Raw genomic sequence first — 288,358 nt, forward strand, 5'->3', positions numbered from 1 at the left:
GCCTGACCTTGCAGTCCGACTTGACATCTGGCATTTTATGAGACGCTTGGCTGTTGGAGTGACGACTGACACACATCGTCTGTACGGTACATTCATGAGTCAGTTGTCTCATGCCATTTTCAAATGGGATAGGGATGATTTGACTCTACTTAAAGCAGCCAAGCGCTCAGAAATGGTCAACAACAAGATCCCTGAGCCAACTGAGCAGTATGTAATAGACAGACTGTCAAGGAAGGAAATGGCTCTTCACTGCCGCCGGACCACCAGGGGAGCAGAGGAAACCATCTCCATGATCCAGATGCTCCTTGAGATGTTTGATGGTGAACGTGGTCGAGATACGATGGGGGTACCATTATTTCACCATGAGCGGATCTGGGAGATCTGGAGAATTCAGAAGAACCACGTTGTCTGTCTCCAGGATCCGGAGGGAGTGCAGCTTTACACCCAAACCGGATCTCTGAAGAAGGGTGGAATTTCACTGCCGATGTTTCGCTGTGCCCGAGGATCAACCTCCCTGGAGTCATTTCATCTACATATGCAACACTTCATTCCAGGTATGCATGCAAATGCATTACTATTGCTTATGATTGTCATATTTCTGCCATATCTGGCTTCTAATATACATGTACCCGGTATTTATTTATCTACAGGTAGAAGTGCAAATGCCAACAATTTCCAGGTTTACCTGCTGGAAGGGGTGTACAGATGGAATGAAGACAGGTTGGCAGCTGCCATTGACACTGCTTCAGATCCAGTGTGCTATTCAGCCTCCTTGAAGCACAATGTCAACCGCCTGGGGGAAGAAATGCTAGGGAAGAAGATATTTCTTAATTACAAGGATCCCCGGAAATATACAGGTATAAATATAAGATCTGGTCATCATTACTGGTAAATATGATTGGACTCTTCTAGCATAACATTAACTGAACCTTTTTATTTTTCAGGTGAAGCTATTGGCATCGAGTACCTGTATAAGCAAACAGGAAAATCCTTAGATGGTCGTCTGGCAGCCGCAGAGAAGATTGGAGAAGAAGAGGAAGAGGAAGTGAATGAGGCAGCTGAGGGGAGAGAGAGTCCTACGACTGATGAGGGGTTTGAGGATGAGGAAGTTGAAGACCTGACAGTAAATGTAGTTAATTCGTTTCTGCCCACACAGCAAGGCAGCTCATCGTTAACTACAGGTATATTTACTAGCAATTTTAATAAATTAATCCCATTGAACTCATTGTGTGTTGGAATTAACATATCATTCTAAACTTCATCTAATGGATTTGTTAAAATTTCAGCTCAACAGTCCTCTCCATCAAAGACTGCTTCCACACCAGAGACCGGCACATCTACACAAGATGTAAGTTTCTTGCTTCAGTCTTCTTGCTGTATTAATTCAGAATAAACATTAAGGAGCCTCTGTGGTCAAGATACACCTTAAATTTTAGATTTAATATTTTTAGCAATAAACTATTATTTGATAAAAATAAAGTTCTTTTATTAAGCTTTAAAGAAGAATAAACATTTTCTTTTATCTCTAAACAGATCCCTTCTTTTCAAAGAGATCAATATAGTCTAAAATTGGTCTAACCATCCAGTCCTCTAAAATGATATGTACATGTACTATAATCACATTCTTATAAATAGGAGGCGGTCGGACCTGACAATGTTGGAGGCTATCAGCATGTGGCTGCGCTGGCAGATTGCCTTTACCACTTAAGGAGCAAAGAGCCACCAGTCATCTCAAATGCTGATGCTGACAGATTGATCAGGTTGTGGGACAGTCTTGCTCCCTTTGACCAAGCGCCATCTAAGTTTAGAGACAACTTTAAGCAGCAATTGATCAAAGGGAGATTTAAAGCCCCAAAGTCAACCAGAGTGGACCTTGTACCTGGAGTGCAAAGTGTGAAGCGGTAATTATTTATGTGTTTATTCTTTATTTTGATTTTTATACTTGCAATAATGAAATAATCTAATATAATCATATTTTGATCAAATCTCCTTTCTTAAAACAGGTGTGCATTGGCCCCACATCTCGGTCCTGCAGCCTGGCCAGACACAAACAGGTATCAGGAGGCCTTCATCTCACGGCTCTGTATGGCTTTTCCGTCCTCAACTTCCAAAGATGGAAGACGCCAACCAAGGTGGAAAGCGGTTGTGGACGCCTACAACAGAGTGCGTGAGATGATATTCAGCAACGGCAAAATATTGGCAGAGACCAATCTTCAACTGCCAGATGTTAACCAGCGCACTCTGACAGCATGGTATGCCATTTTTATATCTAGTTAAAAAGTTTATTTGCAATCATTCAAAGTATCAGCTATGCAAGAAATAAATTTTCCCTTTTTGAAATGCAGGTATAGTGCAAGAGGGAAAAGAGGGGAGAAGGAAACACTGGAGCAGGGTCTAAAACTACAAGGAGCCCCGTCTGTTGCGGCCCAGCCACTGCCCCTTCCAATCCTAAAACCAAAGGCCTTCGAGACTGGAACGGCAGACCCCCATGGATTCATGGTGAATCTATCCACGGTTGGACAAAGCACCAAAGGAAGACGGAGGATTTTTCCTGAGCAACCAGTGATTGACCAACCCGTGGCAATTACCAACATTCCTCCAGTGAAAATAGCCCCAGTGCCATCTCAGGTTCCCATAATACATGTACCATACTCTACCAAGCACTACCACAAGAAGAAACAGCAGTCAGTGGAGGAAGGGAACTTCAAAAGACCCTATGTTAGGAAGGCCCTTGTCACTTCTTGTGGTAAATGTGGAGAGGACAGGTCAGGAGGAGGCCATCAGCAGTACTTCGGAAACATTTACTGTCCCTTAAAGACTGCAATATCCTGTGATGCTTGGAAGGCGGAGTTGAGAGGAAAAGGATATGGCAAGAGGAAAGCGAAGGCAGACAAGACCTGCATGCCTGTTGAGAAGACGGCAAAAGAAGATCTCTCTTCAGGTGACAAGTGAGAGTCTTCACTGAAACCAAAATTTGAAAAAAAAAACAAAAAAACCACAAAAACCCAAAAAACATTGTAAAAAAAACTTTTAATGCTGCCTAGTTTAGCTAACTGCTTAACTAGAAGGTCCCAAGCCCTTAGAGACATATAGTAAGAATACTGTATGTCTCATAAAGCAGAGGGAAAGTTTTTTAGTATCTTTAATTAGGACTAATTAGGACTTTGAAAACTTACTTTGCTTTCTGTCACTTAAAATTCCCATGATGCAATAGAAGCATACTTGTCTTTTTGACAAGAGATCCAGGTTCGAACCCTGGTGGGTATATAATAGTGACAAAAGTGAAATAATTCATTTAAACATTTATATTTATTATCAAAAATTTATATTTTTTTTTAGATAATTTAAGTGATAACATGTGGCAATAACAAATAATAATTATAAATACTTATATGTAAGTTTAATATTTCAAAATTATGCTTTAATTAGTGGCCAATTCTTTAAATAAAAATCAGTTGAAAACTGAATCGCTGTTAATTTCTGGTAGATTCAGAGACTGAAGAACAGCCCCCACCTTTTGAACCGGGGGCCTTTAGATCTTCAGTCTAACGCTCTCCCAACTGAGCTATTCCGGCTGATACTCACCTGGAAACGGGATCAAAACAGGTGAAAAACCAATACTTCAAATGATCAAGAAATGTATTCTATAACCTGATATTGTTTCACCAATAATCTGGATCGATGATTGACTGTATTTCCATCATAATGTTTATGCTTCCAGACAGTTGCCTTGTGTCGTTATACTTGAGCAAAAACATGTCAAACACTCTCAACATTTTGAAATGTAATGAGAAAACTTGAGGTTGACACTTTCGTCTAGATCAAGAAAACGGAACATATTAAAAATAAGGCAAATGTGCAAAGAAAGCAAACTGCGTAACAGTCCATTTGGATCCTTTGAAAGCAAGAGCGGGCATACAATACATCTAGAATGCCATCCCGAGCCACCAGAAGTTCTTGTGGATTTTTATTTTAGATAATCAAAACGGAACACATTTTGGTAACCCTAATGAACGATGCAAGCAAACTGCAAAAGGGTCCATTTTGACATTTCATTTCCGTGTTTTTCATCAGATCGTGTTTTATGTCAAGATATGACAGAACTGTCTTTCAGAACTGTACATGTATCTGCAATTTTCATAGGCTTTTGCATTTATTTAATTAAAACGATAAAATATATTGAAGAAGTTTATTTGCTTGGAGTTAAGGTTTTACGATCGTCAGTCTATTACTATTTCAGTCAACGCTGGAGCCATCAAGCTATTTGAAGGCATACTGTAAAGTTACTTACATTTACAGCTTTGCCACAGCCGATTTATTCAGTAACAATATTGGCATCGTCATGTCGCTGAGAACTGATCAACATTTGAGGCCTCCAAATCTGAATCGATGGTTGAGCTTACCATTTGGATTCTCCTTCAGATTCTCAATGAAAATTTACAGCATCCATGTCAATCTTTTATTTTGGTCTCATATTTTATGTCCAAGAGGTCATCAATTATTCAAAAGGATAAAAACGTATCAGCCGCCGGAATGTTCCGTGCCGGAACCCGGGATTGAACCGGGGGCCTTTAGATCTTCAGTCTAACGCTCTTCCAACTGAGCTATTCCGGCTGATACTCACCTGGAAACGGGATCAAAACAGGTAAAAACCAATACTTCAAATGATCAAGAAATGTATTCTATAACCTGATATTGTTTCACCAATAATTTGGATCGATGATTGACTGTATTTCCATCATAATGTTTATGCTTCCAGACAGTTGCCTTGTGTCGTTATACTTGAACAAAAACAAGAAAAACATGTCAAACACTCTCAACATTTTGAAATGTAATGAGAAATCTTGAGGTTGACACTTTCGTCTAAATCAAGAAAACGGAACATATTAAAAATAAGGCAAATGTGCAAAGAAAGCAAACTGCGTAACAGTCCATTTGGATCCTTTGAAAGCAAGAGCGGGCATACAATACAACTAGAATGCCATCCCGAGCCACCAGAAGTTCTTGTGGATTTTTATTTTAGATAATCAAAACGGAACACATTTTGGTAACCCTAATGAACGATGCAAGCAAACTGCAAAAGGGTCCATTTTGACATTTCATTTGCGTGTTTTTCATCAGATCGTGTTTTATGTCAAGATATGACAGAACTGTCTTTCAGAACTGTACATGTATCTGCAATTTTCATAGGCTTTTGCATTTATTTAATTAAAACGATAAAATATCTTGAAGAAGTTTATTTGCTTGGAGTTAAGGTTTTACGATCGTCAGTCTATTACTATTTCAGTCAACGCTGGAGCCATCAAGCTATTTGAAGGCATACTGTAAAGTTACTTACAATTACAGCTTTGCCACAGCCGATTTATTCAGTAACAATATTGGCATCGTCATGTCGCTGAGAACTGATCTACATTTGAAGCTTCCAAATCTGAATCGATGGTTGAGCTTACCATCTGGATTCTCCTTCAGATTCTCAATGATAACTTACAGCATCCATGTCAATCTTTTATTTTGGTCTCAAATTTTTAGTCCAAGAGGTCATCTATTATTCAAAAGGATAAAAATGTATCAGCCGCCGGAGTGTTCCGTGCCGGAACCCGGGATTGAACTCCGAGTGTTTCATTCTTCAGTCTAAGCCAGCCAATCAGTAACCTCAGTTCCACTGCAAATCTACCACAAATCTACCATAAATTGGCCAATGAGATGATGCTGCTGAGAAGAGTAAATATTGGAGTTATCTGCCCCTGATTATTCCGCCATATTGGATGTGATATTTACCGGTTGTCAATATAGTGTTTTTGTGAAAATTTTGTATGAAATTAGTGGTATTAAAGTTAGTAATCGCCTAGATTGTATAGCTTTTAGTGGATTAGATTCCGTTGAAGTGATTTTTTGGACTGACAAAGGAAGAAAAACATGTAAGTAGACAATTTATTACATCCCCCCTTTTCTCCGCTTCGATGTACGACATGACCTATTTAGTTCAATCGCTTTTTCTAGCAATTAACTGCACATAATTAATTGTTGACATCTATGAATGAATGTGTGTAACATAGTGTTATTATCTTATCAGGCTTTCACGCTTATCTTAATGGGTTTTAGCCGGTATTTATCAACAACATGACCTCCCCCCCCCCCTTATCCTCATACACCTGTTTCAGCAACGTTCATTTATGACTTTTCACCTCTCCGTGGTGTATAAATAAGAGACGAACATAGGTAGATAAGACCGTGTTTATAATCAGTACCATGTGCTTTGGAAATATTTTGAATTTACATTATTGCATCTGTAATTAATTCATGTAAATATCCAACTGTTTTACACACCTTTGTAACAGGTGATATGAGTATCAAAATTATCTATATTATATTAATTAAGAGTGGGGCACAATTTTTCATACAGTATTCGAATATATGCATATGGACCTGTAATTAAATACTCTTAATTACAACTTTATAAATAAAACAATGTAAATATTGTAAGAACAACATTGTGGAGATTCACATATTCATGCAGCAAGACTTCTGATAGCTTCAACTTTCATCCAATTTTGTTTGATCATCCACCAAATTTACAGCATGTTGCCTCATTTCCGGCGAACAAGAAATGGGGACCTCCTGTTGTACAGGAGGGAAGAGGCAGAGAAAGGCCTGGTCAAATCTATGCCGGGATTATGTGAGCCGCCGTCACAAGTCAAAGCCAAGGCAGTTAGGGCTGTAAAATCCAAAAATGGTGATCCGAAGAATGTCCAAATTCTTCATGGACAATTCCCCATCCAATTTGGGAAATATCGGGGCCAGACATTTTTATGGATGGTGGAAAACTGCCTCGGTTATGCGGGCTGGCTTGTAGATGCAATGAGGAGAGAGACGATCACTCAGGCTCCCTTGTCTCAGAACAAGCATGCGTTTAAGGATTACCTACTCTCTTTCCCTGAAGGTAAGTAATGGCTTATATATTCATATTTTATAAATTAAACAAAAAGTCGGTAACATATATATACATGATATACTAATAACAAATGATAAATATAGAAGTTAACATTCTTCTCAATATTTGAATAATAAAATTAAAAATTCATTAAACTTAATGTTACTTGATAATTAAGAGGTTACTTTGTCTAAAATTGATATAATATCCTAGGTCGAGAAGTTGTCGAATTGAAAAAGCAGCAGCGACTGAAAGAAGAGGAAAAGAAAAAGCCTCCGTTAACACCAGAGTTCTTATTTTCACATCTTCCTGCTGCGGAGGCGAGGAAAGTACAGCGTGAGCAAGCTGCCAGATCTCGTCCGGTTGTTAAACCAAAGATACCGAGTCCGAGGAAGATGTCTGTGGATGATTTTTCAGATACTGCGTTATTAGGAGAAGTAGAAAAAATAGAAAGCAATCTGTTGAAAGGTAATTTTTAATTTTTAATCAATTCTTAAGTCTTTTTCGTCAAATAAGTCTATCTATAAACACTTGTTTAAAGTATATAAAAATAAAGATTTTAAATTTAAGTGAATTTACTGATTTTTCATAAAGCATAATTTCTTATCAATATCTATATATGAATCAAAAAGTAACTGATATTGTGTCCTCGTTTAGTTTGATATAAATAGTAAATTATATAATATTGTGTTAAAAAGTAACTGATATTGTGTCCTCGTTTAGTTTGATATAAATAGTAAATTATATAATATTGTGTTAAACTTCTGTATTAGCTCTATATAGACTTCAGCATTTTATGGTAAGTGTAATTAGTCAGTGGTGTGGTGTGGAGTATTAAAATATCATACATGTACATATTTACATATAGCTTTTGTTTAATGTAGTGTGGCTTTTGTTCTCTGTGGTTTCTGCTTCTGTGTTTCATATCATATTGATCATCAAAATCATTTTTAGGCTGGTTTTGTAGCTTACATTCCTAACTCTGTTCATCATATTGTTTATGATGATATCAATTTTAACACTAATAGTGTAATGTGTAATACTACACCAATCATTTCACCTTTCGTTCAATATCAATAATACATATTCATGTGCCCTATATGCTATGCACCATCAAGTCTTCCTTTCTGATCACACAATATACTAAAGCCTCCTCTGACCTATAAACGTGTATATCAACCAAAGGTATTACAAGAAATTTTTGACTTTTTTCGGTGAATAAAATTTGGTATAGTTGATTAATTGGAAATAATACTTGTGATTGATTGCAATGTAATGCATTGTAGAATCCTCTGCATCGACAAGCTCGCCAAGCTTTACCAATCCTCTTTCATTAGTGCCTCCTCGACAGAAAGGTCAGTAAGCGAAGCTGATATTTCTCTCCGATCGCATATTTTGTTTTAGATATTAAGCTCATATATTTACACTTCTTGTTTTCCTTTCAGATCTTCGCACTGTCAAAAGCCCTCAGAAGACCCGCCCCCATCTTCTGACGGCAAAGGACACCTTGGCTCCGAGTCGACAAAGATCAGCCAAGCCAAGTAAACCAACAAAAAATGGTAAATACACTACAAAACTGAAAATAAAGCTAACTCTTTTATTTAATACTATATAATATGATCTTCAAACATTTTATTTGATATTGCATCCTGTTGCAGTTGTAGTTGTGGAAACTTCAGAGATCTCAGTGAGTTCTGGATTATCATTGTCATCTCCATCAGTGAGTCTGTCAGTGTTGCCTCCGTCAGTTAGTCCGTCAGTGTTGCCTCCGTCAGTTAGTCCGTCAGTGTTGCCTCCGTCAGTTAGTCCGTCAGAGTTGCCTCCGTCAGTTAGTCCGTCAATGTTGCCTCCGTCGGTGTTGCCTCCGTCAGTGTCGCCTCTTCTAGAGACTCCGTCAATGTCGCCTCCACCAGTGACTCCGTCAGAGTTGCTTCCATCAGTGAGTCCGTCAGTGTTGCCTCCACAAGTGACTCCGTCAGAGTTGCTTCCATCAGTGAGTCCGTCAGTGTTGCCTCCACCAGTGACTCCGTCAGAGTTGCTTCCATCAGTGAGTCCGTCAGTGTTGCCTCCTTCAGTTAGTCCGTCAGTGTTGCCTCCGTCATTGAGTCCGTCAGTATCGCCTCCACCAGTGAGTCCGTCAGTATCGCCTCCACCAGTGAGTCCGTCGGTATCGCCTCCAACTCCTACTCAATCAGTGACACTGCCACCATCAGCTACCACAGTGACACTGCCACCAACGGCTACGTCAACAAGGCTACCACCAGCTTCATCAGCGACTTCATCAGTGACAGCTACACCACAAATGCAGACTCTGAACCTTCAGCCAGTTAGACATGGTAATTTTTTTAACTTGAAAGAGAATTAATGAAATTTTTAAGATGATATTGCATGTGACAGGATGAGTTGCCTTTTTTTCATTTGCATTATTTATCCTTTTGTACAGAGTATCCTATCATAGAGAGCTGGAAATCATGTCTGCCTCCAGAGGACATTCCTTGGATATCTAAGGCTCTGTTCTCTTTCAATGCCAAGGGTAAGCCTGAGCTGGATGACAGGAAAATAGACCGCCTGTGGTACGATCCCCCCCAGGCCCAGCTCATTCCAAACCAGAGGCCTAAGCCAGAGAGGTACTTTGGTCACCGCCTTTTCTTGTGGATGCCTCTTCGGATGTTTAAAATCCAACTGAAGTGTCCCATCTGCACGAAAACGGAGCTGACGAAACAAGGACCGTACAGAAACACCCGCCTTGTTCTGGACATCGATGGGTTTTACATTCTAGCCGGAGAGTATTTACATTGTTCGAGTTGCAAAAAGAACCAGATTAGCTGGAACCAATGTATCTTAGATCAGTTAGATCCTTCCACTAGATGTAAATTTCCTATCCATATGCTGTACAAGACAGCATGTGATGCCAGGGTGATGTTCATGATGCACCAACGTGGTTTAGGTGAGACTTTTATTGTACAAAATTTAACAGGAAAAACATGATTTAGATCATACTCATGCTCATGAATTATTTGTTTGGTTCTTTAATTTTTTTTTTTAAAGGAAATAGTCCAACACAGCTACAGAAGCAAATAAGCGAGCTTCACAACTCAGTCTGGGCATCAAAGATGGTGCAATATTTGCAAGAGTGCAAGTTGTTTTCTGTAGCTGCCAAGTCCAGACTCCTGTCCCCCAGCACGGTTGAGGAACCACCAAAACAACTCGCTGTGCCAACATATCAGTGGTTCATTGTTGTCTACTGTCAGGAGGTGACCGGCCACATTGATGAACTGAAAGCTGCCATCACCTCCACTTTTGGCAAAATTCTAAAGATGGACTCCACCAAAAAAGTAAAAATAATTTATGTTTCTCAATGGCTATCATTATTTCTGTATCTTTATGAATATATTGTTGAATAAGAGCATTTTCTTTAAATATAGATACTATGTGATTTTATTAAATATTACAGGTGACAAAGAAGTTGGCTGGTCAGGCTGCAAGGACTGTCTCATGGGCAGCTAACATCAGTAATGAGATTGGCCAGGTCCTGCAGAGCGTCATGACAGCAGGTGAAGGCGTTGGGCTAGAATCCATGGCTGCGGGTATTGTCCAAAGATACCGAGATGCAGAGATGCCTCCTCCGGTTCTTCTGTATGTGGACAGCCACTGCTGTGGAGCCTCCCAGCTCATAGACATCTTTCGCGACGCCTGGCCTGACCTTGCAGTCCGACTTGACATCTTGCATTTTATGAGACGCTTGGCTGTTGGAGTGACGACTGACACACATCGTCTGTACGGTACATTCATGAGTCAGTTGTCTCATGCCATTTTCAAATGGGATAGGGATGATTTGACTCTACTTAAAGCAGCCAAGCGCTCAGAAATGGTCAACAACAAGATCCCTGAGCCAACTGAGCAGGATGTAATAGACAGACTGTCAAGGAAGGAAATGGCTCTTCACTGCCGCCGAACCACCAGGGGAGCAGAGGAAACCATCTCCATGATCCAGATGCTCCTTGAGATGTTTGATGGTGAACGTGGTCGAGATACGATGGGGGTACCATTGTTTCACCATGAGCGGATCTGGGAGATCTGGAGAATTCAGAAGAACCACGTTGTCTGTCTCCAGGATCCGGAGGGAGTGCAGCTTTACACCCAAACCGGATCTCTGAAGAAGGGTGGAATTTCACAGCCGGTGTTTCGCTGTGCCCGAGGGTCAACCTCCCTGGAGTCATTTCATCTACATATGCAACACTTCATTCCAGGTATGCATGCAAATGCATTACTATTGCTTATGATTGTCATATTTCTGCCATATCTGGCTTCTAATATACATGTACCCGGTATTTATTTATCTACAGGTAGAAGTGCAAATGCCAACAATTTCCAGGTTTACCTGCTGGAAGGGGTGTACAGATGGAATGAAGACAGGTTGGCTGCTGCCATTGACACTGCTTCAGATCCAGTGTGCTATTCAGCCTCCTTGAAGCACAATGTCAACCGCCTGGGGGAAGAAATGCTAGGGAAGAAGATATTTCTTAATTACAAGGATCCCCGGAAATATACAGGTATAAATATAAGATCTGGTCATCATTACTGGTAAATATGATTGGACTCTTCTAGCATAACATTAACTGAACCTTTTTATTTTTCAGGTGAAGCTATTGGCATCGAGTACCTGTATAAGCAAACAGGAAAATCTTTAGATGGTCGTCTGGCAGCCGCAGAGAAGATTGGAGAAGAAGAGGAAGAGGAAGTAAATGAGGTAGCTGAGGGGAGAGAGAGTCCTACGACTGATGAGGGGTTTGAGGATGAGGAAGTTGAAGACCTGACAGTAAATGTAGTTAATTCGTTTCTGCCCACACAGCAAGGCAGCTCATCGTTAACTACAGGTATATTTACTAGCAATTTTAATAAATTAATCCCATTGAACTCATTGTGTGTTGGAATTAACATATCATTCTAAACTTCATCTAATGGATTTGTTAAAATTTCAGCTCAACAGTCCTCTCCATCAAAGACTGCTTCCACACCAGAGACCGGCACATCTACACAAGATGTAAGTTTCTTGCTTCAGTCTTCTTGCTGTATTAATTCAGAATAAACATTAAGGAGCCTCTGTGGTCAAGATACACCTTAAATTTTAGATTTAATATTTTAAGCAATAAACTATTATTTGATAAAAATAAAGTTCTTTTATTAAGCTTTAAAGAAGAATAAACATTTTCTTTTATCTCTAAACAGATCCCTTCTTCTCAAAGAGATCAATATAGTCTAAAATTGGTCTAACCATCCAGTCCTCTAAAATGATATGTACATGTACTATAATCACATTCTTATAAATAGGAGGCGGTCGGACCTGACAATGTTGGAGGCTATCAGCATGTGGCTGCGCTGGCAGATTGCCTTTACCACTTAAGGAGCAAAGAGCCACCAGTCATCTCAAATGCTGATGCTGACAGATTGATCAGGTTGTGGGACAGTCTTGCTCCCTTTGACCAAGCGCCATCTAAGTTTAGAGACAACTTTAAGCAGCAATTGATCAAAGGGAGATTTAAAGCCCCAAAGTCAACCAGAGTGGACCTTGTACCTGGAGTGCAAAATGTGAAGCGGTAATTATTTATGTGTTTATTCTTTATTTTGATTTTTATACTTGCAATAATGAAATAATCTAATATAATCATATTTTGATCAAATCTCCTTTCTTAAAACAGGTGTGCATTGGCCCCACATCTCGGTCCTGCAGCCTGGCCAGACACAAACAGGTATCAGGAGGCCTTCATCTCACGGCTCTGTATGGCTTTTCCGTCCTCAACTTCCAAAGATGGAAGACACCAACCAAGGTGGAAAGCGGTTGTGGACGCCTACAACAGAGTGCGTGAGATGATATTCAGCAACGGCAAAATATTGGCAGAGACCAATCTTCAACTGCCAGATGTTAACCAGCGCACTCTGACAGCATGGTATGCCATTTTTATATCTAGTTAAAAAGTTTATTTGCAATCATTCAAAGTATCAGCTATGCAAGAAATAAATTTTCCCTTTTTGAAATGCAGGTATAGTGCAAGAGGGAAAAGAAGGGAGAAGGAAACACTGGAGCAGGGTCTAAAACTACAAGGAGCCCCGTCTGTTGCGGCCCAGCCACTGCCCCTTCCAATCCTAAAACCAAAGGCCTTCGAGACTGGAACGGCAGACCCCCATGGATTCATGGTGAATCTATCCACGGTTGGACAAAGCACCAAAGGAAGACGGAGGATTTTTCCTGAGCAACCAGTGATTGACCAACCCGTGGCAATTACCAACATTCCTCCAGTGAAAATAGCCCCAGTGCCATCTCAGGTTCCCATAATACATGTACCATACTCTACCAAGCACTACCACAAGAAGAAACAGCAGTCAGTGGAGGAAGGGAACTTCAAAAGACCCTATGTTAGGAAGGCCCTTGTCACTTCTTGTGGTAAATGTGGAGAGGACAGGTCAGGAGGAGGCCATCAGCAGTACTTCGGAAACATTTACTGTCCCTTAAAGACTGCAATATCCTGTGATGCTTGGAAGGCGGAGTTGAGAGGAAAAGGATATGGCAAGAGGAAAGCGAAGGCAGACAAGACCTGCATGCCTGTTGAGAAGACGGCAAAAGAAGATCTCTCTTCAGGTGACAAGTGAGAGTCTTCACTGAAACCAAAATTTGAAAAAAAAAACACAAAAACCACAAAAACCCAAAAAACATTGTAAAAAAAACTTTTAATGCTGCCTAGTTTAGCTAACTGCTTAACTAGAAGGTCCCAAGCCCTTAGAGACATATAGTAAGAATACTGTATGTCTCATAAAGCAGAGGGAAAGTTTTTTAGTATCTTTAATTAGGACTAATTAGGACTTTGAAAACTTACTTTGCTTTCTGTCACTTAAAATTCCCATGATGCAATAGAAGCATACTTGTCTTTTTGACAAGAGATCCAGGTTCGAACCCTGGTGGGTATATAATAGTGACAAAAGTGAAATAATTCATTTAAACATTTATATTTATTATCAAAAATTTATATTTTTTTTTAGATAATTTAAGTGATAACATGTGGCAATAACAAATAATAATTATAAATACTTATATGTAAGTTTAATATTTCAAAATTATGCTTTAATTAGTGGCCAATTCTTTAAATAAAAATCAGTTGAAAACTGAATCGCTGTTAATTTCTGGTAGATTCAGAGACTGAAGAACAGCCCCCACCTTTTGAACCGGGGGCCTTTAGATCTTCAGTCTAACGCTCTCCCAACTGAGCTATTCCGGCTGATACTCACCTGGAAACGGGATCAAAACAGGTGAAAAACCAATACTTCAAATGATCAAGAAATGTATTCTATAACCTGATATTGTTTCACCAATAATCTGGATCGATGATTGACTGTATTTCCATCATAATGTTTATGCTTCCAGACAGTTGCCTTGTGTCGTTATACTTGAGCAAAAACATGTCAAACACTCTCAACATTTTGAAATGTAATGAGAAAACTTGAGGTTGACACTTTCGTCTAGATCAAGAAAACGGAACATATTAAAAATAAGGCAAATGTGCAAAGAAAGCAAACTGCGTAACAGTCCATTTGGATCCTTTGAAAGCAAGAGCGGGCATACAATACATCTAGAATGCCATCCCGAGCCACCAGAAGTTCTTGTGGATTTTTATTTTAGATAATCAAAACGGAACACATTTTGGTAACCCTAATGAACGATGCAAGCAAACTGCAAAAGGGTCCATTTTGACATTTCATTTGCGTGTTTTTCATCAGATCGTGTTTTATGTCAAGATATGACAGAACTGTCTTTCAGAACTGTACATGTATCTGCAATTTTCATAGGCTTTTGCATTTATTTAATTAAAACGATAAAATATCTTGAAGAAGTTTATTTGCTTGGAGTTAAGGTTTTACGATCGTCAGTCTATTACTATTTCAGTCAACGCTGGAGCCATCAAGCTATTTGAAGGCATACTGTAAAGTTACTTACATTTACAGCTTTGCCACAGCCGATTTATTCAGTAACAATATTGGCATCGTCATGTCGCTGAGAACTGATCTACATTTGAAGCTTCCAAATCTGAATCGATGGTTGAGCTTACCATCTGGATTCTCCTTCAGATTCTCAATGATAACTTACAGCATCCATGTCAATCTTTTATTTTGGTCTCAAATTTTTAGTCCAAGAGGTCATCTATTATTCAAAAGGATAAAAATGTATCAGCCGCCGGAGTGTTCCGTGCCGGAACCCGGGATTGAACCGGGGGCCTTTAGATCTTCAGTCTAACGCTCTCCCAACTGAGCTATTCCGGCTGATACTCACCTGGAAACGGGATCAAAACAGGTGAAAAACCAATACTTCAAATGATCAAGAAATGTATTCTATAACCTGATATTGTTTCACCAATAATCTGGATCGATGATTGACTGTATTTCCATCATAATGTTTATGCTTCCAGACAGTTGCCTTGTGTCGTTATACTTGAGCAAAAACAAGAAAAACATGTCAAACACTCTCAACATTTTGAAATGTAATGAGAAAACTTGAGGTTGACACTTTCGTCTAGATCAAGAAAACGGAACATATTAAAAATAAGGCAAATGTGCAAAGAAAACAAACTGCGTAACAGTCCATTTGGATCCTTTGAAAGCAAGAGCGGGCATACAATACATCTAGAATGCCATCCCGAGCCACCAGAAGTTCTTGTGGATTTTTATTTTAGATAATCAAAACGGAACACATTTTGGTAACCCTAATGAACGATGCAAGCAAACTGCAAAAGGGTCCATTTTGACATTTCATTTCCGTGTTTTTCATCAGATCGTGTTTTATGTCAAGATATGACAGAACTGTCTTTCAGAACTGTACATGTATCTGCAATTTTCATAGGCTTTTGCATTTATTTAATTAAAACGATAAAATATATTGAAGAAGTTTATTTGCTTGGAGTTAAGGTTTTACGATCGTCAGTCTATTACTATTTCAGTCAACGCTGGAGCCATCAAGCTATTTGAAGGCATACTGTAAAGTTACTTACATTTACAGCTTTGCCACAGCCGATTTATTCAGTAACAATATTGGCATCGTCATGTCGCTGAGAACTGATCAACATTTGAGGCCTCCAAATCTGAATCGATGGTTGAGCTTACCATTTGGATTCTCCTTCAGATTCTCAATGAAAATTTACAGCATCCATGTCAATCTTTTATTTTGGTCTCATATTTTATGTCCAAGAGGTCATCAATTATTCAAAAGGATAAAAACGTATCAGCCGCCGGAATGTTCCGTGCCGGAACCCGGGATTGAACCGGGGGCCTTTAGATCTTCAGTCTAACGCTCTTCCAACTGAGCTATTCCGGCTGATACTCACCTGGAAACGGGATCAAAACAGGTAAAAACCAATACTTCAAATGATCAAGAAATGTATTCTATAACCTGATATTGTTTCACCAATAATTTGGATCGATGATTGACTGTATTTCCATCATAATGTTTATGCTTCCAGACAGTTGCCTTGTGTCGTTATACTTGAACAAAAACAAGAAAAACATGTCAAACACTCTCAACATTTTGAAATGTAATGAGAAATCTTGAGGTTGACACTTTCGTCTAAATCAAGAAAACGGAACATATTAAAAATAAGGCAAATGTGCAAAGAAAGCAAACTGCGTAACAGTCCATTTGGATCCTTTGAAAGCAAGAGCGGGCATACAATACAACTAGAATGCCATCCCGAGCCACCAGAAGTTCTTGTGGATTTTTATTTTAGATAATCAAAACGGAACACATTTTGGTAACCCTAATGAACGATGCAAGCAAACTGCAAAAGGGTCCATTTTGACATTTCATTTGCGTGTTTTTCATCAGATCGTGTTTTATGTCAAGATATGACAGAACTGTCTTTCAGAACTGTACATGTATCTGCAATTTTCATAGGCTTTTGCATTTATTTAATTAAAACGATAAAATATCTTGAAGAAGTTTATTTGCTTGGAGTTAAGGTTTTACGATCGTCAGTCTATTACTATTTCAGTCAACGCTGGAGCCATCAAGCTATTTGAAGGCATACTGTAAAGTTACTTACAATTACAGCTTTGCCACAGCCGATTTATTCAGTAACAATATTGGCATCGTCATGTCGCTGAGAACTGATCTACATTTGAAGCTTCCAAATCTGAATCGATGGTTGAGCTTACCATCTGGATTCTCCTTCAGATTCTCAATGATAACTTACAGCATCCATGTCAATCTTTTATTTTGGTCTCAAATTTTTAGTCCAAGAGGTCATCTATTATTCAAAAGGATAAAAATGTATCAGCCGCCGGAGTGTTCCGTGCCGGAACCCGGGATTGAACTCCGAGTGTTTCATTCTTCAGTCTAAGCCAGCCAATCAGTAACCTCAGTTCCACTGCAAATCTACCACAAATCTACCATAAATTGGCCAATGAGATGATGCTGCTGAGAAGAGTAAATATTGGAGTTATCTGCCCCTGATTATTCCGCCATATTGGATGTGATATTTACCGGTTGTCAATATAGTGTTTTTGTGAAAATTTTGTATGAAATTAGTGGTATTAAAGTTAGTAATCGCCTAGATTGTACAGCTTTTAGTGGATTAGATTCCGTTGAAGTGATTTTTTGGACTGACAAAGGAAGAAAAACATGTAAGTAGACAATTTATTACATCCCCCCTTTTCTCCGCTTCGATGTACGACATGACCTATTTAGTTCAATCGCTTTTTCTAGCAATTAACTGCACATAATTAATTGTTGACATCTATGAATGAATGTGTGTAACATAGTGTTATTATCTTATCAGGCTTTCACGCTTATCTTAATGGGTTTTAGCCGGTATTTATCAACAACATGACCTCCCCCCCCCCCTTATCCTCATACACCTGTTTCAGCAACGTTCATTTATGACTTTTCACCTCTCCGTGGTGTATAAATAAGAGACGAACATAGGTAGATAAGACCGTGTTTATAATCAGTACCATGTGCTTTGGAAATATTTTGAATTTACATTATTGCATCTGTAATTAATTCATGTAAATATCCAACTGTTTTACACACCTTTGTAACAGGTGATATGAGTATCAAAATTATCTATATTATATTAATTAAGAGTGGGGCACAATTTTTCATACAGTATTCGAATATATGCATATGGACCTGTAATTAAATACTCTTAATTACAACTTTATAAATAAAACAATGTAAATATTGTAAGAACAACATTGTGGAGATTCACATATTCATGCAGCAAGACTTCTGATAGCTTCAACTTTCATCCAATTTTGTTTGATCATCCACCAAATTTACAGCATGTTGCCTCATTTCCGGCGAACAAGAAATGGGGACCTCTTGTTGTACAGGAGGGAAGAGGCAGAGAAAGGCCTGGTCAAATCTATGCCGGGATTATGTGAGCCGCCGTCACAAGTCAAAGCCAAGGCAGTTAGGGCTGTAAAATCCAAAAATGGTGATCCGAAGAATGTCCAAATTCTTCATGGACAATTCCCCATCCAATTTGGGAAATATCGGGGCCAGACATTTTTATGGATGGTGGAAAACGGCCTCGGTTATGCGGGCTGGCTTGTAGATGCAATGAGGAGAGAGACGATCACTCAGGCTCCCTTGTCTCAGAACAAGCATGCGTTTAAGGATTACCTACTCTCTTTCCCTGAAGGTAAGTAATGGCTTATATATTCATATTTTATAAATTAAACAAAAAGTCGGTAACATATATATACATGATATACTAATAACAAATGATAAATATAGAAGTTAACATTCTTCTCAATATTTGAATAATAAAATTAAAAATTCATTAAACTTAATGTTACTTGATAATTAAGAGGTTACTTTGTCTAAAATTGATATAATATCCTAGGTCGAGAAGTTGTCGAATTGAAAAAGCAGCAGCGACTGAAAGAAGAGGAAAAGAAAAAGCCTCCGTTAACACCAGAGTTCTTATTTTCACATCTTCCTGCTGCGGAGGCGAGGAAAGTACAGCGTGAGCAAGCTGCCAGATCTCGTCCGGTTGTTAAACCAAAGATACCGAGTCCGAGGAAGATGTCTGTGGATGATTTTTCAGATACTGCGTTATTAGGAGAAGTAGAAAAAATAGAAAGCAATCTGTTGAAAGGTAATTTTTAATTTTTAATCAATTCTTAAGTCTTTTTCGTCAAATAAGTCTATCTATAAACACTTGTTTAAAGTATATAAAAATAAAGATTTTAAATTTAAGTGAATTTACTGATTTTTCATAAAGCATAATTTCTTATCAATATCTATATATGAATCAAAAAGTAACTGATATTGTGTCCTCGTTTAGTTTGATATAAATAGTAAATTATATAATATTGTGTTAAAAAGTAACTGATATTGTGTCCTCGTTTAGTTTGATATAAATAGTAAATTATATAATATTGTGTTAAACTTCTGTATTAGCTCTATATAGACTTCAGCATTTTATGGTAAGTGTAATTAGTCAGTGGTGTGGTGTGGAGTATTAAAATATCATACATGTACATATTTACATATAGCTTTTGTTTAATGTAGTGTGGCTTTTGTTCTCTGTGGTTTCTGCTTCTGTGTTTCATATCATATTGATCATCAAAATCATTTTTAGGCTGGTTTTGTAGCTTACATTCCTAACTCTGTTCATCATATTGTTTATGATGATATCAATTTTAACACTAATAGTGTAATGTGTAATACTACACCAATCATTTCACCTTTCGTTCAATATCAATAATACATATTCATGTGCCCTATATGCTATGCACCATCAAGTCTTCCTTTCTGATCACACAATATACTAAAGCCTCCTCTGACCTATAAACGTGTATATCAACCAAAGGTATTACAAGAAATTTTTGACTTTTTTCGGTGAATAAAATTTGGTATAGTTGATTAATTGGAAATAATACTTGTGATTGATTGCAATGTAATGCATTGTAGAATCCTCTGCATCGACAAGCTCGCCAAGCTTTACCAATCCTCTTTCATTAGTGCCTCCTCGACAGAAAGGTCAGTAAGCGAAGCTGATATTTCTCTCCGATCGCATATTTTGTTTTAGATATTAAGCTCATATATTTACACTTCTTGTTTTCCTTTCAGATCTTCGCACTGTCAAAAGCCCTCAGAAGACCCGCCCCCATCTTCTGACGGCAAAGGACACCTTGGCTCCGAGTCGACAAAGATCAGCCAAGCCAAGTAAACCAACAAAAAATGGTAAATACACTACAAAACTGAAAATAAAGCTAACTCTTTTATTTAATACTATATAATATGATCTTCAAACATTTTATTTGATATTGCATCCTGTTGCAGTTGTAGTTGTGGAAACTTCAGAGATCTCAGTGAGTTCTGGATTATCATTGTCATCTCCATCAGTGAGTCTGTCAGTGTTGCCTCCGTCAGTTAGTCCGTCAGTGTTGCCTCCGTCAGTTAGTCCGTCAGTGTTGCCTCCGTCAGTTAGTCCGTCAGAGTTGCCTCCGTCAGTTAGTCCGTCAATGTTGCCTCCGTCGGTGTTGCCTCCGTCAGTGTCGCCTCTTCTAGAGACTCCGTCAATGTCGCCTCCACCAGTGACTCCGTCAGAGTTGCTTCCATCAGTGAGTCCGTCAGTGTTGCCTCCACAAGTGACTCCGTCAGAGTTGCTTCCATCAGTGAGTCCGTCAGTGTTGCCTCCACCAGTGACTCCGTCAGAGTTGCTTCCATCAGTGAGTCCGTCAGTGTTGCCTCCTTCAGTTAGTCCGTCAGTGTTGCCTCCGTCATTGAGTCCGTCAGTATCGCCTCCACCAGTGAGTCCGTCAGTATCGCCTCCACCAGTGAGTCCGTCGGTATCGCCTCCAACTCCTACTCAATCAGTGACACTGCCACCATCAGCTACCACAGTGACACTGCCACCAACGGCTACGTCAACAAGGCTACCACCAGCTTCATCAGCGACTTCATCAGTGACAGCTACACCACAAATGCAGACTCTGAACCTTCAGCCAGTTAGACATGGTAATTTTTTTAACTTGAAAGAGAATTAATGAAATTTTTAAGATGATATTGCATGTGACAGGATGAGTTGCCTTTTTTTCATTTGCATTATTTATCCTTTTGTACAGAGTATCCTATCATAGAGAGCTGGAAATCATGTCTGCCTCCAGAGGACATTCCTTGGATATCTAAGGCTCTGTTCTCTTTCAATGCCAAGGGTAAGCCTGAGCTGGATGACAGGAAAATAGACCGCCTGTGGTACGATCCCCCCCAGGCCCAGCTCATTCCAAACCAGAGGCCTAAGCCAGAGAGGTACTTTGGTCACCGCCTTTTCTTGTGGATGCCTCTTCGGATGTTTAAAATCCAACTGAAGTGTCCCATCTGCACGAAAACGGAGCTGACGAAACAAGTACCGTACAGAAACACCCGCCTTGTTCTGGACATCGATGGGTTTTACATTCTAGCCGGAGAGTATTTACATTGTTCGAGTTGCAAAAAGAACCAGATTAGCTGGAACCAATGTATCTTAGATCAGTTAGATCCTTCCACTAGATGTAAATTTCCTATCCATATGCTGTACAAGACAGCATGTGATGCCAGGGTGATGTTCATGATGCACCAACGTGGTTTAGGTGAGACTTTTATTGTACAAAATTTAACAGGAAAAACATGATTTAGATCATACTCATGCTCATGAATTATTTGTTTGGTTCTTTAATTTTTTTTTTTTAAAGGAAATAGTCCAACACAGCTACAGAAGCAAATAAGCGAGCTTCACAACTCAGTCTGGGCATCAAAGATGGTGCAATATTTGCAAGAGTGCAAGTTGTTTTCTGTAGCTGCCAAGTCCAGACTCCTGTCCCCCAGCACGGTTGAGGAACCACCAAAACAACTCGCTGTGCCAACATATCAGTGGTTCATTGTTGTCTACTGTCAGGAGGTGACCGGCCACATTGATGAACTGAAAGCTGCCATCACCTCCACTTTTGGCAAAATTCTAAAGATGGACTCCACCAAAAAAGTAAAAATAATTTATGTTTCTCAATGGCTATCATTATTTCTGTATCTTTATGAATATATTGTTGAATAAGAGCATTTTCTTTAAATATAGATACTATGTGATTTTATTAAATATTACAGGTGACAAAGAAGTTGGCTGGTCAGGCTGCAAGGACTGTCTCATGGGCAGCTAACATCAGTAATGAGATTGGCCAGGTCCTGCAGAGCGTCATGACAGCAGGTGAAGGCGTTGGGCTAGAATCCATGGCTGCGGGTATTGTCCAAAGATACCGAGATGCAGAGATGCCTCCTCCGGTTCTTCTATATGTGGACAGCCACTGCTGTGGAGCCTCCCAGCTCATAGACATCTTTCGCGACGCCTGGCTTGACCTTGCAGTCCGACTTGACATCTTGCATTTTATGAGACGCTTGGCTGTTGGAGTGACGACTGACACACATCGTCTGTACGGTACATTCATGAGTCAGTTGTCTCATGCCATTTTCAAATGGGATAGGGATGATTTGACTCTACTTAAAGCAGCCAAGCGCTCAGAAATGGTCAACAACAAGATCCCTGAGCCAACTGAGCAGGATGTAATAGACAGACTGTCAAGGAAGGAAATGGCTCTTCACTGCCGCCGAACCACCAGGGGAGCAGAGGAAACCATCTCCATGATCCAGATGCTCCTTGAGATGTTTGATGGTGAACGTGGTCGAGATACGATGGGGGTACCATTGTTTCACCATGAGCGGATCTGGGAGATCTGGAGAATTCAGAAGAACCACGTTGTCTGTCTCCAGGATCCGGAGGGAGTGCAGCTTTACACCCAAACCGGATCTCTGAAGAAGGGTGGAATTTCACAGCCGGTGTTTCGCTGTGCCCGAGGGTCAACCTCCCTGGAGTCATTTCATCTACATATGCAACACTTCATTCCAGGTATGCATGCAAATGCATTACTATTGCTTATGATTGTCATATTTCTGCCATATCTGGCTTCTAATATACATGTACCCGGTATTTATTTATCTACAGGTAGAAGTGCAAATGCCAACAATTTCCAGGTTTACCTGCTGGAAGGGGTGTACAGATGGAATGAAGACAGGTTGGCTGCTGCCATTGACACTGCTTCAGATCCAGTGTGCTATTCAGCCTCCTTGAAGCACAATGTCAACCGCCTGGGGGAAGAAATGCTAGGGAAGAAGATATTTCTTAATTACAAGGATCCCCGGAAATATACAGGTATAAATATAAGATCTGGTCATCATTACTGGTAAATATGATTGGACTCTTCTAGCATAACATTAACTGAACCTTTTTATTTTTCAGGTGAAGCTATTGGCATCGAGTACCTGTATAAGCAAACAGGAAAATCTTTAGATGGTCGTCTGGCAGCCGCAGAGAAGATTGGAGAAGAAGAGGAAGAGGAAGTAAATGAGGCAGCTGAGGGGAGAGAGAGTCCTACGACTGATGAGGGGTTTGAGGATGAGGAAGTTGAAGACCTGACAGTAAATGTAGTTAATTCGTTTCTGCCCACACAGCAAGGCAGCTCATCGTTAACTACAGGTATATTTACTAGCAATTTTAATAAATTAATCCCATTGAACTCATTGTGTGTTGGAATTAACATATCATTCTAAACTTCATCTAATGGATTTGTTAAAATTTCAGCTCAACAGTCCTCTCCATCAAAGACTGCTTCCACACCAGAGACCGGCACATCTACACAAGATGTAAGTTTCTTGCTTCAGTCTTCTTGCTGTATTAATTCAGAATAAACATTAAGGAGCCTCTGTGGTCAAGATACACCTTAAATTTTAGATTTAATATTTTAAGCAATAAACTATTATTTGATAAAAATAAAGTTCTTTTATTAAGCTTTAAAGAAGAATAAACATTTTCTTTTATCTCTAAACAGATCCCTTCTTCTCAAAGAGATCAATATAGTCTAAAATTGGTCTAACCATCCAGTCCTCTAAAATGATATGTACATGTACTATAATCACATTCTTATAAATAGGAGGCGGTCGGACCTGACAATGTTGGAGGCTATCAGCATGTGGCTGCGCTGGCAGATTGCCTTTACCACTTAAGGAGCAAAGAGCCACCAGTCATCTCAAATGCTGATGCTGACAGATTGATCAGGTTGTGGGACAGTCTTGCTCCCTTTGACCAAGCGCCATCTAAGTTTAGAGACAACTTTAAGCAGCAATTGATCAAAGGGAGATTTAAAGCCCCAAAGTCAACCAGAGTGGACCTTGTACCTGGAGTGCAAAATGTGAAGCGGTAATTATTTATGTGTTTATTCTTTATTTTGATTTTTATACTTGCAATAATGAAATAATCTAATATAATCATATTTTGATCAAATCTCCTTTCTTAAAACAGGTGTGCATTGGCCCCACATCTCGGTCCTGCAGCCTGGCCAGACACAAACAGGTATCAGGAGGCCTTCATCTCACGGCTCTGTATGGCTTTTCCGTCCTCAACTTCCAAAGATGGAAGACGCCAACCAAGGTGGAAAGCGGTTGTGGACGCCTACAACAGAGTGCGTGAGATGATATTCAGCAACGGCAAAATATTGGCAGAGACCAATCTTCAACTGCCAGATGTTAACCAGCGCACTCTGACAGCATGGTATGCCATTTTTATATCTAGTTAAAAAGTTTATTTGCAATCATTCAAAGTATCAGCTATGCAAGAAATAAATTTTCCCTTTTTGAAATGCAGGTATAGTGCAAGAGGGAAAAGAAGGGAGAAGGAAACACTGGAGCAGGGTCTAAAACTACAAGGAGCCCCGTCTGTTGCGGCCCAGCCACTGCCCCTTCCAATCCTAAAACCAAAGGCCTTCGAGACTGGAACGGCAGACCCCCATGGATTCATGGTGAATCTATCCACGGTTGGACAAAGCACCAAAGGAAGACGGAGGATTTTTCCAGAGCAACCAGTGTTTGACCAACCCGTCGCAATTTCCAACATTCCTCCAGTGAAAATAGCCCCAGTGCCATCTCAGGTTCCCATAATACATGTACCATACTCTACCAAGCACTACCACAAGAAGAAACAGCAGTCAGTGGAGGAAGGGAACTTCAAAAGACCCTATGTTAAGAAGGCCCTTGTCACTTCTTGTGGTAAATGTGGAGAGGACAGGTCAGGAGGAGGCCATCAGCAGTACTTCGGAAACATTTACTGTCCCTTAAAGACTGCAATATCCTGTGATGCTTGGAAGGCGGAGTTGAGAGGAAAAGGATATGGCAAGAGGAAAGCAAAGGCAGACAAGACCTGCATGCCTGTTGAGAAGACTACAAAAGAAGATCTCTCTTCAGGTGACAAGTGAGAGTCTTCACTGAAACCAAAATTTGAAAAAAAACAAAAAAACCACAAAAACCCAAAAAACATTGTAAAAAAAAACTTTTAATGCTGCCTAGTTTAGCTAACTGCTTAACTAGAAGGTCCCAAGCCCTTAGAGACATATAGTAAGAATACTGTATGTCTCATAAAGCAGAGGGAAAGTTTTTTAGTATCTTTAATTAGGACTAATTAGGACTTTGAAAACTTTCTGTCACTTAAAATTCCCATGATGCAATAGAAGCATACTTGTCTTTTTGACAAGAGATCCAGGTTCGAACCCTGGTGGGTATATAATAGTGACAAAAGTGAAATAATTCATTTAAACATTTATATTTATTATCAAAAATTTATATTTTTTTTTAGATAATTAAGTGATAACATGTGGCAATAACAAATAATAATTATAAATACTTATATGTAAGTTTAATATTTCAAAATTATGCTTTAATTAGTGGCAAATTCTTTAAATAAAAATCAGTTGAAAACTGAATCGCTGTTAATTTCTGGTAGATTCAGAGACTGAAGAACAGCCCCCACCTTTTGAACCGGGGGCCTTTAGATCTTCAGTCTAACGCTCTCCCAACTGAGCTATTCCGGCTGATACTCACCTGGAAACGGGATCAAAACAGGTGAAAAACCAATACTTCAAATGATCAAGAAATGTATTCTATAACCTGATATTGTTTTACCAATAATTTGGATCGATGATTGACTGTATTTCCATCATAATGTTTATGCTTCCAGACAGTTGCCTTGTGTCGTTATACTTGAACAAAAACAAGAAAAACATGTCAAACACTCTCAACATTTTGAAATGTAATGAGAAAACTTGAGGTTGACACTTTCGTCTAGATCAAGAAAACGGAACATATTAAAAATAAGGCAAATGTGCAAAGAAAGCAAACTGCGTAACAGTCCATTTGGATCCTTTGAAAGCAAGAGCGGGCATACAATACAACTAGAATGCCATCCCGAGCCACCAGAAGTTCTTGTGGATTTTTATTTTAGATAATCAAAACGGAACACATTTTGGTAACCCTAATGAACGATGCAAGCAAACTGCAAAAGGGTCCATTTTGACATTTCATTTGCGTGTTTTTCATCAGATCGTGTTTTATGTCAAGATATGACAGAACTGTCTTTCAGAACTGTACATGTATCTGCAATTTTCATAGGCTTTTGCATTTATTTAATTAAAACGATAAAATATCTTGAAGAAGTTTATTTGCTTGGAGATAACGTTTTACGATCGTCAGTCTATTACTATTTCAGTCAACGCTGGAGCCATCAAGCTATTTGAAGGCATACTGTAAAGTTACTTACAATTACAGCTTGTCCACAGCCGATTTATTCAGTAACAATATTGGCATCGTCATGTCGCTGAGAACTGATCTACATTTGAAGCTTCCAAATCTGAATCGATGGTTGATCTTACCATCTGGATTCTCCTTCAGATTCTCAATGATAATTTACAGCATCCATGTCAATCTTTTATTTTGGTCTCAAATTTTTAGTCCAAGAGGTCATCTATTATTCAAAAGGATAAAAATGTATCAGCCGCCAGAGTGTTCCGTGCCGGAACCCGGGATTGAACCGGGGGCCTTTAGATCTTCAGTCTAACGCTCTCCCAACTGAGCTATTCCGGCTGATACTCACCTGGAAACGGGATCAAAACAGGTGAAAAACCAATACTTCAAATGATCAAGAAATGTATTCTATAACCTGATATTGTTTCACCAATAATCTGGATCAATGATTGACTGTATTTCCATCATAATGTTTATGCTTCCAGACAGTTGCCTTGTGTCGTTATACTTGAACAAAAACATGTCAAACACTCTCAACATTTTGAAATGTAATGAGAAAACTTGAGGTTGACACTTTCGTCTAGATTAAGAAAACGGAACATATTAAAAATAAGGCAAATGTGCAAAGAAAACAAACTGCGTAACAGTCCATTTGGATCCTTTGAAAGCAAGAGCGGGCATACAATACATCTAGAATGCCATCCCGAGCCACCAGAAGTTCTTGTGGATTTTTATTTTAGATAATCAAAACGGAACACATTTTGGTAACCCTAATGAACGATGCAAGCAAACTGCAAAAGGGTCCATTTTGACATTTTATTTGCGTGTTTTTCATCAGATCGTGTTTTATGTCAAGATATGACAGAACTGTCTTTCAGAACTGTACATGTATCTGCAATTTTCATAGGCTTTTGCATTTATTTAATTAAAACGATAAAATATCTTGAAGAAGTTTATTTGCTTGGAGTTAAGGTTTTACGATCGTCAGTCTATTACTATTTCAGTCAACGCTGGAGCCATCAAGCTATTTGAAGGCATACTGTAAAGTTACTTACATTTACAGCTTTGCCACAGCCGATTTATTCAGTAACAATATTGGCATCGTCATTTCGCTGAGAACTGATCTACATTTGAAGCTTCCAAATCTGAATCGATGGTTGAGCTTACCATCTGGATTCTCCTTCAGATTCTCAATGATAACTTACAGCATCCATGTCAATCTTTTATTTTGGTCTCAAATTTTTAGTCCAAGAGGTCATCTATTATTCAAAAGGATAAAAATGTATCAGCCGCCGGAGTGTTCCGTGCCGGAACCCGGGATTGAACCGGGGGCCTTTAGATCTTCAGTCTAACGCTCTCCCAACTGAGCTATTCCGGCTGATACTCACCTGGAAACGGGATCAAAACAGGTGAAAAACCAATACTTCAAATGATCAAGAAATGTATTCTATAACCTGATATTGTTTCACCAATAATCTGGATCGATGATTGACTGTATTTCCATCATAATGTTTATGCTTCCAGACAGTTGCCTTGTGTCGTTATACTTGAACAAAAACAAGAAAAACATGTCAAACACTCTCAACATTTTGAAATGTAATGAGAAAACTTGAGGTTGACACTTTCGTCTAGATCAAGAAAACGGAACATATTAAAAATAAGGCAAATGTGCAAAGAAAGCAAACTGCGTAACAGTCCATTTGGATCCTTTGAAAGCAAGAGCGGGCATACAATACAACTAGAATGCCATCCCGAGCCACCAGAAGTTCTTGTGGATTTTTATTTTAGATAATCAAAACGGAACACATTTTGGTAACCCTAATGAACGATGCAAGCAAACTGCAAAAGGGTCCATTTTGACATTTCATTTGCGTGTTTTTCATCAGATCGTGTTTTATGTCAAGATATGACAGAACTGTCTTTCAGAACTGTACATGTATCTGCAATTTTCATAGGCTTTTGCATTTATTTAATTAAAACGATAAAATATCTTGAAGAAGTTTATTTGCTTGGAGATAACGTTTTACGATCGTCAGTCTATTACTATTTCAGTCAACGCTGGAGCCATCAAGCTATTTGAAGGCATACTGTAAAGTTACTTACAATTACAGCTTGTCCACAGCCGATTTATTCAGTAACAATATTGGCATCGTCATGTCGCTGAGAACTGATCTACATTTGAAGCTTCCAAATCTGAATAGATGGTTGAGCTTACCATCTGGATTCTCATTCACATTCTCAATGATAATTTACAGCATCCATGTCAATCTTTTATTTTGGTCTCATATTTTATGTCCAAGAGGTCATCTATTATTCAAAAGGATAAAAATGTATCAGCCGCCAGAGTGTTCCGTGCCGGAACCCGGGATTGAACCGGGGGCCTTTAGATCTTCAGTCTAACGCTCTCCCAACTGAGCTATTCCGGCTGATACTCACCTGGAAACGGGATCAAAACAGGTGAAAAACCAATACTTCAAATGATCAAGAAATGTATTCTATAACCTGATATTGTTTTACCAATAATTTGGATCGATGATTGACTGTATTTCCATCATAATGTTTATGCTTCCAGACAGTTGCCTTGTGTCGTTATACCTGAGCAAAAACAAGAAAAACATGTCAAACACTCTTAACATTTTGAAATGTAATGAGAAAACTTGAGGTTGACACTTTCGTCTAGATCAAGAAAACGGAACATATTAAAAATAAGGCAAATGTGCAAAGAAAACAAACTGCGTAAAAGTCCATTTGGATCTCTTGAAAGCAAGAACGGGCATACAATACAACTAGAATAACATCCCGAGCCATCAGAAGTTCTTGTGGATTTTTATTTTAGATAATCAAAACGGAACACATTTTGGTAACCCTAATAAACGATGCAAGCAAACTGCAAAAGGGTCCATCTTGACATTTTATTTGCGTGTTCATCATCAGATCGTGTTTTATGTCAAGATATGACAGAACTGTCTTTCAGAACTGTACATGTATCTGCAATTTTCATAGGCTTTTGCATTTATTTGATTAAAACAATAAAATATATTGAAGAAGTTTATTTGCTTGGAGTTAAGGTTTTACGATCGTCAGTCTATTACTATTTCAGTCAACGCTGGAGCCATCAAGCTATTTGAAGGCATACTGTAAAGTTACTTACAATTACAGCTTTGATACAGCCGATTTATTCAGTAACAATATTGGCATCGTCATGTCGCTGAGAACTGATCTACATTTGAAGCTTCCAAATCTGAATCGATGGTTGAGCTTACCATCTGGATTCTCCTTCAGATTCTCAATGAAAATTTACAGCATCCAAGTCAATCTTTTATTTTGGTCTCATATTTTATGTCCAAGAGGTCATCAATTATTCAAAAGGATAAAAATGTATCAGCCGCCGGAGTGTTCCGTGCCGGAACCCGGGATTGAACCGGGGGCCTTTAGATCTTCAGTCTAACGCTCTCCCAACTGAGCTATTCCGGCTGATACTCACCTGGAAACGGGATCAAATCAGGTGAAAAACCAATACTTCAAATAATCAAGAAATGTATTCTATAACCTGATATTGTTTCACCAATAATCTGGATCGATGATTGACTGTATTTCCATCATAATGTTTATGCTTCCAGACAGTTGCCTTGTGTCGTTATACTTGAACAAAAACAAGAAAAACATGTCAAACACTCTCAACATTTTGAAATGTAATGAGAAAACTTGAGGTTGACACTTTCGTCTAGATCAAGAAAACGGAACATATTAAAAATAAGGCAAATGTGCAAAGAAAACAAACTGCGTAACAGTCCATTTGGATCCTTTGAAAGCAAGAGCGGGCATACAATACATCTAGAATGCCATCCCGAGCCACCAGAAGTTCTTGTGGATTTTTATTTTAGATAATCAAAACGGAACACATTTTGGTAACCCTAATGAACGATGCAAGCAAACTGCAAAAGGGTCCATTTTGACATTTTATTTGCGTGTTTTTCATCAGATCGTGTTTTATGTCAAGATATGACAGAACTGTCTTTCAGAACTGTACATGTATCTGCAATTTTCACAGGGTTTTGCATTTATTTAATGAAAACGATAAAATATCTTGAAGAAGTTTATTTGCTTGGAGTTAAGGTTTTACGATCGTCAGTCTATTACTATTTCAGTCAACGCTGGAGCCATCAAGCTATTTGAAGGCATACTGTAAAGTTACTTACAATTACAGCTTGTCCACAGTCGATTTATTCAGTAACAATATTGGCATCGTCATGTCGCTGAGAACTGATCAACATTTGAAGCCTCCAAATCTGAATCGATGGTTGAGCTTACCATCTGGATTCTCCTTCAGATTCCCAATAAAAATTTACAGCATCCAAGTCAATCTTTTATTTTGGTCTCATATTTTATGTCCAAGAGGTCATCAATTATTCAAAAGGATAAAAATGTATCAGCCGCCGGAGTGTTCCGTGCCGGAACCCGGGATTGAACCGGGGGCCTTTAGATCTTCAGTCTAACGCTCTCCCAACTGAGCTATTCCGGCTGATATTTACCTGTAAACAGGTGCAAAATTTTTAAATAATCAATTTTAAATAATGAGGTATGCTTGTCTTTTCCAGCGCTTGTAACGGATGTGTAATCTCCACTCTGTATTTCAAAAAGAGGATATCTAAATAGAAGGGGTTACCTGGATTAATTTCTTTTTAATTTAAAAGGTTTTAAACTATAGCCATGCAACTATTTTACCTGTTTAACAGTCTGCTATTATCTTTCTAGTTGTTATCTACAACGTGGAGTTTGATGTAGAGATTATTAAATTTGAACATTGTATACGAGAAAATAGTGAGATTGACCCTTTGTTAACAATATCGTGAGATGTACCTACCTTGCTAAACGATCTTTTTATTATTTTTTTATTTTTTTTGAAGAAAGTTAAAAAGGTCTTTGCGTAATGGTTTTTAGGTATATACATTTCAATTGTACATACATGTATTTCAACATGCTGCAACATAAAAAATCGTAAATTTCGTGTCTAATTTTTCATTTTACATAAATAGCATTTTCCGGTATTTTTATATGTACCATTTTATTTACCAATTTTGATGTGTAAGTAATCGTATGATACTAAATACTTCATGTGCCAACTACTTTTTTCCCTACAATTATTTAATTTTTAACGTAAACATCCTTAGTTTGATTTTGTGAATAACTTTGATATGGCACCTTTTGGAGAATTATTGCAGTTCGATTTTCAATTTTGTTGAAACTGGTCTGTTACTTTTTTGTTATAAACATTTGGTACGCCCATTACTATAAACAACATTTAATTGGTTGCACAACAATATTATTGAACTCAATGTCATCTAAAAATGCTTTCATACTTCTTTTATTGACATATAAAGCACAAAGTAATTTATTTATAACAATTTGATTTTTAAGCAATGTTTGCGGTCGTCACTTTATCCCTTTATAAAAAAAAAAGAGGCCAATAGGCCTTAACGGTCATCTGAGGAGCATATAACCCACACACAAACTTGTCGATGAGTCTCATATATTCATTTAATTGGGTTTCATTCTTGAGTGGAAAAATTATAATTATGTAATTACGACCACCTCCTTGGCTGAAATCTTTCAAAAAGAACTATGAAATCTATAATTTTGGCGAAAAACAAAATCATGAATTCACATTTCCTTTCAGGTGTGTGGGAGTAGAAAAGATAATTTTTAAACATTATATGAATTAACACCTATACATTGATTTTGGCCCCACCCAACAGTCAAAACCCATACAACAGGGGACATGAAATTTAAAATTTTAGTAGAGGACTTCCTGGTAAATATAATTATGAATTCAGTTTTTCATACAGATGTGTGAAAATAGAGATAAAGATTTTAAAACATTATGTGTATTAACACTAAATTGTCATATTGCCCCCCCCCCCCCACCCCGCCAATGTTTTGAACCCCTAACCCAGGGGCCATGAATTTCACAATTTAGGTAGAGGAGTTAATGGACATCATAACCAAGTATTCAGTTTTTAAAAAATATATATGGGAGTAGAGAAAATTTACTCAGATTTAATACATTTTTATTATATGGCCATATTGGCCCCACCCTAGAGCCTGAACCCCTGACCCAGGGGTCATCAATTTCACAATTTTGGTAGAGGGCTTCGTGGACATCATAATTATGCATTTAGTTTTTAACAAATATATATGGGAGTAGAGAAGAAGATTTTTTAAGACTTAATACATTTTTACTATATGGCCATATTGGCCCCACCATAGAGCCAGAACCCCTGACCAAGGGGCAATGAATTTCACAATTTTGGTAGAGGGCTTCATGGACATCATAACCATGCAACCGTTTTTTCTCACATGTTTGGGAGTAGAGGAGAAGATTTTTGAAATTTAGGCTTTTTTTTGACATTTTTGGCCCCACCTGTGGTGTCCCGGGGGTGGTAGAGTCATATATTTCACTCTTACTATAAAGATGCCTCACACAAAAAATGGTAACAATTAGCCTTGTTTTTTTTTAGAAGAAGTTAAAAATGTAAAATTGTTAACGCACGACGGACGACGCACGACACACGTCGCACAACGACGGACGAAAACGGATAGCAATAGATCACCTGAGTTCACTCAGGTGATCTAAAAAAAATACAGGGTAACTTTTATTACTTATTAGGTTTGTTACTGATTGATTACAGAAATATATCGGTTTGATCAATGTCATAGACGGCAAGACGAAACGTCTATGAAACTATTTCTGTGGTCAGTCGGCAACAAACCTAATAAGTGTTTTGTTTTCACGAGTATTTATTCTCAGAAAGCTATGATATATGCAAATCCAAGTAAAAGTTGCCTAGCATATCGTCTAATTTTACACAATCAAAGTCTTCAGAATTATCATTCCCACCTTTCAAATACTCTTTGAAATCTTCGATTCACCCTTGTTTACTTACAAAGTTTTGTTGATGTTCAATTTTAAACATTTTGCTCCTTTCCCTCTGCAGAGATGCGTAGACGAAGCGTCGACCAAATTGCCGAATATTAATTCTACCCAGACGGATATGGTAATATGTAAGGTAGTCACGTGTCATGTATTAACCAATGAAAGTGTGACATTTCAATCCGATGGGAAACCAAGTTTTTTCAGCGTTACATCATGTTATTTACAAAACAATTAAAACTTGATTATGATTATTATTCAGTTGATTCTATATGGTGTTTCTAAGAGTAAAATCGTATCAAGAAGAACAAAGTATTAACAAAACAAAAATACCAATCTTCTGTTCAAATGTAATTTGATATTTTTGAAACACTACTACTATTAGTTGTTTTCAGAAAAGATTCTAAGTCATTAAGAAATAAAGCAAATAAAAATGAAGGTAAGTCTATTCCTTATCGTACCCCTATTTTGTCTGAAAAATAATCAGAAAAATTATGAGTAACAGCAATTTATATTGACAATATACTCCCAAATTGGTGCATAAGCACATTTCTCAGTTACAACATCTTGTATCAGCTAATCTCAAAACTTTGTTAGGAGAAGAGTAAAATGTACATTTATTTTTTAACATCAAAAAAATTCAAGTAAATATATTATTGATATTAGTGATATTAGAATAAGTTTATATCAATTACCTTGGTTTAAGTCGATATATTTTTCTGATTGGTGTCTTAAACAGTTTACTTAGAAACATTATGTTTCAATATTAATATTAGGTAACTTTAGTCGATTACAGTAGACATTATCTATTGGTTTTTTACAATTGTCTCAATACTCAATTCCATCTATTCTTCTCTCGCATTTCATTTTCTTTTTCCTTTCCTCATTATAATTATTTTTCCTAATCAATGTGTATGTGTAATGATATTGAAAATTTTACTCACCTCTCATTTGTAAACTGACGAGGGCGAGATTAACATAATCCATTTGGCTTGTTTTTCAATCGCTGTGCACTGTTGCTATATTAAATAAATATTGTTTAAACTAAACCGTTTAGACAGTATAGTTATAAAATTGCACCGATGCAATTAACTGAAGCTTTAAGTCTATTATTTAATTTCTGGGACATTGTCATTGCCTTTATTTTGTAAATTTGCAATATATTACCCACAATCAAAGCTTAAAGTAAAATTTCTGATAAAAACTAACATTGAATAATCTATCATAAAAAGAGAACAAATGACTAGCAGAAGATTTTAAATATTAACTTACAATAAAACAACTGCCAAAAATTGTGTCAGTTTTTCAATTTAGCTTAATAGCCTGTTTTTATTTCATCTTTAGTTACATCTTACAATGTTTCGTTAATGTCTACACACTTATTCGATACACCCTGTCACTATTAACTTCCCCTTTATGATATGTTTAAGGTATTCATCAAATTCAATTTTTAAAGTATTTTTAGTGCTTATTCATTTATGTATTTACTATTTTTTATTTTCCCCCTTCCAATTTATTAGCTACAAGATATTATATAGATATTATATAGACTTTTAAAATATAAAAATTATTTAAGTGTAAACGTCCAAAAATAGATTAAATGAAGACAACTAATAAAAGTGAAAGGTTTAGTACATAGTTTTTATGAATATTTACTTACTTTTCTGCTAGATTTGTGACCGCGTAGTTTTTACGGTGCTAGGGAATTCGTCTGGAGCTGTATATCCGCCGTGTGCAGTACGAACGGGGTGAGGGAATGTTCGAAGGTATAAGTAGTATAAGGTTGAGGCGCGCTGTGGGCCGTAAGGTAAAAACGAAGGGTAGGTTTGCCGTATTCCCGAAGGTCCACCAGTATACAGTTCCAGAGAAATAAACCAAGTGATGAAGGATTCCGTATTTATTGGACGAGATTCAACGATGGCAACATTATAACAGTTTAACAGACAGGTATTTTACAAACAAGTCGGATATGGCCAGTAGTGGCCTCCGGCCTTAAGACTCTGGGTGAGTCGGACGTGGCCGACGCTGGCCGCCGTATTCCAGACTGCCGATTGACAATTGTACATAATTATTTATAAGAATCTGAACAATGAGTATAAATTGACAGGTGATGACATAAGTAAGCTGAGTGAAAGGTTCACAGATACAAAATAATTAAATAAACTCAATGAGTCTTTGATGTCCAAGACATGGAAAACTGATAATTGCACAATGTTGTTTTAAGAGATTAATAGTCCTTGAGACATGGCACTCTGTCTCTTTGAAATCACATATAGAGTCCGAAAAGTGTTAATCACTATTTAAATAAGTAACTTTGTAAGAAATAGACTGTGAGAAAATATTATAAAAATATATGTTGAATTTTAAAAGTAAGGTCCAAAATAAAGTTATAATTAAACAGTGAATTTTGCACGGTGATAGATTTATGCATACGAGGTGAGCCTATAACTGTTTGATAAATTGTTTTATCTCATACGTGTTGTGTATATTACCCGTGTGATAAACCTTTGCTCGTTGAAATGGTTATATTCGCTCGGCAAGCCTCGCGAATATATACACCATTTCAACTCGTTGGATAAAGCAAATATAAAATCACACAATATAGATATCCTCTATATATGTCAATTTTCAGTTAAGCAATCATAATAATTCCTGTTTAACTTTGCTATGATTTTATTGTTATTGATAAAAAAAAATGATTAAAAATTTAGCGACCAAAATAGTTGGTAACTAATAAATGCTTGCACTGAACGCGTTATTCAAAGAAAGCTCGTGTTTCTCCTGACTGCCTATGTATGGGGGATGCTATTTACATTATCTAGCTTTAAAAGCTTTGTTTTTGTACTCTTCAAGTGCTACTAGTCTTTAAGAAGGATCTAAATGGTAAAATTTCATTTATGAAGGATATCTTATTTTAAATTGCTAGTGGGTTATCATTTATTAGACGAAGATACACCGAATGAATTTTATCGCTTGAAAGAGAGCAAGTTTAAGAAATTTCGTTTTCTTGACATGGTTAATATTAAGCAAAGTAGAATAAAATGAAATAAAATCTGCCAAGGGCAGACTACAAATGTGTCGTTTATGCATATTTTGTATTTCACTCTCACCATTTAGGGACACTTGGCATTAAAAATGGTGAAAGAAAACCCAGATCCCATGCATATTGAGTATCTGATGATTATTTAATACGTCACAAACACCTCCAAAGTTCAATGGATTGTAAACTGACGTTATTCTAAAGCTGAAAATTTTCGCCCTCACATTTCTATTGTCAACAAAGGTAAATCGGTAGAATTTGTTCCTTATCTTGACTTTATACGAGCTTTTCAGCTAAATTTACACCGTGTTTGTGATATCATACACAGGTTGATAGTAATATGATGTCCTTGTGGTCATTCGTTCCAGAAATAATTGTTTAATTGAGGCTGATTATGAAATACTGTTTTAGCATGGCATCAAACCCACAACAGCGTTCAAGAATTTTTTTTACAACCTTTTATTTTTACTCACTCAGAGTGTCAGCAATTATCATCATTAAACTACTATGAAAATATGAAGATATCAAGATTATACATGTAAAACGCGTTCAATACAGACGCCAAGCTATCAATGTTTTGGTTCATTTCCACGTAATAGTTGGAGGTGGGGCGACATCGAAAAGTATTAAATAAGTTTAATTGAAATTACTTGCTCACAACCTTCAGTAAAATTAACATTATTATGATTGAGATCTACTTAACGTTTTTAAACGAACATTTTCACGATTTTTGGTCTTATTTTAATTTTATTTTTATTGTTTACAGCGATTTATTAATGCATTTCTAATTTGAGTGTCAGTCGTGGAATTAAAAGCAAGACACAGATCTAGAGCTAACAATTCTTCGCTATGTAAAGGGCATTGTTTTTGTTTACATTAGTTCAATATACATTTTTCTATCTGCTTATTCGCATTGAACAGAAATAAACAGTGTCTCGCGTTTTCACCTTCATTTTAAGTCTAAGCATGAACTTTTCTTTTCAGCATTCAAATTGTGTCCATAACATGACCTGAGCTTCGTATATGTAGCTCTGCGTTTATAACTCATCGACTGACACTCAAATTTTGGTAGACTTTAAGAAATGATTTACTGAAACATTGTAAACATTAAAATGGAAAAATAAATTTTGACCAAGATCTTGACCATACCCCATTAAGATCTCAAAATGCTTGAAATTTAAACTGAATAAAAATTAACTTTCCAAAGTGGAGGGAATAGTTTTGGGGTTTACTGTAAGTGACGTAAAGGTTTTAATTTGGATTACATAAACTTAACTTAGTTCTTTTTTCCAAATCTCAAAACGAGGGAAAAAAGAATGAATGTATGTGATTGAAAATTTAATTCAATTTTATGTGATATTTGGAACATTAATATTTTGATGCATGATAACGTATCCACCATTTAATTTAGAGATTAAAACAAAAATATAACAGACGGCAATCGGTTTTTGGAACGCAGTTCGCTATTCGCAATTGAAAAGTGAACTGCGTTCTAGAACGCAGTTCGCAGTTCAAAATTTATAATTCATATTTGGGGCCTGAAATTGTCAGGGTCATCTACTAGTGGTATACCATTACCACCCTGAAAATGTAGAGAAGTGGTCATCTGTACTTTTTGAGATTCGGGCTTATTTGCAATTGAAAACTGAACTGCGTTCAAGATGAGCTTGAAAATTTCAGACCCCAAATATAAATCATAATTTATTTTATTGCGAATGCGTTCTAGAACGCAGTTCACTTTTCAATTGCACAAAAACCCGAATCTCATAAACTAAAGTTGACCACTTCACCATATTTTCAGGGTGGTATTGGTATACCACCATTAGATGACCTTGAATTAACAGGCTCCAATTATGAATTATAAATTTTGAATTGCAAACTGCGTGCTGGAATGCAGTTCACTTTTTAATTGCAAATAAGCCCGGATCTCAAAAAGTTGAGATGATTACTTCACCATATTTTCAGGGTGGTAATGGTATACCACCAGTAGAATACCTTTAAAATTTCAGGCCCCAAATATGAATTATAAATTTTTAATCGCAAACTGCATTCTAGAACGCAGTTCACTTTTTTATTGCGAATAGCGAACTGTGTTCCAAAAACCGATTGCCATGAATTATTAATTAAATTTGGTAGATGGAATGTTATAAAAAGAAATAACAGAATATTATCATTTGCAATTTATGGATTGCAGAATGTTGAAAGGTATTTAAAGACCAAATCGTATAAAATTGAATTACCTTATTTTCTTTAAAAAATTTAAATTTTAAAGATAATGTGTATATTAATTACTTTTTCTAACGACAAAGCTGAACTCCTCTTGATATTTATCAGTAAACTGTTTAACTAAAAGTGTACCCGATAACACATTACTATCAATTACATATCATAATTTTTTTATTAAATTATATATAATTTAATTCTGGTTGTAACGCGACAAATGATTAGAAAGAAAAAAAAATGTTAAATTTGTATAACCTGGTTTGCACATCACAGGATGCGTCACAATGCACTAACGTCAAAAACGTAGAAATCCGCTTGACGTTACGTTTGAATTTTGAACAGATACTAATGTCATTTTTAAAGGTAAAACTCACTCAAATTTGACAGTAAATTACAGAAAATTAAACTAAAAGGAATGGACTCAATATCTACCCAAGTTGTACTCGTGTAAGTGGGTTGGATCAATTTACGTTTTTTTTTTATCCGCTTCGCAAATTATAAAGCGTAAACTTTCCCAACTCAGATTAAACCTGTATAACTTTGGTAGACTTTGAGTTGATTTAATCAATTGTAAGCTTTATTCATTTATTCATCTTTTGTTTCATCCATTACAGAAGTTATAAACCATAAAATATTGGAAAAAACTTATTATTTTTAAAACAAAAACAATGAGGCAGCAGTTAGGGTAAATTAACTTGACAATAGTACTAAGGAAGTATATGTACACATAAAAAAATATAATAATACCGTTGTTATTTAACAAATGTGTATTTCCATTCAGATTTTTTTCATTAATACCGGCGAGATTACAAATACAGAACGTAAGAAATTAGATACTAGTTCTGTGTTTAGTGCTATCATACCAATTGTTTCTTAAACGTGTATCGTAGTGTATGGTTATTTTGATTTTTGATTTCATTACAATAAACTCACTAAGTAATTGTTGTGTGATTATTCTATGAATTTTTATGGTACAAAAAAATCTATTTTGATATAAATTAGTACTGTATCCGTACAAACCATATCTTATGAAAACTGGATGTGCTATACTGCACAACATTTCATTGATATTGGCACTGGCTTGGAGGATGTCGTATTGTTCAATATTTCTATAAAGTAGAAGCTAGGTTACTTCTGATATTTTAGATCCGGTTAATTGACATATCGGTTTGAACCTCTCCAAATTTCATTTCCTTTTTGAAACTTGTCATAATACAGTAATGGTGAAACATGCTAAGAAAAAAATCCATAATTATTGAAAAAAAAAATGTACCTGCATGTGTATATACCAAAATTCTTTAAAACCTGTTACAATTATTTTTATCATCTCATCTGAATTTTAACATTTATTTTAGAGAATTTTTTAATGGTACAAAAATGTGAAAAGAATTTCAGAAATGTGCTATTGGATAAAATGTATCACTAGTACCTTTTATCTTGAACATTTCTTCTGATCCAGACTGCCGTATTGAAGACATAATTGCTGAAAGAGAAATACCGATGCACAGTTATAGTGTTCATTTATCTTATCCATGTAGAGAAATTGAATATAATTAACACCAACTTTAAAACCGAAATAGCAGAATTTGTCCCAAGGACTCAGACACCATAACCAAGAATTATATTTGTCAGCAGGTTTAAAGTCATTTTCTGGTAATTAAACGAATTCAGAGTATCTAGACTGGGTATCTCATTTTTCTATATTAGCCAAGTTTTGCAAAACTATTGTTAAGTGTACAATATTAATCGATTGACCGAACGTTATATGTATACCGTTATAAGTATTTACGCCCCCTAAACGATTTGATAAATTGCTCAGCACAAAAAGGTGAGCAATTCTATTTAGACATGTTATGGAAGTTTTTATCAGCATATTAAATTTGACATTTGCAAGAAAAATTCTTTCAAAGAATTAAATAAAATAACTGATACTCTACTTTCAGGAACTTAGTTTTATGACTCTGATTATTGAGGTCATAAACTAAATCAACCTTGGTTAAATTATTAAAAACACTTTGTACCCTGTTACCTTTGCATATTTATATCCAAATATTTGTATAGTGTATTAGATGCAATTACAATAAAACATAACCAGTCTATTTGAAAGCGGGTGTTATTTAAGCATCATAATTATGTCATTTTCACAAAAAACTAAAGCATTCCTCCCTATGTACCAAATGATGGGGATTAATGTTATACACAAATATGTTCCATGACACACTTTAAAACAGCCCTGCAATATTTTTGTAATCTATTATTGTCAAAGCATGTCGGCATACTAGAAAAATTACAGAAATAATTTTGTTATGAAACTGCACCAGCATCACTTCCTAATGTTTTGTTAGGGATAAAATGAAATAATTTTGTTTTTGCATGTATCATTTATAGCTTCTTTTTATAACGCAGGTTAGACTTAATGAGAAAAAATTCTCGAGAAGAATTCAAAATGGTCGTAAAAAGATTCACTAACATTTTTCATACATTCAAGCTCAATAACTTTCCGCTTGGAGGTAATTCTAAAACAGAAAATCTATGGTCTAGATATATGTAATAAGCGTTAATCTCTCTCTCTCTCTCTCTCTCTCTCTCTCTCTCTCTCTCTCTCTGTGTAAATCCAGAAAAAAAAAGTCACACTGGTCGGATAAAATATAGAAAACTTAAATGAATAAAAACATAATGTCAGAGTAAAACATAAGCGCTTTCATTTTCATCTTCAGATGTTTTACAACTAACCAAGGTGGTTAGTTGTAAAACATTTGAAGATGAAAATTAATGAATTTTTTTTTTTGTATACCTGCACTAGTATCATGTTTGTTATATGGATTGCCAGATTTCCTAGTTATCTATTAAAACGAAATTATCAACAATAACACAAAATATTTTAATTTTATTCTAAATGTAAACTGTCTGTTGTGGAGTTGTTTTGTAATTTTAATTTGATCTTAAATATGTAAAAAATATACATTTGTGTGATTTTATGTGATATGAACCAGTTGATACATTGTGTATTATTTTTCTCAGCTGCTTTTAGCCACAGTGCTTCTTTCGATAAATCTTAACCAAAGCATGTTGCGCGTCAAATTACCAAATAGTCGATACCAGTGCTTATATAACATTTTTAGCACATGCGCAAATACATTTCGGCAGTAAGCAGTAAGCAAGTAAGCAGTTTGCACTAATAGTCAGCAGTTGGCAGCTGACAGGTGGTTGTCGTATATGGAATTCCTTACTTATCAAAGGCAATGTTGTTTCCGTTGTTGGAAAATTATATATATACCAAAACTGTTAAAAGTTTTAATACCATGTTTGAAATTATGTATCGTACAAAATCTTTTTTAAGTTCCTAACATTTACGTAACACTGGAACGTATGTTTATTTTAGATTCTATAAACTGGGTTTATTTTAAATTTCGCATAAAAGAAAACCATGTTTTCTCATCTTCTGTGGACTTTTAACTGTAGCCTATGATTTATTCTGATTGATTCTTAATTACTTTAATATCTATTTAAAAATGTGCTTGCCTATCTTCCTGGTGAGTTTGAACAGCCATTGATTTATATCTTTTTCGGAAAAATTGTAGATTAGGCTTCTTTTCATTTTCATATAGAGAAAACCTTTACAATAGAATTAAACAAAATATATTTTTAAAACTATTTTCAAACTTTGATCAGTAAAATGTATAGCAAAGTAAATGCCTATTGATTGTATAATTGTTGTAACAATCGGGGAGAAATAACAGTAATGCCAAGGCGGATATGACTGACAGTAAAGTAATTGTTATGGAAGGGGACAATCTGATTACAGAAATTATAATGGTGTTATTGTGTAGAAAACGACGGGAAATAATTAAGAAAATATTTCAACGCAGTCGTTGCCGATCCCGAGGAATAAAATAAGATTGATATATGGTGTTTTGAGTTGATATTTGTCACTGAAATCATAGTTGGTTTTTTTAAATGATAGTTTGGCCGAGTTTGGTTATTGTCTTCCAGGTTTACATCTTATAAATAACTATATATTACCTAATTTATTACAACAATATCCTTTTTAGTTCAGCTTTAGTTTATGTACATAAATATCTGTGATTAAAAGTGTTACATTGGTTGCTAAATTTTGCCAGAAAACAATTTGAGGGAGAAGATTGGACGATCAAAAATAAACTCTAACGATCCGCTAAGTGCTGTCTTGCTTGTCACTGAAGAGGGTATTTCTATTTTTGCTGAACTCTTCTTTTTCCTTGTTAAGTATAAACGACGGAGAAAAGTTGAATATAAAAAAGTAATGCTCTAAAGTACACAATTTTAAGTGAAGTGTATGAATTTCACTCAAGGTAGTCGAGTTAAGTTATATTAAATGACTCATCGTAATAAATGTACTTTGCATTGGCATGTTGCCAATCAGATGTAACTACACTGTCATGTATATTAATTTTAGTTTCTGTTAAAGAAGATTTCTAATAATTTAATTATTATCAAATAATTTGACGACTATAGATACTGTAGTCGTCAAATTATTTGATAATACGAGTTCCATATGTATGATGGAGCTTTACAGGTCCATATTACTGTATAACGTTCTAGTCTACTACACCAATTTAACAACTGTTTTACGTCATCATGTAAAGCCAAAGTCATAGATCAATGTTTTGCATTTGACTTATTGTTTCCGTTTTTTAATGCAAAAAAGGGCCCTTACATTTCAACATTAGTATATCATTTCAACATTAGTATATCATTTCAACATTAGTATATCATTTCAACATTAGTATATACGTCATGCTTTTGTTTTTTGTGGTTTTATACGATGTACATGTAAATTGTTATATGCTGTAGTTGGGGGTTTTGTCGGAAATATGTTACATTTTTTATCAATCGTTCTGATTTTTGCAATGTAAAAATACCTAAAAATGATTTTTCATCTGATGTGTATTTCTAAAAATAAATTATTATTGTAAGATTGTGGTGAAAGAAAACGTAAATAGTAAACTGTATTATCATAAATAGCAAAAAATTGTCTATATACCTCGTCTATATACCGACTTGTTATATAATAGTGTAATATTTGCAATATCAAAGTACTTGACATATTTGTCCATTGATAAGTCTTCTTTGAAGAGAGACTGCACTACATTTATGCCATTTTTTATGAGTATTTTTTTAAAGAAAAAGTAACAAAGCATATATACATGTATATATGTTTAACCTCCAATGATTGTGTACCTACAGCTATCATTAAATGGAATGCTGAGCTATGTGATAGTTTGCCAAATGACCTCTGTGTACAGGATGCTTTTGAAATATGTTTTAGAACTACCAACGATTCAACTGTTACAATATAGAATTCTCCATAGAATTCTTCCTGTTAAATATTATGTCATGAAAATCAGAATTACTACCTCTGACTGCTGTTCTTTTTGTAATGATACGCTTGAAACTATACAACATGTTTTTGCAACATGCAAGAAAATACTACCTCTTTGGAACGCACTTAGTATAGTTATACATGAGAAATGCTACAAAAATGTTAGTCTTGATGTCTGTAATGTATTATTTGGCGTTTATTCCCTTGATTGTGAGAACAGAATTCTTAACTTTGTAATCCTATATACAAAGCAATATATATTTTCATGTTCAAAATAAAAAAAAAAGACCCCCCTTTTTAGGGCTTTTACATTATTTAAATCAAAGATACAATATTGAAAAGTATATTTATATTCAAAAATCAGAATTTGAAAAAGCATGATCTCCATGGAATGATTTTATTAATCATCTGGCAGTTAAGATGTGACGTGTACAATAATACATCACTTTAGTATTTCTTGTGTTTTGTTTTTGGCTTTTTGTTTTTAGTTTTCTGTTTTTCATGGATTGTAGTTTTACTTCCTAGGCATTCTGTTTCATAAATATCACAAGCAACTACCCTACTCTTTATTTATATTACAATATGGGATGAAAATGTGAGTATGTGAGAAGTGAGAGAGCAAATATATCTTTAAAAAATTTATATATTAAACCTTTGTACACAAAAAAATATATTGTCTAAAGTTCTAAGCGATAAGAAATAGTTCAACAAAGAATATAAATATCATAAATTGTGTAAAGCAATAAGTTTGTCACCATTTTGAAAATGATGCTTAGCACTAAGTACTTACGCTAAGATTTTCTTCGTTGCAAATACTCTTTCAAAAATATAGTACTTGCTTATACGTGTATGAATATAAATGCAACAAAGGGTTAAATAGAAAGGATGACGAATTTTATATAATATACTGCAGAAAGTACAGTGTATGGATATCAATATTTAGTGCGGCGACAGCCGAATAAGTTTGTGTCTCCGTGAACTCTGTTTTATACTCGCGGACAGATAGAAGCCATTATCAGCGACGGTTTGGTTTCCTCCGCACTAAATCAAGAGTCCCTTTGTTGGGATTCAAACTTTTATGTATTACCCGCTCGGGCACTTTAATTAAACATGTAGTTTCTCTAGACTCATACAGCAAACTAACTCAGAACGTCTCCAGCTGGTAGGGGTATTTGATATTCGTTTACTATAGAAATACAGTGGTGGAGCGATGGTTGACCAAATAATTTAAATTAAGTTTAATTACTAATCAACTTCTCACTACAATTAAAAAATTTCTTCAAAAAATAAAAGGTTTTTCATACTTCATAACCAAAGATGACTGTTTTTAAATTTGTGAAATATGATATGGATGCAACCTAATAGGTTCATATTTTTTTTTCATTAAAATTTGCAAAAATTGTTTTTCAAATTAGATGGATATAAATCTATATACATATTTAGTGCGAGTTAAAAGATGTTAATTAATTTGTTAATAATTAAATCATAAGTTCTATTGTTAATTCAAATAATTTACAGAAAAGTAGTATTCATATCTACAATTTTTTTATATATATCTGAAGAAAATCGATTGTGTTCATGCAGTAATAAACAAAACCGAATTATGATTTAACTAGTATCATTAATGAGCAATTTTGTCTGCCCAGGACAGCCTTTCGTTCTGTTGGCTACAAGCAATAACATCGGGCAATATTTTGGATATATATATATATATATATATATATATATATATATATATATATATATATATATATATATATATATATATATATATATATATATAATTACATTCATTTAGTTAATAAGTATATATCATACAAAATATGATGTTTATTGACTGATGTCAGAACTTATAAACTGCATTAACGTCGAACATTGTTGCTCAGATTTGCAATGAGGATCTCTTGTTTGTTTATTGATTTAGATCAGAATTTGTTCATTTTTATTAACTTTTTTTTAATTTTTATTTTCAGATTTCGTAATACCGTGTCAACCATTGTATTTTGTTTTATATTTGCTGTGGTATTTCTGTAACAACCGGGGGCATATGTGTTTTATAAGCAAATTTGTGTTTTTCTATTCGAGAATGTGAATGAATCATATAGTCATCCCACATACAAGATTATAGCTGTTTTCTATTAACGAAATCTCATTTGTGTTCTATTGTTGAGCGTCCAATAGCAAGTCATGTGTATTAATCCCGGCTTATAATCTACCAGAATAAAACTTGCCTGATATATATAGTGCAGAACAAACGATTATCCCATCTGGTGAACATCTTTAAATGGTTGTTCCATAAGCATATGAATGATCACGGTTCCATAAAACGACATCAATGAAACATATACGGTTCCATAAAACGACATCAATGAAACATATTTGACTTTTAAGTCGTTAAAGGCGGTATCAACGTCTCATTTAATTCTATTTTTAAAAATTTGTGAGACATTCAGTTAGTTAATTTATTTTTTCTTATTCTCCTACTATATTGAATAATTGTAGAAAAAATGGCAATATTTAGTCTCATCATCATCCTTTTCATGGTCGTTATTCTTATTTTAAAGTTACATTTTAAAAAATAACTAATCATCAGCGATCATTTGAAAAAAGAAGAAAGAGAGAAACCAATGTTATTTTCGGAAGCCATTGTCATCGTAACACATTATTTTCTAGGGCACTGTTGGTGGAATTTCGTTCGATAATTGTCTGTATGATCATCCAGGTTTAATCCAGACTGAGGTTTAATTTCCTTGCTGCAACTAGCCCAATACCTAAAATCCATAGGGATTAAAGGGGTGTGTCATACAGTGAAGCGTGCACGGCTAATCTCTCTGAGTTCAAGAAAAAAAAGACAACAGAATTTACAAAAGTGCGGCAAACGACACTTTAAGAGCCATAATAATGTCTGTAAATGCTTTTTAAGAACTAGACGTTTTATGGTACTAAAAAGTTAAACAGCTAAAATGGTGTACTTATAAAGGTAACATTGATTAGTCTAGTTTCTGAAGATGCATATCTTCCCACTCCGCATACTGTCGACATGCAAGGTCTTGAATCAAATTATTGAAAAATACCTTACTTGCGTTTTGTAACATCAATTATTCTTTATAAAGAGCATGAGCGAATAAGATAACACAAATCGTAGAAGTAAGAAAGGGTCTTTAAGTATTTTTTTAATGTAACAAATTTTACAACAAAATCAAGATTGTTTACTATTTTGTTTTTGTTTTAAAAATATATAACCAAATTGAGAGTGTAGTGTTTCCGCTATGTACATGTACAATCTACTTCAGTAAAAAAGTACCGGTAAAAGTGATAACTATTCGCCATATAATGCCCCATAAAATCAATTAAATTTGGTTGGTGGGGATTTGTTCGTCTCGATTTTCGTCTCAATGATGAAAGTGGCACAGCAATCTGTTCCGAACTACAAGAATTATATATCCTATTGATCTGGCAAAGTCCTAGATTCTTCCTTCAGTTGTAGCAGCCTGTAATATTGTATAGGGGTTCAGATTCCAATTCAATCAAAGAAAAATACCCGCTTTTGAATGGTACAAATACCATACAAAGTAATCTGTTCTCTGTTGGGCACCGTCCCACTTTTCACAAAATTGGCAAGTCTGAAAAGGTGGTGCATCTTTGAATATATCCGGTTTATGGAAATATAACCTTCTTGACATCCTCCATTATCCGCATACAACGATAGAATTATAGATAGAGCGCCTTTGCTTAGAGGCTTTTTGTCCCATTGAATTCCTTTGATGTTAGAGCTGAGTTAAATTTATAATAGCGCCATCATGATCAAGTAAGACGTACCTAGGTTGAAAGGTTTTCCATTAAGACAATTTATATACTGTTTTCTTTTATAACTTGTATATTTTAGACACTGTATATGATCAGAGAGAGAGATTAAGAAAATCGAACCTTTAGTTTGTAAGTCCGTTGGATATAGGTTACTGGGCTAATAAGTGTTTGGGGAATTTTATTTTAATCCCAGATTTCTTCAGAATAATTAAAATGAGAAAGTTGTAATTCTGATTGTGCGTTTGTTTTTGTTTTTTTCCTTTTTTTATTTCCTTTTGCTGTCTTTTTTTTAGGGGGGGGGGTGTTGTTGTATTTAATTTTATTAATTAATTTATTTATCTATTTATTTTTTTTTTTTTCATTTGGGTTTTTCTTGGGGGTTGGAGTTTTTCGGGGCGGGTGTTACTTTTTTTTTAATTGATAAAGTCTTGCACCCTTTAAATCATATGTCGACACTTAAATATTAAGACTTTTTTTTCTACAGACTATGGCATAAAGTACCTTTTTTGTTTATCTAATATGATGTTTACACATTATACGAGGTTTTTTTTTATCAAACTATTACTAAAGAATTTCCATCTGACACATATATCATGCTATCAGGCTATTGCGGACTTGATTATGAAAAAAATGAAAATAGCCTTTAATGATGGTAGGCAAGCATTGAAAATCGTTAACCTTGTCAAAGTACATTCTTGGAAGATTTGGTACATCTTAGCAGGAGATATGGTCGCTCATGTATCAATGAAAACGCTGCCCCCTCGGGATACAAATTTACCCTAAGTACGTCATACACTGCAACTTTTCCTCATTAGCTCAGTCGTAAAATTATTGTAGGAAAGTTAAAATGTGCGTTATTACAGTTAATTGATATCCGATATTCCTTCAAGAGAAGAAAAAACCATTGACAGCGTATTATCCTAGCAAGCGGTCTAATTCTTTAAATAGACGATGAAATAAAAACAAGTGCTTCGTTCACAGTGCGTTGTGGGTGACATGGGTGATCAGAAATGCATAAAGCTGTCGTCGGCTACTTGGGGAACAATTCGAACAAATCCCGACGTGTGTTTTCAGGGTGTTTTCTTGTTCGAACCGAACTACAGAAGGTTGAAAGCCGGAGCTTTTCTGTCTCCTAAAACTGCGGTGTAGTTTTTTTTTTTTAAAAAAGGGTCAATGTCTCGAGAAGAAACAAGAATCCTTGAAATACCTAATTAATATCTATTTGATGTCTGAATGGAAATTCTTTCCTTATAACATCCTGTAAGTATAAGGTGAGAACATTGCTTGCTAATTGAATCTCTGCAGCATCAATATCTGACACAAGACACCTGTTGACGCAAATATACCGGTATATATAGCAAACCCAGCGTAGGTGCCTGCACGCATTAATTCCAAACTAACATGAAGTAATAACATGCAATGAAATTGATAAGAAGAAAAAAATCGAGCATACAGGATCTAACTGATGTTTTAGCGTTATATTGCGCATTAGCTAATATGCTTGCGAAGTGTAAAATATGAATCGTTAATCTATATCAATAGCAATGTCTCAATGATCATTGGTTTTTAAATAAAAGACAATATGCAATTTACAAAATCAAACAAAAACAAAAATGATATTCACAGGACAAGAATTCCCGGCTTATGGTACATTCGTTTTGCAACCTGATGAAGTAAGAGGCACCTTGTTTCTTCGCACCATTCTGAGTTGTTAGCATGATGAATAAAGGAATACCTTTTTGTTAGTTGTGTTTTGCCGATTTAATATCAGTAAACAATGTTTGATAAAACTATTTTTAACAGTTTGTGAAACGTACCTTTGGGAATATTGAAATCACGTTTCAATGATTGGCCAAAATGAAAACCATTGGTTTAATGAATTAATCTGTACAATACGCATCCTTGTGTAAAGATTTAGGGAAATATCTAGAGCAAGTGATTATGAATATGCGCTAAACGAAAAGTACGTATGACGGATAGAAGACGGTGCCCCAGATAATCCATCCTCCCAAAAAATATATCACCTAGACTAATATTCCTGAATAATTTTTCGAGACACGTTAATCTTTAATAGGAGACCAAGGCAAATCGTCGAAAATGGAGTTCATCCGTACTGTGTTGTGCCGTGCCATGTTTTTCTAATATTCTATGCAATTATGTGCTTTGCTATGTTGTGCTATGATTTGTTATAGCTAATAGGTTTGTTGGATATTAAACAGGCACGTAGCATCGGGGGGGGGGGGGGGGGGGTGAGGGGGGTGGGGTGGGGGGGGGGGGGGGCAGCAACTAATTTTCTTCAATTTACATATAGAAAATTATAATGGAGTTGGCCCTCTTCGCATTTTTGGGATTATGTAAAAGTAGCCACCAGCCCCCCCCCCCCCCCCCCCCCCCCACAGATAAGGGGAAAGTTGCTTTTTCCCTTTTTTTTTTTTTTTTGCTTTTTTTTCTTGCTTGTCAAGATTTTGAATAAGTCTGATGCCCCCCTTTCAAAATCGATGCTACGTGCCTGGTAAACCACACTACATGGTAAAATTATATGTTCGTATATGTATGTTTGCTATGTCATGCCATGTCATGCGTACTACACCAAATATTCTACCGTTCCATAGATTCGAAACTATTTTTTTTTGGGGGGGGGGGGGGTGTAAAATTGTATTCATTAACAACTATGTCAAATCAAGTTAGGGATCAACAATTGGTGATTTTTCTCTAATACAATGCAAAACAGACAAACCACAAAATATATCTAAAGTAAAAAAATTAATTCTATATTGCATGTCTCCGCGACATCCTCGTTGTGTGATATCAGAATGAAAGTGACATGAACTATGATGAAGTCGTATAATAGTTAAACGACTTATACTAAGTACGAGCTAATCCAAGGTGCCCGCTTCGAGATTCTCGCGAGATTTTGTTGCTAGACATGGACGACGTATACAAAATTTGAATGTTTACGATTGCGTCTACTGGATATTTCTCATAGTCTGCGTTGTATTTGTAAGTGAATACAATGTTTCTTCGGCATTGAAACGAATTTCAGTAAAACAAGTACTTTTTACAATGCATGTTGTTAATATATATGCTAAATTACTATAAGAACTGTAAATTGTTTCCGAATTTGTTCAGCTATGAGCTCGTTAGATTAGTTTTTTGTACATGACTGTGTTGTAAAAAAAATTAATTTGAATTAGTCGAATGAGATTATATTTTTTTAAAAACTTGAAATGATTTTAAAGTGTGGCTTCTTACAAATATGATAATGCCAATAAAAAAAAATAAACATACAAAAACAAAATACTGTCAGTGGCTGTTGCTTTCCAGTGCTTAATTTAGGCCCTCGTGATATTATTATACAGATATTTGGTTTGAGTTACATCAATGCTCAATACTTTGGAGAAATGAAACCTGATAACACTCAGTATAAATCATTAAAATTAAATTGTCTTTATATATATGTCTTTATTCATGCCCACTGAATCCTTGCTCAATATACTTATAACTATACAGGTACCGAACTATACTTTGTTCCAAGTCATTGTTTACTGCACATTTGGATGATTTTTGGTAAAAAAAAATATACAGATTTGTAAAAGAATTGAATTTTTAATCAGTCGAAGGGAAAATATCCAAGATATCTTCATTTTACCATTATCATTTTTTACTCTGAGAAATGCACAGGAACTAAAACATATTTATTTCTAAGATTTGGAAGTCACACAGAATACCTCACACAATTTTCATTGTTATCATTCAGGTACTTTCAAATCTTTTGCAGTGCATTTTTAGCCGGGTATTTAAACCTGATAAGCTAGAGCTGGAATTTCAAAAGAGAAATCTTGGGAATTTTTTCATACCTTTGAATGAACATCATTTGAACCCTGGGGTATATATGAATGCCATGTAATTAAGAAATATGAATCTAGGATAACTTCTGACATAGTATAGGCAGAGTCTTATTTGAGTGCACTTGACTTAGGCAGCTTGTCATCTTCCTACAGTTGGTGGTGCATTTTTTGGGGTGTATTTTTGGTGTAATTAAAATGTTGAAATTGAGACAATTCAATATTTTGACATATATACATGTATTTGCAGATTTACCATCATTTTAAGGTGTTCCCTTAATTATTGAAGGAAAAAATGGATGATGACTATGGACAGATGTTCGGAGGAGAGGATTTCATGGGAGACATCGGCCTGGAAGATGAAGCCATTTTGGATTATGATGATGGAGATGATAATCTGGACCTAGGATCTGATGAAGAGGAAGAAATTGAATCTTTTGTTGGGTAATAAACAATTTTAATTAAAATAAATCTCATAAATCTACTGCTCTGAGAATTTCTGTAGTAATCATAGAAGAGTGAACTTCAAAGTCTAATTTTAATCAGAATCATTAGGTGCTAAAGAATATACATGTACATTTATTTTTGTCATATTAAGTTGACTTATATTAGTTATTGTTATTCTTGTACATGTATAACTTAAATTTATTACTTTAATTTAATTTTTAAAGAATAAAATTAGAAAATAAAGCCCACTACTGTATTTAAAAATAACATTTTTTGTATAAAGTTCAAATGTGATCTCAGGCAGATTGATGTATTTTGCACATATGCCATAGTGTGACAAAGGCAAGCTATGTCATATGATATAATTAAATTTGTTTAGGCAATCAAATGAGGCATTTCAATAAGAATTAAAATATTTCATGATGATGGTATTGTATATACTGGGTACTGCATTTTTTTTTAAATTTTATGGATTAGTGATAGAGATTATGATGAGAAAACTCTTGAGCCCACCATATCCAAACAAGAACAACTTCGAATGATTCACTTGAGGAGTCATTTAAACCAATTGACAGAAAAAGTGAAGCATCACCAATATCTCACAGAGAAGACAAGGTATTTGATTTTTGTTTTAGATATACTGATTCTTGTTTATATTTATTTACCTAACCTATAGGAAAATGGCATGTTAAAATAATGTATACATTTGTAAAGTTTATTGTTTTCTGATTGTTCTGCATTAAGGGTATACATTTACCCTAAAATGATAATGACCATAATACCTGTATATTTGTACATTTGATACTACAATTAAAATGCTACAATATAATTTGATTTTATTTCTTTTAATAGAGAAGAGCAGAAGCAATGTAGAAACCGTATGTCTCAACTAGAGACTGAAAGAGATCAGGTCTTCAAAGAAATTCAAGGAGCAGAATCCGATAAAAATACGTAAGAGTTCCCAATATCAACAAATGTTTATCTGTAGTTAGTGGGTGCAAATATGTCCCTTGATTTGTACTTAAAATGTTCAGAGTGCGGCTATATATATATTTGTAAACTTAGGTTCTCTTAGTGTAATAGTAACATTGAACAACATTTAAGTATGAGAATGATAGATTTATTATCTGTAAAATGGGTGATTATAGATTTATAATTGGAGCTGCCTCTCTAGAAATGATTTATAATTTACTGATTGGGAATTGAAATAAATATAAGTCTAGACTGCACTCAGCACCTAGTTTTCATTAGTCATTATGCAGCATACAGTCTGGTTTTGATTTAACTCTACAGTGTGGTAATATGATATTTAGTAGAGTCACAGTATATGTACTTATATCACAATCCCCCTTAGCTAAATACTTAATTTCCTCTTAATGGTTGTAATTTTTGGCATAGAAACCTGGGGGTTTTGAGAAATAAATCTGATATGTAACATTTGGCTTCCTCTTAAGTTTTCCCCAATAGCATGAAACAGTCCTTGCATTACCTTTCAAATCTTTATATAAATTTATAAATTGTTCAAAAAAAAGTTTTGAATACATAAACTATAATTATTAATCTCTTCAGTAGTCAAAACACCACTATTTAACTATTTATCTGACTATAAGATATCAAAATAGACTACATTAATTACCAAAGGTCATCATCTGTATTGGTTTTTTTTTTTCTCCAGATCAGCTCTGTATAGACTCAGAGCACGACATGAAAGAGTTTGCCAGGAACTGGAAAATGAGCACAAACTTGAGAAAATGATAGCAGATCGACTAGAGGAAGAGGAGTAAGTGTTATTGTAAGCCTGTACATATTGTGCACATGAACTGCACTGTACTCTTTATACATGTAATATGTTTGTGATATGCAGTATGCCTTTGTTTCTCGGTCAATTAAAAAATTCCATAGATTTCTTCAGGGGGATAAACTATATCTTCTTTGTTTCGATTTGCAATACTAATAGGTCTTTCATTAGATTTATTGTAGATTCTAATCATAATAAGATGTGATTTATTGATTTAATAAGTGTGCATTAATCTTAGCAATCTAGGTATGCACCTTCAGGTCCAATAAGGTCTACAAGTTTATTGATTGGACTAGAAATACTGTAATAAAATAGAAATACCGGTACCCATCAGACAGATGTTTTCTATCAAATAGGGCGAAGTCTCAGAATAAGAACCTTGTATTTGAATATAAGTATTGTCTGTTGATTATGGATGTTCTTACAAAATTGCTCCTGCAATTAAATCATGAAATTTTATGCTGTATTTTCTTAATGTTATTATGCGATCAAATTATTTCAGTTCTTCGTAATTTATATAAAATGGGACAAATTACTCTGGTAACAGAAACAAAGCTAATCAATACTTTTGGTTGTGAATTGTTAAAAGCCTCTTTGACAACTGGAGAACATGTAGTTTTGAAAATCTTTGAAGATGTGTTAATATATTATTTGTCTTTCAATACATATTACTTTTCTTCCCCATGAAAAAGAGCTGAATAAAACTACCGGTTTAGTCATGTTCTTTTAAAAAAAATTTTAATTGCTAGGTATGAGCTTGCAAAAGTTGAAGTGGAGAGAGGAAAATTTCTGCTGGCAGAGGATGACCTGATTAAGCAGGAACAGCAGCTGGCTAAGGAAAAAACAGACATGGCCCTGCAGCGACTGCGCAAAGAAGAAATGAAAGCTAAACGAGCGATCAGACAGCATGCCAAGAGACAGAAGTAAGATATCATTGTCCAAGCCTCCAAATTTTCATATCCTTACAAACTCGTGAATTTTTCTGCTCTCATTACAAGCTTGAATCATATATTGATGGCTCTTTGTGTTTGGATTACAGAGACTATCAAACTGCTTTGGAGGATCAGAAGAGAAGACAACAGATGACTGTAGATGATGCAGAAAGAAGTCATGCAAAGCACAGCAAATTCCTCAATCAGACAATGGAAAAGTATAACACTTACATCATTGCACTAAAAATATCAACAAAATATGCCTACATACATGTATATCAGTTTCTCATCATGTGCTCTTTGGTGTTTTATTTAAATGCAATTATTTTAACAGGATGCAAAAACGACATGAAGAGGAGAATGCAAGATACAAAGAGAACATGAGAAAAAAGATGGAAATGCTTCTGAAATTAAAAGGAGACATTACTGCAAACAGGGTATTAATATTTTCTATTCATCAAGAGAACATTTTAAAACTATTCTTGGTTTGATCTACATGTATATATCTTTAATTCATATTCAATTGGCTTTGAAGTTCAAAAGAGAGATCATCTACATGAACCTCCCAAATTTTAAACGCTTGCTGTTTCTGTTAACAGGAGAATCTGAAAGCCCTACATGCCAGAGACCAGGCTGCCAACAAAGAGGCCAAACAGAGAGAGGAGGAAGAACGGCAGAGAATTCTCCAAGAAGGAGGTAACCCAGACGAGATTCTCCTCATCCGAAAGAGGATTGAGGAGTTTGAACGTCAGAAAACGTAAGTTATTCTGTACTTCTATTCTGCAGAGTCAGCTAGGAGCTATGTTTTATTTAAATTATATATCATTATCTCCAAAGTTTTAAACACTTAGACAAAAAGGCAGTATTTAATACAATGTACTATAATATACAATACTTTATTCTGCATTTTCATTTACAGTGAGTTTGAAAATGAGAAGAGGCAAAAACAAGCAACAATCATGGATAAAATTCTTGTTGAGGAAGACAGACTGAAGAAAAGAAAGAAGCAACAACCTCATTTGTGGACAGATCCCAAATCAGACAAGTCCAAGGTAATAACATATTCCAGTGAAAATTATTTCAAAATTAGAGGTTTCATAAGCAAATACCTTGACATACCAAAGCAAAGAAAATACACTGTTTTAACTTTTGTGTATTCTATAGACCCATAATTGTTTGTATTGAACATTTTTATTCTTAACTTGAAAGAAAAGTTTCACATATTGCTTGTTTTTCCATTGGTGATAGATTGTTGGACCCCAGAAAAAGAAACCTCTGAAGATTTTTCGAGAGCTGACGGATTCCTCCATTTTTGATGAAATAATGAAAGAAAACACATACATTATAAATGGACCAGAGGAGCAGGTAAATATATTCTTTCCTTCAATTAAAACCATATCATGTTTGCAAGGCTATTCTTCCATACATATGGATGCATATGTTACAAATACATGTATATATACTTGAATTGAATAATTAATTTCAAATTGAGAGTTAGCCATATTTTGCACTATCTTAAATGTTATTGATAATAAATGTGAATGATCACTGTGATTTTGGCAGACCACACAGAGAGACGGACAGGAACCTGGTAAAACTGACACCGCCCGTGAGGACAGAAAGATCTCTCCCCTCCCTGTAGACTCTAGTGATTCCAGTGATGCTGAGTTTGAAGGTAAGACCTATATATATTCTCTCTCTCTTTCCCCCCCTCTCTCTCTCTCTCTCTCTCTCTCTCTCATTCATATATATTTAACAAAAACTGGATACCTTTGTCTTTAGATATGATACTGCAATCAAGTGTCTTATGGCCAAATCATGTTTTTGAATGAATGTCAATGTAATCTCTGTAGCGGAAGATAATGTTTTGTTTGAAATTTAATCTTCAATTTTAGGCCTTATAATTTTTCGACCTTTCATTGTACATTGTAATGTATTTTTTCCCTACAAATTTTTGAATTATTCAAATTTTTAGAAGAAGAAAAGGTTAATCTAGCAGTACCTGAGTTTGAGGGATTATGGGACCAACACAAGCCTTACAAAGTCCCAAAGGACACAGAATCCACTCTAAAACTTCCAAATGGAAGCAAAATGGAGAAGGTATGTATGTTTAGAATTGATTTACTGCTTTGTGGTATGTTCTTGGCATTTATTTTGATAATTTTTTTTAGTTAAGAGTATCACTGTAGAATGTTTGAAGGCTGAGACCTTATATTTAAATATTTTATCAAAGGAAATTTTGGAGAAAGTGTTGGATAAACATCGTCAAGGAATCGTTGTCAAACAAGTGGCTGCTGGAAGAGAATTCCAGGGCTGTCCCTTCTACAGCAAGCCTGATGTCATTCACTTTAAGGTCTGTAAAGAATTTTCTCTAAAATCTTCTAAAGCTTTTAGTCTGATATAAAGATGATACTGGTATATGAACATAACATGCTGATGGATTGCATTGATTTCTATTTTATTAAAGGATTTTGAAGTAGGAAAGACATACAAGAAGAAAGTGACCTTGACAAATGTTTCTTATACAGTGAATTATTGCAAGTACATAAACATTACTGAGATGTTGAAGGACTTCATAGAGATCCAGTAAGTGCTTGGCTTATCATCCAGTTAATGTTTAGATGCAATGCTGCTAACATATGGTATAGAGGTCTTTACTATGAGTGAATATTTATTTTTCATTAGATTTGACCCACCTGGGCAAATGTCAGCCGGTTTAACATGTGAAATGATGGTGACTTTTAAACCTATGGTAAGATTATGTTCTTTGATTGATTTTAAAGTGAGAAAGTTATTTTATCCAAAACGCTGTCATTTACACTAATCATGTTTGAAAATGTCTCCCACAGATCAATGAGGATTTATTTGGAGAAGTGAAATTCCTGTCACAGACTGGGCCATTCGCTATTCCTCTTCAATGTACCACAAAGAAATGTGATGTAAATAATCATTTTTAATCAACTCTTTCTTTTTTTTTTTATAAAATTAAGAACACAAACTGAAATTTAATTAAAATATTTGCAATGATCAATGTAAAATTGTTTGAATTTTTTTAAATTTGCAATATTGATTGACTGAATTAAAGTAAAAACATTGAAACATATATTTGAACAGCTATCAACAGACACATGCCGTATAGACTTTGGGACCACAGTGATTGGAGAGACCTTGAAGAGGACATTCACCCTGACTAACAAGGGAGCACTGGGGACAAAGTTTGAGTTCTTCAAGGTCACAGGTCAGAAGGAAAGGACAGTGACCACAGCTGCCACTTCTCTTGGAGGTCTGGTGAGTTGTAGGGAAGTACCGGTAATCAAAGGGGAGAATAAACACAGGACACTAACCTTTAACACTTAAAGATTTAGTACCACATTGTCAATATTCTTGAAGGTTGCTGGTACTTATTTGTGAATGTGTAAACAAAGGCAAATTTCATGATTGTTGAAAACTACAATTATACTGTAGACGTATTTTTTTCCACGGGGTCATAATTCCGTGGAATCACAATATCAATTTAATCCGCAGGTAAAAATTTACGCGGATTCTTTGAATGAAAAAAAAAATCATTTGAGTAATTATTATTAAATTTAGACTTAAATTGTAAGAACTGTTCACAGTGAACAGTAACTATCGGTTGTGCACTGGTCGGTAGTGATTAGTTAGGCGCCAAGATGATACAACGACGCTGGCTAAAATCATCTTGTGAAACACCACATGATGAATATTTACCCAACCCATGTCTAACACTTGAAAAATCTGTGGAAATTTCAGCAGCAAATGGGGCTGTCGTACAAGCAGTGTTTCTTTTTTATCTGTTTATATGCATGTCGTATTTTTTAAGCCAAATAAATATTTTAACCTTTATTAAATGTCAATTCACGGGTTCAGTAAAATTGCAGTAAAAACATGGGTCTTAGCGTGTTAATTGGGTCATTGAAAGACAGACCCGCTTGGAGCTATTTGTCGTCTGACACGTGCCATTATCTCAAACTGGGAGAAGTTTAAATTTCATGCAAGTAAATTTGCAGAAAATTCAAATCTTTAGGTGATTAAATTATTTATTATGTGAATTCTCAATACAAATTTGTTTGACAGTTTGCATCTATTAGATAAAAACGATATACATTGGGTTACACGTAAATGCAAGTGTTATATAATGTAGTAACTTCTGATTATCCTTATTCATGTAATGCAATTTCAAAATTTCATTCCAAAATACACTTTAAGTACACTGGGAAAAATTTGCGGAAAATTTGTGCCCACGTTCATAGCGTAAATTAATACCACGCGGACAAAAGTACGTCTACAGTATTATTGAAATTCAAACAATGTACAAATATCTGTTTTTAGACAACAGCAGATACAATTAGGGCATTTAGTCCTGATTCTACATCAGTGGTGGCCAAAAAAGATGTGACAAATTCCCTTGAAAAGACAGATGAGAAAAAGACTACTGAAGGTTTTTACATTTGCATTTTAATCAGTATATTGTCTCTGTATTTTGTTGGTTATTAAATTATGACTTGGTACATGTACCTGGATATAAAAATATGTTTATGACTTGTAGATGCAGACAAGGCCAGCATGGGAGGGGTGGGGACCTCTGATGAGCAGAATGGTACCCAGGCAGCTGGGGAGGGGCTCAGCATGGCTGGGGATGGAGATCAAGGGGAGGAGGAGCAACGTAAGTCAATGCCAAAATAGCACCAGGATTTATACTGTAGAAGCAGAAATATTCGTTGAGGATTTATTTTGTTATTGTCGTTGGCAGTATAAATCAACGGAATAAATTGATGACGAATTTTTGACCCAAGTATAAATAAATACAGAGTTGATACTTGATACATTTTAGAGATTACGTTATGACAAAATTAAATGTCAACGGAATTTGATTTGGTTATAAAATAACAAAATATTAACCCAACGAAAATATGTGCTTCTACAGTATTCTGTAATATCGCCTTGGGGAGTGCAACCATTCAGTTGTGTAACTTCTTATATTTAATTTTTGTTTGTACACTAATTAATATATAGAGTGAGGCTTTAATATTTTCACTTATAAACAGCCTTACAAGACTCCCCCGATCTTGCGGTCAGTGAGATGGAGGATTATGGGACACTGGACGGCATGAAGGTGGGGCTTGTGGCAACCGGAGAGTTGGGACCATTTTCCTCCACCAAACTGGAAATTATATGGCAGCCCCATATTCCAGGGCGAGTGGATACAGAGTTTTTGATCACCTTTTCTGATCCTCTCTCTGACAGTGTAAGTGTGGAAAAGGCATTGATATTTTGTGTCTTTTTCAAGATTATATTTTATTTCTGTGGTTTTATCCACAATTTTATCTTTATTAACCCAGATCTCCATTCAAGCCATTGCTAATGCCATTGATGTCCCTGTGTGGGTGGAGAGACAGACAGTGGACCTGAAGATCTGTATGTATGACAGGCTGTATCAGGACACCATCATTGTAAACAATAGGTGGGTGGATAACAACTTAACTCCTTGATTATTGGAAAAACAGATGAACCTATTATTTTCTAAGCCTAAAATTTTATACCTGTCAATTTTTTCATAGAGCAACCACTGCCTTGAGGCTGAAGTTTGAAGTATGCAAAGAGCTGAAGAACCATTTGGAATTGCTGCCAAAAACAGGCTACATTCAGGCTCAGTCAAACTTCTCAGCACAAATGAAGTTTCTGCCAAGGTAATAATAGTTAATGGCATTAGTTTTTTGTTTGTATTTGTGACTTGTTTATAAGATTTTTTAAAAAGTTTGAGCAGCAACTTTATACAATTATGACTGTGCTTCAGAAAAAGTCTGTTTGAAGAGGCTGGAAAATATTTTGACAAAGAGACTGGAGTTCTGGAGGCTCCCATGATAATCAGAGTTGCAGATCAGGTATTGACTCATCAACTGTTTGGATTATCCTTTCTCTCTTGCTGTCATCCTTTTTTAATCCCTTTTTCATCTCTCTCTCTCTCTTTCTCTCTCTCTCTCTCTCTCTCTTACACGAACACACCCACACAGACACTCACAACATCTCCCTGTAAATTCTCATTATCTCTTGCATTCTTCTCCTCTTGTTTATCACCAGAACTTAAACTACTACTGTAACATTGTAAGCTGACTCTTTCTTTTGTTTATAGACCCAGCCAGTCCCTTTTACTGTCCAAGCTGTGCTGACCACATCAGACATGGAGTTTGACACCACTGATATAGACTTTGGATGCTGCACCATTTATGAGTCAACTAAGGCTAAAATCAAGCTAACCAACAAATCCATTCTTCCTCAGGAGTTCGGTTTCGTTGGCCACCCAGAGGTATGAAATACCTTTACGACCAGCTTTACGTAACCTGGAGATGACAAGTTCCAGGGTAATGCTAAGATTTGTAACTCTTCAGGATAATGAGTTATACTTCTTGTCTTTTTATTTCAGTTTGTTGAGGTACAACCAAATGATGGGTTTGGAACCTTATTGCCTTTAGAAACAATTGATCTGGAAGTTATATTTAGTCCAAAGAAAGCCAAGGACTACAAGTTTGAATTGAATTGCAAATCCCTCATAAACAGGTCAGTTTTGAAACATACAAGAAACAACGTTTTTCTATATATATTTGGGTTTTTTTTTTATCGTAAAAACTCTTTGAATTTTGATTTGATCAGGGAGTTTAAGATCCAGTGTAAGGGTGTAGGGGTCCACCCTCCCCTGGAGATGTCCCATCAAGTGATCCACTTCTCAGCCACCTCGCTGTATGATGTGTCAACTGCCTACTTTCATGTCATCAACTCGCACACAAGTACAAACGAGTTTACCCATCCCGTGCCACGGATTGGAAAGGGTGAGATATATGTAGTGGACTTTTGTTAAAAGGGAGAATTTAAGTTCAATAGATTATCTAATTCATTTTCTGATCCATGAATGTTTTGTTTCTACAGGTGAGATAGCCCCAGTGGGTCCCACTTCCTTTGAGTTTGTAGTTCCAGAAGGGTCACCCCTTACAATATCACCATCTGTTGGAACTATAGAGCCTGGCAAGGTATTAATAGTAGGTCTAAGCATCAGAAAAATATATGTTATTGGAAAGATTTATCAAATGATATTATAAACATTCAGCTCTTGCTTAATCAGAAATCAAAGCTATACTACATGTACTAAGAATAATCAAATTCTTGGTAGCAGAATTACGGCAAAAGATTTGAATGTGAATATGTAAATTAAGATATACACTGTACAATTATTTTGAGAAAAAAAACACATAAAGCTAATCAGAATCCGTAATTTTAGTAAAAATTTTATATTAATAGTGTGTTGATATTTAGTTTTATGTCATTAGAAATGTCCTATCTGGGTGAGATTTGCACCTGAGTTGAATGAACTAGACATAAAAAAGGAAGCAGTGAGAATGGCAACCAAAGCCCTGGAAGCTCAAGCAGAGAAAGAATTTGAGGAGAAACTGAAGCGAGAAAGGGAGGAGGCTGACCAAGCACTGGTAAGAGGGAAGGGAGAGAACTCATTGCATGTGACCTGGTTTTTGTTTGTAATATAAATTAATTTTGCCTGTTTTATACATGCAGTCACCATTTTGTTTCAGTTTTTTATAGCAAATTAAAGTTCGAAAATTTGAATGCACTTTCATGCCTTCATATAATGCCTGTAATTCATTAACTTTCAGAGGAGACATTTCATTATGTTATTTTATGTTCATTAATTGATTCCTAAGAAGAATAATTTAGCTGAATTTTACTTTTCCTTTCTGAACTAGGACGAGGTATGTTTCATGTTTGGAGTAAATGTGGGTAACTGGTGTGTGATACAACCAATAATCTGTGTAACAATATATGTAACTGAATAATTGTAATAATCAACAGAACCAAAAATAATAACTGTTGAAACAAAAGGAAATTTTAATAACGATTAACTGTTGAAAGGAAAAATTATTAATGAATAACTGAAAAATTAGATCAACAATTAATGCATGATATTAAGTATCAAAGACAATGTGTTTTGTGGCCTTTATAGATGTGTGTGAGTCGGACAGGATTACTATAGGGATAACTAATTTTAGAAACTATTCAGATTATTTTCTTGGTAGTTACACATAGAAATGAAACAGCTTTTATGCCTGTAAGAAATGAAGTGCTACATTCAGAACTAAGTAAAAAATGAAAGAGCGTGCATTTTGTCTTCATTTCATTCTGTGCCATGCTTATTTGCACCACCTGTGTTGCATAAGGATTAGTATCTGCACATGTTTGTCTACACATCATATCATACATGAATACATTTTTTATGTGTGTTTTCTTCTCAAAGCATTTACCGCTTAAAAAAGGTTTACAATAGTGTCATTTTTAAGGATTTCATGTACATTCATATATATATAAAACTGTGTTAATTTGCTCTAGTATGACTGCAGTAATTAATAATCATTTACAATTAACATTTAGCAAAAAGCTGTGGGGAAAGGAAAAGGCAAGGATGCAAAATCTCCAACAAAAGGCAAAGGAAAATCCTCCCCTGCACCCTCTCTGACTGTGTCTGGACCAAGGCCCATAAGTCCGCCAACTCTTGAAACCATAACTAAAGAGTGAGAACTAATTCTGTCATTATACTTTCAAAAACAACCTTATTTTTTAATATATATTTGTACATGCAGTCAAAACAACCACGGAAACTTAAGTGTGTTAAAAACTTCGTAATTTATTCCAGTTTATAAGTTACTTGGATCTGCATGCATATGTTGTATATAAAGAATTTTCAGTGCATGATTCTATCTATGTGTACATTGGTTTCTCTAGCTCCCCTGCTTATGCTGCTGCTAAGGCCAGTCTTCTGAGGCAATACAGAGGCAGCTTTAGAACTGTCACGATTCCCTGCTATGTTGCCAGTGGAAAATGTGGAAACCCTGGGGAACTTCCATACAGGTATACATATATACTGTGGATGAAACAACATGAATGCTATTGATGGTCTTGATAATTACCTTTCTTTAAGTTCATGAATATCAATTATGCAATGTTTATCTTTTGATCATTATTAACAATGCAAATGTTTTGTCTAATCCACTTATGACCCCTTTTTTCAGTGTCCACAACACCCTGTATCTGGAGGTGCACTGTCCAGTGGTAAAACCGACACTGGTTGTGATTTCAGACAATGGAAAATCCACCCTGGACTATGGAGAAGTGTCCCTTGGTCAGAACATCATCAAGTCTGTCACCATACAGAACATCTCCAACAAAACCGTAGAGGTTAATGTTCTTCTTTGCCTTAAAATTTGCAGAAAAATATGACTACCGTATATACATGTAGTAATCACTAAATAGACTTGTGATCATTTACTATATTGCACTTTTTTGTGCAGATGAAAAATGTGCGGTGAATATTGCTGATACAGAATTTTACTTTGTTTTAATAATTAATGAATATCATGTCATTGCAGTTGACATCATCCATACTAAATACGGGTGGTCCATTCCTGATGTTGAATGCCCTACGAGTTTTGCCACCAGATGGGACTCATACCATTCTAATATCATATACTCCAGAAAAAGGAGAAGTGGTAATCTGTTAATGGCAATCAACTGACTAATTTACTGCTAACCCTAGAAAAATTAATGATATTGCAGGGGGGAGGGGGTTATGTTTTTGAACATAAAATATACATTTTATAAAATGCATTATTTGTTTTACTTTAAGAGTTATCCTTCTTTTACAAAAAAGTCAATTTTATTTCTGATTTGGGATAAGGGATGATTTTGCCAGTTCTACAAGAATATTTTGCAAATTATATCAACTCCTTATAAAAAAAAAGAAAAAATCATAATGAAATTAAATTTTTTTTAGTTCCATGAGGTGCTGGAGATAAAGACAGGACACACCTCTCTCCATATCACCCTCACTGGTAAGGGGGTCAGCCCAATGATTCAGATCAACATGCCCATGCAGGACGGAGTTCTAGATATGGGGGCAGTGCTCGCTGGGGAATACCTGGAAAGGACTTTCAAGGTAAGAAACATCAACAAAGGTTTCCCATATGAAGAAGGCTTATACATGCCTTGCATGCTGCCTAATCCAATGAAGAAATTTGTTCAAATGAGAAAACAAATGGTTTTTCCTTTTTATTTGACTCTGTAAAAAGGAAGGGAGAGTTGAATGAAAATTCTTGTATTGGTAATCATGCAACTCAAAATTTTAATCTAAACACACTTTTTTGAAAGGAGAATTGTTTATATATGCAAGGTGTTGATAGTAAAACTGGACATAAATGTTCTTGTATGTTTGTGAAATTGGTTATTGATAAATGTAGATGTTTATTGATATCAAATTTGCATTTCTCTGTTTCAGCTGCTGAATTCCTCCTCTCTGTCCATAGATTACTGTATCAAACTGGACAGCCTTTCTTTAGAGAGACATAACATAGCTCAGGCTGTTCCTGCATTTATACAAGCAAACAAGACCACTAAACTCAGTGTCGGTAAATGAACAAATCATTTTTTCCATCAAAGAATTAAAAGCATTGAACAAACATTTTTACATGTACTTAGTCAGCCCATTTATTAATTGTTTTCTTAAGCAGACATTAGTCCTATATACTTAACTTTTTGTGAACTAAAATCTTTAGATGCTGTATTACCCGTAATTTAAAAAAGAGCTTTATTCAGTGAATGTCCAACATAATAAATCTACATGTAAATACATATGTTAAAATGCTATTCTTTCAGGAACACAGAATAACAATGGTCAGAATGTGTTTGATTTAGTGCCCGCGGAGGGTAGGGTGCCCCCTGGTAGTAGTATTGACCTCACTGTCACGTTCGCTCCCGACCATCCGAGTGACCATTATTCAGATGGAGTCCGAATAGAGCTGTTTGGCAAGGTATGATCAATTCTTTGTTTTATCTTCTTTATTTTGGAAGTTTTAAATCAAAATGTAGAGAAATGTTATAATTGAAATTTATTTAGTATAATATATTGACTTCTGATAATATGTTTCTAGCCTAATGTTGTTTATCTTGGAGAACAGAAAGTGAGTAAAAAAATCTAGATGGCAAGAAGTTTTCTTTTTCAGCAAGGACCAAATATCCACATGCAGTTCTATTTAGATTTGTAAATTGATATACCCATAAGGAAGTCTTTTTGGACAAGTTCATGTAGCCGTAAAATATGATTACAAAACATTCCCCATTCCTAACACACATTATTTTCATTCATCTACAATAGTGTTAATTTCGTAACTCATCATTTCCTTAATTATGATGTTTAAATTTACATATATGCTGATAGTCCTTTGAATCTACATTGTGAGTTTAATTAGATGCTAGCATCTTTTGCAGATTTTTTGAAGCCAACTGTGTTAGTAATGATACAAATATATTGGTGTACAGCATACATGTACATGTACTAACTTTGATAGGATATCGATGTATCTGGAACTAGTATACAATGTGACTCAAGATAATTTCCTACCTAGCTATGACGTTTTTAGAAATTTATCATGAAAACAGACAATCCAACTTTATATGAATAATTATTTCCAGATAATATTATTCTCTCCTACATCAAGGAAAAGTTGCGATATTAAAAGAATTTCAGTTTAAATTTTACATTTAATATCCATATTTATCAATGCATTGCAAATTAAAGTACCATGTATGTACTCCATAAAGATTGGAATAAAAAACCCTTAAATTCTTGAATTTTAGACTTTAAAACATAAATTGCTTGGAACATATTGGAAAATTTACTGGACAGATGATCTTTAAAAGACCAACAGCTCATCGTTTGATACTTTAAATTTGTAGGAAGAAACACACAATTTTATGATCAAAGGAATGGCGAAACCTAGAATTATGTTTGTCCATGGTATGGATGAGAGGACCCCTGACATTGAATCCCTGGCAGAGGAAACTCCGGCCCCTACTGAGGATGAAGGTCTGTCATACAAGTTCTCTCAAAAACTATCTATGCATTTGACTAGTTTCATATGTTTCAATTCTGTTAGAACAAATTGTACAATTTGAAATTTTATAACATTGATAACATTAAGTATATGATGCACTGTTGTCCACATTGAAATCTTAATGTGTGTCCAATACATGTATGACCTTAAATGATTTTTTTTTTCTTTGGACAGATGGTAAATTGTTACCGACACCCATCTTGTTCACACTAAGGAGTATAGCCAAGGAGAATGATTTTATTCCTGCCTCTCGCGACCTGTTTGTGGGCTGTGTAAGAACAATGGCTGTCAGCCAGAAAAAGGTCAGGCTTCTCTCTATCCTCTTTCAATTACTCATTCATCTGTGTGCTCAGATACCATTCCAATTTATTCAGAATTTAATCCATGTCTTGAGCTTATGACAACCTTGATAAACATTTAATACATTTAAGAATTGATTTTCACCCTTTTACTGTACGATCCTTACCCTTGTTTAGAATTAATCCAGTTTGATGTGTTATTTGTTTTGTTTTCTGTTGAACCTTACTTACTACATGTACTGTAATAAAATTAACTCTTTGAACAATAAATGCACAACTATTTTTATACAACAAAAAAGAAATCTTAAAAATGCCTATTTTTATAAGTACATACTTTCATGCTTGTACACTTTTTTTAAAGCATCAACATTTAATCACTACAAACAATTCATTATTAAAACTAGTAAATGACATAATTTTTACAATTTGTTTGTTAATGCACATTTTACTGAAACTAGGAGTTTGATGGTATTCCAATTTACTATTAATCCTAACGTGTCCCACTTGTCTTAATCCTTGCCTTCACAATGTTTTGCTTTGTTTTCCCATTGCTAACCTGGTTTGGGTTGTGTGCTGTGTTTGATATAGGACGGAAAAGGTGCTTCAAAACATGGCGTAAGTAAAACATTTAATAAAAATTTACCGTACTTGTTGCTGTCTTTCATCCGAAAAAATTACTAATATGAAAGTTAAAAAAAAATATATTATCATACTATTATGTACAGCTTCTATATTCCATATCTTATCACAAATGCACATGTAAAGTTACATTATATATAACTACCCCCGGTAGCTATTACCGGCTATAAGGACAATAGAAAGTGTATTGTCCCCGAGACAGCAACTATAGTTCCAAAGGGGAACAAGTTAGAGTTATCGGACTTTGAATCAACAGTGATTAAAGACTTAATTCAAGGGTTAGCAAATACTGGTGGTAAATAGTTTCGATGACTATTCACCATAGGAAAAATGCATGAAAACTATTTTACAACAAAAATTACCTAGATGAAAATGCAAATTTATTTGTTGCAATTTTACATAAAAAAATATACATTGGTAGAACAATATATAAATGAATAGCTTTTTACAAGTAATAGCATTTTTGTGATGATTAAGCTTTTTGAATCTAAATACATGCACTGTATAAAAGACTTAAAGTTTTATTTTGAGCATGTTAAAACATGTATTTATCATACTTGATAGAGGGTTACATGTATTTCCCTCTTTTCCTTTTGAACTACATGTATTTTATTGTTAGAAGTACAGCAAGCTTGGATTATGTATTTATTGTTGCATTAACAGAATGGTGAATTCCAGTTTGATAATGTACAGCTCATCACACAAAAAGGATTTAACATAGAGCCACAAAAGGTAAAAATGGCTGCTCTTTGATTTTTCCAAGTGTATTATTTACAAGTAAAGAGTTCTTTTCAAGGGTTATCCCTATAACATTAGTGGTCAATGATTTTATATCAAAATGTTTTTGTCCCTGCAAGGTTACACAGTGTTTGATTAAACTTTCTGATTTGCAGGGAATGGTAGAGGCAGGTGGACTTAAACCTGTCACATTTACATGGACGCCTCCAGCAGGCCATGATGTAAGTAATCAAAGGAATGCATTCATTCTCCTGTGAACAGCAATCACAAACATTTTTGTTTGAAGTTTTTTTCTCTCTGATTTAAACAACTCAATTTGATTTTAATCATCAATGCATATAGAGATACTGTATTTTTTCTTGATACCTTCATGCTATTCAACCATCTTTGTATTTTTAGCCAAACACTCCAGTGGAGGCCAGTGTTATGTTGACCTTGAAAGGAGATGTCACGGAACAAATTAAGGTCATGCTACGTGCTTTCGTTGTCTCGGACTAAACAACATTCTTAATGTCCAGATAGTGTGATACAAAGTAAATTCCTATGTGAAACAATTTATATCAAAAACTATATAAGTATGAAACTAATGTACACATACAGGTACCTGTACTTTCAATTGTTTTCTTGGATTATTCAGACTTTACTGTGAATCTGTGATAGTTGTCTGTTTTTACAATGCTTGTAAAATATATAAATTATTTGCAAATGTAAACACTCTTTTTCTTCATTGATTTGTCTGCAGGAAGCAAACTCCTTACACTGAACAAGTACTTGGTGCTGATAGAATATACACAACTTATGAATGTTTTGTTTTACCCTTCAAAGTTTTATTACCTTTCAAATATTTCAAATCCATTTACATTCTTGTATTAGTGCATGATATTATAATATCTTCTGTAATATAAGTGTAAATTAGGAGGTACTGAGAATATTCAATTGGTTACAGCTGGGGTAATGTCACACACAACTCATGAACTCCTCAACAAAGGTTCTACTGAAATTTCAAAAGCAGAACATGGATTGTTTAAATCAAACTTTGTCACAACATCTGGGTGTAGTACTCCTATTTTTCCTATCGGCTTCCCTCTCAATATCACAGTTGCACAGCGACCTTGGAAATATGTTGGATCTAAAATAACCAAAAGAGAAAAATTTTATAATCTGAAATCTATCAAGGAATGTCCCTTTCATTCAATCAATTACATTTTTACAACCCTACGAAAAAATAGTTTGAAAGAGTACTAATTAGTGGGTATGGAATACTTCCATATTGTGACATACTTTACAATAAACTCAACTATATCTTTATAAATACAATTTTCTTCCTCAATCAATGTCGAACAGAGTAGTGTAATAGATTTGTAAGTCATCGAATTTGTAACCATTAAATATAAGAATTTTTCAAAATTAATTTTATTGTTAAATATTTTACAACATAATAATCAAAAACAAGGAAAATAATTTAAATACGAAATATTTTCATCCAGATTGACATTTCAAGGTTTGTCATACTACCTCAAGAGTTGATTTCTCTTAAGTGTTGATTAAATATCTTGTACATATTGGCACTGACCATCACATGCTTCGATGTAGTATCCATCACTCCCCTTCTGGAATGGAATCTCCATCAGCTGCATGACCCTGTCCAGCAAACCCTTCACGATCTCAAACCCTGAGGATTTGTTATAGTTCACTGCACACATCCATCTCTCATTGCGAGCTCCAACATCTGTCAGAGACCAAAATATAAAACAGAATTTTTTTTACACGTCAGTCCTTAAAATTTAACCTTGTATGGCACAACTATTCATGGTTACAGCGAAGACACTCATAATTAAAACTAATAGTAAAGTTGTTTTCATTTCCTATACTACATATATGTACGTGTAGTTTTAAAATGCCAAAAAAATTATATAACATAATATATTAAAAAAAAAGATTGTTTTATGGCAGAATAAAATACATGAGTCAAGTTCTGTTACTTGACAATTTCTCCAAAACCTTACCTTTTTTAGGATCACACATAACAATGTCTGAGATTTCAAACAGCTTTAGAGGTAATGGCATGTTTTTATTTTTACTGATGGTCTTCAGTATCCCAGGCAATAGTGTTGTCCTGGCAACCTGTTGAAACACATAAATTACATGTGCATTCAGAAACACAGCAAATTGTCTCCCTTGAAATTACAATAAGACGACATGAATTGCATGATTAAAAGTACATCATACCTGAAACTCCAATGTTTTAGGATTGGCGATGTGGACAGCATTCACATTCTTGATATTTTTGCCTAATTTGTCTGCTACATCATCTCGTGAGCACTGTTTAAAAAAAACACATAAAAAAAGAATATCTCCTATAAAATAATTTTACAGTGTACTTGAAATATACGTTTTTATGAGTAATCTATCATACCTTTACCTACACAAATGTAATAATGCTTTCTTCAACCAATTTTGACTTTATATAATAAACCTAACCTCAATCCTGAGTTAGAAATAGCTTTTATTTTGTTGGTTACCAAAGTTTCATCAACTGAAGGAAGTCATATCACTCACCAGAGCAAATGTGAGAACCTCTGTGAATCCAGCTGCTGCAATTTCTTGTCTCAGTAGGTCCGACAGTTTGTTGATGGGATACTGCAATTCAGTTGTTGAGCATAAGTTAAATAAAGCAATGCATAATTCTATGGTATTAAACTGAAATGATCTCCATACTCTGTGTTCTTACCTGGTTCCCAATACAGTTTGTTTGAGGAATTGTTTTCGTTATGTGGTTGTATCCATAGGCAATGGCCACATCTTCCATGATATCACAGGCATGAATTACATGTATTGTAGTTAAGGATAAAAAAATATGTACATGTACATTTATGGAATATAATGATAAACTAAACTACGCATGTTCTTCAAAATAATTGAGATGCATTGTTGTTAAGGATATCATGCCTAGTAGGTGGAACCTCCACCATGATTTTGTTACCGCTGTCAAAAGGGGTAGATACCAGACACATCTTGGTCAGTAGTCGAGCCATCTCACCTGGAGGGATGCTGTAAACAATGGACATGTATATTGTATCAATGTAAGTACGTGGCATAAAACAACAAGCAGATAGGGGTAACTCCACTCTCTATCATTCCTGGAGTTTCCAAGGAGTAAGTTACAACAAAGGATCTGTCATATCAGTGACTAGCTATTCATACATAAGATCTTTCAATATTTTTTTTTATGTTATCAAAAATCCTAAAAATCAATCACTGGTGTTATGGTTTGCTGAAAGCTTGAAGATAAATCACATTAAGAGATTAAACATGTGTATGTTGTTTGTACATTTAATATTGGCCAGATTTATATCATCTATCCATATATAACAATTCAACTATGAAACGTACCATATTCCTATCTTTTGGTTTGTTTCAGACACATCAATTTCTTCAAGTCTGTAATGAAGTTCCTGAAAGACAAAACAAATATTTTCTGTCAAACCTTAGGTATGATATCCAGCTTAATGGTGCCAACATAAAACTTAAATATATCTATTAATTAACTAAACAACACTGAGATGGTAACCATATCAAAGGGCCCCGTTTAAATAATGGACAGTAGAATGAAAATAATTTCAGACAATTTTGCTTTGACCTCGACCTATAAGTTTTCCAGCTAGCATAAAACTTCTAATTCAATCGCATTATCCCTTACATACAGGAATTTTAATTCATTAAACAAATGGTAAATAATCTACAATCTAAAACTGATTATAAAGAGATCTGCTATGGCCTTCACAATGACTTGGTTCAAGGTCACTGCACGCCATTAACCAAAAAGCTCTGTTTTAGTAAGGTATTAATAAAATAGACCTAAGTGGAGAGTATATGCCGGTATATGCTCTTAAAAAAGGTTTTTTGTGTTATCGGATATGACCTGGACACTTTACCTACAAACATCATTCAAGGTCACTGCATATGAACCATGTGGGGTAATACATGTACATCATCTGTATATGAGCCAGATTGGAGCAAAAGGAGAGGAGATGCCCTGGACAAGGATTTTTCATATAATTCTGCTTTTACCTTGAAAATTGGTTGCTCTGAAAACAGGAGTTTTGGTAGTCCTATTCAGATTTTTTATTTTTTAAGGGGTGGGGAGGGGGGGGGGGTGGGGCTACAACTCCATAGGATCTCCGTATCTGGAAGTGATTCACTCCTGCACCAATTTTGGCTCAAATCGTTTTTAAATGACAATTACTTTTGCATTTTAAACCTGAACTCATACATTGTAGTTGTGTGTGGCATAAATTAATCCAAAAATATCAAGTTTAGTCCATACATCAGTTATTTTTAATCTGAATTTGTCTGCCATGATTACCAATCTTGATTGGTTTTATTTTGGGACACCCAATGATCAAGTAAAACTCGTTTGGTTAGCTTGGTGGCTATATATATGAGGTGTGGGCTGATTTTAGCGAGAAGAGGTCTGGAAGCTGAGAAGTATTTTCAAGTATTTTGAGCCCTTGCTGTGTGAACATTGTTGTGTCTCTTTTATCCCTTGCTGAGTAATCTCGGGAACATGTGATCAATGTAAATAGAGAAGTAATGGACCAACAGAAAGATGAACATCTTCACTAGCCAAGGTTTTTCTGATCCGCACCGCTTCTCACAAACCCTTAGCATATTGTGCTAACAAAAATTGGGATTTTTTCCCTGGATTTTGATTGGGGTTAACTGAAACTGTTCAACCAATCAAAAAATGCAAAGTATATCTGATTAAATGAACAATGTTTTCCTACTGTTAATTCACCAGTGCCTAACACAAATTGCTCAAAACCCTTATTTTTCTAGTGTTTCTGTTTGAGCCTTCATAATGCATGTATCATTCAATGGTGCAACAACAAGTACACCAGATTGTTTATCAACAGAAGCATGCACTCATAAATTGAGGATTTACCAACTGTTTACCGCTCCCAGTATTTCATCTTTCGAATGAATTTAATCTACATGATCTATATCATGTATAAGTAACATTTCACATTATTTCTATTTATTGAATACACTGGGCATTACAACATTCTTCCAACTTGTCAATATCAATGTGCCATTTCTGCACCAGGTACGTATATCGTACGGCATCTTTCATCATTTGGCTGATTTAAAAATAGGACAGGAATCCCGTGACGAAAAAAAAATCCTGACTTTTGATATGCCAAGGGTTTGTGAGAAGCGGTGCAGATCAGAAAACCTTGGCTAGCGAAGATAATGAAAGAATGGACTTTCACATCTATGCCATATTTAATATCATAGCCGATTGGAGGACGGGCAAGGAACTAACACAAGACACTAGTTTACTTGCTAAATTAAATAGAAATGAACCAGCAGTTCCTTTGCAAGTCTCAGCTCACTTTTATCACTGAGGAGGAATCTCTGGGCTGTTACGTTCTTGATATTACTATATTTAGATTGGGATACTCATCAAACTTGTTTAGTAGGTTTATATAGAAGCTTATTAGGGGTGTTGCCAGATGTCACTCTATTAAGTATCCTCAGTAGTAAATCTCTTTTCATTAGTTTGATGGCTATACATACGAAGTGTTGGCTAATTTGGGGAGATGAGGTCTGGACGCCGAGCAGCATTTGCGAGTATTTTGAGCCCTTGCTGTGTGAACTTTGGCATGTCTCTTTTATCCCCTGCTAAGTTATCTCGTGAACATGTGATCAATGTAAATGGAGAGCTAATGAACAAACAGACTGATCAAAGAATGGACTTTCACATCTATGTCATATTTGATATCCTAGCCGATTGGAGGAAGGGCAAAGAACTAATACAAGACACTAGTTTACCTACTTGCTAAAATAAAAGAAATGCACCATCAGTTCCTTTGCAAGTCTCAGCTCACTTTTATCAAGGAGGAGGAATCTCTGATGAACTTGCACATCAGTAACCTAGAGTTTGCCTGTTGGGATACTTTGAGGAACATGTCCACCCTTCATTATGCCAATGATTTTTTATTAACTTCAGTTATATATTTGTCTACTATATTTTACAATAGTTATTATTCATCAAAACAAAGTTATCGTTCATACAGCCTGTGTGGATTTCGTTTGCTTTGGCATTGCGAGACCTGATTGCCTACATTTTCTGTAATTTTTTATTGCTACAACCTAGTGACCAATGTTGATTCTTATGTAAATTATTTTAAATTTGATGGGACGGAATGTGATATATTGAGGCATGGTGGATCAAGGTGGATTGTGGTGGAACGACATTGACAATGTGGACAATGGAGGCCTGTGGAGAACCATAAAATAATATTTTCTTTGTAAATATGTAGATAAATTTATTGTTTATTTTTTTTTTTCATACTGTTGTTATTTATTGGATAACAAGAGTCATCCAAATGAATTAATAATCGGTAGACATTAAAAGAACCTATCACAACAGTTCAGCTGTGACAGGCAGGATCTCCCATGTGTTGTCTAAGCTAGCAGAGGGACTGAATATAGCACTTGATACAAAGGTTACAAAGGCGGATTATGAAGAAGAGATAGTCAAAATTGTATCGGAATAGACAGCAGACAAGGTGTTGGTGACACTACCCCTGGCTGTTCTACAAGATAAAGATCATACACACTATGTGAATGAAATATGAACCAGATTGGACCAAGGAGAGAAAAGATATGCTCTGGACAAATGATCTCAGACAGATAGACAGATCGACTACCCTTGACCTACATACCTCATTCAAGAACACTGCACACCCTTTGACCATAGACACTCTGTGAGTGAAGTATGAGCCAGATTTGACCAAGGGGAGATAAGATATGCCCCGGACAAGGATTTTATATATAATTATGCTATGATCTTAACCTTAATAAAATGGTTCAAGGTCACTACACATCCTTTACCCAAAGGCCCTCTGTGGACAATATATGATCTAGATTGGGCAAAGGAGAGAGAAGATATGCCCCAGACAAGCGATCTCGGTCGGACAGACTGATCACTATAGGGCGCTCCCAGAGTGGGGCCCTAATTAAGGGTCAATATTAATGAATCAACATTACAACTAAAAAACACTGGTTGAGACTTCAAACTTACTTTAGTACATGTATATTCATGGTGTTTGAAATACTGATGTTCTAGATACTGAGGTTCAACTGTACAAACATGTAAACATGTACAGTTTTCTACCTATATATACACCTTGATGAAATACTGTAAATTCCTAATTAAATGAGAGGAATTTATATTCGTGTTAAATCTCTGGAAGCACCCCTCACGGATTTTAAAACTTCGCCATTATTTTCTGAGAGTTGGGAACTATAAGAAATATGGATAAATGTTCCAAGGTCGCGATTTTATATTCTTGTGATTTGATAAAAAAAAAAAACCCAGTGAGATCGCGGAATTCTTGTGTAATAAAGGAATTTACAGTACATACATCACTTGATACAGTTGATGTTTATAACTTACTGGGTACATAACACTGGTTCCACATGGATTCACCACTTCCACAGACTCAATCCCCCTGGACACAAAGGAAAAAAAAAAAATAAATAGTTTACATTTTTTTTCAATCTAAAGTTAACAGATAAATTCAATCTGAGAAAAAAACTACTAGAACTGTAATGTCCTCACTCATATTTTGGGGAACAGTACTGGCTGAACATGGTGACGATCGTATCCAGCGTGATCTTTGCCTTGTTCAAGTCGGTGGCTGTGCACTCAATGAACACATTCCTTGTATTCAAAGTTATCTTACTGTGCTCCCCTTAAATCAGGAAATATAAATAGACACAGGTACAGTATATACATGTATTTAGTGAATAACAGGGGAGGAAGAAGCAATGGAAGACACAAAACTCCATGCACAAAAAAATCTTTAAAATATGAAATCAATACTCAATTAAAACTCCCTAATCAAACAATTTAAAAGATGTAAATGTACATATCCCGATTCATGTACAGTTCAGTCAAATATTAATATCTTAGTATGTAAGTCATTAAATTTGGATTGATAATGTTAATATTCATGGGCATATGGTATATGTTATTTGACTAACAAATATATGGCTGCATATCAGAAAACAAAATTTACTGTGTGTACTAGAAACATGCAGACAAAACTAACCATTGATAATCGGTGGCATAGACAACACTACTCCGTTGCTGTCATAGATAACAGGGTACACAGGTTTGTCCTGAATGATGGGAAGGTACTGCTTAAGATGGCTCTCATTCTAAAAAAATTAGACCACCTTCAGTTACACAAAAGTAATCTGGCTCAGATTAAGGTACATGGATTCTCAAATATGGGAGGTAACTCTCTCAAATTTAAAGAAATACTTCGGAATCAATAATACCAGTACATGTATTTGTGATAGATCAATTTTCCTGGATTTCGTTGATACCCCTTATTCATGAATGTCCACATTGAACAAATTATGAAATTTAATCTATATTCTAGTACTTCTGAAAATGAATCCATAAAATTTCATTCTCTTGCCCCTATCAAAAAACTGGAAATCCATGAAAATTGACCACTAGGACTTTATAAGATTCCACAATACACGTAAATGACTGCTTTAATATAATGTTTAATTCAAATGACCATTTCAGTTGATATCATGAATACTTGTGCAGTTTAAAAATTTAACTTCTGATTATCTCAGAAAATCATCATCGCTATAGCATTTTTAATTTAGGCAACAGTGGGATGATTAACCTTTAATGATATACATGAATATTCATGCATATCGTTTTTGATATTATTAGACTATTACATACTGAGTAGAGTTCCATGAGTTGGCATGCTGTCATTTCCTGAGTTTGATTTAATGCCTTGAACTTGATCTTTGATGGTGGTTTAGCATCATAAAAGAATGGTCCTTTAATTGTGTCCAAGTCATGAGTTCCAATGGCCACTAATGTTCTCCTCCTGATAAAAGTTAAACATTGTTATTTTGAATATAATGAAATTGGTGGATACTCGATATCTTTTTATTTGAAATATGAAGTTAGTTCCCTTTGCAATTCTTGCAATAATCTGCTACATCATGTATTGATTTTATTTGCCTGAGAATCAAAAGATTTTTTTTTTTGGCAAAATACATTTCCACTCACCTGCAGAGATTCTGGTGCAATTTGTCTTGAAGGTCGATGAAACTTTTGTAGCTCTCCTTTTGGAAACAAAATACCAAAGAAAAATATATGTTGTTTTTTCTTTTAAAATATTTGTTGAAACTTGACACCCATGTAAATGATGGTAACTTACATTTGTGTTTAGATAAAGATGTTATTTAATAGATACTGTAAATATGGAAATGTATTCTAAATACAAATAGCATTACACATATATATATGTCACTCACAGGAGTAAATGTAATATTCCTTAAAATAGCAGCCACAGCAAATGGTCTCACTTTGGCAGTCTAACAGAGAGAAAACATGGGTATTACATGTAAATATATTCATATCATTTAAAAACGCACAAACAGGCTAAAAACTTTTTAGAAGAGCTATAACTTTCTGCTTTGCATATATTAAAAAACGTGACTGGTGACATGATAAAAAAGATTTGAGCAGTCAGAGTCCTTATATCATATTTTACAAGTATTCTTATTTTATATCAATCATTTATAACTGAAACTTACACTTGGTAAAATTCGAAGCTTGGCAGATTTTCCAGTCCATGCCGGTATTGACTTATATATAGGGGCCTTAATTCTGAATTAACAAAAGAAAACCGAAATAAAAATATCATCAAATACTAGTATATACTATAATTGCACATAGAAAATTCAATCAATAAAGTGTATGTAGATAGTGTAGTCAATAATCTTACTTTTCTAAAAACACAAGTAGGCCTCTGGCTAATCCTTCTAGGCAGAGCAAATCATACCTATAAATGTAAAATTAAAAATTTGTAGCATCTCTGCATCTCATTTTAAAATATTCAAACAAAAATCAAATTTACTTCCTGTTATATTGTATTTCACATTTTTTTTTACAGTAAAACATTTCTAACCTGTTTGCTCCAATTTCAACCTTCCATTCTAATGCAGAATCAGGGTTTTCCGCTATCTCTTTTTCATCCTGTTATCATGAACAAGAGCAATTTAAAATTGAAAACACAAATCTATGAGAATCAAAAGGAGGCAGTATTTAAATGTTGTTATACATACTGGTTCTTCAGGCTCGACCCCAAATTCAAAACAAAGTTCATCAAATTCCTCAAAAGCTGGAATGGAAATTCAAACATGTCTTATACAGTATGGCCATCATAATTTTGTGGAGGAATGCATTTTTTTTTAAATTCTGAAACTGATCATCAGCAGTAACAAGGCACATCTTTAGTAGCAGGAGACATACATGTATATCAGCCTAAAAGATTTGAAAAACACTGTTAATTGCTTGAGGAGTATCAGAAATATGTTAGATTCGCAGTTCAGCAATTTTTGGGGAACCAAATGATTTATACCCGGTACATGTTATTACATTTGATGGAGTTATATGACAAAATGAGGAAGTAAAATGAAAGTAAAAAACCATGAATAGACTCTTTTGTCAAGTAGTTTAACAGGGAAAAAGCTTATGATATTATACAAAATAAAAAAAAGTTACTCCACTCAAACTAAGTGTGTCTATCAAAATTGTGTTTTAAATCATGTTGAAAATCTCGGGATTTCTTCCTTTTACATGTATTCATACATTGTCAAATGTAAGTGTCTGTCAACTGGATATCCAAAGTTCTGAGAAATATTGGTAGAGAAAATAAAATTGGCAATTATATTAAAGTTGCTAAAGCTTTGTAAAATGAAATGACATTTAAAAACTGTTACCACTGGTACTTTAACCCTTTACAAAAAGAAAAAAAAAATCTCAATAAGTTTACAAAATTCATATTTTAAAATGACATGGTGGTTCATAAAAGTTGTTTCACTTTTTTAAAATAATAAAAAAGAATTAAGTAAATAGATAATCATCATTTCAAGAAATCTGAGTTTACAGAGGATACATACATTCTAAATCAGACCCTACCAGCAGACTTATACCGGTAAATGCCACTTACAATATTATAACAATTCATTCGGAATCACAAATATTCACAAACTGGGTTGTTTTTGACATTGATATGAGTGTCATCTGGTTGCAATTGTTACCACTTAAAAATAGTTAAAATGGGGATGAAAATATTGAGAAAAGAAATGGAATATGATGATCATATTCAGAAAGGAATGCATCTTAACAAATTAAAGGAATAGTGTTTTAAGACTGCTTGCTAGAGCGAAGTACCATGCTGCAGTATTTGCATGTGCTTTTGTGTGATTATTGAGTGGAAGGAAGTTGAATATATTTATGTTGGACCAAATAATATAATTTTATTTTGTTCTTTTGAAATAGCTCTATTAACCAATGAACACTTATTTTTCAAAAGATTATATTAATATATTTTTTGGTGAAAAATAAAACACATCAATGTGTGTTGTGCATTCTTTTGACAATATAGTGGTTTGTGATTCACCCTGTCCTTTTAAATAAATTCACATGCATTCCTTTGATTTCTACCAAGAATTCACAAATCTAAATTACAGGTTTATTTACCGGTACTCAGAATGGATAATCATACTACACTTTTATTACACCTGTTACTGTGGTACATGTAAAAACTGTTGGAAATAGGGGTTATTTTCATCCCTTAACAATCCTAACCAAAGTACTTTATATGGTACTTGAAAGCACTTATCAAGCTTATTTGGAATACATGTAATTGCATAAAAATTTCATTTAACTGAAACAAAAATCAACATTTTAACCATATGACTTAAGTCAATATCTTTCCCTTTCTGTAAAAACAGTTCATGTGTTTTTCTCACAACTTGGTCAAAACTCAGAAACTGCTTGCATCATTAAAAATCATTTTATCAGGATCATAAATTTTTTAATGACAAATGAAGTTCTCATTTCTGTTTCAGGTTTTTTTTCTAATCAAACTATCTGATTCATGCAAAAATAGGAAGTAAAATTCATAAGAAAGACTGAAGTCAGCAAATCAACAACTCAAAAGCATTTTTGTGAAGTTTGATGAAAATATCTACTGATTCTTTGAATCTTGAGTAAAACAATAGGTAGGTCAAGGTTAGAAAGTATCCTTACAGTTCAACTCTTTTCAGTTGGTAATACATATATGTATGAAGTTTGCTGAAAATATTTTGGAAAGTTTAATTGAAACAGTCAAACTAAGCTAAACTCAAATTCAAAAAGATAACACATTCAGTGTCAAAGCAATGGTCAAGGTCTAAATGTGCTGATGGCATGACCAAATACCAGATTATGCATAACAATCCCTGTCTTCTACAAAACTTGCAGTTAATAGAATGTCCACAGTTCACATAGAAGAATTAAGCAGTATAATGTCAAACATTGAGAGTAAACTATACTTGACATGGCAACTTACTATCACTTGAATGAATGGATTAATTTTTTACTGCACTTGAGTTTAATAATCACTCGTTGGGTGTGCTTGATTTTTTTTCTTCAAAAAAGTTGTATTCACCGGTTCTGCAGGTTTAATAACATTCACATTTACCAGTTTCAGTTTGTCAAGACTGAGAACCATTTCATCTCATTTACTTAAATAAAATTGAATTTATAAAATTTTCTCTTTATTTTCACTTTATTAATATGTCAAACAAATAAGTAACGTATATCTTATCAAATTAGGCTATATATCTGGTAAAATATGTCCATATGATGATGCAACCAGTTCTACCACATTACACCTTAAGTATGGGTGATCGACTTACTGTAACGTTTTCCAAGCGCTTTGAACAGATCTTCCTTATTTACCGTTATTGTCGGCATGTTTAGATACTCCTTAAAAAATAGCTATGACCTATATCAACTAAAATCCTCTCTGCAGATTTCTTAAACTGCGAAACACGCCAGTAGACACATTGCAATCTGATCTTTAGAGTCTTCTAACGCAAAAGAGTTCGATAGTGTTAAACACAAAGTTCCCCTTTTTAAATCAGCATTTGGTTATGCCAGTGATCTAGTAAATTGTGATTGGTGTTTTGAAGTAAACCGTTTAAATAGTAAAATTAGACGAGTAAATTTTAAAGTAATATTTATCATGTTAATAAAGTATACCGTTATGCATCGGGATCGCGATGCTAAAAAGCTACAGCACAAGGATCATCATCAATCTATGATCATTACCAAAGTGATCATTGTGGATCTCATGGCTAGATTCAAAAGATATCGCTATAAAATCATTGTTGCTCTACTTGTTATAATAATCTTATTTTACTTGTATTCTCAAAAAGGTAAGTTTAAAAATACTTTTTCTTTCACCAGTGATCCTAACATGGTAACAAACACTGACAAAGTCTATATCATCTCTTGATAAAGTTAATCATATTGCTTTATCAGCTTGTTAAACTTAAAATCTACATAGCCAACTTAACTATGTAGCTTAGTCAAGAGATTGTGTCAGAACTGATTCAATATTTATTATGACCTGTCTTGTCAAAGATTGTAGTATACTAAGTAAAAAGAAGTACATATTTTGTTTTACATAAGGCCAAAATTATGGTGTTCTGATGGGGCCACTGCAACCTTCACATTTTTGGGCAAAGATATGGTGGTGCGAAGTTGCAAAGGCGAAAGTTAGAAGTTGTGCAGGCAAAGAAGGCAAGATGCGAAGGCAAAGCACGAAGGTCGAGAAGGTGAAGGTGTGACACTACTATCGCTCCTTCAACTTCACACTCTCACCTTCACAACTTCGCACTTTTGACTTTGCCTTTTTTTATTGCATTCAACAAATATCAGTTAATTACATAGAATTTGATGCAGGCACCGTACTCGCCTGAGGTTTGCTGATTATATAATCTCAGATGTTATTCGAATGCATGTGCTAGAGGCCATTGTGCTTACTATGAATGTTTATTAACATTTAACTGTGTTAGGTGACATATGTGTTTACCTATGCTGACTATGCCTAATCAAAAACACATTGTACTCCTTATAAAATGTAATGCCCATCATAATGTGTACATATGCACTTCCAGACTCAGGACCTTCCCCCCCCCCCCCCCTGTAACTGTAAGTTATACAGTATTTTAGAAGAGTTTCATATCAAAAAAATTGTTAAAAATATTAATGCAAGAACTGCTGTTCACATGAGTGATGTGGCCCATGGGTCTCTTGAGCTTTTTGTATTGCAATTTGAAAATATTGAAAATAAGTATTGTCAGTTGTTATAATGGTAATGGGAATTTTTTTTATAAAAACATTTTACTGCAGCGCAACTCTGGGTCTGTATGATATATACAAGGCCCTCCATGAAACACTTCAAACATATCACTTATCTCAGCCAACTTTTTTCATTCTAGAGTATGGAAGTGAACTGATGAGCCAACAAGAGTTCAAACAGCCTATGGACAGGCTGTCAGAGCAACTACTGTTTCAAAGACAAAATAAAAACCTACATTCCAACAACACAACTAATGATAGATTTCTTCAGGGAGCAGCAGGATACTGCAACTTTCCAAACCCTGCATCAATCAAAGAAGGTATAGCCAGGTCAAACTTATTAAAATGACACTGATCTGAAATTTCAAGTTGCCAGATATTAATATACCTGATTTATTTCATATTCGTTTATAGGCAGTCATCATTTGGATACTCAGGGGTACAAACTACAACTGGCTCTGATGATGATCAGACATGGTGATAGAACGCCTATACACACCCTAGCAAACAGACCAAACCCGAGAATCAGTTGTAAATTTTCAAAGAATGAGAAACAAACACATTGGATTGTTGATAAATTCATCACCAGAATGCAAAATGCGGATAAAGATGGCAGTTTTGAATCCATGCAACGTTACCCTAATCAGCCATATTGCCGGCAATCATATTTAACACCTCAAGGAGCTGTGCAGGAGTTGTTGAATGGTTTACAAGCAAAACATAAGTACATTGATGGATTGGATTTGTTTCAACAAGATTTCAGTGAAAGAAAAGTGCTCGTGAAGAGCACAGTGTACCCAAGAACATACCAGAGTGCAAATGCCTTTATGTTTGGATTTTTGTCAGATTATGACACTCGATTGAAAATTTATAAAGCTAAAACAGATTTCTGTTCAGAGAAAGACTCAGGATTAAGTTGTCATTGTCCAGGCTTGGAAAAGTACAGTGAACCACTGAAGAATATGAGAAAAATGAGCAAACCTCTTCTACAAACCATTGCGAACTTCAAACGAAAAATGAGCAGGATCCTCAGCGTAGATGTTAAAGAGATAAGGTCACTTACACATGTGTTTGATTCACTGATGGTGCGAGTTTGCCATGATGTTCCTTTACCATGTAATAAAGCTAGAGACTCTTGTGTAGACAGAACAATAGTGGATACCCTGTGGGGTTTAGTTGGAGATGACTTACTGCATCATTATCTGTATAACGAAAATCACTTAAAAACTCAGCATTTAAAGTTTCATCCATTGTTAGTAGAAATGTATGCAAGGATGAAAAATATCACCAAAAGAAGTTCTTCTACTAAATTTGTATTATACTCTGGGCATGATATAACATTGACTCCATTTCTAATGTTGTTAGGTATATATGATGGCAAATGGCCTCCTTATGCTTCAACATTAGCACTGGAACTATATAGCAAGGAGGAGGGATCAAAACTTCACTATTTCTTAAAAGTTATTTACAATGGCGTGGATAGAACAAGAGAATTGAAGTTTTGTAGAGGGCTAGACATGTGCAAGTTTAAATATTTTGAACAGTTTATTAATACCCATCTTGAAAATATGGGACTTGATGACTATGACTCGGAATGTCTTTCTTCTTGACATCAGTCTTTTTACTAGAATGTCTTTCTCATAACCATTTCACCTCGTTAATCGTGTTTAATTAAATGACAGAATTGTACATGCATTACAAACCTTCAAATATGAAACACTTAATAAAATGCTTTATAACTGCATTTATATGGTAATTATCATTGACTATTCACTGTATTATCCAGTAAGCATATTTTGCCCCAAAAAGTAATGCTATTTAATCAATATTATAACTTGTATGCTGAAGTAAAAGTTCATTTAGTAAAATTTGATTGTCAGTTTATAAAAATAATCTGTTAAATGAATTATGTAAAATACCATCACATACTGACCAGTAATTATCATTTCATGAAGTTGATTAATTTCATGAAATGTACATTTTGAAGCTAAACTTTGGGTTTTTTAAAAGAAATTGTGGGATATATGACAATGTAAGAACACAAGTATTGAGTAATGTTGACAAATTTATGGATTTCATAGATATTTTTTTAATTTGTTTTATCACTGTTGTATTGTGAAATGATTGCTTTAATATTTATAGATTGTATGTAATTATTATTCTAGGATGTCTTTTGCATCTTTGATGGTATGATATCGTTATTTCTAAATTGAATTCAGTAAATTATCATGTGTACCAAAAATTTATATCAAAAAACATGTATAGAATGGGTGCTAGTACCTTTTTATAACTGTAAGAAAATTATAATATGGAATTTTAATATTTATATATTGCACATAAGTTTATGTCTATCTTCAAGAAGAGCTTTTAAAGAGCTAGCATTTGATTATTTCAGGATTTTTTAAGTGTGTGAAAAGAGAATTTACTTAGTGTAATGTGGAAAGGCAAACTATTACATTACAAACTGTGTGGTAACTGTTAGTAGTTTTTGGCAAAACTTTTTGGTGGGGTATTGTCACAAAAAATGGTCAAAAGTTGAAAAACAAGTGTGTTTGATATTTTTTAATTTAGGCTGGTTGAATTTAGGATTTAAACATAATTACTGATTTAGCAAAATACATAATAAGATTGTACTTGATACTGAATTTGAGAATTGGTCAATTTGAATTGTAGGTGATAGTTATTCTTGTACAAAAGTAATGTTAATATACCAGTATACTGGTTTAAGATTCAACTCATATGACACTGTCATGTTCAAAGTGAAAAACTAGTCATACGAATTTGTAATTATGCTCATGTCATAGCCACACTACATGTTGACTGTATTATTGTTTCAGAATTAAGGCTATATTGGAATAGTAGGTTTGTTTTGTAGCAATTTAGACTTTGTAACTGTTACAGTGCTCATATATTTGAATATACTTGCCAGCCTTAAATGCATGTTGATAAAACTATGCACAATATACAAGAAATTGTGTATGAATGAGCAGGTGGCTGATGTTTGAACCACTGATTGTGTTTTATATGTACATATACATGTACGTGTTCATTGTGTTGTTACAAGCCTACACTGTGGTTTCATCAATATTCGTTGAATACCAATTTTCGTGGATTTCGTTGTTAAGTTTATCCATGAAATTAAATGTTCATTGAAGTGCTGTTTCTACTATCAATTTGTATTAAAAGGATCATTGTCCATGAATTTACACATCCTTGAAACCGTGATTTTCACTTTATCCACATAAATTGATACTCTTGAGTATTATAATGAAACCACAGTATTTCATACTCATAATCTCAGGGATTTAGGGATTTCTAAGCATTATGATGCCAATTCCTGGGCATTTTTTAAGGAATTGGCCGATATTGTGGTTTGAATTTTTCTTCCATCATTTGATAGTTGTTTACTTATAGGTAATGAGTAATCTAAAGCAAATGAAATAAAAATGTATATATACTATGGGATCAAATATTTTAGGTATAAATGGAGCAATGTTTTACACCAGTGCATATGGCAGAGGGTTGAATACTTTAATCATTTTCAACATTTGTTATCATATAGGAATAATCAGAACTTATTGGTACAGTATTCATGGAACCATTATCCATGTTTATTCCATTTTCCTCACTTGATAAATACCCCATTTTACATTGTATTTTACAATATTCATTATTTAATTTAAAAGTATTGAATTTGTTTATTAAAACAGATTTTTTTAGTGTAAATAGACCAAAGCTCACACAGCCTCAATTGTAAATGTGTTCTGAAATAGTAAGACAACTTGCTAAGGTTGTTATGCAATGAACAGTCAGCAACATAAAAAAGGACACTGACTGTAACTTGTCTATGGACTTGTGTCAAATTGTAGTTATATATTTGACAAAGTCATTTGAAAATATCTTGGGGGGTTAGCACACCTACTATCGATTTAAATACTGATATTTTGTACATGTATTTTTCCTTTGCAAATGACCAGGATGGTTTATATTTATGACTTTTGAAGTACATGAATCTGCTGACATTTGGGACTGTTTTTTCTGTCCAAAAATACACCGTCCCTGGTGACCACTGTCTTCATGTTTGCATATCATTGTATACTAGTATGTAATTGAAAACTGGTGAGTATGTGAAGTTCTCATACAAGAACATATAATCAGAACAGTATTCTTAAGGGGGGGGGGCTATAGGGACTACATTGATAAATTTATACATTGCTGAATTAAGTTATGAATAATTTCAAGTCATTATTGTTAAAATTTTAAGGTACAATTTGTTGATGTATTACCTGTATTAAGAATAAATCTAATGGAAAAATTCTTGCCTTAATCCTAGCTCTTATTCCCCTCCCCCTTCTCTTTTCATTGGGTCTAGTGTTCACATTACAAATTTTTTGCTTCAATTAATTTTGAATTTCTTTTCTACTGAGTAACAGATATGAGGTGGTGAAAACTTCATATTTTAATTGTAAAATTTCAAAATGAATAATACATACATTTGTAATGTAAATCTGACAAATTGATAACTACTAAAATTGCTAATGTCAAACACTTTTTTCAAGGTAAATTAAGTTATTTTGCTTCTTTGATTATCCATTCAGCAATAATACTTTGCATCAACATATGTGAAGTTGAAAGTTCTGCATAAAGAAGGATTTAGGTACATGGCACACAATGCGTGCTGTGTCAAATTTTAATCCAAGGTAAAGATTGCACATATGTTAATGTAATTTTTCATTGCATATAATTTTTTGATCGATCAATATTAAATGATTACAATTGTAAATATACTTGTATAACCAAATAAACATTCCTTTCACCAATCAGTTGATTACATTTATCTCAAAAGCAATAACAAAGAAAACAATAATGCCAGAGTAGTAACAGGTATATTAGTACACCCACTGTCCATATTAGGGTATGGCTGAGTAGTTGTGGCATTAGTTGATGTGGTGGTTGTCAATTGTGTTGTGGCACTGGTAGTTAATGATTCAGCAGTGGTAGTTGATGGTGCAGTTGAGGCAATTGTTGCTTGTGAAGTGGTGGTTGTCGTTGCTTCTGTATTGGTAGATAGAGATGTTGAGGTTGCTTGTGTAGAACTGGATGGTTGTGTTGAACTTGAAGTTTGTGCTGTGGTTGTTGACTGTGTGTTTGTGGAAGATGATGTTGGTTGTGTTGTGGTGGTTGATGGTTCTGTGGTAGTGGTTGTTGATTCTGTGGTAGTAGTTGTTGGTTCTGTCGTTGTTGTTGTGGGTTCTGTGGTGGTAGTGGTTGGTTCTGTTGTTGTGGTTGTGGGTTCTGTGGTGGTGGTGGTGGTTGGTTCTGTCATTGTTGTTGTGGGTTCTGTGGTGCTAGTGGTTGGTTCTGTGGTGGTGGTTGTGGGTTCTGTGGTAGTTGTTGTTGGTTCTGTCATTGTTGTTGTTGGTTCTGTGGTGGTAGTGGTTGGTTCTGTGGTGGTAGTGGTTGGTTCTGTGGTAGTGGTTGTTGGTTCTGTCATTGTTGTTGTGGGTTCTGTGGTGGTAGTGGTAGGTTCTGTGGTGGTAGTGGTCGTTAGTTCTAGGGTGGGGGTTGTTGGTTCTGTGGTGGTGGTTGTTGGTTCGGTGGTGGTGGTGGTGGTGGTGGTTGGTTCTGTGGTTGTAGTTGGTCCTGCTGTTGTTGATACGGTTGTTGTTGTAATGAACTGGTCTAAGCAAGACTGTGTCATAATGTTGACTACTTCTTGAAGTACAAAGTCTGACAGAACACTCCCACAATAAGATGTCAAACATGAAAGAAAGGTTGGCATTGTGGTTCTGCAAAAGCAAGTAACAACTAATATAAATAAACATGCTTCTAAAAATATACATCAATTTCTAAGAATTGCTGATAATTACATGTATAGTTTATACTGAATTGTGGCTCTGCAAAAGAAAGTAATTACTAATAATAATTAAACATGCTTCCAAAAATATACAACAATTTCTTTTTAAGGATTGTTGAAGTTTGTACTGGTTGTTTTTGTAACTTAGAAGTTTGCATTCTCTACTTACGCACAAAAGTTGGCATCCGAAGAATAGTCCACAGTAATGCAAGAAGTTTTGATTGTCACTAGGTTCGATTCACATCCCTGGACGGCTGAGATTAAATCTAAAAGACAAACAGTTGTTTTCTGTTACATTGAGGTACAATACAGAGTTTATGGGAACATTCTCTATACTTGTTTTGAAAGCAGAATTAGTCCTGATGTTTCAACGATTCACCATAATATGCTTTTGCGTCATACGCGGATCGGAAGGGGGGGGGGTCGGGGTTTGGGTCCGCCTCCCTCTGAAAATTCAAACTTATTAAAATTTACAAATTTTGACAGACTTTCGTGAAGATTTCAGCTAGTTACTTGAAATATCCATGCTACATATGCTGTTTATTTCTGACTCGAACTTGGTGACGTTGATGACGTTCTTTAGCCTGGCGTCGGCGGCGTAGGAAGAGGTAGGGAGGTCGGTCTTAATACAAGACACGTACGCATCCTTGTACCTAAAAATTGTGAAATTTAAAAAAACCCATTTAAAATACGTATACGGGTATTTGACGCGCAAATGTCTACCATAAAGGAAGAGATTTTAAATAAATTATGTGAAATTTTATACTTACGTGCATATATCTGCTTGATAAAGAATCGATGTAACCGCAAACAGCAGGGACTCCAGAGTACTCACGTCCACCGAGTTTCCCATGGGGTCCACCAATGCACTAAACACCCCACTGCTGGACAGACACTTTTCGAACACGGTTTCTTCGATTCTGTTAAAGAAACAGTTCTTAATTATCCGATTTCTCAAAAGACACCCCTTCCCAAAAAAATCACGACAGAAATATAAAAAAAAAACAAAAGCAAAGACAAGAGACCCAAACACATTAACAGACACCATAATGAAAACAGCCATGAAAAAGCTAAAACAAACTTTCAACAAAGACAGCAAAACAAAAGAGGTCAGTTTTTCATTGTTGGAAAAATGCATTCGCGCCATTATATTTGAAAAAAAAATCATAGATAAGTGATTCTACATCAATTTTTTTTTCTTTACTATTTTTAAAAGATATATCTAACAAATTTTATGTTGAATGACATAAAAATTGGCTTTAACTATTTGATATAGTATGCACAGTTTTCTGCTGGATGACATGTCCAGTAATAGTTATTGTGCTTTCGCTATATTTCCTTCCAACAGAACATTATTGAGAAGGGTGATACGCGAACGATCAGTGATATGTTTGTTTGGATCCAAAATAAACAAATGAAACAAGATATCTGTGAGCCAATGCTTACTAGTGATACCCCCGCTCTGATGTGAATATGCAAAATAAGCAAAGTCAACATTTAACAGAAAGCTGGCATCCGATTGGTACAGAAATATATCCCACAATATGGCATGCCTAAACAAAAAGTTTGTTAAAATTTCAAGCATCTGCGATAAATAGCTGCCGAGAAATCTTTGAGGTAAATTTGTTTGAAAATTTTGGCTAAAATAAACAAAGTACTCATTTATCAGGAAGTTGACGTGTAACACTGTGTAAAAATTTCAAGCATCTGCGATAAATAGCTGCTGAGAAATCTTTGACGAAAATTTGTTTGAAAATTTTGGCTAAAATAAACAAAGTACTCATTTATCACGAAGTTGACGTGTAACACTGTGTAAAAATTTCAAGCATCTGCGATAAATAGCTGCTGAGAAATCTTTGACGAAAATTTGTTTGAAAATTTTGGCTAAAAATAAACAAACTCATTATTTAACAGGAAGTTGACTTCCGATTGATACAAAAATATATCCCACAATATGGCATGCCAAAACAAATAGTGTCTTAAAATTTCAAGCATCTGCGATAAACAGTTGCTGAGAATTCTTTGACAAATATTTGTTTGAAAATTTTTGCTAAAAATAAACAAAATCGTCATTTAACAGGAAGTTGACGTCTGATTGGTACAAAAATATATCCCACGATATGGCATGCCTATACAAATATTGTGTAAAAATTTCAAGCATCTGCGATAAACAGTTGCTGAGAATTCTTTGACAAAAATTTGTTTGAAAATTTTTGCTAAAAATAAACAAAATCGTCATTTAACAGGAAGTTGACGTCTGATTGGTACAAAAATATATCCCACCATATGGCATGCCTATACAAATATTGTGTAAAAATTTCAAGCATCTTTAATAAATAGTTGCTGAGAAATCTTTGACGAAAATTTGTTTGAAGATTTTGGTTAAAAAATAAGCAAAGTCGATCGTCATTTAACAGGAAGTTGACGTCCGATTGGTACAAAAATATATCCCACGATATTGCATGCCTTAACAAACACTGTGTAAAAATTTCAAGCATCTGCGATAAATAGTTGCTGAGATAAATGCGACAGAAATTTTTGTTACGGACGGACAGACAGACAGACACACAAGGGTAAAACAGTATACCCCCTCTCCTTAGGAGCGGGGGTATAATTAAATCCAGTGGTTCCAATTCCAATTAACTTATGAATAAAATGATGAATCTTTTAAGACCCCCCCCCCCCCCTTTCGTTGAAGTGAGGCTATATTGTATTTATGATTTTTTTAATTTTCTGCTTCGTAATTGACCATTTAAAAAAATCACTGCAACGTGCAGTAAGATAGACATAAAGTATAGATTGTGAATAAATAGGTTCAAAATGGGACAAAATTCACCGAAAATGATAGGTTCGGAATGTTCAGAAATATGTTTATTGCTATGTATGATCTTAGAACTAATTACCAAAGTCTCATCAAATTCTGCTTGTTTTTGAGATGAGTTGCGCAGTCCAATAAAAAAAAAAACAGGTTTGACTGAATGACTATTGAATAAATGAATTACGGGCGTGTCGAAAACATTTTACCCCATTACCCGCAAGTCAAAATAAACCAGAACAAAACGTTTAATGGCATGCATTATAAAATATAAAAATTATAGTACAACTTGCGATTTTATATCAAATCTCACGACTTTAAAAAATTCTGATTTCTTTTTCATTGATTTATTTTTACTATATTAATATTTTTCACCTTTACTGTTAATACTTACGCAGTTCCATAAGTACGTCCAAGAGTCAGTGATCCTGTCAAAAATAAATGAAAATTGAATACCGTAACTAATTACATTAAGCGTGTACTGACGGTTGCTAGATATGAGTGTCCATTTGTTAATTTTTGTGCATTGTACATGTAAGACAGTTTCGAACTGCATTTCATGTAAAATAAAATTATTGATACAAAATTTTATAATAACGTCATTGAGAATGATAAATGCGAGCAGATATGAAAATTTGGTGTTGCAATTTAAAAAAAAAAAAACATTTAGAATTGATATTTAGCATAAAAAATATGAAACAATGTATAAAATAATCAAAATAAAAATGAAATATATATTTAAAAAAATATGGCCTATACCAACCAAACACAGTAAAACAGAGAAAAATAATTTTCGCATCCATTTGTTTTAGATTTTAACTATTGAACCTAGTACACTGACAGGTTTATGAAAAGTAATTAATTCCTATGAATATACGAGTGCCTGTTGAGACTTTCTGAAAAAAATATGGGTTGGTTTACGTAGGATGTACTGCTTGCTTAAATAAATACAGTGAAACCTGATCCCACAATGTTAACGCCATTAGGTTTACTTTTGTTTAAAATTTCACGGCGATGGAGCCATATATTTGCACACGATTTTTGTTGGTATAAAGATGAGCAAGGGTGGTCGGTAGATATGGAAAATCTGGAGATATATATTTGAAGAAATGAACTTGAAGTTTTCTGACATGGATGAAATCTATCTTCAGTGCGTGACGTACTCGATTTGACAAATGAATTACTCCCTATATTTGTAATAATAAGAAAATCTTCAAATAAGCGTGAATGTGACAGTTTATCTGTATATAACGATAAGATATATACGGTGGCATACGTCAAATATCAATACAATGATAGGAGGGGGGCAACTATACTACCAAAAAAAAATTCTTCCCTACCAAATTAATTTTTCCTCCAAGTCATGAGGGGGGGGGGGGGGGGGGGGAGGGGGGCAACTATACTACCAAAAAAAAATTCTTCCCTACCAAATTATTTTTTCCTCCAAGTCATGAAATTCCTAATCCGTGTGGGGGGTGGGCTGGGGGGGGGGGGTAACTTCCATTTGACTACTCATTTCCTTATTTTCATATCAATTTTTTACTAACCTCCAAAAAAGTGGGGGGGGGGGGGGGCAACTCCATTATAACTCTTTTTTTTTTATATGTAAATTTTAAAAAAATTGTTGCTGCGAGAAAAAGCCCCCCCCCCCCCCCCCCTCCTGATGCTACGTGCCTGCACAGTAACGTTACATTATTGTAAACGGATAATGAAATAATAATCAGATTTATGACCTTTGAGCCTGTATCAATACTTCCAAGTTGGCCATACATTTAAAAATCATAAACGAATATTCAAATGATAATCAGGTTTATGATCTTGGAGCCTGTATAAATACTCCTAAGCTGGTCATACTAGTTTATGGAAAACACGGGTTGACGGGGAATGCAAACACAATAGTACTATAGTCTATCCCAAGATATTTTTGCCGCATATTTTCTTAAATTATTCGATATTTATAGATACCTCTTGATTCAGACGATGTTCAGTCACTATAGTATGCAAAATCCCACGATTTCCCTTTTGAAACGCCCCCTCTAGCTTGTCAAGTTTCAATACACGGCTAATCAAAGTACTGAGAGTACTAAAAGACGGGGTCTTGAAATTGTCCTGGATTTCCTCGAATAAACTTCCCAAATTTATGAGTTTGAATTAGTTGTTACAATCTATGTTAATTCGGCTTTTTTTACAATTGTCTGATACTTTGTCTAAATTTTACTCAATCCCGGCCTTCATAATTGTAGAAAATTGACACAATGTAATATATTATGTAAAATAAGACCCCAAGGATTTTTTTTGTTTAAAATTACTACTAACCGGGAAAATCAAACAATTATATCAAAGTAGATAATTTTAATAATTAGATTTATTCAATTTTGAGATCCATGGGAAAATCCACAAGTCGGACGGTATCCGTAATAAAAGTTTTATGAAAACCCCGAAAACTCTAAAACTGCTGAATTAACAAACAAAGTGAACATTTGTATAGCGATAACAAACACAGGCACCTGACGTTAGAAATATTTTTTTACAAAAAGATTCCAAGAACTTTGACAATAAAAAGATTTGTCAAGGTCGCCATTTTGATTTTTAAGACCGACTTATCGGACACGATTTTCTTCATTTGCGATTCTTGCAAAATTAATAGGTGAAAATAAATCCGTTCGCCACTTACTACTTTTTTGTGTAAACTCGTGCATCACCTACACGAATTACGATACAACCGTTCCTTTCATTAAAAATCATACTCCGAAAATCAGAGATATATATAACAGAGATTGTCGACTCCGCCATTAGCGTGTAAATGTTACGGGACCAACCTTACTTTGAGAACTACAAGTGCAACAGCAATCTTGTATAAATCATTAAATTTGAACCTGATAGTGAACATGAACCTGTAAATATTTTAAGCATGTTTTATTTATGAAATATTTACAAAAACTCTTCATTTAGTTTTTAAATTACTTTTTTTAGAACTTACTGACTTTTCACAAAGTAATGGCAATGCATTACTTTACTCATGGAATGGTAATGTAATGCATTACTTATAGAAAATTAAGTAATGGTAATGGTAATTTAATGCCCTAATTCATGAAGTAATGGTAATGTAATGTATTATTTTACAATGTAATTCACCCCAAGCCTGATTCCAACTAAGCCGGAAAACAAGAACATTAGCATTTAACTTGGTTCTTCAATCGATAAGATAGTATATATTATATGATGTATAAGTCTTCCAAAATGTATAATCTATTATTGATTTTGCTTACAATGCATTGTTTAAAATTTAAATTCAGTTTAATCAACGAAAGAGCCAACGAACGAAAAGGCAAATTCAGACTTGTTTTTATTTTCTTTGTACAAAATTCCTTTAGAGACGAACAGCAGTCATACCGCAAGTAGACTGGAAGCCAATGAAACACCTATTTAATTTGTAAAACATCTGTGTATAACCCGTCCCGATTTTAACTTCGGCTTGCGCATGAAGTTTGGTAGTATTAAGGTGAAAGATTGTCGAAATAAAATTCACAACTTTTCAAAAATGGCACATTGCTTTTTGGGAACTTTAATTTCGATTCCACCATCAACCTCTTCTATTGATTAATGAGCTCGTACACCAACTGAATCGTCAACGGCGCTGTTCATTCATTTACGAAACTCATTCCACATTTGAACCCGAGCAAGAATATTTTGATCAATAAAACTATTTGTTTATTTTCTAAATAGAATTTTGTTTATACACAGAGGACTTAAAAAGATTTAATGCGTGTTTTTACAATACATATTTACTGAAATGCATGAAAACTTTCTGCACTATTTTCTTACGCGTAGACTCAATTCATGTGTTCTACGCGTGCCTTCCGGTTTGAGACTTCGGCTGACAGTAAACCAATAGACGGGGCCACGTGACCCCGTCTAAAAATAGAAAGTCTACGGTGATTTTGCATTGCATCAGCCATTATGAAGCTCTGATGATAACGTTGAAAAATTATGCGAGTTATTACGATTGACTTCCTAATGGAGAAAAGTTGTTAATATTTGCCATTATAAATCTCCGTAGGAAATCTGTTTTCGTTCCTGTGAATTTTTACGAGGGAAAATGATAATGTGTGAATGAAGTTATCTTGGAAATTTTCCCATTCATTGATTTCAATTGCACTTCTATCACAGCTAGGTATGTGTATTTTTATTCCAAATGTGCAGCATAAATATCTTGAGACAAACTATAGTCTACGAGCGTGGAATTATATGCATGCAAAAATAATGGACATGAAATAAACATCAATTTTATCGAAAATTTAAAACTAGCACTTACTGAAATTATCGAAAATTTGAAAAATAGCGCTTATTGAAAATTCGACTATGAATTATTAAAAACGGTGTCACCTGTATAAATATAATACACAGTGTACAATATCGTGCACCTTATCAAATAGGTAATACATTTATCCCTATTTCGAATCGAATAATTGACATTTCTTGTCGATCGCTGATTCGAATATTAGTGTCACTTTAGTATCCGAATTAATTGCAGGTATCACTTATCTGTATGGAAGTGAAATCTACCATTTTCATGGGTTAACACACGTATCATAAAATGGCAAAAATACCAAATTAATGCCTACTTCCTACCAGAGAGCGTTGTTTGGCAAATCAAAATGTGTTTTACCGCCAAATGTGTTTTACCGCAAGTTTTAGCGCACATAATGCAAATCAAAGACGGCTGTGGCGCAAAGATTTTAATGAACAATAAAAACGATGTGTTTCGATGCTTTATGTGTGAATCAAATGATTTATTGCGAGCAAATAAAAATCGTAATATAAAAGTTACCGCAAACAAGAAAGCACTCAAATTGAGTTGCACTCTGCGCTACTATAAATTCTGTTTTATTTAATATGGTGTAGTGATCTGCAATATTCTATTAAGTGCGTCAGCAGATATATGGAAGATCATAACGATCATCAAAAAATGCTGTACACAACTTATGTTGGCATTTTAATAATTTTAACCTCTTGAAATCTTATGGAGCAATTAGTTGTATGAAGTTATGAGCACTATCGGTGACTGTATGGTAATAAGCTTAAATACAGGCAGCAGTAGTAGTAGTAGTAGTAAATGTACTAGGAGATGGGGGGGGGGGAAGGGAGGTACTGTTTTAACATCATCACAAAGTTGTTTTTTTTTACTCCCAACTTTTATTTATTAAAAAAATATGAGACACAAATACGGTATATGAACAATTTACCTAATGATATAAGACCAATAAAATGAAAGTAAACTCTTCATATGTGATTAATAATGATCCACTAAGGCAGCCTCAACAGGCAGAGATTTTCCCATCACTAGTCGGAACCGACCGTCCAGCTAACACAATGTCCCGATGCCACAAGTGTTCACATATGGTGGTCAGTATCTGAGAGATTTCATTTATATCATTCTTTGTCTCTGTGTCCGGAACATTTCTGATCTTCAGAATGGGGACTTTCCAGGTGTGTTCAAAGTCCCTGATGTCTCTCTGTGTGATCTCACTGTAAGCATGCTGATCAAATCTGTTATATCGTCAAGGAAAATCAACATACCATATCGTATGTGGTATATTGAATGAGGTTATTCTATAAACTAAAAGAAAATTTTGTCATTTGATTGTTATTTGATGTTGTTTTTTTTTTTTTTTTTTAAAGAACAAAGGATACTTGGTGCCAATGACAAGTTTTGTGAAGTTATTCTTTGGTTTGGTCATTCTGGTGATATGCTGTGAGATTTCTTCAAAGCTTCCTCTGTCCACAAAGCTGAACAGGAAGATCACACAGTCAGCCTGATTCTCCCAGGTCTGAAAGAAAGTGAAAATAACCTGCATTTAAAATTTGTTAGATAATAATAATTGACCCTATACAAATGGTTTTACTATGTGTTAAAGACTAACATGTATTATAGGGTCCAATATGGATCGCCAAGCAATCATAATGCTTGTAACGGCCTATACACACAATACAGCTGTAATTACATATAGTGTGTCTCATTAGTACATAAACATGATGAAAATAGTCTTGATATCTGAACTGCATCATTTAACATATACATGTATTATGTTTACCAACACAAATACAAAATTTAAGGGCAAATACATGTGTAGTGAATAAAATAGCTTTCTGTTTTATTTTGACCATGAATTCTGATGATATCTATCTGTTTAAATTTCTTGTTTTTTACCCATTTCAAATAAAGAGACAGGACACTGACCGTTTTGATGTGTTCGTATTTCTTCATTGCTCCGTCCCCCACATCCCAGAACTGGAGGTGAAACATCACAATCTTGTTCATTTGTTTGACCATTCCAGGCCATTGAGTGGTTGTGATGTGGATACCTGCCAAAATTAAAGCAAAATATGATGAATATTGACTTCCATGTACTTGTATTTGTAGACATATTCAAGCTTATAAATACTCATTATGTGTCCGTTTTTGCAAAAAAAAAAATCCTTTCCTTGACGACATGTGCACTTGGATAGTGATTACCTGGGGTTTCGCTGTGAGTGGCTGGAATTTCATTTCCTGATAATTTAGCTATGGTACTAGTTTTTCCGATCCCACTTTTCCCCACTAAAAGAATCTTGTACTTCACTTCATCTGCTGTAATGTTCAATGGTAAAACAGGCTTGTCCAAAATTCCTGTACAATAAAAATCTACATTTAGCTTGTCGTTATCTTTCTGTGCCAGCTAGGAGCTTGTTCCTAAAGTTGTTTAACAGGTACATTTATGGAATTATTGCAAGTGCTTGCAAGTTATGCTACTGAACAGTATCATTTAAGGAATAAGGAATAAACATTCTTTGAGTATACATGTATATTCATCATCGGAAACCCACTGTCGGTCTTGCTTCTCCGGAAACCCACTGTGGGTCTTGCTTCTCTTACCTCCCGGTCTCACTTCTCCTACCTCCTAGAGAAACGATACCGACCGTGGGTTTCTGATGATGTTGAATATCATGAGAAAATCAAAAACGGTCGGGGTGATCAAATCAAATAAAGCCCAAAGGCATTATGATAGAATTGATCACACCCGATTTTATTTGATCACCTCATAATATTCAAAGAACGATTTCTTATAAGCATTTTTTAAGCTCAAGAGAATTAAACATTTCATCTGATATTCTTTTTTGTAATCCAATTAATAATATAATGGGGAAATTTAACCAATCAGTTCTTGTGTACAAATAGATTAGGTTTGCAATTAAGTGTGGTAAACCAATATGAAAAATTAAAATACCAAACGGTTTTCTTTTGAGTAAGTTTCTCGTCATAAGAGATGAGAGCACGGCCTTCCCAGTGGTAGACGAATACCATTCCTGACTGAGGAGGGATCCAGGCGACAACATTACGTCACCTGTATGGACATAGGTTCACGTCAATGTGTATTCAATACACAATTGTATACATGCTGCCCGATACACACTCTTGTGTAACTTGAACGTATACTAAACTGGAAAATGCTATGAAACAAGCGTTCTTATGGGCGCTGCCATATTGTAAATGCCCGGATGTTGTTTACAAACAAGTCAGCTGTGGGAAAATGTGACGGAAAGTGGAGTTACGCAAGGGCCAAAAAATTGAATAGTATTAGAGCTTGGTCAGAAAGAAAGAAAGAGAAACACGAACGCATTTCATGCTCTGCTAAAGGTAATGTCTGCAAAAATTTTGATTACTTCTAAACTACTTTAAAATGCATTTTTGTGTAATAGAAGTATAAAAACACTAATTTAATAGATGTATTTAAACTTCTGAACTGCTGAAAGAGCATATATTGTTGCATATTTATATAATGGATTATGTTGCATATTTTGATAATAATTATTTCCTCCAGCTTGAAAATGATGCTAAAGAGAGTGCTGGTGGTGGGGTCAGGGGCTGCAGGAACAGCAGCTGCCTACAGTCTGTCTCGCTGCGCCGACAAGTTTGATGTCCAGGTCTGGGAGAAAGCCCCCGTCCCTGGGGGAGTAGCTACCACCTCAGAAATCAAAGGGGGATTGGTCATCAATGACGGTAAGCGTATAGAAATGATAGACAATACCGCAATCCAGTCATAAATATAACTTTGACAGCTACATGTAGTTAAAAATTTGGACATGCATAATTCCACTGAATTTAATGAAAATCCGACTTCTTCATGTATATAAATTATTTTGGGTTTTTTTCAGGTGTACAAGGAGGATGCCCCACTTACAGAAATGTTTTAAACATAATGAAGGAGTTTAACCTTGAAACAAATCCTGTGCATTTGACCGTTTCTTTTGGTAAAGGGAAAACTGCTTGGACCAATTATGCTCCTTCAGAGCTGACTGAAAAACTGCAAAATGACATAGCCCGGTTTGAAAAGCTCCTTAAATTCATCAACAAGTTTGAAGCAATTTTCATATTTTTGCCCATTGGAAAAGTTCTGAAGTGGTACGGCTTCTCTGATGACTTTTGCAACTACATGGTCTTCCCTCTCACTGCGCTGTTCTTTGGAACAGGAAACCAGGTTCCATACGTTTCCTCTGCCATCATGGCTCGTGTTTTCCTTGATGATGATCTGAGATTGTTTGACTACGATTCAAAACGACTTTTGAGTCAAACTCCTGAAATGTTTGCTTTTCCCAAACTTGTTAACATGTACAAAACCATAATGGACAACTGTGGCGTAAAGTTTCATGGCAACAGAAGTGTATCTGAAGTGAGGAGAAGCAGTGGAAAAGTCACTGTGAAAGACCAAAGTGGAAAAGCGGAGGAGTTTGATGAGATTATTTTTGCCTGTGATGCTGAAACTGCTTTAAAGGTCTTGGTTAACCCAACTTTTATGGAGAGGAAAGCATTAGGAAATGTCAGATATTTTAATGATCTCATCATTACTCATGAGGATGAGGATTACATGAACAAATACTATGAACTGCACAAGGATGTCGACCAGTATTTCATCCACACTGATGACAAGGATCCCGAAAAGATAGAAATGTCATTCAACCTTGCAAACTACCAGCCTCACTTGAGAGGAAAAAATCGAAACATTTACCAAACAATTTATCTCAATGACAAACTTCGTTCAATTTGGACAGAGAAGGACCTTGACCCAGATAAAATCCTCCTGAGACGATGGTGGCGCCAGTTTGCACACAGTTGGCACCACTACGCTTTTGTGGTGCCACTTGTAAGATATATACAAGGCAAACAGAATACTTGGTATTGTGGAGCCTACACCCTCATCAACACTCATGAAATTGCTACCATCTCTGGGTTGGCTGCTGCTCATCGCTTGGGGGCTCCTTATCCATTCCCTCATGACAAGTTGGCAGCTAAACAGTTTGATCAGTACCTGCTGGTCCTCCACGGACATCCCAGGACCTTTGGACTGAACAAAACCACCCTCCTGAGCTATGTTATGGCTCCATTTATGATGGTGTTTGCAGGCCTCTCTCTGATTTTCAACTTTTTCTATTCAATTTTCTTTGCGTGAAGCTTGAAATTTTCATCAGGTAGTTTTCTGCTTAAATTGAATTGAAATGCTCGTTTTTAATAAAATGTACAAATTCCTTTTGTCATTTTTCTTTTATCTTCATTAGTTGAAAGACATTTATAATGATTACACTAAGTATGAGGTACAAATTTAAGTCATTTAACAAAACTTACATTTCTTTATCAATAATGAAACAATCAACAGAATTCAAAATTTAATGTTTATTTTAAAAAATGACAATCATATAATTTCCTGCTAAAATTAGACACAAGTTTGTGTAAAACTTCAGGTACGATGAACACAATATGGATGAATGATTTTTTGCAGACAGTTTTTTGCAAATCACAGAATACTTTAATGGTAATTGTTGCATCACAGATGAGCACCATATCACAAGTCTGGCCAATCATTTTTCAGCTACCTGTCAGTCTAGCCAATCATAGTTAACTTGGCCATCCGTTTACATTAGAATAACAGTCGGCTGAAGGTTTGGCCAATCACGTTCCATTCAGCTCTTGCTTTAGGCAATCATTGTTGTTCAGCCAGCTGTTAATCCTCCCAGCCAATGAAAGACAGTTTAGATCAGCTGAAGAAATATTCTGACTCTAGCACTTTGTTCAAATCAAATGTACCTATAATAAAGTTGAAATATACATCTTAGTAAATTACAGCTTAAAATTTATATGAAAATTATGTACACTCCATATACATGTATCTAACCATTGTTTGTGATGGTTCAAAAGCAACACTGTCATACAAAACACATAATAACAATAAACTTGCATTGAAATAAAACTTATCTATTGGACCAATGAAATTATAAATAAATATTGGCAAGATCTAGTACATGTATCTGAAAATAGCCCACCTTTCTCTGGTACACTACTGACTAATTCCTTGAGATTCTGCACGGATGCCTCATGTTTTTTGTCTAACTTTGGGTGCTCCCTAATTAGAAATACAAACACATAGAAATACATTTGTACAGTACATGTATCTGAACACCAGTAATTGATTTAGCAAATTTCAAGTCTCTACAAAAAAATGCTGACCTTTGGTATTTTTTTATGTAGTTTAGGAAGTCTGATGAAAGGGTTTCCAACAGAGGTTGACTGTGCAAGGCCACAAACTGTTTCCGACATAACTGCAAAGAAATAAATGTTACGTTAAGAGAGATGACCCATTGGCTTTCATTTAACATACAATTAAAATGATCTATGGCAGATAAAAGCAAACATATGTACACATTCTACTATAGAATAATTCTGTAGCAAAGGTAGCAAATACATTGGTAGAGCATATTAAATTGCAGAAAATAAGCCTTTTGACATTATTATCTATATTCTTTTTTTGTTTTCTTTAAATTAAATGGATTTCAATATGCTCAGGATGAAAAACATAGAGACAGAGAAAGAACTCTAGTTCTTCAAGGTTGTCCCACCCTGACCTTATTCATTAGATCCACGTCATTGGCATGTGTCCAGTAACAGTCATGTACAGAAGCGAAGGTCAGGCCAGCCCTAAACAAAAAGTAATCACTTCTGAGTAATGCACTAAAATACTTGTACTTATATTGTATATATTAGTCGCTAGAACTGGGTTCTGCAGTTGTCCATGCATAATAAATGTTTATAAAATCCTATGCAGCAATTATTACACACAAAGCCAACTACTGTACCTGTTCATTTCCAGTGAAGTGAGCATCATGTGACTTGCATCAATGGAATGAATATAATTTGGAGGAAAACCATTTCTTTGCTTTCTACTGTCAACTCTAATGAAAAGACAAAAAAAATTCTATCTCATTCTTACTCTTTGAATCAAACTTGACAATAGAATTATTAATACCAATTTTAATTACAACCTTTTTATTTTATTGGTTGCCTTCGTATATACATGTACCTACATGTATCAGTCAATGATAGCTTTCGTAGCTGTTAGGTCATATGATTATGCATCAGTGTTTGCTTACTTTAGTTTCATTAATTCCTCAATAGTGTAGCTGGTGGTTAACTTTTTGTCACTGGCTTCCTTCATGTAGGGCTGTATAACAGGGATTCCCATTGGCATGACCCACTGGGTGGGCATCTTACAGTCCTTGGCTAGCCCCTGTGCAATCAGGGTGAACCAGTTCTAAAGAAGAAATAATAATCGTGTAAACATCATCTATTAAGACTGTATAAGATAAACTTTAAAATATGGGGCTCTTAATGTGGAAAATACTTATTTCAAACCCATATAGATTTTGTCTTTATTACATAAGTACTTGATACTTTGCTTTGACTTTCTGGTTTGACCTGCCTGAACGCAGTTATATGCATAGACTTTTGTGTCCAGTAAATTACTTTTACGCCCCCGAAAATTATTAAGCCCAATTTGTATCCCATGTGATTTTCTGAAATCATAATCCTTTTTCTGATCATTGATTTGCAAAAAAGGTACATGTATATCTAGTCAATAATTTATAGCAGTATCCACTTTTAAAAAATCTTTCAGAACAGAGGTGAGCTACAGTTATTTTGTAAACCTTTTTGTTTGTATACAGTGTAAACTCTGTACAAACCTGGATTGATCTTGCACTAGAGAACATCTCTTCTAAGGCTTTGAAAGTACACCTAGCTAGGTAAACACTAGCAGGCAGGTGAAGGTCGCTGACAAGGGACTCCTGGGGCAGGGTACTGATCTGTTTGTGAATCTGTAACTTTGCTCCGTACATTGTGACCCCATACACAGAGGTCATGACTGTCTGCTTGATTGTCTGATATCAAAATTGACATAAATAAACTTCAAGTGAGAAATGATTACTGTATACAGGGAAATATTCGCCCCCGTCTTATTTTCGCTCCTTTCGCCCTTGTTGACAGCGGGCTAATTTAAGACTGGATGAATTACAATACATTGTACTCCTATTATTCCTCTTTAAACACAAATTTGTCTAGGCGAATTCAAGACGGGGCGAAACCGTTTGCAAGTGATGAAGGGCGAAAATGACATGCAGTGAAAATAACCCTGTATTCAGTAATGTCATATCTACTAGAAAATTAACTGAAAACCAGAACACTTTTTTATGCGAATTTCTGATTTATCTGAATAGAACATTAACTCAAAGTCACCTTTCTTTTGATGAGGCCATCTAGTTTTTGTGCGATCTCAAGGCCTTCCTCAGCATCTCTCTGTCGGATTTTCTCAACCTAAATAAAACCAATCATGAAAAGAACATTCATTATCAAAGGTATACAGTTCTACATCAATTTTTTCCCAAATGACCTTCTTGTGATTTATTTTTTAAAAAACAAGCATTCTGAGAGTATTGCATAAGCAATACACATTCCCTACCGGTTTGTGGAAATTGTGAAAACAATGCACTGTTATGCAGAATATCGAACATTAAAAAATTGGAACATAAAAAATTAATTTTCTTGAAAATATGTCAACCAAACGCTACAAAAGAGTCAACTTGATCTGTAGTTTGACATTTTGAAGCTGTTCATCAAATTTCATATTATTTCTCAAACGCATAAAGAAAAAAAGTGTGGAAAACTGAAGTGGGACAGACAGACGGACGGACTGACGGATGCAGAGGAAAGCTATAGTCCCCTCCGGTGAAAACCGGTAGGGGACAAATAACAATACTTATAAATTAATTAAGGGACCCAGTCAAAAATAAGTCAATGCAATGGACTGTATTTGAGAGTGTTTCTAGCACTGACCAGATCCACCACATCACTGTACACATCCTGAGGGTGGGTGAAGGGACTGAGATTAACCGACTCCGCCCCTGCCTGATCCCTGCCCAAGGCAGCGTAGTGCTGGAGACCATTACAGGAGCCGTCTTGATGAGTTGGGAAGTAAGACACAAACTGAGCGGGGTCTTTTGACCGCATTGCAGCAGTCACCTCTATACAAGCTGCTAGAGTCTGGAATGGTTCATCTGAGGTTTGCCACCATTTTCCTCCCTGTGAGATATTGTGTGTCATAGATTATATTTACACAGCAAATTACTAAATTACCTGTAGAGGAAATTTGGGAATAAAGGCTAAATTGATTTTGTAATGGCACAGGTTGTATGGACAGCAACAACAATGCAGCTTTAACAGTCACACCTGTCAGATTATAACCAATTACCGGTATATACCTTCAGAGGATTATCAGCAGAATCCATTATGTCAGACATTAATGTATTGGCCAGGTGAAGCCTTTCTTTATTTGATGACCTAAAATTGATAGCTTATTCTTAATCAACAATTAGTACATACATCCTACATCTTCTTATTAACTTTTTACACTCTATACCAATCAAGTGGTTGTCTTTTTTCTCTTTTCAACAACAGCATGTAAAGATGAACCTTTTTTAAGTCTTAAATATTCCTTGCAGACATGTCTTGTTACCTTTTTGCAAACCCGGTCAAGTTGATCAAATGGATCTTCAGCCAGTCCAGTCCTTTCTCCCCCAAGGGTTTCCCATTGGCAAACTGGAAGAGTGATCTCCTCACATCATCCCCTGTGTAAAGTTGGAAAATAGAGTTAAAAAATGTATAAATACATGTATTTTAAATCTCAGTACATGTAATTTACATTGAATGGTACATGAGACACACTGTGTATCAAGAATTAAGACTAAACAATATACTATACACAGCACAGTAATGTATCTCAAAACTTATTAAGACATGAGCACATTACCTAATGTCTAAATATTATTGCAGGACCACTGCTTGCTGTACATACCGTGATAGTTCAGGTGAGGCATGAATGGGTAGCATCTCCCTCTGAAATCCAAACTATGGGGGAACCAAATGACTTCATCTCTAAGCTACAAATCAAATCTGACAAATTAAAAATAAGTACACTAAATATATTTGCTTACTAGCATCTATGTTATTAAAAATTAGAAAATTCCCAGGATGTATAAAATTAATTTAATAAACACTTCAAATTACCAATTTACCAATGATTAAAATTTTAGATGGTTATTTACAGGTAAAATGTGAGTATTATGCAACTTAACACTGTAATAATTAAACCCATTTCCCTTCCCCTTCTCACCGAATCAGCTATGGTCAAAGTTCTGTGTAAGTGACACCAAAGACTGTGAGTCTCGGCTCGCTGCTTCTTTAAATTGTAAAAAACAGTCCACAGTTCAGCTTTCTTCTTTTTCAATTCTTCCACTTCTTGTGCATATTGTTTTTCTAACCTATTAAATAAATAAATTAAATCTTATTAAATAAAATTATTAATATAAATATCAATATTATTATTACCGGTAAATAAAATCTTAGTTCACTTATTATGTCTTAGGCAATGAGAACTCATACATTTTTATTAAAAACTTGAATTTGTCTAAACCTAGTTGACATAAAGCACCATGTGAGCAGTATACATTTACATAAATTTTGCTTACTCTTTTGTTTCTTGGAGAGGAAAAACTGGTTTCTGCAGAGTATGTTTGGCTGGTGGAAGGTCCAAGAAAGCTCCAGCATTCTCTCTAAACAATTCCAAAACAACATCTAACATCTGAAATGAAAAGAACAATATCTTTGTGATAAATTCATTTTATAAAATAAAGATAAAAGCCTGGTAGAATGAATCCTGATTAAACTCTTGTTTCATTGTTATTCTTTAAACTCATTAAATTTTGAAGAATTTACATGTAGTACATATTCATGAAGTACCAGTTATTTTCCATACTGCTCTGGGCATTAAACATTTCACACATTGTAAACTATACCCTACCCCGATACTTACTTTGGTGTTGATTTTCCAGCCACATGTTCCTAATATGTTCAATGAGTCCATGACAGGATGAAGAGAATTTTCAGGATACTTCTCCAAATACTTCAGCTCCATTTGTTTTTCATCTAGACATCTTATCAAATCACCTGTGAAATGTGTACAATCTCGTGTATAATGTAAAGACAATATTTCAAAAGAAATCAACAGGATCTGGAGTACAAATAAATTTGTAAAATGGAAATGTATCTATAATGCATAGGCACAAAAGGAAAACCATGTTTTATAAAAGAGATCAGCTATCACCAAAAGTCCTATGGGCAATAATATTGACAAAAAAGGATATATAATCCTCTCAAATATAGAGTTAATAAAAAGAAGATTGTATCTTATATCTTAACACCCTATGACTTACCGGTAGATAAAATTTTAATTGTTTGTGACAAGTTTATCAATAATAACTTTGGGTTATCATCTGATACACATTTAAAGAAATCCATTCAAAATAAGCTTTGTCACCCTCTCCCCCAAGCACATAAACAAGGTACTCATTGCTGTATGTGGTAAAGTACTCACTGTTGTATGTGATAAAAGTACTCACTGTTGTATGTGATAAAAGTTCTGACTGTTGTATGTGATAAAAGTATTAACTGTTGTATATGATAAAAGTACTGACTGTTGTATGTGATAAAAGTACTGACTGTTGTATGTGATAAAAGTACTCACTGTTGTATGTGGTTAAAGAACTCACTGTTGTATGTGATTAAAGAACTCACTGTTGTATGTGATTAAAGAACTCACTGTTGTATGTGGTAAAAGTACTGACTGTTGTATGTGATAAAAGTACTGACTGCTGTATGTGATAAAAGTACTCACTGTTGTATGTGGTTAAAGTACTCACTGTTGTATGTGATAAATCCACCGAGTTGTTTACTCTGCCAAGGAACTGGAGGTACCATCATTGGATAAAAAGCTTGTTCACTTATTAGTTGTGAATGAATCTTATACTTCTTTAACCTGGGATTTATCTAAAATATTCATCACATGGGAAATCACAATGTAATTCAATTAAAAGTCTTAAAAAGAAACCCTAAAACATGCTGGTACATGTATATGGACGTGGTAGACAGTGAATCATTTCATCATGTACTATAAATGTGGTTATTCATGCATGGGGGAAGTTTACACCAGTTAAGCAGTAAGCTGCATTAAATACCCACATGTACATGTGTATGGTTATTATTACATATGGTATCAAAGTTTTAAAGAAAACAAAACCTAGTTTATTGCTAGAATTGTAAGACCAATCAGTGAAATATCAATCTGAGTTATTAATTCATAAATAGTAATCAACAATAATTAAAAAGCTGATGTGTTGATCTTGATCCATATTGATAACTTGTTGCAATCAATAAGAAAAGTTTAAACTGGTGATAGAGCAGATATTTTAGAGACTGACCTTAGAACACAGTGACAATGTAATAGGGCATTAATTGCAATAAATCATTATTATGCATGTTTCGGTAATAGAAATAACAGTGTAGAAAAGCTTTTTTGTTTTATTAATTTAAAAGTTGTTGGTCCTTTGATCACAAAGTTGTAATTTGTTTTTTTTTTTTTGCTTTGGGTTCATACAAAACACTTTAACTAGCACATACATTTAAGTAGGGTGAAATTTTGATATGCCATATATATAATGTGAATTGAAAATCACATGTTATGTCTTCTCTGCAAAAATAAATATATCCAACCTTAATACCATACATCCGTTAGTTTTTGTGGTGATCTTTTTCACAGTCACTTTTATAATCGCAAATCATTAAATACATAGAAATCATATCCAGTATTACTTTCTACAAGGAACTTTTCAAATTGCAAAAAATCAAAACAATTTAAAATCTTAAAATTGTGTGATATCCCCCCCCCCCAAAAAAAACCCCTGGATATATCGTATGTAGGTTTGTATATGTCATAAAATACATAAAAGTACTTACACTAACAAAGGTTAAAAATCCATCTTCATTTCTCCTCACTCTGGAGGAAAAATTGAGGACTGGTTCATTTGATACAGTCCTGAAAGAAAAAGAGTACCACATTCAATTAAGATGTTGATCTAATATTTATAATAATATATATAAAATTCCTTGCCTCGTTTAATACAAACACAAACAATGATCCACTACAATTCACTTACCCATCTTTTTTGTTTATCTGTATATCAAGATTATACTTCAATATATTGTAAAGATATTTTCCAATCTGAAAAAGATAAAGCAGTTCTTTATATTGCTGCAGGTGACAAGATCAATATACATTGTATATTTTTTTTTTACTACAACATTGTAGGCTAGGGATTAACATTTATTATACCCAAGAGGGTTTAATTGTTGCTGTGAAATTATATATTAGGACAGTAAATTTCAGAATCATTCAACCAACCATCAATAATTAACTTTTTTTCTATAATTCATGTTTACACATGTACTTTATTACACATGTATATTTACACATGTACACATGGCATGAAAATCAAACCTCCCCGATAACTAAACAATGAATGAATGAATTTACAATCAGCACATGCTATCCTTGCAGCTGATGATGAAGGAATGCAGGATGTGTACTTACTGAGTATAATATTTGGTCCGAAAATGTAAAATCTGGAAACTAAATAGAAATAATATTACCATAAAGAATTTCATTTAAATTAAATTGGATATCAACATAATGTAAAATATGAAGAATTTTTCTTTATCTATACTTTTAAAACAGGATTTATAAAGGGATAACATTTTGTTGACTTGTGATCTAAAATGTTTTGTATGATTTGAAAATCAATTAAAATTAAAGGTTCTAACATTACATTTAGCAAATTTTGTTTTTGATTATGAAAAAAATAAGCATCCAAACTAAATTAACATTGATATTCATATGTACTATGGTTTCTTATTTTTCTTGTTGACAACTAATTTTCATGGCTTCTATTGCTGAACTGATCAATCAAATCAAAAGTTTAATATCAAAGTAAGAAAAGTGACTACATTTTCAATGAGGAAGACCATTATTTATGAATTTACAAAATTTAATCATAAAAAGATCATGGTCACCACACAAATTTTCAAAAACCATGAAAATTAATGCACATGCAGGAATGCTATTGTACCCAGTTTAAGTATTTAAACAAACATTTGTCATTTACTTTGGCAACTGAATTACATGGAAAAGTTAAATCATCAATCAATCCATACTGAAATAGCTTACAATTGTATTTGTGCCAGCATGCTTCATACATATTGACTGCCAAATTTCTCTGTGGCATCCTTTGATATTTCTTTCATTTAGAATCATTTCTACATATTCCTTGTAGACTATCTTTTGCTGAAAAAAATTGAATCATTTTAAATAGTTTAGGCCAAATAACAACATGGTTATGTACAAACTCCCTGAAATTCACAAAATAATATATTATGGTAGATTATCATGGAAAATGTAACCAATATGACTCAGGTGACTTACATATAGTATTGCAATAGTATGAAGAATCACTAAATATTAACTAAGGAAAAATAAAATCTAATATCACTTTGTTCCAGCAAAACATTATAAATAACTATACGGCAGGAATTTTGCACAAATGTTAAGCCTCTCTCTCTCTCTCTCTGTAACTGACAGCACAAATGATAAAAAGACTGCTTGTTTCTATAAAAACTGGGGAGGGGGTGTTGTAAAATATAACTGTACCAGATCCAAATGTCCGTTTTCTTTGAAGTACTTCTTTTGAATCTCATTTACAACAGCTCTTCCAATCTCTTTCTTCCTGAATCCCAATCCATATTCTTTCTCTTCTAATATTTCTATTTCCTTTGTTAACAAAATAAATTACATGCATATTAAGTACAAATTTTTATGATATATATCCAAGAAAAAAGGGCATGGTACAACAAATCTTATTACGGTACATGAATTTCATGTACTAGAGTCCTAAACAAATTGGAGTTACCTTTCCTTTTCATCCAAATGTCTTTTCACAATACCTGAAGTACTACTCTTTTGTGTGGCAAATAAACTCATTTGCCAACTTTTACTTTGTAATTAATTTATTGATGTCTTTTACTATTGCAGTTATGTCACAACTACTCACAATTTACCATTTTGCCATGCTAAAGAGCAGTATCACATTTATTGTAAAACAGACTGTTCTCATCAGGAATTTATTATAAGAGAGCACTACATTTACTACATGTATGCACATACCTTCATCATTATATCTACATATTGATGTGTCCTCAAAGCTTTCAAATAAGGCCAAAGTTTTGTAACATCTGAAGCAAAAAAAAAAACAACACTGCTTAAGGAGAAGAGACTGATTCATATCAATATGTGATGTATAAATGTATTCATTTATCAATTTCTTAGTGAATGGAATACCGGGTAAGAAGAAGGAATTCTACCTGAGTTCTCATTTTGATGACTTTTCCTCAGTGAAGATTTCAGTGCTGATGTCATTCTTTTCCTGAATTGCTCCTTCAACTCTTCTTTAGTCTATAATGAATAAAATTAGATGATAGCCTAAATTTTTTTTTCATTTACCGGTATACATGTAAAATATTATAGTTTGAAATGAAAATACATGTAATGGTAAATGGGGTCTGGATGCTGAATGTGTTATCCTTCAATAATGGTATATACATGTACTTTAGATATTGAATACACTATCCTAACACAATAAGGGCAAATAGAGGCTGAATACACTATTAAAAATAGACTAAATTTAAACATAAACAAAAATAACATTTGGCATACCAAATACACTATCTCGCTGAAAATGTGATCAGTTCAAACTTTGCTGTATACCTTCAAAGTCTTTTCTTCTTTTTTGGTATGTTTTGTATAATATGTGCTTTCCATACAAACTGATCCTGCTTCTTCATAGGTAAGCTGTTTTTGAAAGTTTTCTTCAAATTTCGCAGGTGATATGACTTGGAAAAATGGATTTGGCACATCCTCCTGTAATATATCTCAGTCAATTACTGGTGGGTGATACATGTAAATATTGAATAGTATAAATAATTTCTTTTTTAAAAATACGCATAAAATGTAAATGGTTCTATAACCATTCCTTTAAAAACATGCTCAATCTTACTGTTACTTAATATCTTTTGGTTTAAAAATCCCAAGTATTTTGAAAATACATATTGCATTGAATAGCAATAAATGTCCTATTCCAGGATGACATCTCCCATTTTACCAGTAGTACTTATTGAATGTAGCATTTTACCAAATTAGCACCTGTTGATCAATTCTTATCAATGGTTTGTCTCTAGGAAGGTAACCAAAAAGTTTAAAATCATTTCTCAACAGGACAGAGAATGAGTGAAGAAACCAAAACATATTGGCAGTTGGATGTAAAGGAAACGTTGTGACACCTCAAGATTCATTACTGATACATGTTATAGGGGACCAATAATTACACAACTATCATTGATAGAGGATAACTATACTTTCAAGTCTAACGACTCTAAATAATGGCTCTGCAAAAGAGAGTTCTATCTCTTTTTCTGTACTGGTAAGTTGTATACTATACTTACAGACAAGGGTTCATTAAAGTCTTGCAGTAGCGGCATAGAGTACAACTGTGTGGTATGTTGAGCATTTGAGATATGGCTGTACTCCGGGTCCACAGATTGAATCACCTAAATATATGTCAATAAATATAGATTAAATTTCTATACATACAGAAGACTTAATTAAAACCATCTTAATAATATGCTCCCCAAAACCAAATCTCAATAGAAATTCCTGTATACAAGGCTATGTGTTGATCATTTCATGATTAATACATTAATTTTATAATTTAAAACATGTCACTTATAATATTGGCATATAATTGCTTTCAAATTTAATAAAGATTTATAATAGGGAATGCTGCATGCACCACTTCCTACATGTATTAGAAATCTGTAATAAATTTCTACATGCACTGCATGTAGAGTTTATGGTCAAATAAAGTTCATGTACGCAGCACCTACATGTAAACATAGATGGACACAGCTATCCATTATCTACCTTAACAATTAGAGTGATATTGATACAGTGGAAAGGGAGGATGGTACGTGTAGATTTGACAACAACACATCACCTTTAACAATGTTGGCACATCTTTAGGAGTAAGATATTCACTTTCCTGAATCAAGCACTTCATATCCAAGTTCTAAAATGAATTTGTATAAAACAGTTTTTTAACAGAACTATTAAATTCATACAAATGTTAATGTCTATAAAATTAATATGAATCACTTGAGAAAACTGTATACAAGATAAACAAATATCTTATACAACAATAAAAGCCTTTAAAACACATACACCTTCAATATTTTTCAATTTTTGTTACCAAAACTTTTCATAATTTATCACTACTGAACCTGTTTATCCATTTGATGCAAAATTTCTTGGATTTCCTCTGGTTTGTGTGTCTTCTGACTCCCAATAACCAGTAATTGTGCAGCAAAGGTATCATAACTATGACCAATCTTTAACTTTTTCATCTGTTTTAATAATTCGTTCATCATCTTTTTGTTTCCCTAAAATCAATCAATCAATCAAATATATTGAAACATCACATTTAGTCAATCATGCCTTTGTATCAATCAGATTAGAATTTAAAAATGCTCTAATAAAATCATTAACTGAATCTTACTTTAAAAAAAAAAGGTTTCTATCTGTTCAGCAATAGCTTTTGTAATTCCAATGCAATAAACATCACCAAATTATTATTAAAACTAAAATAACACACTTTTCTTGCCCATCCCAGGAGAACACAGTTAAAGACCTGTGGGTTACTAATCTCAATGACCGGGTTCACCGTGCACTGCATCAAAACAGAATGAGCATGGTGGGTCTGAAAAAATAAGGAATAATGTATATGCTAATCAAATTGCACAACTTCATTTGAAATGAAATGCCGGTAAGTTTAATATAAATATCTAGTACATTTACCATGCAGTGGTAAAACTTTACAAAAAAACTTTCAGGACAGAAAGAAGACTGAACTTTAAAGTACATGTATCTGTAAACTGTTTACCGGTAGATATGTGTATGCAAATACAAGCACATACATGTACATCTTCTTTTCAATATACATTATGTATACTTGATTACATGATTTTTAGTCCATTTCCAGTAAATGTACAACTGCTTTTAAAAGAAGTAAGAAGAATGATAAATGGCCAGAATTTTAAGGTTATGAAAATTATTATGATTGAGCTATCCAATCATATTTCTTCAATATTTCTTCACTAAAGAGATAAAAATGACTTTTTACCATTCCTCCCATAATACATCCAATCATGTAACTAAGCAGGTCTTCATTGTTATCGAGTGACACAGTGCTTTTTGCTTTTGAGTCAATTTTAGTAGCTTTGTCTGCTACTTTTGGTTTCTTCTCATCTTTGCTTTTCTGTTGTTTGATATCTTGTTTATGCTTCACTTCAACAGTGTCCTTTTTTGTTTGCGCTTTTTTGCTTTCATCCTCCTGAAATACCGAATCTTTCTTATGGGAAGACTCCACCATAATGTTCTGATCATGTATCTTCTTCTTATCCATTTTTTTTCTTTTGCGTTTGTTGCCATTTTGAATGGTTGCAGCTTCACCAAATGTTTTAAATTCCACTTTTGAAGAAGAACTTGATGTAAAACCATGATCTTTAAACCATTTTTCAACATAAAGCTGTAGTTGTCGTCTTTTTAATCCTGTTCAATTTCAAAAGTATTGGAAAAGATCTGGTTCAGAACATGTTAAGAATTCAAATACATGTAATCTACATAAAAATCTTTAAAACCAAATATACAACAACATATCTATACATGATCTTTTCAATGATATTCTTACCAGCACTTAATATTTCAAGCTGGGTAGCAGCAGAGCTTTTGCTATCCCTGGAAATTACTTTCTTTTCTCCTCGACTAAAAATGATTGGTGGTTCTTTTATTTCATTTACTGGGATTTCTGCAAGTCTTACCAATTGATCTACAATAAGAATTATTTCAAAATCAATAATATCCATATTTGAACCTTCCATTCTTGTGAAATCATATGATGCACTATATTTCTGCCAGACTTTGAACAGGCAGTGCAAAGATTCAGCAATAGTCAGCTTAAGACTTAGTTTGATTCATCGTAACTGTTCGATGTTATATCGATTAAATCATATCAAGCGCTGTGTTGTGCACACTATCTAATTTGTGTGTTAGGTTTTGCTAATGAATAAGGCAAGTGGATCTGACTGTGTATGTTCAATGAATTTTTCTTTTTTTATTTACAAATCAAAGAGCAGCGCACTGTCTCTGATTTACATTGAAATCTTTGCTCGGCACATGGTCACATCATTTAAACAAGAATACAATTTATGATGCAGAGGATTAAAGTGACTTTATGGTAATTAAGAACTCACTATGCACACGTTTGCTGTACCATAATCATGTTTTACTCTAAATATATCATATGACAGATTGAATACGCATACATGACTCCACAAATTAATTTAATGGTTTTACACTTTGTCATTTGTAAGGTATTGAATAAAACAGACCAATATATTCATAAATTCATATTACCATTATTTTCATTCATCGATTGTCAATAGCACTGACATCTACCTCAACTTATATGCACTTTACTTTTTCTTACCTTCCTTGGGTTTAGACGAGTATCTAAGGATGCTGCAACTTCTACAGAAGAAGATGTCCCGATTCAACAATTTTCTAAAGTTTTGACGATAGACACACGGAGGCCATGCTTTAAGCAACTGTGACATCTCTGTGTGAATAACCAATGTCATTCAATATAAGATACCTTGAAACTTCGCATATTTACAACAACCATGTGTGTACAGACCTGGTTCTCATACCCACATAAATTTTGAGGACCAGTTAAATTTTATGCGATGTCTATTTACAGGAAATTACAACGGAATGGTAAGTATTGAATAAATATATTTTTTTAATCTTGATTATAAAAATCTCGTTAATTTTTAAAATTTCTTTCTACATACAGATAAGAGGTTTAAAAAAATGATAGTGTTTTCAATGTATGTTAAAACAGAGATCTAACAAAATATTATCATTAACATTGTATCAGAAGAAAATATTTTAAACTATTTAAAAAATCAGAGTGATATATAAAAAATCGCGGTTATATATCAAACAATATTTCAGATGGAAAATTAAATACTAAATAAAGTATATATTTTGTGTCTGTCTTGAATTAATTATATAAACTATTTTTTTCCATCTTTTGGGGTATATCTACGAACCATATTGTTAATTCGTGCTTGATTTCAAATCAGAATCATTATTCCATAATGACGGCATATAGCTAAACAAGAATTATTATTTGGCTATTAAGCCAGAACAAAGAAATGTATTGGGTGATTGTGAAGTCTATGAAGTGACAAAAATTTGTTTCTATTCTGATGCAATATCAACGCGACTTATTATAGTACGAGATAACAAACTTTTATATCCTATAACCAGGCACTATAACCAGGATGTGCGCATGCGTGAACCAACTTTCCATCGGGATCGGTAAACGATTGGGAGGAAATTCGAAAGCTATTTGGAGGAACTTCGAACTGATATATGTGCAATTTAAAAATGCGATTTTTGTATGAAAAATATGATCAGAAGTGATAAAAATGTTAGGTACATTAGATTTTACACCAAAAAATTAAATAAACAATTGAGAGAACAATCAAAATCAATGTTACAGGAAAACAACAGGCACTTAGCATCGGAGGGGGGTTGGGGGTTGGAATGGGGGCAGGGACAGGGGGACGGGACTGCCCCCCTCCAGCACACGTTTTCTCGCAGCAAATATTTTTCTTGAATTAACTTATAAAAAAGTAAATTAACATACAGTTGCAACCCCCCCCCCCCCAATGTTTTTGGGACCATGTAAAATTTGAAATGAAAGAGAGGAAATAAACTGTGAAATTGAAGTTAAAGGTACACTTAGCCCCCTACTCCCACGGATTAGGATTTTCAATTATTTAAAAAGTATTTAAATTGAGTTAGGGTTTTTTTCAAGGCAAGATTGGATGAGTCTGCCCTCAACCCACTTTGCTACGATGCTAGGTGCCTGAACAAAATATCATGGTTTCATTACATACATGTATGCTAGTATAAAGACTTTATGTAAACCAATATTATCTCGTGCATTGTTCCATTCACCAGGTTCTACAAACACCTTAGTCCAAAATAAATAAAAAATCCAAGACTAGGAGGGGAAGAAAGAAGAAATCTATTTTCCTTTTTTTTTTTACTCAGGAGCTATTTTGTTGGGGGGGGGGGGGGTATTAGGGGTGAACAGGTCACTGACCCCTTGTAGATCTATCCATGACCTATCACCAGGGTCTGTATACACATAACCAGGGTCAGTATACCCATTATCATGGTCTCCAGGGTCAGAGTACGTATCACCAGAGTCTGTGTGCCCATCACCAGGGTCTGTACACCCATAACCAGGGCTAGTATACCCATCACCAGGGTCTCCATACCTATCACCAGGGTCAGAGTACGTATCACCAGAGTCTGTGTGCCATTCACCAGAGTCTGTACACCCATAACCAGGGCCAGTATACCCATCACCAGGGTCTCCATACCTATCACCAGGGTCAGAATACGTATCACCAGAGTCTGTGTGCCCATCACCAGGGTCTGTTTACCCATAACAGGGCCAGTATACCCATCACAGGGTCTCCATACCTATCACCAGGGTCAGAGTACGTATCACCAAAGTCTCTGTGCCCATCACCAGAGTCTGTACACCCATAACCAGGGCCAGTATACCCATCACCAGGGTCTCCATACCTATCACCAGGGTCAGAGTACGTGTCACCAGAGTTTGTGTGCCCATCACCAGGGTCTGGATACCCATAACCAGGGTCAGTATACCCATCACCAGGGTCTCCATACCTATCACCAGGGTCAGAGTACGTATCACCAGAGTCTCTGTGCCCATCACCAGAGTCTGTACACCCATAACCAGGGCCAGTATACCCATCACCAGGGTCTCCATACCTATCACCAGGGTCAGAGTACGTGTCACCAGAGTTTGTGTGCCCATCACCAGGGTCTGGATACCCATAACCAGGGTCAGTATACCCATCACCAGGGTCTCCATACCTATCACCAGGGTCAGAGTACGTGTCACCAGAGTCTGTGTGCCCATCACCAGAGTCTGTACACCCATAACCAGGGTCAGTATACCCATCACCAGGGTCTCCATACCTATCACCAGGGTCAGAAAACGTATCACCAGAGTCTGTGTGCCAATCACCAGGGTCTGTACATCCATAAACGGGGCCAGTATACCCATCACAGGGTCTCCATACCTATCACCAGGATCAGAGTACGTATCACCAGAGTCTGTGTGCCCTTCACTAGAGTCTGTACACCCATAATCAGGGCCAGTATACCCATCACCAGGGTCTTCGTACCTATCACCAGGGTCAGAGTACGTATCACCAGAGTCTGTGTGCCCATCACCAGGGTCTGTATACCCATAACAGGGCCAGTATACCCATCACCAGGGTCTCCATACCTATCACCAGGGTCAGAGTACGTGTCACCAGAGTTTGTGTGCCCATCACCAGGGTCTGGATACCCATAACCAGGGTCAGTATACCCATCACAGGGTCTCCATACCTATCACCAGGGTCAGAGTACGTATCACCAGAGTCTGTGTGCCCTTCACTAGAGTCTGTACACCCGTAACTAGGGCCAGTATACCCATCACCAGGGTCTTCATACCTATCACAAGGGTCAGAGTACGTGTCACCAGAGTTTGTGTGCCCATCACCAGGGTCTGGATACCCATAACCAGGGCCAGTATACCCATCACCAGGGTCTCCATACCTATCACCAGGGTCAGAGTACGTATCACCAGAGTCTGTGTTGCCCATCACCAGAGTCTGTACACCAATAACCAGGTTCAGTATACCCATCACCAGGGTCTCCATACCTATCACCAGGGTCAGAGTACGTATCACCAGAGTCTGTGTGCCTATCACCAGGGTCTGTACACCCATGACCAGGGTCAGTATACCCATCACCAGGGTCTCCAGGGTCAGAGTACGTATCACCAGAGTCTGTGTGTCAGTCACCAGAGTCTGTACACTCATGACCAGGGTTAGAATACCCATCATCAGGGTCTCCATAGCTATCACCAGGGTCAGTGTACGTATCACCAGAGTCTGTGTGCCCATCACAAGTGTCAGTATACACATAACCAACAATAAAAAATCCAAGTCAAGGAGGGGGAGAGGGTGAAATCTATATTTTTTTTCTTTTACTCAGGAGCTATTTTGTTTGGGGGGGGGGGGGGTATAATGGGTGAACATGTCACTGACCCATAATAGATCTATCCATGACCTATCACCAGGGTCTGTATACACATTACCAGGGTCAGTTACACATCACCAGGGTCTCCAGGGTCAGAGTACGTATCACCAGAGTCTGTGTGTCTGTCACCAGAGTCTGTACACCCATAACCAGGGTCAGTATACCCATCACCAGGGTCTCCATACCTATCACCAGGGTCAGAGTACGTATCACCAGAGTCTGTGTGCCCTTCACCAGAGTCTGTACACCCATAACCAGGGCCAGTATACCCATCACCAGGGTCATCATACCAATCACCAGGGTCAGAGTACGTATCACCAGAGTCTGTGTGCCCATCACCAGAGTCAGTACACCCATAACCAGGGCCAGTATGCCCATCACCAGGGTCTAAATACTTATCACCAGGAATAGTTTACGAATCAATAGGGTCTGTGTGCCCATCACCAGAGTCAGTATATCTATCACAACAGTCAGTGCACTTATCATCAGGGATTGTACATCCATTACTTTGATCAGTAGACTTTCACCAGGATAACTGTACCTATTACCTATCACCAGAAATAGTTTACCTAACGGCCGTGTCAGTGTACGCATCCGTGGGTCTGAGGGCCCATCTCCAAGGTTAGTATACCTATCACAAGAGTCAGTACATTTATCACCAGTATATCTATCACATTCTCTATCACCAGGGTCAGTATACCTATCGACAGAGTCAGTGTACGTATCACAAGGGTCTGTAGCCAATCACAGGGGTCAGTATGTATCCATCACCAGAGTCGGTATACAAAAACGTGTAGATATTCTAAGGGTCAGCATACGTAACACCAGAATCTCAAAATCTATAACCAGGGTAAGTATAACCATCACCTCAGACAGTATACCTATCACAAGGGTCATGAGTGTCCGTATCACCAAGGTATGTGTAATCTTCACCAGGATCAGTATACCTATCACCAGGGTCACTCTACTTATCAACAGGGTCAGTATTACCTGACTCAGGTAATGGATATACAAACCCTAATGATAAGTGCACTGACTGTTGTGTTAGGTATACTGACCCTGGTGATGGGCACACAGACCCTATTGATGCGTACACTATCCTGGTGAAAAGTATTAAGACCCTGGTGAAGGGTAAACTGACCTTTGTTATGAATATACAGACCATGATGATGGGCACACAGACCCTAGTACTACGAACACTGACCCTACTAAAAGGAATAATGACCCAGGTGATATGTTTACAGTTCTGGTGATACGTACTCTGACTCTGGTGATAGGCATTATGACCCTGGTGATAGGTATTGAGACCCTGGTGATGGGTATACTGACTTTGGCTACGGATGTACAGACCCTGGTCATGAGCACACAGACTCTGGTGATACGTACTCTGACCCTGGTGATAGGTATTGAGACCCTGATGATGGGTATGCTGACCCTGGTTATGGGTGTACATACCCTGGTGATGGGTATACTGACCCTGTTTATGGGTGTACAGACTCTGGTGATACGCACTCTGATCCTGGTGATAGATATGAAGACCCTGGTGATGGGTATACTGACCCTGGTTATGGGTGTACATACCCTGGTGATGGGCATACTGACCCTGGTTATGGGTGTACATACCCTGGTGATGGGTATACTGACCCTGGTTATGGGTGTACAGACTCTGGTGATACGCACTCTGATCCTGGTGATAGATATGAAGACCCTGGTGATGGGTATACTAACCCTGGTAGTGGGTGTACAGACCCGGGTGATTGGTATACTGACCCTGGTGATGGGTGTACAGACCCCGTTGTTGGGCACACAAACTCTAGTGATGGATATAATGACCCTGGTGATAGGTATGGAGACCCTGGTGATGGGTATACTGGCCATGGTTATGGGTGTACAGACCCTGGTGATAGGCACACAGACTCTTGTGATACGTACTCTGACCCTGGTGATAGGTATGGAGACCCTGGTGATAGATATACTGACCCTGGTTATTGGAGTACAGACCCTGGTGATGGGCACACAGACTCTGGTGATACGTACTCTGACCCTGGTGATAGGTATGGAGACCCTCGTGATGGGTATACTGACCCTGCTTATTGGAGTACAGACCCTGGTGATGGGCACACAGACTCTGGTGATACGCACTCTGACACTGGTGATAACTATGGAGACCCTGATGATGGGTATACTAACCCTGGTAATGAGTGTACAGACTCTGGTGACTGACACACGGACTCTGGTGATACGTACATTGACCCTCAAAACCCTGGTGATGGGTATACTGACCCTGGCCATGGGTGTACAGACTCTGGTGATAGGCACACAGATTCTGGTGAGACGTACTCTGACCCTGGTGATAGGTATGGAGACCCTGGTGATGGGTATACTGACCCTGGTTATGGGTGTACAGACTCTGGTGATAGGCACACAGACTCTGGTGATACGTACTCTGACCCTGGTGATAGCAATGAAGACCCTGGTGATGGGTATACTGGCCCTGGTTATGGGTGTACAGACCCTGGTGATGGGCACGCTGATTCTGGTGTTACGTACTCTGACCCTGGTGATAGGTATGGAGACCCTGGTGATGGGCATACTGGCCCTGATTATGAGTATACAGACCCTGGTTATGGGCTCACAAACTCTGGTGATACGTACTCTGACCCTGGTGATAGGTATGGAGACCCTGATGATGGGTATACTGGCCCTGATTACGGGTGTACAGACTCTGGTGATGGGCACACAGACTCTGGTGATACGTACTCTGACCCTGGTGATAGGTATGGAGACCCTGGTGATGAGTATACTGGCCCTTATTATGAGTATACAGACCCTGGTGATGGGCACACAAACTCTGGTGATACGTACTCTGACCCTGGTGATAGGTATGGAGACCCTGGTGATGGGTATACTGACCCTGGTTATGGGTGTACAGACTCTGGTGATGGGCACACAGACTCTGGTGATACGTACTCTGACCCTGGTGATAGGTATGGAGACCCTGGTGATGGGTATACTGACCCTGGTTATTGGTGTACAGACTCTGGTGATGGGTACACAGATTCTGGTGAGACGTACTCTGACCCTGGTGATAGGTATGGAGACCCTGGTGATGAGTATACAGACCCTGGTGATTGGCACATAAACTCTTGTGATACGTACTCTGACCCTGGTGATAGGTATGGAGACCCTGGTGATGGGTATACTGACCCTGGTTATTGGTGTACAGACTCTGGTGATGGGTACACAGATTCTGGTGAGACGTACTCTGACCCTGGTGATAGGTATAGAGACCCTGGTGAAGGGTATACTGGCCCTGGTTATGGGTGTACAGACTCTGGTGATGGGCACACAGATTCTGGTGATACGTACTCTGACCCTGGTGATAGGTATGGAGACCCTGGTGATGGGTATACTGGCCCTGGTTATGGGTAAACAGACAATGGTGATGGGCACACAAACTCTGGTGATACGTACTCTGACCCTGGTGATAGGTACGAAGACCCTGGTGATGGGTATACTGACCTTGGTTATGGGTGTACAGACTCTGGTGATGGGCACACAGACTCTGGTGATACGTACTCTGACCCTGGAGACCATGGTGATGGGTGTACTGACCCTGGTTATGTGTATACAGACCCTGGTGATAGGTCATGGGTAGATCTACACGGGGTCAGTGACCTGTTCACCCCAAATCCCCCCCCCCCCCCCCAACAAAATAGGTCCTGAGTAAAAAAAAAAGGAAAATAGATTTCTCCTTTTTTCCCCTCCTAGTCTTGGATTTTTTATTTATTTTGGACTAAGGTGTTTGTAGAACCTGGTGAAAGGAACAATGCACGAGATAATATTGGTTTACATAAAGTCTTTATACTAGCATACATGTATGTAATGAAACCATGATATTTTGTTCAGGCACCTAGCATCGTAGCAAAGTGGGTTGAAGGCAGACTCATCCAATCTTGCCTTGAAAAAAACCCCAACTCAAAAATACTTTTTAAATAATTGAAAATCCTAATCCGTGGGGGTAGGGGGCTAAGTGTACCTTTAACTTCAATTTCACAGTTTATTTCCTCTCTTTCATTTCAAATTTTACATGGTCCCAAAAATATTGGGGGAGGGGGGTGCAACTGTATGTTAATTTACTTTTTTATAAGTTAATTCAAAAAAAATATTTGCTGCGAGAAAACGTGTGCTGGAGGGGGGCAGTCCCGTCCCCCTGTCCCTGCCCCCATTCCAACCCCCAACACCCCTCCGATGCTAAGTGCCTGTTGTTTTCCTGTAACATTGATTTTGATTGTTCTCTCAATTGTTTATTTAATTTTTTGGTGTGTAAAATCTAATGTACATAACATTTTTATCACTTCTGATCATATTTTTCATATAAAAATCGCATTTTTAAATTGCACATATATCAGTTCGAAGTTCCTCCAAATAGCTTTCGAATTTCCTCCCAATCGTTTACCGATCCCGATGGAAAGTTTGTTCACGCATGCGCACATCCTGGTTATAGTGCCTGGTTATAGGATATAAAAAGTACCCTATTCTATACCTCGATGGCGGGACATATAAAAATTAAAAGTGTCAAGATTAATGTTATTAGAAAGCCAGGGTCGATTGATGAAGTTTGAACTGTTTCAGGTACTTTAAAGTCCGGTTTCTACCTAATCTAATGGAATAAGGAAATCACACTTTGGGAATTATTTAGATAAATAACATGCGCTGCAGATTAATAGATCAAAGACCATCTCTCCCTTTTAACAAGTTAGATCTTTAAAATTCTAGCATCTGATTAAATACAGTGAAACTCATTTATTAGGAACACGTACGTAGCAGAATCTCGGATATATCAAAGTTTTGTGGAGTCCCCGGAAAAAATCTCAACAAATCCTTGGAAAGTTTTATCGATTTATGGTTATGTAACAAATTCAGATATAATGACCATACGGATTTCGCTAATTGATTTTTGAAATTTAAATTTTTTATAACAAATATCCTTATAGATTTAAAAGTTAGCAATACCAGAGATTGGCAACTGATCGAAATCTCGTGAAATCCCGCGGTCCCTATTGTAAAGTGTTCCCAGTTTAAATCAGTATATCTTTCTGATAAACAATTATATCGAAATATAAATGTCGAAAACCGATTACCAAAACATTCAAAATATTATATTTTCATGAGTTCATGTCATATAAACAATATTAAAAGAGAAGTTTTAGGAGGCAGTTGGCCATCAGTCGTTCGAGATTTTGCCAATGTTTTATCGCTGGTCAATATATTTTCTATATTTTAATCTTTTTTTCAATTTTTTGTTTCAAAAATGTCTAAAACCTATGCACACTTTTCATTAAAACAATATACTTTTGCTTTAAGATCATTATCTCAGTTTACTAAAATGTAGTTCTCAAAGTAAGGTTGGTCCAGTACCATTTTTTAACAACAAAACACGCTAATGGCGGAGTTGCCCATCTCTGTTATTTATGTCTCTGGCAATACCAATTGACAATATTTTTGATGAATTATTTCCACTTATAAATTCTTCAATTTTAATTATAATCTGATAATTTATGGTTTTGTTAGAATCAATGTATTTTATTGTAATATTGTTGAAGTAAACAAGTATATAGAGAATTCGCTATATTTGTTATTAGGAATTCATTATAACTGATATAACAAATTACAGATATAAGTATAATGAAATAATCTGGTTCTAAAGGACTTTGCTATAACCATGCTAACTGAGTTTTACTATATGTGTCATATGCCTGGTACCGGTAATCATTTTTCCAACTTTTGTCTTTGATTTAGTATCTTTGCTGATAAGGTAGCAATTCATTATCTCTTGCTGGATCCAATTTGATGGCCTAGCATGAGACTTCCCTTTTTCAAATCAAAATATAAAAGTGGGGGGTAAGAGTTGGAGGAATCCCCAATCCTTAGTGACCATGAAGTAAATGACCAACCAGAACAGATGTTACTTGATCAAGTACCTAAAATTTGTCCTGTGTTACAAATTCTATCACCTTACAAGATACATGTATTTAGAGAAAATACACAGTCATACCTTTTGTAGAAATACAATTGAAATTGGCATACACGTATGAAGGGAAAATGGTATAAAAAAAAACAGCACTAAAATGCACTATACATGTATATTCAATACCAGTAATACTTTTTTCAAATTTAGGTGATGCATCTGTAATTGAACATGAAGGCTCAGTGTTGCATTTGTGCTGAGCATTTTGTGAATGATGCTTCAGTAGCAATAGCAGCTGTACAATGTGGACACACTTTTCATGAAGGATGTCTCTCAACATGGCTCAAGACGTCCTACACCTGTCCAAGCTGCCGCACTCGTGTGGATCCTTCCCGGGTTATAAATCGCCTATTCTTTGATGGTGATGAGAATGAAAATGATGATTCTGATGTAGGACGTTTAAAAAATAGCATTCAAAATCTACAAGCTGAAAAACGAACTGCTGAGCTCAAATTGAAAGAACTAGAAAGTGACAATGAATCTTTAAATAGAAAACTGAAGAGTGTGAAAAAAGAAAAAGATGTTGCAGAGACAAAGTTTATACAGGAGCAGTCAAATATTTCAAGCCTGAAGAAACAGCTGCAGTTTTTTCAAGTTCAGCAAAAAGCTATTGAAAAAGAGAGGGAAACTTGTTCAAAAATTAAACAAAAGTTTTCACAATACCAGAATATTGAAAGGTTATTAACAGGTTAGTTCTTTTTAGTGTAAAATAAACAGGGGTTCATCCCAATATATTAATCTTCTTTATTTGATTTTTCCCATACAATAAGTTACAGGTAAACCTGAAAAGATTGAGGAGAAGTATATTGTGATAAACCCTTAAAAAGCATGAATGAATGTGGTTGATTTGCTTACCATGCTGTACAAGTAATGGTATTCAAATACATAATTCGTTATATCCATCATGTTTACAGCATGTAATAAAGTCAATGAGAAAGAAACTCACTTTGCTGTAAGCCTGAAATCATTATAAGTTTGTTCTCTATAACTGTGTTTTACTGTATTTAGAATTGTGAATATCAGTAATCAAGACACCAGCCAGTCTATTTGTAAACAGATTCATATGATTAATATCTTACGAATACATGTAATATATGTTATTCTAGACCAAAATAATGGTATAGGTTTGGATAACCATGATAACTTCTTATTTATTTTAAGATTTATGGCTACAACACTATTGTTGAATACAAGTACACACATTTAAATGTAAAATCAGATGATACAAGCTTTTTTTAGCTCACCGAGACGAAGTCAAGGAGAGCTTATGCTATACCCTCGGCGTCGGCGGTGGCGTCGGCGTCCGGACCTGGTTAAAGTTTTTGTTGCAGGTCCTGTATCTAAGCTATTACTTGTCCTATCTTCACCAAACTTGCATGGATGATGCATCTGGACCTACCTATGGACTTGAAAGACTTGGATGCTGAATCTGGGTCCTAAATTTCAGATGCTGGAGGAGGTTAAGGTTGTTGGACCAGGTTAAAGTTTTTGTTGCAGGTGCCCTTTGATAGCAGTATCTTAGTTACTGCTGGTCTGTACTTCACCAAACTTGCATGGATGGTGTGCCTTATGATACTGATGCACCAGACAGGCTTGAGTGCTGAATCTGAGCTATAAGTTTCGGATGCTGGAGGAGGTTAAGGTTTTTGGAGCAGGTTAAAGTTTTTGTTGAGGGTACCCATTGATAGCAATATCTAAGTTACTACTGGTCCTAACTTCACCAAACTTGTATGGATGATGCGTCTTATGATACTGATGCACCTGACAAGCTTGAATGCTGAATCTGAGCAATAGGTTTCGGATGCTGGAGGAGGTTAAGGTTTTAAGAGCTGGTTAGATAAAGTTTTTGAAACAGGTGCCCTCTGATGATGATAACTTAGTTATTACTTGTCCTTACTTCACCAGACTTCCATGGATGGTGTGTCTTATGATACTGATGCACCTGACAAGCTTGAATGCTGAATCTGAGCAATAGGTTTCGGATGCTGGAAGAGGTTAAGGTTTTTAGAGCTGGTTAAGTTTTTGTTGCAGGTGCCCTCTGATGATTATATCTTAGTTACTACTGGTCCTAACTTCACCAAACTTGTATGGATGGTGCGTCTTATGATACTGATGCACCTGACAAGCTTGAATGCTGAATCTGAGCAATAGGTTTCGCATGCTGGAGGAGGTTAAGGTTTTAAGAGCTGGTTAGATAAAGTTTTTGAAACAGGTGCCCTCTGATGATGATAACATAGTTATTACTTGTCCTTACTTCACTAGACTTCCATGGATGGTGTGTCTTATGATACTGATGCACCTGACAAGCTTGAATGCTGAATCTGAGCAATAGGTTTCGGATGCTGGAAGAGGTTAAGGTTTTTAGAGCTGGTTAAGTTTTTGTTGCAGGTGCCCTCTGATGATTATATCTTAGTTACTACTGGTCCTAACTTCACCAAACTTGTATGGATGGTGCGTCTTATGATACTGATGCACCTGACAAGCTTGAATGCTGAATCTGAGCAATAGGTTTCGCATGCTGGAGGAGGTTAAGGTTTTAAGAGCTGGTTAGATAAAGTTTTTGAAACAGGTGCCCTCTGATGATGATAACTTAGTTATTACTTGTCCTTACTTCACCAGACTTCCATGGATGGTGTGTCTTATGATACTGATGCACTTGACAGGCTTGAATGCATAGTCTGGTTTCGGATGCTGGATAAATTTAAGTTTTTAGGAACAGGTCACATGTTTAATAGATGATAGTACTATTTCAAACTTGCATAGTTGATTTAACTGTAATATGAATGAATCGCAGAGGTAGCTTCAGATGCAGAGCTTGATCTCCATTATCAAGGATGCTAAAAAATAAATCTTAGTTATTACTGGTCGTAACTTCACCAAACTTGAATGGATGGTGTGTCTTATGATACAGATGCACCTGACAGGCATGGATGCTGAATCTGAGCCATAGGTTGCGGATGCTGGAGGAAGTTAAGGTTTTAATTGCTAGTGCCCTCTGATGATGATATCTTAGTTATTACTGGTCCAAACTTCACCAAAATTGCATGGATGATGCGTCTTATGATACAAATGCACCTGATGGGCTTGAATGCTGAATCTGAGCCATAGGTTTCGGATGCTGGATGAGGTTTAGTTTTTTGGAACAGGTCACATGTTTTATAGATGATAGCTTGCATAGTTGATTTAACTTTATTACAAATTAAATGCAGAGGTTGCTTCAGAAGCAGAGCCTGATCTCCGTTATCAAGGATGCTAAAGAAATCTCCTACCTCAATCAAACCACCTCGATAGATAGATGTGTTTGTTGATAAATGATATAACATGATTCCTATGATAAAGTATTGTATGATATGAAACAATATTGTTTGATATGATACAATATGATATCATATGTTATATTGTAAAAAGTTATACGATACGATATGATATTGTATCAATTTTTTTTATATTTTATGATATGATTATGTATCATGATATTGTTATGTATAGTATTGTATATTATGATACAATATTGTATAATATTATATTGTATTTTTAATTTATTTTTATCACATGATACAATTACATAAGATATTGCAAAATATTATATTGTATCCTATGATACAATATTGTATATTCTATAATATTGTATCATACAATATTGTATAATATGATATTGGTTTCAGTAATATAGAATTATATCACATGAAATTGTATTATATGATATTGTAATATTATATTATATTGTATCATACGATATTGTATGATATGATATTGGTTTATATGATATATTATCATATCACATGAAATTGTATTATATGATATTGTAATATATTTTATTGTGTCATATGATGCAATATGTATAATATAATAATGTATTTTATAATAATTTACCATATCACATAATATTGTATCATTTGATAAGATACAATGTTGGAATCAAATTATATTGTATTATATGATATAATATCATATAATGTATTAAATATGTTTCAGTGTCATTCAATACAATATCATTCTATATTATACAATATAATATCATGTTTCAGTGTTATGATGTATTATGTAATATGATATTGTAATATGATACTATATTGTATTATATTTTATGATATTGTATTATGTGATCAAATACAATAAGGTATAACACAATACAATGTCATATCATACGTTACAATATCAAATCTCATTATTGTTTATTACGGTATTTTATTTATTATATGATATATATTATATTAGAAATATGACATGATGCAATATTTAATTTTATATCATTGTATTGATTAACATATGAACATATGATTATCATAAAAAAATTTATCAGATGATATACGATATTTTGTCAAAACAGAATCCATGAAAATCCAAGATCATAAAGTATGATTTTCATATAAAATGATAAAGGTGGTCTTATGAAGGTGATGTCTCATAAGGGTGATGCTCCGTCTCGGTGAGCTTAGTAATCTATGATTACCTATGTTTTTTTCTCTTAACAGCATGTGAAGTTGATATCAAAGAGACCATCCAGCAGTATGGAGAAGCAAGTAAAGAAAGTGTTCAAAACCTAGCCACTTATTGTAGCATGTTAAAACGGGAATATGACAAAATCAAATCAGAAAAGAAAGCTGTGAAGTCTGAATTTGAAAGGTTTAAAAGAGAAAATATGTCCAAGGATCACATACTAAGGGAGAAAGAAAAGGAGATATCTGTCCTAAAGGAGCAGCTTACTCATTCTGAGGAGGATCTGAAGAAAGTTGAAAAGGAGAAACATTTATTGAAGAGGAAGATTCTCAATTATCGAAAGGCTGTTGAAAGTCCCAATGGAGAAAATGTGGCCAGTGTTAGCTTTGTGGACAAAATGATGAGTGAGAGTCCTTTGAATGACATCAAGAATAATGCCAACACTCCTGTCTTATTCGATGAGTCAATGGACAAAATGAAAGAGGTGGACCTGGAGGAATATTCCAAAAAATCAGTGTCTCCAGAAATCTTGAAATCATCAAGCACCCAGTCTTCCCAGAACAAGCGGCTGCAAAACTCAGAAACTGAAGTCAAATACTTAAAGATTGGAACAGCCAGTCAGAATCCCAACAAAAGACAGAAATGTGAAGATCGAACAGAGATACAAGGACTCAGTCATTTCAACATATTCAAGAAAAAGTCTGGTGTAGGGGACTATAGTTCTTGTATCAGGAAAGGTTTCAATGGATTAGGTTGTGTGGAGACTTTCACAGAATCCTCGGGCAGGCCTAAGCTCTCTGTTCCTAAGCGATCGATTAGCCGAGTCAGTAAGAACGGCAAAATGCTGAAAGTACCAGCTCTGCCTACGCTTGATAATTTTGTAACACTAGACTAAATAGTGCAGCTTCATTATGTTTATACCTTTGTTTTTGTATGTATTATCTCAGGAATGCCTAAATACATGAATATGTTATGTAATCTTAAACACAAACATTGTAATTATTGTCAGGACAGTCTTTTATCATGTTTATTATTGAAAGTGTTTTAAAACACTAAAGATCTCTAAATCCTGTTGAAGGGACACAGATCTTTTCATGTTAAGTTGCAGAATATGGTTCATGTCTTTCAAACTTAAAAAAAAGATAATGAAATAATCATTAAAAATAATCATCAAATACAAAGTACATGTATCTTAATATACAAATATTTCTTTGAGAAATACAGGTCAGTGCTTAAGTAGGAGTAAATGAATTGGTCATGAGAGTAATGGGGGTGAGGATACTGCTTAAACATGTACATGTAATTCTAGATATTTATAGACATTCATGTATGGTACATTTAGATATGATAACACATTTCATTGCTGTTTACAAAACCAGGTCCATGTATTTTTGTACCTCTTTGAAATTGTAGGTATGCTTAGAAGATAAGCCATACAGAATGTAGATGTATATAAATACATGTATATATGTAGCACGATAAAGCCATGATTGTGTATTTGTATATGTACATATCCTCTTTCCTTCATTGTAATTTAATAAAGACAAAATGATCATTCATCAAAGTTATTTCTGGATCATTTTAATTGCTGTGGCCTGGAAATTCAATAATTTTTTATTCTACCGTAAAAATTGATTGCTATTAGTATTAAAGAAATGGATAGAACAGAATCATGGATATAATGATTTTTAGGAGACCCTGTATAATTTCTGAGCAAATTATAGTTAAGTTTTACTTTTATAACTGGGATAAACCTATACCGGGTAAATATATGAGGCAAATTAAACCTAATAAACAGTATAGGTAAATTATAATGAAATATACATCTATTATAATGCATTGTTTTATAGTTTGTTAATAAAAAATAAAATAATGTAATACCAATTAATTTTAACATTATGTACAATATTTCCACATATTTGTATATCCAATTCTTGAAAGTTTTGCGTAATTTTATTACTTTGAAGTTTAAAATCATGTTTCATTGAACAGTTATTTTCAAGAAGTCTATGGTAAAGTTGAACTTTCTTTAAATGGCGTGATATGATCATGAATATAAAATAACTCAACAATTTCAGCTCATGTTTTGTATGTTATATTTTATTACGGTACAAAGATGGACTTGATTGACAGAAAGAGACAGAAAAGATATTTCAGATATCAAATAAGAAAGGTAATCGCTGTAATATTCTCTACAGTCACAACTCACAGTAAAATGATACAAAGGATTTACATATAAAAGTAAACCCTGTTTTAGTAAACTGATAACACTTTAATAGGTACATGTACATATACATGTAAATAGCAAAGCTTTTTTTTTTGTCTTATTAAAGTACATTTATGTTATTGGATTCTTCATAATTTAGCCTATGATAACATTACTAAGTTACACATTCAGCAAAGCTTGAGACATCTTTTTGCAAATATGCAAACCGATATCAAAAATGCATTTATACATGTCATAACAGTATTTGAGTATAATTTGATAGTACACCTGATTTTTATAGTCATTAAATGCCCCATGTGATTCAATCTTACAACAAAAATGTTATCTGACAGATTTTATGTTGTAATAATTAAATATAAATTAAGCGGGAAAAAAAGTAAGTTGTGTGGAACATAGACTCTTCTACATTGAAAAAAATCCCACAAATCCAGAATTATAAAAATTGTACATAGATATTGATTTTAAAAATGAATCTGACATCTAAGTGTGTGTTAAATTTCAATATTAAACTATCAACAAAATGTTGAAAGCTTCCAAAGTCAACCTATTAAGAATCTTTCCAAAAGTCAACGCATTAAGAATCTTTCCAAAAGTCCATGCATTAAGAATATTTATTTAGTAATATTAGCCAGATATGTTCAGCTCTACTGCTGTACATGGATTGGGTAGAATTAAAAGTAAAAGTATGTAACATCCAGCTCTCCAATGAAAGGAAAGGTCACAACTTGTTCATTTCTTCACACACCTCCAAATGAACATGCACTGTACAGCTTGATTTAAAACAAAGTAGTCCTCTGAACATAAAAAGCTGTAAAAGTCACAGTACAAAGAAACGTTTCTGACTGGAAAGTAAAATTATTTGGCACATCTGACATAGCTCTAGTCCCTCACTTCCTAGGGCGTCTTCTTAGTCGTTTCTGCACTGTGTCGTGTACATTTTCTTCTGGAGTTGTGTGCTGAAAAATACATGCATTCACTTCTTTAAAATTTTCTGCATTATTGTTAACAATGCCATTACCTACGTTCTCATAAATGTAGTACACAGTGATAAAATAATTAATGTACGTATTTACAAGTTTTGTTTCTTTAAACAAAGAATTATTTGTCATTTTGACTCCCCAGTGTTAATTTCCCTATATCCTGTATTTGATAAATGTGATACTTACAATAAACTGGCCACAGTCCAGAGGCTCAGATATCTGAAGAGGCTCCTTGTATAAGGCATGTCGACGGGACTTTTTACGAGGGGGTGGTTCTTTGGCTTTTTCGGCAGACATCTGTGTTCCACAGTCCTCCACTTCCACCACTGGTGAACCAACTGGGTTTGGTGATGACTGCTCTTTAATTTCTGTCAGTTGTTTCTTAGCTTTAATATTAAATGCACACTGTTAGTTTACCATAGAAAATAAAAAGTAATACACTCTTACCTAATTTTATGTACTTAATAAATTCATTGGCAAGCATATTAAAATATGTCTTCATAAAATTTCATTGACTTTAATAAAGTTTTCATTTGAAAATACATGTACATGAATATTTGCAACATAAATATAAATGTACCTGATCTTGAAATTGGTGACTTTTTCAAAGCATTAAGGATGGAGCCAATTCTTTTCATTGGTTTGTTTTCTTTATCTACAGCTTTAAGCTTGGATGATTCTTGTGCACCTTCCTAATAAAACAAAATATTTTTCCACATTAAAAAATTCATACATTAAATTATGACTGTGCATATGTTAAACTTCATATTTTACATAAAATTAAAAGTTGTTTGTGCAGAAGTAATTTTTTTTTATGTAGAAACAATAATTTCAATATTTCATATTGATCAGGAAATTAATTAATGTTCACAATTTGTTTAAGTGTACAAGTTCAACAACATAAAAATTAACAGATGAAAGTATTACTCTGAGAAGGTCAGTTGAAGATCTTGGTTTCTTCCTTGCCTTCCTTAAACTCTTGGCCGCTACAGGGGGCGTGGCATCAATGAGAACCCGCTCCCTGTCATCACCCACGTCCTCCGACAACAGAGATACATCACTGTCTTTCTTTTTGGAAGAGGTAATCTACAAACAAAAAAAACAACATGAGGGCTATAATATCACCATTCTTCTAATAGCATGCTCATTAGGATTCCAAGATGTAATGTTAGTCATGATCATTCACCTCTAACTCAGACGTGGAGTAGGACCTTCGTTTCCTCCCTCTTCTGGTTGACGTTCTACTTAGAGGTGTCTCATCAAACTGGGATATGTCAGATGACACTGAAGTATTCCTCTGAATAAAAATATAATTCATGAATTCTTACATTGACAAGTTACCAGGCAAACAATCTAAACACATCAACAAAAGCTGGAAACACATTTTGAGGGGACAGAATTTACCGTTCTGGGTTTACGTGTAGATGAGGCTGATGTAGTAAGTTGCCTGATGGTCTCTATCTGGTCTTTGACTAACGCCTCAAGCCGAGTGTTCTCGCTCTCGAGCTCACGGACTCGCTCCTTGTCTTGCTTCTGTTTCTCAATTATCTGAGACAAAGAGGACACCAGCTTGTCTTTCTCTTCTTTCCAAGTCTACAATGATACATTTATAAACAAATAAAATGTGATATGATTTTTTCAAAACATTACTGTCAAGTTAAATATGAACAATGCAATCAAAAGTAGTATTAAAAATAATTCTACTTAAAACAACTTAACAAATACAAGGGTATTTGTTCGAAATGTGCTTTATAGATGGCATAGACTTAAACAATATATGGAAAAACAGAATGTAGAAATGCATATATACATGTACATGAAGATGCAGAAGATACCTGGTATATTTAAAATACATTTTTGAAACACACTAACTTCTTGTTCACTGTTTTTGGGTGTACTTTGATGCTTAGAATGTACTCTAAAATAACCAATAAATTTACCTTCATTTGTACCTCCTTTCCATCATTTTTTGTCACCAGTTCCTTTATTTCATCTTCAAGGCGACGAATCTGTTTGTGGCTATCTCGTAAACTATGGTCTTTTTCCTGAGTGAAATAAATTCTAATCACTCATGTTTCTAATAACTCTGCAGTTTCATGATATATAGATGGACATCTATGTGAGTGATATTCAACTTTAAAAGGATGAATTCTTTATTGATGATGCAATTCCATACAAACACATCAAAACTTAAGACTTTATACTATTACTGGTATTGCCTTTGTCTCATACCCTGATTTTGGTTTTCATGTCAGCCACGGCTGCCTCATGTTCCTTGTGAACAGTCCTCAGCTGCTCGATGCTCTCTTTTCCTGCATCAGATCTCAGAGCTTCACACTGGGACCTAGTTTCTGAACAAACCAATAAAACCACATCAAGTCAATGATCTTCATTCACACAGGTATCAACTACCTTTCTTTTTTTTCAAACTTTAAAGACAAAATCTCATACAAGAATTTCTTTCAAATTGATGACTTTATGACTGAAATCATAATAAAAAGCTATTGGCTAATCTAGCACATACCCCCCTCCACCCCCTCCATTTTTGGGGCAGGGTGGGGTGGGGGGTTAGGGTGAGTAATGATGAAATTTCAATCTTTATTACCTGACAACTCTTTTTCGAGTTCTTTGATCTCTGCATTGTTTTCCTTTATGATGGTCTCCAGTTTCTTCTTCTGGTCCCTCAATGTCTTGAACTCTAGCTCCTGTTTGTTATGCCTGGCTTCAATCTCGGACAACTTGGCAACCATCTCCTCCAGCTTCTGATCACTACTGGAGTCTCTATCTGTAATTCCCTTTAGTCGACCTTCTAATGCACACTTCTCTTGCTGCAGACTCTCCACTTGACTAGTCACACTTTTCAAAGTGGTCTGCAGACTTTCCTTCTCCTTGTTAACACAGGCTAACCTCTCCTCAAACTCCTTCACAGAACCCTGGCTACTGCGTAGAGAGAGATTTTCTTTGGCTAGTTGTTGGTGTTCTGCCTCTTGCTTCTTCAGAAATGAGATTTTGTTTTCCAGGTCTTTTTTCTCACCTCTTATTCTTTCATTTTCCACTGATAGGTCACACACTTTTTTGCTCAAGTCACGTATTTCCACACTGCTGGTATTGGTTGTTGAGAGAAGAGACTGGTACATATTCATGTATTTCTCACATTCTGTGAAACATAAATTCATGTACATGTACACAATGTAAATTGTTTACATTTCCCCATTACAATTAAAAAAATATGCATTGACAGCATAACTGCTATTTTAATGGCAATTTGGTATGTACCCTTAACTTTCTACAAGCAGATTTTCTTGGGTCACAGACAGAATGGCTACACAATAAGTACTGTACATGTATGGTACCTTTTTGGGCTTTTTCAATGTTTTTCTCATGCTGTTGAATCAGTGTGTCTTGGTGTTCCATCGTCTCTTCTTGCTCTGAGAGGGCTGCCTTCAGTACAGCAAGGCACTCCTCATTAGCAGTAGCATCTACAAAATAATGTTGAAAACATGTTTTAAAGTTGAATATCACATAAACCTCTAAAAACCATACCAATATACAAATAAGAACCGGTACACACTTCATTTCAGCCGTTACTAGTACTCTACCTTTTAGTGCTGCCTCATACCGCCTTTGTTCATCACTTCTTTCTTCAATCAGCTGCTTGGTCTTCAACTTTTCTGCCTGAAGGCGACTGTCCTTCCTTACCAACTCTCTCTGAAGTTCACGGATCACATCCAACTTCTGGGTCAACTCATCTCTCAGCTTGTCAAGGTCCACTGAATTTCCTGGGATGCTCAATCGAGGTTCCTTTAACATTAAAAGTACCCATACATACTAAACTGACGTGCTCATTAAATGACTACTAGTGATCATATAACATATTGGATACCTTTGATTAAACATACCTGGGTGACCTTTTTGTCCTCTGCCTCGTGTAGCCTTTGGTTTAATTTCAACATCTGGTCCTCCAGGTCACAGATCTTGTTGTTCAGCTCCCCAATGTTTTCCCCCGCTGTCTGAAGCTGCTTCTTCAATGTTTGTTCTCTTTCTTGGCTCTACAATAAAAAAAACAGTAGAAAATTAAATTACTTGTTCACAAGTCTAATTCATACATGTTATTCTGCTAAACACTGATAACAGCTTCAATACTGCAAAAGGAATTTAAGTTACCGAGTTCAGCTCTTTCTGAATGGCTGGACAAGTTCCACAAGAGTCAGGTACTGTTGACTTGGACAATGTAGATATTTCCGATGTTAAACTATCCACCTTCTCCTCCAGACTCTCCTTTGACTTTTGGAGCTCTTGGATTCTTCCATGACAATCTTCCAGCTCCATTGTCAGTTTCCTGTTGCTGGCCTCGAGCTTGTGCCCTGACCCTTGACCTGTCTCCTGAGCTATCTTATCCTCCAGTTCTGCTTTGATGTTTTCTAATCTTCTGCATCTGACCTTGACTTCTTTTAATTCAGATGTAATAGACATCTGATTCACAACCGTATCTTCTGCCTTCTTCAGTTCACATTTCAAATCTGACAAAAGTTTTTCTTTTTCACTAATAATAGCACTCTTAGCTGTCACTTCCATGGAAATGGTATCTAACTTCTGTGATAGATCATTTTTCTCCATTTTCAAAGAGTTGTTGGTCTCCTCCAATTCTTTGAGAGCGGTTTCTGTTTCCAGTAATTTGGATTCAACAACAGTTAATTTCTGGGCATACTCATGACCAAGTTCATCTTTATCAGATGCAACTGTTGATATCGTATTCTCAAATTCTTTACATTTTTTCTCCAATTCACTCTTCTCAACTTGCAGGGTAGTGTATCTCTCTTCAGTGTCTGCCATGTTCTTCTGCATTTCTGCCAGCTTTGAAGTCAAACAAGACAATTCTTCTTTTTCAGTTGTTTCACAACTTACTCTCTTCTCAAGACTTTTGACTTGCTCTTGGAGGTTTTCATTACTTGAGATTAGTTTACTCTTTTCCTCTTTTAAGGTCACCATATCAGCCTTAACCTTCTCATACAATGTTTTCTGCATGTGGAGTGAAGACTTCATTTCTGCAAACTTTAACTTGGCATCACTTAGCTCATGTACATGCTCAGTTGATGTGTTAAGTTGCTCCAACATGTCAGATTGAGCAGATTTTAATCTTTCCAGTTCTTCCGTTTTATTCGTCAAGTCCTCTCGCACAACATCCATCTCTTTCTTCATTGCATCATACTGGTCTTTTGTACATTCAAGTTTTTCAAGAGTCTCTATAAATGTCTGCTCCTTCCTCTCAAGGTCTTCCTTAACACTTTCACACTGTTTCTGTAATTCATCAACCTCCTCAGTTTTAGCTTTTATATCACTCCTCAGATCTGTCAGTTCCTTTCTCAGAGGTTCAGTTTCACACTGTAATTCTTTAACATCTCCTTTCACTTTCTCCAATGCCTTCTCAATTTCTTCATTCTTTTTCTGCCACTTCTGACAATCTGAACAGTTGGCAAGCTTCTCCTCCAGTTCTTGAATTTTCTTAGCATATTTCTCATTGGTTTCCTTAAATTCTCCCATCTTTTTCATTTCAGTTGTTGCAATTTCAAGTTCAGACTTCAATGCACTGTTCACATTCTCCTCCCTACTGATTTGTTCCTGCAAATCAATAATTTTCTGTTTCAATTCTGCATTTCCTTGTTGAATTGCCTCACCAAGCTTTTCTTGCTGTTGATCAGCCTGAGCTTCTAGCTTCTGTATCCTTTCTTTCAGCTCTTCATTTTCCTTAGATATCTCAGTCAATTTTTCCTCATTCTCATCTTGATCCTGCAGATCTTCTTCTAACATTTCTTTAGCCACTTTAACCTTGTTTAATTCATCATTCAGTTCCATGTTTTGTTTGGTTTTCTCCTTGTAGAGTTTCTCCAAATTAACAGCCTTGCGTTCGAGCTTTGAGCGTTCACTTTGAAGCTGTGAAATCTCTATATTTGCCTCATCCAGCTGGAATTGCAAGTCTTTACCCATTGACATATTAAGCTTATTAGCTTGCTCCTTCAATTCCGATATCTCCACATCTTTTTCATTCATCTTAAACTTTAAATCTTCAACAGTTTCTTCCAAACTCAAATACTTTCTGTTATCCTCCAACATTTTTTCCACTTTTTTCCCTGCTTCTTCTTTTGCAGTATTCAATTCCTGCACCTGTGACTCCAGCTCCACACATCTCGACTCCATCTCCTTGATGTTTTGCTGAGCCTTCTCATTCTCCTTGCTCTGTGAGGTAAGCCTAGTTTCCAGTTCCTCGTTGATCTGTTTGGTCTTGTGTAGGGCCTCCTCCAGCTCTCGTGTGGCTGCTGAATTCAGGTCAAACTCGGCCTGGAGGTCCCTCAGCTGTTTGGACAGGTCCTCCATGAAGTGATCCTGATGTTTTCTATGCTTGGATGGCGACTTACAAGGGCTTGGGCTGTTGTGGCGACTCTCAGCTTTGACTACTGACAGCTAAAGAAACAGAAAAGTTGTACTGAGCGAGACAAAGATATTTAGCAAGGCATTTCATTGTAATTCCTCTACGAACACTAGAGAATGTAGGTCATTTGCCATTTTTTGTCAATCAACGTTTTGTTTGATTTTATCAGTTGAGATAAGATTATGGTTAAGTCTTGTGTAAAGGAGTGTGCATGTGTATTTTACACATCCCCAAAATTGGATGAGGAATCCCTAGAAGAAACCCTCTGTTCTCATGTAAAGTACTTCCAAAATATGAACAATCAATTGTGTTTTTCCCCTAAAGCTATCAATGTGTAATAAGTTAGTTATGATATCCAAACATATTGGGACTGCACAAGAAATCCATAGCTGTGATGCCCTACCTGACTCTTGAGGTTGGAGATCTCTGCCTTGTAGCCATTGATGAGGGCCTGTTCCCTCTTCAAACTCTCTCCCTCCTCCTTCTCAAGCTTTATCCTCCATGACTCTTCCTTCTCCTTTAAGGAAGTTGTTAATTTCTCTACCTCATCTAGTAATTATAATCAAGTACCATTTCATAGTACACTTGTTATCAAACAGAATGAGTTATCAAAATCCATGTGATGTGTAATCAACAGAAGAGCACTCTTTGGTGATCCTTAATTACATTACTATAGGCCTGAATGTTGGCATAGATATTAACAATTTTATCATTTTAGTATAATTTTTTGTGAATATATTTTTTGATCTGAATATGTCACCAATATGATTTTTACATATCATTTACCATAACTTTACGACACTCTGACAAGCAATTGAAATGCATTTTTACAGATAATTTTTATCTTCATCTCTATTATTGAATTATGGTATATGGAGACCAGTCATCTAACTTTTAATGCACTGTCGAAATTTTTACAGAAGTACCTTTTCATGTTTTACAAATTCTGCTTATTTGTTTGCAGATGCACCTTCAACTTCAATGTCTAAACCTAAGGTAATTTTTAAGAAGTAAAATTAGATGTTACTTTCATTTACCCATACTTAAAATGTCCAACGTATTTTCATCTTTAACCTTAAATTGTCTTTATAATACATGTATTTTGAACATCTTGGGCGTTTCAATGAAAATATTTATCTCAGTGATCCAGGTAATATGTGTACCAATAAAAAATCCCATGACTGTGACGTAAGAGTATGATAATACAATTTATGTTTTATGATATTATGTCAAACTACACTACAATATCTAGAGATTGTTCACTTTGATTTTCATATGTATGGTATATGTATGTGTTATGATCAAGGTGGTCTCATAAAGTGATGCCTCATCTTGGTGAGCTCTGTAATCTGTGATTACCTAGTAAGTGTTTTAATGAAAAATACAGTGCTACTCTCCTACTTACTGGTTAAGCATTTCTACTGAGATTTATTTTTTAAAATAAATTCCAATGAATTTGCAATCATTGAAATTTTCACCAAATATTTTTGTTATCAATAAACTATTCAATGTAAAAGTTGAGTTGTGTGTGTGTGTGTTTGGTGCATATCCATTCATACCTCTCACTCTGACAGTAAATATGACACGCAACAAACCCTGCAGCAGGCACTGTATACCATGTAACACTCACCTGTAAAAGAAAGCAGACAGGTGTAAATACAGGTATACACAGTTGCATATTTGTCGTTTTTTTCGTCAAAGGATAGCCTGCTGCAGAGTTTTGTTGCTTATCACTTTAAAAAAATTAAAAATGCTTGGCTCATTGTTTAATACTTTAATGGCTACTAAAGGTTAGATATACAATTAAGTATGATTGCCATATCACAAAAATAACATCACTTTGCCTTTTTGACCCTGCAGAAGGCTATACATTGAAAAGTCAAAAATATGATTTTATTCATGATTAGGAACTGTTATTTACAGTTCAGTTTCAAAAATCAACTTCACAATGAATTTGGAAGAACACAGCACAAAGGTCATCTATTTAATTAACACTAATACTAGTACATAAATGTGACAAAGAGTGTTTCTCCTGAGTGAAAAACAAGTAAGAAACTTGAAGAAGGCATATGAATAAAAAGTTACCCAGTTAATAATTTAACCAAAAAAATGCACCAAAAGATTTTTTGAGAGAAAAATGACCTGATGAATTCCACTCTATGTATGGCATTCTGATTAAAGGCCTTTATGTCAGCCTGAATTCCTTTAACAAATAATAATCACAGGCAATCCAGCTTGGACAGATAAAATATCAGATTGTTTAAATAATGTAAAAATTTTATGCATCTTTAATAGCATATAAAAATCACAAGTCTAGCAAATAAAATGACTACCACAATGGCACAACTGTCACATGATACATGCATACTAGCATGGTCACTATTTCCTGACCCGTAAATTGTATTTCGCCAGAGACTTTCGCTTTCCCATGGTAGCAGATTTCCTCTTTCGAGACAAGGCAGTGGGAACATGCAGCTTGTCCCTGACATCAGAGGACCCCAGTTTCCTTCTCTTACTCTTGGAGGCCTCCTCCTCCTCCAAAGCCTGTCTCTTTTTCAGAAGGACTGCATTTTCCTTGTTTTTGACACACTCTCTGCCCCGCGTGGGATCTTTGGCTGGAGAGTTCTGGAGTCTTAAGAGGCTTGTTTTTGTGTGCTTAGCGACATAATTTTTGTGAACAGGGGTAAGCACCACCTTCAGGACCTGATTGTGTACCGGCATATCCTCACTTGTACTTCCTGGCCTGAGTAAACTAAACCCCCTCTTGGGACTTTCAAATGGGAATGTGACCACTGACTTAGTAGTAGAGGGTTTGCTGTTGGGTTTCATACTAACAGAAGACAGTCTTCGTGTACCTTGCAAAGTCTTCCTTGTTGTTTCCAGGGTTTCATCTCTAGATTTGATCTTCTGGTCTGCCATCTCCAGGGCCTTCTTGCTTTCAACCAGGGCTCTCTCCAGCTCTGCCACCTACAGAATATACCTCATAAATGTATATTAAGCACCAGTCATTGGCCATAAAAATGCCTAGCTTGTTTGTAATTCACATTTGTACAAATTTGAACAGTGTCAAAGATGACAACTGAAACTATTCAATAGTGGAACAATTATTTTTACATGCCTGAAATTCATCATTTCTTACTGACAGAATTCTGTGGATTGATTATCTTCACAAAACTGCTATCCAGTCATAAACAATTCCTTTGTAAGGATACCCATAAACACATGAAGATCTACATGTAAATGTTCTATAGTACTGAGTCAGAACATGATCCAGCTGTTGTGAGACTATCACTCACCTCTTCCTCGTTGTGTAACTTGTCCTCTGACAGCTTCTGCTGAAGGTCTGCAATCTCCTTTTCTTTGGCCTGGAATGTTTCTCCAGCCTCTGTCAGCATTTCATTCAGCTCCTTGATTTCATCATCCTGAAAAAGCAAATAAAAAGTTTTGTTCTGCTCAGAGATGTCAATATTTGTGACATTTTAAGTATGATATAAATGTCAATGTATTTTATCCAGTATCAAAATTTATGAACTTTAATCACAAGGTAAGCTTTTAAATTAAAGTGTATATATGTTTAAGTCAAAGTAATAATTATAAGGTTATAATTTGTCATTTAGGGCTCCCTTGTTCTTAGTGAATTGGAGAAGGTCTAGCATAAACATAGTATCAAAATTCATCACCAACTTTTGACACAAATGTCAGAAATACACATAAAAAGTTGAACCTTTTCTTTGAGTGTTGACTTGATTTCATCCAGCTGTTTGGTCAAAGTTTCCAATAGGACAGAATCTCCCATCTCCTCAGAACCTCTAGTAGCTGGAGTTTGTTCAGGTTCGGCAATCTGCAAATGGGTTTTCTAAACTGTTGAGACTTGTATTGTACATACAGTATAAACAGTAACAAATTAACAATGTTGTAATTATTCGCAAGAAAATAATTTGTAAAAAAAAATGACCATGAGGATAAGAAAGTCTAATCGAAGCAATATATTGGATCTTTGACCAATGAACCAATGAAGGACCCACATTAATCCCATTATATGATTAAATGTGATATATCCATTCAATGTCAGTATCAAAGCTGTAGCCAGATAGAATGACCAAAAGTAATAATCATATTTCCCAAATTTGATCAAAAAGGGACAAAAAATATACATGTATGAGCTTTCACTAATTAACAAATGAAATAATTGGTCTGCATTTGTCATGAGTATTTCTCAACTTTCACTGTAATTACATGTATTATTTAAATGCATGAAGTAATCTACTGTACTTGTTTAATTCTGGCTTCATTCAATTCTTTCCTTAGTCTTTCTATTTCTGCATCTTTCTCCTGAAACAAAAAATCATTCATCTTCAATATACAGTACAAAGGACTTGTATGAATCAGTATAATTCAACAGTACAATCTTTTAACTCCCAATAAGAATCAATTTACAAAACTTAAATAAAAAGAGAAAGAAATAACACTGGGCCATACCTTGTTTTTCATTTGCTCCTGGTAGAAGAGAACACTGGACACCCACTCGTCATCCTCATCAGTCATGAAGTCGGCCTGCCTTTTCCCCTGCTTCTCATATGCATCCATCAGAATTTGGATTCTTTTCTCATACATCTCTTCTGTGGCCTCTTCATTTATTCTGATGCGCTCGCTAAAGTATCATTATGAACAAAATATCAATGCTGCAGTTAAATCTTTCCATATACATGCTAAAAGATACTTGTATTTTTCATTTGTATCTAATTTGTATTTAAGTATGAAAATATTCTGAAAATATTCTGAAAATATTCTTATAATGCAAAAATTCTGTATAATTTATCAGCTAAGGGGGACAATTCACTTTGAAAAAAATTTAATACTGCAAGTTTATCAGCTAGGGCAGACAATTTACTTTCTGGAAGAATCGATTTTCTTCCTTGCCTTAAGAAGCCGCAGCCCTTTATATCCAAAAGAATAGCAAGAAAGTGTGAAGACTGTAGAGCACATTGACCTACCTGCACTCATCCTCAATCTCCACCAGCTGCTTCATCATCTCACTACACACCTCCTCGCGGATCTTCAGCTCCAGTTTCAGTTTATCTTTCCTCTCTTTCAATAGTTTAGACTGCAAGTCTTTTATTGTTTCCAGTAGTTCCTGTATATAACAACAAATCTTAATAATACAAGCCATTTTTCTATATGACATGTTATTAAGACAGATTATTCTATTGTCATATGAAAAATCTCATTTATTGATGAAAGCTGATGGAACTGCCTAATACATGTACATGTAAAAATTACTGCACCTGTACTTTACTCATTCATCCAAAAATGTATAAATTTTTCTGAAGTATGGTATACTTTTCTGAATATTGTCAGGGTGTTACGACTCTACATGTTAATTTAAATGTACATGTATTTCTGAGCATTAATTCAAGTTTCAGCAAAGTTTATTAAGCATTCACAGTACTTTGTATGTTTTTTATTTGCAATTATTTTTGTATGATAGGTCATCAGCCCCAGAGGTAGAAACACAATCCACCCCTGGGGCGCCATTTTCTCTACATCCTGCAGAGATGCACTGCAGATAAGTGAGCAAGGATGTTTCTCATCATCTGACCAACACTGTCAATAGTCAGCCTACTTTAAATCTAATATACAGAATATTTTATAAACAGGGTTATAGGTCATAAGAGCATACCTCTATATCCAAGTCATCTTCTAGATCATCCTCCTCATTGCCCTCTGGGAGAGGGATACTAGCCCCTTGGTCAGCAGCATTTTTCAGCTCTTTCAACTGACCTGTACAAGAAAGGCTCAAATGTAAGACATTGCATTCACTTTTCTTTAACCGGTATATGTAAAATAAGTAAACAAGCATGAACAATTGCAAGTAATACAGTTTATTTTCCTATGTCCAAATGATCACATATGCACATCAAAATTGTACATGTACTGTACATGAAGTATCTAAAGAAGAAGAAAACCCAGAAAAGAAGCCTGGTTTGTTATAGATAAATCAATCAGTTGAATTTCTTTAATTTCATATCAAAAAATTTCCAATCATATTATACAAATCACAATCCAGGAACTGTGACCTTTTTCTGAGTTGTCATGTACAAACCTGGTGTGGCCCAGCTAATGGAGACGGCTCTCTTCTTTGTGTCTGCTGTCTTCTTGGCCGATTGCAGCAGTCTGGTTTTGATATCTGGCTTTTGAGTTATGACCACCTGTGATGGAACAACAGTTCATACAATACATGTAAACATAATTTTTTTAAACTTTGAATCGTTATTTTCAATCATTAGCAGATGCAGAAGTAAACTGAGATCGGTCTCTACAAGAGCACTACCTGACTTTACAGAACCAGCAGATTTATTTACCTGTTTAGCTATGGCAGAGAATTTGAACACATGCAGGGTTTCATCAAACATACTGGCACACTGATTCACATTGACTATCATGTTGACATGCCCTTGTCCACAGAAAAAATTCTGGAAGAGGCGAGTCAGCTTGCTGTCTCGGAAGGGAATAATCTTTGGATTATCTCTACAAAATGAAAATTAAGTAATAATTATGACAAACAAACAGATAATTAATGCATTTAGAAAAAACTTAACAGCTGAGTTGGTGTTATGCATAATAAATATTAATTCATTATTAAGAATTTACTTGTGTGACTGGTTAAATCTCAGCATCTCAATGCATCGACCGAGTGTCATCAGGGATGTATTAATGTTGCCAGCCTCCTTCAGCCGATCTCCCACACTCTGAGTCTTGGCCGACCTCTCAGAACCTGCCAAATCACACAAACTTAACCTAAAAAAGAAAAAAAGTTTTATATTTAAGTAGATGGAAAAGACATATGATCTGTAATGATAAAGAGATCTGCAATCTTTTATCATTATTTCTATTTAATATGATTAACAATCTATGAATCAGATATACATGTACATTATACATGCATGGCATGCAATGCAATTACTGGTATTTTACTGTACCTTGAACTGTTTTTACAAGCATATAGAGTATGACAAAATTTTGAGTGCTGTTGGATAACTTACATGCTAACTCTGGCCATTCGAGGTTTGGCCTTATCCACTACTCGGATTATCTTGATGTTGAAAATGCAGTGACTGAAATATTTAAGAACAATGCAAAATAAAAATACAATGCACATTTATATTTTTATCCTTGGTAGTTTCATTCAAGGTATTTTAGACAAAATCTACCTTCTTGAGGACTGATGGTTGAGTTTTGTACAAGCTGTCTGTAGATTCCTCTTCCCAATGGTAAGTAGTTTATATGCTTCATCCGCATTCTGTACACAAATCTCCTTCAACCCTGAAATAAATACAACAGATCTTAACATCCAGAAAACAAATTTTAAAAATATACCTGAGAAATTAGAACTTTAAAACATAACAAACCAGTTCAGACACAATTAACAGTTGAATGTGTCAATGCCTTGAATAAGTTCCTAACCTTTGATATATGGACTCCCGTTTCTGTCATCACTGAGCTTAAGGACCGGCCTTCTTGCATTTTTCTTTTTGGACAATGGCTGCAGCAGGTCAAAGATCTGCTCGTTGTAGATCTCAGCAAAGCTGACCCACACAGAGAACAGGATCTGCCCCTGGTCCTCCACCATCACCTTGGTCTCCTCTCGGATTCGGTTCTCAATGTCTAGGAGGCACTCCCCAGATTCAAGAGACTCTGCAAAAGGAGAATGAGGTCTAGTTATTTCATAGCGTTTGGGTATTTGACTCATATGTACATGTCAATTTATAATATCATTTGCTTTTTATTTCCTCTCAGAAAAGTTAGACACAGTATCAGAAAATTTTCAGTATTGCTACTTGAAATCTGTTATCATGACCTGTAGTAAAGACTGTAGAAAAACATCCTCATAGACAGACTCTTAGTCTTAGGGTAATATGTTTTTATCTAACCTTTGTTTGGCATGAATGAAATGTTAGAACTCTCTGAACATGTTGTAATGTTGGTTAGCTGGGATGCATCAGATGCATCATCACCCAGTAGACTCATTACATCTGGGTCCTGTAAAATACCAGTTCACTTGAAATACATACACAATGCACAATGTAACACTAACAGCAATGAACATTTCACATACAGTTTTCTTAAGAGTTCAAGATTGAACTGTAGTAAAATTGCAATACCTCATCATTACTGAGCTTCAAGGTTTTATCCTTTAATCTCTTCTCTTCATCTGCTTCTTCTTTATTAAGCTTGACCACATCCATGAACATCTTGGGCTTTAGGTCATATCCAGACACCTGCTTATTGTTGATGCTGTTGAAGAGGACATCCAGAGCTCGAGGAAGGATGCCAGCATCCCTGGGCTCACCTGCATTCACACAATTTATCATTTTACGCATTGTTCATAATTTTTTTATTACAATATTGAAAGTTAATATTTATCATTTATATAAGAAGAATGTAAACCGATAGTTAAAAGATCTAAAAAAAAAAAAAAAAAAAGCTTGAAAACCAAAACCTACAAGCATTATGAATTTATTTATTTTTTTTTTTTTTGGCAGAAGTATAAAAGACCAATTTGTACCTTGAATGGTGTAGGTTTTTCCTGAGCTTGTAACTCCATAAGAAAACACTAAACAATTTTGTCCATCAATAAAGTTTTTGACAGTTCCTAGCATTGTGCCATTAAAAAACTCCTTTTGGTTTGTTTCCTGGCCATAGATTTTGGAAAAGGTGAACTTGTTTGTGATCTTCTGAAGGCCATGGACACTGTTTTTGTAAGAATGGGAAGACTTTGGGGCATGAGTCAGGACATGGTGCTCATCTTCAACTTCCAAGCAACCCTACGGAAAAAAAACCCAGTTGAATTCTAAAGTGCAATTGATCATTAATCAAAAATATGTAAGACTTGATAAGATGTTATCTTTCTTTCAATTATTGTTAACTGTTTAATAATGAAAACCAAGTAATGGGAATAAAGAACATTATCAACATTAAAAAACTTCTTAACACCATCAATAATATAAATCTTTGCATGTTTATTGATTAAAAATAAGAAAGTGCGTAAACCCATTTTAAAAATAAGCTTAGTTAAATTCTGATTAGTTGGGCACAACCCACTATTGTTGGTAACACTCCCATTTGGTAATTCAACATCTGTACTGTCCTTAAACCAATTCTCGCCATCAAAGTACCATTTTTGCCAATGCATTGTTTTATTTTTTTCTACTTATAATAATAATATAATTTTAATGTATGTTGACAAAATGATGCAACAATGTACTGGCAAGAAATATACTTGTTGAGAATTGATCTTTTTTCTTTTTCTTTTTAAAAAGGCTAGCACATGTATCTGACATGTTTACCACATTGGCAAGTAGCTAAGCATCTGTGCGCTGCTTCATTAATTTAAAAACATTTTCAAAAATTCTATAAAATGACAGTGGGCTGTGCCAAACCTGGCGTCATTTTTAAAATTGAAATCGAAAATCTGTAAAATAACTTCTGGCGTGCGACCAATTCTCACCAAGTATCATATCTCGTCAATGCATTGTTACGTCACTTTTCAAATATAAATCTAATCAATAAGATGAATTAACAATGCACTGATTAGAAATGGTCCTTGGCCCGGTACAGATCGTAGTACATATTTTTAAAAGATGCATGGCATATTTTGTACATTCCATAATACCGAGCGCAGCGAGAGGCGGGCGAAGCCCGCCTCGCGAAGCGAGGATTTATGGTAACACGTATATATAAGAAAATCAGTGAAAAATGAAAGTTGAATCAGGGGTACTAAGGCCAAAAAAATTTTCTTCCAGCCCTGGGCGCCGCCATATTGGAAGCCATTTTGTTTTTTAAAAGTTAGTTCGATCACTGATTGACTGTTACTTATCGATGTTTATTGCAGCTAAACTCAATTAAGATTTTCCAATGTTTCAATAGAAGGTAATTTGAATCAAAAGAAATAAAAGAGGACAACAGATAAGTTTTAATAGTGCTTCAATCAAGAAACAGGACTAGTTTTATGTATGTCTTATCAAATTATCAGATGGAAAATAAAAACATTAACATCAATAACTGATCTTTTAGATACTGAATAAAGTATTCAATTTTATTATCGCGGCATTTATATGAAATAAATTGATAAACAATGAAATAAGAAATAAAAAAAAGTTCGGAATAACGTAACTCTTCGGCTATTTCCGAAGACAAGACGTGTACGTTTTACGTCTGTAACATGACGTCATAATGTAGACTGAGCACGCGACGTTTGGTTTAACTAGCCTTGGCTGATGATTTGAGTAGGCAACCAGGCGGATCCTACTGTGTGCGTTTCAAATGAATTTTTTTCAACAAAAATCAATCTGCACTGTGTTAAATCTGCGCTCGGTCCAACGGTCACACCGTTTACATATTATAATGACATTAACCTAACTATTTATGTTTTTTTTTTAACCATAAAATGAGTTCTTGCCTGAGTATCTTCTTCAGTAACAGTAAAAGGTCTTATCCTTAGGTAAACCTGCATGTGTTCATCAGGAGCAGGTTTTTCAAACTCTGTGTTGAACAAATTTTTTCGAATCTTGAAAGGAATTTCTTCTTCATCACTATTGTCTCCAACATCTTCTGATAGTCTTTTCGACATGTTGATCGTTTATTTGTTATCCTCCCTCTGAATAAAAGAATCATCAAAAGTTGAAGTTTGCAATGGTAAGATGTTTACAAATCGAAATCTTCGTAATTATCGAATGCATATATGCGCCTAACGACACGAATATTCATACCATGCATGATTATAATAAAGACAGACCCGTAAACATATGTAATCGCATCACAATTGTCGTGTAGATGTTTGTAATCTTACCATGTATGTCTATATTGTTATCACAAGCTCTCCCTTGCCTTAGTCCTTACTCGAATAATCGCGCTTATTCAAATCCAACCAATCAGCATGAAGAATAGATTTAAAATTTAGACAAGTCGTACAAAGACGCATTCGTCCTCTCGTGCTCTTCAATCATTTGTATCATACTTTTGATTTGATACATTAAAGTTCCGGTAATAAAAATTTTAAATAATATGTTACTATATTTAATCTTATCAAGTTGTAATTTATGCGCATTTGCCAAATTGGCGGAATCTAATATCATTTTAATATTGACCATGGATTCAACTTTCCATGTACAGAAGCATGTCATGTTATAACTTCAAAAAAGCAGTTTTGTGTAATTTCAGCATTTTAATTTTTATTCCTTCCATTTCGTTGCTTCTTACAAAACAATTAATTGTTTCATATAAAATTCAAACCCAGGATTTAAATTAAACTTCATGGTTATGTAATCTTACTTTGGAAAGGGGTGCAAATGTAGCTTGAAAGTTTAATTATTTTATTTTAACAGCAACAATAAAAATACCAAGACTCAATTCCTTCTTAATTAAAAACTTAAAGTTTTAAAAAATCAATCAACACATATATGAATTTATGTCTTTTATTACTGCAATAAGCATAACAAAATTAAAGCATAATTCACAGAGTTGAATTTCATTTGCAAACACTGTAGATCACTTTGTTACTACATTGAAAAATGCAATGAATTCATTTTAACAGTAAATTCATGGTGGCAACTGGATATATCATAATTAATAGATATAGATCAAATACAAGTGTAATGATAAGATTTCATTCTGAGAGGAATTCATTTTATAAACCAAACACAAGAAATTTTCCATAAAATATCTAAGACAGCAAAGAAATCTATAATGCAAACTTTTCATTACAAGAAAATCATAATTTCTACCAGATTTAGATTCATAGCATTTGAATTTCATTTAATTAATTAAAATCTATATTGTAAAGAAAAAGTACAGTTAATGCCTAAGTTTACTGAATTTGGACAAGTTCCAACTAAAACATTTTTTTTATGAAACCCATAAATTCACATACAAGATAAAACAATTAGATGTTAATTATGTATTTGGATTCATTTCTATTAATTTAAGACATTTTTTTTTTACCAATGCATGTAGACTTTCGAAAACTTTCAACTTGCCTTTATATGTAAAGTATTTTAAAAACCAAATGGGAATGTTTGTGTCATTTATAATATGATTTAAAAAAGAAGGTTCATATTTGAACCAATCTTTTTTCTCCTTTAAATGCACCATTGAAATAATATAACCTGAAATCATGATAAGTTCTATACATTATAACTAACATTGTACATGTACTTCCATATATCATTGATATTCACATACTTCTTATAGGTGGGATATCTTAGAATATAAATTAACACAACACTTGGGCAACATTTGGGTTTGTGCTTGGATTTTTGAACTTTCAACAACATTTTCTTTATATTGTTTTCTTTAAAAATTGGATGAAAATGAGTACAAAACACACATTTAAATCATTCCTATAAAACAAATGCATGGCACCTATCTAATACAGTGGTCACTCACTGAACAGACTGGACTATAACTCCTCCATAGAACTTGGAGATTGTCACATTTCCAACTGATCAACAGATTCAATTATCACTGATCCATACTATATATCTGCATGATGCGCAAACAGGAATTGGCTTGAATCCTTAACTTTCTTTTTGTAGAAAAAAAACAAACCCAAAACAACAAAACATACACAGCCATTCCAATGAGCAAGAAAAGGTTAAACATTTTAAAAAATAATTTCACATTTCAGCATTTTTAGGAATCTTTTGTATCCTAATCCTATCCAAATATTTCTAAAAAAAATATTTTAGAGGAGTATTTTGTATCCCAATATTTCTGTTTTATTTAAAGTCTAACAAAATAAGTACCTTATGCTACATGTACAATGATAAAAATTATTTTCAATATTTTTTGTAAGAACAAAAGTGTGCATAAAATGATTTTTGAAATAACCAAGCTTAAAAATCTCAGGATTTCATTTCATAAGTACAAGTGCATGTTTTATCTCAAGGATTAACCCCTACCTGCCTTTATGATGCAGTCAATTTTGATGGCAAAGAATCAATTTAAGAGTAATAACTGTGAAAAAATATTTGGAATTGAATGCAATTGAAACAACATTGACCAATTCTGTAAATATGCTCATCAACAAACATGGAAATTAAAATCCACCACATTATTAGTTTGAGGGTGATTTCAATATAGGGGTTCTAAGTATCAAACAGTTTATCATAAAAAAATAATTGGAATTCTTATTATCTATACTGGAATGTTCATTTGTTTTTTTCTAGAAGCAACATTCTGCACCCTGCAATGTTGTTATTTACTGATATTGAAAAAGGATTTATTTATATTCATTACCCTTGTTATTCTCTTTTTTCTAGATCAACATGCATTGGTACCTTTAACAACAGGTGTTTACATTAATTCCAACAGATTGCTTTGTGCATAAGTTTGAGGTTAAAATCCTCAATGATAAATTGTCAAACAATATCTTATCCTGTTTGTTCTAAATCCTTTCATTTGTTTAAGTTCAAATGAAAAATAAAGTATAAAAAAACATAATGTATAACATACCTGAATGGTAATATTGCACAAATAAATAATGGTATAAATTAAATGTATATAAAAACATAAAATTAAATCAACAAAGAATTTCACAACTATGACATGATATGATGCACTCCAGAAAGTTTTGAGTCAGTAAGTGCTCTATTGCAAAAATACTACATACCGGTAACCACTACATGGTTCAGAAAGAGTAATTTACAAAGTCCTCAAAGTCCTACAGAAAAAATCCAGTAATTCGCCATTTAGTATGCTGAAAATTAAGTTCATATTAGGGTGGCTACCCCATCACACTTTGGGGAATTTTTCGATCTTAAGTTGTATATTGAAGGAGTTATCAGTGCCAACACAGACACAAGTATCCAATACAACCAGCTTATATACCAACAATTCAGTAATAAAAAAACAATTTCCCAGCTAAAAACCAGGTAATTTCTATCTAAAATAACCACCCTGATAAGAAATGACTTCATACATTTGGCAATTATCAGTGGGAGTTGAAGATTTGGAAACTATGATACATTAGTATATGTCCTACAAATAATAGATTAATACATGTACAATCTACATGAATAAATATCATTTGTGTGAAAAAAGCTACATTGTATGTAAGACATGGCAACATTGCTGACTCTAAATGTTGTTATCCATTTCATAATGACATAGGGTATATATATTAACAAATTTAAACAGCAAAAAATTTAATAAGTCAATGGATGATTTCAAATTTGCTGTGTTAAAAGCACCTGCTCATTTTGTTAGTTTAATACCCAATACAAACTTTGTAGATGACATTTTTTATGCATTGTTTTATGCATTATTTGAGTGTTACAATTACTAACAACATTTAATATATGAATAGGAAGAAAGAAAAGTTCAGATTTCTATAGTTTGAATTCAATCATGTTTTAGTGAACACACAAAAAACCTTTTTGACTAGAAAATTACATGACCACTCAAGTTCATTACATGTTATGTTGCAAAACTCAATGATCTGCAACACTTACTATTTAATAATAGGAGACATCTTGGCACAAAACTTACCACCAAATACTACCGTAGATCAAAATAACCAGTTATTTCCTCCAATACATGTTAATCATTCACTAGTATGTTTCTCTAGAATTAACATTGAAGTGTAACAATATTTTTCATTTTTTGTTACAACACATGGAATGATAAACACAGAACCATTTACTGGCAAAAGTCCTCTGCAGATGACAATTTAAACTCTCCATTGCTTTTTAAGCAGTTTCACATTTTTGAAAATAATCACACAAAACCTTAGCCAGTTTTTGAAGACTGTAAGTCCCAGAGTGAAATAATCGGTGAGAGTCTCTAACACATTGGGAAACAGAGAGTTCACATGGAATGAGAATATAATGATAACAATATACACATATCTCATGAGCTATGAGTCTATACACACGGTTATAACACCATCGACAACAAAACAGATGATCAATACAAGTAACAAAGATCCTTGTTCATATCACAAAAGTGCTGTCAACACTCCGCTAACAAATCTCTCCGTCCACTGGAATCACAAACACATCAGAAGATCTGGTACATCAGACTGGACAAAAACAAATAGGATAAACACACAGATAATGGTAGGAATAAGTTATCTCCTCCTATCAGATCTACTTTATACATGTACTTCCTTCTATGGTTTGGTGGGTGAGATGAATATTTAAGCACATCACAATTATTTTTTTGTTTTTGTTTCTTTTGTTCTTTCATATATTCATGGGCAGTTTTCTTCTGGACAAAGTAGACCTGCAAATAATACAGAATGATATAATTGATGAATAATAAAAAACTTAACATGAAAGTTGCAATGTGGAAAATGGGTGACTGTATTTTTCAAATTTTAGTTAATAGTTTTTTATTCTGAACTTCATCGTTATATAATCTGGCCCCACCATCACCAAATTTCCTCAAATCAATACTCAGCTTCAAGTCCTAAGACTGATCAAACATTTACACACTTTTTTTTCTTATAAGGGATTTGATCCGAGAACCAAGTTGAGCTACTTTAAAACTTTGGTGGGCATGTCTATTGCTTATTATATGCACTTGTAATATAATGTTGTATAAAATTAACAGACCTTATCTGGCCTGCCAGAAGAGGATTTAGAGCATACAGCCAGTCGTGGAAATCTTTATCATCCAGGGTCTGCATCAGAAATCCTCGGTGTTTTGTCAGCACAGAAAAAGTGTTCCTGACCTGAAACGTAGTGGTCATGATGCAGATTATAAGTATATAAAGTATTACATACATTTTCAAAGGTTCAGTAGAACACATATGGTACATGTCTTACTGTAAGAACAGCCAAATGGTCTTACTAACAGTAAGTACAACCAAAAGGTCTTACTTATATAAGCAAGTAGTCTTACCATATAAGTAGGCAAGTAGTCTTACCACAAAAATAGGCAAGTAGTTATACTACAAAAATAGGCAAGAAGTCTGACCACAAGAATACCGGTATATAGGCAAGTAGCCTGACCATCAGAATAAGCAAGTTGTCTGACCACCAGTATGGGCAGGAAGTCTTACCTTCAGCAGTGACTGTTGATCCTCACTGTACTCTATCTGGGCTGTAGCCAAGTTAATGATGGCTCTCTCCACAGGATCTTTTTCAGAATTGTAGATGTAAATGTATGGTCTGCGTACAATCTAAATGAACAGTCATGTAGACAATGTATTTACTGTTAATAATTCTGTAAACCCAAGACGTGAAAACATTACATTAGGAAATTAACAGAAAATTAAAATGCATGACAAGATCATCAACCTACCACATATTTCTTGACCCAGCCAGTATGTTTTTCTTCCAGGAAGTTGAGATAGCCTTTCCTGGACACTACAGGGCTGACCCTCACTTCATCCACCAATGGAATGTAATTGTCGTCGTCCAAGTCTGTGGTGTTGGGTTTGATTGGCAGGGAGAACTTGCGATCACACACTTCTGACGTAGAATTGGACATCAGACTGTCACAAGACTTGGAGACTGTGATATTTGGGGGTGGGTTGTTGGCATGTCTGTATAATACAAAAGAAAAGATGTAATAGAGGTTGAAAATCTGAATATACCTAACCAAATAGCTCAATGTACGGTATGCTTAAGAATACAAAATCTTGATTTATACTAGTACATGAACATTCAATCTGGAATGAATTCACTTGAATATATCAATATCTGGGAAAGATTAAAAGGAATAATACACAGCATTTTAAAAATATTTTCACTAGTGTTTCTTTGTAATAAATGTGTAGTAATTTTTTTATCATTTTAATTATAAATGTTGCATAAATAAGAAAAACAGCTTTTTATACAATATATCCTTGGTATAATATGTCATTAACTGGTAAAACTGATTAAAATGTTGCTCTTGAATACAAGTTAATAGGTACATGTACCAGGTACTGTAAATCCAATACTGCATATAAATAATTCTGATTACAGTTGAGGAACAAACCTTAATCTGATCTAGATTAAAAATAAACAATAAGCAATTGAAAAAGACTTGCAATATGATTTCTATGATCTACGACTTATTCTTTTTTTTATCGGCATGTGCTTTCTAGAACAACAAACCTCACAGACACTGTGAATAGAACATTGTGACAAACCTGCATAAATCTGAAGCAGAAGAACTGGCGATGCTGGACAACATGGACTGGTCACTAGGGATCAGATCAGCCTCGCTGTCAGTGGTGGTGTTACTGGCCATCGACTCAGTCATCTGGCTAAGAAGCTGAAAAAATAAAACACATTTATTTCAAAAGTTGTTTTCCTCAATACATACCACACAAACAAAAACAAAAAAGACACAAACCTTGGGAGTTGGTGGACTCAGCAGAGATTTCCCCTGTAAGATGTATCGCAGACATTTGGCAGTCAGCTCTTGCTCCCGGCTTCCATCTGTTGTGAAGTTGTACACACCATGACCCTGTCTCTCGTACTTCTCTGTTGCATCATCTTTTTCCCACTTCTCCACTGATTTGTCTTCTGAAATGTCCGATTTGTTCAGAATCTCTTCTTTCTCCTGGTCATGCTTGGCTTTCTTGGACTTATTAGAGGCCTCCTTATCTAGTTTACTCAATTCTTGAGTCTTGTTCTGTTCAGCAAGTTTCTCTCTCAAAAGTAATACATGACGTGATTTCTCAACCTGTTCAAATATACAGTCAATATCCTGCAATTATTACCATTCAACATCTTCATGAACACTGAAAACATTTTGTTTTAGACTTATCAAGAAAGGGGATATCCAGGAAACACTGTTATATAATCATAGACAAAATCTGTGCATATAACATATACATGTTATAAATATTTGCAAAGCACCCACCATTTCTAGCCTAGTGAGTTTCTCTAGCTCCCACTGATGGTCAAATATCAGAGAGTCACCCCTCGGTCTCCATCCATTGAGGTTCTCCTCGCCCCTGACGTAGGTGGAGGAGGTGTCTAACACTCGCCTCTGTCTTCTCTGGGCACCTGTTGACAATTCATGTCGATATATGCAGTAAATTCATGTTTTTCATAACATCAGCAATACATGACAAAGATACATGAATATGTACACTTTAAATTGTTATACATGTATGTACTGCTTTCAACTTATATATGTGGCTGGATAAAGTTACTACTAATACTTTAATGATCTAATTGCATATCAAAATTCACATTAAATGCCTTTCAAAATCTTCCACAACCTACATACTATAAACTGTACTTAAATATTCTGGATAGATGTTATTTTCATTCCTTAGTTTATACAGCATATGAATTTCTATTGGTGCAATAGACAAGAAGACATAATATAGTACAATACATTGTCTAGGAAAACAGGTGAGTATTTTTTTTTTTAATTATTAATTGCAATATACAGTCAAACTTCGTTATCTCGAACTAGATGGGATTGGTTAAAAACTCAGAGATATCCGAGTATTCAAGATATCGAGGATAAAATAGTTAAAAAATAAGTGGTTGAGACTTACAAATCACTTTGACATATCTATTGTATTCGAGATATCAGTGTTTGAGATAGCGAAGTTCAACTGTACTTGTAGATGATTACAGGTGAACATACACTCAGGTAACAATACTTTTTTTTCTTAAACATGTATTTTCACACCAAAAATACAATAGCAGAAATTCAAAACCCAAAATATCATAGTCTTACAGTAGGTTCAATAACACAAGGTGAGAAGTGCAGTACACACTGACAAGGACAGGTGTGGTGGGGTACACAGATACCTGGACTACCTGATTCTGAGGCCCGCCGCAGGAACAGCTCGTAGATCCCACTCACACGGTTACCGTCCAGAGACTTACTCCCTCCAAAGAAGTTCCTCAAGGTTCTACAGAAATATCACACACATATTATGCTCTTTGCAGGATAAAATCATTTACATAGTATGATAGTTTTTTATCATTTGAACATCACATTTTCATACCTTGAGGTAGAAATTTTGGTGTCTCTTGAATGAATAACAATACTTAAATCTTTGGTGATACAAGCAGGCTGTTGGCAGTTTTCCACCTAAAAGAGTACAACAGATTCAATATTACCGGTACATACTCTTATAGAAATTATGTGTAACACAAATTAGATATTTACTTTTAAAGAAAAATAACCCCGTTTCCATCTTCCTACCTCAATGTAGGCTGAAAGCGTCATATAAATCCTGTCACCAGAGGCAGTGACTTTGTTCAGCAGATGGGAATTATGTAAGGAACTATCCCAGGCCGCCTCAAAGCGAAAGTAAATTCTGGAAAAAAAAATCCCAAAACCTCATGCTGCAGTTAATAGATTAAAACATGTATACATGTTAATACTGAACAGCATATTACAACTTAGTTTTGCTGCTGAATTGTGGCATTTCATAAGTGTAATCACCTGTCATCTCCTGGGTATTGAATGTAGGAGGCGGGGAAAAGATTGAGTGACAGCACAGAAGTCTCGTTGTCTACTTCATGGTATTCTGGTGTGGTGCGAATACGACCTATCGGGTGCAAAGAATATGCAATTATATGACTGTGTAATTTTCATGTTCCACTGTACACATTTGCATTACCGGTATATTATTTCAGACCCACTGATATAAAATGACTAAACAACCATCAACTGCATTTCAATATCATACATGTACTTTTCAATATCATACAATTTATCACCCAATTTTCAAAATTCCTGACTGTTTAACAAGATATAAAGGGACTTGAGACCTTTTATCAACAGAAATAAAACTAGAATGAGAGAGACCTGAATATAAAGTACATGTCCTGGTACCTACCAACAACCAGTTCCTTCACATCCTTCCAGATGAGGTCTATTTCTGGACTCTGTTCCTGCATGATGGTGATGGCTAGCCTCCTCTGTATTCCTTGGTGGAGCATGAACAGCCCAGCACAGGGCTGGTTGTCACTGTGGTCCACCACACAGGGAACGTACCTACAAACAATGGAACAGAGGGTTACGTAACATTGCAAAACAATCTATGTAAAAAGAGGCAGGTCAGGAGGTACAGAAAGTATCACTGTAGAATTGTGAGGGTTAAATTTGGAATCAATGTCCTTTGATGCTGTGTGTTGAGAATGAGAAGTGCATTGAAATGTGTGTTTTTTACTTACTCTCCATTGGGTGCTAGCTCACAGATCTCAAACCAAACAAGCAGGTCAAATCTGGAATGTATGTGACTACAGCTGCAAAGGGAAGATATATCAGATTTAATCATCTCATACTGTACCAACCGCAGGAACTTCATAGGTAAATGTAAATGTATGTATATGTCTCAAATTTTTTTGAAAAGTTAGTTAAAAAGAATAAAAGTGAAAAATCAATGCAATAAAACATTCAAAAGCTGCATGATGTGAAGTGCTGTGGTTTTTAATGGTGTATTAGTTAAGATATAAAAAATTAAGATAATGATGATGGAAAAAAAAGTTGTGAGGTGTTTAGAGTTGCTATTTTCTAATCACATTATTTGTGTGAAGGTATGGTGACAGACACATGTATTCACTTATCACAATGAATATCCAAAAGTAAAGAATAACAGAGAAAAGTTAAATACAAAATTTAAAGACTTGTCTTTGGAAAAGTCTAATGACAAAAATTCCCTACATTTTCTTGAAAACAAAACATATTAAAAGTTTTAAAAAGTGATACACTTTTGGCCCATAGTGCAGTAAAGCTAAAATCTAAGGTAAAGATTGGTAGAGGTTTGAAGGAGGTACAACATCTACGGTCACCTTTGGTGGCAATACCTACTTCGAACCAGGAGAAAGTGGGGACTCCAGACTGCGACCAGAATCGTAAAACCTAAACCAAACAGAGGGAACCGTGTACAAATCCAGTGCATGCAAACCGGCTCAAGCACAAGTTAGCAGACATATTGTTATCAGAAACCAAGAAAGAGAACTCAGTAAGTTTCTTTATGGATATGAAAAGCAATACATCATATCAAACATGAACAAGTTAAAGTCAAGAACTATTTTTTACACTTTGTATGTGCAAAGAATTTAAGGGTAAAGATGATAATTATGAATATTTTTAGCAAATAAAATATTGATATGTATGTTTTTAATTACTGTCAATGAAATATTAACAAATTAAATGTTTACATTGTGCAATAGGTCTTGTCTAAATTTCAGTTTACATGCCTTTCCTCACAAACTTAAGCATCAAAAATGATATTCATTATAAATAACATTTGAACAATTTCAAAACAATTTTTCAAGCAAATGATAATGCTTATTTAATGAAATATCTTTTTATTCTCAAAACTGTGAAAAGCCAAAAACAAATAGCTGAAAAAATTCTGCAGCAATGAAAAATATCAATGCTGAATAAGCTTAATGTAAGCAGCGAATGTGGCGGATAACCTACCAATACTTGTATCTCTTCCTACTGTCCATAATGAGAAAGGCATGTAAACAAAGGCACCATGGGTTATACAAATTTGGAATTCCATGATAAATATACTGGTATCATACATTTTTAATTACCTAAATGGTATGATTTTTCAATATTAATTCATTGTTTACTTGCTAAATGTATTAACACATTGCACAGGGAATTGGATCAAGCTCCCGAATTTATTAAAAATGCATACTGTGTTTAAGTAAGCAAATTCTTTGTTAATTGCAAGCTGTGATGATGATAATGAAACTTGTTAGCAGGAAATTAATCCAAAGAGAGAATGTTTTAAAAAGCAGGAAACCAGAGAATAAAGTAGAAGATAAAAGCTTAAAGTAACAAAAACCTCATTATATACTCGAGTCAAATTCTTTCATTGCCTTACATTATTTCAATTCAATAGATACCGAATTTCGTTTATGAAAAAGATATTCTTTTATCAATATTTCTTCAGGATGCAGGAAATACAGTTTCATTTTTGAATTTGAATACTCAAGTATACAAGGCTGGCTATGAAATTAATGTGATTAGTTTCCATCATCCCATTCTAGCTCTAGTCTGCATGATCTTACCCTTCTTTGTTTGCTTTCTTTACTTCAATTAGCAAATCATGTTTTTGTGACTTTTTTACTCTGTAGCACACAACATAGATGTGTAAACAAAAAATAGCGAGATACAGACTTAAATCTGAACAAAATGAAAACGAAAATCTGCTTTGTTGAGTTATTACAAAATATGATAATTTCAAACTTAGGAGCAAAAGAAATTAAATATGGCTGGTCTTAAATACCAGTAGCTGAAACATTATATTATACTTTTTAATGATTCAAATAATGTCTCTGATGTCAAAAATTTCTCTTAATTTGTACATGCTTATCTCTAGTTTCACTTATCAAGAATATATTACAGAGTAATTTGATTATTACATACCTTGGTGGACTGAGCACTCCGTACTTTGGAGAGGGGACTGGTTTAGACACTGGAATCATGGGAGGAAAATTACGCTTCGGTCTGGGTCGGACATTGCTGTTAAAATGACAGGTAAAAATTTCACCTCATTCGAAAAAAAATTTCTGTTTCAAATTTTAAAACAGTTAAGTGCATAAAAACCAAGATAAGGATAAATTACATACTAAGGGATTTCTCTGGCCTGTTCATGTAATGGATGCTGTTGATAGTGTCCAAACACTTCAAACACAAGTGGCTGTGTTTTGATGTAGTCTATGAATGACTTAGACACTGACACAGTGAACTATAAAAAGAAGTTGTAGCCATCTTTTACATAAATGTTGATAAGAAAATTAGTATCAGAATAAAGACAATGAATATACCAATGGTATACTATGAAGCGAAAAATATAGCACAAGTCTTACATTCTGTACATGGTAAAATCCAAGAGGATGGCTCTTTCCACCATTTTTCAAGGGTTCAGTAGAGAATGCCTCATCATGTCTATGTAAGAAGCTGGAAGCAAGAAAATATAAATTCATCAGTGCATTAAAATAACCTGTAAATGTATTTTTTCATACAAGTAATGGGCATTTGTTTTCCATTACTCTGTCAAATAGAGCATACTTGAATTGACAGAAGATGTCGGCATATTCAGAAGCTATCCCAGAAGCCTCTAGGATGGTGACCCTGAACTGGAATTGCGAGTCCACTTTGAGGTGACTGGGGAGTTCCTTCTCATCAATGTCGGGGAAGAGATCCACTGCTTTGGTCTTCGTCTCACAAATATATGGCTCTGTACAGGTAAATCAAATGATAGTTATCAAAAATATCTAAGCTTATATATACTGTATACATAATTATTTTAGCCCTGTGTTATTTCCGCCCTTCTTCACTTGCCCCTTCTTTAATTTGCTCTGACAAAGTCGTGTTTGAAGAGAGATAATTTGAGATATAGGAATTCCGCCATTCTTTGATTCGTACATTGATAACAAGGGCGAAAATAAAACGAACACCAATAATTCCCTGTATACAGTGTAAATATGTATAACTATACAATGTAAATTACTATAAAAGATAATAAAAGAGAGAAAATTGTTAAAATCTATGAAAAAGAGTCACCAGAAGTATTGATAGAGTTGTCTGGACTTTGACCTTCACCCTCCACATATCGCAGGTTCTCAGTAGAGGGCGCCGTTTGTGAGGACAAGTCACTGAATTGCTGTTTCTGCAACAAAAAAATGAACTCTAAAGTGAAACCAGTTCTTCTTTGAAATGTTTCATGTACTAAGAATTAAGGCTCAAATATAATACTTACTCTTTTAAAATAATCATTGTCACTGAAAGAAATTTTGGCATTTCCAGACTGTCTGATTCCTGGAGTGTAATCTGGGGCTTCTTCTTTCTCTACAGAGGAACATAATGGACAAAAACATTGGTTATACATTAGATATTGAGATTACAAAACAGAAATTTTAAAGAACAAAGTTATCTGAGACAGCACATGTACAAAACATGTATATGAATTGTCGGGTTTGGTTAACTAACCTGTTATTGCCTGCACAGCCACCCTGAGGTAACCTTTGACCTCTCCCTTCTCACTAACAATTGTCACGCGATGCACCAATGGTACAGGGTAGTACAGGTTACTCAGGTACACAAAAGCTCTTTTAAAAAAAATACATTTTTACACAGTTATCACACATAAAGACCAAAAACCCAGTAAGCTGGTACATGTACACAATGAACCTGGTAAGCAGTCAAATAGCCGTAAATGGCATCCAACTATAATACTGATAGTTAACATTCTAGCCCTGTCCTCTCTACCAATTCGTACTGGCATTGCTTACCTCCCAACCAGCCTGAACCAGGGGAATCGGTCGTAGAATGGATCTCCTCCACTCATTGAGTCAATGTTGGGCTCTGGTGAAGTGGGAGATAACTCTGCTTCATTGTGGTACATCTGTCTCATCAACTCAAGTCTTTGTCTGTAAAAGCATAAAGGTCATGGATTTTTTTTTTTTTAAATAAGGCAACTCTTAACAATGCTGAAATGTTATCTTTTGCAATTGGTTCCAGAAAAATCAAAGAATGCATTGTGAAATTGAAAATATAAACTTTTTGACTTTAATTTTTTTTTTCAAAAACATGTGGTAAGAAAAATCCTAAACAAATTTTGTGTTCACCAGTAGGCACTTTGCCAAAACATAGCCAAATCATCATTCAATAAACATCACCATATTTATTAGTGAATTATATACCATGTAAAAAATATATATATATATATATATTGGAATTCAATGTAATGAAAATATATAAAACAGTTATATGAAAACCTATGAACAAGAGATATGAAAATAAACAAAATCATTCACACAACACCATACTAAGAGGGGAAAAAATACTTTGAAAAAAAAAATTCAATATTGAACATGTACATGTACTTCAAAAGAAAAATCCAATATTGTGGTTCATATACAGATAACAAGAAGCTGTTCATATATGATAATGTCAACTCTTGCTATACAAAACAAAAAGTAAGACCAAACTAAGAGTGCGAGAGATGATGCAGAGGAACAGAAGTGTAAAGCAGGAGAAAGGACAACATCCAGGACCTAACCTGGAGGGAATGAGGTTAATGAAGTTAAAGTAGTTTTGTGACGGCCCACAGCCTGCTAGACATTGGAAGAAATTCTGTTTGGCCTCTGGTGTGCCGGGCGACTGATCCTCATTGTAAATATCTCGCATGAGCTCCAACCTGTGTCTAAAATCAAACTCACACAGTTATCCCCCTTTAAACAGCAACAGAAAAAAAGATAACCACCAAGCCAGATGTATAGAGTTCATGAAAAATTGAACAGGAAAATCAGATTTCTATCATTTCATTTTTGAGGGAAAGAAATTCAGATTATATTTGATCTAGCCCATACGCATCTCATTTTGACAAAGTTGGAACTCATGCAAAATGATGAGGTGTGTTATACCATAAGCCAAGACTGGTATACATCTCAATTCTGTGACTGGACAAAATTCATAACACTTTATTTTACTTAGGAGATTTTTGATCTACCTGATGCACTACAGCTAATTTAGAATTTGCACATGCAATTTCCCACTACAAGATGATGATACTACAATTATGACACTACAGAATTTACAGGACAAGAAACAATAAAAATTTAACAATTTTCCAACTTTGCCGAAAAGATTTGCCTCAAAACAAAAACCTAAAAAATATCCTAAACAATATCCAAAAGTAAACATTGATTTAAAAAAATGTCCCAAAATAAAGAAATTGACTTTGATATTAATTCTGTTTTTAACAAAATTGGTTAGAATTTAGAAGAATCCATTTTAATATCCCCTCTTTGTCCATTTAAAAGAACTCTCCTAGTGGTGAAATTATTCAAGTCCTATGTGCAAGCAATGATGATCACATCTAACATCTAAGTTACGAACCTTAGCTTCTCCAAGCTCCAGTAGTGGGTGGCTCCGTTCTTTGTGTCCTGGACCTCCACTGCCACCACTGTCCTGGGGAAGGGGCGATCATCATCCCTCTCCCCCGGGTGGAAGAGTTCTGGGGGAAGAGGGGAGTAGAGAGTATCGGTCAGCAGTACAAACTGGAACTGTACCTACAATCAGGTAAATAGAAAATTCAGGTAAATAGAACTTTGTATTGAGCACTTCAATATACAAACTCTGATACATGTAACAGTAAAATTTCCACCTTCAGTGTTAACAACATGTATTTAAACACAAAGATCACCCAGTCACTGACAGATACTACGCTATTGTTTCATGTTTTATTACATTTGTGAATATACAATGTATAAGTACACAAACAAGAGGCCCATGGGCCACATCCCTCACCTGAGGAACAATAGGTATGATAAAATCAGCTCAATGGAGTCATAATACAAACTATCTGGACAATGTACAATAATTCATGTAGATCCTGTATAAATAAAATCCATTTTCCCCTGGGTATTCTTATGTTTATAATCATTAGTCCCTTTTCTAACAGGATGATTTTATAGTCATATCATATGTTGAGTATTGCAGTTCTCAAAAAGATCCCTAACAATAGTTTATATATGGGATATAAACGTACATCAAACTCTGAACCTTCTCGTGAGGCCAAAGAATTGTCCTGGGGCCAAAGTCTTAACAATTATAAAGAATCATCTGGCTGATTAGTTTCTGAGAAGATTTTTAAAGATTTACCCTATATATTTCTTTGTTAAACTTTGACCCCCCCCCCATTGTGGCCCCACCCTACCCCTGGGGATCATTATTTTCACAACTTTGAATCTTCACTACCTGAGGATGCTTTCACACAAGTTTCAGCTTTCCTGGCTGATTAGTTTCTGAGAAGAAGATTTTTAAAGATTTACTCTGTTTATTCCTATGTAAAACATCGACCTCCCATTGTGGCCCAAACCTACCCCCAGGGGTCATGATTTTCACAAATTTGAATCTACACTACCTGAGGATGCTTCCACACAAGTTTCAGCTTTCCTGGCCGATTAGTTTCTGAGAAGAAGATTTTTAAAGATTTACTCTATATATTCATTTGTTAAACTTCGACCCCCATTGTGGCCCCACCCTCAGGTGAGCTAAAAAGGTTAAGTTTACAATTCAATAAGTTGGTTTCTGGAAGAACAGACTTTGAAAATTTTCGTAATAAATATTGACAAATTTTTTACTTTTTTAATCTTTAGCTTTTAAGATCTGTGTACAAACAGAATTGTGAGCAAATCTCTGTATCTTGCTTATAATTCGAAGCTTAACACTCAAATATGGTTATTAAATAGAAATTGTAAACAATTAAACACAAGAAACATGCACTACATGTATAACAAATAAAGAACACAATTTATTTTTTCGAAATAAATCATATATATACATGTAAATACCTACATATTTCAGTCAGCGATATCAAACTCTATTTAAACTGAATAAACTCGAGAAAATGCCGAGCATCTCAACAAAACCTATTGCATTAATCTACCATTACGCAAAAAATAATGCCGAATTACCGATAGAATGAATTGTATTTCAGTACCCCTACATCAGATTTTGCTTAATTTGCGCAGGTAAACAGTTAACTGTTTGATTTACCGAAGTCTCTGTTTGATTTGATACGTAAACATCACGAAATACAGACGATAGTTCCCAGGTTACAAAGCATAAATAATGAAAACGAAACGAAAATCAGAACAAGCTAACATCAACGTCATGTGTGAAAACTGTCAACGCATTGAAATATTTAGCCTCAATTTACTTCACAAAATCGGCACCAATATATTTTGCATGTTTCAAAAATTTCCCTTCATAAGGAACGGTTGCATAGCAAGCAAATTCATCATAGTCAGATCGATCCTTTTTCGTATAATGTCATGGCTGCTTTAAACAAGAAGTATGGAATGGGTATGCAAACCCGGGCCGTGGCAAAATAAAAGCCGGGGCGGATCTGCAATCGGCAATTCCAAATACGCATTATTTTGCAGCAATATTTACAGCGAATACAAATATACTGGTCCATCAAATATCCCGAAATTTTAATGAGATTGGCAGATTAATACCTGCCAATCTTTTGTTTTGCTCAGGCCCCAAGTCTTGCCTACCCATTTTAACGTATGCCGAGCCCAAAGCTATTAAACTGATTGAAACACGCCTTTCCTTTATTATTATTTTCGTAATAACTCGGATTTGAAACAGAATAAGCACTTAATTTTTGCAATTTAGATTTTCCTTCCCATAAGGATAATTTATGCTAAACTATGTTGAATTGAACTCGGTAGTTCTTGAGAAGAAGATTTTTAAAAATACACCCCCCTTTTTCTACAGTTTCAAGGTTTTCTCCGCTTTGAATACAGATCGGACTTTTATTTCTGCAATTTATATTCGCCATCCCATAAGGATGCTTTGTGCCAAATTTGGTTGAAATTGGATAAGCGGTTTTAGAGAAGAAGTTCAAAATGTAAAAAGTTTACAGACAGACAGACGGACAGATGGAAGGACTGACGACGGACAAAATGTGATCAGAATAGCTCACTTGAGCTTTCAGCTCAGGTGAGCTAAAAACCAAAGATTAAAGCTTTTTTTGTCTCATACATGTATACCATTTAAACAGACAGTACAGATTTCTTGACAAATATGCAAAGATTTGAAAGAGAGTGTTTTTGGGAGAGAATGATTGAAGTGTACCTTTTTGCTCAGTTCCACACTTATTGCATTGGCCTCTTTGAGGAAGATAGCATTTCCCCACAGATCATCCCTGAGTGAAGTAAACTGGTGGTACTTCCACTTCCTAAAGGCCCAGGCAGCTACCTGTTTCTCCTTCTCAGTCCATGTAAACTCTACAACAATAAGTAGATTTATCATCTGACTGTTGAAGCAGTTTTGAATTCGTTCCATTGACATGTATTTGACTCTGCAAGTAATTTGGATTTCAGGCAGTTTCAATTGATTACATTAAACAAATGGGTATACCTTCTTCCTCCTCTTCAATTGTTTCCTCTGTGGCTGCAAAGCTCGACATCATGGAGTGACGCATCACCTCCTCCTGCAGATTCTGGATCCTTGTCTCATAATCCTGTACAAAATCAATACATTAATCCACATGCTTAACTAAATCCTGTAATCTGTCTGAGAAATATGGCGTCGGTAGCCGAGTGGTTAAGGTGTAGGACTCATGACCGAAAGGTTGTGGGTTCGAATCCTAGCCGCGGCAAGTCGACGTTGTGTCCTTGGGAAAGACACTTTACATGTATTTCCTCACTCCACCCAAATGTAAAATGGGTACCTGGCTATAGACAGTGAAAGATATTGTCGGAATGTGAGTGAGCGCCTTAACGGCTGCCGCACTGAGAAGGCTCTGGAATGCTTTAAGGTCTGCTGGTGTAATAATTGTAAAGCGCTTTGAGAAATGGTTCGCCAATTTTAAAAGCGCTATATAAAAACTTGCAATTATTATTATTACCCGGTATTAAATACATGTATTTACCAAATTACCTTTCTCTGTTGTTCAAAAAGCTGATCCGCTTCTTCTTTTTCTTTTCTGTATTGTTCCTCTAAGCCTTGGAGCCTGTGAAATAAAGTGAAATATTTGAAAATCAAAACTGCTTATGCTTTTCTGGAAAGTAATAAATCAGACGTGATCAGAATCTATATTAGACATAATTATACAAATAAATTGATGTAAATGATATCATAATTTACCTAGCTTCCATATCTCTCCGTAAGTCTATGCCTTGAGACTCTAACAACTCCAACTGTGCGAATGTCCAATCTACTGGCTCCGCTATAAAGAGAGAACATACTTTACTTCTCACTCATGCACGTATAAACTTTTATCTAAACAAAAGGAAACTATTAGTATGATATTACCCTAAGCAATCTCTTCTAGGAAGTTAAATGTATATGATTTATCAATTCAAACATAGAAAAGCATCAGTTGCAGATATGTCAGTTAATGTACTATAAAAGCATTATTTTTGTAAATTTACCCTTTTAACAGATAACACTGAGCATGAACTTTGTATTTATTTCAAACTTAATTCTTTTTTAACACAGTTATGATAAAATATGTTTGTCAGAGCCATTTGTTCTCTCTGTACAAAATGTGACACATTAAGTTACAGCTTTAGTCACTAAACAAATGCATTTATGAATTGTTTTCTCACAAAATAATGCATCGTGCTTTTCCTTCAACATAAGAAAGAGTTCAATTACATATCATTCCTATGAAAAATGTACCAGTAACCTAAAGTATAATAAGAAATCCACATAGGTTTCCAAATACATGTAAATAATTGCATGATAAGCAAATATATAGCAAAAATGACTTATTGATCAAAAGTTTCTGCAAATACTAATGAATTAAAATTCTAAAAAGATAGTGATAATAATGTAAGCAAATTCAATTGACTGACATGGTTGCTTGTTTCTACTTTAACACAATATAATGCTACAATTATGAACTTCAATGTTGTATGGGTGCTGTAAGGAATACAGGCTTGTGTGATGATGAAATGAAATTCTAACGAGCTACCTTCTTGTTCCGATTCTGTCTTCACATCTTCTTGTTCATTTGCTAAATTAGACAATGAAATAAGCAACTAAAGAATGCAAACTCAAAAAACAATGATGCAAAAATTGTTGCAATTCGAGGATTTTGGGATTTCAGCATGCTTTATAAAATGAGTGAATATGGGAAAAACATGGAATAAATCAGATGAGATTAATAAACATTTGAATTACTGAAGTTGAATATTTCGTAAAAGTTACAAAAATGTATTAGTAAAGAGATGTAAGCTTTTATAGATAAATATTTTAGAACAAAAATAATCTACTACCGGTGATAAAATATTTAAAATTTCACTTTTCCTGGATTAAAATTAGTTTTCTTTGGCATAGACTATTAGATTAAGACTTATTGCTTGCTTTTTGTCTCAGATTTTTAAAGAGAACGTTGTTATTCTTATTCATTTTTTTTAAGATATCAGTTGGATGTTACAAAGTCTTTTCCATTAGCTCATTAGACCATGACCAAAGTCAGCCATGCTGAGTTATAATTAAAGACTCTTCTCAAAAGCTTTCAAATCAGAATCATTTATTTACATGTAAAAACCAGCATCCTTTTGGAGAAGTAATTATACTGTATTTATTGCTTTGTAAAATGGAATGTGAAAATTCTGAAAGGTGTTTGGAATTTTTGGTAAAAGGTTACATGCTTATAGCTGCTAGATTCATGCACTCTGCACAAAGCAAAACACAGCATTTTAAATGAAGAGCTTGATATTCATTTGTAAACAGTTTTCAATTCAATCATGCAGATTAGTTTAAGCAAAATCAGCCATGATATATACTGCAGGATGATGTGACAGCTATACTTACATCCAACAGATTCTATTTGATCAAAGTCAATGAGATGTGCTCTACTTTGACGAGCTGTAAAAAAATTGCCAGAGTGTTAAGATAAAATTTAAAATGCACACACAGTATACTGTTCATGCATAAAAATCAAAGTGTTGAAGTAAGTGTTTTTGTATGTACCTTGATCTGGGTGGTTGAATCTGAAGACATGGTGTTTACCAATGATGACCCTGGCCCCTGTTTTCATTTCTGTCTCCTCTGTTATCTGTTTACCATTCACATACACAACAGCATTTTCAATGGGCAGCAAAGTCACTTTTCCTGTAAAAATCACAATCATAATATGTAACTTTCTTACAGCATGGAAAAAAAATCTCATCTTTGTATCTAATGTAGTCAATTTTGCTTAACATCAGGCAAAAAAAATAAGACTTACCTTCGCTGTTGTGGAAAAGACAATGTTCCTCAAAAATGTTGGATCCACTCAATTGAATGTCGTTGTTCTTGGCTGCATCCTTCAATCCAACTCTAAAGCATAAAAGCTAACATACTGACAAAAATCTAATCGTCTATTTTACCCTCCAGTTAATAAGCACATGTATCTACATGTAACAGCATTAATCTAATTGCACTGTTCTACTGTAGATTCCTTATCTTGTAAGCGATTACTTAATTCCAAGACTCAACTGGTTTTTTTTTATCAAATCGCAAGAATATTAAATTGTGAATGGCAAATTTTTATCAAAATAACTTATACAAGTAGTTTACATGCACTGAAAAATAAAAGCAAGATTTTAAAATTTGCAAGATGTGTTTCTCGCGATTCTACACAGATATTAATTCCTTGCTTCTAATTGTGAATTTACAGTATCCAGTACAGAGCAGACTAAGATAATATACCTTGTAGTTCCTTCTTTGATGTAGTAGATCAAACATTCCGACATCAGTGGATCCTCGTTAAGGTTGACCAAATGAGGTGACTGTAAACAAAGGGTATTTAAGCTCAATTATAAAATAGATTTTCAGAAAATTCGATGAGAAAAGTTTTATTTTAAAAATTTGGTCAAATACCAGTAATTTCATTTCTTATGTAAATTCTGCATAAATATCTCTATGCAGTATGTAAATTATAAACGGAAATGTGTTTTAAAAAAAAATAAATGAATGAGTGATACAAATATAATTAGTTTGTACCTTCTTCGGTGAAAACACACCAATAGTTCCACCATCTTCCTTCAGAGCAACTCCCATTTCTGCTAGAGTTGCCTCCCTAAAAAAGGCACTACCTTTATTATCTGTCATAAATTACATGCAATATCAATGGCCCAAAGTCATTTTGTTCCTCCTTCCCCTTGCTATGAATGGACACACAAAAACAACCAAACATCATTTCTGAAAGCTAGTTACCTTTCTTTTCTAACTGCTTCGGTTCTACGAAGCTTTTCCTCCCATGATTCATTCAGTTCTGCGATCAGTTTCTCAGACATCTGAAGCCTTTCTATGGCATTTTCTCCATCATCCATTGTCAAAGAATCTTTCCTGGATCTTGTCATTACTCTTGGATCAGGAAGTCCTTCAATTCCTTAATCATAAAAAAGCATAAATTTAAACTCTGATAATCACCACAAGTGGATTTTAAATAGTTCTTGGGTAATATATATATGAACAATTTAATTTTTCCTAAAAATTAAATAAATACATATTATAAATGTTTATCAAATTTTCACTGACTATTATATTCACAATGGACACTTTACATATTTTCTTACCTTCTCCAAGCTGAATGCCCTCTGTATGCAAGATTTCCCTCAGTTTAGCCACCTCTTCCTTGAGTTCTCTGATGATTTTGGCATTTGGATCTTCATTGACCACAGCCTTACATACAATCTGCTTGGCTCTGTCAGCATATCTAATACAGAAAGGACACAAAAATAAATACAAGTCCTGACAGTACAATGTATATTTCAACACCTCTTTTACATAATTATGTTATTGCTTTAAAAAGATACACCACCTGTATACGAAATGGTACTTTATTATGATGCATGCATTGAATCATTATTATATTTTATTAAAGACAGCACACTTTATTATTGTAGTTTCTTGCTAATGTATATTTGAATTCACAGCAAATAGTAAGGAATTAAAAGTTCACAAACCTTAAAGTGCTGAGTGTTTCATCATAGTTAACATCAGCCGGTGACAAAGCAGCTATCATGGCAGTTTTAGAATTTCCTCCTACAAAATGAAATTGAATACATCAAATGATATCCATGTCAACTAAATTATTTCTCATCCATCATCTCTAATCCAAAATTCTGGATAATTTTCCATACCTAAGTTCTCCCTGAGCAGCCAGGTTAACACAGAGTCTCTGTAGGGAATAAAATCAGCCTTCCTCTTTTTCTTGTTGGACTGAAATGATTTAAACATATTAATCATTGCTTTGCTAAGTGTTTACAATTCAAAAAACTCCAAAACTTTCAATCATCAGTTTCAAGGCATACACATTTCTTTTGGCTGAAAAAAAACAAGCACATGCAAATCTACAAGGACCGCCTCCACAGGAAAAAGCAATCTTGATCAGTTTTAAATGTTAAATTCCTCAAATATTGTCATGAACTTTGACACTACCAATAACCAACTCTCTCTATATAACTCAAGAAAATATCCATCTTTAAAAGCAATCTTTCTTTTTAAGGCATCGAACTGTAAACCAAAATTATAACAACACCAATTTCTTGCAGGTTCATGTGTACCAGTACTTGTACTTTAACAACACTTCCCACTTACTTTGATGTCCATCGCACTCTACATATAAAATGGAATTGACAAAACTCTGAATGGATCAGGGTTAGGTTCAATACATCATACAATGTACATTTCTTTCAAAGTAATTAATGATCATTAGTTCTGTTATACATGAAAACATAGGACCTAGTTTTATTAATTACAGCCTGGGTGGAAAAGAAAATAGTGGAGATATTATATACATTATTTGTATACCTTCCTTTCTGAGACACTTACGACTTCAGCGAGTGCTGAGATGACTTTGCCGAGAGTGGTCAGGGACTTGTTGATATTCGCTCCTTCTTTGAGTCGAGTCCCCTTGGCTCCTGTTGAATCCGCTCGTTCACTTCCTGCTAAATCTACTAAACTAACTTTACTAACCTGGAAAAATTAGAAAAAAATTACACAATTAATTTACATTAAATCTTAATAAACTGCAAAATGTACAATTGTCAATAACCTTATGAGCATTAAAGATAGAAGCTGCAGAGCTGTTATGGACTTACTTTCTCTCCAACCATATTGGTAGCTTCATCTCTTCTACGCTGAGTAAAAATAATGGTGAATACTGCATGGGATCGACTGCTGGTTTCATTCATATTTGTAGCAGCCACAGTTCTGTAAAAGTAAATAGCCAACATGCTGACTGCAATTCAATGAAGAGTTATTCCCCTTAATTTCACAATGTACAATGCCTTAGTGGTACATGTACTTAATATTACTGATTTGTAGTTATATATATATATAAATATACCTAGCCTTATTTCCTTCATCTATGAGGTTATTAATATCATCAAAAGACTGCACAGCTAGCTTTGATAAATCCTCCACATAGGGACCTAACAGAGGGTGCTCTCTCACACGCAGAGCTTTGTTGTTTCCAGGGTTCAGAAGATCCCTCACTCTTTCACAATAGATTTCCATGTAACTCACCTACAAATCAAATACATGTACATATCATCAGGTAACATGGAAATACCGGTACATTCCAAAAATCAAATCCATTGGTTATTTAGTATTATTACCTAATCAAAGGGATTTTGTAGTTCTATTACAAATTAAATATTTGTGTCTATTTTGAACTGCCGGTCAATAGACTGCGATCTATTAGACCGCCGGTCAATAGACTGCGATCTATTGGAACGCCGGTCAATAGACTGTGATCTATTGGATCGGCAACGTATATCAGAACGCGTGTATGTTATATGATGTTACATTCTTTCTCAGAGAGTGTATATTCCTTTACATAGACGCTGTTTTTAGTACTTGGTGAAACAAAATTCAATGTTATCAAAATGGAGTATCAAAAAAATCAACAATTTTAAAGCCTCATATAAGGTAATAGACTATTTAAAATCTAATGAGTTGAAGACTCCCCCCTTCTTTGTGTTAACTAATATTAAATTGAGATGTTGTAATGCATGCAACAAGTTTGGTGCATGTAAAAGATGAAAAAAAATCTTAGCATATCGCATAATGGCACGAAAACAATCTGCAATATGCCAATGTAAACCCAGAAAACTAAAAAAGGAATTAGGTAATAAAACAATTATATAATGCTTGAAAAGTCAATAGACCAGAATTTTTTCCCTTGGTGCAGGGAACAGCTCAGTATGATCTATTCCCCTCGGCGTTGGCCTCGGGCAATAGATCATACTGAGCTGTTCCCTGCACCAAGGGAAAAAATTCTGGTCTATTGACTTTTCAAGCATTAAATAATTGTATACTGTCTACCATCAAATTCTGAATGTACTCCTCAATGGAAACAAATACTTTATTTAAATCTCACATACAATAATTACTTACTTCCACAGAAAACTGTACATCTTCACTCTTCACTGCCTTAATTCTTTCAAACAAATCCTCACATAGCTGAAATATACAATACAAAAATACCTGTTACAAAATGATCTACTTTTGATAATTTGTTAACATGAAGTAAATTTAAGGTCAGGGTAACTCAGATTATGATAACTCTTTTTGTTATACTTTCATGTTAAATACTGAAATCTGATTGGTTAAGACGCAGTTAATAATATTTATTATTACCTAATCAAAGGGATTTTGTTGTTTTATTACATATTAAATATTTGCGTCTATTTTGAACTGCCGGTCAATAGACTGCGATCTATTAGACCGCCGGTCAATAGTCTTCGATCTATTGGACCGACGGTCAATAGACTGCGATCTATTGACCGCCGGTCAATAGACTGCGATCTATTGGACCGGCAACGTATTTCAGAACGCTGGTATGTTAATGTTACATCCTTTCGATAGTTCTCATGGAATGTATATTCCTTTACATAGACGCTGTTTTTAGTACTTGGTGAAACCAAATTCAATGTTATCAAAATGGAGTATCAAATAATCAATAGTTTTAAAGCCTGATATAAGGTAAAAGACTACATGTATTTAAAATCTAATAGGTTGAAGATTCCCCCTTCTTTGTGTAAACTATTAAATTGAGATGTTGTAATGCATGCAACAGGTTTTGTGCATGTAAAAGATGAAAAAAAAATCTTAGTATATTGCATAATGGCACGAAAATCATTGCAATATGCAAATTGTAAACCCCGAAAACTAAAAAAGGAATTAGGTAATAAAACAATTATTTAACGCTTGAACAGTCAATAGACCAGAATTTTTTCCCTTGGTGCAGGGAACAGCTCAGTATGATCTATTGCCCTCGGCCGTTGGCCTCGGGCAATAGATCATACTGAACTGTTCCCTGCACCTCGGGAAAAATATTCTGGTCTATTGACTGCTAAAGCATTAAATAATTGTATACTATTACCCTCAGCGTTAGCAACGCACTTGGCAACGGGTAACATTAAAAAAAATGTTACATGCGCGAAAATTATGCGCGTACGGTTCGCTGTAGAATTCACGTTATTCCTATATAAAAGCAGTAAAATTTTCTTAAAAATTTTAAAAAAGACATTCAGTATAACAAAATAAATAGTGCCTGTTTGGGAGGATAACAGTTGAAATTGACACCCCTCGAAAACCATTGTCAACCTCCGCTTCGCGTCGGTTGACAATGGTTTTCTCGGGGTGTCAATTTCAACTGTTACCCTCCCAAACAGGCACTATTTATATAGTATTGTTCAAGGATGCCTGGTAATGGTTCAAAAGTTTACTTACAAGAAAGATAACTCTCACTCTCTCAACTAATGACTATTACCCCTTTACATTGGTATTACAGGCACGTAGCATCGTTTTTGAAAGTGGGGGGGCCAGACCCATCCAAAAAATCTTGACAAGCAAAAAAAAAAACAACAAAAAATAAGGGAAATTTAAAGTTTCCAAAAATCTTCAAAATCCTAATCCGTGGGGGGGGGGGGGGGGGGGGGGGTAGACTCAACTATACTTCCAAAAAAAAATTCTTCCCTACCAAAAATTTTTACTCTCCAAATCATCAAATTCCTAATCCGTGGGGGGGGGGGGGGGGGGGGGGGAGTACCTTCAATTTGACTACTCATTTCCTAATTTTTATATCAATTTTTTACTAACTTCCATAAAAGTGGGGGGGCCAACTCCATTATAATTCATTTTTTTATATGTAAATTTTAAAAAATTCGTTGCTGCGAGAAAAAGTGGGGGGGCCAGGCCCCCCCTGGCCCCCCCTGATGCTACGTGCCTGTATTATCATGTTTGAAGTTTTTGACATACACATAATTTGACCACCAAAGTTAAAATTCTGTACATTTATAATTAAAATCAAAACTTCTTTTTAAAACTCAAAATTACTAAAGCTAAAATCTCCTAAAGTGAAAATGGGGGTCAGGAACCTTTAAGTTATACCAGATCAATGCAACATACAAGATGGAAATCTCATTGTCCAACCTGAGGAATAATTCCCATTTGTCCGGGCTCACTCTTGCCCATCATTGTGTAACTTTTGCCCGCTCCTGTCTGTCCATAGGCAAATATACAGACATTGTAGCCCTCAAAGGTGTGGTCCAGCATCTCCACCCCTATATCCTCATACACCTGCTTCTGGGTCGCAAAGTTTTCATCACCTGGCTGTAGATACAAATCAGACATGTACATTGCATAATCATATTTGCTTGCTTCTTGATATTCAAAAAATGGAACTGAAGGCATTAAATAAAACTGTGTTCATTTTATGTCTATAAACAATATGCCATATTTTACAGTTAAAATGATAGAGATGTCACATGTAATATATAGTAAACTTACTGTTGTGTGAGACCAATAAGAGTAATCAAAGCTGAAGTTGCGAACTTTTTGATCCTTTGGACCTGCCTTTGGATTTGTTATAACTGAAAGAGTTTCATCAAATAATGCATTTCATACCAGAACTAATATCAAAACATGCTAAGAACATTCATATTATTAATAACTTAAATTTTTTCATTTTTTCAAATGTTCTCAAAGATTTTCCCAAATTTGCTTAATGTCCTTATTTCTTTTGAAACATTCAAAATAAGTTAAATTAAATCATTATTAATTCTTTTACTTCCTAGCTGTTTCAATTATATCATACTCCTACAAAATTTAAATAAAAAAACCTAACTCAGTTAAATTTCAAGTGAAGAAACATGAAATATTTCCTCATTCTTTATCTAAGACTATCAATCCACTTCATTATCAACTACTGTCACATTGTTTTCTCTGCGCTAGCTATTGAGATGATTAACTTTGACAGTCATGGACTCGAACACAGATTATGCATGTGCCATGTCCACCGTAAACTTACATGTTGTTTTGTCCTTCATGTTGATGATGAGATTTGAGTTGAGGCCGAGTTCACGGCTGTTGAAGGGTCGCACCCTCACCGCGACCTTGACTGACGACATCTTGCTGTGAATATACAGTAAAACTGATATTGTATACGTTAACAATATTACCCATAATCATTCATAATATATTGATGAACTAATGATAAAAGTCCTGATATAATAGTTTTTGGTATTATGTGTTATATTTTTTTTCATTCTGCATTCAATCTTGCAATACTCAAAGAATTTGACAATGGAATAACGTGATTAGCAAAAAATTATTCCTGTCAATTACCATTTCATATACCATTTTTGGGGGTTTCATGAACCAGACCAACAAAGGATTTTTTATTTTGCTTTTGCAGATATAGAAAATGAACAAAAGAGGCTTATTTCAGTTTAAATATGCAAGCAACTCCAATCTGAAAGGAGGCTCATTAGCCACTTTAGCTTTCCATCAAGTTACTTCCTCTAAAGGAATGCTAACCCACAGCAAATTAACGATTGAAGATATCTTTGATCTATTGATCAACCATGGCGACGTAGGTAAAGAGGAAAGAAATAGTTACCCGGCACGGTTAAATGAACGAAGCCGATTCCGTTTCATGTTGAGTCTGAACACAGACTGCTGGCACAGTTACTAATGTCAAGCAGCAAAATGGCAATGCAGTGACAGATCAGAAGTCTTGTGTTTGCTTTATAATCACAGATAAAAGTCAGACTTCATCAATAAATCATGGCTTCCCTACACAACTAAATACCTTCCTGTCTTCATTGTGTAAGCTTGCTACAGTGTTACTACTTGTTGCAGTGTTTGGTTTGGGTCTTAGTACCAATGCACCTGTACATTATCATTATACCAATGGAATACTGAGGGTGAGGTGTGGTGGGGAGGACTATGACGGAAATTATATGATATACTGGTATGCTCTGATTTCTTTAAATTTCTAGCACTAAAAGAAGGACAATTCCGTCATTTACACAAGCAGTAAATATGAAAAAGATATTTCAGTCAAAAATAGTTTCCAGAGCAACTTCTCAAGACAGTCAAAACTGATGGGTTTGAAGGTATATTTCACTGTGGTGGATCCTGCATTCTTTTTATTTTTCACTTTTGTTTATACTGATACAATGAATTGTACCTCATATCCAACCTCTTCCCAACCTAACAGTGACTATAATAAACACTTCCCTGTCAGACCTATTAAATTGTATTGAAAAATGATCAACACACACACACACACAACCTGACATTGTACAAGCAGGTAGGTACATATTTTATTTCCCTCATACAATGTTCATGCATTAGTTCTGTGTTCATACGATTCAGTGTACACTTAGATACTGGTAGTTTTATTACCTAAAAACTTTAACAGTGATGAAAAACCACTTGGTAAAGAATATGTAGCAATTAGAATAAACAGCCATAAAAACTGGGTATTTTCTCACACCAACTACTCAGTAATGTTTTAAGAACATCAATTTATAAAACAACATGACAGGTTTCTATAAAATGCAATACTGCTGAGAAAAGAAGAAACACATAGGTTTTTAAGTTAATTAAAGCTCTCCAGACACAACATTGATACTAGCTAAGTTGACCATGTCCTTTTACCCTAAAATCAAATGGGTATCATATCACCTCAGGACTTTCTTACATCTGTGTTTCCTGTTAATTGTTATTTGTCTGGGGTATTAATTTGCATGACTTGACAGAATGACATTATGCATGTGTGGGATCAGATTCTTCAGCTTTCTTATTTGACAACATTTTTTTACAAAGCTTAGGCTAAAACTATGTTACAAAGAAAGTTCGGAATCAGCATGTCTAACTCATGGATGTCCTTTACTCTGTCTTGCTGTGAAAGTACAAGAAGAATAGTTTCTACAACATTCATTTCCCATCAATTACTCAAAGATCCATAGATCTTAGGATCTCTGACCAGTTCCTTACAGAATCACATTAGCTATTATCAGATGAAGTGCATACTGCATAAACGATATATGGTACGAGTATCAAAACATGTTTCAATTCAAAAATGGTATCACCATTGCATTATAAATTTTGGTTAGATATTTTTCCCCAATTCAAGTAATTTAAAATAAAATTCATGACTTTATTAACAAGGATGATTTATCTTGTAAGTTCAATTCAATCTTGAGGCTACAGACACTGGACCTTACATTTTGAAGAAAAAGATTCCATACCAAAAATCCTTAAAAGTTCATTGTTCAAAAAAAAGAAACTTCAATTGCGCTTTTATCTTCATTATATATGTAAATATGTCAGAGAGAATGGTACTATCTGCCAATGGAAAGCATATAAGTTACAACCCGCATAATTCTCAATAGAATTGAAATGTCCTTGACGCCTTATGCATGTATAGATATCACCTGCTCAGGCGGAGTAAAATTTAACCCCAGACACCCTACATGGATTCACAGGAGTAATTTTCATTCCATACATAATTAATATTGATTTCCCTTTTAGTCTATATTGCTTCACCTAACATCCAATTGAAGAAATAAATCAATAATGAGTATGGAGCCTGCTGGTCTATGCATAAACATTTCCCTGACATCATGTCTGACTGAATTTCCAATATTGATAATATGCTATCATTGGCAAACAATAACAGACATTTACAGAAATAGCCAAATGAATATGAAATTTAACATTCAAGCCCATCCTACTCCAAGGATGAAATTTGGAACAAGGGAAGTAATTTGCTATGTAATTATGGGTTTTTAATCAACATAATTATTACAGACATAATCTACAGTTCATTGAATACTTCAGTATGGTAATTAATGTTTGCCAATTTGTTAAGTAAACAGCACCTGCTTCATTGGTACCCTACCTTATACGGTTCTTGTCCCTTCACTTGGGATTTTCACCAAATCAAAATATCCCCGTCTGCTAGTATGTAAAATTTGTGTCCATTCTGCTTGAATTCTACTGATCACTTAAATCCATTATTTTCCAAACGTTTCTTTCCTGAAAAAAGAAAAGAAGCCTATTGTCAAACACTCTGAACAAATTCCACTACTGTGACAAATCTCTCTCTCATCCCAAAATTCCTTTCTGCGATTATCCCAAAATACTGTTACTTACAACGAAAAGTTACAATTCCGGTTGAATAAAATGTTAATACAAAATAACGTCATATGTTATCATATTATAATCAGACTGCTTCACTTCCAAGCTTGAAATTCCTACTGCATTCTGAATCACTGTTGCGTTTGGAATGGTTTATTGATCTTTGGGATGTTGGAAGCCCTAATGATTTTCTGTCAAAAGAACTTAGTAGTAGCAGGAGTTAGTACACAGATCTGGATAGTGACCCTCTGCCGAGTTAGGGATTACACATAAAAGGGAATTTCTGTTCATCAAAAGGAATACTATTTGTGAAATAGGATAATGCACAGAATGGCTTAATTGAACAAAGAGAGTATTGAGTAGACATTCATGTATTAGTTTTTCTCTCTTAGAATATCACCCCTGGACCAGTAGTTAAAACATCTCATTTTTCATCTCCCTCCCACCTTACTGAATTGCAACACAATATTATTTCTGAGATCCTGCATCATCTATGAAGTACAACAATTTGAAATCTTTATCGATTCTTTGCCCATCATTAATTAAGCCCTGTCCTTGACAAGATCTTGACACCAGATGCATTTCCTGAAGGTTTTATGATGCTGTATACCTTATACTTATTTTGCAGACTACAGGTCAACAACATTTCTATAATCATTTATTTGTTGATTTTCATGTAGCCAGTGGTCGAAATAAGCCAAGCTTGGGTCGTTGTTATATATTTATTAATACATATTAAACCTGAAATTTTGTAATTAAACAAATAACACAGAATAGACACAAATGACAAGACAATTAGACACAGACAAACATACACATTAGACAACGAAATGAAACAGTAATATTACAATTTAGAATGACTTTAATTTATTACATTAAGTCTTACCGGGACAAACAATCCTTATGCTTAAGTATATTGTCATTGTCCACGTTACAGATATTAAACTCTCATACAATCATTCACTCTAAACACGTATACCAATCAAACACGCTAGCGATATACCTGGTTACATTCACATCAATTGATCATGAAATGATGGCCATTTACAAAGAAACAATAAAAGATTAACTTTCAAAATTTCAAAAACATTAAGTCAAAATTTGAACTAGAAAATGATGAAATGTATGATCCAAGTATATGTATCTTCTATCCAGTAGTTTAAAGACATTTTCAATAGATGTTACACTGTGATGGATAAATTGAGCATTTTTCTTGGGTACAATTATATGGATTTTAAATCATTATAAGATTATACGATGAGAAAGTTTTTGGCTTATATATCATGTATACCAGGTAAATAAAACAGTTACTTTTTTCAACACACCAATGGCGTTCATTTGGTATCTGGACTTATAAAAGTGATCTACAGTCTAAGATAGTCCCACTGACTGTCAAACAAAACAAACTGCCATAACAAAAGTTCTGTGATTTTTTAATGAAGCTTAGTCTGTTACCATGGTATTATTGGAGAACTTGTTACACTGTCTGAACCCTGCTGGGTAGGGTTACAGTGGCATAACATTCATAATCAAAATTCCACAAATGCTATTAACATTTACTGGTTTAATAGTTAATTAAAAGCCAACTGCATACACAGCCAGTTATTGAGAACATGGTACATGACACACTTTATGAAAATTATCTCAAATAATTATTGCAATTGAATTGATATTGATCTGTGAATATCATTGAGTGCATTCTAAATATGGATGATTGTTGAATGTCTCAGCAAGAGTCTTTAATCAACCTTATCAACAGAAACATGTAGTCTGCTAAGAGTTTCATATCCAAGTAAATGTAAAACGTTCATCAATATCATACCCAATACCAAACGTTTTTGTTCTGCCTGTCTATGGAGATATGTTACATTGTTTAAGTTCATAGAAAGCGAGGCAATTAAGTTAAAGAATTATACTAAAGTGAAATGTATAATTGTTTCTGGATATCAAAATCAGCCTCCATAGGCAACACAATACTTGATGTACAACATCTTCAAGTTTGCCAGAGGGGTAACTACATGTATACAGAAAACCCTTGCTGTCATTAATAGGTTTATAGAAGATGATTAGTAATTAGATTGGCCATTTTATCACAGGTTTTTCTTAGAGGCTTAATACACTTCATTGTAAATCTATCATAAGCAATGACCTTATGCACTTACAGATAGGTTTGGGAAGTGAACTTCAGAAGCTATGAAAATAAGCATTATATATTACACTGTAAAAACCACGAAGCAGTTTATGAAAAATCATGAACTGTTTGAACCTAGTTTTTATGAGTACAAATTTGGTAGATAAATTTTATCTACCAATAAAATGAATTAATTTTTAATCACTCAATTTTCTGTCCACCACACAAGTACAAAAAATGAAGATGAATTCGGCTCCAAAAGAACAAAAATTACACAAAATGAAAACAAAACCTCATGCACAGATTGATATGTTTTATGTGCAGGTCATTTTGCCATAGGTTAAAAAGTAAATTTAGGTATAAAGCCATATAAATAGCAGATTACAAAAAGTAACTGAATTTTCCTGAATGTTACATATACTATGTACTACATGTATTTACTATATTTTCAATATGTATTGGAAATTTCACATGTACTGAATATAAAATATTTGATATGACTCCTTCATAATGTCACTATGGATTTTGTCAATTACATTGTACTGATAAGATTGACAGATTAAGTGATAAAAATAATATCCAATTTAATAATTTTTGTAAAGGAATTTTATTGAAGAAAACAAAAAAGTCATCCAAATGGAAGAAAAGTCAAGCACCATTGCAAATCATCAAATCTCCTTTACATATATTTACTAAATTTACTACATGTAATAGCCATATCAACATAAATGGCCTATGAAGCCAGTAAATGTGCTTTTTGACAAAAAATTAAATAAATATCAAAATCCATATCCTTTTCCTAATGGAAAAAAATAGGGAGAGTTCTCAGGGAGGGAAGGGGGAGATGAAATGGATTTTTTAAACAAAAGGAATGAGCTTGACTTGATAGAAATATAAAAATCAAATTTATTAGCATTGTGATGAAACTTAACAAGAGTTGATGCAGTACAGAAACTTATTTTGCCGTATCGTGACTGGCATACAAGTGGTAGCTTACATCAATGTTAATCAACTTGCAAATAAAAGAGAGACAGCAAAAACAAGAATCAGTGCATAAAAATCCAATTTTTCCTGAAACAGAAGCAAACAATCCCTAGCTAGCATCTTGGATAAGAAGAGCCTTGGCCATATCGATTCGCCTGCAGGCCTCCAATGGTCTTCTACTGAGAAATGTCTCGCTTTAATCAATATGCCTTTTGTCTTTAACGTTATCAAATACACACCAAAAAATATATAATACTATGATTCACAGATCGATAAATGCATGAATCAGATGAAGCTTAAAAAAATGCATATTTAGTCTAAAACAAAGAACAAGTTGGTAGTGACTCTTTGGTTACTTGTATTTGGGTTTGCAAAAGCAGATAGAGAATTTCCTGTTGTCTTTGAGTGTGGGAGGCTGAGGTCACTAAAATAACGTCAATACTCCAGTTCAGTTCAGTGATCTATGATTATCAAAGGCCTTCCTGTGGAAGCTTAATAATGGAGGTGTTTGATATGCCAAAGAATATTTACAAAATAAATTACTACTGTAACAAATTAAAAGCCATATTACAAAACAAGCAAAATAGAACCAACTTGTTAGAATAAAATACCATGAGACACTCCTAGCTGCTTCCCAAACCTTCTTTAATACAGTATTAATTGAAAAGTATGTGTACATTGACCTTGAATAATAAAATCAGATGTACTCTCATAACCAGTACTAATTTGATAAACATAAGAAATTATTTTTTTATGTTATAAACATCTTACTGCCTGGTGAAATCATGTCATGGATGAAATATGTATATATACTGGTACTGCAGTTTAAAGGAATTCAACTTAAAAAAGGAAACTGCATAAAACTATTTTATATCAATCCTCTGTCACAAAAGTGCTGTGTCCTTACGGCAATTTCAAATTCTGCATGAAAAATGAAGAACTTCAAGGTGTGCATAGTAAAGTCTTCTACAGCACTGCAACAACACTTTATCATCTCATTTTGTTGCTATTGGTTTGCCAATAGATTGTCATGCGATGGCATGCATTTTGAGCATATACAATTTACAAAGTTAGAGCCATGGCTCTGCATTCTTAGGAACAAAGTAATGGTAACATTGCTGTAAGGTTTACAACAAGAGCTCTCCAGGTACGCTTAGTTCAGGTCCAAACATGGACACATGTTATTTAAGGATAAAGAGACACAATGACATCACAAAAGGACTATGAGAAATAGTTGTGCATGCGGAAATGACCACCATTTAACTGTAGTATACTTTACTTTTGCTGAGTGAATTTAATACCGGTACATGCAACATTTGCACATATATAGTTTACTTGGTTCACACAGGAATTGCTACAATTATCTTGATCCCATTGTACTTCTATCATGATCAATTACATTGTCAATGTTCTTTTATGGTACTGCTAGCGCTTTAATTGTCAAATAAACCCAATTCTTTTATCATCTTTATATACTAAAATTCTTTTATCATCTGTATACATCTATTTTAGAGAAAAAATTTCATTAATCAGCAGATTTATCTGAGCTTGCTTTTATCAGTTTATTGATATTCAAATATGCTTTCTTAATAAGTTATTAGCAAGGAGTGATGTCAGGATTAATTTTTTTCAAGAGCTGCATTGAGAGCAACTTATAAAAAGCTGAATGATATTTATGAACATGTACTAGTAATAAGTCTAGGTATCTCTTTTCCACTCAGAAATAGATTACATAAAAAATATGATAAAATTATTTTTTATGTCTGTAACTAAAAATTTATAATTTTATAATAATTTGGTCTGTAACAAAAGCATTCGTAATACATTTTACTTACTGTGGTTTCATTAATATTCAAGGGTATCAATATTCGTGGATAAAGTAAAATCACAGTTTCAAGGATACATAAATTCGTGGCCAATGATCCTATCAATACAAAATGTTAGTAGAAATTGTACTTCAATGAACACTTACTTTTGTGGATTGACTTTATAACGAAATCCACGAAAATTGGTATTCATCTAATATTGATGAAACCACAGTTCAAGTCACCTACATGAATGTATGATACTCTGTTCAACTTGGTATTACATGATAACAGGACATGAGCAACTCACAACTTAAACAATACATTGATACATTTGTAGCCAGAAATAAAATACTACACTCAAAACTCACTGCATAATGAGAACTAGTGTGATGTACATTTTACATGCCCTTATTAATCATGTACTGTGATGTCACTCAGCATATGACCAGCTGCTGATCATACATTATGCAATAAAATATATAACTAATAGCACCCAAACCAGCATACAATTTAGGCAAAACCCTCTTTACAGTCAATTGATTTGCCATTTTCTCCAGCTTTATAATGAGTTGATTCAGTAAAAACCTCTAAAATACCTGATATATTGTGTTAAAGTTAAACAGTACTTAAGTAGGACTAAGTACAGTCTTAAACTTAAGAAGGCTGGATGGTTGGGGCCAAGTTTTGACTATTTTTAATTTCCTTTAGAAGGAGAGCTTGGTAAATACTTTTTAATTTAAGTTAAAGGAAAATATTAAAATCTTAAAGCTAATATACTAGGAATTTTTCTTTACTATTTAAATATAATTGTTAAGGTCTAAAAAAATTTATTACATATACAATTTTAAGGTAAATCTGACTGGTAATTTGTTGACCATTCAGCCTCCTTAAATAGGAAAGTGCTTCGCTGCTGCTGGAACAATTTATTAAACTTTGAATAATGATTAAATATTATTACACTTAAATTTGATTTGAAAAAAAATAATGGAAAATTCATCATAATTTTTCATAACATCAGTACGACTTACCTAAGACCTCGCTTAGTTTGTTTTTCTCTTTTAATGAAGGTCAAGTACTAAAACCCTAGTAATTAAACAGCTTTTTGGCAGTGACTCAATTTTTTAGTCAATTTTGTATCTTAAATATTGTATACTATACTTGGATCATTGACTTATATACTATTGTATGTATAAATCTCTGCTTAGACAATTATCTTAATTAAATACAATAACTGCAATGTGAATAGCTTGACGTGAATGATCATAAAACAAATATTCATGGCAAGAAAGGATGAGTGGATTTTTATTTTTTTTGAAAAGTAATTAATTGTTTAGTGCAGGATTTCTTTCAATCACTGTCCTCTCCTAGGCTTATCTCTGCGAGATTCATCGATACTGAAAAATTTTGACTAATTTCTCTTCCGAAAGAGAAGAGACGTCAGACATTGGAAGAGACATTCAGTCAATATTTTTCAGTCTTGATGAATCACTGAAATTACTCCTCGGTTAGCCCCATGCAGAGAGAAGTAAAGTTAAACAATATCTAATTAGAATAGATCGAACAATAGTAGAACAGTTGGAACCAGGGTGTAAACTTAAAGTGGACAAAAAAAAATGAAAGAAAAAATTCTTACATTTTAATTTTCTGCAACCCAACTTTTTCAGAGATTGTTAACAAAATGCTACAGTACGATGAATAATTTTTGTCTTTTTTTTTACAGAAAAAGAATCATTTCATGGTAGAAATTTTAAGGATAATGACTTAATCGTAAGTTGTTTATAAACCCGACCGACAGAAACTAGAATTTTGGTACAGTCAAGCATTGGTGCAACATCACATGATAAGACAGTGATCTACCCATTTTGTTTTGTACTCTATCGCCACTTACCTTGATATTTTTTTCTGAACGACGACAATATAAATGATTCACTCAGTCTATGTAACAAGGATGACTGGACTTTATAAACGCAAAATAAACATAATTTATCAGAAATTTCTCCGAGTTCTGCATGTCAAAGGTTAAAATGAAATAGAAAAACCTGATTTTGATGGAATACATATATCCGGAAAGAATCTATAAAATAATGTTGCTAACTGGAATATTGGTTCAAAATTCGAATGTTATGCTAAAAGTGATGCTAATGGAAAGTAAATATTGATTAAAGGGTATGCTTTACACGTTCACTAAATAAATATCTTAAATGACGAATAATTATATGAACGATTTACCAAACTCCTTTAAAAAACCACCTGCGAGATTTTACGAGATTTAGAAACTGCATAGCAACCTGACGCTGAACCCAGCAAGTTAGAAAGTATGATTATCTGTTTAATGTTTTACCTAGTCATAAACTCACTAAAATAACGGTCTCTTGTATAAAGTTTTAAAGAATTTATCCCATTGGCGTAATACTATTGTTTTGAAAAACAGCAAGAAATAAATTAATTAGATAGAATTTTCTCTGCATCTTTTCTCTTATCCACAGAACTAGCGTCATGTCTGACATACATTCAACGGCATATCGGTACGATGCTGTATGTACGGAACTTGGAGTCACTCCTAATCCATATATTGTAAAAATGCTGGAAAAGGAAAAGGAAGAAACCGTTTTGTAAGTTTTAATTGAATAAGAAATTGGCATTGTTAATATTAATGCACTTATATTCATATTTACTCATTATTTTCAGAGTCAATATATGTATTTTTAAAACAAGCACATTTTAAGTAGTGTTTTATAAGAATGATCTTCTTCAAATTCTGTATCTTTAGGTAATAAAATGATCCACATATTCAATTTTTGTATCAATAACATTTCCATTTTCTGTATCTAGATAACATAACAATATGTACAAATTCATTGATGTTTTTCCCCCTAAATTTAACTTCCATGCAAATTATGAAATTCACACCACATTTTTTTTACTTCCACAACCATCACTATAATGTCCCCAAGCAAATAGATTAATGTGCATGGGTTTTTTTTTTATTCAAACATCACTTTGTTATTTTTTATCACAATTTTGAATTACTATGCACTCACAGAATGAAAAAGAGAGGGTGAGTATGGAGACACTGGATTGGTTACTACCTTCAACTTTTCTAACCATTTTGTTTGAATCTTTTTTGTTCCTTTGAAGAAGTATAGATTGAATGGATGGTTTTATTGAGTACGAAAAAATGTTAATTTGATGATTAGTTGTACAGGAAAGATTTGATAAGGTAAATTTAGAGAAAATGGATGATATCTACATGTAAATGGTTTTAACCAGCATGGCAGGATCTATACTTCTTCACGTTGTATTGGCATGTTGTAGAGTTTTCCCTACCCTAAATTACTAGTAAATTTTCCTTTCTTGTGCATCAGTTTTAAACAATGCATGGTCAAGGTGCTAATGATAACAATCAACTAGTAACATTATTTTCAATGCTTTTCGTGAATTTTCTTGTTACTCTCAGAGTAACTGATAGATGTTGTCTTGAAATAACACTCACATTACAAAAATAAAAGTAATCCAAATATTTAAGGTATATGATATTAATTTTAAAACTAAAATGTTTGTTGCACCTTTAGTTAGATAAGTGTATTAGAAAACCAATTTATACATGCATGTATATGAATAGAAAAGGACAGTTTTATGCATGGTTAGGAACAATTTGTACAAGAATGTTATAGCATGATTGCATGACAATAGCATTAGGTCATGTTTTTAAATTAATATGTATCAACAGAACTGTATAAACATACGATGCTCTTTGGGAAACATATTTTCATACCACTGTATAATACAATACTTTACATGAAAACCCCTAATTCAACCGATATAAATATATAGTCTCTTGGTGAAAACTATATATTTAAAGTATATATTTTTTTCCTCTTGTGAATATAGCACTCTTGGTGGTAGAGAAAGCAGGTATACAGAATTTTCACCTAATAATTAATTTTTCCCCAGACAGTAACTGTAACAACTATTAAAACCAAAATACTGATTCATGCTACAAACATTTGCTCCTCAAAAGAATATCACATTTTATGATGAAAATCATATAATATTGAACATACTAGTAATATTATACCTTGATAACAGTGAAATACTGTCTCTGTGTGAACAATTTTCCTCCCAATTTCCTGCATGGTCCTCTGTTGTTAAACATGCATTCTTAAAGACTTCCTATGAAATGCCGCTTAATTTTATTGTTACTGCATCCTCCAAGGTTATAAGTATCAGTCAGGTGGTATTCTTACTTTTTTTAAGAAATTAAGTTACAAATCTTTAAGAATGCAGAGTTGAGGTGTAAAAAAATTCCCTTTTTTTTTTTGGCAACTGAATTCCAATTCATTTAACTATCTGTACATGCAAGGTTTCATAAATTATTATCATGTATGATACATTTAGTTTATAACAATGAAACTTTAATTGAAAATTACTAAAATCTTGAGAGTGTTTGAGTTGAAATAGTCCTTTCAATAACATATATTAATGGCATAGTTTTCATCATCATTGCACTCTGTTGCCAATATCAAAAGCATAGGTAGGTATAAAATTTCAAAATTAAGCACATGTGTTTATAAATCATTGTAATTCTATTTCTGATTCATACCAGTGATAAGAATTTTGTGTACTTTATTAAGCTTATATAGGTCTACAAAAATGACCATTAGGTATAATATTCCATTAATTAAGCTTGCACAATATTATCAGTCAATTGCATGAACTAAGAACCAATTGTACTGACAAAATTCAATTTGTATATTATAAACAGTGAATTTAAGGAAAACATGCATCTATATCTGGCCGGAAATAATCAGCTACTGACAGACAAACGTTTGTTGGACCAAGATATGCTGGTCTTGTACAAGACACTGCAGAACAACCTGTATGTTACAAGCTTAGACCTAAGATTTAACAACATTACTGATGAAGGGGCCAAACATATTGCAAAACTTATTGAGGTATAGTAATTATTAAATACATAGAGATTTACATTTACTCAGGATCCCCATGTTGTAATACTGTTATACTGAATCAATCTTGCCTCACTTTCCAGGAGAGTGCATCAATACGTGACATTAATCTGATGTCAAATGACATCGGTCCAGAAGGAGGGGAGATCCTGGCCAGAGCACTGCAGGTACTGATACTTGGTGTATATAAGTAGAGTAAATCATTCATCTGTATCTTATTAGGGGTGTACAATTTAGAATTTCAATGTTTCATTCAATGGAGACTTTACATTTTAACTTCAAAACCCATGTAAGCAGACAATTTGCAAGCTTATAAGGTATTGCTCCTGGAGAAAAAAAGAAATAATGAAACATTTAGTAGGTGCAAACTGTAAAAATGAATTTATATTCCCAATATGACTTGTTAAAAAGTTTTATAACAGCTAGAGCGTTTAATCAATGTATCTATTCTTTGTAGACCAATGAATCTCTGAAAGCTCTGAGATTAACAGGAAATAAGATTGGAAATAGAGGTGGCATGGCTCTTGCTCAGATGTTACAAGTCAACACCACTTTGGAGGCACTAGATGTGGCAGACTGTGATTTGGTATGTTTGTGTAAATCATAATTTGATTTAACTTATAAAAAATATATCAATGATAATTTTTTAAATAATAGAAGTGTAAAAAATTACTAACCAATCAAATTTGCACAAGAAAATAAAAGTTTGTCAAAATTTGCAAGAAATTTTATGAGGGATGCATGGATATATATAACCTCAGAGTGTTTATAATAGCTTTTTCATATCAGTATATGAACATACATGTATATTAGAATACAATGTACTAACATAGTTGATATACCTCATATAATTAAAGTTCATGACTGTAGAACTATAAACATACGTATGTAAAATGAATATAGACATCTACACTTTTTGTTTATTGACAGACCATAGAAAGTGTGATAGCATTGTCAACAGTTCTTCACCAAAACAAGACACTGAAGGCACTCAACGTCAACAGACCCCTTTTATTTACTCAGCAGGAGGAGACAACTGTGCACTATGCTAAAATGTTAAAAGTAAGCCCTCCCCTCCCCCAAAAGAAATTCTCTTTATTTTCTCATGCCAGAAATATCATGCAGCAGACATTAGTATTTTATAAGTCAGCATTTTTCAAATGCGCTTGCATAGATTTGAATTCTGGGTAGAATATAGACAGTTTGTATTAGAGAAATTCAAACAAGCTGTGAAACTCTGGTACGTGTCTGGGTCACACTCTGTGAATTGCAGTGCATTGCCAATATTATTTCTATATTTGAAAACTGACAATGCGAAGCCACAGCTCAGAGCTGGGTGCATGCATGTAAGCTCAACTCTTAGCCAGATGGGAGAGTTATAATCATACATTTTGCATCAGATTTGTGTTTGGGGACCATGGGGCTCAGAGGGAAATCTATACAAAGTTACAATTTAAAACATTTATAGTTGCTGTATATTATTAATTTACAGATGCATTTTATTTCTGTTGGAACATTTGAAAAACTGAGTTACTCCCCTTTACAAACTGGCAATTAAGTTGATCAATGTAAAAGAATTCAACAAAATGAAGCACGTCTGTCTGAAATTAACTAATCATTAATCATTTGCCCCTAAGACTACAATACTTTCTGATATGCAAAACTACATGTATAACAGTAAATGTTAAAAAAGAGAGAGAAAAAAAGATCAGCAATGAATCAGAATTACATTTCAAAATGAGTACATGCATTTGACACACACTGTAAATATGAGAATTGTTTCTATAAACAGGAACATGTATTTTTAATATTTCCAGGTAAATACTTCCATAGAAGAAATCCATCTACAAAAGTATGATATGAGAGATTTTGGGGCCACTCGTCTTGCAGAGAACCTGATGCAAAACAACACTCTCAAATGCCTGAACTTAAGCTGGTGAGATACTGCCAGAGTATGATACATTGATCTCCTGGCATTGTTATAAAACATGTACTGATATCTAAAATCGATATTACTGCATTTTTAGTACTTGTGTTTGAATTTTATTCTATTCAGTCCACCAAAATTAATGGCACTTATTATTGCAGAAAATATTTTTAAGTTGATCATATTATATCAACATATACCGATATTTGATAACAAAAATAATCAACCAAAAAAAGGTGCAAACTAGCAGGCAAACAATTTTGTTTTCTACAGCAACAGAATAACAAGAGATGGAGCATTAGAAATTTCAAAAGTCCTGAAGGAGAACACAGCCATTGAGGTTCTGGATCTGGGATATAACAGACTGGAGGATGATGGGGCCTGTCACATAGCAGAGGCCCTCAAAACATACAACACAAATCTCCAAACGTAAGTATGCGGAGAATATTTTGTGTAATTTAAATACCAGTATATTCTTATACATGTATTCCATTTAAAGGAAAAAAAACCAGCCAAAGCCTGAAGAATTTAACCCATGCTACATGTTTTAGTAGTTAATGCACAATTGAAAAAAATATATGACTGCAATAAGGTAAAATTCTATCATTTTAAAGATAAGATTTTTAAGGAGATCTTGTCTCACTATGGTAATTATTTGATCTTTTAGCCTAGTGGTTTCATTTAACAACATTGGAAACAAAGGACTGTGTGCATTAGCTGATGCTCTGAAAGTGAATACATCCCTCAAACAAATCTTTATCTGGGGAAACAAGCTGGAGGAACCAGCAACCATAGTAAGTATATACTGTACTCAGTCTGATAAATTAATGTTGTAAGGTCACACATGAGCAACACCACTGTTGAACAGTTGTATCTTGGCCAGCTAATGGTTTTCAATTTGCTGTTCATCTTGCAATACTGGTGAAGTGGTAAAGGACAGAATACCAAATGTCTAGTCCTTTTTGTGTGACTTGCAGAGTTCTCAGCTAAATGTTTAAGAATATTAAAATCATCAGGGTATTCAAAGTTTTATTAACAATAAATTACTGGTACTAGCTTCTTATCTTCTGTATATAAAACTGACTGAATTACCGGTATCATATGATTTACATATATTGTGCTGATTGGAATATATTTTTTAGGCGTTTGCTAGTTTGCTGGAAAATGGTCGCATAGAGCCCCAGGATACAGACATCCGTTCTTATGTTGTGGATGGAGTGACAAAACTGTGTGAACTAAACAATTCTATCCGCAGACACTACTACTATGCTCCAAGCTATGGAGATGATGTTCCTAGCTGGCAGCCCAGGGGACAAAACCCAAGAGGCTCAGATGTGGTGGCAATCAAGAATTTTACCACATATTAACTCTCAGTGAACCAATATCATTCATTCATATTAATGTATGTAATTTAATGTGCTCATTAAAATTTTTTTTGGAGGGGGGAGGGGGTCATATATTTAGTATTACCAGGTATGCTGATCATAAAGCATTCGCATATATGTTGATGAACTATTGTTTTAATGTTTTTTACATTTCTTGTAATAAATCTCCGTGAATAATGTAAATATTATATATATATACATGTACATGTATGTGTATATTAATGTTAAGTTTTGCATGTGATAAAAGTAAGTAAAAATGTATGGAATTAAAAATTGAAAAAAATTAAAGTGAGTTTATCTGTCTTTATTTATCAAATAAACTTAACATATCATTTTAAAAACAATATACATTCAGTCTTGCTCTAGCTAACATCAATGATTCAAATATTTTTGATTTAGTTTGATTTTACAGTAAATGGAACAGACAGTCATTTTAAGTTTAAGGCTTCAACAATATGTCTTACTATTGTCTGAACTTCTGCCATTGCACCAAAGCCTGTTAAAGAAAAAAAAATATGAGTACCAAATTCATATTCTTCAAAGAAATATTAATAAAACATGAATTTCATCATGGATAAACAATAAAACATCATCACAAACTATGGCCAATAAGTAAGATTATTTTTTATCTGGAGGAAAGAGCTATGCGCCTTTTCTCATTATTTTGCCTTCACCACTGCTTCAACGGAAAGTACCTATTACTCAAAATAGATACAAGTACCTGTTGCAGAATATTATTTCAAAACCTAGGTCCTGATTTGATAATGTTGTCTGTAACCACTGATTTGTCATAAATTCAGGAAAAGAATATAAAGAACTATGTGAATAAAGTCAGTTGATTTACTGAACCTTGATTACTTCCAGCAAATTCCAATGAATATTTATAAGTGTAACAGAGTGTAGTGTTATTAAAGATATCTGTTTATATTGGATGTGCTCATACTCAAAATTACACCATTTAGAGAGCTTGATAAAAAGCTAGCAGATTAGTTGTACATGTAGTTTAAACTTTATATTCTTACCATGCCTTAAATAGAAAATATATATACAAGTATATACTGTAAATTCCTAATTAAATGCGAGAAATTATTATCCACGTAAAATTGCGAGAAGCACATCTAGCGGATTTTATAATCTCGCTATTATTTTTCGGACAGATGTAACCTATTTGGAATTATGATGAAAATTTAGTGTTTGTGATTTTATATTCTCGCGGTTGGATGCAAAACCGTTAAATCCCAGAATTAGGTACTTGTGGAAACTAAGGAATCTACATAAATGATTATATTTGAAAAGTCACTAAGTGACATACTGTATACAGGGTTATTTTGCCCTGTGTAATTTTCGCCCTACTACACTTGCAAACAGTTTCACCCTGTCTTAAATTCGCCCAGAAAGATATGATTTGAAACATTGAAATTTGCCCAGTCTTAAATTCGCCTGCTGACAATAAGGGAGCAAAAATAAAATGGAATATTTTCCTGTTTACAGTATTTGTCTACCTTTCAGTGTGAAGAATACGTTAAACAAAAATTAATCCAAAGTAAACGTGGACTACAATACCAGTGAAACATAGATTAAATCTCATTTCTTTGGTTATAAGTGGTTGATATACTCAAATATCCAAATTTTTTTATTGCAAAATACCTTTTTTCTTATATATCCCAAACAAACCTGAAGATTTTCAGGATTTTGTGTTTCACAAGTACCCGATAAGATCATTTTAACCTGGTACAATCAATCATGTAATTTGTGTTTCTTTAAATATATTTTAACTAAATATTGTATGATATTGAAAATGTTTACAAAAGCATTATACTGTCGGCGAAATTGTATATTAAGTGCGCTATACGTCTTTGGACGATGGCTTAAGACAATGACAATAATGTAAATAAATTAAAGCATCATATTTTGCATGTTGTCTAGTACCTTCATCACCACAAGCCAATTTTTTCGAGATGCAGTGGATTTCTTTATAACCGAAGGATTTTAGGTTGTCAATCTGCTGTGCTGTAATTGGGTGCTGCCACATGTAGGTGTTCATAGCTGGTGCGAAGAAAAATGGTTTGCTAAGGTCCCAAGCTCTCACAACACAAGTCTACAAAGGATTAGAGGAATTTATTCATTTATTCAATATAATTGCTTCTTTACGTGCTTACATTTGGTGGCAATCTTACATATGTTTCACTAAATTTGTCTATAACTCAATTATGTGTCCACCATTATAATTTTCATATCCTAAAGACAAATGGTCAAGTTACCTATTAATAGGAAGGACAAGTATATAATTAAGTAACAACAATACTGATGCATGTTATGTAATATTTACATGTATATATCCATGATACCGTATTTTTACCGATACATGTATTTTCTCTTCGTCCTTTTAGAAAACATTGAACATAACTTACCAGTAAGTTGTCACAGATGCCATTTGATATTTTGGCCAGTGTATTACAATCTAGAGGAGCAATTACTAAGATGTCTGCCCATCTCCTGAGCTCAATGTGAAGGACTGGATCTTGTATGGTTTTCCACATCTAATGAGATAAAACAGTCAGCTAAATCTCATTTATCAAGGTTGAATTCATCAATGTAAACTAAAAATTTGTATCTGAGTATATAAAAATTTGCTGGTGTAAATATATTTACCGGTATTGAAAATGTCATATCCTGTCGGAATGATGTAATATATTTTTATCATTAGATCATAAGTTAGATTTTAAAAAGGATAAAAACTAATAGAAGTACAGTACTTAAAAAATAGAAACAAAATTAGAACATGAAGCAGTTCATTAAGTTTGGCAATTCATGACTTGATACTTACCTCCCACTCATTTTTGTCAGTCAGGACAGGTACAGAGAGCGTGTCTCTGTCAAAAAAATGGAGAGCATGGTCAGTGGCCACTATTTTGATCTCAACCTGTCAAAAATGGATCTTAATAAAAATTCATGTTTTTTTTTCTGGCTAATCGTAGCAAGATTCAACGAAACTACATGTAAATATTTTTGCACTGATGTGGAACGGGCTTTGGAACGAAACTTTTAGTTTTGACGAATTTCGCTACGATTTATTTCAACAAGCATGTATAACATCTAACTCTTAATAGAAATGTATATTAAGTGTACATGTACATATATTTTAAATCAATTAAAATGTCAAAAATAAACAAAATTTCAACTTTCCCAATCTTTGATGACTTTATTTAAAGTCCTTGCATCAATGATTCATCAATAATGAACATACCGTTTCCCTCTATTATCTGGTTTCAGTAGTGTTCAAAGTAAACTGGACACAAACGTACCAGTTACAAAGTATCATTTGATAAAAATCGAATAAAATTAAAAGCGTATACCGTATCATCTGAATTTTGAAGCTCTTGAACCAATAAAGGTATTTTGATAGATGCAACACTTCCTGTGCATCCCACAAGAATCTTCTTTGACTTTGTGCTTGATTTTTCTTCGTCTGTTCCACTCATCAGGTCTAATCAGGTAAACAAAAAGTGAAAGTACAGAGACTGAGAGAGTTCCGAATGCCACTTCCGACGTAAACAAAAATGACCTCGTTAGTTGGAAATGTAATACAGGCAGAAATTGGAGGTATTTTATTCGCTTCTGTAAACATGGTAAAAGAGATAAGATTTTGAATTATCAAATGTGTAAACACAGTATTGTATATTTCAGTTTCATGTTATATTGTATTGTAAAGACACATAATTAAGAAAAAACGTGTTTCGGTCGAATTTTCTCGGTATCTAATTTATGCACACAAACAAACCCTTGAAAAGCAACATCTTGTTATCGAGGTATATTGAGAAAGAATGGAATTTGATAGTTTTTAATGTTTTTTTACAGCTCCAGAAAGGTGGCCAAGCAATGTCAAACTGTATGAGCCATACCAAGGTAAAGGACTGATATATTTTAAACTTTTTTTTTTCGAGCTGATGGATATACTCATTTCGTCTTTCAGTCCGTCCTCTGTCATTCTGACTGTTGATTCAGGTCTCGTTTAGTACAATTTCAAAAAAGTCTATGAGTTTTAGCAATTAAATTAAATATCATATAAAGAAGACCCTCATTGATCTGTTGATTTCATGAACAAAAGGTTAAAGGTCAAGGTCATGAATTCCCTACTGCATTTGAAATATCTTCGTTTCCAGGTGATATAAAAAATCTTTAGAGATTTAGAAATTATATTTGATATCAGAATTCCCTGTGGCTTAGGTAAAGAAAATCCCTGTTGTTTCAGACAAAGTTCAAGGTCAGAATTCTTTGTAGCATAAAATGGTTTCCAGATGAAGTTTGTCAATTTCTTTTGGGTGTTGCAACAAAACTTAGTGTATTTTATTTATCTTTAAAAAGAATGCTATCGATATAGAGGTTAAAGGTCAAGGTCACTGTTATTTTCATAGCTGTACAGAGATCAGAAATTCTTTGCATACTTTGCCTTGTACTTTGCCTTGTTAACAGTTTTAAGATATCATAATAACTTTATTTCAGGAAGTTTTTCAAACCTTAGGTTTTGAATTTCTCTTACTAAGGCTTTTAACCTAAGGCTAAAAGTTCAAAGGTCATGGTCAATTTCTTCTCTAGGGCCATTTATATCTTTTTCTGGTTCTTTGCAGCATCTTTTCTTTCTAAGGAGGTGAAATAAATTCCTTGAATTAGCTTGTTAAGTGATCAAATCATTATTGGGGTTTTTGAACACATTTAAATTTTTGCCCATAAACTATCATTTAGCAAAAAAAAAAAAAATTAAAAATAAAAACAAACAATTTAGCTTTAAAACTTGAACTTTATATACAGAACTCTTGTTCTAAAAGAGGTAAATATAGCCTAAAATGGTGAAAACTTGGCTAGTAGTCCAGACATATGTTTCCTTTTTTTCCGGACAAACCTAAATACCTTAGGTGTCTGGTGTATTAAATAAAAGAAAAGTCTTGGGGCATAGCCACATTGATTTAATCTTTTATAATCATTGTGGCATGGGCAAAAATAAAAAATATGAAAATAATTGCATTAATGCGTGGACATGTTTCATTATATGTGTAAATTTATTTCAAATGGAGGAATATGAAAGAACTTGACTGACTTTGAAACACAACCTTTTGTTTCAGCTGAGCAGATTATCTTGCCAGACCATGCTAACTGTCTTAGTGTTAGGACTTTTCTCAAGATGTGCAATTTACCATTCACTAGAGAATTACGTATAAATGCAGAGGAAATGTCACCCTCAGGTAACATCTATAATGTGTTTGGGAATCATTTATAAAAAGCAGATTTTCATCCAAGACAATAATGTGTTAAGCTTCAATCAGTTATGTAGGTTTTTCCACTGTGCATTATGTAGGTATTCCCCTGTGCATTATGTTGGTTTTCACGTTGTGCATTTTATATATGGTTTTTTTAAATTTTGGTTTAAAATAGATTTACAAAGTAATTTTAATTTTTTTCCTTCATTAGAAATTGTAATTGCCAGTAACTGTTAAGAAGATTGAAGATTGAAAGATCTTTTAATTGCTTCAGATGGTGCCAGGGGAAAGTCTCAGTTGAAGAATTAAATTCCACTAGAAGTACTTGTAACTACTTGTAAAACATTCCTATGTACACTATCATTAAACATACCATCAGGAAAAAGATTATAAAGAGCTACATGTATTGAATATATAAACCAAATTTGTTTGTTTTTTAATTTTTTTTTTATGGAGGGAGGGGGGTGGTGTCTGAATGTAACCAAACTAATTTGATATTTTGTTTATACAGGATTTGCACTCTGCTTAATTACTTTTGAAATACTGAACAGAATCATGAATTTAATTTAGATTCTTTTTTATTCATAGGTTCTGTTCCATTTCTGCAAGCTGGGGTGTTCCTAGTAGCAGAGTTTGACCCTATTGTAGCATTTGTTGGCCTTAGGGTAAATTATTTAAAGAAAAAAAAGTAAAGATAGATAAGATAATTTTATTTCCAAATTTGGGCCCAGAGGGCATACAAGTTTACAATTATGAGAGAAAAATTCCTAAATGAGAGATTACAGTACATTACATAAGTTTATATTTCAACAAAGAATACAAAATAAATGTAGTACATTTGATCACAGATATTTGGTACAATGGTATTTATGATTTTTTGTACAATTATTATCATTTGCTGTAAAATTGCAAAATACTTTCAGGGATTTCAATTAAGTCAGGACCTGTCTGAGACAGAGAAGTCAGATCTTCGAGCCTACTGCTCTATGGTGTCTAGGATTCTGGGAAATGCTGAGGTAAACCAAACATATATACAGTCAAACTTTGTTATCTCGAACTATATAGGACAGGTTAAACACTTTGAGATATCCGAGTATTCGAGATATCAAGGGTAAATCTCTTTAAGTACAAGTGGTTGGTACATACAAATCACTTTGACATATTCATTGAATTCAAGATATCAGTGTTTGAGATACCGAAGTTCAACTGTATACTAGAGTACACATACCAACACAAAACATGTTTCGTTTTAGACATACCCTAGAAATCTTGAAAATAATTACCAGATAGTTTTTAATTGTTAGCTGAAACCCAAAATGAGCACCTACCTTCTTGTATATTTATTGACGGGTAAATATATTAAGCAGCTGAAAAAACACTGGACATTGAAAAAATGTAGATTGTTTTTATTTCTATGAAAGCTTTTTAATTGTGTACACTTGCTTATCATGTAGATTATATTAATCAAAGTACTGAAGTACTGACAGGAGTTGATTTTATCGATTATCATTTATTCAAAATCAACGATATGTGATTTTGCATGGCAAGTAGTATCAGTAATCGAAATATTTCTGAGAAATTGTATGGATCCAGGCAAGATTAAAATCTTGTCTTGTTCAACCAAACGCTCGGTTGTCTCCGTTTATCTTTGAGCAAGAGAGACTCTGTTTTGTCGGATATTAACGGAGACAGCCAAGCGTCTGGTTGAACGAAATTACATTGAACTCTAGCGTAGGAATACATTCGACTTTAAAAATATCTAAACTGTTTGTACAATTTAAAATCTTAGTATTTTCATGGTATTTATGAATAAGTTTTCTTGAAAAACAATGCTTCATAATACATAGCATCAAATTTATCGATTATTTTCAAGAACTAAGTGTTGTCAGCGGTATAATTGATTTGTGCTTAGATCCAAACACTGTTTCACTTTCGCTTTGCCTGAGTAAGTGCATAGGAGAGTTGATTAAAATCAACTCCCAAAAATTTATAAAACAATTAAAATGCAATAAATCATTTTATGCATGCATGCATGTACTGTGGTATGATAGACAGTCAAACTGCATTACCTCAAACTAGATTGGGTTGTTTAAAAACTTTGAGATATCAGAGTATTCAAGATATTGAAGGTAAAATACTTAAAAATTAGTGGTTTGGACTTACAAATCACTTTGACATATCCATTGTATTTGTACGATGGCCGATATGGGCCAGAAAAAAAGTAACCATGAGTTGTGTTTGATTTGCCGGCAATTCTTAGATGCTGGAAAATCTTAAATATGGGCAAATCTTACTTATTGTTCAAATATAATACCAGAGGATATAGAGGTAACAAAAAAGTCAAGTTATCTTAATTGACAAAAGGGTTTGACAAAAACATGGCAGACTGAGTGCTTATAGCACATCAGTTTTCAAGGGCCTAATTAATGGAGAATGTACCAGACATCTGAGAAATGCTATTGATCGAGCTGTATTAAAGTATTTTTTAAGATTTTAAAACTCATCTTGAAAAAAGAGGTTACAAGCAATCAGAAATTGAACCTATTATGAATGGATCTTCTAAAAAAAAAAAAACAAAAGAAAACAATAAAAAGTTTGTGCATTATACTTTTGTGACCAATTTAACCCATGTATAGAAGGTTTAAGTAAACGACTTATGAAATATTGGGATAACATACAACGTGACGAAATATGCAAAAAATTATTCACAACACCTCCTATGGTTGCAGTCATTAAACACAAAAAGTGATCTAATCATTAGATTTAAATTAAAATCAAATGAAGTTCAAGGAGATTAATTTATGCATAAGGTGAACTCCTGACAAGATGGGCCCTATAATTACGAATTTGAAATGATATGTGCTATTAATACTGCCGAAACACTCTTAATTATTTATGACATATAAGCAATTGATGAATTGCTTCATTAAGAGTGTCAGGTTCTAATAAGTTAAAACATCTCTGAATGTTAGGATGCTGTAGTTTCAGAAGGCCCTCAACAATGTTGGTGCGCAATTCAATGCTTTTCAATCAAGATAACTTGACTTTGATGACCTTGATATCTTCTGGTATTTTAATCAAACATTGAATATAAGATTTGCCCATATTTAAGATTTGCTGGCATCTAAGAATTGTCGGCCAATCAAACATAACTCGTTGTTACTTTTTGTTCGGCCCATATTGGCAATCTTATATTTGAGATACCAGTGTTCGAGATATCGAAGTTCAACAGAATGTAATGAGTTCTAGGAAATAATATTCCCCCAGTACATGTATCATTAAAAATATACAATTAAAAATATACATTCATTAAACCATTATGCAATCTTTTGACTGTACTGTGTGAAGTTAAGACTTAGGATAAAAATAATAGCTGATTAAGTAAACATAACTTTATTAATTAAATTGAAAGCTTTGTGTTTTCATCGATGTTTGTTGATTACAAATTTTCTTGGATTTTGTTGTTGAGTTGATCCATGAAATTAAATTTCATTGAAGTGTAATTTCTAATAACATTTTGTATAGATCATCATTGGCCACAAATCAGTAATATGGTGTACCAAAATTAAAAAAAATTCAAAAAAAACTAAAGCTTGATACTGATATTACACATACCTTTGTATTGATTATATTTAAAAAGCATATATTATTTACTTGTCCTTTTTTATTAAACTATGATACATGTAATACTATTAACATTTTTTCTTCAGAAATACTTGTCTTGGATGATGGATACTATAGCTGTTGAGGTAGGATATTTTTTTATATTGATAGTGTATGGAAAACATTCAATTTACATTGTCAAAGAAGATTCTCTTAATTTAAAGTTCAGATCTATCTAAAATTGTGTTAATAGAAATTTCCTTTTAATCATGAAATAACACCCCTCCCCAACTTTTGTGTGATTGCATGCAAACAATTTCTTTAAATATTGGTAATTAAAAATTGATTGAATTCAGTAACAATGAAATTAAACATGGAAGTAGAGATGATATTTTGAAGTGATGTTAATAAGCCATGTTGATTAACTACAGGTGACCCAGCCTCGAGTAGGGGCCGTTCATCCATGGCCATTAAACTGGATGATACCGATGATGAAAAAGTTTGAGGTCAAATCTCAATTAAAGAGTCTAGGATGGGCGAACAAAACGCTTGAAGAGGTAAAACATCACTCATGTATGATGCATGCATCTTGGCTTACATGTACATGTATGTACTGTGGCGACTTTATCTATTATCCAGGGAATTTTGTGCTTGTAAATGGAAAGTCCAGATGGAAAAATCACAGTATATGTGTGTTATACACATAATGACATTAAAGAGGGTCAAATTTATGGAAGATTGAAATCAGTTAAGTGTTTTTTGAAGGTCACAGAAAGTTTGAAATATACATGTATACCTGTATCCATTAATATGTGCTTGAAATTACTTAAAAATAGAGTTGTTGTTTTGAAAGTACATATAAAAAAAAATTCCTCCATTTTTTGGACAGTTTTTAACCGGGGTTTCCAAAGGAAAAATGCAGTTATTAAAATTGAAAATTGCAGTCATATGGGCGGGTGAGCAGGTGGCAAGAGTACGCCTAATGCACAGATAACTCCTCCTTCAAAATAGGAAGTTGTTGGTTTGCAGATTAATTTTACATGTATCAGAGATGTGCATATCATATGATTTTTGATAATTTATTAACAAAATACCAGCTGTTGAACTTAATCATTTTTTTGCATAATATTTCATATAGGGCACAGTTATAGTGCGGATAACTCCTGCTACAGATCTCAAGATAGAATTCAAAGTTGTTGTTTCGCAGATCAATTGTACATATATCAGAGATATGCATATTACTTGGATTTTGACTACATTCAGCCTCAAATACAGTATCTTAAATTAATATATTGTATACTTACAGGAAATATACCCTTTTTCGCCCTGTACGATATAAACAGAAAAGTTGCCTACTTGTGTGTTATAAACCCTCTTCGGCAATCCTTGACAGCTTTTAATTCTATTGTTAAAAAGATTTGAGAGAATTTAAGCTAAAACTAAAGAAAGAAAATAGTTTTGATATTAAAAAATTCCATTGCACATTTGATGATTTTTTTTAATCTTACTTATTTTCACTACCGTCAACTGTATCTTCATTTATCGAATAGATTTTTTCCGGCGTATGAAGTCATTTCTCATTTTACCAAACTTTGAAACTTGGCAGCCTGACTATGTAAAAAATGTGAAAATGAACTAAAGGAGTTAAAAAACCTCTTTCCAAAGTTGTAATTCATTATGCATGTATTTTACTATTACTGTGTACTTTCTTACTGTAAAAGTGGTTATTATTAACGCATGGGGAAATTTACACAATTAAGTTACACCTTTACACTATGTTACGAAGTAAGCTTAAAACTGCATAAAATACCCTTGTGCATATGGTAATAAAATCCAAACTTCAGTATGGTAATCATGCATTCGCATATTTAATACCCACGCATATTGTTTGACTATAAAGAATATGTACTTATATAACCACCAGTTTAAATAAGCACTATATAACCAGTATAATGGTTTACTCTGGTTTGAATGTTTTCACTTTACACCTACATATTATATAAAGATCTACACCAAGTTTGTACAGAACTGTACATTTCCATATATGATACCAAAGTTGAAAAATTATTGAAATTTATGATATGCAGTAATTGTTCCTGTTTCCATAAGTTAATATTTTAATTTCCGATTTTTGGGAGGTTAATTCGTTTGGCATATACACCTTGATAGATTCAGTGTCATTGATTTGATTTGCAAGAATGATTTTGGATGTTACAGTAACGAGGTGACAAGAAACATGTTAAATGTTTCAATCATTCAATGTACTCTGTGTGACCATTGTTTAAAACCTATAAGAAGAAATTTTTGCATGATGGATATTAATTTATCAAAAACACAAAGCACAAAGAGCACATGTATCATATACAACAGGGATTATGCAGAGCAGAATAATGTTTTTCTGTTTAATAGGAAATATGTGTGTATTTTTATCATTCACTCAATCATTTAACTCCTAATTTGCTCCTAATTACCCTATGAATAAATAGAGCATCACATTCAATATGATAAATGACTAAAGTTAATGCTTTCATTGTGTGCAATGTTAGAAGGTATGATAAAAAAGAAGCAATTTAGATTAGTTTCTTGACAAAACCAGTATATACCAATATGAATGATTTATAAAAATGAATAATATCTATTGATAATAATTTTTAAATTATATCTTGTTATTTTAAGTCTTTTTAAATACTGTTTTCCTTTTTTCGAATTCTCTCTCTCTCTCTCTCTCTCTCTCTCTCTCTCTCTCTCTCTCTCTCTGAAAAATACAAAACTCTTTTTGATCTTTTAGTGTTAAAGAATTGTTGTTTTATATAGTGAAATATCTCATTTAACATAGTTGATATGATTTCAAAAGGCAGGGGGTTGTAAAAATTTTATTGCAACAAAAGTCAATTTTCTTTGTTATCTTGAACATCAATACTGTATAAATACTAGCAAATATGTCAAAGAGATTTCAAGACAGGACTGTTATTCTGTATATGGTTTAACCCTGTATGTTTTTCAAATTCTTATATTCATATATCTCAAAGTTTTATCTCACTCACTCGACATATTTGCGATGTCTAGGTTTACTAAAATACATCAGTATTACATGAACCAGTAGTAGAAACATTACATTTAACAAAGTTTTTTGGATTTGCAGGTTTTGAATGAAATTAAGTCTTGCTGCCAGGCATTATCAGAAAGGTTGGAACAGCAGAAGTACTTTTTTGGAGACCAGTAAGTTCCATCTTTTCTCCACAAATTTGGCATTAGAAGCCATGAAAGTATTCCAAAAGAACCAGTAGCATTTGAACTGCTCATGTGCATTAACCCCCACGAAGTATAATAATGCTATGATTGTTTTTCTAAAATATAAAGCCTCTAAAGTCAAGGGAAACTAGATCATTTCAGTCATATACAAATGCAGCTATTGAAATGAGAATGAATGATTAAGATTATTGAACGTTTTGACAAGCCTACAAAGATTTTTTGGTTGTCTACGTGCATGACAACACATAAGTTACAACGTTTAGCTGTCAGTCCCCTCCTAAGTTAATTCTGTCATTATTTACCTGCCCATGATTTCATAACTTTCTGGAAATTACATCCAGAGGTCTCAAATAATGTTACAAAATGTTGTTGTTTTCAACGGCCTTGAATAGAAAAGTAAAGTTCAGATAATAATGATAATGCCGGATTTGGTCTAAATGGGAAGAGGAGGGACCTTTTGCTGTTCAACCTTGTAAGCCATCACCTGACTATCAGTTAGTTGCAAAATAAACATGATAGGATTCATAATCATGTATTCTGCTCAAGTATTGTAAGGGGAGCATCTTGTGAACTCAAAGTTCAACAGCGATTAAATCTTTCAGAGTTTGGGTCATAGGGTTAATGGTACTTACAGAATCGTGTCTCACAACCAAGATGGATGGAATTTTACAAACATTAGCTAGTAACCCTTGTTTGACAGGCTTTCATAATGGCAGATGACTCTTGTTTTTTAGTGAGATATAGATTTATCACATTTTTGTCCGTGTAAGATCGATTTTATCTGTGTAAGAAGGCCATGTATGATTTTTTGTACTACAATGATATCATTTCATAATTACATTATGCCCAATACTAGATTTTTAAAGAGATATTTTGTACATTGTTTTGTACCATTTTTTGATAGGCATGGTAGGGTATTCCACCCCTATTCCAGTATTTCTAGGTGCCTGCAATAGCATATCAAATCAGCTGATTTTAATTAGATTACTGTTTACTGTATTTGGATTATTAACTTAACACATGTGTACTGTAAATTAAACAGATCAATTACAATTAAATTCATGTTTGGCTTTTGATTAGACATAAGTTGTACATTTTTTTCCCCAGGTTCATGGGGATGTTATTTCTTGGAATTATTTGTATGATTTATGAATTAATGATGTGACAGTATTATAAATCACTGAAGATTTAAATTTGCGAGTGAGGATGATCCACAAAATCAGCAAAAATTAAGCAACCGCGAATCAAATTATTTAACGGTAGTATACTTTTAATGCATTTATCCCATTTGCGTTCATGTTTTTTAGACCCACAGAACTAGATGCTTTAGTGTTTGGACATCTCTTCTCTTTGCTGACAATACAACTTCCAGCTGTGGATATAGCTGCTGACATTAAAGAGTTTGTGAATCTTACAGAATTCTGCCAGAGAATTGAATCTAAATATTTCAAAGAAAAAGAGGATGACTAGTCTTATTTAGAATTAGAATGTGTACTTTCAATAATTATAATGAATTACTGGTAGAATTGAGCCATCATTGAGAACTGAGATTGAACTGATCAATCAAATTGACAGTAGCCTGGTAAATGCAATTATATTATTATATAATGTCTATTGTGAATCTGAAAAATGGGTATGAAACTGTAAAATAAAATGATTAATCTTCCATTTTTGATGAATTAGTTTTTCATAGAATCTGTAGGTCATTGATTGGAACAGAAAAAGGAACAATCTAATTAAAATTGGATCCCTGATCTGCTCCAGTAAATTGACCTGGGTATATATATATCTACTGGAGCGCATCAAGGGATATAATTTTAATTGGATTGAAGAAGGAAGTTTGAGTTTCCTAACAAGACTTTTAAATGAAAATTTTGCAGTGAGAAAAGTATCAAATTTTATTTGCAATTATGCAGACAGCAAAAACAAATCAAGAAATATGTCCTAGCAAAAATTTTCAGTTAATGTGTATAAAAATTGCACCACTATGTTTAACATATTTTAATTCTAAATATATCATAAATATGCATTATTTTCATTGTATTTTAACGTTTAATTTCATTTGACTGGTACACAATTGTTCACGTAATTAGAAAAGAATAATGCAAAAAAAAAATATATTGATATTGTCAGTAATTCACTTTCTTATTGTGTAAAACTCATTATGAGCCCATGTAACAAAAACATCTCTCATAACAATGCTGTTTCTATTCTGATGCTAAATGTGTTCCGCGGGCGAATGCGAACTTTAAAAACTCGCCGTGATACAAGGTGATAAAGGCAGACCAGAAAGAGAAACAGTCTTGTTAGAAAATGTAAGTTGAACACATTTACAGGTGGGCACGGTGACCCATGGGCCTATGATCGATTCAATTAATCAAACGTTTTAATATCCCAATGCAACATGATTTTGGAATTTTTCGTTTGGAAATTGAAACCAAAATATATTATTCTATTGTTTAAAATTAAGAGTTTAAATGTCATTGAAGGGTGTCAAATGTTATCTTTTAATGAACGATACATCATATTTACGAACTGTGTTTTCAAGTTTGAATTTATTAAAGTATACCTTGAAATCAACATTAATTTATTCATTTTTTTGACACCTTTCAAAATAAATAAGTGTACTAATGGACATGAGCAAATATATATTTTATCAAGTTATTTAACGTAGATAATACGCAAATTATTACAGTGGATCACTTAACCTGTGATATTTATATGACTTCATTAGGGTAGTTATCTCTAAAAATACAGTTTCAAAAAGAATTATCATCTATATACAGATCATATATGATGGGACTGAGCGTAAACCTTGAACCACAATCCACATTTACAGTCCATAGGATTGTAAAGTAATCTGTAAGTGATCTGAAACAAATTCCACCTTCCAATCCGTCTTGTACAAGTGAAAAGGTCGGGTCGCCCAACGTTAACATATTCTGCATTTTTAGGGGATTTATTTATTGAATGTTATTTTACAACATTCGTCAGAAAATGCATTAATTCTAGATAAAATATAGACATAAGGAAGTTAAGTTTTGATCAGTTTCTTTTTTCAATCAGTGTATTAGTTCCATTATTTAAAAAAAATTGTTGTGAATTCGTGATAAATTAGAGTACAATTAAGAAAGCTTATAAACTTATTCAGCGCATGCTTAGGTATTCATGTTATACGATAGTCTTACAAAGGAGAGAGAGAGAGAGAGAGAGAGAGAATGCGTACAGGCAGATCAAAACAAAACAAACAAAATAAATTATATACACCCCCCCCCCCCCTCCCCCGGTCTCAACCTCGGAAACACTAAAAAGAAGGGCATATTTCTCATTCATGAAGTCAACCCTACTTTAATTTCCACTTGGACCAGCAAAATCTTTCCCGCCTGTTCCGCACTTCTCAATGAGCGAAGTTATGTAAGTCGCGGGCATGTTAATTTAAGGAAGGAGTCTTTTCTGGTTTTCGACTTGTCAAACGTAAATTTGATTAATTGTTCATTAATTCAAGATGAAAGGAAACTGAAATAATATATTTTTCTTTCTTTTTTACTATCAGACAACTTGGCATAGAAAAAGTAATCGATGCTTAGAATCTAACAAGGACTATATTTTTTGTGCAATATTGGCGTAGGAAAATATCACGTTTCGCAATTCAGAATTGCTGCAGATTAATGAGTCTGTTTTAGCATTTTAAAAACAATAACATTAATGTTGGATTTTTTTTTGTAATGTGAACTAATGATACGATACTTGGGTTTCAGAGTATGTTTTTAAAATATAAGTTGTCTATCAAATTACATTTTATAAGCTTTTTAAAGCGCCCATTCTATACATTGATTTTTGTGAGAAAAAAAATCACTAGAATAAGTCTTTCTCTCTTATTAAATAGTCAATATACTAGCTTTTATGTCAAGTTATATCTTTATACAAAGTCTTCATAATACATAAAAATCAGAAATATTTATTACTGGAAGCATAAAAAATAATCAAAATTTCTTCAAAATTTAAGAAAATTAGAGGAAATGCGGGCTAAGCAATATCAATTTTAGTATAAATATTTATTCCAATTTAGTGGTATAAGCTGATAGAAATTTATTTAAAAAATAAGTGTAGCCCTTTGTAGTTCTGTAGACATTTGTTTAAGATTTGAAGATTCTATTCTATTTACTTATACACTTATTTTTATCATCCTTTACGTTGAAAAAAAGGTATACTCTGTCCCGAGTTTTTGCTTCCACCTCTTTTTGCTTGATATTTCGATAATCATAGATACCTTTGTGCTCAAACTACGTTCATCCACTAATATGAAAAAATGTCCAGATTATCTGTTTTGAAACGCCCCTTCGACCGCTTCAGGTTTCAATACACATCCCAAAATAGAAAGTCTACGGGGATTTTCCATTGCATCAGACATTAATAAGCCCGGATGATAACGTTGAAAAATTGCGTGATGTATCTTGAGTACTTCCGAGAAAAGATGTAAACATTTCCCATTATAAATCTCCGTAAGAAATTTGTTTTCGTTCCTGTGAACTTAATTATGATTAAAAAATGATAACTGTTCAATAAAGATATCTTGGATATATTTTAACTGTATTTCTTTCACATGTATGTGTATTTTTATTAAAAATCATCAAAAAGTGATGGAAGTAATAACTTGGGACAGACTATAGTGACCTTGACCTGACCTTTATGCGGAAACAAAAAGGTCAAATTTGATTAAACGTATAGAATCACTGGTAATCGCTATGTAAACAAAGCTTTTGTTTACATTTTGAATGTTGAAGTGAAAATTCCAGTTTTAGACTTCAAATGCATGCGTTAATCGCTGGGAACTGTTTATTTATGCTTAAAATGAATAAGAAGATAGACAAATCAGCTTGAAAAAGATTTTTACTGGTATATTGAACCTATGTAAACAAAAACAGGGCACGAGCATTGTTTACACGACGAAGAATTGTGAGCTCTGTATCTTGCTTAAAACTCATCGACTGGCACCCAAATTGCATTTGATCATTAAAAATACATTCCTTAAGCATTGCAAATAATAAAAACAGAAAAATAAAATTTGACCAAAATCGTGACCATGCCCCTTTATCATTGCTGCGGTTCAATGTCGTCGACTGGTTATAAAGAACAACAATGTTACAAGTTGTGATATTAATTTGCTAGCATCCTCAGAATGAAGATTTTAAACAGTTGAAATCGTAACCCCAGGTCAATACTGGGGCCCCAAAGGGGTTCAAAGTTCAACAAAGAACCAATGGGGAAAACGTTTTTAAAAATCTTCCTCTCAAATACCACAATGCTATAATTTATTCCCGGACTAATATGGAGACCCCAAGAGGGGCCCAAAGTTCAACATATAATTTCAATGAGAAAATGTTTTAAAATCTTCTCTGAAAATATACAATGCTACATTTAGTGATATCATTTTGTAAGCATCCTCTGGCCTCATATCTTCATATGAAGATCACAGTGACTTTCCTTTACTTTTCATAAATATTTATAATGAGTTCGTTTTCCCATTTTGTTAAATTTGATACGTTGAGGCCAGGGATAATAAGATTGGTCTGTTTATGTATAGTTGATCTTATGATCATGAAATGTGAGATGTGATGTCCAAAATGAACGCCTCATTTTAAATATTGTTTTTATGTATTTTCAATTCTTGGAACATATGAGAATTAGTGTGATCGAGATACAAGACCTGTTGCACAGGTGAGCGATGTGGCCCATTGGCCTCTTGTTTGCTATTTTTAATTGTTGCTTTATTTGTTGCCATAGAATTTGTTTCGTGGGCCTTGTAATTCAATACTCACACAGCTCGTGTTTTAGATTCACTGGAAGTACATGACAGCGCCCCAGGGCTAAAACAATCACGATTGCTACTGAGAATGACATGGAATATGATGACCACAACAAGCTGTTATATCAATATGACTATCTGCATATTTCATGTGTCTCGTAAACTTATTTTTTAAAAAAGGTTAAAACTGATTTCACGATTTTTACTATGAAAAGGATGACGCAGGTAAAAAACTTTCAGCATGTCTCTATTTCCTTAATATACATCAACTTTGATATTTATACATGTAATGTTGACATTTTAGCTGGGGTTTTCTCGATTGATATAATGAGAATTATTTTAATTGACAATCGATTTTCACTTTTCAAAATAATTTGTTCTGTCATTAATCATCTTCAAATGTCATTGAGGTGTAGAATTAATGCACATCACTCTATTTAGAAACAGACGATGGTAATTCAGTTGTAGGCCGTCTCAATTCCAGTAGAGTTCTCCATGATTTATTCACAAAGGGATGTGAAATTTGACGGCGAAACCTGCATTGCATATAGTTTTGTTTCGTAGAAAATACAAATGATGCAGTTGTCAGCAAGATCTAATTTAAAGTTTATTGTTAACAATTGTTCTAATATTGCTTATCGTGTAAAATTTTATCGAACGCATCTATTTTCAGTGCTGAATTAAATTTTCCAATTACAGCCTTTAGATGTAGCCGATTCATGCTTTTACAGATCTATTGAGAGTACATATATATCGAATTCTGGTCGATCGTGGGGTATAAAAAGTGTATAGAAAGAATTTTCAACCTATTTATGATAGTGATAGTGAGCTATTTTACGGATGTTTCAAATTAATCGTAGGGATAAAAAATGTGTCATTATAATCGGGGGGGGGGGGGGGGGGCCAGAAATATATTTTGCGGAATTAGTATCAAAGGAAAGTAGTACATACGAAAAGAATTCACTTTTTAAAGTAGATTTTGTTGCATTGGCCATGCGAGCGATGTGGCACATGACTTGTTCTACTTGATCTACATCACATGTACCATGAATATATGTTTCTAATTAACTGAAAAAGGTGGGGTGCTATCACTGTTACAGCTAATAATTCTTTTGATACAAGAACAAATGAACATCTATATAGAACGAAATAAAGAAAAACATCCACTTACTGCACAAAAAATTAAGTCATGTGGAGTTATTTTCTTTTTTGCACGCGTTTTAATGAAAAGTATTGTTCTTTGTCTTAAAATTATAAAACAGAATTGTATGTGGCTGATGGTGTCGTTAACATATATTTACATGATTAATTTGGCTGAAATAATTTAAAACATTTGCTTCTCATAAACCTAAAACGTACGTATATATAGCAAACAAGGTATTTATCATATTAAAACAACAAAAAAGAAAAAGGACGAATAAGATGTGTTCAGTTTTATGATTTGGACAAAATTTAAAGGACTCGACAATATTATATATAAAGTGTCCTCAACAGGTTCACCTGTTTACCAATTTGCATTTGTGTTCAGTTATATTATTACTCTATATTAATTTAGTATATTTTCAATGACAGATTCGGGATATAAATAACAGCCGACTAGAGTATGTGTGTGGATAAATTATGTTATGTTAAGATGATGTTAAATTAAAAAAAAAAAACAACAACATAAAAATAACGAGAGAATAACATACAATAGTGAATACAGCTTACGTAGAACTGTATACGTATGATATTTAGCGTCTACGAAATTTAGCGAATGTTTTATCATGATCAGCTGCTTGGCATGAATAATATTTTGTGCAGGTAAATTATCTATGCATGTCGTTATGCTAGCGGAAGAGGCTTTCCGATAAAACGATGAATAGAATAAACAGTCAAATGTAATACGTTCATAGTATTCAGTATATCACTCCATTACGTTAGTCACAAGTAAAAAATCGGCCGTGTGGATCCGGCGATGAAAAACGGCTTCCGCTTCCGTTGCTTTCCATTCGTCACCCTTGTCTACCTTCAACCTGCTGGTAACATCAAATGAGTTATATTGACATCTGAAGATAAATAATTGGATACTTACATATCTATTAGTGGCTATAGCAGACAAGCCTCATTGAATGTTGGAGTTGAGTTATATCCCAAGGTCAAAGGGCCATTGATTTACTAGGCACGCAATGAACAGGTGTTACAGGCATGCAGATTATCAGTTGGAATTCGGAAATAACAAATTAATTATCAAACATGTTTGTGTGTACTTATCAATAATTTGCCCATTTGTGTAAAGTGCGAATACTACACAAGTATGTACTTTAGGCTTTTAATATTGAAAACTCGGAAGTCACACGATCTTTATTACTTTGTTTGTACATCCTGACACCATTTTCAAAATGAAAACTAGACGCACGGCAAGTTTCCTTTGACGATAGGGTGATAAATTGTAGTGTATGGAGATGAAACTCCATAATTTCTTGCGCAAAAGACATCGATTTATTGCAAATTAATACTTCATTAATAGTTTTGTTTCAATTGATTAATCTAAAATTTGCATTTTAAACAAAGAACAGGGGCGTACATATGGCGTTGCATATCCCCCACTCGGAGCAATGAAGACGAAAGAATTTCAATTCAAGTTAGAATATTAATTTTTGACTTGTTTGAATCGTTTTCATTAAAAATTTCACGGTGAAAGTCAATATTGTGCTTTCATTCTATAAACACGACAGGTATTGATTTCCAAATTAAGCTGCACATCGTTTTTTGCCTAAATCTTGGATCATTCACTGTTCTTAATTGCAAAATTAGGTATGAATGGGTCCTGACTCCATCCTGACTCCATTAAATTTATTCACCCGTATTCTAATGTGTCAACGTAGCTCACTATGATAGGCGGAGGCTCGTTGCACATCCTTCTCCATGGAGAGGGTATTCGAATCGTATAGACGGCGTTTTATTTTTAATTCATTTGCCTTCAAGTAAATCGTGTTTTGCTTTTTTATTGATTATGAGAAAAATATCTAATACTATTTATATAATGACAACAATTACGTAATGTTCATGTTCTGTACATACAATGTCGGATAAAAATAGAGCTAACACAAATATGAGACCATGCTGTAATGCTAAGAAAGCATCAAATTAAACAAAGGAGATAAGTACCAAGTACATGTATTATTGTATATTATTTATTTGTCAAAGAATGCAGCTCTAAATTATACATGTACATCTACTGATGCACAGTTTCAAACGTAAAGATTTTTTATATGTTCATATGCCATTTCAAAATCCCGGATACGGGGGGATTTTTCAGGCCTTGTACGCTCTTGTCCTTTCTGACATCAAGTTCCGTCTATGTCAGTGAATGTTAATACTTCATAGATGTCTTATATAATTTTTTGTCTGGTTTAAAACAATGCTATCTAAAAAGAGTTCTGCACAAGAAACCATCCGAATATTTTAATGTTTACTCTAAGGGTAATATAAATATGTTTCTGTGTTATTGACACTGTTGTCTTTTATATTTCATAACCATTTTTAAAAATAAAATTTTGGAATGTAAGTGTATTTACTTTTTCCATGCGCTCGATCTGTTTGTATACTTTTACTTTGAGTTTTCATAAATATAACAAGTCCATTCATCAAAACTCAACTTTTGACAATTTACATTAGTTATTTTCCTAATCGCTTAATCAACACAACGTTTTGGTGCAGTGCTATTCCAAAATTGCAAATACAAATATAAACACATGTACATAAAAATTAATCATCCTTCTTATGAATTATTAGAACTGTGTGTAGAAAATGTAAACAAGCGGTTTTTGTTTGTTTTGCCAAGTACACACGTAATATCATTAATTAATCCAGTCAGAGGGCGATAGTTCGGAAGTTACTAGAAGTCAACACATTTCACGTCAGTAATTTGAATGATTTTACGATCCCGTCCAAATAGCCCTCAGATCATTCACTATCTATCTATCTTGTTTATTGGATTTTAATGATGAATATCATTTAGGAAGATTGAAAGTGTATTCAATGCCAAAAAAAAAAATGCACTTACCCTATACAGGATAATGCCTCTACATGTTTAAGTACCTTCCAGATTTCAATAGTTCAAATAAGAATAGATATAAAAGCTGAATGAAACTCGAGAAGATAATCTTATAATATGTTATATTTTGAATTATTTAATCAATCACAAGAAATATAAAGAGAAAATATTAAAATTTAATGTTTGGGATTAAATTAACCCCCTATCCCAATAGTCCAAACTGAAAAAGAGCATTGGTTTGTTCATTTACCACTCTTCCTGAAAACAGCGTACAAAAGAATGATTGATAAACTAATCTGACATAAATAAGTAAATTAGCGTGTCCATCAACCTATAGTGTGGAATTTAACCTACTGTTTCAGCTACGCTTGATAGTATATGTTTACAATACAAACATTCTCGAGAGGGGTGTAAACAGTACAAAAAAATAAACCCCATACCAGACAACTAACATTTATATCCTTCATGTACGTATTAATGAATATACACTGTACGTCTACGGACATTTAGATTTAACGCCCTATAACTATTTAATTTCTGAAAAATTTATTTACCCCTAAGGAGATTATTACAAATGAATGCAATTAATAAGACGCTGCATTTTAATGGGGGGGGGGGGGGGGGGGGTCAATACTCGACATAATTGTAGTTCATTTATACAAGTAGGTCAGCTGAAAAAAATCGTGGTTTTATATTTTTTTTTAGTTTGACTGTAGATATCACTTAAAGAAGTAACATCGTACATCATTTTAAAGAGGGTAATATTGTAAAAATTTATGTAAACATTCAAAATAGGAAAATAATGTTAATTTCTGCTGTCAATGTGTAAGTCGGTGAGCAGTGTTTTGCACTTAGTGAAAAAGATTTTTAAAATGTTTTGTTTTATCATGTACGTAAACAATTTTTTTTCAAAGACGATGTTAAAATTTGTGTAATATACCGGTAATATAAATTATATAAAACTTTTTTTTTATTTCAACGATGAAGAAATTAAAAACAGAATCAGAATATATGAACTAATTAGAATGACCTACACCCTTCCTTTCATAGAACACACACTATTTATTTTGATGGGTAACAGCATGCACGCAATCTTATACGAAAAAAGAATATTTCTTTTATTCATATCAAACGTTCAAATCAATTTGTTTTCTTATATGATATCAACTGAATTCAATATTTGGTTTGCAGTTCAGAATTTGGTTATCCTAAATTTGAAGAATCGCCGAGCCCTTCAAAGTGGGTTTAGTAATGGCCCAATTAATTATCAACGGACATTATTAATAGCCATGACCTGACAGAAGCCCCAATGGGCAAACCATCTTACATCTCTGTCTGCGGTTTATCACCTTCATAATCCTTCCGAAACAACCCGTGTGTGTTTGAAGTTAAGACGATTTTCGATTTTCTTTTTCTCTTTCTTTTTCTTTTCTCTTTTTTTTTTTTTTTTTGGTTTGAATTTTAAGTGACTGACGACTTCCCACCTCTAGATGATTTGATTGACAGTTGAGGGCAGATTGTAAGGCGTTCGTTCCGATTCGTTAGCTTTCCTTGAGTCAGTCAGAAGTTGACATAAAGTCGGACGTCTGCTCTCCTTCAGTAACAAACGACAACCATGCGTCAGGGAGCTATTACAACGACACTTATTTCGTAAGTTTTTAATTTCTTCACTTTCATTGTTATGATACATGTATATAACCCTCAACCTTTTCCCTTCTTTTTGCTTTACGCTGTACAAAGCATTAGTGTATTTAGCTAGCAAAGCTCCATTCAGTAAATATAAATGAAAACATTTTTTGTTTAAATTTCACCAAAACAAATACTGCAATATATCCATTTTAAACAAATGACAGTCATCAATTTTTCAACTGATATCGGAAAAAAACATCATTTATCAAATTATTTAAGATAAAATTTACACGAGCCAAGGCACAGATGCAAATAATTATCGTTCTATTAATCTTGAAACAAAACTATTTTAAAATGAGATCCCTTTATCAAAAGAAATAATATGCAGAAAGTGTATGAAGTTAACAAATTAAACATATTTATGGATTTTCTTATCCCTAAAAAAAGTTCTCAATAAATTGTCTCTTTTTACAATGAATACATCGCCCTTTCAAGAAAAGGTGAAAAATGTGATAAGTAAATTACACTGTTCCTGTGCATTATATGCCAATAAATTAAACTGAGAAAATGTAACAGACAATTTACTTCCTTAATTACAAACAATACGTTCGGCCACAGGACAGACAGTACAAACACGTTGCTCATGGATAATGGAAAGAACATGGTGAATACAACAATATTCGTTCATGTCAAACATGTATATTAAACGCTTACATCAGGTATAAAAAGTAAAGACTTAGTCGTTGACCTTGCTGCACACCAATGTAACTTGTAAAACCTTTTTACGGACGCATGTTATACATGTAATCCATGCATTTTTCATATTATCTTTCTTCGTTTCTCGTAATTAAATAATCAAGTTATGCATGGAAATTTGCACGAGAATGTCATAAATAATTTGTATTTGAAATTTACGACCTATTTCTACGCTGATCTTAGAGATATAAAGTATAATAGGTTCCTTAAATGATTATTAGAACAAATCATTGATATTTATATATGTAAGGATCAAGCTTAATATTATAATAAATGTTGAAAGCTTTTGATTTACAGAGCATTTTTAAAAGCAGAATTGATTAATTTCTGTTTAAAATCAAATGTGATTTTGAGTGACGGCTTCAAAGGTGATGCGTGTTGAATAACCGAAATCAATTTATCATTGAAATATCGTAAAACCAGGCCAATCTCAAAACTGATTGATAACAGCTAATCGATTGTGATTAAAATCCAGTAGTTATGAAGCATATTTTTATTCATAACAAATTGTGAAGATATCGTGGTTTTGGATCTCTCATGTTGTAAACTTTGAATTTACCAAGTAACAGTAAATACAAAATTGAATTGACAATATGACAACGAATTTACAACATGACAGAACTTTGAATTTAGGAAGATTCTATTAAGCAAATATTCATATCATTGTAATCGTCTTTATAAATCTTTAATAAATCGAACAGAAAAATGACTTAAGGCGGGCGGGGGGTCAACAAGGTAACTATCAAATCTCCCTTAAACGTTTGAAAATGACATTTTTGCACATAAACTGTCATATAGTAAATAAAAAATCTGAACACTTTCCTATATCATTATAGAGAGCTCTTTGTTTAGTGGAGGTTAATATAGCCTAAAAATGGCCACGATCATCTAGTCCTCTTAAACAATGAATGATTGAAGGAGTTAATAAATGTAGCATCGTGTTTAAGTATGCATAAATTTGTTCATTCAATTTTACATGCAGGTCTTATTCAACAGACTACATTCATTCATGTTTTTACGTAATTGTTCTTTGTAAACATATTAATGTCAACCGGCGACTAAACCTGCTCATTCATTTTAAATTTCAATTCATTTTGGTTTTTAAAAATTAAAACACAACATTGGACATGTCGATTTGTCATTTATTGATTGATGATTGACCACACACAACATGATAAAGGCAACTTCCCGTGACCCCCAGAATGAATGGTGCACACAACCCAGGAAATAAATTAACCTCAAAATGAAAAGTAATTAAAAATGCTCCCCAATGATCAGAAAGCTAATACTGGTGACCTTTACGAAATTTTAAATAATTAGGAATCAAAATTTGTGCATGACAATTGATTACTAATGATTAATATTTTGTAAAGAACACAAGTATCTACATTTATACTCAGACGAGGGAAATTCCTTTAACCGTCAGAGTAAATCGACAAAAGAATACTTAAAGCGTTTGATATTGTGAATTGATGTGTATTGAATACAATGTGTACCCGTTTTATTTTCTATGCAGTAACGTAGTGTGTCAATGTGTAAGTGTCTCCATCTATCTATTTCCGTCATTTTCCACGTGCTGCAAAATTTGCGAAAATGATAATTTTTGTTAACTTTTTTATTTTCGTGAGTAAACTCTTGCTCTAACAGGTGCTTTATTAAGTACACAGTTTTTGCACGTTTTATGATTTTTGCGACTTTCAATGGATCGATTTTAGCGAAAAATAGATCACCGCGAAAATTACTTATTATACGATAGTTAAATGGCAATGATAGCTCTTTAGGGGATAGGGGTTAAAACAATTTTTTGATTGTCTTATTGGATAATATGAATTCTGCACCAGTTTTTATACCTATTAAGTTGTAGAGAAAACCAATTTGTTGTCAATGAAAACCAAAAGCTATGATTATTAATATTGTGAAGACGTAGATTTATTCACCAATTGGCGGTTTAAATGTTATACAGTGGTGTTTTCAAAGCCTTTATTATTTTATTACATATTTGCCTCAAAATACGGTTGTTTTCATCCATTATCTACTTTTGTAGGATTTTTTTTCTCAATGGATTCTATATGCATTATTGTTGTAAAACCCTAAGGTTTGACTAGCCTGATTTTATAGAGAAAAAAATTCAACTGAAGATATTAAAGCAATAAGAACTTTTATAATTTTTGATGATACATTTATAGAATTTTTATCCAACTCGTCATGAGGTTTCTATACCTTGAATAAAAAACCAATATGCAATTCATGATAAATCCTATATATAATGCCAACAAGTTTTATTAAGCGTTGTTCCGTTTAGTTAGTTTGACCATGGTAGCTTCAGTTGCCTAGGTCTGCTGTGTTCTGTCCTGTTAACCAAGTGTTACTGAATTCTGTCATAAAGGTGTCACTTAATTGACCACTGTATGCAGTTTGCCTAGTTCACAACAGAGCTGTTTCGATAAAAATAAAACTCTTAATTTATGTCTTGATATACTGGTACATCATGCAGCCAAAAGGTTAAACGACAAAACAGTCTTGTTACAATTCGCGATCTATGTGATATTGAATCAATCAGGAATAAAACCTCATGCAAAACAACGTCCAAATAAATGGTAAACATGGTGTGTTTCCTTTGTCTTAGATAGAGTTGAGACATCGCACAACAACTAGTATCCAAAAAAAAAAAAAAAAAAAAAAAACTACAATCGTATCAATAATGAACAAAGAACTGATCACGTGATTAAATTGGTAAACTAAGGCAGTCCAAAATTTGCCATTTTTGGAAGCACAGCATTAATGGAACTGCATGATCTCCCATGCAAACTTCTTTTATTGCCTCGTTTACCGTTTAATAAGTAAACATGTACTTTCTAATCAAAAAGAGCAGAACAATGTAGTAAGGGTTATAGTTCTTGTACTTCCTTTCTGAAGTATACACACCTATTCGAACACGAAAGTATTTCAGATTTTAAAAAAAATCACAATATGTAAATCTCGAGTAGTGTGATTTAAAAAAAGTGACAAATACGGACACTGTTATCTATGAATTATTATTGATGGTAAATAGGGGGAAATGCTTGTGGGTCAATATTTCTCATTCTTAAAAAACAGTAAAACAGCGGGTGGTAATGTCCGGTGTGCTTGTGATGTTGAGCTGTTTTCTTATAATCAGTGTCATATCAGTAATATCAGTGTAATATCTGGAGAATTTAAAACAGCACAATAATCTGCAATGTGAAAAGCCCAGATGTTTTTATACACCATTTTTCAAAGATATTTATTGAGTGCTCTTTTTAAATACAACCTTGAAGTGATAATTCATGTGCGCAGTTTTTGTAAACAATGATAGCTCTTGGTCTTCCTTGACAACATTCTTTTAACTCTCTGTAATCTGTCTTTCTTAACTCAAGGCAATACATACTATGTAAATTAATGTGACAAAATTCACATGAATTTAAAACAGATTGCACTTAAAATTACAGAATACACGTCATTTTGATCTACGTAGTTACAGCTTAAAGGCGAAATATATACAAGAAAGAATAAAACCAATATTACAACATAAACTGGAAACGGGACATTTGTACTATATATACATCCGAAAAATAAAATATTTTAAAAACGTAAACAATATTTACAAAATCATTGTTTCGAATTATGTCGGTAAACAAATTATATCAATTCTGTATTAAATGCGGTTTGACCTCATTCCCAGATATTGGTCAATTACAGTAAAATTGAAATGTTCCGGTTACAATCCATGTACAATTGTTTGCACCCCCTTCCTCTAATCGATAGTACATAGACATGTCACTTATTGACGGGGCCTAGACTCGTTACTTCATTGAACTATTTTGATGTCCCTTTTCTTTGGAGCCAGTTAGCCTTAACTGTCATACATAGTAATACATCAATAAAAGGAAAAATAGTTTTGTAGGTAAATGTATGGGTTTGGACAAGGAAACTGTTTGTGGGGTTTGAGGACACTCAGATCACATGAAGACGGATGAGTGGCCATCGATTACTCGGGGATAAGGCACCTGTTACGCATGAGTATAGGCCTGTGTGGTAACAGCAGTCAACCGAAGCCGCTTGATATCCCCAAAGCAGACTTTTATTTTTCCGTTTCGAAATGTTACAAAGTATCTTGTTTACCTTTTCCGTGTATTAGCAACTAGATGGATAGTCTATAAGTACATATTTTTTTTTAATTTACAAGAGTTCAACATGGATGCAATTTTATGAATTAATCAACATATCTTTAGGACTTTGAAACTATTACCTAACTTGCATGATGCATGTAGCAACATTCATCGGAGCTTTAAATTAATGATTATTTTTTTTTTAATTTCAATTACTGTCTTTTAAACAATTAATTACACATGCATGCATTTAATGCGCAGTAGAAAAAAGATATTAAAGTGATGTACCTGTACTTTTGAACAACAACATCTATAGTTCTTCTTGACATAGAATGAGTTTTCATTAAATTGATAACTTGGAATCAAGGTACATGTTGCTATTTGTTATAATAGGGGACATATGTTACAAAATTGATATGATGTTTTTCTTAAATAAATAACTAAGAAATGATATTTACATGCATGTTATTCCAATAAATTAAATGCAATGACCTTGTTATTCTTTGAAACATATTGTGATAGAATGCAGATACATATGTTCACCCCCCCCCCCCCTTCCCAAAAAAAAAAATAATTTCGGAATGTGTTTACTATGAAACATTTTAGATCGTTATTTGACAAGGATAGTTCTATAGTGTGACGTGATAATAAGCATATCGTAAGGCGACACTATAATTTAAGGTCATATTAAGACAATATTATTTTTCTTAAGACGAAGGGTTCTATATAAAAATATGGGAAAATGATATAAAACTAAAATATTTAGATTTTTTCTTCTTTAGATATTTCAAAAAGGTAGATCTGATGGATAATTTGTTGACCATCCAGCCATCTTAATTAATGTTTGGTGCCATAAAAATGGTTGTTCGAGCTATGCATATATACTAAGGCCTTCGTTTTCTTATCATTTCAGGGTATTTTTGGCACATCTATGTGCAGGCCAAAACATTCCCCTTTTTCCATACATGGACCGCGACATGAGGGGAAGAGGCGCACGGCGGTCGTTTACAAACAATGTGTCCTTTAATTCACGGAGACAGCGGACTAATTTTCCTGTGATTCAAAATCGTATACTAGGTAAATCATATTTGAAACATCTAAAATATTTTTCATGAACATAAAGTGTCTATTTTTTTCCGGTGATATGGGTTATATAAATGTTCAGGATGACAGCTCAATAATATTCAAACAAGTCTGACTATAATTTTTGTGACATTGATGGTTTGCACAGTTTCTTCCAGATAACGATTATATACATGTACGTCCATTCTCTTTGTAAAATTTCTCTCTGTGAAAAGATTAAACAGTGTCTTTGAGATTTTTTTATTTTTTGAATTAAATGTTACAATGAACAATCGTGTAGACTTCAGCAAATGATATTATACTTGATATCGGAGTCGTATAATGATACTTGTATATATTCAATTCATCTACATCCAATTCATAATATGACACGTGATTCCTAAATATAAAATGGCACCTCCAATCTGAAATTTTTAGACTAAACATTTAAGGAGAGAATGAAATAATTATATACCCTGGTAGTATGTAAAATAAAATACAACGAATTTCTTCTGATTTTGGTTTTAAAAAAACTTGTTCAAAGAGTGTTTCCGATAAATTGTTATTTTAAATGTTTTTACAGATCCTTGGTGGCCATACTCTACCAGGCAGAGCGCCATCCGTGAAGTGGAGCGACTTCAGCGTATCATAGCAGAAGCGAGAAAAAACAGACCAGTCTACGATTTCAATGGACCACTAGAAAATTTTCTTCCCCTACCAATAGGAGAGAGATTCAAACCTTCACCCTTCAGGGATCCAAGGGCGAATAGACCTCAACTTCCGGTGGGGCCACTCTCACCGGAAATTCGATATGCTGGGGACTTAATACGTGCTAAAGCAGCAGCTGGTTACTATGGTGATAAACCCCTGTTTGATTTATAAACTATAGTTGTGTCGTTTTCTACATGTTGCAATCCACCTGTTGCATAATCTATTTTTTTTACTATAATTTGATGTTATTGGAATAAATCATATTGTATTTATTAAGTTTTCCATTTATTATTTCTCGGGTAACAAATTGCAATTAGTCAAAAATATATCAATTTGTATTACCTCTTTTCCTGTAACCTTGAGGATAAATAATACATCACACACTTAAGTTTGAGAACGATTACAGCGATAAATTAATTACAGCTAGGGGATTGATTGTTCTATCAGGTAAACCAATAGTAAGTGTTAAATCAATCGTGCATATAACACGGTGCATTTAAAGCTGCTTGGTCCGATTTTATATCAAATTTTATGCATGCTTTTAAACGATGGCTATGCTTAGTATATGTATAATAATAGACATTGCAGTAGTTTTACCCGTCAATTATGCCAAATTTCAATGAAGAAAAATACGTACAAAATTTGCTAACAAAACAAACGACATTAAAAGGTACCGCGTTATTTCGCCTCATGTTAAATTTCACCCCTGACGACGAGACGGGTATGGTTATATTACGATTTTGACATCGCTTTAAATAAAGGTCGAAATGATCAGACGAATTACAAATAAACATGTGTACGTTTTGTTCGCTAATATTTCCAAAGTCTGCTTCCTTTACAATCGATGCATAGCATGCGGGTTGAATAACCCCAATCATTCGGGGGACGAAACCAAGCAGTTTCCTTTTCTAAACATTCCCGTGGTGCATTTTGGTTTGTTTTTTTCGTTTGCCCAAAGAGAAATTATTTTTATTTACTTTGAATATTTCTAACTTTGAAAGGAGACTGATTCTGCTGGTGTAAATAGAAGAAAGTCCATAACTTTCTAAGATAAATGATTTGTATGAAAAAAATGTTGATACTGTAATGACTAAAAAATCGGACCAAGCAGCTTTAAGATTAATTGTACTCCAATTCACATTAGCAAATGCGTTTTTGAAAGATTTTCTACCTACAGAAATATATTAAAACTGAAAAAAACCACTTTTGCATAATTAATTTAAATCAACATTAACACTCTGGCATTTTATTCATATCAGGTTTGAGTCACGCATAATGTACAGTATAAAGAGGAATTAAGCCCCCCACCCCACCCCCCCCCCCCCCCCCAAAAAAATGTTTATTTTTGCTGTCGGTTTTTTTTTTTGTTAATGAATTACCGAAAAGCTTTGACGAAAGAAAGTTTTCAAGTTTGAGGATGGCCCCCCTTCCCCTTACCTGGGCAAAATAATAGATCTACACCTGGCAAGGTATTCAAAAAAAGGTTTTAGTATTTATTTTTTTTTTGGGGGGGGGGGGTCTATTTAAAAGTAATATTCGCAATTAAAGAAACTCTATGTAAACCAAAAAAAAAACACTATTAGATAAACATGTACATAAGTTAATGTAAATATAATTGAGACCTCTTTAATGCATTGTACTGCAAATGTTTAATTATGTGTCTGTATTTTACATAAGACTCTTATTTCCACTTTTGAAATATGATCTTAGACGCCATCTGGCATTATATATTTATTGCATGATTGTGAGGGAAATATGAAAATTTATTCCTCTATAAAAAAGATATTTCCTGAAGGCAGCACCCGAAGGAAATAGGACTTTTCTGGGGGAATAAATCTTCATATTTGCCAAACGTTCCTGCAATGAACTGTTTATTATACCAAACGACAGGGGATAATTAAAGACTGCGGAACATGAACTGGCAAGATTGGAAATATACAGCTTACGTCAGTTTCTCTTGTTTGAAATAGGCGGGAACAAATTGACACGGACGTCTGAGAAAACATTGGATTGAAACTGTAGTTATAGGAAAATGTATTTTCAATCCACCTCAGCATTTCTAACTTGCATACTAATGTAAAGCGATCGAAAAACATTTTAATTAGTATCAGAAAAGCGGTTGAAAAACATTTTATTTCATCAATAAGTATATAATCAGCAAATGTGAAAAAATACCAATTCGGAGATATCATACGCAGGGCAAAGCATTGTCCGATGACTTCTTATATGAAACATTTTATATATATTCTATTCTTGGATATAATTTTAATCTTATTAATGGGAACTTTGATTGTTCTTCTCTGTGAATAAACCCTACTTGATATCATACTTGTGACGACTGATTCTCTGAAGTCATCGGACAATGCCTTGCCTTGCGTATTATCTCTCCCGAATTGAGATCTTCTCATATTTGCTGATTATATACTTATTGGTAAAATAATTTTTTTTCAATCACTTTGCTGATACTAGATATAATGTTTTTCGATCGCTTTAATTAACATGTATATAGCAAGTAAGAAATGACGACGTGGATTGAAAATACATTTCCTATAACCACACCAATGTTTTCTCAGACGTCCGTGTCAATTTGTTCCCGCCCATTTCAAATGACTGCAAAAAGTGAAATTGACGTACGCTGTATATTTCCAATCTTGCCAGTTAATGTTCCGCGGTCTTAAAAACATCGGTTTTTAATCGTTTTTTAATTCTACTAAAGCAAAAACGTAGTAAATGTTTACTGGTTTCTTTCTATGACAGTTCCTGATATAAAGGGATTTTAATAGAACTAATCATTTAATTACATCGTATGCCCATCCTCGGGATTTTTCATAAACATAAAATGAAAATTCGAGGGGGTGGGATATGATGAAAAATATGACGATAATAGGGAAATATGAAGTATACAACTTCATATTTCTCTATCATCGTCAATACATGCCCTGGCACGTGATTGTCTAGAACCAATGTGATATATAGAATAATCATATTATTGAGGAATAATAACAGTTATAAATCTAAACAAAAACATATCGTCGTTGTAATTTCATGTTGGTATACTAACGCCCCATGGCCATCTTTGAATATATACGATAGACAATTCAACCATGAAAAACTTTCCTTACTGCCATTGGACAATGACGAACGGTAAACAAGTGAATAGACAATAGTTTACTTGGTGCAAATTTGTTCAGCTCCAAATAAAACTATCGACAGAGTGAATTATGGTATTTCATCGAGAACTTGATCGTATTTTGCGTATTTTGGCCCCATATATTCCAATATCACAGCTTATATATGACTGATGAAAATATTACATTGTTGGTTTGAACATATTTCATTGTCAAAGATATTAATGGAAAATTGAACGGACGTAATAATGTTTCTTTGTGTACTTACACTGTTAATATTCAATATTTAATCATATTGATGCATTTATATAGCAATCTTTAAATCCATATAGTTAGGAATTGCATGCATGTATGCTCCTGGAACATAAACCGTCAGATATACCATAAAATTAAAGACCCAGCATTTATATCAATTATTGATTCGTATGATATCATTTTCCTGTCTGAGTGTTGGCTCGATGTACATATTGATATTGATGATAGTCTCATTCAAGACAAATGCTCATATAAGTGTTTTCCTAGAACGTCATGTAAAGGTGGAGGTTTTACACTTATATACAGAAAAGAGCTGCACAACTTTTTGTGTGTAGAGAATATTGTACATAAATGTATTTTGTGGATCAAGCTAAAAACGGTATTAATGATGACAATACTGACCTGTATATCGGATTTGTGTATATACCACATGAAAACAATGTTTTTACAAGAAAAAGGAAATTCCATGTATGTAACTATTAGAAAGAGAGTCACATGATACAGTTGTAAATAGTTTTGGAAGAAAGCTTTTACAGCTTTGCCGTTCAACTTGTACACGAGTATGTAATTGTCGTACAGTTGGCGACAAAGAAGGTAGATATACATTTTTTAATCATATTGGTGCAAGCGTAAATGATTTTGCGTTAGTTACAGAAAATTACTTTCATATTATTGATTATCTCCAGGTTGACGATTTTAATGAATGGTCTGACCATGCTCGTTTATATTTTCATATATGTGTTAATAGACATGTTATACCTAATGTTGAGAAAAGTAATGCGAATACGCATTTTATTAGAATACGGTGGGATGAATCGTTGTATGATGAAGGAATAGGAATTCAATTGTATGATCATTTACCCGGATAAAGTTTTAGTTTTTTAAAGTAGTTTTTAAAAGTAGAACTAACAAAAAAATGGTGTGAATAATTGTATAGATTCATTTACGCAAGTACTTAATAATATATTTTTACCGCATTGTAGCAAAGAGTTTGTTGTAAATAAAACTAGTAATTATACTCATTGTAAAAGTTATAAAACCTTAGACAACAAACCTTGGTTTGATGAAAAATGTGTAAACCTTCGGAGAATTTATTTACGGAATTTGAAACTGTTTAATAGTGCAAAAACTCATTACAATAGAACTCTTCTGGTTTCAGCAAAAAGAACTTACAAAAAATATGAAGGAAAACTTAAGCGTGTTTACCTCCGATACCAAGGAGATCATATGGCATATTTAAAAAAGAAGAACCCCAAACAATTCTACCTTTTCTTTCGCCAACGTAAGAAGAACCCTATACAAGGACCAACTAGTATAAATTTCCATGACCATTTTAAAGAACTGGCTAGGAGGTTATAAACGCTAGCTCGGGCTCCAGCTCCAACTCTAGCTCGAAAAGCAAGTTTGGAGTATGGCTCCAAATAATTTTAGGTTATAAAATCTGGCTCGAGCTCTGTCTCCAAAATTGGCTCCAAAGCTATCTCGAAAATTTCGAGCTGGAGTACATACTCGAATTGTGGTTATAAAACTTTCGAGTACGGAAAATATACTCCAAATGGAGTATGTAAAGCTTAAATCTCGAGTAAGCTAAAGAGCTTACTCGAACTTTCAAGTTTGTACTCAGGGTGTCGTCTGCTTTCATAGAAATGGCTGCACATCAACGCATAGCCAACAGAGAACGCGTTCCGCGTAATTTTAGGGATAGGTCAAACCCACTGGAGGACTTGTCAGCTTCTGACATATTTGCAAGATATAGGTTTCACCCAGATACCATTATGGATCTCCTGAGGCAGCTCCCTGACTTATCTACTCATACAAAGAGGAACCTCCCAATTCCACCCCTCCTTCAGCTGCTTGTGACATTAAGATTTCTTGGTACAGGTGCCACCCACATCCTTGTTGGTGATGATGTGAAGATTTCAAGATCAACAGCAGGGCGATGTATAAGGCAGGTATCGGCCCTTATTGCAAATTTGGCACCAAACTACATCAGCTTTCCAAGGGGAGATCAGGCGCGCCAAGTGATGCTGGAGTTTGCACATATTGCAGGTTTTTACTAAGATAACTATAACGAAAACATTTACTCTGATCAGTACTTTTACTTGGAACATAACTTGTTTAGGAAATTATTACTTTACCCTGTTTATATACATCGACCCTTTAAATGTATGGGGGTTTGGGAGGAGTGAAAGTTCAGTGAATTTTTACCAGTTCAGAAAATTTGTTCTATTATTTCATTTACCTAAAAAATGTGCTTCACAGGTTTTCCAAAAGTGTTGGGTTGTGTAGATGGTACACATGTTCGAATAACCAAACCATCAGGGCCTCAAGAGGCAGATTTCGTAAACAGAAAACAGTACCATTCATTAAACGTGCAGGTACCAATAAATTAGCTTGAAAGCATTCATGCACAAGGCATTCAATATATTTTTTACATAACTAAGACTCTTGTCCAAATTCAATAACTGACTTAAATCTTGATATTAATTAAGAAATACATATATATAAGTCGTGTAGCAGGTTAATTTCATCACCCCTTCCCTTTTCTCATGCAGATGGTATGTGACCCAGCTTTCAAAATTACAAGCATATGTTGCAATTGGCCAGGTGCAACTCATGACAACCGGATTTTCAAAATGTCTTCATTGTGCCATCAATTTGAACGAGGTAAAAGAAGTTGTTCGTTTATTATTGAGACCTTGACCTTTCAAACATGACCCTATTTAACAAGAGACCTATTGACCACATTGTTCAACTGATTTTTGAGAAAAAGAAATTTTTTAAAGATTTTTCTTTCTATATTCCTATGTAAAAATTCAACCCCCAGTGGTGGCCCACCTTACCCCCGGGGATCATGATTTGAACAAACTTCAGTTGAATCTATACAACTGGATGCTTCTACACAAATAAATGCTTCTCTGGCCCATTGGTTTTTTGAGAAGAAGGTTTTTTAAAGATACTAACAAATTTTTAATATTTCTCAATTATCTCCCTTTGAAAGAAGGCTTGGCCCTTCATTCTCACAAACTTAAATCCCCTCCACCTAAGGATGCTTTGTGACAAATTTGGTTGAAATCGATCAAGTGGTTCCGGAGAAGAAGTCGAAAATATGAAAAGTTTATGGACACATATACAGACATATGGCTGACAAAAAGTGATCAGAAAAGCTCACTTGAACTTTCAGCTCAGGTGAGCTAAAAACGATGTGTATCGAGTGAACCATAGTAAATGATCAGTCCAAATGTCAGACTATGTACCGTTAGATTTAAAGCTACATGCGTATTACCGTATCATCAAAGATATTCTTTGTAAACTTGACCTTTGAAATACCCCGGTATTATATTAAGTGAAGGTCCATTGGCGGATCCAGAGGGGGGGGGGGGGTTCCGGGGGTCGGAACCCCACCCCCCCCCCCCTTTTTCTGGGACATGTGAATTTTTTTGAAAACTTTTAATGCCTATTTCAAGGCAATTTTCCCCATTTATAATATAAATACTGTAGTTATCTCAAATAAATGCTTTTAACATTGCTTATTTAAAGTCATTTGATATTAAAATATCGTAATTTTGTTCTTATATGAAAAAACCCTGTCGAATTTTTATCGAAATAATGTACATTGTACTCCCCTTCAGCATCCGATGTTTACTACACTGAGTAAACATGTGGAAAATTAAAGAAATACAAAACAATAACTTTAGCAGTATTGCTACAAACACAGATTTACAATAACATCTCCAATGTATTTTCTACTCTATTTCTTTAAAAAATCAATTATAATAGTTCATTTATAACAGTTTTGAACCGACAAGCCATCGAGTAAAACGACGTTCAAGTACGAGTACACGCATTCGTTTTACTTTTTTAAGCCGCTTTCAAATGTATTGTTAGTTTATTAACTTAAGTATTATAATAGATAAGTTTTACTTCGTTTCGTACGAAAAATACAATTTGAAAGAAAATTACATGACCCGCTTATTTATTGATAAATAATGAATTTTGCACGTATTGATTTTCATCAGTTGGAACCCCCCCCCCCCCCCTTTTCCAAATAGCTTGGATCCCTTCTGAGGTCATACAGTCTTTTAAAATACAAGCTTCTTGCAAACAACTAGACATCATTGAAGTGTTCATACTGTAGGGCTCATTGGCGTCGGAAGGAAATTTTTTTCTCCAAATCATGGAATTCCTAATCCGGGGGGGGGGGGGGGGGGGGGGGGTACATAACTTCTCAATATTCCCATCTTTTCAAGGTAAATATATGAACACTTATTTTTGCTGCGAGAAAAATGGGGGGGGGGGGGGGGGGGGGGCTGAACCCTCTTTGATGCTATGTGCCTAATGGTTAGGTTTAACTTTGCAAAAAAAGTAGGGGGGGGGGGGGGCTAAGCTAAGAAAGTGTCATTCAAATATGATGATTCTTAATTTAGGTGACCATGATGGGCTGTTACTGGGAGATTCCGGGTACCAGTGCCGTCCTTTTGTTATGACTCCGTTCATCAACCCTGTTAATCAAAATGAGAAACGGTACAATAATGCATTGTGCAGAACAAGAGTGCTGATTGAGCAAACTTTTGGATTCCTTAAAAAGAGATTTCAATGTTTGAATTTTCTACGTACAAAACCAGAGGTGGCAGTAGTCTATATCAAAGCTGCAGTAACTCTGCACAACTATGGTATTGTAAGGGGAGAAGTTCTTGAAACACAGCAGAATGTTGTGCAGGAAGCTGCTAACGTTGAACCTTGTCCTGCTGGAGGTGATGGCTATGCCATGAGGGCACATATTGTGCAAACATTTTTCAGCTAGGTAAGGTGCAATTAATTCATAATTGTTAGACTACTGAACTGAAATGAATTGGATAAACAACTAAACATATAACAGTGTACATTAGTTTATATACATGAATAAACATTCTTAAACTTTAACAGTCCATATGTAAATAAAACAATTAATATTGTCCCACACATACCTTCTTAAAATCTCTCTCTCTCTCTCTCTCTCTCTCTCTCTCTCTCTCTCTCTCTCTCTCTCTCTCTCTCTCTCTCTCAAAACAGGGGACCAAACATGTATAACATATGGCAAACAAATAACTTTTGTTTCAATCAAGATTCTGACTGACTCATTTTCATCTCATAGAACTTCTGTTTTGTATCAATCAGTTTAATTTCCTTCTCAAGCTTTGTTATTTCTAATTCTAGCTTCCTCTGCTCTAGCCTTATTCTCTTTGTGTCCTCTGTGATGTTCTCTTTCCTTTCATCTATCTTCCTCTTCTCACTTACTTTACCTGAATATAAAGTATAAATAAAAGAACATACATTGAAACATTTTTTCCATTGTTGAATTCTTTTTTATTTACAAATAAATTTTAACATACATTTTTTTACATATAGCTAATGTAAAAGACAATTTAAATGATTTCATTAATTCAAATGTATTTGTATTTTCTGCTCTGATAAAACGCATTAATGAAGGATTTGTTTCAAATCAATTTGATCTTTCAAGGCTATAAGGAACATTTTTTTATCGACATTATGTATAATACTGTATTATCCTTAATAATTGCTCCAGGCACTAAGAAAATATTATTATTTTAGAGTTCAATAATCCTGTTGTCTAATGCATACAAAAAATATCAATAATATATCACTCTGTAAACTAGTAATACATATACTATACTACTTGAGTATATAGCTTATTTTATAACATCACTACTTGACTGTAATTTGGGGAGGGATTACATGGGCTTTGCCTGTTACCCAATCCATTTGAATTCTCAATAAAATATGTTTATATTAAATTAACAGGTTGAAAGATTATGACCCAGACATAGAATACAAGTCAATCTTACCTCTGCTTTCCTTTTCTTTTGAATTGACTGTCCTCTGTGACACAGATGATGGAGCTGGTGCTGAAATAAAAGAAAGAATTGACTACACCTGAGGAACAAGTCGAAGGGTGTTGCACTCAACTTTCTTGTTCAAACTGATGAAATAATTAAGTTATTGAAAAATTATAGAATAAAATAAATACACTTTATTGCAGACTTTTTTAAAGATTGAAGGGGTAGAGTTGTGTATTAAATGTATTTTAATCATGTTAAGGTGGCCCATTACACCTTGAAATAGTTTCTCAAATCAGCAGAAAATCAATTGACTTAAGGAATGAAATTCAAGTTAACTTGCAACAGACTGGTGTTCCATCCAGGGGAGTCAATGACTCTCATTCGCTGGAGATAAGCGCTAGCTGGCCCTATGGGCCTGCATGGCACAGAAAAGGATTTAACTTAACTTAGTCAGAAAACGTGTTACAACCAGACTTACATGTAAATTGTTTTGATAGATAACAAATGATGCATAAGAAATATATAAAATTCAAATAAGTGAAAATATATGCAATTTATATTAGGATGAAAATTATTATTTTTAAAAATTCAACTGAATAAATATGAACTAGCCCTGGGCCGATTCAAACTTGTGATCTGCAGTTCACAGATTGATACTTTATTACCACTGAGTTGCAATGATATTCAAACCATTCGATTGATACAAAAAAATCAACAAAACAATTAAATCACCATCTAATGAGGTAGGGTCTTAAAAAGCATATTAATGTAGTGAGGTACGGTATTTTAAATTATCTAGAGTTGATTAAAAATATATAAAATTTGTTAATTTTTTTAAAGAGCAATATATGTAATATAATTTTGGTTTTACCTTGTTATTTGATTGGCTATACACAAATTCATCTTTAATTATATTTTCATAACTTGCCAACTTCACGTCAAAAGATGTGCTTGCATAATGCATTAATCTGCTTGACATCAAGCTTGATTTTTGTACAGATTAACATCATTTTTAAAATTAGACGTCTTATTAACTGCAAATGATAGTGAATAAATTTGCGGTTTAAAGCATGAACTGCCCAAATTTATATGTTATACAAATATAACATAGGAAAAATTTATAAATTCATTGTAACAATACTCACCAACTGTATCAACTTGACTTCTATTTGTCTCTGTCTCTCTGTTAGTACAAGTGAATCTTACATCTAAAATTAAAACAAGGTTATCCATGTTAATTCATGTTAATCATTGGTCATTCAGCAGATAATTTACATGACAATACCCTTATAGATATTTCTCTAGTATGTAGTATTTTAAGAGAACTTGATGGCAGTGGCCATTATCAAACTGCATTTTATATCCTGTAGTATAATTTAAGAGCTTGTAATAAAGAATTTGAAAATATCCAAATTCAAATAATGGTAAATCATATGAATTTTCCTTTACTTAGTACCGGTAATAATTTATCCCAAAACAAATCATCAAACACTTTTAGGTAGATCATTGACCATCCTCCTGACAGACTCACAATTTCTATTTTGGCTGGTCTGCCCACCAAACATAAATATGTAACGTCACTATATACCAGCAAATGATCAAAATGTTTTCATGCATCCATTCTGGTGGAATGGAATTCAATAACCTGTGATGAATGACTGAATGCTACTGGTACACATGTACTTAAAATTATACTTGCATCTAGCTGTATTGGAGGGTATAACAAAACAGTTATTGAATGGTATTAAAGGTCAAATGACCGTTTTTATCTACAATGAAGAGTAGAAAAATTAAATCATAAGCAATGAAATGGGACAGTTTACACTATATAAACCGCTTCAAAAAGCATAAACTGTTTCAAACCATCTTATATCGTATAAAACTAATAAATATTGAATTCATTGCTTATAATTTAATTTTCCTACTCTTCATTGTAGATAACAACGGTCATTTGACCTTTAAAATGACGTAAAATTGTACAAAATTCAAACAATACGTCAGGCGTATTGATACATTTTTGACGTTAGTCTTACTATGACGTAGACAACATTCTTTATACGATATAAAATAATTTTTTAGTCAATCAGAAAGCGCGTTACAACCAGAATTAAATAATATCGGTGTATGACTGTTTAATATTTTCTGTGAATTCTTATAAATTTAAATATTAGATTTTGCTTTCTCACCATCACTGTCAAACCCTTCTTCTAGACCAAAAAGACTTGGCCTTCCTTCTTGTCGCTCAAGAAGCACTTCTTCTGCTTCTGTTAATTCAAATTCCACTTGTCCCCCACCTGTCTTCCTGACTTCTCTCTTCAGGTAATCGATTTTCTCTTTGGCTGTTAAAAATGAAATGAAATATTTTAAGGTAAATTATGGGATGACGTTTAAATGTTTTGTTTAAATCTTCTAAATATTTTACAGCCAGCCGTAGTAATTACACATGTTAATTAAAATAAATATGATATTCATGCCTTTAATTGAGTCTATACATGTACTAAATACATGTACATATATATGGTATTTTAATAAACAAACTCCTTTGTTTAGCATTGTTGTACTTTTTTCTGCACTCTTCTGGGGACCTCTTGCTGCTGGTAAATTGTCTACAAGAGTTAATATGTGTTAATTTAAGCTTAATTTTTTCAAGTCATGACCTTAATGATTCATAATCAATAGATGTAGATCTCATTCTGAGTCTGTGTAAGAAACTTGTCCTCATTTGTCACATTTTCTTATTTTCTTAACCTTACCCAAAATATATCAATTTACTCGAATTAAATCCATAGCAAAATGGGTTCTAGCTACATGTGTACATGTATTCTAATTGGTTAATTAATTTCTGTTTTCTGTCAGGAAAATGTTAATTTTTTGATCGAACTTATGATTTAATCAAAACTTTTATAACTTATTGAGTGAAAGAGGTATTGTTTAGTAATTCTTTATTTATTTTTTTTTAGGGAATCAAAATTTCAACAAATAACATCAAATATACATTAGTACTAGATTCACTAGATCATTGTAACATAACAAGGTAAACATAATAACATTGATTAAAATTAAATATAATGTAGTAAAATTAATTTGCATATTTTGCTTATTTTATTTAGGCCTAATAATGTTTGCAACAGATTATTTTAATATTTTCATTACCTCCAATGCAATCTTCATTAATATGATCAACTAGCTACTAATATAGGCATATGCTTCTAAAATAAAATCAGTGACCTTTTTTTTTTTTAGAATTTTCTTACGCATTTATAGCATCTGCGACCTCCTCCCAACCCTGCCTCCTCTTAGCCACGCCAGACTTCCCCCCAGGACCCTTGAACTCCCCAAATAGCACATCCTCCCTGTCCAACACGGCAGATATAAGACACGTTTCCTCATCTGCAGACCACTTTGTTCTTGTTTTTTTATCGCTAAGGTCTACCCTTTCCTTTAAGCAAAGTTTCTCGATGTCTTTTTCTGCCATATTGCGATGAGTACAACTAATCCTATCGTCTGCAGGACACTGAGCAGCCGATGGCACAATTTCCCGGTGCGTTTTGTTGTCAAAAAGTACCTCTTAATGAATAAATATTTCGTGGAAAAGGATATTATAAAAAGTTTTATCAAAAGTATTGTAATAACTCACCGTTATATTGATTCAAGACATGTCGTCAATATAAACAGCAGGGCGCCGCCATTACAGAAGAGTTCCAAAAAAGCCGCTTGTGCACATAAAAAAAAGTTAGAGTACGAGCTCGAAAATTGGAGTACAAACTCCCGGGAGTACGTACTCGAAATCTTTTATAACCTCAAAATTTGATCGCGTACTCCTAGGAGTACGATTTTGATTTCGAGCTAGAGTTGGAGCTGGAGCCCGAGCTAGCGTTTATAACCTCCTAGCCTGTTCTCCTCGGATAGCAACACCTACTTCGATCAAGAATTTACACTCGCTGAAACGAACAATTCTTCATACCCCGAACTAAACGGTCCAATAACAACAGAGGAGGTAACTCGCGTCATAAAACGTTTGAAAAAGGACAAGTCTCCAGGAATGCCCAATCTTTTGAACGAATATTTTATTGCGTTTGGTGACTATCTTACTACATACTTAGTTGACTTATTCAATATTGTTTTATCCTCGGGAATCTTTCCTCAAAAAAGCATATAATGTAATCACTGACGCTCAATTTGGCTTTAAAGCTGGATATAGTACAACAGATGCAATTTTTATTTTACATTGGTTAATTAGTCGAAGTATTGCAAAGAGGAAAAAATTATTTTGCTGTTTTCTAGATTATCAAAAGGCTTTTGACAAAATTGATAGAAATCTAATGTTTTTTAAATTAGCAAGAAGTGGTGTTGATTGTTGTATGTTAAATATCATAAAGTCCATGTATAGTAACATAAAGTCATGTGTAAAATATCTAAATCATATATCCGAGTTTTTTTATTGTCTCGAGGGTTTGATGCAGGGCTAGTCTCTGTCTCCTTTGCTATTTTCCTTGTACGTAAATGATTTTGAAATTGAATTCATAAAGGAGATGTGTCTACCTTTTGAAATTAGAGATATTGCTTTATTCTTAATCATATATGCAGACGACACTGTACTTTTTTCAGAGACAGAGCAAGGTTTACAAGATATGCTTGATTGTTTACAGCAATATACATCCAAGTGAAAGTTAAAAGTTAATATAGATAAAACAAAAATTGTTGTATTTAGAAAAGGTGGAAGGTTAAAGAATAATTATTGTTGGAATTATAATAATGAATTTATTGATACTGTTGAAAACTTCAATTATCTTGGTATAACTTTGAATTTTAATGGCAATTTTCATAGAACGCAAAGTGTTTTTGCATCACATAGTAGAAAAGCGATGTATTGTTTATTGTCCAAAATGAAGCCATTGCAATTGAACGTAAATACAAAATTGTCACTGTTTGATACATATATTGGTAGGATAGTACATTATGGTTGTGAATTATGGGGACAACACCCAGCAAGTGAATTAGAAAGTATACATTTAGATTTTTGTAAGAAATTATTATGTGTTAAGAAAAGTGTTACATCAATGATGGTATATTTTGAATTGGGGCGTAAACCACTGCAGTTGGATAGAAATTATAAAATGTTGAAATATTGGATAAAATTAAAGAATATTGATAATTGTATTTTAAGCAATATATACAAAGATATGGTAAATGAATGTGAAACAAGGTTAGTTTTTTTTGTTGGCTCTCATACATAAAACAATTGATTAACAAATTAGGTTTTGTATATATATGGAACTGTAAGAACAATTTAATGAACATGTTTTCCTATTCGAAGTGAAGCAGAGGTTGACCGACATGTTTATACAAGAAGGTCATGGCTACTTTGAAAATTCCCCCAAATGTATAATGTATAAGCACTAATGTAATAATTCTGAAGTACAAGAATATTTAACAAAACCAATACCTACTGTATATGTACAATTTATAAGTAAATACCGTTTATTCTCTCATCAACTCGAGATTGAGCGTGGCAGATTTTATAATATCTATAGAAATGAGAGAGTTTGTAAACTATGTTCACTATCACAGATTGAAGATGAGTTTCATTTTATTTTGATATGTCTATTTTATAAAGAAATAAGAAAGTTGTATGTAAAAAAATATTATCATGAAAAGCCTTCTGTCTTTAAACTTATTCAATTACTTTCAACAAAGAATATCAAAGAGTTGTGCAATTTGGGAAAATACCTAAATAAATGCTCAAAATTACGATAAAATTATAACTATTGTTTTTGTTTTGAGAATATACTCTTCATTATCCTGTTTACTTTTGTCATGTACATTTCACAGACTGCTATCTAATACAAGATTATGATGGTCTTTCTTTTTTGTTTTTTAAAAAATGTTTACATATGTTTTTTCACTTTACTTATGTATATATGTTAAACCTATGAATCGTATGGTTCTTGGTAATGAACAATACAATGAACAATAAGAACTCCTATAAGATGAGTGAAGTCAAATAAATCTTGAATCTTCTAAACGATTTAGTAAATTCGTTAATTTAGTGGCTGTTTTAGGTAATACTTTATTTGTTATTATTCATAATAGTGGAAGTAACAAGCATTCTTTCTTTGGTAATTCATTTGGGATATGAAGGTAGCGACATTGCAGAAAAAATACATAACCCGCGTTATTAGCTCTCTCACTTCTCATATACTCACATTTTCATCTCATATTGTGATATGAATAAAGAGAAGGGTAGTTGCTTGTGATAAATATGAAACAGAATGCCTAGGCAGTAGAACTACAATCCATGGGAAAAAAAACCCAAAACCGAACCCCCCCCCCCCCCAAAAAAAAACCAAAGAAAAAATAACAAACCAAAAACGAAAAAAAAAAATCATAAGAAATATTCAAGTGATGTATTATTGTACACATGTCATATCTAAACTGCCAGATGATTAATAAAATCATTCCATTAGTGTAATAATATTGCCCTTAAAAGGTTTAGTTAGAGCTTAGGAACAATTATGTTTATTTTTATTTAAACCAAAGCAGATAATTTACAATGTTTAAAAAATCAAAGGGTGTGAACGCATAACATCAACATTTATAGTTCACAGTTTGATAATGCACAAGATATGAGTAACTGAAACTTTGAGGCCATGAAATAAGTACCGTTTTTTCTCTTAAAAATGATAATAAATTAAAATTTGTTTCCTTTGAAAAAGCGTTATAAAAATTAACTTAATCTTTTGTATACTCTTTACTTTTTTTTTTTTTTTTTTTTTTTTTTTTTTTTTTTTTTTAGATTTTTTTTTAATTTTTGGAGTAACTCTTCATAAATGAACAAGTAGCTATACACAATATACTACTGTCTAGTATATAAACTCTATCAGGAATAATACCACACTATTCATTTTTATATACGAAATTTCAATCAATTAGCAAATGTATTTTATCAACCTAAAAAAATTAAATCGCTATGAGTCTATGGATGATGATATTTATGAAGATATACTAGCATGATGTTTTGACAACATGGAAGTGATTTGTTATATCTAATACATTACAAACGGATTATCTGTTAAAAACAGGTCATGATTTGACTGATCTTCAAATTAAATAACAACACCCATACAGATCAAGTGTATATTCAATGTTTACAACCAATCCACATCACCAGGAAACGCCCGCTCAGATAACCTTACCCCCCCCCCCCCCCCAAAAAAAAAACCCCCAAAACGCTACGACGCAGTATACGTTATATATGACGCAGGTATGATTATTTAGCAATTAACTTCCTATCCTTAACAAAAACACATTTTTGATATTTATTTCAAAGAAATCTGTTCAAACTAGTCAAAGTTTTCATAAAAAAACAACCAAATCAACTACATAAGAAGACGATGCACGTCGTAGTAAAAGTTTTTTTCTTCTGAAAACAAGATGTTCATTCAGTGCGTGTTATATCAGAACCATTTTAACAAGGCCTTGGACTTTCAGTAGGACGTAACTACCGGTATCTATTTCTTGCGTCAAAACAAGTTAAAAATGACGCTGGTTTCGAGTGAAATATACACCGATTGCATAGTCTTAGCCCAAAAGCCAGACAAATTTTGTTGATATCAAAAAGCAATGGTTGAGTGGCCTACAATGAAACAGACAGGCCTACGTCACATTGCTGTTTGACACCAACTATACAAAGTCCAAGCTATTGTTAAAATGGTTCTAAGGATGACGATTACTCAGAATGGAAAAAAATCCACTGATGATAATGAAAAACCACCTATTTTATATTATTGACCTTTGCTTTTAGTCACTTTATTATTTTTCACTTTCAAAAAACTAGGCCAAGTACCTACTTTTGAGTAAGAGGCCTTTAAAGTGGCTCACTACACCTTAAAATATTTTCTAAAATCAGCAGAAAATAACTAGATTATGTTAGATATCATAATGGATAAGAATTACTTAAGTCAATAGGCAAAAAATGTCGGATGAAAAATTACATTTTTGAAAATTTAAGTTCAGTAAACATGAACAAAAGCTCCAGGCGGATTCGAACGAGGCGGTTCAGAAGCCTAATACATATGTACTTTTAGCCTTTGAGCTACGACAATATACAACCGATTCGAACGATATAAACAATTTAACAAAATATTTAAATCGCCATCTTGTGACGTAGTGTCTTAAAAAGTATAAGACTTGGTGTAGTGAGCCACCTAAAATGTATTCTATTTTTTTTTTTATATATCCTCAAGATTGAGATTTTCTTAACGGGGAAAATGTCACAAATAATCAAACTCTTTGAAAAATGAAATACAGTTTATCAAGGCAGTGTAGCTTAATAGATAAAATGTATTTTGTTATGAGCAACTATTAAAAAAAAACCACCAGACCGAATTTGCTCTATAAGTTTTCATTTTTTAAATTCAATTTTAATTAAAACCCCCTTAAAAACCTCTATGATAACACTTAATCATATACATGTATACATGTAGTACTATATTCCTTTTATTGACGTAATATAATCAGCTGGCATTAAATTTAGATAAGCTCAATGATCACAATTTTGAGGTATGGCGTCCTTTTAAGTTTTTAAGCCTTTTTTCTTTTTTAATATTTTGCATTTAATGCGTCTTGCAACTCATCAGAAGTCTCTGCATTAATAACTGTTAATCAGCCTAAAACAGGATTAATAGTTTCATATACAAACACATTTTATTTTGAAAGTGGTACTACATTAATGACACAGGGTGATTTAACCCCCCCCCCCCCCCAAAAAAAAATCTCTAAAGCAGGAAAGGGAAACAAAACTGGAGACAAATTTTCACATTGTCGTACTCCGACATTACAACTGATAAAACTGATAAAAGATGACAAACTAATCAGAGATTTAAGTTCCTCGTACAGATTTTTTTTACTAAAGAAGGAAAAGATTTCATTAACACCATTTTGTTGTTTTTTAAACCATAAATCATTTCTTCAAACATTATCAAAAAAAAGAAGAAGCAGTGAATAATTCTTTTGTTCATAAGGGTGTCTGGTAATAAATGTTAAGCGTAAACAGGATAGTTTCCTTTCGCAAACCAGTCTGGCTAGCTATCATTTAATTAGTAGATTAATTTCGGTTACATAAATCGGTATGTCCCTAGCCGTGTGCTTATACTGTTTAAAATATATGTAAATATACGCGTGAAAAGTTTGCTAAGGCTGCTCAATAATGTCGGCAGTGGCACAATAAAGGGGTAAGGATAGTTACATCACTGGGTATAAACTACGTTTGTCATTCTATGCCGTACACTCAAACTAACAAAAAGAGGATGATGCCATGGTGACTTCCTTTGCAAATAGTTCATTTTTGACTTATTTTGATGAATTAAACCTAGTATATTTATAAACATTTATGAACTTTGCAATTGTTAATTTCAAACCATTCTTCAGTTTAGGTGAACATTGGTACAAGCAAATTGTGCTTTTTGCCTGAAGAACTTATAAAATGTTTTTGAAAAATACTGACCAGTTGGTATTAAGATACTCGTGATCAAAAGTATGTGTCAATCTGCGTCAGTTTTCCCTATTTGTTTATTTTATAAACATATACAAATAACCTTGTACTCTAATCTAGAAATCCACACACATTTTATAATCTACATTTTTTTAATGCATCATTTTACTTTGCGCTTATAAAATTGATGATATTTCACTGAAAACTCCTAACGTATTATGATTTGTCAGTCTTCTGAAATAAGGTCCTGAAGTGTTTTGAATTTTAAAATGTCAGAAATGCATCTATTTTCCTGACGGATTATCTACGCAGAACCCTTAATCAATCCATCATGTTCCTGATGATAAAACTCAACGCACACCGACCCCAAATCCCAAAAACTCACAGACCAAATGAGGATTAACACTATCTCGTGCTTGGTGTAAGTATATTTTAAACACTATTTAGAATACCGTATTAATATTGAGAATGAATTTGATCTCTAAACAATTCTCCGTACCCAAGATATATCTTTAATATTAAGTATTTCGATTTCGCCTCCAAAAATGATTCGCACTGAAAAAAAAATATTTAGATCGATCGATACTTTTTGGCAAGCAAAAAGGAAAAAAGCAAAAACTAAAAAAAATATGACTGTGTTAAAACTTAAGAAGACGGGGGTTCTATCTTATGAGGTAATGTGTACGGATGTTTAACTAATCAATAATCAGTTGTTTAAAAACTGTTAAAATAAATGATAACCAATAGATCTTATTTGATTTAGATTTAACTACCAGTCAATATTCTAAACTTTGCTTTTAGGTTTTTCAATTAGGACGCCTGGACGGTTTTTGTATCCATTTTCGTTTTTTGTGATTTATACCGATGATTAGATAAAATGATAAAAAATCAATGTTAGTCTGAAATATAACACTATAATGATTCTTTTTGTTTGTTTACAGAGAGCAGGGTTATTGCGATGTTACAAGCACTGTATCTATACATTTTTTTCACTCGATAAGTTGAGATATAGCAAAGGAATAAATTGTTGACACTGTGTGGTTCATCGTAAAATAAACAAAAGAAGTTAACTTTGATTTGTCTTGATGTATAATACTAGTATTCTCAATTTTCTGGGAAAATTCTCTCTATTTTGCAATATTTCTTTTAATTCAAATAAGGAGGTTGGGTTGTCTACAGACTACCAAATTTTTGTCCCCACCAAATATCTTAGATTTACGTGTATTTTTTTCAGCCAGAAACTAATAATCATTTTAAAAAAAACCAAACTTTTATCAATCGTAGTGTTAAGCTTTTAAATTAGAATATTACAAATAAGCTACATGTATATATCGGTTTTTGATAGGAGGGTGGAACATGATCTTCCAATCGTTTGAAAACGTTTAACGTCATACATATTTTATGAAGTACATACAGTTTTCGTTTTCGTCTTCTCCAGGCTGGCGTTGGTAGGATGTATCAGCGGGTTAACGATCAGATTTAGGGATCCCTCGAGGAACGCCGCATTGCCGCGGAGGCGAACGCTGACGGGTTGGCGGTCCTCGGGCTGGGCCAGTGAAGGCCAAAGACGTAGGTTGATTAGATTGAACAACATTTGGTCACAATATAGATTTCCTAGCCATGGATCATTGCCTTATTCAGGTAAATCTGGAAAAACTTTACAAATCTTAAGAGGAAAATAATTCAAATGAGTACTTTTAGACCAAAACTAAGGACAATGTTTTTCAAATACTGTCTTCTCATTTCATGATGTTATAGCTGAGTATACAACCGTGTTTCGATGGCTACCTGTTGGCTATTCCTGTCCTATTTCTTATTGATTTTCTTCAAAATTAAAACCAATTTAGTTAAAATCAAGAGAAATGATTAATTAATTGATGATTCATATCACATAAACTGGCACACAAAATGTTGCATCAATTACATGTAGGTATAAAAAAAAATCAAATATTGTTTTTTCTACGTTTTTTTAAAGATGTTTTATAGGTTTTCTTGTTTATGTATGGTTTTACGTTTATGTATAGTCTTTTGGCTCTTTTATAGATGTGATTGGATTGAATGATTTTGATACATCAACACCATGGAGACAGAGGATCAGCAGACCACGTGACACTAATGCTTTGTCATCACTGGGATCCACAGGCGCAAGGGTGGGAGACCGATCCCCATCCACCGGTCTTCAATCACGTGACCGATCATCTTTGTACGAGAAATATGGCTCGCTCGCTGACTACCTTCCACTTCCCGTGGGTGAAAAATTCAAATCCTCACCAATCAAAGACCCTCGGTCGAACAGGGACCCTCTTCCGTCCGGGCCTCTTGCACCAGAAATAAGCAGAATGAGAGAAGAAGTTAAAGCCAAAGTCGAGTCCGGATATTACGGTCAAAAGCCCTTGTACGACTTCTTGTAATTTCGGCATATGAAGGATTATGGTTTATTTTGTTGCTTGTTTACGTTGTTATAAAGATGAATTGATTCGTCATTGGTAATATTAGTTTTATTCATGAAAATATGATTTGTAAAACGCATATGGATATATTAAATTACAATTGTGATAAATGATTTGTATTCAGTTCATTTTTCATAGACTTGAATTACATATTTATCCAGGTTTTAAAGTCTCGCAATAAAACTGTTTTGGTGAAATGCGAACTTGCTTACACAATTGGATTTGTAGAAGCACTTTAAAAATTTATCATAAATCGCTCACACATAGCTGTGACGGTGCCATTAAGTTGATGGTCTTGTTGTGTTTCATTGATATCTGTATTTATCAGTCTGAAACCTAGCCATTTATGAGTTAAGGAATAATTATTAAATGGTCACGTTTGCTCGATATTTTGCATAATAATAGTTGCTGATATAAATTCTTCATGATTTAAGCTTATTGTTCAAAAATAAAGTATAATTGTGTATTTGTCATTCATTCAATAATTCAGTTGAAATTCATATTCATTTTATCTGAAATTCAGAGAATACCCAAACAGGAAGAAATAAATGAAATCAGTTTCACAGTATCAATATTTCCCAGAACACATAAATGTAAAAGAATTAAAGCAAACAGCTGTAAGTCCTTTTTTTCCATCCAAAAATCATTTTGTTCTTTGACCTATTACAATGTAATGTAACCTAGCAATAGGAATGGATTATGATGCGGATAAAAACACTCTGAAAATATTAAGGCAATATGGCAGCATAATTGTAAAAATGTACTATAGTCTGTCCCAAGTTATTGCTTTTATCTCTTTTTGATGATTTTTAATAAAAATACACATACATGTGAAAGAAATACAGTTGAAATCGATAAAAGCGAATATATCCAAGATGTCTTCATTGAACAATTATCATTTGTCACACGTAAAAGTTCACAGGAACGGAAACAAATTTCTTACGGAGATTCATAATGGGAAATGTTTACATCTTTTTTCCATTCGGAGGTACTCGGGATACCTCGCGCAAAATTTCAACGTTATCATCCGGGCTTATTAATGGCTGACGCAATGCAAAATCCCCGTATACTTTCTATTTCTATATGTGTATTGAAACCTGAAGCGATAGAGGGGACGTTTTAAAACAGATAATCTCAACATTTTTCATATTATTGGATGATAGTAATTTGAGCACAAAGGTATTTATGATTATCGAAATATCAAGTGAAAAGTGGTGGAAGCAAAAACTCGGGACAGAGTATAGTACTGTTTATATACACAGTATGCACAGGTAAATGTAGAAAAGGGAATGAGGTTTAAAATTCCGTTAAATATAGATTTGTATGCTTTACCAGTTTTCTATTCTTTTTAATTGTACATAAGATTCATAAGAAGGAAGTAAATGCAGCAGACGATAGGTCACGTGGATAGATGATCGGTCTCTGTATGTTTGAATTACGCACATTTTTATAATATGAATTTTTGGACTTTTTCGACAAGAATGTCGAGAAACCCCCATATGAATCATGTTAATAATATTGAAAGATAAATTATTTCAATCAAACTATGTATCAGTAATAGAAATATTTCTCGAACATTGTATGGGTCCAAGCTATATTGAACTCTTGTCTCGTTCAACCAAACGCTCGGCTGACACCGTAAATCTCCGACAAGGATTTACGGAGACGGCCGAGTTTCGAGTTGAACGAGACTATATTGAACTCTGACGTAGGAATACATACGACTACAAAAAATATTTAAATTGTTCGTACCATTTAAAATCTTACTATTTTCAAGGTATTTATAAATAAGTTTCCTTGAAAACAATGTTTTAGCATACATTACATCGAATTTATCAATCATTTTTAAGAACTAAGTCTTGTCAGCAGCAATGATTTGTGCTGAGGTCCAAACACTGTTTCACTTTCGGTTTGTCTGAGTAACTGCATAGGAGAGTTGATTAAAATCAACTCCCAAAAAATGTATAGACATATAAATATTCATATTATAAATTCATCATTTTGAAATGTTGGATAATAATATTATTGGATGATAGTAATTTGAGCACAAAGGTATTTATGATTATCGAAATATCAAGTGAAAAGTGGTGGAAGCAAAAACTCGGGACAGAGTATAGTACTGTTTATATACACAGTATGCACAGGTAAATGTAGAAAAGGGAATGAGGTTTAAAATTCCGTTAAATATAGATTTGTATGCTTTACCAGTTTTCTATTCTTTTTAATTGTACATAAGATTCATAAGAAGGAAGTAAATGCAGCAGACGATAGGTCACGTGGATAGATGATCGGTCTCTGTATGTTTGAATTACGCACATTTTTATAATATGAATTTTTGGACTTTTTCGACAAGAATGTCGAGAAACCCCCATATGAATCATGTTAATAATATTGAAAGATAAATTATTTCAATCAAACTATGTATCAGTAATAGAAATATTTCTCGAACATTGTATGGGTCCAAGCTATATTGAACTCTTGTCTCGTTCAACCAAACGCTCGGCTGACACCGTAAATCTCCGACAAGGATTTACGGAGACGGCCGAGTTTCGAGTTGAACGAGACTATATTGAACTCTGACGTAGGAATACATACGACTACAAAAAATATTTAAATTGTTCGTACCATTTAAAATCTTACTATTTTCAAGGTATTTATAAATAAGTTTCCTTGAAAACAATGTTTTAGCATACATTACATCGAATTTATCAATCATTTTTAAGAACTAAGTCTTGTCAGCAGCAATGATTTGTGCTGAGGTCCAAACACTGTTTCACTTTCGGTTTGTCTGAGTAACTGCATAGGAGAGTTGATTAAAATCAACTCCCAAAAAATGTATAGACATATAAATATTCATATTATAAATTCATCATTTTGAAATGTTTTGATATGTGGCTGCGATCTAAGAAGGTATATGTGGCGTACTTGGAGTAAAATTTGACATGAGTTTGAGTGAAAATACACATGTATCATGCTTCTTATAATTAGACGTTCACAAACTTTGGGCCTATAAAACATGTTCTGTCTCCACTTAATTGTCTCTAAACTTTGCTATATGTCTTATGAATATTAATGTTATCCGCCAATTTTAACGTCACTGCGTATGAGTGCGGGAAAACCCAGCATTGAAAACGCGATGGAGGAACAGTTTGGAAATCACGTTTTCCATGTAATAATTTAGATAACTCTTGCATCAGATAATACTCGAAGCATTATTATTCCGATATTGATTAATGTAGAACGATATAAATTGTTAATTACGTGCAATGTAAGCGAATTTTTTTTAGCGTAAACGACACACAGTAAACGGAGTAAATACCCCCCCCCCCCCACCCCCCACCCCCTTCGAGGGATGAATTCACATACTGAAGCGTTTATTTATTCTTTATTTAAAAAAAATCTTTATACCAAAATCCAATTGTGGTTTATTACTTATAAAGTAAAGACGTGGAACATGAACCTGACTAGCAAAACTCTACTTCATGAAAGAATTAACCTTAACTTTTAATTCAACTTTAATTACTATTCTATCATTCTTTATGGTCTCCGATGAAGATTTTCTCTTTGTTTTTATCCTTGCCAGTCTGTCTCTTTTTTCTTTCCTTGTCGAATCTGCAAACTTAAAGGTATATGTGGCGTATTTTTTCATGCTATGAAATATTTGATTGAGTGATTTATTTAAATATTTTATATAAAGATATATCTTTCACAATAAATTACGCAGTTTATATCAATCGGTTTAAAAAGATATAGAAATTAATAAATAATTTTTATAATAATTTTCGAGTCCACGATAAATAGAGCATAATGCTTCGGGTATCATCTGAAATAAGAATTATCTAATTTAAGACATGAAAAACGTGATTCTAATTTGTAAACAAACTGTTCTTCCATCGTGTTTTCAATACTAGGTTTTCCCGCACTCAGGCGCAGTGGCGTTACAAATGGCCGATCACCTTAATGTTCATCAGACGTGTAGCAAAGTTTAGAGACAGAGAACATGTTTTACGGGCCTTTGTGAAACGTCAAATTATAAAAAGCATAATCTATAATTTTACTAAAACTCTTGTCAAAAATTTTACTCCAAATACGCCACATATACCTTTATCGGTCTACCCCTCTTTCTGGTCGTCGACTTTGATGTTGATAGACCGAGATGGATGTCACATGACCCATTTAAGGCGGGATAATTTAAATATATTTTTTTTATTTCTCGTATCTTTGACTTAGACAGCGTAATTTATCTGAAAATTCTATCTGTAAATAAATTAATGAAACAAATAATAAGATCTTACCAATGTTATTCACTTAAAATGCGCCACATTACCTTTAATGCCATATCTTTTATTATTAGAAAATCAATCATTTCATATTTCTTTTTTGCGAGAGGAGGGTGTGGTGCTTTTTATTTTGCTGAAAATAAGCAAGGGGAATTTAGGTCTAATCAGTTGACAGCATTTTGCAATCGCATGAATGTACGCATTTCATGAACATTTAAAAACTGATTTTAGACGTACCATGCATTTAAAGCACTGTTCAATGCATTTAATTTGCTCTGTTCAATGATATTTTCTTGATCTACTCTTTCATGGTCGATCAAAACGTTTACGTATTTTAAACAGACAGAACCGATCAAAACGTTTTCATGAATATTGAAAACACAAAATGCACGGACTGACATCAGACACTCAACTTAGCATTAGTATTAGAACAGATAATACATAACAGCAACTTGTGAATCAAATTGAATGAAAGTCTTTTAAAATAAACTGGAATATAAATAATGATATACATGTTAATGTATATCGATGAGATCTCAGCTCATATTTCTTTCCCCTTGTCTCATTTTCTATCCATGCCTTAGATAAATGAAATTCCGTTTTGAATTACAGAAAAATCAGTCATTTTTATATTTCTCTTTTTGCGCGAGGAGGATGGGTGCTTTTTATTTTGCTGAAAATAAGCAAGGAGAATTATGTAAAAGTAGACTCGCTCGTGCCCGACTAATATTCAAAGAAAATAATTTTTCTGCAGAATACCAGTATACTATAATTTGTCCGAAGAAATCATAGATTTACATTTTGCTTAATTGCTCGATATGTATAAACATATCAGGGTTCCAACGATGTTCATTCAAAAGTATTAAAAAATTCCAAGGTTTCTCTTTTGAACCGTCCCTACTACCTTATCAGGTTTCAATACACGGCGAAAAATAAAGGAGTCTACAGGGGATTTTCATTGCAATAGACATGAATATACCCAGATGTGTGAAGTATTCCGAGTGACTTCGATTCCGAATGGAGAAAAGAAGTCAGCATTCTCCGTAAGAAATCTGTTTTCGTTCATGTTAATTTCTCTGAGTAAAAAATAATGAATTGATATACAATGAAAATATCTTGGATATTTTGCCTGTCATTGATTTCAATTGCACTTCATTCATAGTTACGTGTACCTTTATTTAAAAATGGGAAAATGTGCTGCGTAAATATATTAGGACAGACTATAGTAATAGTTTTATGAAAAATTGATCAGTAGGAAGTAGAAAATGTCGAAAACGTAATAATACATTGATAACTTCGTATTGTATTTGGTATCGTAAAAAGAAAAAGGCAGGGTTAAACTGCGTTTTACGTCAATTGTTCGTTGGCAAAAGTATAATTTCCGGATGATTTTTTTGTTGATCGATCAATCGATGCATATGACTCTTGAAAATGTTATAAGTAAAATGAAGTTGGTTAGATCTTCAAAAAAAGAATTCGTAGGAAATGTAATTACAATGTATCGAGTCAAATTAAGTTACTTTACACTGTAATTTACTTATACTGCAACATTACTTACGATATTGAATCGCCCCAATTGTATATTTAACATATCAACTTTAATGGATTGTGATTATGTTTGCAAGAAAGAAGCAACCAAGCAAACGTCTTTTAAAAAGTTTGTCACAGTGAAGAGGAGCAACAAAGATATTTTGGATGATAATACTCTACTACCACTATTTCTTTCCCACACGTATAACTTATCACCAAAAATAAAAAAGAATTGGAAAATTTTACTCAATATAAAGGACAAACTTTATAGAACATGTACATGTAATATTCGGCATTCCTGTGTGTTCCTTGCATATTTTTGTTGCTTGAATTGGTTTTATGAAGTCGAAAGAAAAAACACGAGACAATTTGTTTCAACGAAATTTAATGCTAAAACAAAAAAACAGTTTAAAGTCTTCAAGACAAACAATTACATGCAACATCATAATAAAATACAAACTCACTCAATTAATTCTATCTTAGCTTTGCTAATCACACAATAAAGTCTTCAAAAAAATAGCATCATTCCAACAACAATAGAAGCGTACATGCATATAGAAAATGAAATTTAAAGAAATGCATGTTATTACAAAAAACGTCTTTGTGTTTAAAAACTTGATAACTCAATTTGATTTAATAAAGGAATCATAGACCTGTTTCAGATGAAAGCTTCCTTACAACAGCTTGGTTTTCGGGAACCTCTGGCGTCTGAGAATTCTTGCTGTTTACAGAATGTTTCCGGAACACGCTTGACTGTGTGGATGATCTACTGACGACGGATTGTTTTCGGGAAACTCCAGATTGTCTGTAAGGTTTGGTCAAAGTGTATTGTCTGTGGAACTGGGTGAGCATACTAGATAACGTAGAACTCCTGTTTGAGTTTGATCTACCTTTGCTCAGTGTCGATCTCGAATATCCAGGATCTTTTTTCTGGAATAATTCTTTCACCAGCGAGGAAAATCTGTCGTCCGACAGACCGTAAATGAAAGGATTGGACACGTTGTTCAGAAACACCGTCCAGAAAAAGGTGTAGTATATCGTGCCCGACGTAAACGTAAGGTCGCATTCCAGGTCTGATTTTAGATGCAAAATCATTGCCAAGGCATCATGGGTAAGTGTACTAATGACGTACACAATAGTTATTATCATAAAGGTTACCGTCGATTTTCTGGTTTGAACATTTTTGCTACACGATCCAACCGAATCCTTGCGTTGGCTTGAGAAATACTTTGAATGACTATGAACTCTTTTCATAATAAAGTAATATAAAACTGACAAAAATACAGTGACGACAAGAAACATGCACATTAAGACATTGTAATACCATTTAGACAAAGACAAAAAGAATTGACTCTCAGCTCTGAAGCACCTTGTGCCAATAATGCCATGTATGTTTGTTTCTATGGTCGTGTTCCCGTAAAACCAAGGTGTAAACCACGTGACACTTAGAGTGATCAAAACGATTATCGTGCAGCTCATTTTGGCTTGCTTTTCGGTAATTTGTTTCTTCAATGGTCTACACACCTTGCGGAACCGGTCGATGGCAATTACCACTAGCATCAGCGGTGATGCTACACCTCCGAAGAAACCTATGAAATGTCCGGCTTTGCAAATAAAGTTCGAAGGAAAATTTATTGGAAAATATAGATATAAGATTGCAAACGGCATTACCAAAACACAGTTGATAAGATCTAGACAGGCCAGGAATAAGACAAAAACTCGGTAATTTGAAATTTTGAATCGAGTGCAGTATAAGACAATCACCAACAAGTTTCCCACTAAGCCCAGTAACATTTGCAAAGAGATGAAATAAATGCCGGGGATATTTCGTTGACGAAATTTTCCATTGATGTCCTCAATGGTTGTGGTGTTGGGCCAATCAAGAGTTCGTAACCAAACTGGACAGAACTCCCTCGGTTTAGCCACGGATACGGGAGGGAGAGTGCTGATGAACACGGTGGTCGATTCCTCATCCGGTTCCAAACCAGGGGCGCCATAGAGCAAATCCCCGTCGTTATAATCCATGGCAGCAATGGCAATTGTAATTATTCTTTGATTAACAGGTTAGCTTGTCAGTCTATAGACCTAACTCCTCAATACATCAAATATAAAAAAGTACATCAAATATCCATGTCAACTGCGTCTCTTTTGGTTCAATTATTTCACAGTGCGTTTAAAATCCCAGGATCATTGGATTTTGTTTTTTTTCTCTTCAAAATTTCATTCACGCTTTAAAAGCATTTCTATACCAGTGGTACATTCATTGTCCACGCACAAACTCCTTGTCACCTCCTATCAAACTCCCGAGCCTCGATGAAAAATCTTTGTCTCAGCACCGGATGCTTTGGTTAAATTGGCTTTTAGATCGGGAAGAATCAGACAGGATATCCCAAACCATTAAAGTGGCAACAGTTTCTGTGATGAAACACTTTTATACTTTTGTCAATAGATGCGAAGCGTCTGATCGATTTGAAAGTTATAGGCTGTCCGTAACAGAGCGCCGGGAATGACTATCTCCGAGGCAATATGGCCCCTTCCGATGTCTCAGCCCACCGTCACAGCGGATCACTTGTCCCCATCAGAAATTAAACTGTGAAGGAAAAGAAAACCACAGCTCATCATTGTAAACAAATATACGCATCGCTTGCGGATACATCTTATGAGTAATTATAATATAAAGTTTGAATCACTTTTTTATGGCTTTTCGCTTGAATGCTATAATGGTATCTATTGAACTTTTATGAGTTTGTCACATTCGGCGAAAAATTATTTGGAAAGGGCACTTGGCTTTTATTGATATTTGGAGAAAATATTCAACAATGACGGGCACCTGATATATTTTTCTCTTAATGGAAAAAAATATATCCCATACTCAATAATTGGTTAATAATTGGTTGGATGTACAATTTTTATTTAGTGATAAATTTAGATAACTTCAAGGTGCTTGTTTTAAAAATCTAGCTTACTGTATGTTGTGACTTCCCTTTATAATTTTATTAAATGATTTCAAAGTTAAAAGGATTTACAATAAAAATATAACATAATCAGAGTATCGTAAAAACGTTATATGAAACGCTGTATACATGCGTACATAAAAAAATAATTGCGGTAAAATGTTTATCATATAAATATACATGCGTATATACTAGTAGTCTCTTATTCCCATAAAAGCAGGTTGATATCATTCTTCGCTTAGATCAAGGTAAAAGAAAAGATTTGGAGAACTTCATGTTGCATAATTATCTACTTAAGAATAAAACCGATACTGATTACACATACGTTACTTTTAGTTTCTACTTCAAAGCTTATCGCTAATAACACAATTATTGTCACTTAACGAAAGTGTTTGAAGAGTTTTTCGATGAGGTTAATTTCTTAATGGTCAATTTGGGTTTTTTTTTATACTAATCGTGGTATTTTTTTTCAAATCTCATTTTCTGTAAAACATCTAAATTACATGATTCGGTGAGTTTACCCTACATTTCTGATCCGTTTTCCTTTTCATTTTTTAAAAACAATTTCCCTTAAAAAATTCAACTATGTTCAAGTGATTATGGTGTCACATGATTACCCAATGCTTTATATAGTCACTTGAAGTAATTTGTTAATTCCGATACGCCTTCTCCTGAAGAAGTTGAAAGCACCCATTGTTTGAAGATCAATTTATTTTAAGGAGGAATCCTTTAGTGATGATGTTTGTCCCCTTTTAAGAGCTTCTCCATTGTAATTCTGTGTCGCTATGATTTCAGATGAAGTGTTTTTACAATAGAGAGTGTTTATGGTATTTTATCGGATACACACCAAAATAACTGCGATTCTCAATCTGGCAGTGGGTTTTCGACAATAAAGGAAACGTAGAAAATAACAGTAAAACAATGATATAAATGTCATAAATTACAATTTCATATATTGACCTTTAAAAATTAAAATTTCATAATTTGTTGAGGATGTTGCATTTGTCTTTTGTGTGGGGAGTTTCCACGTATCCCTGTAATTTGAGCCACCACAAATAAATGAAAGAATCAACGGGGATCGTTCGCTATGCATTTCAGACTGTTTATCATGAAAAGACCGTTAGTTTTGTTTTGGTTTCCATCGTATTCTTTGCCCTTTCCAACGCCCATCAACTATAGTTTTTTACTCAATGGTTAATGCCGGTCATTAAGTCTTTCATTTCCAACGGAAGACCTAATTGCTTTCGCACTGTTTCTTCTTATTATTATTAAGGTCTTCCGTTTCCAACGGAAGACCTTATTGTTTTCGTACTGTTTCTTATTATTATTTTTTTCCACAAATTTTGTGCACGCGATTTCTCAGAAACTATTCAGCCGATTTTCACCATTTTTTCACAGATGATTGCCAGAGGTCATAATTCTAGACGTTTTTTGAAATTTTTTGAAATCGGTACCGAGTTACGGCGGATTTTCTATCTTTTTACGACCTGTTTTGTGCAGAGCTGATCTCAGAAACTATTAAAGATATGAATACGAAATTTTCAGGATAGGTAGTCTATAGTTTGAAGTTGTGCACTATTATATTGTTTTACGCCAGAGGCGCCATTTTATGGAGCTCGCCTAGGCACAAAAATTGGGTACGAATTTTCATTCAAAATTGTCATATCTTTTGATCTGTATCTTTTTATCAGTTGACATTTTGTTAAATAATATACATGTATAACAAAAGTGGTAGATAATCAAAAGTTCTTTCCAATAAAATCAAGGAAAAGGGGCTGGCCCCTTTAATTAGGGACCAAGAGACTCGTAAAGTCTATTACGAATAACTTAAAAACGATAAATATTTTGTTATGCATTATAGAATCAAAGTTGTTGAACACAACATTATCGGTTTGAAAAAACTCATCGTCAGGCCAATGTTTGACGTAATTTGAGATTTTTATCCAATATTTTAATTTTTTTTTTTGGGGGGGGGGGGGGGGAGGAGGTGTTAAATATGAAATTGTATCAATATTTCATGGTATCATTTAAAATAACCAAAAAAAAAATCGGACGGAAGACCTACTCGTTACTCGGAACGAGGTCGTATCTAGTTTTCGTACTGTTTCTTCTTCTTATTTTTTTCCACAAATTTTGTGCACGCGATTTCTCAGAAACTATCCGGTGATTTTGACCATTTTTTCACAGATCATTGCTAGAGATTATAATTCTAGACATTTTTTGAAATATTGAAATCGTCACTTCCAGTACCGAGTTACGGCCGATTTTCTATTTTTTTACGACCTGTTTTGTGCAGAGCTGATCTCAAAAACTATTAGAGATATGAATACGAAATTTTCAGGATAGGTTTGGAGTTGTGCACTATTATGTTGTTTTACACCAGTTGCGCCATTTCTTGGAGCTCGCCTGAAAATTGAGTACGAATTTTCATTCAAAATTTTCTTTCGTTTTGATCTGTATCTTTTTAATAGTTGATATTTTGTTACAACATATATAACAAAAGTGGTAGAGAATCAAAAGTTCATTCTAATAAAATCAAGAAAAAGGGACTGGTCCCTCTATTTACGGACCAAGACACTTGTAAACTCTATTACGAATAACTTGAACATGATAAAAATTTTGTAATGCATTGTAGAAGTAAAGTTGTTGATCGTAGCAATATCTAACAGGTAAAATCATTGCCACGCCCATTTATTGCGTAATTAGGGATTTTTAGGTGCCAAAGTACTTAAACTTTGACGCCATATATCTTAAGAAGGAGACATATTTTGTAAGGCAATGTAAAGAGAAAATATTTGCATTGATGATTCTGATCGATTTCACAAATCAAAACACCAATGTCTGTCCCCATTAAGAATCTAGTGGTCTGGCCCCTAAAGATCGTATCTAGTTATTCCTATATCTTTACATTGCTCTTACATAAAGGTAAAATATTAAATTGTCTGAAATCTAGACTACAATACATTATGCACCTGAATTTATATATTTTTTCAACAACAATGAAACGCATCCTTTAACAAATAATTCACTTGAGTTAGTAGGTTTAGGGTTTATTATATTTCTTGATCTTATAAGGAAAGAATATAGCGCCAAGTGCATGTGCTTGAGGCTACTCAATCTTTGTATCTAATTAGGAATTCAGAATAATTTTAACCAATAAAATTCACTCGGCTAAAAAAACGTATTTACCAGAATACACTGAACGGGACCAAGTTTTATCATGAATAGCTTGAATTATCTTAAATTTCATTAGAGGGAAATAAAATGCAGGATCGTGAATTCTACTTTACAATGCATGTACAACTTTCATTTGTGTTATGGGAAAGGGAACCTGGACATACTTTACCACAATATCATCTCTTCTATTTGTTGAATCGACTTGTTTTGTAATGTATGGGTAATGTGCGATGATGCCTGCAAGGTTTTGTATTAAATTAATGCCAACAATTTAAGTCCTGCTAATTTAAAACCTGTAGGATAAATGCACGCACAACGTATTCCATAGTAAGTTATAGAACTAAAAAATAACAAGGGCTTCACAAAGCGGACAATCCTCTCGCGAGATGATATATTGGGAGTGCATCTTTTATAAATATGCATGTTATTTAAAAGTTCAAAATATTTATCTTCTTTAATCACTTTGAACTAAAATATTTCGTTTATTTCTATCCTCATGCACGCTTTGGGTTGTTTCGATTGGGGGAGGGGGTACATTTACGTGGCTGTACAACTCCTCCCATTACTAGCAAAAACACACCACATTCTCTTTACTCAGTGACATACATTACGCATTCAGACAATTAGTGTAGGCAATTTAGTTTCATAATGAAATGTTGCTAAGAATCTAGCGATTTTGTAGTCTGCTCTATGAGAAAATTCGAGTTAACATGTCGTAATTTCAACCCCAATTTTTTATATATAGAGTAAAGTATATGTATCTACAACGGTTAACGAAACGAATTCCCGGTTAACAATAATTATATTGACGATATGTGTCAAAGACTTTTCTCATTGTAATTCGGGAAATATAGCCTGGAATTCTTCTCAGACGGCTGCTTGTTTTTATTAATTATAAATCGGGATGAACTTCATCTTATTTTCGCTTCAATTTTTCACTTTGGACATCCTTCGAACTAGTATAATATATATGTACATGTGTATATCGTTATTACAAGACAAATGTTTTGACCCCCTCTCAAATTTCAATTTCAAATTTTATTTTTCCATTTTCAATGTTTATACTGTTAAATATAAAAGTTTATAATTCTATGTCAAAATCAAAATTTTAAACTCAAATATCAAGTTATAAGCAAAATACAGAGTTCATATTTCTTTGTTTTGTAAACAAAGCTCAAATATTGTCATTTTTTACATCTCGTTGCTAATGGAAATGTAAGTACGTTCACATATAACGCTCTGGTAAACTGTTTGTTTTACAGTCTTTAAACGAATATGCTTTCAAGTTTTGATTTTGAATATTTTAAAGCGATACAGATCGTGTATTTTTCTTTTCTTTTTGCAATATATGCAGAGAAGCAAAATTATTCAAAAATATTTGTTTACGAATTCATTGCAAATTACGTTAGTAGTACATGAATTATTGAATCGATTTATAATCTATTATAAACTCAAATTCGTATACATGTACAACTACATGTACATCTCATATTTTCACCACTACTAAATAATGTTTTCTTCATATTTACTTTGATAATATTGCTATTTCCCCCCGCTTTTTTTCATTGTATCGAAAAACGCCCCTGTCACATAATAAACGTCGATTGGTTGGGAGAATCACGTAATTATATTTTGCAACACGGCCATTTCACCCACAGTGACAAATATTGGTCTATCTCAAAATTAATGAACACGAAGCTTATGTCAAACACATTGGAAAGTTTGAATATTATAAGTCTTTTCAAATTCAATTTTATGAATAAATCAACCATTTGTTTTAAGTATGCATAATTTTATGACGTCCATATACACAGTACTCTTTTTAAAGCGCTAAGCATAGCTCAGCGCTTAATTTACGTTAGACTTCCGGTGCATCGAATAACCGCCCCCTATGAGCAATCGCAACTTCTCGGGCCTTTCCGGCAAGCTCGGAAAAACACCTCGAATGTATTATCTAGGCGTCCATGACAACCCCCCTTTTTATAAAACTTACTCTTTTTAAAGCGCTAAGCATAGCTGAGCGCTTAATTTACGTTAGAGATTCCGGTGCATCGAATAACCGCCCCCTATGAGCAGAAGTTTACATTATTTAAACTGGTTAACTATAACGGGATGTGATACTACTATACAATGTAGATAAGTATGTAGTGGATTGTTGGACAGTTTATTAACTTCTTTACACTATAGGTAAATCCAGCAAAAAATTCACAGTGGTCGGATAAAATATAGAAAACTTAAATTAATAAAAACACAAAGTCAGAGTAAAACATTAGCACTTTCATTTTTATCTTCAGATGTTTTACAACTGTCAGTTGTAAAACATCTGAAGATGAAAAAGAAAGCGCTTATGTTTTACTCTGACTTTGTGTGTTTCATAATATGTTTGACAGCATCGTTTTGCTTTTTGACTACATACATACAAGTGCAATATATATTTTTTTAAATCAACATATTTATATAATTGTTAGACACAATTAAATGTATAAATAACAATATGTTAAATAATTTGTATCTTTAAGACAGCTACAAGTGTATGTTGTATGTTTGATTCTCTACACTCCTTCAAATATTATTTTAGGGCTTTTTTTCCAATTAAACTAACGAATTTTACATTTTGGGGACACTTCCTGTCATTCACACTCTCTTTACATGCAACAAATGATCCTTTCTGTGGGATGACTATTTTATAATTATACTCTTATTGATAGAAAATAAAACGCATTTAAATGGCTTTTTCTATATTTACTATTCAGCATACATGAAAACATTTATGTCTCTGACATTTCTTGAAAGTTGAAACAACTATCAATATATTAATCAATGTACATTCACGGCTCGGCATAACCTTGACCAGCTATTTGTTGGAATATGATAGTGAAACATTGCACGAGAGAGGTTTCACTTCAAAAAACGTTTGCTTGATGGGAGTATTATTATGAAATTAGGAAAATTATCTAAGTGTAGTGATTTGGAGATGCACTTAGTTAGTGGCAGGGATGAGTTTGATGAACGACAGCGCATGAAATCCATTTATTTTCGACCATTTTAGTTAATATCGAAGGGGCGTGATTTGTATAATATCGCAGCAGATAAAATATCAGGTGAAAACTAAATACAACTGTTTTCACTTAATACTCAACCAGTTTTACAGTAAAAAATTCGAGAACCTCCCCCCCCCCCCCCCCAAAAAAAAAACCACCCCCAAAAAACAAAAAACCAAACCATAAAAATTAAAGAGCCTTACTCTTAAATACTATCCGGAGAATATGCCGAAAAGCAACTTTCTCAGTCTTTCATGTTAAGGTAAACAAAATTTTTGTTACGTAATCTTTATCAACAGCTCCTTTAACATTTTATATAAGTTTGACATTGTCAACGGAATGTGTGTGTTTTATTATACTAAATCAAATATCAAGAAATCACTCACGTGTTGCTTTTAAAATAACTACTATACAAAGACTTTTAAGAAAATGCATATTACATAACTTTCGGGGAAAACTTAAGATAAGTACATGAAAGTTCCTCAAGACGTATAATACTATTTTACGCTCGGAAATAAAATATAATGACATACAAGTAATGTATACTGATACACTGCCTTAATTAAATAAGTAAAGATAAAATCCTCAAGGAGCAATAGGAATTGTCGTAAAAGCAAATGAAGTCGTTTTTTTTTTTATTTGGGGGGGGGGGGGGGTATTGGGGTGTTTGGGTTTTGGAAGCTGCTTTGAGGCACCAAAAAGTGCTTTGAAACATCTTGGAACCGCGAGTTGATGCCAGAGTCTAACCATTACATTGTATTTACATGGTACTATCTTAATTTGCCTAAAAATTTCATTTTGACGCTTTGCACTATTGTTCCTTTTTATTATTAAGGTCTTCCGTTTCCAACGGAAGACCTTGTACTGATTCTGAAGGTTTTCTTCATTATAATTTTTCTTCTTCTAGACGTTTTTAAATCCTCAATAACTTTTTTGTTTGTCATCTGATTACATTCAAATTTTCACGGTATATTGTAAATTGAATTATGTTTCTAGAGCACAAAAAAAATTGAAATCGCAACTTCCGGTTTTGAGTTATGCCCCTTTTTCTAAAATTTTAGGGGCGTTAGTTTCCAGACAAAGGCTCCGAAATGGTCCGTAGCAAATAATTTTAAGTTAAAAATCTTTATTATTGATACTTTGAATATTGTCCTCTGATTTTTGGATTTTAGTTTCTTCCAATTATCCCACTCGAATTAATCAATCGAAATCTATGTTTTACAAATAGCGAAATTTTTCTCATGTTTTAGCTTCGTAACTTTTTAGTTTGAAATATTTCCTAAATACATATAGAACAAAAGTTGTGCATAATATTAAGGACTTTCATTTGACACCAATAAAAAAGGGCTGGCCCCTTAAATTAAGGGCCAGTAGCCCTCAAAAGATTTTGCTTGATAACTCAAAAACGGTTAGGATTTCGATATTCCTGTCGCTGGAAAAGTTGTTTGTTGGGATCTCATAAAGGTCGTTACAATGTTATTTTGTAAGTGATTTGTGTAGTATGAGTGTAAAAAGCTTTACATGTTAACATGTACCTGCTTTCATTTGGCAAGTTAACGAAAGTCTTTGCGCATAAAACTGGCAAAAAGTTACCACAGAAAGTATAATGGTTTAAACAGGAGGCTTTAAATCATGAGAAAAAAATTAGAACACATGCTTTTTTTTATAGAAGTTAAAGTCATCGTTGTTTGGTTCTTAAAGTGCACAATCCTTAAAGACGAGAATCGAAACACAAAACATTCTATTTCTTTTCTAGTAAAACACAAAAAAAAATTCTATGCATTACAATTTAGTTATCATACTGCATGCATTTAAAATCCACCTTGAATCAGAGATGTGTATTATTACGTAAGCTATCCCTCGCCCACGGCCGAGAAAATCGGTCACCATGGTCGCGGCTGGACTACCTAGCGGTCAGCGGTTATCTAATACACGAGAGTTGCGTCTCTCATATATGAGTTAATCTAGCTGCGATATGAAGAATTATTTCAGTTTTGATTACACATAAAGGGTTATTCTTCAATTGGATTAAACGATAGGGTGTCAATTAAGAAATCGTTCATTTAATTAATAAAAGCAATGCCATTCTCAATCTAATGCAATATCAGACATATATATATATATATCAATTGTGGGTTTTAAGTAAAAAAAGAATTTCTATTTGATAGAATTTAGTCATTAAATTGCAAACTTTTCAAATCTTCCTAGGTTCTGAGCTGTGCGTGTGTATGCGTTAAACCTTTATGTAATCTATCCTTCGCCCGCGGCCGAGGAAATCATCCACAGCTGCACTACCTAGCGGTAAACGGTTATCTAATACACAAGATTCGCACCCGCACACTTACATGAATATGAACGTGTTTGAGTTTATATAGCCGTTAATACACTTTACACTGTTTTAATTTTATGTTATAAAAGTTTGGTTATTTTGTATTTAGTTAAATTAAACATTGGAGAGTAAATTAAAAAGTCGTTCTGAAAATTAATAAAAGCGATATTACTCCAAATCGGAAATACTCGTGAGACATATTTGAATGGTTGGTTTGTAAGTCTTAAATGTTTTAAAAATTGTACAAATAATGTTTTCAATCAACAACAAAATAACAACAAAACAAATATTAAAACCTTTAAAAAATGATCATCCCTCGCACATGGCCGAGGAGATCCCGCGCAAGTGACCTCTACATGTACCTTATCACGCGTGCATGTTTGGTATTTTGTACGAACGCAACTATTTTTATTATGTTTTTAACTATTATATTGGTTTCAGATGAACCGATAAATTTATTTTACTCGTACAGTTGATTTAGCATTGATTTATACGACAGCGTACAAGGTAATTTAAAAAATCAAATCAAATTATGATCAAAGTGCCATGTTTGCGGTAGGTGCTGCCACGATAAGAGAATGCCCTGAATTAAGGCATTCGGTGATTATTTTCTTTATTGCTGATTATATGAAAATTGATTTTTTAAAAAACGTTTTATTGAAGTTGTGTGGTATGAGGATGTCATGCAACTTAATTTACTTACAAGGTTACATGTAGCTACAGCCAGTGGAATACTAATTTTAGGTCAACAATCACTGGCGGATTTAAGGGGGGGGGGCGTGGAGGGTGCACCCCCCCCCCTAAAATTTTCAAAGTATGCATGCCTGTAGATGATTTGATAAATTTTACATAGAAAAGTTAGCATTTTGTTTTTCACTTTATTTATAATTATGCCTGACTCAATATTACACCTCATTGATACATTAGCTGTGCTATGCTGACTGTAATTCTGCTGCTCTATAAACATCTATAAACATCTATAAACATCTAATCCTAATGCATGTTGACAGGTTCTGATAACAAACCAATTAAACTGTGTTTAAAACAAGCAGTGTTGGTCATTTCATTATGGCGGCTGCAACAAATTCCCCAGGGCCCTGAACTTGGGGCTTCGACCAACAATCGACTGGAAATCTCAGCAGTTTTGTTTCAAGTGTAGATTGCGCTGTCATTTCCATATTGCACCGCAAGCAAAAATTTCTGAGTAACTGTATATTTTTTGAATTTTTTTTCTACGTAAATAGACTATTTTAATATAAGAATATTGAAGATTTGATGCATCAGATATTTCTAACAGCTAATAGGGGGTCGGATACCGTAACGTCATTACAATGTTGTAACTTTGATAACCTAGTTAATTTTGGGAGTTCATAAATGCCCAAGTTTTTTTGTTTTTAATCCAATACATGTATTAGGTATAAGTAACAATATGTGTCAAATTGTTATATATATGTAATAGGCTTTTGTGTAAAGTGTACATAACTGAAAAAATACCACTATTTTGAGCCTGGTTTTACCTTCAAAATACACGAAAACCCAGGAGCTTCCGGGGGCGAAGCCCCCTAGGCCCCCACCAGGGCTTTGCCTGGGACCCACGGGGGGCCTCAAGGCGGCCCCAGACCCCCTGCCTCAATAATTTTATCCACGCCCCCCCCCCCCACTACAAATCCTGTATCCGCCCCTGACAATGATTACCCAATCTATTAAAATACAAGATAAATAGAAAAGGCAAATATTGCTTGTGACATGTACGTTTTTTTTTTTTATATATATCTTTATGATAAAGCAGAGAAAAGCAAAAAAAATAAAAAAAAAAAACCCACAAAAAACAAACATGGAACTTGCATCAGATTTACTTCATGTACATGTTACCAAAAATCCGACCGAATATGCGCCTTTGTCACATTTAATTAAATTAACTGAAAATAAAAACCGTAACACTATTATTTTCCGCTTATTTTTATTGAAGTTTCTCCCTTTTTTTTTTAAAAATACATACGTAAACTTTCTCCGAGAGAATAACTGTTGATCCGATAAAGGAGAAAAAACTGACTTAAAAATAGGGATTTTGAATATTATTGCATCGTAGGGAAAAGTAATATTCATTTCTGTAAATAATGTTATTAAATTTTACGTTACATAGCGGTGTCTGTATATCAGGAGTAAAATTTAGACGCTCACTTATGCATAAATTCTCCCGATGATCTTAGATAGCTGATTATTATTTTAAATGTTCAAGTCTACTCGTATTATCAAATAATATCAGCCCTGAATTAATTTTCATATATGCCATCAATTTTGGCTATTTACCAAATTTTGACAGCACGAAACAAATTCAAACTGGCACATAGTCTTAAAAAAATTAGAAAGATTTATTTACAGAAGTTACGTGTTTTTTTTATGCACGTTTTAACTTACATTTCCTTACATGAATCATGAGTACATTTAATATATAACAATCCATGCTACCCTGAAAAATTTAACTCGCCATTAAACTTCTCATTGTTTAAACCCCTGTCACACTGGAGCTGCGTCCTCACAGCGATCCCGCTGCGTAATTGAATAATGTAAAACGCCATGGTAAACAAACTAAAGTCTTCTACAGCGCCATAACAACTCAACGGCATCTTCGTTCGCCGCGGTGGGATATCCTAGCCTAGAACATTTTAGAACGCCATGCGACGGCGCGTACTTTGAACATGCACAAAGTACGCGCCGTGGCTCTGCGTTCCGATAAACACGCCGTAGAAGTGGAGTAAGGTCGCCATGGCAGCGCCGTAAAGTCTCCAACAGTGCACGCAGTCAGCGCGCAGAGCACGCTGTGGATGCGCGGTAAAAACTCCTAGCACGTCATGAGCGCTCGGCGGATACCCAGCGAGAGGGCAGTCAATCGCCAAGTAGAACTCTGTGGAAACGGAGTTGGGAGCTCTGTAAGAACGCCTTTCTGAATTTTCCTTGCGATCCTACGGCGATTCCATTAATTTTACAATGCCGTGAACACGCACTGGGAACGCAATTTTGTGTGACAGGGCCTTAAAGAGTTTTCAAAACAATTACACAAACTGTGTTCGACAAATAGTTTTCCTAAAACATTTTTTCCTGTCTTTATACAGACTTTCAATCAGAGCACGTTTTTATAACAAAAGCAGAAGTGAAATTTTAGTCATTAGTCATTATAATCGTTTGACACCAAATCACATAAATTTTCATCTCGCAGCAACAACGGAAGACCTACTCGTGGCTTTGCCACGAGCTCTGCTCTAGTTTTTTTTCTCTTTTTCTGCTTTTTTTCCACATGGTCTGGAAGCACTGGTGACCTTATGTTACTAGCAACACAATAAGTCGTACATGTAAGTTTCGTCGTTTTCCTCTACCTAATTCGATGTCAAAAAGTTACGGTAGTCTTTGAAATCTGTCTTGAGGTTCATTTCAATCCATCCGTAAACCATGCAAGTTCAAAATTATATAAGTACAAAGATAATGTAATCGGCTGTTGGAGTGCCTTAGCCTGTAGGCTTTCATACATTTACAAGTACGTCATCATTTTAATTGTTCTAGAATAAGTACGATCATCAAACAAGGAATGTTATAGATATTATACCTTTATTGATAATTTGCTGAACAGCACTGCTGTATTAGGATCCATTCCTCAACGAACGGCAGTATCGCAGAGTTTGTTGATTTTAGAGTTTGTTAGATCATTTTGGCAAAATTTGGAAAGGGGGGGGGGGGGGGAGAGAAAAATAGTCAGATGGGTGTTTTTGTTTTATGGTTGTTACTGTTCATTTGAAATCGGTACAGGTATATGCCTAACATGGGAGTCATTCTTGTGTCTACTTGCGTTGCAGCACGGAGCTACACTAGACATGTGGTTTTGAGCTAATAAACTATACTATACGAGACATTTATTTAATTGAATATGACACCAGTGAGTCTTTCAACACTATTAATAAAATAAATACCTACCATAAAAAGTTGTTTTCACAGAATTCCACCAACATCATTGCATTTTTGGCTATTAGTATTAGATTGCTTTTGTTTTTTTAAGCCAATCCTCAAATTGTATGACTGTCCACTCGTTTACATACTAGTATTAGACAAAAATCCACGTGTAAATTTATCGCAATTTTGTCGATAAATTCCTCCGAGTTGTTTACATTTGCGAATGATGTGCCCAACGATTAAATATACTGACCAGGTTTTAAAAGCGTCATTTAGTTATTCTACACGAATTCACCGAATCGTAACTATCTACCCAAGAAAATAGATTCAATAGCTAGTGTCTGATGCGTATGGTAAAACAGCTCCAGGGGAGAATGTCGATGTACAATGTAAATAAAATTAATACCTTTGATAATTAGATACTGACTGGTGACCGTGCATGGGGGTCGGGTATGATTGGACAATGACAACAACCTAAAAAAAAACCTATTTGACCATCCTACATATACATTGGATCAGCTGTTTTAACGGCGGCCTGGAAAGGTTGAGGAAATCGTTTGCGTGAACGAACTGGTTTCTTGTTTGAACTAACAAAAAGGAATAAGTTTTAAAAAAGGTAATTATAAATCAAGTAAAAGATCTGATTATAAATCTGAAATTATATCATCGTTTCACTCTGTATAAAATGTGTTTGTGTCTTACATTCTAAAGTATGGAAAATTGACATAGCGCGATTCATGTTAAAATGCATGTCATTGGGGTTGATTTTGGTGACAATTGACTCTCTATAAGTTTTCAGTAAGAAAGCAGCATTTCATTAGAACAAATGCTGGGTAGCTAGAAAGCAAACGCCAAAAAAATATTGTGTGTGTCCCTTTAACGCCTTCATATGATATGACTTTTTAAACTCCCAAAATTGCATCCTGTTTGGCGTGAAAGTCGAGATTGAGATAACACGGGATAAACTTGAAGTTTGTGAAAGCCACCCTTTAAGTACAAGTATATATATAGAGTTTGAATTATGTTCAATCACGGAACTCGAATTAGACTGTCGCACTTGTGTGTTGTGTCATCGGAAGTCGTATCCCGTTTGCTGTTTCTCTTAGACAAAGCGGCAAAAGGAGTCATGTTCATGACATCACTCTAGTTATACATTTCAAGAGGACAATTTATTAAAAAACCAACGGATATTGAGGTGAAAACACTTTTCTTATCATCATGAAGTCATTGGATTGTTACAGTGAAATTTTTAAGGACCGTTATCCCCAAAACTTGTCCGTAGAAATCATAAACGCCGAACTGGTACATAGAAATATGCTTGGGGTCGTTTTTCTAGTGATTCTATTAGTAATCGGCGTCTTTGGAAATGTAGTGGTTATAATTTTGTACAGTGCAAAGTTTAAGCGAGGAACCAACTACCGATTCTACGTCCTATTCCTGGCAGTCTTGGACACCGGTAACTGTGTCCTTGGGATACCTTGGGTTATTGTGTATCTGTTACATCCGGTAACGTTTCCGTCTGATATTCTCTGTCGTGGGGGCCTGTTTGTGACATTCACCTTAGGTATGACCGGATCTTGTAGTCTGAGCCTCATCGCTTTTGACAGATACCGCAAGATATGTTGTCCATTAAAGAAACAACTTAACCATAAAAATGCTAAATACAGCGCTTTTGCAATCGTGGCGGCTGTTCTCCTTGCGTCGTGGTGTGTTCCGTTTTTGTATGAAAACAACCAATTGCATTTGTCCTCTAGCAACGAAACAGGTTACAAATGCTACTTAGCAACGAATTCCATCGCCAATAGAATTGCAAAAGGTTACTACTTCATCCTTGGTTCAGCTTTTATCATGGTCAGCATATTTTTAACAGTTTCGTATTACTTCATAATGAAAAAAGTGAGGTTTCACTCTAAAAGTTTCCAGTTGCCGAAAACATCTCACAGTAGTTGTATCGGTCGGCGGAACTCAAATATACACACGAGGAAAACGACCATCACTTTTTTCATAATTACAACGGTTTTTATTTTGACAACCTTGCCTCATATCATCACCGGTCTTGTGTTTCATTTTGACGAGGATCTCGAGTGTACAATGAACTCTACGGCTCATAGCCTATTCAATTTCTTTTATTGGACCGTATATATTAACAATGTTGCAAACCCTTTCATCTACGGACTGTCTGATGAGCGGTTCCGTGGAATTCTATGGAGAATGTTTACCTTTATTTTTCTTTCGCCATTTAAGACTGTAAAGAAAAGCTTGCCGTCTGCAGCGTCGTCTTCCGATTTCGTGGATGAGAAAAATGCAGTCTCTATAAGCGTGGTGTCTGAAAACTATGCAAGCAAGGAGACAATAAGCGCTGTTTCTGGAAACAGTGAAAAAAAGAGTACAAAAACTGATATTGGCCAGACTTAAAATAAGAAAATAGACCTACAACAAAACAGATATAGAAACTAGATCTCGTTACGAGTAACGAGTAGGTCTTCCGTCCGATTTTGTTTTCATATGATACGATGAAATATCGATATTCTCTGCCAAATCTGCGATCTTGGTGAATCTAGCTTTTTTGTCTCGAGACCGAAAACGGACGAACAAAAGAGGTTTATGAAAATAAAAGCTAGGGTTTTTTATACATATGTTTAGTGTACACTACTATTAATCATAGCAGATGAAACACCAAAGATAATCAGGTAAACTTGTGAAAAAAATGAATTGTTTGAACTCTTCTGGTGAGTACCGGAAGTGACGGTTGACAAAAGAAAACCCGTTAAATATATCTTCAATCGATTGTCTATCATTTATAAAAGTTTGTGTCTCAATCACTTACAGTGACTAAAATCTCGCTGGTATCAATTTTGTAAAAAAGGCTAAGTACCAAAGATATTTGAAATCTTGCTTGTTTTCAAGTTATCTGTAACATAGTTTACGAGTGTCTTGGCTCCTCATTTAAGGGGCCAGCCCCTTTTTCTTGAGTTCAATCGAAAGTTCTCACGAATACTAACATTTTTTGTTCTTACACCCATCTAAAATTGTTGTTCATTTTTGAGATACAAATGATTGAATATTTTAGGGGCCAGCCCTATAGATCCTTAATGGGGACAGACTTTGGAGCTTTGATTAGTGGAATTGATTAGAATCATCAATGCAAACATTTTCTTTTCTACATTGCCTAACAAAATATGTCTCCTTCTCTAGATATATTGCATCAAAGTTTAAGTACTTTGGCCCCTTAAAATCCCTCATTACGTCATAAATGGGTGTGAAAATGATTTTACCTGATAAATATTGCTACAATCAACAACTTTGCTTCTATATTGCATTACAAAATTTTGATCGTTTTTAAGTTATTTGCAATAGAGTTTACGAGTGTCTTGGTCCCTAATTTAAGGGGCCAGCCCCTTTTTCTTGATTTTGTTGGAAAGAACGTTTAATTATCTACTATTTTTGTTATATATGTCTTAACAAAATATCAACTGATAAAAAGATACAGATGAAAACGTATGAAGAATTTGAATGAAAATTCGTACCCAATTTTCGTGCCTAGGCGAGCTCCAAAAAATGGCGCCACTGGCGTAAAACAAAATAATAGTGCACAACTTCAGACTATAGACTACCTATCCTGAAAATTTCATAGTCATATCTCTGATAGTTTCTGAGATCAGCTCTGCACAAAATAGGTCGTAAAAATGTACAAAATGGCCGATAAATCGGTACCGGAAGTGCCGACAGGAAAAATCTCAAAAACGTATGAAGTTTACATCAAGACTCATCTTCTCTGAAAAAATGGTCGAAATCGGTCGAATAGTTTTCGAGAAATCTCGTGCACAAAATTTGTGGAAAAAAATAATAATAATAAGAAATCGTACGAAAACTATAAGGTCTTCCGTTGGAAACGGAAGACCTTAATGATGCATGGCGTCGTTTGCGTCGAGAGTGGAGTGATAAAAGAATATTATTGACATTTGTATTGTGCCAAACTAATGTGTATCCATGCAATTGAATTTTTTATTTAATAAAACACTAGAAATGGACTTTAAATTGATGTGTTTTTAATGCTCATAACCTTTTGACTGCCTTCAATAAAAATCTTAATTGCTATTGGGAAATATACAATACAGCAAGAAATGGACTTTAAATTGTTTTGCATTTTTAATGTTCATAACAACAACAATGTTTCAACAACTTTTCGCTAGAAATCTTAATTGCTATTGGGAAATATGTATTACAGCAAACATTGCTGTCAAGTATTCTATGTTCATTGTTTTAGTAAAACTATATATCTCTTTTAAGGAATAGTTTTGCAATAGATAGCAATGACCTTTCATGGCATGTATATATACCTGAAAAGAAATGTCGTTTTCCTCACGTAGAACCTATATACTAGTAAATTACCAACTGAGACTGGGGCAAAATATCATTGGCATCCAGTTTTATGTTTGTTGAAAATATCAAGTCTGTACATGCCTTCATTTATTTATTTTTTTTTAAAATGGGAAATTTTGAATGAAATTGGTGCTGTATGTTTTGTCAATTAAATGCAACCTATTTTAGTGTTTGTCTTGCTTGTATTTTTGGGAGTTGATTTTAATCAAACCGAAACTGAAACGGTGTTTGGACCTAAGCACAAATCATCACCGCTGATAAGAGTTAGTTCTTGAAAATTATCGATAAATTCGATGTAATGTACGCTGAAGCATTTTTAAAAAAGGAAACTTATTCATAAATACCTAAGAAATAGTCAGATTTTAAATAGCACGAACAATTTAGAAGTTTTTTGCAGTCGTATGTATTCCTACGCCAGAGTTCAATATAGTCTCGTTCAACCATCGGCGTTCTCCGTACATCTGCGACAAGCAGAGAGTCAGTCTATACTTAGAGGTCGCATCATCAAGCTATCACGTGACATGGTATCTCTTACTTGTCGGAGATTAACGGAGACAGCCAAGCATCTGGTTGAACGAGACTAAAGTTCATTATTGGTTGGATCCATACACTTTTTAAAAAAATATTTCGAATACCGATACATAGTTTAATGAAATCAATTCTATTTTTTAATATAAGACAACATGATTCATAAGAGGTTTTCTCGAAATTCTTGTAGAAAAAGTCCGAGAATCCATATTATAAAAATGTGCGTGATTCAAATAGAGATTATAAACTACTTGCCAAGCAAAATAACATATCGTTGATTTTAAGATTAATAATAATCGATAAAATCAACTCCCGTCAGTACTTCAGTACTTTTATTAATTTTATACTGTAAAGATTTATAGAAGTAGTTGTTATGATAAAAAATTTCGGAATTCTCGCTATATACATGTACATCTATAGAAATGGTAATGAGAAGCAATATGAATATAGTTTTGAATGTTCAGTGTGGGATGTTGTAAATTGCTTGCAATTTGCTTGCAAATTGCAATAGGCGAATCAGGTGTTGATAAGTTACTTACAATAATTTTATCAGTCGAATGGATTTAAGTTTATAATATAGCAAGAAATATGTTATATATCTCGAGAAATGTGTCTCTTAAAACTCACATTTTTTTAATCCACCAATGAAATGCACGGTTTAAAATATAGTTCTGGAGTTTTTTATTCAAATATTTCATTTCTTGGTTTCAGATTGTCGAGAGATATTGCACGAAATGAACTTTTGGAAAAGGGGTGTAAATCGTTATAAAAATCAATTGCACTTTTCATGTTTGTGAAAGAACAACTAAAATTCATGTCTCAGTTTGTCACAAGAGATTCTGCTATAATATCTAAACAATAGTTTCTTTGAGTCGTAATCGTACTTTGAAAATGTGCACATGTATATAGGAAGTTCATATATGTGGCTCTACAACAAAGGATGCGTGCACGGCGTGTGGTAATATTGGACAAGATAAATATTGTCAGTGAACTATGGGAAGTACGTAAAGTCGTGGCTGGAAGCTGACTTTAATGTGGCTGACCACTACCTGCATCAAACCTACATCAATACAAGTAATAGCTTTCCAAAAAGCTTGCCTGACTAAACAAATTTATTCAATGGAAGCATGCATGTTTTAATTAGGCTATCTTTTAAGAAATGAATTTTAATTTTTCGCTGCTGATCATAAATTCTAGTGCATGTACATGTATCAAGGTTTGACACTAAGGCACGTCCGACCGACATTGTCTAGTAAACGATAGGTCCGGTCGGTTAAATGTCTGTGTACCAGCTCGACTGGTCGTGTGAAAAAAAGTGTGCACATAATCGCTTGAAATTAAATCATTTTATTAAATGTCCACCATAGGAAATAGGAAAGGATATTCAAGCACGTATTGTTTTAGAAAGTGTGTGGGGCAGCTTAATCCAAATCATCTTGACAAGCAATATATAAAAAGGGCGAATTCTCAAAATCATGAAAAAAAATCCAAATTGTAACTTCAATTCAATTAGATTCCTTATTTTCAGTTTCATTTATTACATGCTCCGACAATTTTCATTTATTAAATATGTAAAGTTAAGAAATGTGTCTGCTGCAAAAAAGGGAGAAGCAGTCCCCACTCCCCACCCCCGTTTTTACGTGCCTGCGATGTGTACACACGGTGTACTGGAGTATTCTTCTGTGGTCCCATTTGGACTCGGCCACTATTCGACGCGCAAAAACTATAAATGAGATCTTTTGGCGGGAAGTCCTGCTTTACCATTCACGCAACGGCTGAGATCTCGATCCGATGCAGGCACGTAGCATCGTTTTTGAAAGTGGGGTGGGGGGGTGGGGGGGCAGACTCATCCAAAAAATCTTGACAAGCAAAAAAAAAAAAAGGAAATTTCAACTTTTCCTAAATCTTTAAAATCCTGTAGTATATTACTTCAATTTCACTCCTCATTTCCTTATTTTCATATCAATTCTTTTTACATACTCCCAAAAAAGTGTGGGGGGGGGGCAACTCCATGATAATTCAATTTTTTATATGTAAATTTAAAAAAATTTGTTGCTGCAAGAAAAAGTGATACTACCTGATACTACGTGCCTGCGATGGTTTGAATGAACTCATCTATTGGCATTGATCCATGGGGAGGGGGGTCAAATGAATTTTTTGACATTTGTTATGTAACAACTACATATATTTTACTTTGAATCGAATGTTTTGGAAGAAATCTATCGAATTAACACACACACTTGACTAGCAATTGTTTAATGTAGTATTGATGTACATTTAGTAAGACACACGGGTTTTGTGCCCCTTTCAAGATGAATGAAATCGCCCAATCGATCGAATAGCCTGTTTCCCTGGCCTACCCATAATGCTCCGCAAGCTACTGGTGCGGAGCATTATGGGTAGGCCAGGGAAACAGGCTAAGTCACACCCCGCTTCGGCGATTTAGTTCCTCCAGTAAACATTCAAGGCAGCTATATCAATATATATTTGTTTTAATCCAAACTGACGATTCTTTGGTATGACAATCCAACACCAATTATTACTTACATTGTACCGTAATAAACAATTTGTAACAACTTGCTGCGATCACCCCCCCCCCCCCCCCATTTCCACCGTTCAACTACATGTATGGCTAAATCTATTTTTAAATCAGGATTACACACGTGCATGGTGAACAGCCCTTTACTTGAAAACTCTTGCTCACTGATGTTATTACATCTTATATAACATTCTTATCAATTGCGAATGTAAATGCTGACACATTAAACATGCATCTGTTAATCTTTTTGTGAAAAATCTTGATATTACTTGCTCCCATTGTCTGCGCTGTTTCGGAGAAGGCAACTTTTAAACCTTAGATATGACGTCAGGCAATAATAATTAATCGACGGGGGATTTATGAAGGCTGCCAAATAAACAATATTTAAAGTTTGAATCAAGAATCAGCCATTAAAAGGCGATTTTGTACGTAGTAACAAATTGAATAGTTAAAAATTAATTTTAAATAGAGTCGCAAATTTGCAGACGCATATCATGATAGATTTACATTTTTCAGTGTCTTTGTCTGTGATAAACTAAGAATCGATTTTGTGATTTATAATACAATAAATTTCATCAATGGCTATTTTAATATTTAATCTTACAGCTGATGAAAATAATGTAAATACAAGTAATAAGGAATCATTCTTTGAATATTATGAGGTGATCAAACACGGTCGGACGTGAACAAATCTATCATAAAGCCCTTCGGGCTTTTTTTATTTGATCACGCCCGATCGTATTCGATCACCTCATAATACTCAAAGAATGATTCCTTATTCCTAAAATATTGCACTCGATTGTACATGTACCGAACGGTTTTAACCTAAGCAATATACATAATCATGGTCATCCATGTAAAGGGTACATAGAAACGCACTTGTAACGTGAAAGGACAGGGGCGTATAGGCGTTATATATCCCCAGCTGGCAGATACTAAGATGAAAGATCATAACCAAATGGTTCACATTGTTTGTAATATAATTTCATAATACAAAAAAATTATATTCTTTATTTTTGTGACCGATATATACATAATCTAAAATTCAGCATCTCAGCATTTTCTTTCTCAAACTTGAACCATTTACAGTGCTATAAAGGATTTTAAAAAAAAAACTATGAATGTCTAGACGTCATCTTAAAAATATGTTTTAAAAACATAAAAAAGGAGAAGTCTCAACCTAAAATTGGTCAAAATTGGCATTTTTTCAGAAATGATACCTCATTCGTTCCTATAAGTGGAATTTTTGCATTCCCTTAGTAAACGTAAGCCTTAATTACATGTAATTTGCAAATAATGTATGTATCACCGCTTAAATACAATACTTAAAGGTGAAGAACACATTATTGTCCTTCAGATGTTGCATAATGTGACATATCTTTCGCGTGCACCACTTCACATCTTATGAAGAGACTTACATCGATCTTCCTCTGTAAAGAATGTACTTTATTACCACTTCGAAATTGTCTTCTCATTCAACTCAGCGCTTGGTAAAATGTTATTATTTCCTGTTGTGTTGCATTTGACTGATTGTCAGGTGCGTTGTAATGATGCAAGACTTTACTGGAGGAGCAGTTGGTTGAAAAAGGGGTGGGGTGGGTAAACATTCGAATTTCGAATAAGTCTGCCCCCCCCCCCCCCCTCTACATTTTCACAGACGATGTTACGTGTGTTGCAACGCACTTTGCAAAAAAATAATAATTAAAGTGCATTAATTTTGGGACCAACTCAACGCACTTTGAAAAAATTGTTTTTTACAAAGTGCATTGATATCGTCGATATTAACTTACTTTGAAAAAAAGTTGTTCAGGGTTTGGTCGAATTAATTGATACTTTTTATATACAACAAATATTTGTTTAAAAAACAACACAGATGTATTCTAAGCTAATTTGATGAACTATTTCTCGCTTACATTTTTTTCAAGCTAATGTAGCTTGACAGTTTACATATAAAAAAACAACTTAATAGGAGATTTTAATAATCCAAATTTGACATATACTGCATCGCTTAGCAATTGCCTTGTCCTTTGTTATGTATTCGGTTTTATTTCCTATCTGGTACATTGGCCCATGCCAGAAAGAAAATGAGTTATATTTTATTCATAATGGAGATCAATGTACAACACATTTCAAATGGCTTCAATCGCATGTGCTTATAAACAAACAGGATGTGAAAAGGGATACGTACAACTGGTTATCAAAACAAAATGACCTCCTAGGACTGGTAGAGGCTGTCTGTAATCATCGAGAATTTTTTGGAAAGTGCAAAAATTTTTTTTTCAAAAAATCCTATGAAAATATAAAGCATTATTGATAAAATGAATAAAATCACAAGTTTTAGAAATTTGAATGCATTCCTTACAATTTTACATATCGATTATTGTTACCATGGTAACGTGTCTAGGAAAAAACACTCAAATATACCACATTAAATACCAAAATATTTATAGGTGGCTTTGTAAAATCCATTTTTTTCTTACTTAAGGTAAATGAACAAAGCTAATATAAAAATTTCATTAAAGAATAATTTGAATATTTTTCTTAACTTTGTTGCCATGGAAACCATAATAACAACTGAAAATTCAATAAAACAACCAATTTTTAAGCTAAGATTTTTCAGAGGCGCAACGATATATGATACAGTCTTTCATACAGAAAGAAAAAACACATTTTAAACTTTCATTTAAGATAATAAAATCAGTTAAACAACTTTTCTTTTTTTTTTCCTGGCCTGACGAAAAGTCCCATTTTTCACTATATTCAGCTATATTTTCGTATTAAAGAGAGAAGGTTACATAGCTTTGTGCATTTTATAAATAGTAAATATTGACTGAATTATTTTGAGAATAGAGTTTTTTTCCTTCAACAATAACAAGAAAATACAAAAATGTAGATTTCAACCACAATTAATCAATTTGTGGTATCTAAGGAAAAGCATTTCCTTGGTAACCAGAATGAAATTTCACATTCAAAACCAGTAATTATTAGCAGAAGTGTGTGTATTGTTCTTTTATGTTGTTTAAAAGATTAATTGTTTACTATTAATTACTTTTAAGGAAGACATGATTTTTAATTCTACAGTGTCCAAATAGATAAATGTTTTAACGTTCCTATGGCAACGGAAAAACAGCAATGACAGAAACATCGCTGAATTAAAGCCGTTTTAACAATTAATAATGCATACAGTATTTGCTCTGTAATATTGTTTTGTTACTACTCTTTTGTTTAGGCTATGGAAAAAATTAAATTTGATGAATATTTTTTTTGTAAAAAATGGTCTCATGAAAATTCAAAACTATGCATTTTTGAGAATTTTAGATAATTTCCTTTAAAACAAACATATTATAACAAGTAATGTATCCTTGATGAATATTTAAACCTTTGTTATCTATTGCAAAACTGGTAAAAAAAAGAAAAGAAGGAATAATGCACTACCATGACTTTCATTTTGACCTGAAGGTTACTCCTAATTGATCTTAGATACATGGTAACTAAAAGAACCTGAGGCGTGTTCAACAAAGGGAATGCTCGCGAGCATTTGGCAAAGTTTATGTTGCGAGTATAGGGAATTTCGGTGAGCCCTTGCAAGCATCCGCTCAGTTGAACAAGCCTTAAAAGAACCCCATCACCCTTAAAAAAGGAGAAAGCAATTTATAACGATAAATGTTTTTAGAGATTTCGCGTGTGCGTGGGAATAGTATTGAAGAGAATTTTTTTTTTGAATGTTTACCATTCTATAACCTCCTCTCCACTTCTCCTCACAAAATGAATCACCTGATTATTTGAATTAAGATATATCTGAGATCATTAATTTATTTATCATTAATTAATTTATATTGGCGATTCAATACAGGCTTGCAGATAGACAGCTGAAGACATACAAGTAAAACTCCAAAAATGCTCCAGGTTTTCATTGCTGTGATAAAACCTATGCTTGAGTAGTGAAACAAAAGCATGTATACCGGGTATATATTTGAACAAAACTTCAACTTTAAATGTTCAAGTTTAAAATAAACTAATTCAAGAAAAGAACTTTGCAGATACTAGTATTTATCTATCTTAGGTTCTTCAATACATTTTGTGTGATACAATGTTGGCATTTAATAATGAATAACAACTGGACTGAATTCCATTGTGAACTGTTCAAATGCAATTACTGATACATGGATTCTCAGTCAGAAAAATACAATTTACTGTTAAGTAAATCATCGAAACAAGTCCAGGTTCTCTGATAGTCGTATTTATCAAACCCTGTATCGATGTTAAGTAATTTGAACAAAGGACTTGCAATGTACAATCTTTGAAAATGAAAAAAAAACATAATTTAACAGGATACAAAAATAAATGTGATGAAATAGTTGCCATTAGATTTGGTAACTTGACAAATGAAAGGCTATGAAACCATCCCCAGTGCGCTTTTTGCTGTAAATTTCTGTAAGTGAACAAATACTGTAGAAATTTTAACATTTCTAATGGAACAAGGGATTATCAACCCTTACACACAATTTACATAAAAAAAACCCCAATGTTGATAGTCTCTTTACTTGATTATTAATTCACTAAATCACCATCAGCTGTCCTTCATACATAATTGATTCCACAATATTTATTATAATAGATTTTGCAAAATGAAGATTAAGGCAATCTAGAATTTATGGTAATATGAACTCTATGTATCTTAATCCATTGCATTTCGCTGTTCATAAAATGAAGAAAAACACCCCATAATGAATATGTTATAGCAGTTCTTAAATATACATACTGTGTTTATCAGGTAAGAAAATATAAGTGGAAGCTAAAAAAGGTGTTTAAGTGTGATAGTATCAATGTTAAAGTAGGCTTAATATGCATCATATTTGCTCAATCCACATGTCATTGAAATTATTTATGAACAGTAAAATCAAATCATTTTAATATATATAAGTTAAATTAAAGTATCAATTTCTGGAAAACCTATATTTCCTTTTTGTTTTAATTTTGAAAATTCTATGAATTTTCAAAATGTATTTGTACACTGTATCATAAAAATGCGATCTGTAATAAAATGTGAAACACATTAAAGTCAAATAAAATGATTAAGTAATATATATAATGCAATAAAAATGTAACAGGTCTATAAGAATAAAAAGAATATAAAACTAAATAAACCATGCATGCATTATAAAAATCTGAAACACTGAGAGAAAAAAAAACACCACAGCATGAATATTGGACATAACAAATGGACATGTATCTTAACAGTAACAGAACAGGGTCAACTCAAAACACTGAAGTACATGCAGCAATAAATAACAAGAGATCAACTTTGAGTGTCATCCTCCAAGTCTCCAGTGTGGATTTCAGACGGAAACAAGTAAAACACACCAAACACTATAACTATTCATTGTATAATGTACGATGAATCTTACACGCAATGTGCTTGCTACAGCTATAAACAAAGCACATCAAAACAACGTACTGTGTACCAGGAATATGTGTACCATTATGGCATGCAGACAATGTATAATGCACAGAAATTACACATATATATGTACAGAACACATATGACATAGGACAACATTAACAATATGTACTATTTACAATGAAAATAAAACTCTATATAAAATTTACACTCTACATAGAAACAATTAAACAAAGATGTATGATCCTACAACAATGTTATACACAATGGAGATAAAATGTACATACCAAACACTACTAACTGTGATCGTTTACTGTTACCATGGATATTTTCACACTTCTGCAAATTTTATGCTTTTCACTGTTTGAGTAGAAGTAATGTTTGCTGCTTTAAATGACTGAAAATTCAAATAAAACTTTTCTTCTACCGAAAAGACCTTTCTGAAACATTTGCTTGGTAACAATTTTTGCCAAACTCGAGAAATCATATCATTTGTAAAATATTTCACTATATGCAAACATTTGCATGTTAAAAAGTACTGTAATCTATATGTACATGTATGTAAGTTTTGTTCAAGTTGTGGTGTAGTCAGGGTGATGAATGGAGAGAGGAGAGGCAGGTGCCCCATCTTCTCAGGTGTCAACATGAGTTCTGCTGCCTTTGTCTCGCATGGATGCTTTAAACTTACAGCCAAATGCATCGAGCAAGGGGAGTTGTTATAATACAACTAGAGTAATGCGAACATAAAACCTACCACTAAACAATTTCAGACAATCTAGTCAAGATGTTAGTCTGAACTGATGAAACACAAATAATGCAGTGTCCACAATATCCTAGGTTTCTTTCAAGTTTCAAACTCCCGCTAGATTTTTGCTCCATTTGAATTTCAGGGTAAAAACACATCAAACAACAGTATCCTTTGGTTTAGCAGCCAGAAGAAGTTCTTTAATTTTTTCAGGTGTTGGATTCCAGCGTTGAAAGCCAGCATCATTTTGTAGAAATACCACAAGTGTCCCATGGCTTGATTTCACATTCATCTCGTCCCTATTCAAAGCAAGAATTTATAATAGATGCATTTAATACCCAAACATATCATTACTAACCCTTTTCCTCTACCTTTCATATTCATATATAATGACAGCTGTTTATATCAAAGCCATTACTCACTTAGGGCACATATGTTGAAAACCATGGCGATACTCGTGTTCATAAGGAGGTAAAACCACAGATTTTCTTTTATATCTGAAAAGAAAGACAACTCTTCCAAATTTCTATTTGTCATCTTCTGTACTTATGTTTACAATGTGATCAGAAATTTTCAAACATGATCCGTCAAACAAATTTATGCCTTTATATACAAAATTAATTTAAGCAGTGGAATTAATATTTATTTTCTTTATTTAATCTATCATATGAAATACTGAAGATTTGAGGTTTCATAGTAACTTCATAGCATAAACTTTCTAATCTCTGAGAGCACTGTGATGATTCCAATTCATCTATCTGGGTGACTTGTAGCTAAAGAAAAAACAAGCACCTGCTGGACTCCAGTCTGATCAGAGCTTCAGTGGGAGGGTCTCGCCACTCAGGGACAAACACACAGAATGACAATGGCTCTTTGGATTCCTGTAGCAGGTTCTATCAAATTCAAAATAATGGCGAAAACTTAGTCTAACAATTTTAACAGAATAATAGCCAAATTCTAATGTAAAATTTAAACTATAGCACTACTACATACATAATGAACATAAATTTTGTTTGACTTGATATAAACCTGTATACATTAAATGTGATTTGAAAAAAATGAAAACTATATAAATATCCTTGCTTTATAAGAGGCCAATAAAATAGATGCACATTCAGAGATTCCTTAGTATTCAGTAGAGAGCTTTCTTCAACCATTGATTTTTGAAAAATCAACCTTTCATTCCTACCTCAAAATGGTCTACCATGGCTTCCATGAGTTCTTCACTGAATGGCGGATTGGCCTCAAAAGAGCCACTTACTGGTTTGAAATTAAGGACAGGCCTGTAAAAGTCAGAGTCAGACTCAAAAATGGAAATTATGTAAAAACAATATTTGGTATTTAAATGTGCTGTCAAATTCATGTATATATATAAATTGAAGAAATTATATATTCTGGGATCATTTTGGCTACAAGTTTTGTCCATGTAAGTGAGACAGAATAGAAATGAATATTCAAATAATTACAGTCTAGACTGTCCTATGTGACCATCCAAGGGACCAATAAAAAAAAAGTCACATAAGACAGCTGGGAGTCACATAACACAGTCCAAGACTAACTTCACAATCTTTGAGGTACATTTCATCTATCCTCAATAATTGGTACCAAATACATATGTAGTTAATTTATATATCTTTAATCTATAAACTAGTTTTTGATAGACTGAAATTAAAATTTCATCATCTTAAAAAAAAATTAATTTTGTACAGAATCACTTATCATAAAAACAAATGGGAGCGAATAAGTAAACTCAGTAGGTTTTTGTTTTCACCAAATGGACTATGGCAGTATGATTTAATTGTTTTGTATTAATTTATAATGACTGGCAAGTAAAACGATGTTAACTACATTTCTGCAACATTTCAATCTATGATGTTTTCTTTAATATGACGTTTCCGTTTACCAAGTAACAATAATCAGCTTTAACCATGCATAGTTTTACACACATTTTCTTGTGTTTTTAATACTCGTACATGTATGATGTCAGACTTGTTATCCGCCATGTTTGTTTATTAGCTGCAGGTCTGTAGCTCCCGGTCTGAATAAATGCCAATGGACGACCTGGGAACTAAGGTTAATCAGAAATAAGGTTAATCAGTCCAAAGCTAGCGCAATTTTTTGTGCGCTGTAAATTGAATTTTTTATACTATGGGAGGCCCTGTAGCTCCCAGGTCGTCCATCCAAATTTTTTCAGACCAGGAGCTACAGACCTGCAGCTAGTTTGTTTAATTGACTAAGCACCCTCCCAATTTCTTCTTTATACACATGTTAATTACACAACTTCTTTATAAATATCGATGTGTGGATTCAACTTGAACTTGTACATGCCCAGATGAGTTAGGCCGAGACTTCCGTTTACCATGAAACAAAAAAAAAAAAATAAATAAAACAGCTTAAAAACTAATGTTTATAGAATTTCAATTATTGTTGGCCTGCCATGTTTGTTTATACAGGGTGCGACAAAAGTCGTCAATAGAGATATAGCGGGAGTCTTGAAAAACCTCATGTGTGGGGGTTAATGGTAATAACCGTTAACATGAAAGGTGATAAATATTCTAATTGGTTATCAAAACAAAACACTTTTAATTGTTTCTCAGCTGGGGACGCCATTTTAATTTGCTAAAAGTCGCTTAAAACAGTCTAAACAGCAGTTTGGGACTAAAAAATTACTGTTGCTTGTCATGTAAGGCAGGGGGATGCTTAATTAATGCAGGGTTTTCATATAGGAAATATGTTGGGCGGTCTAAGTATGGTCGCATAAGACAGTCGCTTAATACAGAGAGTCGCTAAGGCAGTCTAGACTGTATTTCTCGTGTCTGTTTCGTGTAAATCACTCCATACTGTATATACACAACATTTTCTGTTAAATAAGTTATAATTTTTCAGGAAATGTTACAATAATCTGGCTATATAGTGGGATTTAAGATGGGTAAATGGTCTTTACATGACTTTTTCCAATATATACATGTATGTATCAACTGGAAAAAATCCATGAAAATGAAATGTGCAAAGAAAATTTACATAGCCTGACAGAAAAGTTTACTAGGAAATGTTATGTACATACCCACGAGATCCAAAGTACCCATCAGTATCCTCAAATGCAGAGCAATATTGCTTGAAATAGCAATTCAACGGTGATGCAAAACATTCAAAGGTAACACCAAATACTCGATGCAAACATTCAAATACTGAGACAGAGAGGGCACCCTGTAAACCAAAGCCTTCATTTGGACCAAGTCCAAAAAGTGTCTGAAACAAATATCAAAACACATATATTGTTATCATTAACAGGCAAACATCTGAAGGCTTTACATACAAAATATATTTTAGGCTTGTCTTTACTCAGATCTAATTTGGTTTTGTCTAATGCACTTCCTAAATTGCATTTTAAATCTAAATATGGTTAAGATATCCTTTTGAAGAGTTGGAATACATGTAAATATTCACAGTATTAAAAAACTCTACCAGTAGTCATCATCAATTAATATTTTAGATCATTTTGATAAACAAGAGGCCCATGGGGCCACATCGCTCACCTGAGCAACAATGGGCGTTCAAAAGATATTGTGCCGTATGGTCCTCGGTAGAATAACAAAAAATAAATATTGTAAAGTATTCGAATTTTACACTTATTTTTGCATACACGTAATCTTTGACATTGTACCTTAATGAAATACTATTTTTTACCAGAATAAGAAAAGCCTACGCAAGATATAAAACTAAACATTTGGTAGGAGTACCGTATTTTTCCGACGATTAGTCGGTATTTTTTTCCTCTGAAGCAGAGCACCCGACTTATCGTCTTGTTCGACTTGTCGTAGGCTCGTAGTCAGAATTTTTTTTAAAATAGCATAAAAAATCTTGGTTTTAATCATCTTGAGTTGGCTGTGTGATTGAAAATTACGTTGTTGAATTCACTGTTCATCTTTAATAATTATCATTTTCACTTATCTGTCAACACTTAAATACATAATAATAAAAACAGTTATTAAAAAATATTACATTGTCTTTAATCAATTAAAAGTTTTACCGTTCCGTTTTTGTAAACACATCGTCACATGGTTCTATGTATCACTAGTAGGAAGATAACATTGCGCAGTAAAATTGAAACCAAGTTTGAATGGAAGAAAATATTGCAGTAGGTCCGGGGGATGTTTTTTTAAATTTAATTATTTTATTTGTAAAGAGTTGTTAGTGGAAAGTATAAATCAGAAATATTTAATGGTCAAATTCAATCTTAAAATACGTAATCGGTAATTATCAATACTACTGTTTATACAATAGGCTGACACCGGTTGTGGTAATAATCTTGCCCTAAGGCTGAGATCTTTACGGCAATTTCACTCCCTGTGCATATAAAGAGTACCGTTATAAGAGTGATTATAGTTCATTGATTAATTATTGTCCAATTCTTTGATTATTGTTAGATAATTTTTTTAGGAAACGTATGTATGTCGTATATCGTCATTATCAAGTCGTACAAATGATCGATTTATTTCTAACAGTGTCAATCTAAAACAATAACGTGTAGCTGCATTACTGGATACAAAGTAAACAAGTTTCATCAAATCATAGTAATTGCTAAGCTTTCTGCACTTGAGATCCCCCTTTGAAGTCCGACACGAGACAGGTGCATGCCTATGACACCGGAAATTGTTAAACAAACATTGACCACGCGCCGAATCAACAGGTGGCTGGTTACGTAATGGCGAATACACTGGCGATAGTCAGAGTGGATACTTATTTTAATGCTTGGGAATAAAATATTTCTGACAAAGTAAGTTTAGTTTTGCATAACACGCGATATCGGGAATTGTTTACAATGCAAGCGACTTTGTAGAAGTTGCCGGTATTTGAAAATTTGATGCATAAGTAAAGGCGTAATTGTTTAAATGTTAATCATTAATAATAATTGGTAGCAATATCGGTGACATCGTGGCATCATACACTGATGTTACTGCAGTTTTATAGGCCATTTTGAAGTGATAAGATCGACGTATGGTCTGAGATCGACGTATCGTAGGATTTTGTTAAAAATTTGGCTAAAAATGGGCAATTCGACGAGTCGTCCGCATCGACGAGTCGTCGGGAAAATACGGTACACTGTTAAGTTGTTAACTTCCAATTCCCTATATTCCCCCCCCCCCCCCCCCCCACTTTGTAAAGCGATCAAAATATATGAAAGCATGTAGGTACATTTTTTTCATCAACTACTTACTAGTTTTTGTATTTAAAAAAAAATATAATAGTTATTGTTTTTTATTTTAAAAATCCTACATGTATAGATGTGAAGAAGAAAATTGTACCTCAATGTGCTCAATTCCTCAAATTAAAAACATTCAAAAATTTATTTGTCTTCTCCATTATAATTAAATGACTGTTATTTACTTCGCGTACAAACCAGGATAATTTTCCGCTGTGATATTTTCTTAGGAATAGCGATAATTACTTTATCCCCGCAACAGAAATGTGTCAGAACTATGGAAACTGTTTTAAAGATGTCGTTTTTATTTACCCATGTCTGAAAAACTATCAAAATTGATGTAGATTTCACGTTATTTATTGTATAAAGAGGGGGCCCAAGAGAGTAGGTATATACAGAATATCATTCTTTATTTTGTTTGTACAAGTATTTAACATACTCTAATTCATATAGAATTTCTAATGTTCAACCAAAATTTCAGCGTCAATCGTAGAATTATAAGCAAGATACAGAGCTCACAGTTCGCCTAGGTTTGAGTCATATTTTGTTCACATGAGTTTATTACATTCAGCTTAAGATTTTTAACTTGGTATTTCCTATTCAGCATTTAAAATGGAAAAAAAAAGGGCCTAAGATTTTCAATTCGTTTATTCACTCAAGACCAGTTCACTGGTGTTTGGGGTTCAAAATCAGTTTAATATACAAATGTACACAAACACAGTCAAGGATCACATGTACAGTAGGAGTAATAATGATGAAAAAAGGTTATGTTTACAATACAATAAGTTGTTAAAGTTGGTTTCTGGAAGAACAGACTTTGAAAATTTTTTTAATAAATATTGACAATTTTTTTACTTTTTTAATCTTTAGTTTTTAAGATCTGTGTACAAACATAGAATTGTGAGCAAATCTCTGTATCTTGCTTATAATTCGAAGCTTAACACTCAAATATGGTTAGTAAATAGAAATTGTAAACAATTAAACACAAGAAACATGCACTATAAAAAATAAAGAACACAATTTATTTTTTCGAAATGAATCATATATATACATGTATATACCTACATATTTCCGACAGCGATATCAAACTCTATTTAAACTGAATAAACTCGAGAAAATGCCGAGCATCTCAACAAAACCTATTGCATTAAACTACCATTACGCAAAAGATAATGCCGAATTACCGATAGAATGAATCGTATTTCAGTACTTTTTTGATACATCAGATTTTGCTTAATTTGCGCAGGTATACAGTTAACTGTTTGATTTACCAAAGTCTCTGTTTGATTTGATACATAAAAATCACGAAATACAGACGATAGTTCCCAGGCAGGGATGGGGTAATGGTAATTTGTAATGGTAATTGAGTGTAATTAATTACAAATTTTGATGTAATTGTAAGTAATGTGTAATTGACCAAATTTTCAATTACATGTAATGGTAATTTAATTCATTACTTTTTAAAAAGGCATGTAATTCCAATTACTTTTCAATTACTTTCAATTACACACTGATGTACATAAATATCAAACTATTCACCACCCATAGTTCCCCACACTATCGATGGTACAAGGTCAAGTTAGGAAGAGAAGTAAAAATCATTGAACTATTATCATATTCATTATACTAAATATTTTTCAAAATGAATTTTTTCAGTGATTCAATATTTAATTATAAGTTTTCCCAAATTTAATTAAGCACATGTATTTGATGATTTGCTTGATCTATTTTCTTAAAAAGAAAACTTATTTTCATTCTTATTGGAATAATTAGTGTGTCAATTGTCATTGAATAAGTCAAACAAAAATAACTGTTTAATTTATAAACAAAATCAGTTTTATCTAAATTATATAAACTATCAAGTCATGCTTAGTTATTGATAGCCTAAAATACATAGAGCTAAAATGTATGGCTTCAAATGGGTTTTAAGTTTTAGATGCCAAACATGCATGTCCACAGGGTGTGTTCCCTTATTGCAAACATTTGATAATTAGGTATAAAACAACAGGTGTGAATTGTGTTTTGATAACTCTATACCTGATATTAACCTTTAATTTGGCATTGTATTTATAAAGAAAAAATAGTGGATATAAATGCAAAGGAGAAAATTTTCAGATAAAAGTTTTGCATGCAGGAAATACTTTAGTTGATATGATGGGTGTAGGGTAGCGGATATTACTTTTAAATGTTTATTGAATATCAAGGTGGTACATGTATGGGACACCTCCATATTGTGTCTACCTGCGTTTTGAAATAAACAGTAAAACCACATTTAAATTTTTTCTTTCCAAAAATCGTTACCTATCAGTCTGAGAGTAGTTAGCAAATTCTAAAAGAAGGAAAGTATTTTGATTATGACAAAATTTTATTCACATTAAAGACATACCTCCTTCAAAGTTTATATGTTGTAGCTACCAGTACAACATGGTTTCAGTAAATTTTGATGAAAATGTAATTTGTAATTTAATTAATTACATCTGCAAAGTAATTGTAATTTAATTAATTACATTTGAAAACTCTTGTAATGGTAATGGTAATTTAATTGAAGGATTTAAGCAAGT

The 288,358-nt window shown here is 34.0% G+C and overlaps 22 protein-coding genes and 8 non-coding genes across 49 annotated transcripts in view; 12 read left to right on the top strand and 18 right to left on the bottom strand.

Annotated features, from left to right (window-relative positions):
• Window positions 1–4,541: 4,541 nt before the first annotated feature.
• Window positions 4,542–4,614, bottom strand: Trnaf-gaa (transfer RNA phenylalanine (anticodon GAA)). Its single transcript has one exon. It is a non-coding gene; the product is annotated as a tRNA-Phe (tRNA).
• A 1,965-nt stretch (window positions 4,615–6,579) lies between these two features.
• Window positions 6,580–7,410, top strand: LOC128187937 (uncharacterized). The gene is made up of 2 exons (XM_052858644.1): window positions 6,580–6,940; window positions 7,145–7,410. The coding sequence occupies exons 1-2, from the start codon at window positions 6,580–6,582 to the stop codon at window positions 7,408–7,410; spliced, it is 627 nt and encodes a 208-aa protein (XP_052714604.1).
• A 7,758-nt stretch (window positions 7,411–15,168) lies between these two features.
• Trnaf-gaa (transfer RNA phenylalanine (anticodon GAA)) lies at window positions 15,169–15,241 on the bottom strand. Its single transcript has one exon. It is a non-coding gene; the product is annotated as a tRNA-Phe (tRNA).
• A 975-nt stretch (window positions 15,242–16,216) lies between these two features.
• Trnaf-gaa (transfer RNA phenylalanine (anticodon GAA)) lies at window positions 16,217–16,289 on the bottom strand. The gene has a single exon. It is a non-coding gene; the product is annotated as a tRNA-Phe (tRNA).
• Window positions 16,290–18,254: 1,965 nt separating this feature from the next.
• LOC128187928 (uncharacterized) lies at window positions 18,255–19,085 on the top strand. Its single transcript, XM_052858613.1, has 2 exons — window positions 18,255–18,615; window positions 18,820–19,085. Exons 1-2 carry the CDS (start codon window positions 18,255–18,257, stop codon window positions 19,083–19,085), a joined length of 627 nt encoding a protein of 208 aa, XP_052714573.1.
• Window positions 19,086–26,842: 7,757 nt separating this feature from the next.
• Trnaf-gaa (transfer RNA phenylalanine (anticodon GAA)) lies at window positions 26,843–26,915 on the bottom strand. The gene has a single exon. It is a non-coding gene; the product is annotated as a tRNA-Phe (tRNA).
• A 966-nt stretch (window positions 26,916–27,881) lies between these two features.
• Trnaf-gaa (transfer RNA phenylalanine (anticodon GAA)) lies at window positions 27,882–27,954 on the bottom strand. The gene has a single exon. It is a non-coding gene; the product is annotated as a tRNA-Phe (tRNA).
• Window positions 27,955–28,929: 975 nt separating this feature from the next.
• Window positions 28,930–29,002, bottom strand: Trnaf-gaa (transfer RNA phenylalanine (anticodon GAA)). Its single transcript has one exon. It is a non-coding gene; the product is annotated as a tRNA-Phe (tRNA).
• Window positions 29,003–29,977: 975 nt separating this feature from the next.
• On the bottom strand, window positions 29,978–30,050 carry Trnaf-gaa (transfer RNA phenylalanine (anticodon GAA)). The gene has a single exon. It is a non-coding gene; the product is annotated as a tRNA-Phe (tRNA).
• A 975-nt stretch (window positions 30,051–31,025) lies between these two features.
• Window positions 31,026–31,098, bottom strand: Trnaf-gaa (transfer RNA phenylalanine (anticodon GAA)). Its single transcript has one exon. It is a non-coding gene; the product is annotated as a tRNA-Phe (tRNA).
• A 19,717-nt stretch (window positions 31,099–50,815) lies between these two features.
• On the top strand, window positions 50,816–69,315 carry LOC128186966 (cilia- and flagella-associated protein 74-like). Of its 3 annotated transcripts, none has more exons than XM_052856960.1 (42): window positions 50,816–50,939; window positions 52,035–52,228; window positions 52,709–52,846; window positions 53,084–53,182; window positions 53,907–54,011; window positions 54,779–54,952; window positions 55,069–55,179; window positions 55,296–55,398; window positions 55,561–55,718; window positions 55,881–56,013; window positions 56,210–56,326; window positions 56,525–56,636; window positions 56,937–57,061; window positions 57,195–57,314; window positions 57,429–57,547; window positions 57,647–57,713; window positions 57,811–57,900; window positions 58,076–58,249; window positions 59,312–59,420; window positions 59,529–59,645; window positions 60,028–60,227; window positions 60,322–60,443; window positions 60,541–60,669; window positions 60,777–60,864; window positions 61,113–61,286; window positions 61,404–61,537; window positions 61,631–61,806; window positions 61,904–62,004; window positions 62,302–62,457; window positions 63,413–63,552; window positions 63,764–63,889; window positions 64,051–64,216; window positions 64,408–64,527; window positions 64,812–64,973; window positions 65,313–65,442; window positions 65,690–65,844; window positions 66,770–66,899; window positions 67,102–67,229; window positions 67,815–67,841; window positions 68,529–68,597; window positions 68,759–68,824; window positions 69,003–69,315. In XM_052856960.1, the coding sequence occupies exons 2-42, from the start codon at window positions 52,080–52,082 to the stop codon at window positions 69,099–69,101; spliced, it is 5,118 nt and encodes a 1,705-aa protein (XP_052712920.1). In that variant the 5' UTR covers window positions 50,816–50,939; window positions 52,035–52,079; the 3' UTR covers window positions 69,102–69,315. The 3 variants fall into 3 exon arrangements, with proteins under 3 accessions (XP_052712920.1, XP_052712923.1, XP_052712922.1); XM_052856962.1 differs by having other exon boundaries at window positions 50,861–50,939; window positions 52,053–52,228; XM_052856963.1 differs by lacking the exon at window positions 67,815–67,841.
• A 91-nt stretch (window positions 69,316–69,406) lies between these two features.
• Window positions 69,407–81,571, bottom strand: LOC128186967 (phenylalanine--tRNA ligase beta subunit-like). Its single transcript, XM_052856964.1, has 19 exons — window positions 81,402–81,571; window positions 78,780–78,835; window positions 78,623–78,690; window positions 78,440–78,496; window positions 78,249–78,321; window positions 77,967–78,026; window positions 77,719–77,774; window positions 77,383–77,533; window positions 76,727–76,835; window positions 76,234–76,366; window positions 76,069–76,123; window positions 71,997–72,058; window positions 71,546–71,654; window positions 71,335–71,433; window positions 71,163–71,243; window positions 70,833–70,925; window positions 70,610–70,727; window positions 70,177–70,332; window positions 69,407–69,732 (listed from the first exon to the last, which is right to left on the bottom strand). Exons 1-19 carry the CDS (start codon window positions 81,457–81,459, stop codon window positions 69,572–69,574), a joined length of 1,755 nt encoding a protein of 584 aa, XP_052712924.1. The 5' UTR covers window positions 81,460–81,571; the 3' UTR covers window positions 69,407–69,571.
• A 5-nt stretch (window positions 81,572–81,576) lies between these two features.
• LOC128186968 (2-phosphoxylose phosphatase 1-like) lies at window positions 81,577–87,151 on the top strand. 2 transcript variants are annotated; one of them, XM_052856966.1, is made up of 4 exons: window positions 81,822–81,923; window positions 82,180–82,325; window positions 82,992–83,171; window positions 83,266–87,151. In XM_052856966.1, the coding sequence occupies exons 3-4, from the start codon at window positions 83,009–83,011 to the stop codon at window positions 84,459–84,461; spliced, it is 1,359 nt and encodes a 452-aa protein (XP_052712926.1). In that variant the 5' UTR covers window positions 81,822–81,923; window positions 82,180–82,325; window positions 82,992–83,008; the 3' UTR covers window positions 84,462–87,151. The 2 variants fall into 2 exon arrangements, with proteins under 2 accessions (XP_052712925.1, XP_052712926.1); XM_052856965.1 differs by lacking the exon at window positions 82,180–82,325 and having other exon boundaries at window positions 81,577–81,923.
• A 467-nt stretch (window positions 87,152–87,618) lies between these two features.
• LOC128186969 (uncharacterized) lies at window positions 87,619–92,592 on the bottom strand. Its single transcript, XM_052856967.1, has 6 exons — window positions 92,287–92,592; window positions 91,918–91,951; window positions 89,479–89,628; window positions 89,222–89,361; window positions 88,878–88,974; window positions 87,619–88,640 (listed from the first exon to the last, which is right to left on the bottom strand). Exons 1-6 carry the CDS (start codon window positions 92,324–92,326, stop codon window positions 87,686–87,688), a joined length of 1,416 nt encoding a protein of 471 aa, XP_052712927.1. The 5' UTR covers window positions 92,327–92,592; the 3' UTR covers window positions 87,619–87,685.
• A 4,092-nt stretch (window positions 92,593–96,684) lies between these two features.
• LOC128190222 (ciliogenesis and planar polarity effector 2-like) lies at window positions 96,685–99,041 on the bottom strand. Its single transcript, XM_052862169.1, has 5 exons — window positions 98,792–99,041; window positions 98,041–98,193; window positions 97,765–97,889; window positions 97,218–97,354; window positions 96,685–97,073 (listed from the first exon to the last, which is right to left on the bottom strand). Exons 1-5 carry the CDS (start codon window positions 98,898–98,900, stop codon window positions 96,842–96,844), a joined length of 756 nt encoding a protein of 251 aa, XP_052718129.1. The 5' UTR covers window positions 98,901–99,041; the 3' UTR covers window positions 96,685–96,841.
• A 10-nt stretch (window positions 99,042–99,051) lies between these two features.
• On the top strand, window positions 99,052–101,067 carry LOC128190221 (uncharacterized). The gene is made up of 3 exons (XM_052862167.1): window positions 99,052–99,201; window positions 99,386–99,564; window positions 99,720–101,067. The coding sequence occupies exons 2-3, from the start codon at window positions 99,393–99,395 to the stop codon at window positions 101,009–101,011; spliced, it is 1,464 nt and encodes a 487-aa protein (XP_052718127.1). The 5' UTR covers window positions 99,052–99,201; window positions 99,386–99,392; the 3' UTR covers window positions 101,012–101,067.
• Window positions 101,068–101,210: 143 nt separating this feature from the next.
• On the bottom strand, window positions 101,211–115,654 carry LOC128190239 (DNA-directed RNA polymerase, mitochondrial-like). The gene is made up of 31 exons (XM_052862194.1): window positions 115,428–115,654; window positions 114,630–114,767; window positions 114,063–114,490; window positions 113,535–113,639; window positions 113,164–113,322; window positions 112,881–112,952; window positions 112,330–112,434; window positions 111,596–111,748; window positions 111,193–111,283; window positions 110,996–111,063; window positions 110,483–110,602; window positions 110,003–110,119; window positions 109,370–109,408; window positions 108,936–109,000; window positions 108,736–108,814; window positions 107,643–107,769; window positions 106,757–106,890; window positions 106,413–106,525; window positions 106,058–106,205; window positions 105,740–105,824; window positions 105,401–105,512; window positions 105,147–105,225; window positions 104,722–104,967; window positions 104,125–104,202; window positions 103,575–103,769; window positions 102,984–103,144; window positions 102,690–102,785; window positions 102,459–102,531; window positions 102,064–102,155; window positions 101,880–101,959; window positions 101,211–101,643 (listed from the first exon to the last, which is right to left on the bottom strand). The coding sequence occupies exons 1-31, from the start codon at window positions 115,576–115,578 to the stop codon at window positions 101,594–101,596; spliced, it is 3,759 nt and encodes a 1,252-aa protein (XP_052718154.1). The 5' UTR covers window positions 115,579–115,654; the 3' UTR covers window positions 101,211–101,593.
• An 8,035-nt stretch (window positions 115,655–123,689) lies between these two features.
• Window positions 123,690–132,794, top strand: LOC128188463 (E3 ubiquitin-protein ligase TRAIP-like). The gene is made up of 3 exons (XM_052859539.1): window positions 123,690–123,775; window positions 125,322–125,859; window positions 129,647–132,794. The coding sequence occupies exons 2-3, from the start codon at window positions 125,343–125,345 to the stop codon at window positions 130,504–130,506; spliced, it is 1,377 nt and encodes a 458-aa protein (XP_052715499.1). The 5' UTR covers window positions 123,690–123,775; window positions 125,322–125,342; the 3' UTR covers window positions 130,507–132,794.
• On the bottom strand, window positions 131,691–150,173 carry LOC128188468 (kinesin-like protein KIF20B). Its single transcript, XM_052859545.1, has 32 exons — window positions 150,095–150,173; window positions 149,705–149,902; window positions 147,812–148,070; window positions 147,408–147,595; window positions 147,177–147,285; window positions 146,710–146,940; window positions 146,457–146,568; window positions 146,289–146,360; window positions 145,897–146,043; window positions 145,608–145,773; window positions 145,349–145,454; window positions 144,926–145,026; window positions 144,240–144,379; window positions 143,725–143,896; window positions 143,518–143,577; window positions 142,970–143,086; window positions 142,542–142,667; window positions 142,101–142,212; window positions 139,649–139,794; window positions 136,983–139,277; window positions 136,718–136,867; window positions 136,418–136,619; window positions 136,172–136,297; window positions 135,424–135,975; window positions 135,051–135,169; window positions 134,759–134,863; window positions 134,223–134,411; window positions 134,005–134,115; window positions 133,746–133,904; window positions 133,399–133,510; window positions 133,005–133,204; window positions 131,691–132,794 (listed from the first exon to the last, which is right to left on the bottom strand). The coding sequence occupies exons 2-32, from the start codon at window positions 149,873–149,875 to the stop codon at window positions 132,726–132,728; spliced, it is 6,924 nt and encodes a 2,307-aa protein (XP_052715505.1). The 5' UTR covers window positions 149,876–149,902; window positions 150,095–150,173; the 3' UTR covers window positions 131,691–132,725.
• A 532-nt stretch (window positions 150,174–150,705) lies between these two features.
• LOC128188461 (kinesin-like protein unc-104) lies at window positions 150,706–181,802 on the bottom strand. 12 transcript variants are annotated; one of them, XM_052859532.1, is made up of 49 exons: window positions 181,153–181,802; window positions 180,899–181,035; window positions 178,016–178,119; window positions 177,496–177,578; window positions 177,139–177,318; window positions 175,099–175,164; window positions 174,047–174,225; window positions 173,799–173,910; window positions 173,530–173,673; window positions 173,296–173,313; window positions 172,839–172,917; window positions 172,662–172,740; window positions 172,272–172,411; window positions 171,910–172,084; window positions 171,697–171,772; window positions 171,403–171,482; window positions 170,939–171,030; window positions 170,683–170,823; window positions 170,524–170,577; window positions 169,679–169,720; window positions 168,847–168,928; window positions 168,640–168,712; window positions 168,118–168,220; window positions 167,833–167,984; window positions 165,082–165,254; window positions 164,243–164,386; window positions 163,473–163,610; window positions 163,171–163,289; window positions 162,941–163,029; window positions 162,745–162,850; window positions 162,250–162,418; window positions 162,048–162,138; window positions 161,808–161,926; window positions 161,605–161,700; window positions 160,645–160,662; window positions 160,027–160,077; window positions 159,390–159,461; window positions 159,053–159,210; window positions 158,656–158,761; window positions 158,413–158,527; window positions 158,213–158,298; window positions 158,013–158,116; window positions 157,105–157,250; window positions 156,592–156,924; window positions 156,386–156,510; window positions 155,551–155,794; window positions 155,309–155,428; window positions 154,860–154,978; window positions 150,706–154,527 (listed from the first exon to the last, which is right to left on the bottom strand). In XM_052859532.1, the coding sequence occupies exons 3-49, from the start codon at window positions 178,113–178,115 to the stop codon at window positions 154,488–154,490; spliced, it is 5,331 nt and encodes a 1,776-aa protein (XP_052715492.1). In that variant the 5' UTR covers window positions 178,116–178,119; window positions 180,899–181,035; window positions 181,153–181,802; the 3' UTR covers window positions 150,706–154,487. The 12 variants fall into 12 exon arrangements, with proteins under 12 accessions (XP_052715492.1, XP_052715490.1, XP_052715487.1 ...); XM_052859530.1 differs by having other exon boundaries at window positions 160,645–160,665; XM_052859527.1 differs by lacking the exon at window positions 160,645–160,662 and adding an exon at window positions 161,247–161,306.
• Window positions 181,803–188,220: 6,418 nt separating this feature from the next.
• On the top strand, window positions 188,221–194,627 carry LOC128188464 (leucine-rich repeat-containing protein 34-like). 3 transcript variants are annotated; one of them, XM_052859541.1, is made up of 11 exons: window positions 188,221–188,375; window positions 188,547–188,672; window positions 189,104–189,118; window positions 190,826–191,015; window positions 191,111–191,194; window positions 191,485–191,613; window positions 191,958–192,089; window positions 192,845–192,963; window positions 193,228–193,383; window positions 193,622–193,748; window positions 194,097–194,627. In XM_052859541.1, exons 2-11 carry the CDS (start codon window positions 188,557–188,559, stop codon window positions 194,319–194,321), a joined length of 1,293 nt encoding a protein of 430 aa, XP_052715501.1. In that variant the 5' UTR covers window positions 188,221–188,375; window positions 188,547–188,556; the 3' UTR covers window positions 194,322–194,627. The 3 variants fall into 3 exon arrangements, with proteins under 3 accessions (XP_052715501.1, XP_052715500.1, XP_052715502.1); XM_052859540.1 differs by lacking the exon at window positions 189,104–189,118 and adding an exon at window positions 189,952–189,975; XM_052859542.1 differs by lacking the exon at window positions 189,104–189,118.
• Window positions 194,628–197,857, bottom strand: LOC128188466 (phosphopantothenoylcysteine decarboxylase-like). The gene is made up of 5 exons (XM_052859544.1): window positions 197,696–197,857; window positions 197,167–197,262; window positions 196,751–196,879; window positions 196,269–196,437; window positions 194,628–194,835 (listed from the first exon to the last, which is right to left on the bottom strand). The coding sequence occupies exons 1-5, from the start codon at window positions 197,819–197,821 to the stop codon at window positions 194,768–194,770; spliced, it is 588 nt and encodes a 195-aa protein (XP_052715504.1). The 5' UTR covers window positions 197,822–197,857; the 3' UTR covers window positions 194,628–194,767.
• Window positions 197,854–208,115, top strand: LOC128188465 (metaxin-2-like). Its single transcript, XM_052859543.1, has 9 exons — window positions 197,854–197,942; window positions 198,198–198,245; window positions 199,460–199,579; window positions 200,183–200,259; window positions 200,518–200,610; window positions 203,305–203,343; window positions 203,629–203,754; window positions 206,340–206,416; window positions 207,757–208,115. The coding sequence occupies exons 1-9, from the start codon at window positions 197,900–197,902 to the stop codon at window positions 207,917–207,919; spliced, it is 786 nt and encodes a 261-aa protein (XP_052715503.1). The 5' UTR covers window positions 197,854–197,899; the 3' UTR covers window positions 207,920–208,115.
• Window positions 208,116–217,734: 9,619 nt separating this feature from the next.
• Window positions 217,735–224,851, top strand: LOC128189621 (uncharacterized). The gene is made up of 3 exons (XM_052861292.1): window positions 217,735–217,944; window positions 223,720–223,883; window positions 224,452–224,851. Exons 1-3 carry the CDS (start codon window positions 217,910–217,912, stop codon window positions 224,748–224,750), a joined length of 498 nt encoding a protein of 165 aa, XP_052717252.1. The 5' UTR covers window positions 217,735–217,909; the 3' UTR covers window positions 224,751–224,851.
• A 4,469-nt stretch (window positions 224,852–229,320) lies between these two features.
• LOC128186466 (putative nuclease HARBI1) lies at window positions 229,321–233,003 on the top strand. Its single transcript, XM_052856234.1, has 4 exons — window positions 229,321–230,011; window positions 230,225–230,340; window positions 230,518–230,629; window positions 232,390–233,003. Exons 1-4 carry the CDS (start codon window positions 229,609–229,611, stop codon window positions 232,764–232,766), a joined length of 1,008 nt encoding a protein of 335 aa, XP_052712194.1. The 5' UTR covers window positions 229,321–229,608; the 3' UTR covers window positions 232,767–233,003.
• Window positions 232,836–237,689, bottom strand: LOC128186467 (uncharacterized). Of its 2 annotated transcripts, XM_052856236.1 has the most exons (7): window positions 237,440–237,689; window positions 237,057–237,369; window positions 236,341–236,408; window positions 235,989–236,141; window positions 234,948–235,010; window positions 233,809–233,868; window positions 232,836–233,244 (listed from the first exon to the last, which is right to left on the bottom strand). In XM_052856236.1, exons 2-7 carry the CDS (start codon window positions 237,275–237,277, stop codon window positions 233,063–233,065), a joined length of 747 nt encoding a protein of 248 aa, XP_052712196.1. In that variant the 5' UTR covers window positions 237,278–237,369; window positions 237,440–237,689; the 3' UTR covers window positions 232,836–233,062. The 2 variants fall into 2 exon arrangements, with proteins under 2 accessions (XP_052712196.1, XP_052712195.1); XM_052856235.1 differs by having other exon boundaries at window positions 237,057–237,689.
• A 5,913-nt stretch (window positions 237,690–243,602) lies between these two features.
• On the top strand, window positions 243,603–246,189 carry LOC128189779 (uncharacterized). 2 transcript variants are annotated; one of them, XM_052861538.1, is made up of 3 exons: window positions 243,603–243,716; window positions 244,734–244,864; window positions 245,339–246,189. In XM_052861538.1, the coding sequence occupies exons 1-3, from the start codon at window positions 243,688–243,690 to the stop codon at window positions 245,704–245,706; spliced, it is 528 nt and encodes a 175-aa protein (XP_052717498.1). In that variant the 5' UTR covers window positions 243,603–243,687; the 3' UTR covers window positions 245,707–246,189. The 2 variants fall into 2 exon arrangements, with proteins under 2 accessions (XP_052717498.1, XP_052717497.1); XM_052861537.1 differs by having other exon boundaries at window positions 244,734–244,936; window positions 245,339–246,129.
• Window positions 246,190–251,951: 5,762 nt separating this feature from the next.
• LOC128190802 (neuropeptide FF receptor 2-like) lies at window positions 251,952–267,223 on the bottom strand. The gene is made up of 2 exons (XM_052863002.1): window positions 267,023–267,223; window positions 251,952–254,145 (listed from the first exon to the last, which is right to left on the bottom strand). Exon 2 carries the CDS (start codon window positions 253,578–253,580, stop codon window positions 252,201–252,203), a length of 1,380 nt encoding a protein of 459 aa, XP_052718962.1. The 5' UTR covers window positions 253,581–254,145; window positions 267,023–267,223; the 3' UTR covers window positions 251,952–252,200.
• A 339-nt stretch (window positions 267,224–267,562) lies between these two features.
• On the top strand, window positions 267,563–269,445 carry LOC128189106 (trace amine-associated receptor 4-like). Its single transcript, XM_052860569.1, has one exon. The coding sequence runs from the start codon at window positions 268,217–268,219 to the stop codon at window positions 269,411–269,413; it is 1,197 nt and encodes a 398-aa protein (XP_052716529.1). The 5' UTR covers window positions 267,563–268,216; the 3' UTR covers window positions 269,414–269,445.
• A 9,230-nt stretch (window positions 269,446–278,675) lies between these two features.
• Window positions 278,676–288,358, bottom strand: part of LOC128188849 (mRNA (2'-O-methyladenosine-N(6)-)-methyltransferase-like) — a 14,657-nt gene continuing 4,974 nt past the window's right edge. For both annotated transcript variants that reach the window (XM_052860138.1, XM_052860137.1), the window contains exons 10-14: window positions 283,659–283,843; window positions 281,784–281,877; window positions 281,387–281,487; window positions 281,017–281,091; window positions 278,676–280,893 (exon numbers count right to left, since the gene is read on the bottom strand). In XM_052860138.1, coding sequence (XP_052716098.1) covers window positions 280,752–280,893; window positions 281,017–281,091; window positions 281,387–281,487; window positions 281,784–281,877; window positions 283,659–283,843 — 597 coding nt within the window. In that variant the 3' untranslated portion in view covers window positions 278,676–280,751. The remainder of the gene's footprint in view (window positions 280,894–281,016; window positions 281,092–281,386; window positions 281,488–281,783; window positions 281,878–283,658; window positions 283,844–288,358) is intronic.

This window comes from Crassostrea angulata, chromosome 6, assembly GCF_025612915.1.
Source record: "Crassostrea angulata isolate pt1a10 chromosome 6, ASM2561291v2, whole genome shotgun sequence".
NCBI classification, from domain to species: domain Eukaryota; kingdom Metazoa; phylum Mollusca; class Bivalvia; order Ostreida; family Ostreidae; genus Magallana; species Magallana angulata.

What these genes read in the sequence shown, in the direction of transcription:
- LOC128188468 (XM_052859545.1), bottom strand. Translation starts at nt 149,875, where the DNA reads ATGTCGAAAAGACTATCAGAAGATGTTGGAGACAATAGTGATGAAGAA. An exon ending in TCTCTGCCATAGCTAAACAG is followed by an intron (nt 145,455 to 145,607) that starts GTAAATAAATCT and finishes GTTCCATCACAG; the next exon opens with GTGGTCATAACTCAAAAGCC. An exon ending in AAGATGACTTGGATATAGAG is followed by an intron (nt 144,380 to 144,925) that starts GTATGCTCTTAT and finishes TGTTATATACAG; the next exon opens with GAACTACTGGAAACAATAAA.
- LOC128187928 (XM_052858613.1), top strand. Translation starts at nt 18,255, where the DNA reads ATGTTGCCTCATTTCCGGCGAACAAGAAATGGGGACCTCTTGTTGTAC. An exon ending in CCTACTCTCTTTCCCTGAAG is followed by an intron (nt 18,616 to 18,819) that starts GTAAGTAATGGC and finishes ATAATATCCTAG; the next exon opens with GTCGAGAAGTTGTCGAATTG.
- LOC128186969 (XM_052856967.1), bottom strand. Translation starts at nt 92,326, where the DNA reads ATGGATGCGAAAATTATTTTTCTCTGTTTTACTGTGTTTG. An exon ending in TCTCTGTTTTACTGTGTTTG is followed by an intron (nt 91,952 to 92,286) that starts GTTGGTATAGGC and finishes TATTTTTGACAG; the next exon opens with GATCACTGACTCTTGGACGT. An exon ending in TATCAAGCAGATATATGCAC is followed by an intron (nt 89,362 to 89,478) that starts GTAAGTATAAAA and finishes CACAATTTTTAG; the next exon opens with GTACAAGGATGCGTACGTGT.
- LOC128189621 (XM_052861292.1), top strand. Translation starts at nt 217,910, where the DNA reads ATGCGTCAGGGAGCTATTACAACGACACTTATTTC. An exon ending in ATTACAACGACACTTATTTC is followed by an intron (nt 217,945 to 223,719) that starts GTAAGTTTTTAA and finishes TTATCATTTCAG; the next exon opens with GGTATTTTTGGCACATCTAT. An exon ending in GATTCAAAATCGTATACTAG is followed by an intron (nt 223,884 to 224,451) that starts GTAAATCATATT and finishes ATGTTTTTACAG; the next exon opens with ATCCTTGGTGGCCATACTCT.
- LOC128190239 (XM_052862194.1), bottom strand. Translation starts at nt 115,578, where the DNA reads ATGACATTGGTTATTCACACAGAGATGTCACAGTTGCTTAAAGCATGG. An exon ending in ATGTGCCAACATTGTTAAAG is followed by an intron (nt 112,435 to 112,880) that starts GTGATGTGTTGT and finishes ACATATATTTAG; the next exon opens with GTGATTCAATCTGTGGACCC. An exon ending in CAGATAAACAAAAAAGATGG is followed by an intron (nt 108,815 to 108,935) that starts GTAAGTGAATTG and finishes TTTTTCTTTCAG; the next exon opens with GACTGTATCAAATGAACCAG.
- LOC128190221 (XM_052862167.1), top strand. Translation starts at nt 99,393, where the DNA reads ATGATGCTAAAGAGAGTGCTGGTGGTGGGGTCAGGGGCTGCAGGAACA. An exon ending in GGGATTGGTCATCAATGACG is followed by an intron (nt 99,565 to 99,719) that starts GTAAGCGTATAG and finishes GGTTTTTTTCAG; the next exon opens with GTGTACAAGGAGGATGCCCC.
- LOC128188466 (XM_052859544.1), bottom strand. Translation starts at nt 197,821, where the DNA reads ATGAGTGGAACAGACGAAGAAAAATCAAGCACAAAGTCAAAGAAGATT. An exon ending in TTCAAAATTCAGATGATACG is followed by an intron (nt 197,263 to 197,695) that starts GTATACGCTTTT and finishes CATTTTTGACAG; the next exon opens with GTTGAGATCAAAATAGTGGC. An exon ending in ATTGGCTTGTGGTGATGAAG is followed by an intron (nt 194,836 to 196,268) that starts GTACTAGACAAC and finishes TTTCTTTAACAG; the next exon opens with GCTTTGGTGCAATGGCAGAA.
- LOC128188461 (XM_052859527.1), bottom strand. Translation starts at nt 178,115, where the DNA reads ATGTCGTCAGTCAAGGTCGCGGTGAGGGTGCGACCCTTCAACAGCCGT. An exon ending in GCTGCTCAGGGAGAACTTAG is followed by an intron (nt 172,741 to 172,838) that starts GTATGGAAAATT and finishes TTCATTTTGTAG; the next exon opens with GAGGAAATTCTAAAACTGCC. An exon ending in CTTCTGGCAGGCCAGATAAG is followed by an intron (nt 154,528 to 154,859) that starts GTCTGTTAATTT and finishes TATTATTTGCAG; the next exon opens with GTCTACTTTGTCCAGAAGAA.
- LOC128186968 (XM_052856965.1), top strand. Translation starts at nt 81,731, where the DNA reads ATGTTAATAAAGTATACCGTTATGCATCGGGATCGCGATGCTAAAAAG. An exon ending in TTACTTGTATTCTCAAAAAG is followed by an intron (nt 81,924 to 82,991) that starts GTAAGTTTAAAA and finishes TTTTCATTCTAG; the next exon opens with AGTATGGAAGTGAACTGATG. An exon ending in CCCTGCATCAATCAAAGAAG is followed by an intron (nt 83,172 to 83,265) that starts GTATAGCCAGGT and finishes ATTCGTTTATAG; the next exon opens with GCAGTCATCATTTGGATACT.
- LOC128188464 (XM_052859540.1), top strand. Translation starts at nt 188,557, where the DNA reads ATGTCTGACATACATTCAACGGCATATCGGTACGATGCTGTATGTACG. An exon ending in AAATGCCTGAACTTAAGCTG is followed by an intron (nt 192,964 to 193,227) that starts GTGAGATACTGC and finishes TGTTTTCTACAG; the next exon opens with CAACAGAATAACAAGAGATG. An exon ending in TGGAGGAACCAGCAACCATA is followed by an intron (nt 193,749 to 194,096) that starts GTAAGTATATAC and finishes TATATTTTTTAG; the next exon opens with GCGTTTGCTAGTTTGCTGGA.
- LOC128186466 (XM_052856234.1), top strand. Translation starts at nt 229,609, where the DNA reads ATGGCTGCACATCAACGCATAGCCAACAGAGAACGCGTTCCGCGTAAT. An exon ending in ACCATTCATTAAACGTGCAG is followed by an intron (nt 230,341 to 230,517) that starts GTACCAATAAAT and finishes TTTCTCATGCAG; the next exon opens with ATGGTATGTGACCCAGCTTT. An exon ending in GTGCCATCAATTTGAACGAG is followed by an intron (nt 230,630 to 232,389) that starts GTAAAAGAAGTT and finishes TTCTTAATTTAG; the next exon opens with GTGACCATGATGGGCTGTTA.
- LOC128188465 (XM_052859543.1), top strand. Translation starts at nt 197,900, where the DNA reads ATGACCTCGTTAGTTGGAAATGTAATACAGGCAGAAATTGGAG. An exon ending in CGAACAAAACGCTTGAAGAG is followed by an intron (nt 203,755 to 206,339) that starts GTAAAACATCAC and finishes TTGGATTTGCAG; the next exon opens with GTTTTGAATGAAATTAAGTC. An exon ending in AAGTACTTTTTTGGAGACCA is followed by an intron (nt 206,417 to 207,756) that starts GTAAGTTCCATC and finishes CATGTTTTTTAG; the next exon opens with ACCCACAGAACTAGATGCTT.
- LOC128186966 (XM_052856960.1), top strand. Translation starts at nt 52,080, where the DNA reads ATGGATGATGACTATGGACAGATGTTCGGAGGAGAGGATTTCATGGGA. An exon ending in ACCTGGAAAGGACTTTCAAG is followed by an intron (nt 64,974 to 65,312) that starts GTAAGAAACATC and finishes TCTCTGTTTCAG; the next exon opens with CTGCTGAATTCCTCCTCTCT. An exon ending in GACCACTAAACTCAGTGTCG is followed by an intron (nt 65,443 to 65,689) that starts GTAAATGAACAA and finishes CTATTCTTTCAG; the next exon opens with GAACACAGAATAACAATGGT.
- LOC128186967 (XM_052856964.1), bottom strand. Translation starts at nt 81,459, where the DNA reads ATGCCGACAATAACGGTAAATAAGGAAGATCTGTTCAAAGCGCTTGGA. An exon ending in TTCCACCTACTAGGCATGAT is followed by an intron (nt 71,434 to 71,545) that starts ATCCTTAACAAC and finishes ACTACAATACAT; the next exon opens with GTAATTCATGCCTGTGATAT. An exon ending in CTACATCGAAGCATGTGATG is followed by an intron (nt 69,733 to 70,176) that starts GTCAGTGCCAAT and finishes TGGTTATTTTAG; the next exon opens with ATCCAACATATTTCCAAGGT.
- LOC128188463 (XM_052859539.1), top strand. Translation starts at nt 125,343, where the DNA reads ATGAAGGCTCAGTGTTGCATTTGTGCTGAGCATTTTGTGAATGATGCT. An exon ending in TATTGAAAGGTTATTAACAG is followed by an intron (nt 125,860 to 129,646) that starts GTTAGTTCTTTT and finishes TTCTCTTAACAG; the next exon opens with CATGTGAAGTTGATATCAAA.
- LOC128189106 (XM_052860569.1), top strand. Translation starts at nt 268,217, where the DNA reads ATGAAGTCATTGGATTGTTACAGTGAAATTTTTAAGGACCGTTATCCC.
- LOC128189779 (XM_052861537.1), top strand. Translation starts at nt 243,688, where the DNA reads ATGAGGATTAACACTATCTCGTGCTTGGT. An exon ending in AACACTATCTCGTGCTTGGT is followed by an intron (nt 243,717 to 244,733) that starts GTAAGTATATTT and finishes CGTCTTCTCCAG; the next exon opens with GCTGGCGTTGGTAGGATGTA. An exon ending in TGGATCATTGCCTTATTCAG is followed by an intron (nt 244,937 to 245,338) that starts GTAAATCTGGAA and finishes GCTCTTTTATAG; the next exon opens with ATGTGATTGGATTGAATGAT.
- LOC128190802 (XM_052863002.1), bottom strand. Translation starts at nt 253,580, where the DNA reads ATGGATTATAACGACGGGGATTTGCTCTATGGCGCCCCTGGTTTGGAA.
- LOC128186467 (XM_052856236.1), bottom strand. Translation starts at nt 237,277, where the DNA reads ATGGCAGAAAAAGACATCGAGAAACTTTGCTTAAAGGAAAGGGTAGAC. An exon ending in AAGTCAAGTTGATACAGTTG is followed by an intron (nt 233,869 to 234,947) that starts GTGAGTATTGTT and finishes CTTTTATTTCAG; the next exon opens with CACCAGCTCCATCATCTGTG. An exon ending in AAAAGAAAAGGAAAGCAGAG is followed by an intron (nt 233,245 to 233,808) that starts GTAAGATTGACT and finishes CTTTATATTCAG; the next exon opens with GTAAAGTAAGTGAGAAGAGG.
- LOC128187937 (XM_052858644.1), top strand. Translation starts at nt 6,580, where the DNA reads ATGTTGCCTCATTTCCGGCGAACAAGAAATGGGGACCTCCTGTTGTAC. An exon ending in CCTACTCTCTTTCCCTGAAG is followed by an intron (nt 6,941 to 7,144) that starts GTAAGTAATGGC and finishes ATAATATCCTAG; the next exon opens with GTCGAGAAGTTGTCGAATTG.
- LOC128190222 (XM_052862169.1), bottom strand. Translation starts at nt 98,900, where the DNA reads ATGTTGTCGCCTGGATCCCTCCTCAGTCAGGAATGGTATTCGTCTACC. An exon ending in AATACGAACACATCAAAACG is followed by an intron (nt 97,355 to 97,764) that starts GTCAGTGTCCTG and finishes ACTTTCTTTCAG; the next exon opens with ACCTGGGAGAATCAGGCTGA. An exon ending in AAACTTGTCATTGGCACCAA is followed by an intron (nt 97,074 to 97,217) that starts GTATCCTTTGTT and finishes ACGATATAACAG; the next exon opens with ATTTGATCAGCATGCTTACA.